The 288,358-nt window shown below is 42.4% G+C and overlaps 5 protein-coding genes and 2 long non-coding RNA genes across 37 annotated transcripts; 6 read left to right on the forward strand and 1 right to left on the reverse strand.

Moving 5' to 3' along the window:
* Window positions 1–54,162: 54,162 nt before the first annotated feature.
* On the forward strand, window positions 54,163–125,218 carry PRICKLE1 (prickle planar cell polarity protein 1). 2 transcript variants are annotated; one of them, XM_083463448.1, is made up of 8 exons: window positions 54,163–54,516; window positions 117,041–117,227; window positions 118,379–118,492; window positions 120,086–120,223; window positions 120,541–120,744; window positions 121,055–121,241; window positions 121,836–122,693; window positions 123,422–125,218. In XM_083463448.1, the coding sequence occupies exons 2-8, from the start codon at window positions 117,108–117,110 to the stop codon at window positions 124,264–124,266; spliced, it is 2,466 nt and encodes an 821-aa protein (XP_083319574.1). In that variant the 5' UTR covers window positions 54,163–54,516; window positions 117,041–117,107; the 3' UTR covers window positions 124,267–125,218. The 2 variants fall into 2 exon arrangements, with proteins under 2 accessions (XP_083319574.1, XP_083319575.1); XM_083463449.1 differs by lacking the exon at window positions 54,163–54,516 and adding an exon at window positions 107,669–108,296.
* Window positions 125,219–126,763: 1,545 nt separating this feature from the next.
* PPHLN1 (periphilin 1) lies at window positions 126,764–157,678 on the reverse strand. 24 transcript variants are annotated; one of them, XM_083463696.1, is made up of 14 exons: window positions 157,541–157,643; window positions 156,993–157,094; window positions 155,933–155,978; window positions 154,631–154,732; window positions 153,405–153,490; window positions 150,934–150,969; window positions 150,327–150,392; window positions 147,975–148,148; window positions 147,226–147,287; window positions 136,343–136,593; window positions 134,766–134,848; window positions 132,750–132,869; window positions 131,938–132,078; window positions 126,764–127,457 (listed from the first exon to the last, which is right to left on the reverse strand). In XM_083463696.1, the coding sequence occupies exons 4-14, from the start codon at window positions 154,641–154,643 to the stop codon at window positions 127,266–127,268; spliced, it is 1,224 nt and encodes a 407-aa protein (XP_083319822.1). In that variant the 5' UTR covers window positions 154,644–154,732; window positions 155,933–155,978; window positions 156,993–157,094; window positions 157,541–157,643; the 3' UTR covers window positions 126,764–127,265. The 24 variants fall into 24 exon arrangements, with proteins under 24 accessions (XP_083319822.1, XP_083319804.1, XP_083319803.1 ...); XM_083463678.1 differs by having other exon boundaries at window positions 136,343–136,503; window positions 154,565–154,732; XM_083463677.1 differs by having other exon boundaries at window positions 154,565–154,732.
* A 512-nt stretch (window positions 157,679–158,190) lies between these two features.
* ZCRB1 (zinc finger CCHC-type and RNA binding motif containing 1) lies at window positions 158,191–164,336 on the forward strand. 3 transcript variants are annotated; one of them, XM_083463771.1, is made up of 9 exons: window positions 158,191–158,328; window positions 159,075–159,156; window positions 159,796–159,885; window positions 160,489–160,517; window positions 161,143–161,254; window positions 161,348–161,455; window positions 162,418–162,542; window positions 162,651–162,726; window positions 164,092–164,336. In XM_083463771.1, exons 3-9 carry the CDS (start codon window positions 159,802–159,804, stop codon window positions 164,218–164,220), a joined length of 663 nt encoding a protein of 220 aa, XP_083319897.1. In that variant the 5' UTR covers window positions 158,191–158,328; window positions 159,075–159,156; window positions 159,796–159,801; the 3' UTR covers window positions 164,221–164,336. The 3 variants fall into 3 exon arrangements, with proteins under 3 accessions (XP_083319897.1, XP_083319898.1, XP_083319899.1); XM_083463772.1 differs by lacking the exon at window positions 159,075–159,156; XM_083463773.1 differs by lacking the exons at window positions 158,191–158,328; window positions 159,075–159,156 and adding an exon at window positions 159,528–159,664.
* Window positions 164,337–171,056: 6,720 nt separating this feature from the next.
* LOC310687430 lies at window positions 171,057–174,155 on the forward strand. Its single transcript, XR_014516423.1, has 2 exons — window positions 171,057–172,129; window positions 173,768–174,155. It is a non-coding gene; the product is annotated as an uncharacterized lncRNA (long non-coding RNA).
* A 9,938-nt stretch (window positions 174,156–184,093) lies between these two features.
* Window positions 184,094–207,503, forward strand: YAF2 (YY1 associated factor 2). Of its 2 annotated transcripts, none has more exons than XM_083463810.1 (4): window positions 184,094–184,596; window positions 184,984–185,109; window positions 203,981–204,133; window positions 205,737–207,503. In XM_083463810.1, the coding sequence occupies exons 1-4, from the start codon at window positions 184,571–184,573 to the stop codon at window positions 205,972–205,974; spliced, it is 543 nt and encodes a 180-aa protein (XP_083319936.1). In that variant the 5' UTR covers window positions 184,094–184,570; the 3' UTR covers window positions 205,975–207,503. The 2 variants fall into 2 exon arrangements, with proteins under 2 accessions (XP_083319936.1, XP_083319937.1); XM_083463811.1 differs by lacking the exon at window positions 184,094–184,596 and adding an exon at window positions 184,727–184,820.
* LOC310687994 lies at window positions 186,485–189,125 on the forward strand. The gene is made up of 2 exons (XR_014516721.1): window positions 186,485–188,332; window positions 188,370–189,125. It is a non-coding gene; the product is annotated as an uncharacterized lncRNA (long non-coding RNA).
* A 6,226-nt stretch (window positions 207,504–213,729) lies between the features above and the next one.
* GXYLT1 (glucoside xylosyltransferase 1) lies at window positions 213,730–245,236 on the forward strand. 4 transcript variants are annotated; one of them, XM_083463666.1, is made up of 9 exons: window positions 213,730–213,777; window positions 214,109–214,174; window positions 223,711–223,803; window positions 228,123–228,297; window positions 230,661–230,786; window positions 234,253–234,504; window positions 238,090–238,213; window positions 239,525–239,697; window positions 242,216–245,236. In XM_083463666.1, the coding sequence occupies exons 3-9, from the start codon at window positions 223,751–223,753 to the stop codon at window positions 242,375–242,377; spliced, it is 1,065 nt and encodes a 354-aa protein (XP_083319792.1). In that variant the 5' UTR covers window positions 213,730–213,777; window positions 214,109–214,174; window positions 223,711–223,750; the 3' UTR covers window positions 242,378–245,236. The 4 variants fall into 4 exon arrangements, with proteins under 4 accessions (XP_083319792.1, XP_083319789.1, XP_083319790.1 ...); XM_083463663.1 differs by having other exon boundaries at window positions 213,757–214,174; XM_083463665.1 differs by lacking the exons at window positions 213,730–213,777; window positions 214,109–214,174 and adding an exon at window positions 219,431–219,495.
* The last annotated feature ends 43,122 nt before the right edge of the window (window positions 245,237–288,358 follow it).

A 288,358-nucleotide genomic window follows, 5' to 3' on the forward strand; every position in this document is an offset into this window, starting at 1 on the left:
TGAGTGCTGCTTACACATTCTGACACTACCTCGCAAAAGAATGATAATGACAAGGCGTGATTATAGCGGAAGTACAACAAAATGTATTACAGGGTACAAAAGCATTAAATAAGAGTGTTGCCATCTATCAAAGTGGAATTTAATAATATATACAGAAATGGGGGAAACGCTGGGAAGAAGGTATAGGACGCATTAAAGGAGTATGTAATTACAATGTGACTGTGTGGTAGTTCTGTTTTCTCAAATGTCTGAATGAATTTTCTTAAAAGCTGATACCCGTTAAGTAAAGCAAAGGACTTGAGCCCAGCTCAGCCCATTTAATCTGTGTTGTGGATATCATTCACAATGTGTCCCAGAATGCAACCATCCATTTTGCTATGAAACTATTCATACTGCTAATCAGAGCAACTTTCCCCCCAGGTATTTTTTTCTTAGCCAGCAGGCACAACGCATACATAAAATAGATTTTACCTTCCCTGGGCAAATAGAAAAACAAGCCCTTTGATAATGAAGCCCAGTGAAATCTAGCATCTCCTACAGGATAAATTCAACATTTATTGCAAATAGGTTTAGCCATCCCTGTATGTAGTCCCTGAACAGGACTGTTGCTAGGTACTTAAGAGTCTTGGGGCACATGGTATAAATCTGCATAAAAATTCCATATGTTAATTTATTTGAATAAATGCAAATTTAGGTTGGCTTTAGGCTGTCAGGGCTAGCCATGGGGTGCCAACAGGATTTCCTGGGTTCAGCAGACTGTATATGGATTTACCCCTCTCCCTACAATCTATTGGCAAGAAGTGCTGCTTTTGTCTATATTCAAACTAAGACAAGTTCCTCTGCACATATAATTAATATGCTGGGTGGCTGAGTCTCACTCCATACTAAGCTTTGCAGCACATACAGCTACCCTATAAGCAAAGTCAAAAAGTTTAAAAGTGTGGGAAAGGAACAGGAAAACCCAAAGACCCAGACCTTGGGTCCCCAGACCACCCCATAATAATGGCCCTGGTTTAAAATGTTAATATTTCCAGTTTTATTCCCAGCCAATGGATTGGATCCAGACTCTACTCACAGCATTTTTAATTGAAATAGCTTAAGTAATAATTAACTGTTCCACTGATTTCAATGGAACTTAAGTGCAACTTAAGCCTATAATCATTTCATTGTCTCTCCACACATGGCACAGAACGGGCTTTTTGCATTATCAAAGGTTCAAACGTACATTTGATGTGAAATGGCTCGTCTCCACTTTCTGCCCTACCACAACAACATTCACAGATGCCAGAAAAAGTCTCAGTTGTTTTTTATTGCCATGTGCAAAAATGGCAGTAAAGACTGGGGGGGGGGGTGTGATCTTAAACCATTTCTCCATAGGGGATGAAATACATTGTGAAGCGAGGCATAGCTCTGCCACTTCACACAAAGTATTTCTTGGGAAGGAAACTAGAGCATCCAGATGACCCCCTAAGATGTTCTGGACAGGTGATAACTTACTTTATCTTTATTTGCTAGAATTCTCCTCACAAAGAAACTGTTCCCTTGAAAGGCTACCCCATGGAATTTCCAGGGAAGTAAGGAAGATGGAACACTTTATTTTATAGAAATGACAAAATCTATAAGGAAAATATGTTTCCTAATTTCAAATCCAGAAAATATTTGTGCAGAGTACAGCAATTTCAAAGTAGGTCAATAACTGGTTCTAAATAGACAGAGCTATACATTTATTAAAATCACCTCCGGACATATCCCACTACAGTATTGCTTCATGTTACACCACCGATTCCCCAGAGAAGCAATTCCCTAGTCACAAGCTATCATAGTTAAAAATTAATTGGAGGAGTTCACATTTTCCAAGTCCAGCTAAGTCACCTCTAGGCCTTCAGCTCATTTCTTTTGAGAAATCTGTTTTCAAAGTTTTCCGGCAATATCAAAATAACGTCTCTCTCTCTGGGAAAGCCAGATTCCTTGATTTGCATGCAACTGTAGATTGATTCATCTCTAATTCTAATCTGCTGGAAACAAATAACTCTTGTAAGCTGTTATTTCCAAAATAAGAATGTGTGGTCTACTAGAGTCCCAATTGTTGTACCTGGACTTGGGTCCAACTCCTACGCATGCTCACTGTGTGATCAAATAGCTGCGATGATCTCTTAGTTCCACTTGCAGTTGTGATGGTGGAGGCAGAAGGTCAAAAGAAGAAAAATATCTGATTGCAAATTACATATGCTACAGGAGAAATCAGAAATCTGTGGGCTTCCAGATACCCATCATAGCTATGCCTGCATAGGCAATGGTGTGGGAAGATGGGAGTTGGTACCCAACAACATCTAGAAGGCCACATATTTCCTATCCCTAAACTGTAGAGATGATCCTGCAATATAGACATTTGAGTGGTGCATCTCTTCCTTTCAGGACAAAGGTTCCTGGACTGATCAAGCAATCTGAATCAACAACAGTTTATTGGAAAACTCATTCGTGTGAATACATGCCTTGTTTGTGTGAACACAAACATTCTTAGTTTTAGACCTAACAATGAAGCAACACACACAAATAAAATAATAATAATAATAAATGAAGCAGCACCAGTTTTCTCCAAAACTTGCTGTTGACATTTGAAGGAATGAATAAGGACATTAAGACCAAAGAACTGCTTACCTTCCCAATTCTCACAGCAAGGCTACCTATAACTCAACGCTGAACGACATTTTCCGGTTTCAGTATTACAAAATGGTGGAATAATATTTGGAATGTTGCTCTTCAGGAAAAACTTACATGGCATGTCAGGTTCCTAAAGGGAAAGGCAAAACCAGGCTGGTGGGGATTTTAGATTTTAGACATCTGGACACTTTGGACATCTGGTACCAACAACTTGCTCTATACTCACCATGGCCAAAAGATAAATAACCACAATCCCTCTCCTCCTCCTCATTTGACTCTCAACTGTTGTCAACTTAACCACACAGATCCTTTATGGAAACATAATCAACAACTGTTACTGCCCAGTGTCTTATGTCTGTTTTTCTGCTAACGTATCTTCAAAATATTTCTTTTCAAACGCTGAATATAAATAAATAAATAAATAAAACTAGAAGCACCCCTTTGTGCTTTTGTGTGTACCACATGCGCAGAGCTATCAGAACGGCACCTTAGACCGCCTTTGTGGCAATGAAGTATTTTCTTGGTGCAACACCTAGGAAATTTTAGGCACTTTTGGTTTTTTAAGTAAACACATTGTTCGCACTATTCTACTAAGCCCCATCAGTGCAAGGATTTCTGCTTGCTCAATAGCACTTTAGCCCCTTTCCTCCCCAAGTGCATACCACATGTCCTTTCCAGATCTGCTCTAGAATGTTGAGGGAACCCCTAGAACATATTTAGGGGGCCCAGGGAAAGGGGGGTGTTCTGTTCCACAAGCAGAAATCCTTGAAGTGAAGGGAACAATTGCTCTGGGGCTACATGGGATTCCACCCAAAGTACAGTGGTACCTCGGTTTAAGAAAAGTCTGGTTTAAGAATGATTTGGTTTACGAACTCCGCAAAACCAGAAGTAGTGTCCCAGTTTGCAAACTTTACCTCGGTCTAAGAATGGAAACTGAACAGTGGAAGGGCACCGGTGGTGGTCCGCCTCATTACAAAAAGCCAACCTCAGTTTAAGAATGGTTTCGGTTCAAGAACAGACTTCCGGAACGGTTTAAGTTCGTAAACCGAGGTACCACTGTATTCCCTGTTTAGGGAAGTTTTTAATGTTTGATGTTTAATCATGTTTTCAATATTCTGTTGGGAGCCTCCAAGAGTGGCTGGGGAAACCCAGCCAGATGGGCGGAGTATAAATTATTATTATTATTATTATTATTATTATTATTATTATTATTATTATTAAATATTGTAAAAGCATTTGCTGAAATGATGTTACCTATTAAGAAAGCCCATAAACTTCAGGTTGCAACAATGACTGAGACACTCTACATTTCTTATAGTCCAGAGATTTATGAATATTGCTGAATATTGCAGTTAATTATACCAAGTCAACAGATGACTTTAGGGAAAGTGATTGCCACTATTTTATTTTATTTTATTTTATTTTATTTCTCACTTTTTTCCCCAAGGAGCTCAAGGTGGCCTAGATGTTTCTCCTGCTCACCATTTAATCCTCACAACAACCCTTTCAGGTAGGTTAGGCTGAGATGCAGCGACTGGTCCAAGATCACCCATTGAGCTTCATGGCCAAGTGAGGATTTGAAGCCTAATCCCCCAGGTCCTAGTCTAACACACTAACTATACACCACACTGGCTCTTAACGCACCGCACCATGCTGCTGTATGCAGCAATTAAGCAATTATTTTTTGTACTTTTCTATGTTTGCATTAACTGCATGATGTTATATTTACTATCTTAGCTATAGCTCACACAGAGGTAGCTTTTTTCAGCAAAAGAGGGTTGGTTCTTACAATAACATTGATCCACTAGTCAATCTTAAAAGTAACTCAGTCAAATTACCGGAAGGTGTTTTTTTTTCATAAACTAAGCGTTTCATATTTAGAATTATGGCTTGCTTTAATCGAGTTTCATAAATGTATTAAATGCTCTCTTTCACTTGGGCTTCCATGTATCTGGAAAGTGTCCTGGATATTTAAAATTTGCATATGAAAGATGAAATGATCCAAGCTGCTTTGTTAAAAAATAAAAAAATTAAACCTCTGCCTTTACATTTTCTAACTGGTTCTCAAATCCAGCATACTGATCTCTTTATAAATGCAGTTCTTGATAACCAGTTCAATTAGGGTAGCAAAAGAAACCAGTATTGGGGATTGTGTGTGTGTGTGTGTGTGTGTGAGAGAGAGAGAGAGAGAGAGAGAGAGAGAACTGGAAAGAATAATTTTGTGGAAAGCTGGTTGATTAGCCAATACTCACCCATGAAGTTTTAAAAAATAAAACTATGAATGCTTTCAGATGATCTATTAACAGCCCATTCATATGGTGATAACTCATGGCAGCTTTCCTCCTACTGATGGCTGCCACCTCTAACAGATTAAAAGGCTGTTTTGCAAAAGACCAGGTGATCATGTGACAATTGCCATTTTCAGATGAATTAACATGGTGGTTCCACACCTAGTGGGGGTGAACTATTGGGCTTTCATACACACAGAGGGAAGGGAAGTAGAAATGTTAAGTACTGATTTACTGCGGATTTGATCATTTGTGGAGTAACCTTACTTGTAGATATTGAAAACGTTAAAATATTGTATGTGCAAGGAATTGCTAAGTAGATAGCTGATGGAAAAAGTAGAAACAAGTTTAAAAAACAAAACAAAAAGACTATTGTAATATAAGGTTAACTGTATGGAATGGAATGTGAACTAGAAATAGCTAGGAAAATAAAGCACCAGCAAGATAAAACTTTGGACACATCAAGAATGGAGGAAAGGAAACCAGCTTCTGGGGAAATTGTATTAAATTTGATTTAAGTTGTGGCTGATCTGGTAAAATTTGGAAAATCAATTTTTAGAAATCGGCAAAAAAAAACCCCACCTGGTGGTTCCAATTTGTCCTTAGTCATTATTCAGTCCTTTTCTTTTTTGCTACACTGGCTATTTCTTGTGCTATGCCTCCCTGAATCTAAGGGAAATATGTAGAAATGCACCTCCCGCCCACACAATATTTTCTCTCCATGTATAAAAATCAGACTGAAGTAGTGAGCCGTCCAATTTGAAAAGGTTCTGGGCCTGAAACAGAGTGACCCATGCATGTCTGCTCAAAAGCAGGTCCTGCTGTGTTCAGTGGGGCTTAGTCCTTGTAAACATGTATAGAACTGCCGCCTTAATGTAGAAGAAAACAGAAACGTCGTGACATTTTCTCCTGCTAAGATGTTTTTGCAGTGCCAAAAGCAGTCACATCACCTACTGATTTCCTCGATGATCGCAATCTTTTAAGGAGTAAATGAGAACTGCAGCAATATCTATCAACTATAATACGCCACTGAGGTCAGGATAACATCAGACCCATCTGCCTCAAGGTAATAAATATATTTTCTTGCTCTGAAAGGCATCCAGCATCAATAAATGGATCTCCACTGAGTTCAAACCTCATGGAATGGCAGATAAAAGCTAAAGACTCAAGACTTTAACCTTGATTGAGCAGCTGATGTGCTAACAAACTTCAGTGGATAACTGAGCAGCATCGTAAGTGGCTAAGTGTCTTTTGGAAATCACCAAGGTTTCACAGTGGTACCTTGGTTTACAAACAGTCTGGTTTGCATACATTTTGGATTACAAACACATCAAACTCAGAAGTGCATGTCCCGGTTTGCAAACTTTTTTTGGATTACAACCCTTTTTATTTTATTTTTCGGATTACGAACAAATTTTGGGGGGAGGCCCCATTGGTGAAAGCACGCCTTGGGTTACAACCTGTTTTGGTTTACAAACAGACCTCCGAAACGGATTATGGTTGTAAACCAAGGTACCACTGTACAGTACTGTACTTAACAGATGCATAATTATGAAAATCCATAGGTAGTGCTGGAGGATATGCTCTAATTTTTCCCACTGCAAGATATTCTGATTTTTTTTAAAAAGATTTATTTTAAACATGGAGCTTTATCTGCAACTGCGGCTGTTGGTGCAGCTTTTAATTTTAAAAATGGTAACAGCAGCCTATGCCTTCAAAAAAACAAAAGCCCTGTAAGATGCTCTGAAAGTTTTAGGGTTCAAGAGCAGTGTAATATATACATTTAGTAGAACAGAAAGTAAAATGAGAAACAGAGCAACCCCATTCTCAAGAGGTTGAGGGGCTATCGGGTTTGGCAGAAGCCCTGTTGCTCCAGCAGGATGCAAGATATCTTGCCGCCATGTGAAATAGGCCAGCACCCCAAACACATCCCAAATACACTCCATGAGTGTAGCTATTCAGCTGTTGAAAATATGCTACCGGCATGACTAAAATGGGGTAGAGTTATGAGTAGGATGGGGTGGCACCTAGGAGGAGCACTTACGTTATATCTCAGATTCCTCCAGACCATGACCATGTGTCTGTTGACGGTGCAACTTCACACCAGCCCCAGCTTAGGGCTAGAGCATCTCTCTCCTGCATGTAGAAAGTTGCAGGTTCAACCCTGGCATCTCCAGAGAGGACTGGGAATGACCTCATCAAAACCCTGGAGAACTTCCACTACTCTGTAGACCAGGGATAGGCAACCCTCAGGCCTGGGGGCCAAATGTGGCCATCTACACCTCTTTATCAAATATTTGAGACTCTCTTTTGGTCACATGCCCTCTTTGACCCCACCCCATTTCTCCAGGCCACACTGGCCTGGCTTTGCATCCCCCTTGAGCTTGAATGTCATAGTGCTTCTTGCTTGCCTATATGGGGGAGAGTGTCATAGCCCCATCCGAGTCCTGATGCCCAGCAAGCAGTGACTAGGAGTCTCCAAGGAATGCCTACCTGAAAGCGGAATCCATATACGAAGTTAGACAGTCCAGAGGCCAGGGAATCCAGATGGTCACAGAGCCAAGGATCCAACCAACAGCCCATCTGGTTAGATTATGATGCTGATAATGCCAATGTCACAGGTTAGATGGGACAACAGCATATTCCTGCATTGCAGGCGGTTAGACTAAATGTTCCTCGTGGTCCCTTCCAACTCTACAATTCTATGATCCAGATGGAGAGCAGGAAGCAGCAAGGGTAGGGCCAGGAACTACAGGCGCTGTTTCCAGCATCTGAGTGCTGCTGAAAGCTCTGCTTACAAAGGCTGAAGCCAGATGGTCCTCATCAGTGCCTTCTCCTCTCTGAAGGCTGATCAGCTACAGGTAGAATCACTCTGCCTTCTCCCCCTTTGGGCTGCTGTTCAGCAGGCGAAGCTGACTCCTGACCCGTGACACAGAGAGAGGGGTGTGTCAGTAAATTAGCATGTGGGGTTCCACCTATCTTTGGCCCTGGCCCCACCTACCACTGACATGTGACCCTCGGAAAGCTGCCTAGAAGTTAATGCAGGTCTTGTACGGAAAAAGGTTCTGCTACCCCTGTTGTAGACAGTGCTGAGCTAAATAATCCAGTCGTCTGACAGATTAGAGGCAGCTTCCCGTGTTCCCATGACCTGGCTCAAGGAATTCCCCTCTCATTTCTCTTCAAGGACATGGAGGAAATATAAAATGAGTACACTGACAATGAAGACTATCACATGTCTAGCAGCTCACCCAACACTTGAGAGTGGATAACTGGGTTTAAGATGCATGGGGGCATCAGGTACTGATTCTGTGGTTCCCTGAAATGACCTTGATTCTTGGCTACTTATCCCTAGCTTCTTGTCCAATCAATAAGGCACGTTTCACAATTCTAATCTAGGCTGTGATTTAATTTGCGGTAGTGAATTAATCTCCATCTCTTCTGTAACTCTGCAAGTCAATAACAATGTTGAAACTGCTCATCTCAATTTGCTGGTTGTACTTTGTATATGCACGACCTGGAACTTCATTCTCTCGGTGTCTCTTGGCTGCCACTCAGATCCAAGTATGCATACCCTGAGCACTGTTAGCTGAGCATCCTGCCATGGGGGTCCAGCTGAGATTTAGGGCAGATCTACACTCACGTTTTTTTACATTAAGGATGGGTCAAGGAATGGTTTTGATAACATAGATGAACACATGGCACCCTACTTTTTGCTTTCATAATGTGTTAATACCTTGTTTTTTTATCGCTTAATTTTTTCATGCTGCTGTAGCGGTACCATATCTGCTATATGCACAGATAACACAGGGACAAATAGAAGAAGATGCCTTCACTCATGTATGGTTCCCCCTTATCACATACAACAAGACAACAACAAGAATCCACTGGCAGCATACAAATCAATCTGGCTAACCTGATTCAAAAATACACACACACACCCGCTCACACACAAAAACAAATCTCACTACAGCCAACCAAAGACAACCAACCACACCCTAAGCCACCCCCAACCTCTCTCACCACCAAGGAAATACAACAAGCGTATAGTAAGAGAACCCACAAAAGTAACACTGACACAAAACCTCAAACATACATTAAGCAGAAGAATAGAAGCATAACCACCTGACCCCACCCTACTTACCATCCCCCTCTTTCCCCCTCTTTTCTTCCTAACCAAATAATAATAGTACTAAAAAAGATAGGAAGTCTTAACAAAACAGAGCTGAGCAGTTCTATCCTGTTTCCAATTGCTGTTTTTATTTACCGTATTTTTTGCTCTATAAGACTCACTTTTTCCCTCCTAAAAAGTAAGGGGAAATGTGTGTGCGTCTTATGGAGCGAATGCAGGCTGCGCAGCTATCCCAGAAGCCAGAACAGCAAGAGGGAGATTGCTGCTTTCAATGCGCAGTGATCCCTCTTGCTGTTCTGGCTTCTGAGATTCAGAATATTTTTTTTCTTGTTTTCCTCCTCCAAAAACTAGGTGCGTCTTTTGGTCTGGTGTGTCTTCTAGAGCAAAAAATGTGGTAATCACTCCACGTGGTTTGTTTTAACCAAGGACTTGTACATTGACCACTAATTATGAATCATATGCTGTAGATATTATTGCAAATCTGTTATGGTATTTTTGCGATGTACAAATGACATTAGAAGACTTGGTCTTTTTATTTATACCGTTTATTATTCCTATGATACTTTTTTATAAAATCCAATAAAAAGTTACTTTAAAAAACAACAACAACAAAGGATACGGAGAGAGGAAGAATTAAAATGGGACACCAGAGACCGGAGCAGAGCAACCAGCAACAGGGGAAGAAACAGCGTTTTGGGAAATGGTGTGGTTGGGCATTACAGTACTAGCATTTGACGGGAAAAATAATTTTAATTAACAAGTATGCCCTGTGACGTTTTATAACTCCCTCCTACAGACTATCCAATAAGCACCACAGAATGTAAGTGCCTAGTATATAGAGACAGGTGATTCGGAATCTTGCAAAGGAAAACTAAATCTATCTTATTTATTTATTTATTTATTTATTTATTTATTTATTTATTTATAAGATTTTCTTGTTTTACAGAAGTATGTGTAATGTCTTATTTTTTTCCATGTAACATTTTTACAAATCAGCTTCATTTGTTGAGACATTAGTGGGGGGGGGGAAGGGGTGAAGGGGGGAAGATAGGTGGGGGTGGGGTCGGGTGGAATGTTTCTATTTTGCTTAATGTATGTAGGGTTTCGTGTCAGCGTTGCTCGTACCGGTTCTCTGCTGTTCATTTGCGTTTCTTTGGTGGTGAGAGAGGTTGGGGTTGGCCTATGGTGTGGTTGTTTGTTTGTTTGTGAGTGGCTGTGGTGATCTTTGTTTTCATGTGTGAGTGGGGTAGGCTGCTGTTTGGGGTAGGTTAGCCATATTGATTTGTATGCTGTTGGTGGGTTATTGTCATTGTCTTGTTGGGCTGTGTATGTGATAAAGGGGAGCCATAAAGGCGTCTTCTTCTGTTTGTCCCCAAACTAAATCTTATTTAGACAACAATTTGTTAACAAGGCAAATCAAGCTATTTTTTGAGAGTGTACATCCTCATTGAAGGAGGCACTGACCCAGCTTAAAAGATTTCCTATGAAAAATGCGAGCTCAGCATTTCCAAATCTGGCCAGGTATGTCACCTACTGATGGCTGTGTGAAGATTTGGGTGCAACAGAGAAATGTTCTTAACACAATTAATGAGGAAGTTGTAGCAAGAAAAGAGTTTAGAAATGCTCGAACTTCATGCTGGCCACCTTGTCTGATCAGCTTGCTTGCAGATAAATGTATGCATTCACTTTCTCTGGAGTCAGCTTGGCACCTTTGTTGACAATATAATTAGCCTGGGCTTGTTTCGGCTAGTCATTTTTAGCCCTAGATAAATCTGTCACATCTGAGACACGGTTAAGTGCTGATTCTGCTGTATTCTACAGATAGATTATCGCATATATCATTTTTTAAAAAGATTATCAGATTGGCATGTAGCTAATTGTCTATATGCTGGCAACTGTTTAAAAAGTACAAAATGCATCTCTTTCTGTAGCATGTAGTCTCGGTTTATTTATAGCCTGTCTTTCATTGGGGTGGATTCCAGGATGGTTTACAAATATGAAAACGACAACATCCAATTAAAAAGGTACAAAACAATAACAGAACAAGCAGAAGATGCAAGATAAAACAACAGTACAGTGGTGCCCCGCAAGACGAATGCCTCGCAAGACGAAAAACTCGCTAGACGAAAGGGTTTTGCGGTTTTTGAGCTGCTTCGCAAGACGAATTTCCCTATGGGCTTGCTTCACAAGACGAAAACGTCTTGCAAGTTTGTTTCCTTTTTCTTAACACCGTTAATACAGTTGCGACTTGACTTCGAGGAGCAACTCATAGAACGCGGTGTGGTAGCCTTTTTTGAGTTTTTTGGTGATTTTTGAAGCTTTTCCAAAACTTTTCCGACACCGTGCTTCGCAAGACGAAAAATTCGCTAGACGAAAAAACTCACGGAACGAATTAATTTCGTCTTGCGAGGCACCACTGTATATAAATAGCTGAGTGACTGGCAGCGAAATGTCTTAGACTGGCAACGTTGGTTCCAGGTGGGCTTTCTAAGGAGGGCACTTCACCCCGGGGGACCACACCTGAAAAACAAAAGGCCTTGTCTTCTGTTGACATGAGTCTCACATCCAATGGAAAAGAGACTATAAAAGCACAGATCTTAACTTTCATAAGCAACATTTTACTCATAGATTCCTTGCTGCCTCCTTCCAGCTGCAATCCCTGCACCCTACAAAAAGCTGACCCTGAAAGTGGGAAAACCCATTGAAATTGTGTTGGACATGGCACTACATGGAGCTACAGCAGACCCTCCAAGTGTTCCTATTTTCCAGGGGTGTCCCTGATTTAGAGAAGCCGTCCTGGTTTCTGATTTGATCCAGGAATGTCCTGCTTTTCCTTAAAAAGGTAAAGGGACCCCTGACCATTAGGTCCAGTCGTGACCAACTATGGGGTTGCAGTGCTCATCTCGCTTTATTGGCTGAGGGAGCCGGCGTACAGCTTCTGGGTCATGTGGCCAGCATGACTAAGCTTCTTCTGGCTAACCAGAGCAGTGCACAGAAACACCGTTTACCTTCCTGCCGGAGCGGTACCTATTTATCTACTTGCACTTTGACATGCTTTCAAACTGCTAGGTTGGCAGGAGCAGGGACCAAGCAACAGGAGCTCACCCCGTCGTGGGGATTCGAACTGCCGACCTTCTGATTGGCAAGTCCTAGGCTCTGTGGTTTAACCCACAGCACCACCCATGTCCCTTAGGACGTCCCTATTTTCATTGAAGAAATGTTGAAGAGTATGGCGTTATCTGACCCCCGAGCCATCTGAAGGCAATCTTTGTATAGGTATTTTTTTAAAAAAATGTTTAATGTTTTATTATGTTTTTATATGTGTAGGAAGCCACCCAGAGTGGCTTGGGCAACCCAGTAAGATGTGTGGGGGGGCATAAATAGTAAAATTATCATTATGGAATGGGACGCCCCTATTTTCATCGGAGAAATGTTGGAGGGTATGCCACAGCAGGATGGGGAAATGAGTGACAAATTGGGGGTTCTCCATTTGCAAGGAAACAGAAGAGTATTCCACTTTCACAATGGTAACTTTGGAGGGAAGGCCAGCAACAGGAAACACAGAAAGACCAGACTGGGGTGGAGGAATTAGAGAGGTCCTGATGTTTTGTTGAGGATGCCTTATCTGTCTTTTTAATGCCTCTTGATCAAAATATAATCTGATAAATGTGCCCTACTTTTTCAGCGAAGAACAGCACATAGGTCCTTCTGTGTCAGGGTGCACAAAGGCATCTTCTTCTAATTCAATATCCTCCATTTTGTTCCTTTGGTAAATAGTAGTCCCATGACTCTCATATTCTTTCAAATATACAATTTATGTTTTTTCAAGAGGTTTCTCCCAGGAAAATGAATAAACGTCCACTTACATTCCTTCCTGTGCTGACTTCAGCAATATAAAAAGGGGTTTAAAAAAAAATCCACAGAGACAACAAAGCTCTGAACAGTAGGAAAATTATACTTCTAACAGCATTTTGGAACATTAAAGTTCTTCATATCCTAACAAGCATTGAAGGTCTTAAAAATCTACTTTTGGTGAATGGCAGTGCTATGAATCAGCTTATCGTGCCAAATAGATTGCAACTGACCTGCTTGCATACAAGCTTGTGATTACAGGGTTCTTCCTAACTAAAAGACAGTAAGACTAGTTTCTTAATGAAATTGCTTTCATCAAGTACAAGGGGGGGGGATTCATAGCATACTATCCTAATCACCCAGGGTATATCAACAGTGTTTTAACTGTCATTCGCTCTCTCCAGAGGATCCTGATCATGGCAATTCTGCGATGAGGACTTTTGCTGTAGCTCTAACCAACTAACCAACTTTTCACCAAACTTTAATTCCCTTCTGGGATAGTCACAACTGTTACATGAATTAAACAGTTATAGGTTTGTAGGGTAGATTGCCTATAACTTGGCCAGTGCTAGAATGACACTTCCATTTGGGAAATGAGCAACCATTAGAAGACATCTTCTCTCCATCACTTTTTGTGGGGAAAAAATCCTTCTGAAGGCAACCCCACATGGTAGGAGATGACCACAACCTCCCACATTACAATCAGTTTCCAGCATGTGGCAAATGTCATATTTCACAATACTGGGGTACGTTCAAAAGAAATATGGACCTAGCAAGAAGACAGGTACGTGTGTCTATAGGACTGCAACCTCGGGATACAATATTCCTTGATATCCTACTCCATGATACCACTAGGAGGGGAAGGGAAGTATCATAATCTGGCAACAGAGCATGGAAAAGAATGTGGAATGTCCATCGAAAATGGCCTGGACTCAGCAAGTTTTTCTATTATAAATATATTACACATAAAACTATATTTAAATGCTCAGCATGTCCAGTGTTTGCTGGTGCAAAGCTCTCCTCTAACAAGCATTTCTCACCACGTAATCCATGCTATATGGTTTGCTGGTGTTTTAAGTGCAATTCTGCTTTTTGCCATTAAAGACAAAGATAATTTGTAATGCAGATTCATTAAAAGCTTGCTGTCGTTCCTACAAGGTGTTTTTTTTTTTCCTTTGCTTTTTTTAAAAGCAGGCTTAGCTTTTGGAGAAGCTGGGGTGGCGTTGTTTTTTGTAAATAACACAGACAAAAAAAGTCTTTATAAGATCTAATGGCAACAGATAGTGTTTCACGAAAGCAGAGGAAGAAGAGAGGCCCTGGTTGGAACTAGTGGCTGCAGCCTCTGCGCTCATTCTTGGGCTCCTCTCCAACCCACCCTGAGGGCTCTTCTGTTCCAAATCTAATATAAAGATGTTTCTCTCCCCCAGACAGCTCCTCGCTACATTTAAGATTCCAGGACTTTGGGATTTCTGCCAAGGAGTGGGCAGAGAGAGGAATATCTGGCTAAATCCTTCACCCAACCTTGACCTTAATCCTGGTCCTTATACCATACACTCTATTTTCAACATGTGAAAACTGCACCAGGAAAAGTTTCTGAACTATCTTTTCCCTGTTCCCTGAGGCTTCTGCGTTGAGATTGCTGTTTCCTATTTTGCGGTGTTTTTTAAAAAAAGAAGAAGAACATGTGCACATGTTTTTCGATGCTGTAGCTCAAAACCAGATGAGGGGGCTTGATGTGAATAAACGAGCAAGCAAAATGTGTTCCAAGTGGAATATCATTATCCAGTTCAGGCGCAGGAGTCACAAAGCACTCTGGGAGGCTTTGGGAAGCGAAGACTTTGTCGAGGATGCTTCCAAAGCTTCAGCTGCTTGCTCTTCTTGCCTCTCCCCCTGTGAAGCAGTGGAGCCACCATTGGTTTTGTCTGCTCCATTCATCAGAGCCTGCCTTCACATGCAGGGGAAATCCCTAATGGACCAAGGGTTTGAGACCCATTGGCTACCCTCACCTGGTTTAGCTGACCAGTCTAAGCCGTTCCCGGGATGTGGCTGCTGTCACATGCTGACAACTTCTAGGAGCCACAGTTGAGAGCTGAGTGCAGGGTGGGGACCAAAGGGAGCAGAGTGGGGACCCCAGAGGGAGCATGGCATGTCCCCCACCAGAAGTACTACCCCTCCCCTAACACCCACCCTATTCCTCTCACCAAGAAGCTGGCCTGGCTATTCCAACAACTGAATCATTCATTAAATTTTGACCCTTGCTGGATCCAGGAGTTAGAAGGGGCTCAGGCACACAGTCTAACCACCCCTTCAACTTGATGCTATCATTGTTAAAAAGATTTGGGGTTTTTATGGGAAGTGGTTCATAAATGAAATACGTAATAATAACAATTTTGGAAACATGGGGCTTTACACACAGAGAGCACCCCGTGCCCTATTTTGTGGCCCTGTATCCATCCGACTGCTGTCCATGGAATCCGGGTCCAATAGTTCCATCCACAACAAATGGTGGCAGAAAGTGTCCCCTGTCCGGACTTCAAACTGGACACCTTTTTTCATGTATTTGAGCTCACCCTCGCTCTCCTCCTCCAAACTGTGTGGGCAGAGAGGGGGGGAGAAGAGCCGAGATTGAGAGAAGGAGTTATTGTGGGACACGGACAGAGGGAGGGCTGGGGCCAGGAGGAGGAATTTGAGAGCTTTGTGCAGACAAGTTGGCAAAAATATATAAAACAGGTACAAATATCTGTTGGAAATGTAAAGAAAAAGAAGGCACCTTTTGTCATATATGGTGGACGTGTAAGGTAATAAAAGCATTCTGGGAAATGATATATAATAAATTGAAAAAAGGTTTAAAATAATTTTTATTTTTAAAAAATAACCCCAAAGGCTTTTCTATTAGGAATTGTAGGTGCTGAAATTCCAAGGGAGCAGAAAATACTTTTCACGTATGCGACAACAGCTGCGCGGATGTTGTTGGCTCAGAGATGGAAGGAAGACAAAGTCCCTACCGGAGAAGAATGGCAAATTAAGTTGATGGACTATGCTGAAATGGCAAAACTCATTGGCAAGCTTAGGAACCAGGAAGACCAAAATTTCAACAAGGAATGGGAAAAATATAGAACTTATCTTGAGGACCACTGTAAGCAGTTGAAAACGTTATCAGGACCGCGATAACACTTGTAATGTAACAAGAACTATGGACACAGTGGAGTTATAAAAAATTTGGAGTATATATAAAAAAGGAAGATAGGCAGGAGGAAAGGTTCAACAGCTGAACCCACGGAGAGGAAGGTGGGGAGGAATCTCGCAACTTTGGATGTGTTGTGGTATGATTATAAATTTAAAAATGTAAAACCAAATGAGAGAAAGAGAGAGAGAGCACTTTTGTGTGGACAAAGGGTGGGTTGCAGAGAGTGTGGGAGAGGATTTGCATGGGCCTGGTCCATCTGGTGGATAGCAAGGCGGGGGAAATAGTTTTTGTGTGGGCAGAGGTGGGGGGTCAAAGAGCGGGAGCAGAGGTTGCATTTTATATGGGCCTGCTCCGTCCAATTCGGTGGAGAGTTTGCACTGGCAGTGAGGAGGTAGGGCGGCTGGCAGAAGAACAAGATCAGAAGAAAAATAAGTCACTGACTTCAGCATAGCAGCTAAAATGCTGAATAAAGCACTGTAAACCCCTGTAAAATGTGTGTGTCATTGAAATGGATTGCTTTGAAGTCATTCTGCACCAGGTAAAGTAATTTTAGCCCCACCCCCAATTCCTCCCCCCTCCCCCACCCGTCCCATATTTTGCCTGACCAAAGGTGGCAACCCAGGTACAGTTTTAGATAAAAGAACTTGAGGAAATCCCACAGAGTAAATGGTATTAAAATCATGAAGATTTCCTGTAAATGAAGACCTTGCACATTGCAATTAAATATGTGGCCCTTGGTCCCTTTAAACAGCTACAAGCCAGCTCCTAGAAAGGTGACTCAGAGAAGAAATGTGTTACAACTCTGTGCAGGGGCTCCCAGGCCAATTCAAGAGCAAAATTTGTTGGACCATTCACTCAGTTTGTGGTGAGTTTCTGTGTAAACAGCAGAGGACAGAACAGCGACAGTGGCAGGGTATTGGGGCTAGTAAAGATTTTTTTAATAGGCTGCTTGAGGTCTCTGCATATATTGTAAAGGAGCACATATCAATCACAACACAGCATTCAGTGATGCCAAAGCTAAGACTCAGACTTCCCACCTGCCCGCCCCCCCCCCCCCCCCGCAGCTGAAGCAATAGCTTGGAAGCCTCCTGATTACAATGCAAATTGGCCCAAACTGCGTTTATCGCAATCATTGCAGCAACTTTCATTAACAGTTTCCGTAAGAAGCTTCTGCGACCGTCAATTCCTCACAAAAATAAAACCCAAAACAAATAAAGGCATCACGGCATATCAGCCGAAACTCCATTAACATTTTTTAATTACAGCGTTTAATCTGAAGTGCTAACTTTATTTCCTTGAGGAACGGCGGCTTGTTGGCCACTTAGATTTCATTAATTCAGATTCACAACAGGTACTTATTGCAGGCTAAGGGAATTAGAACCAATTGAAAAGGTTCTGGCTTAAAGGACCCACACTTCTGGAAAGAGGCTTCCCCCATAACCTTGTCCTCTCCACCTGGTTCCATCCATCATAACACACCACTAATTGACTATAGGAAATTGCATCCCCAGGCCTCAGAGCATTTTTCCTGCTTAGTCAAAAATCTGATAATGTCCACGGTCAGCTTCTCATTATCCTAAGGAGAGCCCATGTCACAACTGTGGGGGTGGGGGATACACCATACTAAAGCCGGTAGCACAATATCAGATTTTTCCTCCCCTCTTCTGTTCTCATAATCAAAAACACCAAAGTCATCCATTTGCTGCTATTTGTCCAAAAACTTGGTCAGAAATGGCGCCGTCATCTGTGTCTACCTGCTGCGTTTCTTAGCGCAGTGTAATTTCAAACAGTTTTAATGGCCTTTAAGTTAAGTACTTGTGAAATGACATTTACCTATTTCAACTGATTTGAATAAAATGTGCTTCTAAGTATGCTTGGAATCATATTCCTGGTACAGAAGTGCTTTAAATCTACCATTATAATAATTTATAATAATAATAATTTATTATTTATACCCCGCCCATCTGGCTGGGTTTCCCCAGGCACTCTGGGCAGCTTCCAACAAAGTATTAAAATACAGTAGTCTGTTAAACATTAAAAGCTTCCCTAAAGAGGGCTGCCTTCAGATGTCTTCTAAAGTCTGGTCGTTGTTCTTCTCTTTGACATCTGGTGGGAGGGCGTTCCACAGGGCAGGTGCCACTACTGAGAAGGCCCTCTTCCTGGTTCCCTGTAACTTGGCTTCTTGCAGTGATGGAACTGCCAGAAGGCCCTCAGCACTAGACTTCAGTGTCCAGGCAGAACGATGGGGGTGGAGACACTCCTTCAGGTATACAGGACCGAGGCCGTTTTGGGCTTTAAAGGTCAGCACCAACACTTTGAATTGTGTTCAGAAATGTACTGGGAGCCAATGCAGATCTCTCAGGACTGGTGTTATATGGTCCCGGCGGCCACTCCCAGTCACCAGTCTAGCTGCCGCATTCTGGATTAGTTGTAGTTTCCGGGTCACCTTCAAAGGTAGCACCACATAGAGCGCATTTCAGTAGTCCAAGCGGGAGATAATTAGAATAGCCCTGCCTTGCAGTGATGGTGTATTTTTGCAACATGGAAGTAAGAGTGAGAGAGAGCACCACATGGTATTTGGGTTTATTTGAACATCATAACCTGCCTTATTCGTCTAGCTCGGTATTGTTTACACCAGTAGATGCCAATGTGAAGACCTCCATATGTTTTAGACATCAGCCCCAGCCAGAATGGCCAGCAGTCAGGGTCCTTAGGAGTTGGCGTCCATCTGGGGCAGATGAAGGCATCCAGTATACCATGGCGTTTCTTCTTTCTACACTCCTCCCAGCGGTCATTCCTCTTCTGGTCATTGCTGTGGATGCACAATCTGTCTGTCTATATCCAGGCATTACGGTCAGCTGCAAGGGATTCCCACACAGCTGGGTTGATGTTGCCAGGCCTGGTGCCTGAAGCCAGCACCCTGTAGAACAAGTCCTTGAGGCTCTTGCCATCTTCCATTCTGTGGACATGACCAAGCCAGTGTAGACAGGAGTGTGAACATGCTGGGAATGCAGGCTTCGGAGAGCACATCTCTGTCCTGCTGTCAGGCTTCAGGAATTATCTCCCTCCCCTGATGGCACCAAGAAGCAGGGAGGAAACAAGAAAGTTCTTACTTATGATTTGATTTAGTCATCACGGTGAAAGACAAGGAAATCCAGTCATTCCTCAATAACGGCGTTGCTCACACTGAGCTCTTCCCCCTTCCCTTTTAGCAACAACACCTGCCTCTATGGCGTCCGCTGTGGACAACTGTCTCTGCGCCCTTTGTTCTTGCACCCTTAATGAACGCTGTGTTTTGGGAGAAGAGGGGTCGGTTATGCTGTCCAGTGACATGTCAGCTAGCTCTGCCTCCCCTCCACCTTCTCCTAACACCTCATAACTGCTGTTCTCCTGTCTCTAAGCTCTTATCTGCCTCAAAGCCCTGCTGTTATCTGAGACTGCCTTCCACCTCCCTGGAAGCTAAAGGAGAAGGAGGGGGTGACCTCCACCATTCCTCCTCCTCTTCAGTCCAGTCCCTGACACCTGCCATGTGATGCCCAGCATCTTCCCAACGCAGCGCATGTGGAGGGCATCGCCTCTCCTAGAATTGCCTCCCCTCAATCCCCTTATCTCAATTATCTCAAGAAACTGATTAAGGAAGATGCAATTGCTGAGATAGCATCTCATTCTATCCCAAGCCTAAATAAGTACATGAAAGCTAGATCTTCAGTCTGATGTGATTACAAGGTCAAGCTTTTAAATGCTTAAATTGGGAATAAGAACATAGGAAGAGCCCTGCTGGATCAGACCAGAGACCATACAGGATCCTGTTCTCACAGTGGTCAACATGGGAAGACCGCAAGCAGGATTCGAGGGCAACAGCACTCTCCCCACTTGTTGATTGCCTCTGTCAGTGGAGGTAGAACCAAGCCTTTGTGGCTAATAGCCATTCCCCTCGGGTGTCTATGCTACCCATGTTGGCCATCATGACATCTTATGGGAACAAATTCCATAGTTAACCAGTGATTCTGTAAAGAAGGATTTTATACTGTCTCTCCTGTATCTTCCAACATTCAGCTTCATTGAATGGCCTCAGTTTCTACCATTTTGAGAGCAGGAGTAAAACTTCTCTTTATCCACCACACCACGCATAATATTATACTTCCTTAACAGGCACCAGGTGAAAATGTTCCTCTATAACCAGGCCTTTGTCTCATTAAACATTCCATGGCCTTTTACATGTGTTTGTGAGGGGGGGTACTGGTTTGGTGGTTATTATGATTATTAATTTTGTAATTTTCATTTTGTATTTTTATGTAATGAACCGTCCTGTGAACTTCGGATGAAGGCTTGTATAAAAAATAAAATAAAATAAAATACATGCGTATATCTCTTTCTTTCTCTCACACCCCCAGTCTGCTCTCTCTTTTTTCTAATCTAAAAAAAAACCAACAACCCCAAGTTGAAATCTTTCCTTCTCCATAGGGAAGCTGTTTCAGCCCCTTGATCACTTTGGTTGCCCATTCCTGAACATCTTCTAGCTCTATAATTCTGGTCAGAACTTTATTTCAAGTATGATCACACCATAGATCTGTATAATGGCATTATGGAATTAGCAGTATTTTCAATCACTTTCCCTAACAGTCCACAACAAGGAATCTGCCTTTTCTGCAACTGCTGCACATGAAATCTTCATTGAGATGCTATGGCCTGTCGGCTACGCAAATAAAGTCTATTGATTGATTGATTGATTGATTGATTCTTCATTGAGCTATCTGCCATGTTCCAAGATCTCATTCCTGGCCAGTCACTACCAGTTCAGGTCCCATTAGGGATGACATGATAATGTGAATAAGCCTCCACTTCCATGGCCTTTTTGTGACGTCAACACTTCTTTTCAGTTTTAGAAATGGATTTCTCTTTACCTTTAATAATATTATGTTTAATTCAAGACTTGGGGGAAATTAATTATGATCAACTTTATTGCTTCCCTCCATCCTCCCAACTTCTGAATCCTAGATGGATTGCCCCTGCCTTATATTCCTTCTAGGGTTTTATTTTTCCAAAAAAATAAGAGAGCTTCTCTCATATTTCCAGAGATGCTTCAAAGCTTTAGTCCCAAAGGCTCACAATTTTAAGCATGAATTTGAAAATACGGAAGCCTCAGCAATAACTTATTCACTTTATATGTTGTATGCCTGTTCTAATTGCATTTGCTTCTCTCGTGCTAAAACATACTGCAGGAATATGCCATACATTCTGTTTAACATCTTCTGAAGAAGATGATCAGCACATGTGGTTCAGTAGGCATGCTGTGCTTTCCTTGCCACAAAGAGCCATTTCACATGAGATGCTGAAGAAGTTCTTCTGAGCTATATGCACTTCAGGAGTTTGTAAAAGCCTGTCTCAAATGAGAGGCAACTCTTTAAGGTCCTTGCATTTTTCTCCACCTCTGATCAATCTCTAAACTTGAGAAGACTTCCCAGCTTCCCCACTCTTTTCTGTCCCCAAAAGCCCTCCCAGATAGTCCTTCGCTCTTTGAATGCACTTTCCCCCTTCTGCTCCTTTGACCTTGCAAGAGGCAGAGATGGAAGGGGCTTCAGTAGCAAGCATGAGAGGAGAAAAGCTGGTCCCTTTCCTCTCTCTTTGTCCTGCCTCATGTCCAGCACAACTCTTACATTTATAGTAAGAAAGATATATTTATTCAGGCAAGTAACAGTACGAGCTTGGCAACATCGTAGAGTTCAGGAGTCATGAAGCAGGAGTTCAGGAGTTGGGCAGGATGCTCAGAACTGGATGGAAACAATGAAGATGTTCCAACAGTTTGCACAGCCCACCCACCAAGCTTTTTAAGGAAGCAGTGACTCGCTTGCTTTGCAAGAATGTCAGGATTGCAAACATGCACCTCGCCAGGTGGGTCTGCTTCCATCTGTGGGGGTGGTGCCTGGTTCTAGATAACAATACTGCATCCTCCCTTCTGATCAGATGACACCTCCTCCTCAGCTGCTTCTCTCCTCTGCTGCCCACAGCCCTCCCCAGCCTCCACTAAGACTCTCTACTCCACCAGGTCAGGGGATGGAGTTGCCACGCCTCTTCTCCTTCCAAAGCAGATGAAGTCAAGGCACAATAGGGAGAGGTCCCCACCACCTTGGACCCCAGTTCCCACCAATCAGCCTCTGTTTCTTCCTCCTCCTCCTGCATCAGGACCAGCTGACACAAGCCCCATATCCAAGGTGCTGCAGTTGTGGAGAGAAGGCATCTCCACGACGCCATCTTGAAGAACCTGTGGCTTGAACTTACCTGTGGCTCATGACCCTGACACTCCTGCCCTCACAGCTGGTTTAAAATCTAACAAAGGCGGATTGAAGTGTGTTGAATTTGACTTGCTAATGTTTCGTCTCCGGGTTTCAACTCGCCAACTCTTGGTTCATTCCACTTGGGTGAAAATTTTTGAGGACATGATTAACCACAAGGTGTGTGGAATATACATAGCTGTTGCTGATGTTTGTGACAGAACTTCAAACACATGAGGGTTATTTTTTAAATAAAAAATGAAATCTGTGAGCTATTTTAAGGCCATTGGACTCCCTTTCATTAGTTCCACTCAGCCCCTTTGTGAATGTGACATTGTTAATATATACAGCACTTCCATCCCTTAGCTGAGGGTAGTTAAGAATAACAGTTTATTATAATATCAACATTCCTGACTCCTTTTTCCTCCAAATAAATGTTTTATAGGGAAACAGAAGATGGAATTGTTCCAAGCCAGCAAGCATCTTCGGCAAATGGACCCCAACCCCCCTTATATATTCAGCTCTCAAGTGCTTTGATTACCCTAACAGCTCTTAAAGTGAAGAGACTTACTGATATCCGATAGCCAACTTTTTATTAATGTAGCGTTTCTGTAGCACTCCTAAGCATAAACATTACACAACTGGAAAATGAATAGATCACCTTAATCCTAACATTAGCAACCAGCCACACAACCTCAACACAACCATGTAACCTGAGATGTGGAAAACAGTTTTATATATATATATATATATATATTAAAAATGTGTGGAAATTGCTGGACGTATTTGTGTTTCGTGTGGCTGTTGGACAAGAACGTTCACAGCTATATTGGTCCCACAGAATAAGGAACAGAAAGTAAATGGATAACTTTTGCTCAACCGGGCAGTTGTTTAACCGGCAGAAAAATGCAGGAATCACCGTTCCTTCTCTCCACAGCTACTGCAATCACAGAAAACACAGGGAGACCCATAAACAATGGAGGGCCCATTCACACAATACCTTTCTCTGTGTGATTGCTCTAAGGAGGGGATATTTGTTTATTTGAAGCATTTTTATATTGCTTTTCTTAATAAATGTTCCATACACACACACACACACACACACACACACACACACACACGAGAAAGAGAGAACAAAGGCTAGGGGAGAAAGGTAGGTTCCTAAATAAAAGTAAAGTCTAAAGAAAAATCACTCCATGTAGGCATCAAGGGTATAGCATGGGAAGTCCTTGGTCAGCCATCCTTGAGGCACAACGGACTCTGACCATCAGTTTGCAGACACTCTGCACTTTTGGATTTTACATCAGAGTTCTTCAAGTCTACAACAAAGGCAGGTTTTATTATCTGTTTCTTGATGCACAATGCCTCCCCAGCTTAAAAGACACCGTGCAGATTATAGAAAAGTAGATCATAGGGAAGTATACATTTCAAGCAGATTTGCTTGTGCAACAGAGAGGCCCCAGAAGGCTGCAGCTTGTAAGATATTGTCAGTGGGCTTTGCCTGGAGCTTTGCCATGCTGACTGAGTAGAAATAGAAGTATTTATTATCCAGAATGTTCCTCACAGCGTAGCTCCTTACACAGACAAGAGACTACAGTGACCTATTGAACTCTTCCTAGTTAGTAACCAGGCTCCATTCATTCTGGATTACAAATAGGGATGAAATGCGGGAAGAGGGATGTACAAATTTCTCTATACAATTTTTATGTATGCCAGGGTGCACTGTGTTCAGTGTAATGATTTGTGGATCTCCTGAGCTCCTGAAGTTTCCAAATTGCAGAACTCAGAGGCAAGTTTCTTCTTCCATTCTTCTCATTTAGCAATACAGGAAAGCTGTGTTTCAGAGGCCTGCTCCCTCCTGCTACCCTTCACACAGCAATAATAATAAAAAAATGTAAGTATTTAAATTTGTATCCCCTATTTTAGGATTTGTAGTGCAGCATCACAATCCTGGATTTGCATGAAGTCAGAGTGGAGGAGCAAACGTGAAGGCAGAATGCATGCCAGCAGTGGCCATGGCATGGGAGCAGGAAGGTAGAAACATTGACAGGAAAAGAAGTGGCTGTTTTAAACAATGGCAGAAGTTTGACTAAAGCAGGGGTAGAGACACACCAAGAAGAAAATGGCAGTTTTAAACAATGGCAGTGGTTTCCGAAAAGTAGAGTTGGACGGATACTTAAGGGGGGAAGAGGTCCAGCATCGAGGGCCTTCTGGCGGTTCCCTCACTGAGAGAAGCCAAGTTACAGGGAACCAGGCAGAGGGCCTTCTCAGTAGTGGCGCCCTCCCTGTGGAATGCCCTCCCACCAGATGTCAAAGAGAAGAACAACTACCAGACTTTTAGAAGACATCTGAAGCAGCCCTGTTTAGGGAAGCTTTTAATGTTTGATGTATTACAGTATTTTAATATTTTTTTGGAAGCCGCCCAGAGTGTCTGGGGAAGCCCAGCCAGATGGGCGGGGTATAAATAATAAATTATTATTATTATTATTATTATTATTATTATTATTATTATTATTATTATATTAAACAATTGTAGAGGTTTGAATAAAGCAGGGATGGGGAAACACTGAGAGGGGGAAATAGTGATTTTAAACACACATAGAGGTTTCAGTAGAGTGAACAGGGGTGGAAAGTGAGCGCTTACCAGTTGCCGTGTGTGGGAGAAAGAAGATGCAGGAGGTTACCTTGGGGGTAGTTTGTGTGCAAGGGGGGCTTATAGAAAAGGAGGGGAGGGATGGACATGGGGGTGAAGGTGTAAACATGTCATGAACTGGCAGGATGACAGGGAGGAGGGAAAGGATCCTGGCGAGGGGTGCAGCCGGGACTGGAACACACCAGGGCAAGCAGGGGATAGGGAAGGAAGTATTCATAGGGTGACAGAGGATGGCAAAGAGATGGGGGAGGTCAAGGCACAGGAACCAGAGCAGCAGGACCCATCACTAGAACCAGAGGAGACCCTGTCTCCATGAACACGAAGGGCTCTGAGGTGTAGGGAGCAGCTGGAGTGGCGCTCCAGGAGGCTGAGGCAGGCAACGGCCCACAGCCCAGCTCCCTAGCTGGCCAGGTGGGGCTCAATAGCTCTGGGAGGAGCTGTGCAAGGCCTCAGATGGAGTAGGCTCAGAACAGGTGAGGGTCACCTGCCTCATCAAGCCCAGATGTTGCAGTCAGCATGCAAATTACAAAAGGGAAGCAGAGCTGAGATGTGGTGTTCGCTCAACTGCCCATGTTGATGGACCTTGGCTTGGATGCTCCTGGACCTTGACAAGACTGTGCTTTGGGTTTGACTGTGGACTGTATCCTGGCTGCTGGACTTCAGACTTCGCCAATTGGATTGACCCTGGACTGCATTACCTGACCTTGCATTTTGAATTTTGGATTTTGGACTCAGCATACTGACCTGCTGCCAGGTAGGCCAGGGGTTTAGGACAAAACAGGTGTAAAGAAGGGTGGCAGAACGGAGAGAATAGTGGCTTAAAAATGGGGTTGGGAAGGTGAAAAGTGAACTTTGTAGCTGCACGGGATGGGAAGGGGAATCTCTAACTGGTTGATGTGTGGAAATGACAGGGGATTGGCGAGCAGTGAGCACGGTTGCAGCCCCTAGTAATTACAAAATCATTTTCTGTGTATTATCAAACTGTGTGTGCAGGAATGGCAAGGCAACACAGTTTCCACTTCTTTCAAGCTAAAATTCAGAGTTTCATTAAGTATCCACCTTTAAAAAAATACTGAAAAGTAGATCTCAGGGTAACTTACATTTTAAGCAGACCTTCTTACCAAGAGAGAGGCCCACATATTTTGAGAAAGGGGGAAACTGCATTCATTACAATTTGACAGTAAAAAGAAAGAAGAATGATCCCAGCCAATGTGACCTGGATTCAGTTCTCTGCCACAGATGTTCTGTATGTAGTTGCCTTAAGCCAATTCACTCAGACCAGATTTTTAATGCTGATTTTTTTAAAAAGTGAAATCGGTAAAGACTTAGGGAAAGAAGAATGTAGGAAACAACAGAGTTGCTTTAGAGTTCCCTTGTATTTTGGGGTTCTCACGGTTTGGCCATTTTGATATGGAGCTTGAAGGCAGGAAGGCTGAATGTTGGAGACTGGTGTCAAATCTGCACACACCTTGCCGTATAAGGAAAATGCAAACAGCCTCCTTGTGACTGAGTCCCCATGCTGGTATAGAGACACTTCCAAGAAGAAGACTGTAGCTTAAGTATCCATGCCCAACATGTTAAGGGTACTTTCTCTATGTATCAGGCCCAGCCTTGGGCAAATGCCAGGGCTACAGGGCCCAATATTGATCTCAGCCCTTGGTCCCACTTAAACTTCTGGAGACTTCAATCAGCACCTAGCAGTCGGAACTGAGATACCTTTTGCATTTTCCATTATGCCTGGAGCAACACTTCACCAGGGGCATCACGGGAGATTTAAATGGTGGCTCCTAGGCTCTGCCTTCCCAGTGCTGATCAAAGCATAGTGCCTGTCTCCAACAGGTAAGCAGCCCAAAGCCCACCAACAAAGGAGATGGTCCACTAGACAGCATTTTGCCAGAGGAGGCCATCAAACTGGATGGTTAAGTCCAGTCAAAGGTGACTATGGGGTGCGGCGCTCATCTTGCTTTTCAGGCCAAGGCAGCCAGCGTTTGTCCACAGGCAGCTTTCCAGGTCATGTGGCCAGCATGACTAAACCACTTCTGGAGCAACGGGACACTGTGATGAGTGCCAGAGTGCACAGAAATGTCATTTACCTTCCCGCCACAGCAGTATCTACTTATCTACTTGCACTGGTGTGCTTTCAAGCTGCTAGGTTGGCAGGAGCTGGGACAGAGCAATGGGGGCTCACCCCATTGCGTTGATTCGAACTGCTGACCTTACAATCAGCAAGCCCAAGAGGCTCAGTGATTTAGACCATAGCGCCACCCATGTCCTGATAAGAATTCACCACAGGGCTGGAGGGGTTGGTATAACCAGCAACTCATCCATTCTTAAGGTCTGGATCGAGAGCCCTTTATTGCTTGGGGAGTAAGGGGGCAGTGAGACTTGCATCATTTTATTCAGCACTCTCCTCATTTGCCAGCTCAACAAAATGGTTACTTGCTTCCTTTGGAGTTCAAAGTAAGGGAGGCTTGCTGGTGTAGGGAAACAAATCAGTTCGTGTGCATTGAGGGAGAAGACATCCCTATTCCTGTCTGATGTGTACAGCAGCTTGAAATGCAGTGGGGAGGAAATGACCTTGGTGCGTCTTTAGCTCTTAATGTATACATAGCCTAACTCACCACTGAGACTCCTCCAGCTCCAGGACAGAATTAAACTACAGTGGTACCTCAGGTTAAGTACTTAATTCGTTCCGGAGGTCTGTTCTTCACCTGAAAGTGTTCTTAACCTGAAGCACCACTTTAGCTAATGGGGCCTCCTGCTGCCGCCGCGCCACCAGAGCCCGATTTCTGTTCTCATCCCGAAGCAAAGTTCTTAACCCGAGGTACTATTTCTGGGTTAGCGGAGTCTGTAACCTGAAGCGTATGTAACCTGAAGCATATGTAACCCGAGGTGCCACTGTATTTTGTGTTTCCCTTTTTTTCTGTATGTAACATCCAGTATGATTCTATGTATGTATATTTACTCAGAGGTCTGTCCCATTAGGGTCAATAGGGCTTACTTCCAAGTAGATGTACAGGACTGAAACGCAGCACATTTTATTGTCCTCACTTTAGAATGGTTTTCTGCTGACAAAATTTAGGCAGGCCGGTTTCAGTTTGTGCCTGTGTCTGTAACACCCCAGAGACGAAGCTGATATCTTTTCGAGAACCATCAAGGCCAGCATGCAACTCTCTGAGGCCCACAGACCTCTTCAAAAGATAAGCTCACGCAGGTATGTCAGAAATCAGAACAACAGAGATGCAGCAACACTGTTAATCAGAGAAATACTATTTTGGGACTGGAGTGACAGGCCAGACAAGTCCCACTCTTTTAACAGTCAGGAGAAATTCAGCAAACATAGAAGTTTTTGTTTTGTTTTAAAAGCACTCTGCTCAAACTCAGACTTCTTTAAAAGGCTGAAGAGGTTTTATCTTGTTGCATAGTTTCTTTTTTTTTTTAATTTTGATCGCTTGCATTTCCATATCCTAACCCAAATGGAAATGCCAGACTCTCTTCATGAGTTCTGTCCTGACTGGAAGCAGAAGTTTAATGGAGCTGCTCTTGTCGAATGTTGCAAAGCTAAACATTTCAGATGTCTCAGATAAACTCCAGCCACAGCAAAGTAGTTAAGAATGTACATAATTCTTAAAAAAAACCGTGAATAGTTCCTTTGACAGGGGGAACTCCTCAGGTGCTTAAATGTACACATGTGACTAAGTGCTTTGCTGGATCATGGCCCAAAACACCAGACTTTTTGAGGTTGATGCCAGCTCTATTTCAAATGACAGGATAGTAGTCCCTTGATTATCAAAGGCAGTGTGTGTGTGTGTGTGTGTGTGTGTGTGTGTGTGTGTGTATATATATATATATATATATATATATATATATATATATATATGCAAGTCCTTCAGCACCAAACAGCCTGGCTTCTGCTATCCACCCAGATTGCATGACTGCAATGGGGTTCCCAGATGTTCCCTGCATAAAAGCAAGCTGACTTATGCCAGGAGGAAAACTACCGCAGGACTCTGTCCAACCTTATTTTGCAAAGGCTGTGCTGGAAAAGAGGGAGGGGGTTGCGAAGTTTCACAACAAATCTTCCTCCACCACCAAAAAGGAAAATACTTACATCTAACTTCCAAATTCAAACAGCCAGAATCCAAAGAACCATGCAAATAGTTCCATAATCTACTTGCTTTTCTCACAACACAGTTTCTCACAGGTTCATGCCAGGCCCATGCAGATCTTGTCTGATGTCCAGGGCAGGAGCCTCATCCATGAGATGCAACATCACAGCACCGGCACCTAATCTGATCTGACACTACGTGGTACTATGTAGTAACACAGGTCCAGATTTTCCCATCAAAGCCTTGGTGTGTGTACAGACAGGCATGGTCGTTTCACCCATTAGAGTTTGGATTTGATATCCCGCTTTATCACTACCCGAAGGAGTCTCAAAGCAGCTAACGTTCTCCTTTCCCTTCCTCCCCCACAACAAACACTCTGTGAGGTGAGTGGGGCTGAGACACTTCAGAGAAGTGTGACCGGCCCAAGGTCACCCAGCAGCTGCATGTGGAGGAGCGGAGACGCGAACCCGGTCCCCCAGATTACGAGACTACCGCTCTTAACCACTACACCACACTGGCGGCACAGGACATCTTTATCATGATAGCATAAGTCCAGCAGGCTCCTAGCAAGCCTCACCCCCATGCCAGCTTCTGACCTCCCCCCTTCTGAGGTCCACAGTAAGTGCACTCAGCTCGCCCCTCCCCCCAAGGTCTGGTTCATGTCACCACAAAAAGGCAAGGAAGTTGCATGACTGCTGACAAGGAACAACTTGCTGACGTCTAGGATATCTCTCTCTCACTTTTCCTGGGACTCAGCTATACAGCTGCAAATGAAACATTTTAACTGTGTTGTAAAGTACAGTATACAAATGTGGCACTAGATGGCAACAGTGAGCTATGTCAAATTCAATGTATTTTTCAAAATATTTTTAAAGCATTCTCACAGTGTTTTTTTTATATGTGTGTAGATTCCACCCTGGTTTGTTTCTGGAGTGTTAAGAATGCAATTGCACTTAAAAAAAAGAAGGAGGAAGAAAAATATAGGTGCCCAGCCCTCATTTGGGGCCATGTAGAATTATTGTAGGGACGCGGGTGGTGCTGTGTAGGGACGTGGGTGGCGCTGTGGGTTAAACCACTGAGCCTAGGACTTGCTGATCAGAAGGTTGGCGGTTTGAATCCCTGCAACGGGGTGAGCTCCCGTTGCTCGGTCCCTGCTCCTGCCAACCTAGCAGTTCAAAAGCACGTCAAAGTGCAAGTAGATAGATAGGTACTGCTCTGGCGGGAAGGTAAATGGCGTTTCCGTGCGCTGCTCTGGTTTGCCAGTAGCAGCTTAGTCATGCTGGCCACATGACCCGGAAGCTGTACGCCGGCTCCCTCGGCCAACAAAGTGAGATGAGCACTGCAACCCCAGAGTCGGTCACGATTGGACCTAATGGTCAGGGGTCCCTTTACCTTTACCTTAGAATTATTTTTCAATCCCACTTATAACTGATAATGGACCACAAACATCTCAGCAGCATGAAAAGGCTCTGGTCTGGAAGAAGACCTAGCGTAGGAAGCTGCCATAGCTCTGTGTGACTGCTTGACCAGTCATAACCAATTTCCCAAATGCCTGAATTTGTAATCTGGACTGAGCCAAACCATTCAAATTTGCATCAGTAAAGAGTTCAGGTATAGGCTTATTAGATAGAGCAGTGTGGAATTGCATGTCTGTCTCCTGCCTTTCACTCTTTGCTCACCAATTCCATCAATACTACCCACCGCGGCTCCAAGCCCACAGTTCTAACCGCTCAAGTGTCTCTTATGCATCACAAGCCTTTCTCCAATTGATGCAGATCTCCAACAATGCTTGAAAATGCTGTTCCTGAAACCACATTCCGTTTCTAGCCTGAGACAAATGACCAATGTTCCAATCTGCTAAATCGTTTAGAGATTACTTGTGCTAGTTAATATGTCTCCTGTGCTTTGCAAGCACTTTAAACAAAAAACAAAAAACTGCATTCTATGTGGCACTTGAAACCAAGTGCCATAACTTCCTTTGCATCTTTTTATGTCTAAGTTGCTGATGACACAACCTTGAGGGCAGAAAGTGAGGAGGAATTAAAGAACCTTTTAATGAGGGTGAAAGAGGAGAGTGCAAAATATGGTCTGAAGCTCAACATCAAAAAAACGAAGATCATGGCCACTGGCCCCATCACCTCCTGGCAAATAGAAGGGGAAGAAACGGCGGCAGTGAGAGACTTTACTTTCCTGGGCTCCATGATCACTGCAGATGGCAACAGCAGTCATGAAATTAAAAGACGCCTGCTTCTTGGGAGAAAGGCGATGGCAAACCTAGACAGAATCCTGAAAAGCAGAGACATCACCTTGCCAACAAAGGTCCGTATAGTTAAAGCCATGGTTTTCCCAGTAGTGATGTATGGAAGTGAGAGCTGGACCATAAAGAAGGCTGATCACTGAAGAATTGATCCTTTTGAATTATGGTGCTGGAGGAGACTCTTGAGAGTCCATGGACTGCAACAAGATCAAACCTCTCCATTCTTAAGGAAATCAGCCCTGAGTGCTCACTGGAAGGACAGATCCTGAAGCTGAGGCCTCAATACTTTGGCCACCTCATGAGAAGAGAAGACTCCCTGGAAAAGACCCTGGTGTTGGGAAAGATGCAGGGCACAAGGAGAAGGGGACGACAGAGGACGAGATGGTTCGACAGTGTTCTTGAAGTGACTAACATGAGTTTGACCAAACTGCAGTGGAAGACAGGAGTGCCTGGCATGCTCTGGTCCATGGGGTCACGAAGAGTCGGACACAACTAAATGACTAAACAACAACAAATGTCTATGTTGCAGATCCCTGGCATGCTAATTTACTTGAAACCAGGATCATGGTGATATTAGAACAGCCAGCCACATGGCAAAAATGGTCTCCTGCCTCCTGTTCCCATTCGCCACTCTGCACAACACCTGCCTTCTTTAGCACCCTTAACTCCACAGTCCCCGAGAAGCGGCAAGCAGGTTTTGTTTTCCCTTTTTGAAACCCTGCTCTATTAAAAAAATTAAAAATGCCAATTGCCCAAGCTTACTATTATCTAGAATCCAGGTGCACATGTCTTCCCTGTACAGAGGGAGCAGTATTCCCATTTATTGAAGAAAGAAAAACTTTATTTCTTCTCTGCCCAGAGGCAAGAAAATGTGAAGCTGACTTGCGCAAGGCCTTCCTCGCTCCAGCTGCATAGTATCTCTTTTCATTGGAGGCATTTGCTGCTTTCTGAGACAGCAGGGCGAGGAGCTGCTGCTTTTCAAAACAGAAACGTGGACACTACGTTACTGTTTAGTCCTGAAATGCTGTTTATTAGATAAATGAAATGCTGTTTATTAGATAAACATGACATTTAAATAGCAACGGGAAAACCACAAAGGTTAGTTGTATTTTCTTTTACCACAACTTTGTCATTTATATTTCTTTGTCATTTATATTTATTTTTTTTAAAAGGGTAGGGAGTTTGATTTTTCATGCTGAAAATGAGCACAGCTGTAATTCACTGAGCCAGTTATATATATAATATTATTAGTTTTCAGGATAATTGAAGTACAAAAGAAAAATGGCACACTCTACACAAACATCTTTTTGCGGATTAGCCTATAGACAAGAAGGATATAGTAGAGAAACATACGGTACATTTCTCTTATTTTTCATAATATATCATATAAAGGTAAAGGGACCCCTGACCATTAGGTCGAGTCATGGCCGACTCTGGGGTTGCGGTGCTCATCTCGCTTTATTGGCCGAGGGAGCCGGCGTACAGCTTCCTGAACATTAATTCAGTACAGTGGTACCTTGGGTCACAGATGCTTCAGGTTACAGATGCTTCAGGTTACAGACTCCGCTAACCCAAAAATAGTACCTCGGGTTAAGAACTTTACTTCAGGATGAGAAGAGAAATCACGCAGTGGTGGCACGGCAGCTGTGGGAAGCCCCATTAGCTAAAGTGGTACTGCAGGTTAAGAACGGTTTCAGGTTAAGAACGGACCTCCAGAACAAATTAAGTTCTTAACCTGAGGTACCACTGTACAAATTGGGCGAGGGGTCTTACAAGGTGCGTTCCTCGCTTTCCTTGCAAGTTTGTGACCTGTATGTAACTGAAAATGAAACAAATAACAAAACCTGAAGTTTCCTAGTCCAAGACAATGTGTTCCAGTCAATTACCATTAATGCTATTATAGCCGAACAAAAGCTTTATTTTATTTCTTAGCTTTATATACTACCTTTTTGCCAAGGCACCCAAAATGCTGTGAGAACCGACCTCTCATATTGCCCTCTATTAGCATAGAGAGCAAAGTTAAAACAAATTGAGAAAAAATGAGTCCCATTTGCACAGTCCTCTCATTCATTTTAACCTATGACACCATTTCTTTAATAGGGAAAGTTGCCAAACCTTCTGGAACCTATTCTCCAGGACTAGTGTTTTATTTCCCCCCCCCCCAAAAAAAAATTGCAATAGTGGTCCTGACTGCAAAGAGCAGGTGAGAAATCAATTCCTTTTGGAGCAACTCCATTTGCTGCTCCCAAAATAAATTAAGGCTGACCCAGTACAGTAGTGTAGTTTCTTTTAACTTCCTCACTTCCTAATATACGGTATGTCCTTTCAAATAACAGTCTTCCTGTTCCAGTTCTGCCTCTGCACTGCTGTTGACAACAGTCTCCCTGCTGCACCTTTGTATGATGTATAGAAGGACAGAGACCAGCTACAGGCCAAAATATAAATAACAGCCATTAAATTAAAAAATTATGTTGTCCCCCTCCCTACTCCTGGGTTGAATTCAATTTCTATATTGCATTCAAGTTTTAGCACCCAGTTCTTTTTTAGATACAAGAAGAATGGGTTTGATAAAATTGCCTACATGATTAATAAAAGGCAATAATTTGGTATTCTAGCTTTTATTTTTCTTCTCTGTACCTGTAGCATAGCCTCCTGAGAACTGCAGGAGGTAGCTATACAGTTCCCAGTAGTTTCTATAAGAGAACTTGCATGGGATGCTGGTGGTGCTGTGGTCTAAATCACTGAGCCTCTTGGGCTTGCTGATCAGAAGGTCAACGGTTCGAATCCCATTTATAAGGGAACTAAGAGTCGGACACAACTAAACAACAACAACAAAATAAGGAAGCAAAGGGTGCAAGGAAGAAGCATGGGGAGGTTAAGAAGGAAACAGAGATCAGAACAGGAATAAAGAATAAAATGTATGTCTAAATATATTTTATTGTTAGGCAAACCTCAAAGAGACACAATGATTTGGTGTCAGTGATGGGATCCTGGAACATTGTTAACAACACAGCTCATTCAGATCTTTTTAATCCACAGCCCCTTGTATGAATGGAGGTGACCTAGATAAGGAAGATGGTGTTTTATTTTTACATTTGCTGTATATCCCATTTTTCCTCCAAAGCTGCTAAGGTAGTTGATACACTAGGGTCATTTTGTTCTCATGTGATTGTGATATTAGGATATATTGTTTCAGCAGATGGCATCAAGCTGTGCCCCAACACAGTGGTAACTATCTTAAATGTTCCAAAACCTAAGAATATGGATATCTTGTGGATATCTTTTGAAATTTGTTCCAGGTTGTGCCGATATCTCAGAACCACTTTGCTTGCTAACTGCAAAATGTGTTTCATGAAGCAACAGTGTTTCAGCATCTGAAAGCCATATTTACCAAGAGTCCTTGTTTGGATTATTATAACCTTGATGCACCAACTTTTGTGGTGATTAATGTCAGTCCCGTTGAACGACTTTTGTCAACAGACTCAACAAGATGGTTCTCAAAAACTAGTGGGTCACTTTCTGCTCCAGAGAGGTGGCATTCAGCAGTTGAACATGATATACACACTAAATTTTCTGGGCCCTGTGACCTACCTGAGGTGGATTGTCTTCCATCTAGATACAGTCATGGGCAGTACCAAGGTGAAATGAAGGGGGAAAAACCCATGCTGATACCAAACATTTAGAGCCAGCACAAGACATGACATTGCTTGAGGTGAGGGGCTTCATCGCCACCCCTTTCTCCTCCTCCTCGTCTTCCTACAGGTCCTTCTACTCTTCCTGTGCTTACTTGAAGAAGAAGAGGAGGAGGAGGAGGAGGAGTTTGGATTTGATATCCCGCCTTTCACTCCCCTTAAGGAGTCTCAAAGCGGCTAACAATCTCCTTTCCCTTCCTCCCCCACAACACTCTGTGAGGTGAGTGGGGCTGAGAGACTTCAGAGAAGTGCGAGTAGTCCAAGGTCACCCAGCAGCTGCATGTGGAGGAGCGGGGAAGCGAACCTGGTTCACCAGATTACAAGTCCACTGCTCTTAACCACTACACCATGCTGATTATTTTTTTGCTAATGTGGCAGGCGTCAGTACTGGTGGCCTCTGCTTCAGCCTTTCACTCTACCTCTCTTGGGAAGCAGAAACTTCCTCAGAGCAAGGCATTCTGGGTGAGGTGCTGGCCTGGGACTCTGCCTCCAATACTACTAATCTTCTGCAGTTGCTAGAAGTTAACGTTTAAATAAAGTTAACAGTTTAAACAAATTTTGGGAGGCTGCTTTGACTTCAGGTGCCTTGTACAAGTCCTACTTCACCTTAGACAAGCCCAGAATTCCCCACCCCTCCAAGGAACTCTGCTTTTCAGCTCATGATTAATCCAAAACTGCTGTGCACTCCTAATTTTTTGTTGTTTGTTTTAATCTAAGCAAGGGATGTAGTGGAGGCATACATAAGTGAATGTGGAGGCCCCTGCTTTTGGAAGCATGTGAAATCAAAACAAGTCGTTTCTTTTGTTAAACAGAACAAAATGCAACGCAACTTTGAGGCAGTGTACAAAGCAAATAGGTTGTAAGGGAAGAGAAGAAACTGGAGACAGTGAGAAGTAATAATTTAGTTGAGTACTACACCAAGGTGTTTTGCCAAGAGCACTAAGACTCTGTTGAAGAAACGCGACACAAACTATAAACTGAAATCCAAAAGGGCAATTGAAATTATTGATTTCCACACCCTATTTTAATGTGTATCCCCTAAACCAGTGTTTCCCAAACTTTTTTGGGCAACGGCACACCTGTTTACTGAAAAAAAATCTCGCGGCACACCACCATTAAAGCCCCGCCCCGTGACGTCAGCGCGCAGCGTCACGCCGGGAGGGACGCACGAAAGTGAAAGTTTTTTCCCTCCCCCCTCAGTCCCTCGCTCGGAATTCAGCTCGTTTGGGGCATCGCTCCGGCTGATCCCTCTCCCGCCGCGCAGGAGCGATGCCTCTCTCTGGCTCTCCCTCCGCGCAGGCTGAGGGAGGGAGGGAGGTGCGCGTGTGACCCGTCTCTGCTGGGAGACCAAACCCAGCGAGGCGGAGGCGCCCAGGCAGCGCTGCCGGCTGCGAGGAGGAGCGCCAGGCAGCAGCAGGAGGCGCGGCCTCTCCTCGCCGCCGCCGCCCCGCCTCTCGCCGCCCGACTCGCCCGCCTCCCTCCAGGCATCTCGCGGCACACCAGCCGATGTCTCACGGCACAAAATCAAATCAAATCAAAACTTTATTAGCAAAGCCAACAGGCCACAGCTGTACAAGAGTTAAAAGTGAGAATAGGGATAAAAGGAAGAAAAGAACAGGCAAAAGGAGGTCCGTCGGGTGAACAGGTCTGTCACTCAGATGGTGGCCCTCAATTTCGCAGCTCTCTCGATGTACCTCGCGACCTTCTCTGTTATCTGACTATCCGTATCAGATAATAGGAAATACAGTGTAATGTCTGGTGAACGGCCGGGGTTGGAGAGAATGAGTGGAGTAATAATCTCATTCCTTAGGTCTTTGTAAAGGGGGCAAGAAAGAAGGACGTGGGACACTGTTTCCGTGTTACCATCTCCACATGGGCAGAGTCGTTTTTCAAATGGAGTCTTTTGGTAACGACCTTCGAGTACAGCAGAGGGAAGAACATCCCATCTAGCCAATGTAAAGGCACGTCTGTATTTTGGGATGGTTAGTTTAGACAAATATGAGGCTGGAGAGCCTCTCCTCGCCGCCGCCGCCCCGCCTCTCGCCGCCCGACTCGCCCGCCTCCCTCCAGGCATCTCGCGGCACACCAGCCGATGTCTCACGGCACAAAATCAAATCAAATCAAAACTTTATTAAAACTTGTGTGCCGCGGAACACCGGTTGGGAAACACTGCCCTAAACAGGACTTGCGGTGGATTTACTTTTAAACAAAAAGTAGTTCACAACAGCAGAAACCACTCAGAAATCTGATCTATTAAACAGACTTTCCACTATATTCTACTGGAACATCTTGGCTCTCTCTCTCTCTCTCTCTCTCTCTCTCTCTCTGTGTGTGTGTGTGTGTGTGTGTGTGTGTGTATTCTTAGCTATCATGATTTTAATAGGATTTCATTTAATCTAACATTGCATACCCCACATAAACTCTGACTCCAAAAGAACTAGCACTTATATTAAAAAGAACTCTTTGTTGTTGCAATATTATATAGATCATATTTTTGGACCTGTTCATTGAGAAAGATATATTACACTGGCAGCAGGACAAAAAAACATTAGCATGTCATCCATGGAATAAATGTTTTGCCAACTGAATTTTATCCAGGAAAAATCACACTGTTTAAACGTGAAACATATTGGGAAATTGGTTTTGAGCTATTGGCTTATAAGTCCCTCATCAATCAAGGTCATCTTGAAACTACTTAATTCTGTGACATTAATTCTGAAGTGCCTCAGGAGTTAACAAACAAAGGAAATTGGTCTTCTATAGAGAGTGATCTCACAGATGTAATACCATGATATATTATGACAAGGAGGGCTATGGGGTCACAGGTCAAAAGACCAAAGGAAACTCTGATGCATTCTTTAATTAGACATATTTGGGCAGTCTTTCTGTCAAAAGCTATAGCTTTGGCCCAAAAAAACTGATATCATATCCTTGTGTATAGCAGAATGACATATTTTGCTTCAACCTTACATCAGTAAAATTTACCTGTGAAAATTTCCATTGAAATTTGCATTGGCTGACTGATTGATTAAACATATAAAGCCCACCCTTCACCAGGAGGTCCCAGGTTATACATATGATAATAATTATGTAATAATATTCTACATCAGGGACATCCAACTCCCAAGAGACTGTGATCTACTCACAAAATGAAAAACTGGCAGTGATCTACCCATTGGGGGGCAGGTCAAAGTTTTGAGCTTTTTTTTAGGGAGGAGAGACGTAATTGCCGACCTTTTTGAGGGGTGCAGGTCAAAATTGCCAACCTTTTTTGGGGAGGTAGCGGCAGAAATAGATAAAATAGCATAGTTTATCGATCAATCAAAGATCCACAATTCTGTGTATAACTAATATATCAGTAACATGGCCCCTTCCAAATTCCTGTGCAAAAAGGTGCATCTTCAACACCTGCAAGAAAGACATCAATGATGCTACACAATAGTCAGGACCACAATACCTCAAGGACTGCCTCTTTCCATAGGAACCTACCCGGACCCTGAGATCATCTTCTGAGGCCCTCCTTCATGTGCCTCCTCCTTGTGAGGTACGGAGGGTGGCAACACAAGAACAGGTCTTCTTTGCGGTGGCTCCCCATCTGTAGAATGCTCTTCCTAAGGAAGTTCGCCTGGCGCTTTCATTATATACCAGGCAAAAACGTTCCTTTTTAACCAGGCCTTTGGTTGACCTGATCAACATCCTATACCTGTTTAAAATGTGGCTCTTGGGGGGGGGGGTGTCAATGGGTTGTTGTTTTTATTTTGGTTTTATGTTTTGCAATCTTTTCTGTGAACCGCCCTGAGACCTCCTAATATAGGGCGGTATATAAATTCAACAAATTATAAAATAATAATAATCTATGGGAGTAGGTTGTTCCAGAGCCTTCTCCTCCTTTCCACTCAAATCCTAGGGAAGCAGCAGGACAAGACGAAAAGTTAGCTCTCTAATCCAGTCACATCTTCTCTGCTTTGCAGAGTTAGAAATGATGTGCTGCTGAATTTATTATTTGGGCAGAGAAAGTGAACGATGTACTTACAGGATGTTAACTGGAATTGTGTTTTTGCTGCCCAGAATAAGACTGTGTACACACCCTGCATTTTAAATTCATCTCCCCACCACTGTAGGTTACAGCTCACAGAGGTACAAATCCCAGCATTCTTAACATGCTCTAGTTACAAGGATTTTTCTTGGGGAAATGTGCTTCCAAAGCACTTTGAAGGTATGCTGTGTATGGTATGACCCTGTGTTGTAAATATGTGTATGTGAGTGTTGCAAAGTTTCTTCAGTGTGAGATATTGAGCTGAAACAGAGTATGGCCCTGTTTGGGTGAGAAATAGTGAAGCTGCGAGGGAGTGATGATGTTGCTGTTTGCATGGTACCGCGTTGCTCTAGATGGTGGTGGGTGAATGAATGAGTCGGTTGTAAATTCTGTTTCATGCTGCCGGGTGGTTGCTGTTGTTTTGTGTGTGTGTGTTTTGTAGACAAGACCTTTGCTTTGCGAAAAATGGTTGGCTGGGGGAATTAGCTGTTATCCACGTATGGTTGGCGAGTATGCTTGAGACTGACGTCTGTATGTGGAAGATTGCTAAATATGCATGTGGGAGATGTTATTGGGGTGGGGAAAGTGTGGGCACAGCTTCTACTCAGTGCTTTTGTTTAGCTGCTCAGTTGCTCAGTTTATGATGCTGAATATGTGGAGCATGGCAGTGCTTTCACGTTTGCTTTTATATGTAATGTTTTTGATATTACACACACACACACACACACACACACACACGTGCTATAGAAATGATGCAAGTAAAGGTCAGTGTAGTTAAAGTTATGGTTTTCCCAGTAGTGATGTATGGAAGTGAGAGCTGGACCATAAAGAAGGCTGATCACTGAAGAATTGATGCTTTTGAATGATGGTGCTGGAGGAGACTCTTGAGAGTCCCATAGACTGCAAGAAGATCAAACCAATCCATTCTTAAGGAAATCAGCCCCGAGTGTTCATTGAAAGGACAGATCCTGAAGCTGAGGCTCCAATACTTTGGTCACCTCATGAGAAGAGAAGACTCCCTGTAAAATACCCTGATGTTGGGAAAGATTGAGGATACAAGGAGAAGGGGATGACAGAGGACAAGATGGTTGGACAGTGTTCTCGAAGCTACCAGCATGAGTTTGACCAGACTGTGGGAGGCAGTGGAAGACAGGAGTGCCTGGCGTGCTCTGGTCCATGGGGTCACAAAGTGTTGGACACAACTAAACCACTAAACAACAACAACAAATAAGCAAATAGATTGCTGTGCTATTAAGTGTTCAAAAGGGTAGTAGTCAGCAAAACTCCCATCATCCTTTGTCTAGAACTGATGGGAACTGGAGTCCAACAACATCTGGAAGGCCACTGGTGCCTCACCCCTGTCCTACTGGACACGTAACCAAGCAAAAAAATAAGTTCATTCCTGGCCGTTCCATTATTCAAAGCTGGTGTTTAGCTAGACTTCTACCACATGAGCAGGAAAGCAGCTCTGAAGTTGAGTAGGGTCAGCAAATGGCAGACACAGTGGAGTCTCTCATTGGTGCAAAGCAATTTATCACTGACCATCTTGGCTGTGAGTCCTGCTTCCTGCCTTGCTGGCCTTCTTCTACCTGGTTTAGGAGGGTGGGACCCTGGCTAACTCCAACTACAAATGTAGAGGCTGCTGAACAGACTCTTGGGCTGGGGTATTGTTTAGGGTTTTAGTTGCATGGTGGGGTGGTTGTTGCTATTATTACTGCTTTCATATCTTTGCATCTTTATTTTAGATATTATGATTTATGTGGTAATTGTTTCAGTTTGGTTGTGCACCTTTGGACGTTTTTATTGTTTATGACTACTTTTTAATGTATTTTTTTCATATTGCAGGGAGCCTTGATCATGATTTTAACTGTGGGGGAAGTGGCATACAAATAAAAGTATGTATGCATGGCCATGCCAAATGTTCCTTATGGAGATGAGTAAATATGTGGCTCTTTGTAATTTGTATCAACTGTTGATGTTCCACTCATTGAATGATAAGTTGTTCAACTCTACTGATGCTTGCCCCCAAAGTTTGATAAATAACATATTTAGTCAAATAGTATGATACTTCTGTTTGTCCGATATCTGTATGGTTCGTATGAGTTTATCTTGTTTTCCTCCAATTCCCTCCACCCCCTTTTTTTTGTCAGAGATTGCTGGTGTGAATCTCTGCCGGAAAGCCCAAAAGCTCAGTTTTAGGTCCTGCTATAGACTCCAATCTTGACAGCTGGTATGAATCCATTGTGTACTGCTTCCAACAATACACTAGTCATCATTTGTACGTCAAAAGCACAGTTGAGTGGGTTTATTGGGCATGTGTCTTCATCATATTATTAAACTTGTGAAAGTTGCAAAGCTGGAACCTTTTAAAACGTGATTGTTGTTCTCACTCCCCTTTACCGTTTGTCAGTTATTGTATTTATTATTGTTGCATTATTACTTATTGTAAAGTATCCTGGAATTTATTTTTACTCTCTAAATCCTTACCATTGTGCAAGATCCCAAGAGCTGAAACACATCAAGCAACAAAATGTATAGGAAACATTGTATTTCTTTACATATATGACTTTTTGGGTGAATGAGCAACTTTTAAAAAATCATATTTAAAGGGGGGGCTGGTAACACTTTTACCAAAATATATATTTACTAAATATGTTATTGTTTGTTCCCATGCTGCTTATCCATTGACTTTATATGGGGTGTGTGTACATGCACATCATATACATATATACATGTATACATACATACATAGTGAATGCCTAGTGAGTAGAAGACTCTGACCTGTGGGTGAAAGTGAAATACAATATTTCAACTTCAGGGCCGGCCCAACTATTAGACAGAGGAAGACAGCTACCTCAGAGAGAAGATGTTCAGAGCTAGGCTGCCTCACTATTAGTCTAGTTCAGCTCTGTATTTGGAATGTGTGGTGCCCATTTTGTCCTTCACCTTAGGCAGCAAAATATTTTGGGGCCTTCTGTGCAGCACAGTTTGGAATGGAAACCTAAAACTACAATTCCCGTCATCACCTTTCAGTGAGATCTTGGAAGATGTAGTGAGGCAGGTGAGTAAAACCACACCAGTTGTCCAAAGGCAGGAGGGATAAGGCATTTGGATGCCATTGTTTCTAGATGACTGGTAGTTTTGCTTTCCTTCCATGTATTTATAGCAGTGTCGTTTTACTTAGCTATTGATAGGGCAATGAAGAATCTTGGCATAACAGACCCCTGATGTGAAAGACCCCAGGGCTTGCAGACGGCCTAAAGTCACATGGATTATTGCCATCAACTAGTATCTGGCAACAAATGAGGAAATGGTTGTTGTTGTGGGCCTTTTTAATAAATAAACAATTAGGAGTTGAAAATGGAGAAATGTCGCTTCTTCTGTCCAGATTGGCTAAATATCCAAGTGTAGCATTGTTCCCTTTTCTTAAGAACCACAGACATTCACTGGCAAGAACAATGAAGTCCTGGCACTAGTTCCTCAGTCCTTGCCAGCCGAGACCTCCCTCAGTTCCCTTTAGTACATACAACATTCCTGCGTAAATTGATTTACCAGTTCCCTGGGTAGAGGCTGCACAGTATCTGGCACACAGAGATCATCTTCCGTAATAGTTGAAAAGTAGAATTTATGAGACTCTTGCAACCCCCTTTTCTCTCCTGTTTAAATCGTGCTGAGAGGCTCTCTAAACATTTCGGTGGCAATTCTCGTTATATAATGCTAACACGTTTTCACCATATTGTAAGATTGTAGTAATTCTTCAAGCAAGAGTTATTATTGAACCTTAGAGGAATGGCTTTTATTTCCACTGAGCAATAATGGCAGCTGAAAAAGAAATTGAAAGTCTTTCTTTTTCTTTCAAGGAGAATAAATTCTACTTGCAGGCCTTACATTATCTATGCCATGTAGAGGGTTGCGTGCAATGTTCTTAGCCCTTAAAATTTACCTCAGGGGGTTGCCCATATTTGGGGGGCCCATGGGCTCATTTGCAAATGAGATAAATTGTGTACTCCCTAAAAGAGGGCACGTGTTGCAGTGAGACCTGGAGACTGACCTCCTGGTTGTGGGTGGGTATATTGGACAGCCACAACACCCGATTGGTAGGTCCCGCATTGCTGGGTTTAATCTGGCCAATGGGGTGCAGTCTAAATGGATCGAGGGACCTATATATGCCTATGCACGTGATCCAGAGCTTCCTCTTTCAGCTCGTGCATCGGAACATCCGCCCACCTCTCCCTACTTTTAGGGCATTTTGTGATTGACCTTGCTATGCCGTCATCTGTCGTTGGGACAGGGGCACGGCAGGAATTTTCCCCACTTGGCTGATTGGCTGTTGCCATTTGGGTTTCGGCTGCCACAACTTGTAAGGTTGCGGATAAGCACTGGTTCAGGTGATAGGGATGGGAGAATGGTCTCGCCATCCCTATGTGAAGGGTATTCCATGGAATCCAGGGACTCAACTTGGTTTGGTCAACCCCCGAGAGGGGGTTGTGCCCATGCCTGAGTCCAGGGAAGCATCTGGGGAGTGAACAGAGTCTGTTCCCAGGCTTTTCACCAACCTCAGGTGTTTACCCTTGGCTGACCTATGCTGGAGCCCTGGGTCAACGGTACCTGCAAGGGTGCAGGGAGCTAGTTGAACCAGAGCCTATGCAACCGCTCACTTTTCTGTAATCAATAATCAATAAAGTTGTGGCCTAAATTATGCCAAAAAACAAAACTAAAATTTAAGTCAAATGTGTGTTTATTTAGGGGGGAGGTCTATGGGTCTGAACAGACAACCTGTGGTGGGCAACATGCACATACCACAGCCACACAAATCCTTCCATCATGGCTTCAATCTCTAGGATATTCAACCTCCACAACAATTAGGCCTCAGAAAGGTCTTCTGTTTTGATGGGGGAGAGAGGTAAACCATTCTCTCCTTAGTCACCATCTCCCATTGCAATTAGCCTTGGGGGAAAAGCCTAATGGTTCAAACCTAACTGCAGTAGGGAGCATTTCTTTATGTGGGGGCAAGAGCTAGGAAGGGAAGGGGTAATCTTGCTTTCCCAAGCTGCCTCCCCCCCAAAAAAATAATCACCCCTTCTCCATTGTAATTAGGCCTGAAGGAAGCCTTCTATTGTAGCCAATGGAACATTTCTTTATAACTCATGGTGGTGATTAATGTTTCCCTCCCAAACTATGACCCACTCCCCCCCCCAAAAAAACACCTAGTCTACTAAAATTTTCCATCTTTATTTTAGCAAAAAGAAGGGTAGGGCTTGGGAATGGGATGTTGTGTTTTGCAGAGAAGGAATCCTGTACTCTCTCTTTACTTCCTACATAGCATTATGCCTGACCCTCCCCATTCCTCCATCTTTCTCCTGTTTTCTGTCTTTCTCTTAAGCAGATGCCCAGAGGCTCCATGGTACTACTGAAAGAGAAAGTCCCCACGTCTGTGGATGCCTGTGGTTGAATAGTGGTAAGGGTGTTACTTGCCTTTTATCCCAACAATACCCAAGGCAAATGTAAAATGAACTAGCATCAGGGACGCGGACTTATAAAAAATATTGGGGGGGCCCGGGAAAGCTCATGAATAATAAATAAGCTCATGAATATGCAAATAAAGTGGCGCCGCCTCCTCGTGAGCGAATAGGGGAGAGCGTGCTGCGCCTATTAATCAGCTCCAAGGACCTTCTGCTAGGGAGGTAGGGAGGGAGGGAGGGGAGCCCTGGATCGCCCTCTGTTTCTGTCTTGCAAGAAACAAGGAAACAGGAGGAAACATTGTATCCGCTGTTGCTACATTTTGTAGCGCGCTTCTTCCCCGCTTTCTGCTCTCGGTTTCTTGCGCTCTCCTGGCGGATCGCGCGCTCCAGACACGGGGCTGCTGCTTCCTGACTTCGGATTGGCTGCCTCTCACCTTGGACGATGCCCATTGGTCAGCGATGGTTCTTTGAGAAATCCTGATGTTTCATTGAGGGGTTTCGGGACTCTATTGAAGGGTTTACAAGCCTTCAATAATCTCCGGCGCTCTGCTGGAGGGGCGCCGGAGATTATTGGGGGGGCGGAGCCCCCCAAACAAATTTTTGAGGGGGCTCGGGCCCCCTCAAGCCCCATGGAGTCAGCGCCTATGACTAGCATGTATATTCAAAAGAAGCTAGAGCAGTGGTTCCCAATTAGCTAAGTACTGTGGCCCTCCTGTTTTTCAAAAGCCAACTCACGGACCCCCTGCTTTTGAAAATGTTGATATCTCTATGGTAGTTTTTGTTATGTGAATGGGGCTATGGAACTGCTGAGCTAGAGAATTACAGGAGCCTTACATTTTGTGCTGTCATTATTCAACTGAGAATCATTTAAAGAGAAAATAGTTGTATGCTGTGCAAAAGATCACTGGACTAAAAGTCTGCGTCATGCCAGTTGATCATAATATCCCCTTTTGGCCGTTGCAATCTAAGAATCTGTGACCTTCAGGTCAAACAGCAAAGAGTATCTGTTTATCTCTTTTCCAAAGGCTGGTGAGCCCCAAGGTTTGGCTAATCAGGGACTTACTCTTGTTTGTTTTTTAGCTACTACAGTAATTACTTGGTGGTGTTTGATACTTCTGTTGTCTTTTATGCACTATGCATATAAGATGGTGGTCTTCTCTCCCAATAATGTTTTGAGGAATTCATTGCTTTTATGGAGATGTAAAAGAATATTAACAGGTTGCAAAACGTTAATTTTCCAAGTGCACCTTTTAGCACTTGGTGGTGCAATAGCTTATCCCGATGGGATACAGAAGCTGGGAGTCCTGCTGGTTTTGTTTACTGGTTTTTATTTTGAAAAAGGGAATTTGTCCTCGAGCACTAAAGAGGGAAAGAACAACTTTTTTCAAAAGAGGGGAAGAAAAATGTTGTGAGGGAAAGGAAATGGCAGTGGATGGTGTCTATTACGTTTTTTTTGTCTGGTGTTAAGAGCACAGTTCTGAATCAACAGACATAGGAATTGCACTTTTAAGGGGTACAGAAGCACTTCCACTAGAGGGGGACTCATCTCAAGAGTTTAAAACAAGGGTAGCAGTTTAATTAAATTATATGGGCATGGGCATTTATAATTACTTATATAGAAGTTTATATCCCATTATTTCCAGTCCAAAGGGCACCATACAAAATGAAAATTAAAAGGGAGGGAGCTAGAAAGAGCCACTGAACCCCATTTCTCAATGCTCTATGAAAAAGAGTGATTGTAACCAGTCTCTGGAAGGAAAACAAGGCCAATACAACCAGCTACTGTAATCTAATGCAACAATCCAACACAAATTTACTCAAAAACAGGGCCTACCATGTTCAACAGGGCTCACTCTCAGGTAAGTGTGCCTACCATTGCAGCCGTAAGCACTTTTAAACCTGTTTTCAGGGACAGGGAACCTGCTGCCATTTAGATCAGGGTATCCCAAAGGTGGATCTCCAGCTGTTTTTGGACTACAACTCCCATCATCCCAAATTAGCAAGACCAGCCAGTGGTCAGGGATAATGGGAATTGCTGTCCAAAAACAGCTGGAGACCCAAGTTTGGTAAACCCTGATCTAGATTCTATTGGACTCCAGCTCCCACCAGCCCCAGCCAGTATGGCCAATGGTGAGGGGACTTGTAGTCCATGGAAATCTGGAGGACCACAGGTTCTTCAGTCCTGCTTGATATATGGGAAGGTTCTTCAGCCCTGTCTGATTAACCTTTTAACTGGAAGGTTAAGCATTTCTGTAACTGTCCCCCTGACATGAACAAGACTTTCATCATTAACCTACAACAGCATTAACAGGGGATACACATTGCAAGGGGATGCGGGTGGCACTGTGGGTTAAACCACAGAGCCTAGGGCATGCTGATCAGAAGGTCGGCGGTTCAGAAAAACCCGCGACGGGATGAACTCCTGTTGCTCAGTCCCTGTTCCTGCCAACCTAGCAGTTTGAAAGCACGTCAAAGTGCAAGTAGATAAATAGGTACCACTCCGGCGGGAAGGTAAACGGCGTTTCCTTGCACTGCTCTGGTTCTCCAGAAGTGGCTTAGTCATGCTGGCCACATGACCCGGAAGCTGTACGCCGACTCCCTCGGCCAATAAAGTGAGAGGCGGTCATGGCTGGACCTAATGGCCAGGGGTCCCTTTACCTTTTTACACATTGCAAAGAGGCATGTATTTACTGTTCCACATGAAGAGCATTTTGCATGGTCAGTCAGAATCTGAACGCACAGGAGACAGAACTGTGCCTGCTATTTTCTTACCTTACTCAAGCTTCAGATTCTGCCTTTCACTCTACTGATGTGGTAAAAGCAATGTCAATAGATATGATACAAAAGGAAAAAAGAATGGGGAGGGGAAAGGAAAGGAAAGGAAAGCAAGCAATTCATCTTCTGCTCCTTCATTGGCCATTGGATGCATATAATTGCACTGTTAAAGCAATTAGCGTTGACTGGGCTATATTGGAAGATGTAAGCTTAGTTAGTATAAAAGAGGTGGAAAAAAACAAAAAATGAAGCATCATTTGGTCACTCATGTCACATGTGCAAGGCCCCTTCGGTTACACAGACTGAACTATCATTACTCAGTGCCTTCATCAAGCTGCTCGTGTCTAATTTCCATTTTTATATAATTGCAAGAATTGTGGCATAAAAGCAGATCACCATGGAATCCACTTATGGTCTGCCTTAATTGCCGTTCTTTTTTTGTGGCATCTATTCCCATCCGAAGAACAGCGAATAAAGAATTTCACGATCTGCCACAATTAATCTGATGAATAATCAATGGCATTCAGTCAATTTGTTTAGAGATGCTGTTTAGCAATCTGCATGGAAACAAAAAAAGATTACGATACCCTGTCTAGTTAATAAAGACTTCGTTTTCAAGAACATCCGAGATTGCAGCATAAAGCGACAAAAACTAATCAAGGGGGAAATCAATGTTATGGCTTGCAATCCACTTTAAATATGTTTGATTCCAAACTTCTCTGTATGGGTTTGTTATGCAGGTTATTATCCTCCCAAGCAGCCTCATGGAAGCTGATCACACTCTTCTAGATTGTGTGATTTGAGGATTGTGGTCACATAAAATTAATTTTAGGCAAACGTAATGTATAGCAAAAGGGAGGGGGGAAGGTTTTATTGTAGAGTATAAATATTGTTTTGGTGGAAAATGCCTTTCTTCCTCTTTTATGGTGTCTGGAGGCATACTTATACAGTGTGTGAGATATGCGAGGAATGACTTTCCAGTTGAGACAGGTTCAGCGTGATTCCTACTGGCTTCTCCAAAAAAAAAAGGTTGCATTTTCTCTTTACTCTGCCTACTTAACAACAACGCTCCAACAATTATATTTGCTAGCAAAATAGGTTGCATGGGACTATTACAGAGGAAGCTGCTTTATACCAGATCAGCCTATTTGTCCATCCAATCCAAGAGTGGGGAGGTTGTTGGCCTATGGCCAAGCTAGCATGCTCAGTGGTGAGATCATAGAATCATAGAGCTGGAGGGGACCCCAAGGGTCATCTAGTCCAACCCCCTCCAATGCAGGAATCTCAGCTAAAGCATCCATGACAGATGGTCATCCAACCTCTGCTTAAAAACCTCCAAGGAAGGAGAGTCCACAACCTCAAGAGGGAGACTGTTCCACTGTCCAACAGCTCTTAGTGTCAGAAAGTTCTTCCTGAGGTTTAGTCGGAATCTCCTTTCTTGTAACTTGAAGCCATTGGTTCAGGTCCTACCCTCCAGAGCAGGAGAAAACAAGCTTGTTCCCTCTTCCATGTGATAGCCCTTGAGATATCTGAAGATTGCCACCATATCTCCTCTCAGTCTCTTCTTTTCCAGGCTAAACATACCCAGCTCCTTCAACCATTCCTCATAAGGCTTGGTTTCATCAGAGATGATGAATACTGTTGTCTAACAACATCTAGAGGGCCACATGTCGCCCATCCCTGATCTAATCTACCTGCTCAGGCGGGCAGCAGCTCTCCTGGATTTCAGACAGCAGTCTTCCCCATAACCTGCTACCTGAGATATATATATATATAACTGGAGGCAAACGGGATTGACCCTGGAACCATCTGCATGCAAACCAGCTGATCTGCCCCTGAGCCATGTTTCCTCTCTGTAGGACTCTCATAAATATAACAATGGAAGTAACAGCATAAAGTGGGCCTTTAAACATCAAGCGCTACGCTGTGCAACACAGCATCTGTGCTTGATTGATCTCACCTATCACATATACAGAAAACGATACTTGGCGGTAGGAAAGGACCTCTGTGAATTGTTCTTTGAAGTAAGAGCCTGGCGATAGAGACACATCTTGACACCAATCCAGAAGGAAGCCAGTTTCAATACCAGAGCCTGGCCTCGGAACATGGAAAGTAAAAGATGAAAAGAAAACGAAACAAAGAAGAATGCATCTCCAAGCAAATGTAAGATTTTGTCATCTTACACTTGGTGGGCTTTTCCTCCTTTCCTTGCCTCCCCACAATGAAATGTTCCTTAATCTATAGCTGCATGGCAGGATGAAATTCTGTAAGGGTTCTTTCCTCCTTCCTGAAGATTCATGCCGAGGGGGAAAAGATTCTCTGCAGCATTTGCTTGCTATGTGGCCACTGGAAGCAGAAGAGCCTTTTGGAAAGGGAAGCCAAACATACTTCATACGTATGTATAGCCTACAGCAGGGGTCAGCAACCTTTTTCAGCCGTGGGCCGGTCCACCATCCCTCAGACCATGTGGTGGGCCAGACTATTTTTGGGGGGGGAGGGGAGAACGAATTCCTACGCCCCACAAATAACCCAGAGCTGCATTTTAAATAAAAACACACATTCTACTCATGTAAAAACACCAGGCACGCCCCACAAATAACCCAGAGATGCATTTTAAATAAAAGGACACATTCTACTCATGTAAAAACACCATCTGCGGACCGGATTGAGAAGGCGATTGGGCCACATCCAGCCCACAGGCCTTAGGTCGCCTACCCCTAATGTGGAGCAATCGTTTTTTTCCTCGCCTCAGAATGAGAGGATACTGGACAACCTATTTGTTTGGGAATCATTTGGATTTGTTTGCAGGGAGCTTAGATGACCTTGCTTCAAAGCAAGGGTTATCCCACACTTTCCAGGCCATTTCCTCATCACTGCTGTTATCTGTCTTCAGGGAATGTGGGTTTCCCAATCAACAATAATTGTGCAACTGGAATTTGCCGGTATGTGATGGAATCCCACCTGAAAACGACAACAGTCTGGAAGTTCCTGAGGCTGCAAGCCTTATTTCCCATTGCCTGGAAATAAGTCCCACTGAATCCAATGGTTTATTATTTCTGAATACATATGTGTAACCTTTCACTGTGGATCTTTAATGCTTTAACATTTGCTTCTGTCTCGAAGATTGCCGTTGCCCTTTCCACCATGAGCACCGGTTACTGAGCTGATGCAGTGCTCTGATCCTGTGTAACCTCTTCGACAGCAATCGTAAATTGCTTCCAAATCACCTTAATCCTTTTCTTCCATAGTACAGCATAACTGGAAGCATCAAAGAGTATGACTAACTAGAGGCGTGGTGCAAAAAAGGTGGCCGTACTATCAGCTGATATAGAACGCAATGTCATCTTTTTCTTGAGAGCATCAAAATTCATGGGACTACATATCTGAATTAGTTAATCCTGTGTGGAGTGCAGTCTAAAGTAAAGGTAAAGGGACCCCTGACCATTAGGTACAGTTGTGCCGCCTCTGGGGTTGCGGCGCTCATCTCGCTTTATTGGCCGAGGGAGCCGGCGTACAGCTTCCGGGTCATCTGGCCAGCATGACTAAGCCGCTTCTGGAGAACCAGAGCAGCACACAGAAACGCCGTTTACCTTCCCACCGGAGCGGTACCTATTTATCTACTTGCACTGGCATGCTTTCGAACTGCTAGGTGGGCAGGAGCTGTGACCGAACAATGGGAGCTCACCCCGTCACGGGGATTCGAACCACCGACCTTCTAATCGGCAAGCCCTAGGCTCTGTGGTTTAACCCACAGCGCCACCCGCGTCCCTACCCAAAGGTAAATTCCACCAAGTCAATGGAGCTCTCTCTCGGGTAAATGGGTATCTTACTATGTTTCCCATATATTGCTTCCAGTAAAAAATATGGAAGGTATGTTTCCATGTAGAAAACTACATATATGATATGCATGTCCCCTATGCATGTAGGATCTCATGTGTATTTTGCCAGTGCCTTGAATCTCAACTATCTGGAAGCCTCCACTATTCACAACATTTTCAGTATGCTGCGGGGTTAAATGGAAGGTGAAGGTTTTTCATCATAATGAAATGCATTTAAAATGAGTTTTAGATAAAGAAATGTAGAACATAAAAACAGTAGCAAAGAACTATTTTAAGAGCAAGATAATCAAACACCCCAGAGATAAATCTCTTAATATGACTGGAAACACAACAAAGAACCTGTTCTTGTTTTTTAAAATAACATAAGCATCTAATTTCCTGTATTAGCCAAGATCAATATGGGACGAAACAAGTGAAGGAAATAATACAGCAGTGTAGATCTGAAGGTGCCTAGATATTATTGTGATAAGAGTTTCAGAAATGCTTGAACAGACAGCGCAAAAGAACAGAGCAGAATCTATATGGCATAAATTAGGAGCAAACAGAGCATAACAGTTCTGATAAGGTTTTCTGCAGTCTTCCTCCTCCCCACCCACTATCTATTTCCCTTACTAGGTAATCCTTGAACCATTTTCGTCTAGGGTATGATGTTTCAGCTAAAACTTTCATAATCTTTCAGTCCCCCCCCCTCTATCCCCTAAAATGCTAATTCTAGATCACAGTTATGGATGTTATTGATCTCACTGAATTTCAAATGTAGTGTACACCAGCTCTTCAATTACAAAATCTCAATGGAGGCGAGATCTGCCCAGGTTTACCCTGTGATTGATAAAAGTATTCTGCTCTATTTTGATGACCCAGATCCTGCATTAAAACACTGGGAAACAAAGTATACTCTTCTCCTGAAGCAAAGCTGTGCCTGATTGTTTTAATTAGTGCATTCATTTTCTGCATTTAATATACAGGAAGGTTATTAGACTATTATTTTAAATGATTACACATACGTTTTGTTGTGGCAAACCACATGCAACTATACTTGTGAGAGAAATGTTACCCATTTCCCCTCAAATCATGTCTGGCCTATTTTTGTCAAGGAAAAGCAGTCTACAAACGATGCTAAGAAACTCATTTAAGCTGCATTCCTATACTAACTGAACTTGGTGGGACTTACTTCTGAGTACGGGTGTATTGAATTGCAGTTTTAATATGGGGTAATTCATTTGTTATCCATGTAGATTAACAAGGGGGGAAATCTATCTTAACAGTGAATGTCAATTCTAGCCAATGTAGGTATTATATTTCAATGTCCCTTGTGAAAATGGCCAGTCAGAAACCCTGGAAGAATCTACTTGACTTCATTACGATTACTGTGGTTGGAATATTTTTGTAGAATTGTAGAGTCCCTGAGGATCATCTAGTCCAACCCCCTGCAATTTATACATATTAAAGCCCTAACTCATAAGGCAGCTTCCTTCTGTGTTACATACATGATGTAGAAAGTGAAGTCTGAGGGAAGAATACATGCAACTGGCTTACATACTGACTCATAGCTGAAAACTGTGTCAGCTTATTAAGAAGCCAGACTTGTACACTGCTCGTTCAGAAAATATATCATTCCCTGCCAGTGGCGTAGCGTGGGTTGTCAGCACCCGGGGCAAGGCAAGTAATTTGCGCCCCCTAACCCGTGGATTTGCGCCCCCTAACCCTACCCCCCAGATGTTGCGCCCGGTGCGGCCAGGGCCCCCTACACACACCCCCGCTACGCCACTGTTCCCTGCCCCAATGTTGCAGCAATATATGCCTGAAAAGCTCAGTATATATAGCTAATGTGCATATTGCTCAATTAACCCATCAATTTCCATATGTACAACATTGGTGAATGTTGACCATTAAACCAATTTAGCAGTTGACTGAAAAATCTTGAGCATAGCTTGCAACATTTGACAAGAATTTCGTTTTAGCATATTTATTTATTAACATTGGGGGGCGGGGGAGAGATGTTCTCTTTACTCCCCTGAATGCAAATTCCATTGACTTCCCTAGGATTTGCTTCCAAGTAAACGGCGTTACCAGCCATATGCTTCGCGGCTCATAGGGATACAACTGGCAGCACATCAAACGGTGAAATCAAATATTACGGTATCTCGGCGACTTTTTCTGTATGCCAGCGGGTGGGTCCGATATATACTTGTACGCATATTGTGGCAGAATCCCAAAAAACCTTGGGCACATCTGCGAAGAGATGCCTGGGGCAAATATAGAAACCGAACGGAGCGACCAACTGCCTCCCTCTCCCAAGATTAGTAGCAGTGGTGTGTGGGGTGGGGGAAGCTAATTGTCAATTTCACCGGAGGAAATTGGCAACGCCAGCTCTTCCGCCCCTTTCCTAGACGCATATCCATCAAGGGAAGGGCTTTAAAACTTTTGCCATGCCTGGGCGAACTTCAAATGGCGAGCAAAACGCTAATCACCAAACGACACAGTTGGTTAGAGCGTGGTGCTAATAACGCCAAAGGATGCAGGTTCGATTCCTATTATGGGACATTCCTGAATTTGTTAGCCGCCTTGAGCCCGGTCTTGGCTGGGGAGGGCGGGGTATAAATAAAATATTATTATTATTATTATTATTATTATTATTATTATTATTAGTCCTGCATTGAATGAGGGTGGACTAGATGACCCGGTAGGTTCCCTTCCATGCTTCTATGGGAAGTTGTCCTTTTATAGCGGTTCGCAGCAGTCTTCAGGGCCCCTCCTCCTTCTCTTCCTCCCCGCTTCCCCCCCCCTCCCCTGTTTTGGGGGACGGGCAGCGCCTACCCCCAAAACCTTTCCCTGCGACACCAAGGGGAAACGTCGCGCGCGCAGCCCACCCGTCTCCACTGACGCGATCCACCCAACCGGGTTTTCCGGAGCGCCGACGGGACGAGGCCCTTCGTCGATTGGCTGGCGCGGGCAGCTGCAGCCAATGGGCTGCGGGGAAGGCTTTCCTCATGGCAAGCGGGTGCCGGGCGCCGGAGTTCCAGTAGGGGAAGAGGGTCGGCCGCCGAGGGGGTCGCTGCTCGCTCTCTGCTGGCGCGGAGGCTCGCTCGCTCACTCGCCGTCCCCGGAGGCGCCCTTCTTCGCCGCCGCCGCGTTTCCGCTCGACATGCGCGGCTTCGGCGTGCGCTGATTTCCCGCGAGGGGTAGAGCCGCCGAGCGAGGAACCAGGCAGGCGCTGCTGCTGCTGCTGTTGCCTCCAATGTGGGGATCGCCGTCCGGCGACAGCACCTGGGCGACTTCGTGGCCGGAGTCCTTCTCGTCGAGGGTGAGTCTGTGCTGCAGCAGAGACAGAGAGAGGGGGGAAAAAACGGAATTGCTTTCTGTGGTGTGGGGCACTTTATGCAGAATCCCTCAAAGGAGGTCGCAGGATCGCCCCCCCCCCCTCCGCCCTCTTAGCATCTCCTGCCACTCTCAAAGAAAAGTCCCCAGAAACTGGTTACAGTACTGGAATAGGAAATCTAGCAAAAACAAGCAACCCTCCCCCTCCACAGACCCTTAACTTCTACCAATGATCATCATATTTTCAAATTCCTCAGTGGTAAGTTTTAGGCTGCACTTAATGAGGGACTTAAACACCCCCCATTTACTTAAGGGTAGATCCCACTGTTTAAAAAATGTTTTAATTGAAGATTTTCTTGGGTGACAAAAGTGCCATCGTCTCTGTTTTCAGATCATAAAGTCCTTTCTACAGATCGGTTATCTTCGATGTGAGACGTTAATGTTGTATATAGTATAAGTTTGGGGGAGAAGAGAGGGGGGGGTAAACCTCACTGTGGACTGCGTCTTGCGTGGAATGTTACTTCGCCTCTTTTATACGCGTGCATTTTGATTCGGGCTGGTCAAGGTGATTTATGGAACCGAGACACAGAGTACTAGTTAACTCTCATTGGGGTACAATAGCGAGAGAGTGCTCTCCTTTCTCGGTGTAAGGAATGCCGTATTCAGTTCAATCCGCCGTTGCTTCTGTTTGGAAAAGGGTGAGTGCTTTAGGGTTGAACCCCTAACGCCGCAGACAGTCCATTTTTGCTGGGAGGAAGCCTCTTTGAACTCGGTGGAACCTACTTTTGAGTAAGCACCCATAGAGTTGCATCTGCAAGAAGAAAGGACTATGCGTGCATTGGTGTGTGGGTGTGCAAACCCAGAATTTGGATGGTTTTGCTTGCAGAGGAATCGTGTCCAGAATGGGGTTGGTGCAACTTTTTGCTGTAACTTTCTCAAGCAGGTCCTAAAGCAGCTTTTAATTTTTAACTCTGCATGGCTATGCAAGTATCAGGAATGGAACATAGCATTAGGAACTAGTGAAACTATTTATTATATCAAGGTCAGGGTATGTGTGTAATTAAATCTCTTTGCACTGTTTTTTTTTATTAAAAAAAGAAGAAGCTATATTTATCTCTTATGCCCATAGCAATAAGCTGTTTCGCTGCGATCAAAAGGATGCGTTTAAAGAGCACGCAGCCAGTGTGGCAGTTGCTGCGGAATATCTGCCACTTTATATATTTATTTATACAATCCATGCAAGGAAAGCTCCCATCTGTCTTTCTAGCAGCGGGCCATGGCTATAGATGGGTGTGAGTTTCAGGGAGTCTGCCTGAATCAGGCTCCAGATGTGTGAGCTCAGCTGTTGTCTGTCACTTGGGTGACAACTGGCTCCCCCCCCCCCAATACAAGCAAGGCTTTGCTTTCTCCATTATCCTCAGTCAAGTGTCAATGTTTCAACTCCCTCCTATTATTTTGTATATACAGGGCAGCCCCGCGGGAGTTCCTTTGGCGATCCCTAACAATATGTCTGGGTCTTGGTTCTTTAAAGTTGTGAAGGGATGGGAGGAACATTTTTTAACTCTTGAAGGTGAAAACCATCTAAAATTCAGTTTTTAAGGTACAGAGTTAGCCTTCGCTACTTCGCTTAGAAAGTGCAACGAACATTAAACTCCCCTCCCCTTTCCAGACAAAATTGAGCCTTAGCTTGGAGATCTAAAACTTAAAGCAGTAACCATTTATTTTGGCTGATTTGGCTGGGGGGGGCACTCATCTTAAGGTGTATATGTGGCTATGTTTGGGCCTAGCTCAGAAATCTGTCACTGTTCCCACAGCTGGGGGTTAAGGAAAACAAAATAAAGCTCTTTTTGTACTAGCTTTAGTGTTTTTAAATGCCATCAACTGGGAAGCTTGAAGCACAGTGGGGAAGATTTTACAACTCCCAGCGCAATCTTGATGCAGAAGATTTAAAGGCTCGCCCTGTGTATTTCCCACATACTAAAACAAAAAGGTGACAAAAATAAATGGCTATCATGCCTTTTTCTATAGCTTGAGGTGTGATTGAGAACACTGACCTTTAGCTAGCTGTTTCCCCACCCACTTTGCCTGCAGCAAATTTAGCAGAATCTAGGTTTTTAAGATTCATTTGGCTCTGCCATTTCCCAAGTATTTCAGTTCATGTAGAAGGTTCTGTTTTCAGTTGCTTGCTGAAGGAATTGTTTAGTCTTTATTTGATGCTTAAGTTTTAAAAGTAAATACTCCAGCAACAGACATGGATCCCCCCCCCCGTTTTTTTCTAGCAAAAGCTGGTAGAAAGTTAAAAACAATTACAGCTTGATCCTGTGAATGTTTACTTGGAAAAAGTCCCACTGCACTAAAGGGGGCCTCATGACTGTGTAAGCCTAAAGCTGTAATCCTAGGCGTCTTTAGTTGGGAATGAGTCCCATCGAACTCTGTAAGACATAAACTTCCAAGTTAACTTTGCTTAGGATCACAATGCAAGTTGTAGATTTTATAATTTGGGAGCTACATGGCTATTTTCTCTTTGTATTAACAGATATTGTATTTGGGTCAGCCTTAGTTACCTAGGCAAACTTTAACATCAGCTGGGTGGTGGTGGAAACCTTACAGGGTTAATAGCTGAGCTATTAAGATTGAAGTCAGATGTGGCTAAAAGCAACAGGGGAGTCTGGATTTCCCTAATATCCTGTAGTATAACTGAAAAGGTAATTGTATTTTAAAGATTTTTTTTCCCTTTAATCCACACTGTTTCTATTTAGAACTTTAAAAAAGAAAAGCTAAATGGAACCCCAAAATGCTTTAATGCAGTGGTAAATTGAGAATTAAGTGAAGATTTTAAAATCATGCAGTATGTGAAGATTTTTGCACAGAAATTAAAGTAATCCCAGAATTTTCTTGTTTAAATGACAAAGTTTGCCACTATAGAAAACTAGGATGTAGAATTGTTACATCCATGTGAGTAGAAAATGTTTTTAGAGACTATTGATAATAAAATGTTTAGTCGAGAACATTATACTTGCCAGAGATGTTGAAATATTGTTTCTTGCTGCTTGGATAACTGAGGCGTACTTTGGCGAAACAAATTCTTCTCCCTTGGTTGTTAACTGTTTGGTCTGTCTCCCCCTATCGTCTGAGAAAATCCATGGGTTTAGTGTGTCTTAAGTACATTGGAATCTCTTATTTGCTCATAACTGGCGTGGGGACTCTGAGGAGTTTTAACTCTGGGGGAAAGAGGGCCTTGTGGTGATTGTGCATGAACCTCAGCTCATTGCTGTACACGTGTGCTTGACTGAGCAACAGTCACCAAACATCATGGGTAACCAACAGGGCATCTTTCATGTGTTGTGGGATTCCAACTCCCATCAGCCCCAACCTGCATGGCCAATGGCAAAGGGTGATGGAAGTTGTCATCCCGCAACATCTGTAGGGCACCATGTTTGCTACCCCTGCCATATGCAGCAGGAGCAACTTCATCTGTATCAGCAGCTTCACATAAAAAATAATAATAAAAAGGAATTGGGCCAACACATACCCAGCCTTCAGTAGAAAGCTAAGTTACTGAAAGTGACTCAAAGGCCTATGCCACATATAGAACTGCCACCCTCTGTAGTAGGGTCCACATTTTCCAATAGTGGTTATGGGAGTCAGCAACAGAGAAATTCAAACCCCAACTGACATGCTGGAGGGGCTTTGGATGTTGTGGAGACATCCCTGCTGCTTGAGGGCCTCTGCCACAGTGAAAAGCCCCACTGTGCCCATTGAAAGTATGGGCAGGCAGAACTAATGCCAGCTCAAACCCTTGAAATGAGGTCTTCCTGGGGAAGAGGTAGAGCTCAACCAGCCAAGGATCTGCTGAATCCTAAGTCAGTCTAGCTACTGGTGATGGGCCCAGTTCTGGCATAGCCACTCCAAAATGGAGGGGAAGACCTACTATCCTCTGCCTTGACCAGTGTGAGCAGCAGAGCTTTGGGTGTAGTGGTGGCTTCTCCAGTTCATTCGACCATGCTGCTCCCCAGCCAGAAGTTGGGTTTGCTATTTCACATCATGCCTGTGAACAAACATACTGATTTGTACCTGTGTAATGGCTGTGGCAAGGGGAAAGGAGGTAGACGATAGGCTTTGGATGCAAAAGGCAGTGTATAGCATTTTCTGGTTAGGTTGGGGAAAATCCTTGTCTACAATCTTAGAGAAGTGGGGGACCTTTAGCCCTCCATAAGTTACTGAACTGCAACTCCCATCAGCCCTACTTGTTGTTGTTGTTTAGTTGTTTAGTCGTGTCCGACTCTTCGTGACCCCATGGACCAAGGTCCCGCCAGGCACTTCTGTCTTCCACTGCCTCCCGCAGTTTGGTCAGACTCATCTTTGTAGCTTCGAGAACACTGTCCAACCATCTCATCCTCTGCCGTCCCCTTCTTGTGCCCTCTATCTTTCCCAACATCAGGGTCTTTTCCAGGGAGTCCTCTCTTCTCATGAGGTGGCCAAAGTACTGGAGCCTACTAAGCATGGCAATGGCTAGGTATGATGGGAGTTGTAGTTTTGCAAGATCAAGAGGACCAAAGATTTCCCAAGCCTACCTGCCCCAGAGAGCTGCTACCATTCATTGTAGGCAATACTGAGGTAGAAGAACCAGTGGTCTGACTCTGTATAAGGAATGTTCTGTGTTTTGGTGAGCATATTTAGTCTCACCATTTGACCAAAATGATTGTAATCCTAAAACTAAACTGTAGATTGTGATTATTGTTATTAATTTTTGGTCTTATTGTGCCTTGATATGAATGAGCCTTTTGCCTGCTCTCCATTTTGTCTGAACCAAGTAACTTTGCCTACCAGGTTTGGAACCATCCAGATTCCCACACCAGCTGCAGACGGTGATTTAGATTTCTATGTTACTCTGAAGCAGTTGACCATAGCTATGGTCAGAGGTTTAAACACATGTGTAGTGGAAAGGTTTGTCCATGTCTCAGTTTAATAAGCAGAACTATGGTTGCCTGAATGCAACCAAATACTTGGCTAGTTGCTTCACATCACATTTTCAGGGCCCCTTCATGCTAGCGGCATACAGTCATTCCAATTTCTAGATAACATATCAGGGTATATGTGTGTGTGCTTGCCCTTTTCTCACCTTTTATTGTCTTTGCTATCTACCGTCTTTGTTTACTTTTTATCTTAGCCAGACTGACTTATCATTCCCCTCACAGTGATTATTACCTTTTCCTCCTCAGAAGTTGGAATATTCACAGATGTTCCGTGACACTACAACACTATTAAGGCACTAGTGTTATAAGATGTACTCGTGGCATCATTTTAAGATTAGGCTTTGAACAATAAGGCTAATGTTGGCAGTTGCTTTGACGATGGACCCTAGAGGCTCATTCATGTATAATTTGTCATTGTTTCCAAACAAACTTTCAGTAGCAAATGTGAGAGAATGCCTTTCTCCTTGTCTTATACTGGAATTTCTAGTATAACCATGCAATTGAGACATCTGACATTGTAGCTGCCATGAATATTGTGAGATAGCTGTTGGATATGTGTTCTCTAAATCTGAACAGAATTTAACCATGTGAAACAATTTGTGTAAGGCTTTTATGTAAGGACAAGTTTGTTAACTCGGCCAGCTTTAATTGTTCGGTTTAATGGAAAAGGTAACCTGAAGTTACCTGTTTGGGGCATCAGTCTTCTAGGTATACAGGTGAGTTACCTTCCCCCACTTGCTTATGGGTTTGCCATAACAGGAACTGGAGGGAGGGAATTTCTTTTCTTCATCAAGCTGAAGAATGGTGAGAAGCAACATGTTTTACAACTTATAGCACACTGATGTCATGACATTTCTGGCAGCAGTACTCAGACTAATCAGATCATTTTCCTCCTTGCCAAAATGACAGTCTTTCCAGATGCGGTTTCCTTCATTCTTGGTCCATTGTCAAAGGGTATTTCCAGTTCTTGAGATAAATTTCTCAAGGGCCCTGTAATAACTCTTAACCTTGTTTTTCTATTATATTCATGTTTAGACTTTGTTCTAACTGAATTAATTATCTTAGGAAGACTCCAGGAACATGGTATGACCATGCAGTGTGTATTCATTACAGCTTTTTTTATCTGCAGACAGATTTCCCACAATATGCACAGTAATTAAGATGCACCAGCCCATTCAATCACTTAAAGCTGTCTTTAATAATAATAATTAAATGCTACAAAGGTGCTGTCATTTACCACTTTCTCTTCCCACTTCCCCCCTTCTCGCTTTTTTGGGGAGACGCAACACTGACTACAAGTCCTCGCAGACTTAAATGTACTTGAACACATTTAAATGTCTGGCCCAAGTGCAACTAACTCTGTTGGATTGTGGCCATAATTTGAATTACTGATGACCAAAGGCACGATAATACCATAAAGTTAACCTGCAGGATATTTCCCAACAAACTTTGCTGGTTCTTAAAAATTATTTTCTCAGAACACTTCTCTTTTGCTGACCAAGCTGTTTAGAAGCTGGAGTTATCTACCCAGAAGCCCCTCTCCATGCTGACACTGCAAGCAGCAGTGAAGAGTTTATGTGCTGTAGTGGTTAAGAGACTTAGCTACAAATAAGGAAATCCCTGGTTTGGATTTTGCCTCTGCCATATACTCACTAGATGGCCTTTGGCAAGGGACCCTCAGTCTCGCATTGGCAAATTAGAAATAATACTAGTTTTACTTACTTTGCAGGGTTGTCGTAAATTGGATAATCCATATAAAGCACTGTGAACAGTTGACAATGCAGCTGTTGGCAGGTTACTTTGTCAAAATAAAAAGGAGATGCCCCACAGGTTTCCTTGCCACTTCTTATTCTGGGATGGCACTTGCAGATTACAGTCATACCTTGGAAATTGAACGGAATCTGTTCCGGATGTCCGTTCGACTTCCAAACGTTCAGAAACCAAAGCATAGCTTCTGATTGGGTGCAGGAAGCTCCTGCGGCCAATGGGAAGCCCCGTTAGACATTCGAGTTCCAAAGAACGTTCGCAAACCGGAACACACACTCCTGGGTTTTCGGCATTCAGGGGTCAAAACGTCCAAGTGCCAAGGCGTTTGGGATCCAAGGTATAGCTTTATTCCCTGCCCAGACAAAAAAAAACACCACACATGAAATAGCTGTGCTTTTCTTGCAAGCTGGTAATGACTCTCCCAACACCTAATTTGAAGACTTTCAGAAGCTTCTGGAATGATCTTTCTTCTGATGTTAGATGGAATGTCTTCTGGTGCAGGCTTCTAACTTAGTGCAGGTCAGACCAGAAGCAAGATGAAGGCCATTACCTGTCAGTTGGCTATGTCTGCTTGAAATACATGCATTAAATCTTGCCATCAAAGGTATGGAAGCTTTTTGAGCTGCTCTGCTCTGTTCTACCTCACTTTACTGCCCTTCTCTTGGTCTGTAAGCCAGAATGTCTGGGATATGCCCAGGAATGCAAGCAAATCTATGAAGACATTAGCATGCTTACATTGCATTCAGCTGTGCCTTAAAAAAAAGAAAGAACATGAGCTGCAGATCTCTCACTTTACAGTTGTGGTCTTTGCCTTCAGTAACAACTCTTGTTTTGAACTACTGCCAATTATGCACAATATTGGCAGCATGAGGCAGCTGTGTATTTAAAAAAAGATAGCTTCTCTAACAACCTCCTGAGAATGCAATTGTGATTGTATTTAATTTGAATTAGGATTCTTGGTTTCCTGTTCCTTCCTTCTTTTTTTGGTAAGCAACTTTCCCAATAGCTCCAATGGGCAACATCCAACTTAAAGCCCATTGCTTTCGGTGGGTCCATTAATGAATCTGACATAGTGTTAGATATCACCCATTGCTTTTTAAATCTTACAGAAAATGGCCCCACGATGCCCATTTGCTGTAAGACTTGTTGAAACGAAGGACAGATCTACCAGTAATAGAGGGAAACCTATGTCTTTAAACACCTGCTGTAAAAGTGATTTTTCAAGCAGAGGATAGGACTTAAAAGTTATATTAGTTTAAAGTTTTTGATGCTTTTTTTTCCTAAACAAGAGACTGGGATATACCCATATGAGATAAGTGAGGGGTGTGTGTGTAAATAAAAGTTCTGGGAGGCATTCATTGACTGCTGCAAAACTGCAGTGTCATCCTCATACTGAATTTAGGCAGCATGCCAAGCCATGGTTAAGGAAGCTTGATGTGAAGTCTGATTTACAACAGACCATGGTTGTGATCTATCAACAAAGCAGAACTGGGTACTGTAAGTTGAAATGTGTCTGCAAACCATGGTTTGGCATTACATCTCAATTGAGAAACTGTTAAGGCTCCTGTTCCACCTGCTAACAGCCTCTGCACCTAGACAATTCGCCTTGATTCCACAAGTAGTACTTTCAGTGGCCTCTTCAATGTGGAGTTCATAACTACTGGAAAGGAGCTCATTTAGATGCATAATTGAGACTTTTTAATTTAGCAGAACCTTTTCAGAATGAAAGTTTAATTATTGTCTCGTAGTACTGAATTGTAATTTTAACTCTGTTAGTTTTGATGTATCTTTTATATTCTATTTTAGTTACCTGTGCCCTGAGGAACTATAGTTGATAATGGGTATAACTCTAGGGATGGAAGGAAGAGACAAAAGTGTGGAAACATAGCTTGGCAAGCATGTAAACTCTAGAGTTTGGTGTTTGCCCTGGCCTTCTGTTCCTATTGCCATGGACTTTTTAACCAGATCATCTGTAGTTGTGCTAAGATAGCAGACCTCATAGGTTCAGTGAGTCTTCTGGAAAGTTAAGTATGTGCTGGATTGCAGTGCTAACTGGAATAGCGGCCAATCCTTCCAGCAAGCCAAGCGTCTTGCCTTCTGAGACTTTGATGGGCTTTGGAGGGTAAATATCTGAAGTCCAAGAATAGAAACGTGAGACAGGCCCTTGCTCAGCACCTGTGATCTGCAGCAGAAGTATCCAGCCAATCTAGTTAGCTCTAGCCAGTGCCAGCCCTTCATCTGTTCAAGAGCTTAGCTTCTCTTTGTTTCAGCCAAAAATGCTTAGTATAGCTTATTGGTGGTTTTGATGGCCTGCATGTCTAGAACATTTTCATTTTGTTTAAATCAGGACATTCGTAAGACTGATTATGGTCCACGGATGTTCTGATGGTCAGCCTAGTTAGTACCTGCTGGTTCCTAAGATTTCTGTAAGGAGTGTTGGATTAAGTGGAGCCTCTTAAGAGGCAAAATACTTACTATGTTCAGAAGCAAGAGTGCATGCCTGGGATCCCTTAACGCTGATTAGTTATGCCTTGCCTGTTAAGAGTAGGTACTTGGGATCTCTTGCTTTGTAACATTTGAAACACTTGGTGGACCACAGGGAAACAATTGGTGTTTTTTTTTAAAAAAAACACACAACCGGAGTAGCCCACACACATCTGAATGGGTCCTCCTCTTGCTTATATTACATGCCTTCGAAGAAATAATTAATGTGTCTGTGTCGACTTATAATATACATACTCATTTCTAAATGGAATTAAGTTTGGCATGAAACCCTGTCTTGTGTTTTCGCAGATGTTTCCTGAAATGTGTGGATTGTGTAATAAAACGTAAGAATTTTGGAAGGCTTTCTGTTCCTTTTGTTTATCATGATTATCTTATGGAGAACTTCATTGTGAGATCTTTCTGCCTGTGTTCAAGGCACAAAGAGAGGCTCTGAAGTGATAAATATAGTTTTCACTTATGGCCGATCACTGAAGTGATTTAGATCTTTGTTTCTTGTGCGTGTGGAAGAAAGGAATAATATAATATTGTACATTTGTTTGTTTTAGTAAAATGTAATCCTATAAATTCCTTTGTGCTCTTTCTATAAGTCTAGACAGCTTGGTGGGCTAAAAGCCAACAAAACGTCCTTGCTCAATGCCCAGTGTGCTTGAAAGAACAAGACAACTGGCCGCCTGTGCTGGAAATAAATTCTTTATTTACAAAAGAGGTTAAACCAGAAGCTGCTTTGCTCGGAAGAGTAAAGTCTTAACGGCTAAGAAGTCCAGATCTCAATAGGTTTCCCTTGTGCTTTCAAAAGGTTGTTCTGAGCTCCTGATTTATTGGGGTTGGGAATACTGTTGGAGATCAAATGATGTTGCCATGTCATTGATTGACATACTGTTCTAATGCTTTGTGGTAGGTTGTTGAGAAAGCACTCCCATACAATCATGTCTCCAAGCTGGCTCTAACAACTACAATATAGAAATTGCTGCCAACATCCCTGGATCACGCTACTGACAACTGGGGGGGAAATGGGCAGGCCTACTGCTGGAGGAGAAAGACTGCTCCCAAACCCTTCCAGCCTCTCCCTTTTTAAGGTGAGGGGGTAAAAACTACAATTCCCAGAATTCTTTTGGTGAAGTAATGCCCTTGAAATGCATGGTGTGCTGCCATTTCAGTGGTTTATAATATTGGATCATTTTTGGTAAGTCTTTCCGCCTCCACCCTCTTTAGATGAAAGCAGAGCTTTCAGTTGAAGCCATCTAAATACTGCTAAATACACATCTTGTTGATGAATACTGAGGCTAAGCACAGGTAACCTTCTCTAGATTTAGCCAGCATTGTAATCTTCCTCCCCACCATGACAATAAAATGTAATAATATATTTAACGGACACACACACACACAAAATGGACTCTATTACACTGTGGGCTTGCATTAATTTGGAATCCTTTTGACATGTTGTGTTACCATTTGGGACAGAGGTTTTGTCAGCACTGTAATTGTTATTGGCATTATTGTATTTATGGTCTCCTTATGGATTCAGTTGGTAATGAGTAATGTAAGAGCTGATTATCTAAATTGTGGAGTCAGTCTTTTAGAATTAGCAGTGCTTATCATCTGATGCTCCTTGATGTAACTAGGAGTAGTTAGGACTTTTTAGAGGCATTTTGAAATCTCAACCCTTGAATTTAAATGCCTTCTTTATCTGGGCCCAGCTAATAATGTTGCAGTAAACCAGGGATAGGGACGCGGGTGGCGCTGTGGGTTAAACCACAGAGCCTAGGACTTGCCGATCAAAAGGTTGGCAGTTTGAATCCCCACGGCCGGGTGAACTCCCGTTGCTCGGTCCCTGCTCCTGCCAACCTAGCAGTTGGAAAGCACATCAAAGTGCAAGTAGATAAATAGGTACCACTCCGGCGGGAAGGTAAATGGCGTTTCCGTACGCTGCTCTGGTTCGCCAGACGCAGCTTAGTCATGCTGGCCACATGACCTGGAAGCTGTACGCCAGCTCCTTCGGCCAGTAAAGCGAGATGAGCACCGCAACCCCAGAGTAAGCCACAACTGGACCTAATGGTCAGGGGTCCCTTTACCTTTACCTAAACCAGGCATAGACAAACTCAGCCCTCCAGATGTTTTGAGACTACAATTCCCATCATCAACCACTGGTCCTGTTGGCTAGGGATGATGGGATTTGTAGTCCCAAAACATCTGGAGGGCTGAGATTGCCTGTGCCTGCAGTAAACAGCGATAGTGGGGAGCTGAACTCCCCACTTTTCAGTATGCACTGATTACAAATGGTTAGCTGTGCAGGCTCTCAAAGTTTAAGTGGAAAAAAAGCTTCTTGGTTAACTCTTTATGCTTGCTTGGAAGATTTTCCTTGTTAAACCACAGTCCTGCAAATGATAACTACACAAGGGATCCTTGGTCAAATTGTACTTCCACAGCACAGATGTTGCAACCCCACTCAAGGTGCTTGTAAGCCTTTATAAGGAGGTGATATCTGTCTATCTCAAAGAGTTGTATACAGAAGTTTCCATTCCTGTCCTGTACCACTGGAAATATGGTTGACCTCCAACTTGTGGGAATCTGCTAACTGGTCACTACCAAGCTGGGCCTTGAATAACTCAAGACAGATAACTGCTATGACATAAGTTGTTGAAAAAAGAAAGAACCATTATTCCTTGTATTTGTTAGCTGCTTTTCTTACAGAGGTCACTGAAAGTGACTTACCTTAAAACCAGTTAAGAAATGAATGCTAACACTCAAGATACAGTAGTTGGCCCCAGAATAAGACATGTAAAATCCAGGGATATGGATAAGGAGTAAGATCATTTAGTCTTAGAGAGAGGTGGCTATGTGAATTAGACTGCCATGATGCACACATAAAATAGTTAATGTGGGAGCAAGGCCAACATAAAGCAGTTTATTTGCCTAACAATGTTCTTTTTTTGCTCATTGTTTTCTGTTCTCCTTTACCATAGCACATCATGGGGTCACTAGATAAGTTCCATTAGATGGGTTTCTCATTGTTCAGCTATACCAGGGTTTCCCCAAGCTTTGGTCTCCTGTTTTTTGGACTACAACTCCCATCATCCCTCGCTAGCAGGAGCAGAGGTCAGGGATGATGGGAACTGGAGTCCCAAAACAGCAGGAAGCCCAAGTTTGGGAAACCCTGAGCTATACCAATGAGACTAGGTGCATCCTTAAAATAAATAAAAAAGCCCTAAAAGTGTTACATTTTTGTATTTACATTACAAATCACACACTCTTGAAATGTATCCATATAATTATGTATTCAGTGTCTATACTGTATTGACTTGGCTGCATATGCGATTCTAACTCTTTACACTGTAACTAGAAAATTCTGGGCTCATAGTTTGCATGAACTCTGCATCCTTTCAAGCTCCAGTTTGGGGATTTTACATTAACAGTATGTGAGTAGTACTTTGTAACTTTTTAAAATGTCATTTTGTTTGTAGGCTTGGCTCTTTAAAGGAGGTTCAACTAATGGTGATGAAGAATTAATCTTCCGGGGGCGGGGGGGACCTGTCTCAATTTGCTGTCTCCATACCGTCCGCCGCCTGCCCTTTCTAGCCACAAGTTTTTCCATAAATGGAAAACTTGTTCTTTTTTCTTTTTTTCAGACTCTCTCTGAATAGTTAATCCCGGGGAAGTGTCTGCTGAACAGCTACATAAAAACCTCAGTATTGCTACAAGTCTTGCTTGGATACTGGTACATGTGTACTTCTTGGCAATATATGGAGGTACTTAATTGGCATCTGTGCTCAAATCACTGACTCTGATTATGCAGCAATGCTATAAAAAAATATCCACACTAGGTCTGAGTTTGTTTTCCCACCCCCAAACAGTCCCCTTATTCATCAGGAGCAAGCTCTTCACCGCTAGCTAGTGGAGTTTGAAAAACAACCACCCCGAAACAGGATTCCCAACTGAATTTTTTTCTTAGTTGAACAGTTCAAAAAATAACTTTTCCCAATTGGCTAATCTGAATCTGGGACAAAAAAAAAAGGATACGTAGAAAGATTTCTCTCAGTTACTTGAAATAAACTGGATTACACTGTTCTTAACAGTGGCCAGTCAGATGCCCATGGGAAGACTGCAAGCAAAATCTGAATGCAGCAGCAACCTCTCCACTTGTGATTCTCAACAAAATTATTATTATTATTATTATTATCATTATTATTATTATTACCGTATTTTTCGTCCCATAGGACGCTCTGTCCCATAGGACGCACCTAGTTTTTTGGGGGGGAAATAAAGGGGAAAAAACTTCCCTTTATTTTCCCCCCAAAAGCAGGTCGGGGAAACAGAACCAGGTTGAGGAACAGTGGGATGGCGGCGCTGCGCCTCCCTGCTGTCCCCCGAGCTTGTGGGGCTGGCCGATGTCTGCCCCGCGCGAGGGGCGCTCTGCATCAGGGCGCCCCCCCTTGCGGGGCGGCAGGCTGCTATCTGCAGCGTGGGGAGCCTTGCGGGGAACTCCTGCAAGGCTCCCCACACTGCGGATGTCTGCCTGGCGCGGGGGGCGCTCTGCTTCAGGGCGCCCCTCGCGCTGGGCAGCAGGCTGCTATCCGCAGCCTAGACACCCCTGCCGGACCTCCCGTAGGGCTGTCTAGGCTGCGGATGTGTTCCTGAAGCCTGGAGAGCGAGAGGGGTCGGTGCGCACCGACCCCTCTCGCTCTCCAAGCTTCAGCAAAAGCCTGCATTCGCCCCATAGGACGCACCCAGATTTCCACTTCATTTTTGGAGGGGAAAAAGTGCGTTCTATAGGGCGAAAAATATGGTAATTTATACCCTGTCCATCTGGCTGGGTTCCCCCAACCACTCTGGGCTGCTTCCAACAAAGTATTCAAATACAATATTCCATTAAACATTTAAAGCTTCCCTAAACAGGGCTGCCTTCAGATGTCTTCTAAAAGTCTGGTAGTTGTTCTTCTCTTTGACATCTGGTGGGAGGGTGTTCCACAGGGCTGGTGCCACTACCGAGAAGGCCCTCTGCCTGGTTCCCTGTAACTTGGCTTCTTGCAGCGAGGGAACCGCCAGAAGGCCCTCGGCACTGGACTTCAGAGTCCAGGCAGAACAATGGGGGTGGAGACGCTCCTTCAGCTATACTGGTATTCAGAGACACTACTGAATTACAAACCATATTCCAGGCAATTATTTCTTGATATTTTCTGATTCTATATTATAAACTATTTCCCTTATTTGTAGTTTTTTAAAAAACAAAAGCCTTGCTCATTCAGTTCCAAGAGATTAGACCTGTTGCTGCTTGATCTCTAGAAAGCTCAGTTTTTGCCAGTGCAATGTGTTCTCACACTCTGAAACTTGTGTTGAGAAAAGGCACATGGTTCAGAAATAGATCTAGAAGTTGTTTGTAGGCAGTGGCTTGCTTCATGCGACACCATAAACTATAGCTTAGCAGAATTGCAGAAACATCTCTGACAGAAACTCTGATCTACTTTACTTCTCCCCAGTCATTTTTTACTCCCATTTTAGATAAGACAAGTTTTGGCTTACTGTATCATGCAAACCAGGCTAGTGAGGGGAAATGTCAACCTTTGCAAAATGGAACTAACTTTGCCTTGTGCTGAAGTTTAATACTGTATATCAGTCATTAGCATAATTGCAAATGGATCATTGGCAGTAGGGTTTATGTTTGTGTGAACTCATCAGATTTCCATGGAAAGGGTAAATTTGGATTATATGGCAAAAACAGGGCTGGCATTTCGATGACAGCAATGTCATGTGGGAGCTGCAAAAAGCATGTATTTGCAAGAGCACCAGTCCCACCATAAACTTGACTTGGTCTTTGGTTTGTCCGCTCCCATCACTGTTAGGCTGCCCTTGGAAATGTTTATTCATGAGGAAGTACTTACAGCAATCTCTACATGTGGCTCATTTTTTTTTTAAGGTAAAAATGCTGACAGAATCTAGTGTGAGGGGGGGGGGGCCCTAATTGATAGAGCCGAACTCCTAAAGGCACATGAAAGCTTTGTTTGCCTCTTACAATTTCCTTTTGTTTTACTATAATAGCTTACTAGTTTGCTGTGGAGTGGCCCTGGGTTCATTTTCCAAAGGGAAGTGTATATTCTGCACACATATGCTGCCTGCCACATTTTTTGGCTCACCCTGTGAAGGAATATCATAAAAGCTTCAGTTTAACTTTTTAAAGTTAAAACCTTGGATTGCCCTCTGTTTGCAGATACATATTTGAAAAGACGAATGTAAGGAAGTGTCTTGCTGTGTTTAAAAATTGCTATGCTCCCTGAAATCAGTGTAACGCTGTGATTTTGGTCTGTTACCCTGCTTCTTCCTGGTGTTTTTGCCACTATACATAGCTGTTTCTGTTGCCTGGTGCCTTTGTACACCGTTATAGCAAGCAGTGTTGGCAACGGAATATGCACACTTGAGAGCAAGCCAGTGAATTCAGCAGGACTGACTCCTGGGTAAACATTCATAAGATTATGCTGTTAATCTCAGGAATAGCCGGTTTTTGCCTTCCACAACGTGTCTCTCTCCAGATGTAGCCTTAAACATCTGGAGGGCATCAGGTTGGGAATAACTGTCCTATCTTAATTTTTAAATGGAACACCTCTACTCTGTGCTTGCAACAAAGGAAACTGTTGGAAGTTAATATATATATGCACTCTCTAATGATGTAACAACTTCTGCCTAAATCTTTCACCCTTCTACATTTGTTTTGCTTTCTTCGTGGCATTGGAACCCTGTGAAATTGTGTTTCTGGTTATCGTTGACATTTAAGAAGACTGAAATGTTTTGGAGGATAAGACTAGGTTCTCCTACTGTTGGGGTGGCAGATTGTCTCTGAATACCAGTTGCTGTGAATCACAAGTGGAGAGAATGGTGTTGCCTTTGGTTCCTTTTTGTGGGACTTGCTAGAGGCATTTAGTTGTCCATTTTGAGAACAAGATGCTGAGTTAGATAGCCCTTTGACCTGGTCTAGCAGGGATCTCCTTATGCACTTATATGTTAAGAACTCCTGTTGAATATGCAGCACTGTCTTAATAATAATGTTACGGGTGGGGTTTTGGGGTGTCCTGGGTGCCAAATAACCACCTCTGTACTCCTGAAGGGGGCTTTACTCTAAACATTTTTAAAGCTGATATTTCCTGGAAATATCTTTGCCCTATGCTCTAATGTATTATTTTTATTTTTTATTATTTTATTATTTATACCCTGCCCATCTGGCTGGGCTTTCCCAGCCACTCTGTGTGGCTTACATTAGAAATTTACCAATACGGGGCTGCCTTCAGATGTCTTCTAAAAGTCAGATAGTTGTTTGTTTCCTTGACATCTGATGGGAGGGCGTTCCACAGGGCGGGTGCCACCACCGAGAAGGCCCTCTGCCTGGTTTCCTGTAACTTCACTTCTCGCAGTGAGGGAACTGTCAGAAGGCCCTCAGAGCTGGACCTCAGTGTTCAGACTGAATGATGAGGGTACGGACGCTTCTTCAGGTATACTGGGCCGAGGCCATTTAGGGCTTTAAAGGTCAGCACCAACACTTTGAATTGTGCTCAGAAACGTATTGGGAGCCAGTGAAGATCCTTTAGGGCTAGTGTTATATGGTCTTGGCTGCTACTCCCAGTCACCAGTCTAGCTGCTGCATTCTGGGTTAGTTGTAGTTTCCAAGTCACCTTCAAAGGTAGCCCCACGTAGAGCACATTGCTGTAGTCCAAGTGGGAGATAACCAGAGCATGCACCACTCTGGCGAGACAGTCCGCAGGCAGATAGGGTCTCAGCCTGCATACCAGATGGAGCTGCTACACAACCGCCCTGGACACAGAATTGACCTGCACCTCCATGGACAGCTGTGAGTCAAAAATGTAGCCATTGATGCTGAGCATTTATGCAATAATTGCATCTGTTAGGTAAACTGGATGTATAGAAGTGGGAACACAGAGTGATGTTGTTCGGTGCAGAGGGAAATGGGGGTGGGGAGAATAACCCAGTGAGCGTAAGAACATGCTAAAGCTATTAACTGTAGCTAGCAGAAATCTGTTTGAGATGCTTATATGAAAGAAAATGCCTGTTGACAAAGAAAACTGGCTTGTTGCACAGGGGCGACCTTTAAAAAAAAATTCATATAATGTAAAAAAGGTGACCTACTACTTTGATCTTTTGCTTCTTGGACAGGATGTGTAAATAAATAACTTAAAAGGGGAACAGCCTGCCAATAAGATGATTACATTCCCACATTCATTTTACCCGACATGAAACTGATGCCTTTTGCAAGCATGCAGATCTTAGCAAATTAATTAACGACCTGTTGTCTCTGTGGCATCAGAGTACTGTAGGAAAAAGCCAAGCATAATAACGCTGAATCCAATTTTAATTTCCAGCCAACACAAAAGTGATGGTTGCCCCAAAGCCAGTAAGCTTGAACCAAGAAACCTTACAAATGGAATGATCTGTGGGAAGTGTTTTTATGTTTAAAAACCACATTTAATCATCAGTGTGAAAACCCAATCGAGATCAGTAATGGGGAAAAGCCAGATGCAGCAAGAAAACAGATGGGAGACACTCACTTTGTGATTGGGCCAGGGCCAGTTTCGCTGGTGATTTGGCATTGCTCATGTGCGGGTGAGAATCTGTTTAAAAAGTAAGCATAGCTCATTGGTAGAGCATCTACTTTGCATGCTGAAGGGCCTGGGTTCAGTCGCTGGCATCTCCAGATAGGCCTGTCACAGAGTGATGTTTGAAATGTTCTGGGCCTGCTACCAGTAGTTCCAGTTGCTTTTGGACTACAATTCCCATGATCCCTGGCCACTGGTCCTGCTAGCTAGGGATGATGGGAGTTGTAGTCCAAAAGCCGCTGGAGACCCAAGGCCGGGAAACACTGGTGTGGACCAAACTGGCTGGACCCATGGTGAACTCTGTATAAGTCAGCCTCCTTTGTTAGGCAAACATACAAATTGACACGCACCCCCCCCCCAAAAAAAAATATTATTGCTGCCGTTGAAACTAAGGTTAAGTTTTTCAAATTCGGAATAGCAAAGAACTGGAGCCGTTTGAACAGTTTGTTACAATACTTCTTTTTATTTAAACAAACAAAACATCTGAAGAATTGACTCAAAAAAATCTGGTTGGCTTGACTCAAAGGAGCCCTTCCCAAATGTTAATTGTCTAGAGCAGTTTCCCCACCCCCACCCAAGCTAAACACTGATAATGGAAGGGCTTCAGGGCTGGGAGTATCATAGTATCTGTATGCCATGATTTCTGCAAGTCACTGCACTTGGGCTTCTTTCTCAGAGACACATTTGTGTGGCTAAACTGTGGCCCTCCAGATGTTGTGATTCACATCTGCTATCACCCCTGACCACAGGCTCTGCTGGCTGGAGCTGATGGGGAGTTGTCTCAAATATCTGGAGGACATCTGGTTAAAAAAGGCTGTCTTACAAGCTTCCAAGAATACATTTGGATCCATGCTGGGGCAATCTTTTTTTGTACCAAATATACATGTGCTGCAGCACTGGATTGGGGTTGAGGGTTCGGTCCAGAAATAAGTTTTCTTCTGAGAGTGTAGGCCTCATCTAATGACTGTTTTGGAATTTTGCGAATCTTGGATGATCAGGTTTAATTCCCTCCCCCCTTTTGACACTTGAGATGAGGTCATAGTGAGAGCTGGCTATGATGTTCTTTGCTTTGAGAGCTTTGCTTAATTGCAGGGGATAATTAATTTTAAGCTTTGTAGATTAGCGGTTACAAGTGTGTTGGGTTTCTTTTTACCGTCCTCGTGGTTGCACAACTATCCAGTAAAAAAATTCCTTCCAGTAGCACCTTAAAGACCAACTAAGTTAGTTCTTGGTATGAGCTTTCGTGTGCATGCACACTTCTTCAGATACACACTTCTTCAGATACACACTTCTTCAGATACACACATTTCGTGCATGCACACGAAAGCTCATACCAAGAACTAACTTAGTTGGTCTTTAAGGTGCTACTGGAAGGAATTTTTTTATTTTGACTATGGCAGACCAACACGGCTACCTATCTACTACTGGAACTATCCAGTAGTTATGCTACTTAACTGCCATTGCGACTAAGGCTACCGGTGAGATCTTTGGCAAAGGGCTGTTACTGTTTGGTTTTTAAAAAGAAAGTCAAGGGGTGCTTTTGAGGCTGAAGAAAACGCATGTATAATTTTATCAAAGTTTTCCTTAAGGAAGGGAGGAAAGGGAGTCGCTAGATGGCACTCTTAAAACATGAAGCAATAATGATGACTCCTGGTGTGTGTGTTTTCTCCCTATCTACTTGAACTAGGAAGAGAACTCTTAAAAATTAAAAAGCTCAATTCAGGGATGTTGTACCTTGGGGAAGCGGTTTCAGAACGGATAACAATCAAAGCCCTTGTTCTCCCATGTCCAGTGCTAATAATATTATAGCATAGTTTTAAAGGTAAGGGGTATGAAAATGCAGTGAAGAAATAATCAAAAGCAGATTCCCTAAAAGTATTTGATAAACAAAATATGTTGCGCAGGGTGTATTTCAACCCACATTCCTTGGTGCCAAATGTGTTGACAGCAATAACGCTTGCTGCATATAGTCTCCAGTTGGACAAAGTGGGTTGTCTGTGTGAAATAATTTTATTAAAAACTTTCTGTAATAGATCCATAATACAGCAAGCAACTCTACAAACAGAAACTGTAGGACATCCTTGCAAAACAGATGCGCCTGCCCTCTGGAATGCCATCCCATCAGATGTCAAGGAAATAAACAACTACCTGACTTTTAGAAGACATCTGAAGGCAGCCCTGTTTAGGGAAGTTTTTAATGTTTGATGTTTTATTGTATTTTTAGTTTTTTGTTGAAAGCTGCCCAGGGTGGCTGGGGAAACCCAGCCAGATGGGCGGGGTATAAATAATATGTTGTTGGTATTGTTGCTGTTTGTTTGTTTATTATGTCTTCATGATTGCATCAGCACCTATACAGATAGCATTCAGTCTTTCAGCTGTGGGCATATGCCTTCTCAGAAAGATTTCTGGGAGCCCAGAAGAATGGGTTCAGACACTCCCATGGCTACCTGCAAGATGAATGGGTGTCCAGGGTTTCACAGCTCTGTTTTGTGCTCCTTACCACCTACTGAACCAACAAGGGCGAGTGAGCTTCTTGTAGAGCTGGCCTCCCAAGCACATTTTTATGAGGAGAACAACATTGCGTGTACGGCACAAGACTTCGAGTTTGTGCCATGTTGGCATCAAATCGTGACCCACCCATCCTGTAGCTGATTCCTCCTTGAGAGCTGAACTTGGTTCATGGTAGCTGTGTGTACCGCACAGTCTTGCCGCTATCTTCCCTCTTGCTCCAAACGTGGCGCGTTTCTTTTTTAACATGGTTTTTCTCAGTGAAAGAAGGTAATGAGCTAATAAAGAGGATAATATTTTCAGTGCCCCCCTTTGCTTTTCTCCAAATGAAAACAATTTTCTGTTTATAGCAGAATGCATGGCAGGAGGGTGTGTCTTGGTAACATACAGATGGAAATTATTGCCTATGACTTCATCTGCCGCTGCCCAAGGGTATTTCCGAACCCAGCTATGAGGGAAACCAGCTCAATCTGCTTAACTTGGTTTTAACAGTGCCTTCATTTCTGGAATTTGAAGTCAGCACAATATGGCTGTGGGCAGAGTTCTGGAATGTCATCTTCCTCTGCCTACCTCTTCTCTGTTCTAGATTCCGTCCCCCTTTCCATCATATCTGCCTCTTTTATTAAATAAGATGTCATTGTTCTTCTCAGAGGTTCACATACTGACCTTGGGTTGTCCTATCATTCATCTCCTGTTCTGTCCTGAAATCAGTAATTGATTTAGCTTGATCCTAAATGTTTATGATGGCAGAAAGTGTGGAGGAATTAAAGAACGTTTTAATGAGGGTGAAAGAAAGCGCAAAATATGGTCTGAAACTCAACATCAAAAAAACGAAGATCATGGCCACTGGGCCCATCACCTCCTGGCCTGGCAAATAGAAGGGGAAGAAATTGAGGCAGTGAGAGATTTTACTTTCTTGGGCTCCATGATCACTGCAGATGGTGACAGCAGTCACAAAATTAAAAGACACCTGCTTCTTGGGAGAAAAGCAATGACAAACCTAGACAGCATCTTAAAAAGCAGAGACATCACCTTGCCAACAAAGGTCCGTATTGTTAAAGCTATGGTTTTCCCAGTAGTGATGTATGGGATGTGAGATCTGGACCATAAAGAAGGCTGATCGCCGAAGAATCGATGCTTTTGAATTATGGTGCTGGAGGAGACTCTTGAGAGTCCCATGGACTGCAAGAAGATCAAACCTCTCCATTCTTAAGGAAATCAGCCCTGAGTACTCACTGGAAGGACAGACCCTGAAGGTGAGGCTCTAATACTTTGGCCACATCATGAGAAGAGAAGGCTCCCTGGAAAAGACCCTGATGTTGGGAAAGATGGAGGACACAAGGAGATGGGGACGGCAGAGGACGAGATGGTTGGACAGTGTTCTCGAAGCTACCAACAAAAGTTTGACCAAACTGCAGGAGGCAGTGGAAGACAGGAGTGCCTGGCATGCTCTGGTCCATGGGGTCACAAAGAGTCGGACACGACTAAACGACAACAACAACAAATACTGAGTTAAACTACAGTCAATTAATACTTTGAAATTTAGCAGCTTCCATGTGTGAACAAGGGAGTGTTTATTGCAAACAAATGGAACGAAAACTTGCATCTAATTGAAGTGAGTTCTCTCCCTCTCTATTCTTTTATTTTTAATTTTGGTTACTGTATAGTTAAATTGTTGACAGCTGTAAGGCTTGCATTGGTGGGGGCATAATTAAATTACTTGAATCGTTACTTTTCCAGATGTAAAAGCTCACTGATGCATCCTTTGCCAAAACTGAATAACATAATAAAAGTGTGTGTCTGTTTTTTGACTTTTGTTGCCTTTCATAGTTCCCCAGCACTTACTGTAAGTCCCCCCTGCCCACCCTCCCCCTACTTATCCCTTCTTTGGTGGCTCCTTCATTTTGCTATTAAATGGATCTAGGAAAATGTTTCCTAAAGCTTTAAATTTCATCCTGCTCGAAGGCATTCTCATTGCAAAGCCAATGTTCTTGGAATATAATTTCTTATATGTCCCAGGGACCTTATGTAGGATTCCTCTACTTGCAGATGGATTACCACCATCTGCATAGCCTCAGATCTCATGCTGAATGCCATTTGTTTAGAAGTAAGGTCTGCTTGAAATTCAGTGGGTGAGTTTAGATCATGGGTAGGCAAACTAAGGCCTGGGGCCTGAATTTGGCCTAATTGCAGACGGACCAATGTGTTTTTACATGAGTAGAATGTGTGCTTTTATTAAAAATGTATCTCTGGGTTATTTGTGGGGCATAAGAATTCGTTCATTTCCCACTCCCACCCCCCAAATATAGTCCGGCCCCCCACTAGGTCTGAGGGACAGTGGACCGGCCCCCTGCTGAAAAAGTTTGCTGACCCCTGTTTGGATTCTCTTGCGGTTTCTTTCTGCTATAAAGCAGCCCTTAGCACAGAAAAAAGAATGGCACAAACAAGGCGAAATTCAACCACTGAATTTATTTATTAAAACAGGGTGTCCTTTCCTTCCTGCAAAAGCAGTGACTTGGGTTTTTTAAAAAAAATCCTATGCAAATTAGGCAAATTTGTGTACAGTTATTTTCACTGGGAAATTTGCAGTTTGCATTGGAATTTTTTCTAATGCCCTGGGGAGCAAGCCAACCTTTAGTACAGTGGATCCTCTGGATACAAATTTAATTCATTCCAGGGGTCCGTTCACGCCCTAAAAATTCCGTAAGAAGAGGCGCTGCTTCTGCGCACACACGCTGCGTGATAGAGCACTTCTGCCACGTTCGCAACCCGAAAGTTATGTTACCCGAAGGTAACGTAACCCGAGGGTCCACTGTGCATTCATTCTACTTGTAGTTGGTAAGCAAGAGTGTTAAAAAAGTATCCAGTGTTGATATTTTGTTCCATTATGCTACAAGTGTTTGACCTGAAATATCTGAGAGGAAAAATTTAAGCACATTTTTAAATGGTTTATATTGGAGATATCCCTCCAGCTGCTATTGGACTCCTAACTCCCATCAGCCCTAGCCATTATAGCTAAGGATGATGGGAGTTGGAGTCTAGCAGCATTTTGGAGGAACACATGCTCCCCTCCTCTGCTATAAGCAGTGCAGGATATTGGATGGTGATGACTTAGTGGAGAAAGAAATATTTTTTTTATAGAGATGCAGGGGAACATGAAGCAGAAGAGCCTCATGTTTCCTGTCTCCTTGCTTCATGGTCATGTCAAAAACAACCTTTAACACTTGCTCTGTAAGGAAAGTAGTAAACCATACTTGTTTCCCTTGGAACAATTGGAGATACTTATGGAACATCATTGTACAGATTCTGCAGTTTGTTTGTTTTTAATGTGGTGAGCATGAAACGCTTCTGTAGAGGTGGTCTTAGTCCAGAGAGGCCCTCTCCCTCTTAGAATACTTCCTGCATGCTGGCAATTAAAATTTTAAGAGTTGGAACGCCTTAAATTCAATCCAGATTTGCCAATGTATATAAAAACGTTTGCTTTGTTGTATGTGCACAAGCTATGAGGGCACATGCAGACACATATGTTCTGTAAAAGGATAGCACCAGTTCTCTGAATAGTTAGTTACAAGAAACATTAACACTATTTCTAAGTTCATAGCAGAAGCAAAGGATAGATGAGTCAGATAAGATAGAGACGTGTGTGTGTGTGTGTGTGTGTGTGTGTGTGTCCGTGTCCCATGAAATCACTGTCATATTTAAATTTAACCTGTATGTAATTTCAGCTGCAGGAAGTATATCTAGAGAGACGGTGCTTTTAGATGGAATTGCTTCTTAAAGTTTTGGCAATACGTATGAGAAGCAGTCCAACCTAATAAGCTTGTTCTCAAGGTAGAATTAGGAGAAATAAAAATGACCCTCATTTCAAGCAAATGTACTGTTTATTGAAAGACTTAACATTTTTGGAGGTAACAACCAAAGAAATGCTCTTGCATAGGCTTCATAAAATAAGTCTGGTACAAACTACCCAATCTTAAGCACGTTGGAACTCTGCAGAGTTTGGGGTGGGCCGGGGACCACAGCACCTCCATAATGCAATCAAAGCACACGGCTTGCCTCAAAAGAACCCTGCAAACTAGTATGCAAAGTGTCCTGGGAACTGTGCCTCTGTGGGATGAAACTGTATTTGCCAGGATCCTTTGTGGGAGATCATGTGCTTTGAACATGTATTTTAAATGTCTGGTATAGATCTGCCCTGAGTATTTCTTCTTGAAATCAGAGGGGCTACTTTAAAGTTAAAAGGGACGCGGGTGGTTCTGTGGGTTAAACCACAGAGCCTAGGGCTTGCCAATCAGAAGGTCGGCGGTTCGAATCCCCGCGACGGGATGAGCTCCCATTGTTCAGTCCCTGCTCCTGCCAACCTAGCAGTTCGAAAGCACGTCAAAGTGCAAGTAGATAAATAGGTACCACTCCGGTGGGAAGGTAAACGGCATTTCTGTGCACTGCACTGGTTTGCCAGAAGCTGCTTAGTCATGCTGGCCACATGACCTGGAAGCTGTCTGCGGACAAATGCCAGCTCCCTTGGCCTTTAGAGCGAGATGAGTGCTGCAATCCCAGAGTTGTTTGCGACTGGACTTAACAGTCAGGGGTCCCTTTACCTTTACCTTTTACTTTAAGTTAAAAGCATTATCACATTTTTCTTTTTAAAAAACCTACAGCTATGGTATCTCCAATATAAATCCAAATACAGTGGTGCCCCGCAAGACGGGAAACTCGCTAGACGAAAGGCTTTTCCGTTTTGGAGGTGCTTCGCAAAACGAATCTCCTATGGGCTTGCTTCGCAAGACGAAAATGTCTTGCGAGTTCCTGCGGGGGGTTTTTTCCTCCCCCCTTTTTCTAAGCCGCTTATCAGCTGATCCGATAAGCCGCTAATAGCCGCTAATAGCACTAATCCTCTAATCTGTCAATGGGCTTGCTTCGCAAGACGAAAAAACCGCTAGACGAAGAGAATCACAGAACGGATTCTTTTCGTCTTGCGAGGCACCACTGTAACCCTTTCCCTTTGCGCTGTTTTGACACATATCCCCCTCCCTCAAGCTGCTGTTTGCTCTGGAACAGAAGCAGGGGCATAGCATGGGGCTGCCAGGGCTGCCATGGCCCTGGGTGCACTCAAACTCCACCTGCCCAGTGGTGTATCAGCCAGCCAGGCTGCCCCCTGCACTGGGCGGGCAGTCAGCTCAGCACAGCCCCGCTTTGTTCTGGTGGGGGTGGGGCCCCTCTAGTGGCATCTGCAGTGAGGACTGGGACTTCTGGAACAGATTCAGTCTGAGAACCATTTCCATTTGCCAATTCCATATCTTTCTTTATATTCCAGGTGTACCTTGGTTCTCAAACTTAATCTGTTCCAAAGCATTTCAAAACCAAGGTGCGCTTTCCCATAGAAAGTCATGCAAAATGGATTAATCCTTTCCAGACTTTTAAAAACAACCCCTAAAACAGCAATTTGACATGAATTTTACTATCTAACGAGACCACTGATCCATAAAATGAAAGCAAAAAACAATGTACTGCAGTCACACAATCAATCAGTAGCTGAACTGGGTTCCACACAGTCACAAAAAGGGCCGCGAAAACAAAAACGCAAAGAAATAGCAAAAACAGGCAGACCTCAGCGTAACACTCAAAACGGAGCACGTTCGGCTTCCAAAAAAAGTTCAGAAACCAGAACACGTACTTCCAGGTTTGCAGTGTTTGGGTTCCAAGTTGTTTGAGTACCAAGGCGTTTGAAAACCGAGGTACTGTAGTAGGACAAGTCTGCACATAACTACACATTCTTTAGACAACCATATGTTTAGAAAACTACAGTACAGTGGTACCTCGGGTTAAGTACTTAATTTGTTCCGGAGATCCGTTCTTAACCTGAAACTGTTCTTAACCTGAAGCACCACTTTAGCTAATGGGGCCTCCTGCTGCTGCCACGCTGCCGGAGTACGATTTCTGTTCTCATCCCGAAGCAAAGTTCTTAACCCGAGGTACTATTTCTGGGTTAGCGGAGTCTGTAACCTGAAGCGTATGTAACCTGAAGTGTATGTAACCCGAGGTACCACTGTAGATGGTTTAAAATGCTGTTAATTCTATGGATTTGGAGAGTGTCATTTGATATGGTATAGACCTTAAAATCCTCCTTTTACATTAACCTTTTTATGTATTCAAGAAGCCCCCCCTTTCCTACCCAACTTCTCAACCTAATTTTCTCTGGCAGTATGACATGCCTTGAGGGACATTGCAAGCTTTCCAAATACTTATACCTATGTAGCAGTTTCACATCTCTGTAAATGCCATTATATGACACATTCCTTTGTGAACACATGTCTTGTGTGACATATCTTTTGAGAACACATGCACACAGTTAACCAATCTGTTTATTGAACCTTTCAAGAACCTTAATGGATTTTGATTCACATGCTCATTCAAAAGATTCCAGGCAGAGCTCAAGTGTGGCTTTTTGACATGTTTGCAAGAAGTTAGTGGGATTTTAAATTTTAGCTTTCGTTGCTTTTATCCCTCATTTTTCTTTGAACTGGAAGCATTCCACATGTATTGGGGGGAAAGGATAAAATACACATGACAAAATACAGCAGGTTAAAGTGTTGAGAGAGAATTCTCCAACCAAAGCTAACTTCTGCAAATTGCATTTCATGCCAATTAGTTTTTTGGGCTCATTTTTAAAGTGCCGATAATAACTTTTGAAGCCCTTGAAGTCAGAGTTATTTGAAGGGCAGCCTTCATCCTAATGAACTTGTCTGAACCTTTCAAATGGCAACAAAAAGCCTACTCTTTGGGCCATCTTTAGCAAATAACTGGTTGCTTGGTTGGTGCAGTAACTAGGAGAAAGCACCTTCTCAATAGTGGTGCTACAGCTCTTGGATTTTCCTCTCCAGGAACATCAGACGAACTCCCCCCCCCCCCTTCACGTGTTTATTCCAGAAAGCATTTTTAAAAAATGACCTCCTAATGCTCTTGTAGGGATGTGGGTGGCATTGTGGGTTAAATCACAGAGCCTAGAACTTGCCATTCAGAAGGTCGGCGGTTCGAATCCCTGCGACGGGGTGAGCTCCCGTTGCTTGGTCCCTGCTCCTGCCCACCTAGCAGTTTGAAAGCACGTCAAATTGCAAGTAGACAAATAGGTACCACTCCAGCGGGAAGGTAAGCGGCGTTTCCGTGCACTGCTCTGGTTTGCCAGAAGCGGCTTAGTCATGCTGGCCACATGACCTAGAAGATGTACGCCGGCTCCCTTGGCCAATAAAGCAAGATGAGTGCCACAACCCCAGAGTCGGCCACGACTGGACCTAGTGGTCAGGGGTCCCTTTACCTTTACCTTTCATGCTCTTGTACATAAATCATAATATGCTAGATTTACTACTGCTGGGTTTGTGTTAGGAATATTTAGTGACAGAAACTTGCATCCTTCCCCACCAGCACTGCCTATGGCCATGGGTTATGGGAGTTTTAGTCCACCGTATTTGGATAGCAACATATGGAGATGAATACTGTTTTGTTCAACTGATAACAATAAAAGACTTGGAGCTATTTCAGCTATGCCATTTTTAGTCCACCCTCTGATGACTTCAGTTCATAACCACATTTAGAAGCTTCAGGAAAACTCCAGGTAGAAAGACCTCCCAATATTGGGAAAAAATGCTGACCTCAGTTTTACACCTGTTCTTTTGTCAGAATCATACTTCGTGCACCATACTTCATGCATGACATCAGACGTAGCTTTTTCTTCCAAAGCCACTATTAACATGGGCGTATAGGTTGAAATGAACCATGTGAATTGGCTCTTGGTACAGGAAGCTTGTGATCTGGAGTCTGGACACTTGAAGGTGGATTTATGTTCTTAAATTAAACAAAGATGTGATCCGATCTTAACATCAGTAGGGCAGAGCTATGAGATATATTAGTATGATAAATGTTTTGTGGTAGCCGAAGACTTCGTGGCAGAATTCGATAATGGGTGTTGTACTGTCCACGCAAATACATTTCTAGAACTCCTGAGGGTGTATTAGCATGACTCATTCATGCTTGTGTTCAAACCTGCTAAGTGTACGCAACCCCTAGCTACATGCAGGAAAGACCAAAGTGTGAGACATCTGCGTTGCAGCAGTAATACCGTTTCTGCTAACAGATCTGTGTGAACTTACTTGTGTGAGTTTTAGTGGTTTGTTTAGAGGATGGCTCCTTCTAAATTGCCAATGAAAAATAGCAATTCAAACTAAAAGTTCCCATTTCCCGAAGAAGTCTTCATTCTAATTGCTTGTGAGGACAATTAGACACATTAGTTTACAACTTAAGTATGAGCTTTTTATTACCTGGAATCATAGCCCCAAACCAGTTGTCATTCTGTCTGGTTCAAATGCTTTCTCCTCCCTCTCCAAATGATTTCCAGTATTTCCACACTTCCATTTTTTTTCCAGGTCACTGTCTTCTCTTTCCCATGTGCATAGGGATATAAATGGTAGTCCTGTCCCAGTGGCGGATGGTGTCCATTGGGACTAGTGGGGCAGAAGACTGGGGGGCAACTGTGGACCATGACTGGTGGACCCAGCTAATTCTGTTTTTATCCCCATCCTCCTCTCTGCTGAATTCTACCAAGGCAACACAGGCAAAGGGCGAAAAAGCTGATGGCAAGTGCCATGCTCTGGACTGACTGTAAATAAGGAGGAAGGCAAGGGGTGGTTGGTTAAGAGATTGGTGTGGCAATGCTCCATTTGCATTTGAAAGCTCATACGCACATGTAAAGGTGTTCCTTGTATTGGGAGTTCTGCGGGTGAGTAGTGAATGTGTTGTAGCATTTCCATGACACAAGAGACTTTCCCAAAAAGTTGTGGGGGCAGAAGTGGCTGATAAAGTCAGTCAATAGCTCTGCAATGTAAATCAACAGAATAACCAGGCAAATAAAGGTTCTGTTTAGAAATAGTCAAATGCTGCAGTTTGCACAAGAGAAAATGCTACTGGAATTTTCCTGAGGCAATTTTAGCATCTGGAGTTTTACAGAAAGCCTAGTCTTCAGGAAAAAAGGGTAGTAAATCTTAAGGGAAACATTGTACCTTTTATACTTAATTAAATTTGCATTTCTTAAATAAGTTATTACCATGCTCTTATTTTTTTTTTATTTTAAAGCAGCATAATGGATAAAGAGGAATTATTAAGTAGGTTTGTTTTTATTAACCTAAGGTGTCATGTGAGCATAAACTAATTGTAAGCAAAGTGTGCATAAAATACTTTTTTGCTACATAACTTTCTGGTTACAAAGACTCCATTGACTGTATTTGAGCCTATTGAATTTATGATTTGACCTTCACATTTCCTTAAGAATATTCTCTTAAAGCTTTCTACTCGTAGGTAGGTTCTCTCCCTCCTAGTTTATCACCCTTCCAAACCGAAACATTTTTACCGAGGGGAGGGTTTCAAATCACGATTAACCTTACTTCCAAGCAACTGTCCTTGAATCAAAGATTTGTGGTGATTCTAAGGCTGTGATCCTTAGAATTGTACTGCTTAATAAGCAACAAAAGGTTTGGTCAAAAGGTTTGGTCAACATTCAGCCTTAGACCATATCCTTTTTGGATTCTTGAGCACAATACATCCCCAAAAGTTTAGTAAGGATACCTATTAGGCACATTTAAGAAGAAAAGTCCAGTCATCCAACAAGCAAATAAGTGTGCATTCTCATATTGGTTGGGTTTAGACTAACCTTGTGCAGATTATAAAGAATATAAAGAGTTTAATGGATTATGGAAGATATTAAGGGATGGAAATGAAGAACAGAGGTAAAGGTGAACTAGATAACAAAAGACGTGTGGTTTAGGTGGTGGAAGTCTTTTAAAATATTTTAATTAAGATTTGATTTTTACAATGTGTGTAAGTATAAATTTGGTATTATTGTTTATGGAAAGCAGCTTTCTTTTCTTTTTCTTTTCTTTATCTTTCATTCTTTCTTTTTTTGTTTCTTTTCTTTTTATCTTTTTTTACAGTTTCCGTTTGGCAAATATGTAAATAATTGTGTTTAAGTAGATATGTTTGGAAATCTGAATTGACATTTTTGTACTATTCAATAAAGTTATACTTTTAAAAATAAAATAAAAAAGGTGAAGAACACACATAAGCGTTTCCTCATACGATCTTCTGGTTGGGGCTAGGCATATGACAGGGTGGGGGAAGAGGTGCCAAGTTGCTCTCGGCTCCTGGCCTGCTGGCCTTGCCATGGCTGGCCCTGCAGACAAAGTGAGCTTGGTGGAAGGGTCTAAGGCATGGTGGGAATTGTAGCCCCTGCACACCATGGATTCTGGGCCAGGAGGCACAGCAGAGGTGATGAACCATTGGGAGACAGCGCAGCGTCTGGGAAGGGGAGCCATCCTTTTGCCACCATGACTAGGAGTCCGACTGTGGGGAGGGGCTCAGCCCCTTCCCAAGACAAACTGGGGGGGGGGCTGGAGACACCTCTTCTTCCCCATAGAGTTGGTGCACCTGGATGGGGTTTTGGATAGAAATATAGAAAACCATTGTCAGATTATGGTGTAAGTCTTTCCCGATTTCAGCAATGGTTTCAACTGTGGATACAAATTGCAAAGAGGCATGAATGGCTGCTGCACATGAGGAGCATCTGGTGTGGTCAATCATATATTGTTGCTCTGAGCCAATGGGAGGCTAAACTGGTGCCTGCCATTTGCTCACGCTACCCCTAGCGTCAGACTCTGCCCTGGACCTCCCTCTCTTCTCCCTGCTCTTGTGCTAGAAACCTAGCTTGATGTCTTTGGTCATACCAGCTGGGGCTGTTGAGATTTCATCACTTTGGGGAAACTGAGCAGTTTCAACAGCATTATCAAAGTGCTTTTTTTTTCTTTCTCCCAGTGTTCATTCATGAAAGTATGAGCTGCTGTGTTTTAATTAGCTACTCAGATTCATATAACTTCATAATGTGCGAAAGCTGTTTGTTCTATTTGTGTTATGTGTAATGCAATCTAGAGTTTATGATGTACTCCAATTCACCTCCTCGCAGAGAATGTGGTGGGTAGCTGTACTGACTGATGCCATACTAAACCATTCTCCTATTTCAGTTCTGAGGTGAAACCCTGTACTCTGAGAAGACACAGGGCAGCTGCTTGCGTGGACCATTCCACGCATCTTCAAACTGATGGACACTCGATAGGAAGGGTCAGGTGTCTACAAGAGGCAAGAATTGCAAGAACATTCTCTAGGAAGCGATCAATGGTTTCATGGGAATAGCTTGCACACAAAGTATTTAACATAACCTTGTTTGGCCCTGGATTGGCTCAGTGACATTTGCCTTGGTACTGGTTTTCTGGTGAACATCTTCTTCTTGTTGTTTAGTCGTTTAGTCGTGTCCGACTCTTCGTGACCCCATGGACCAGAGCACGCCAGGCACTTCTGTCTTCCACTGTCTCCCACAGTTTGGTCAGACTCACGTTTGTAGCTTCGAGAACACTGCCCAACCATCTCGTCCTTTGTCGTCCCCTTCTCCTTGTGCCCTCCATCTTTTTCCAACATCAGGGTCTTTTCCAGGGAGTCTTCTCTTCTCATGAGGTGGCCAAAGTATTGTAGCCTCAGCTTCAGGATCTGTCCTTCCAGTGAGTACTCAGGGCTGATTTCCTTAAGAATGGATAGGTTTGATCTTCTTGCAGCCCATGGAACTCTCAAGAGTCTCCTCCAGCACCATAATTCAAAAGCATCAATTCTTCAGCGACCAGCCTTCTTTATGGTCCAGCTCTCACTTCCATACATCACTACTGGGAAAACCATGGCTTTAACTATACGGACCTTTGTTGGTAAGGTGATGTCTCTGCTTTTTAAGGTGAACATCTTAAAATTCATTAAATGTGCAACAAGGTGGAAGTTGAGTGGCTGCCAAGTATGGTTGAATTCTGTATATGGGTGGACTCGATATTCAATGAACAAATGTCAAACATGCAATTTAACCTCAAAATATTCTTTAACTGGGGCCACATGCACCTGTTCAGTGAGAGTAAATCTCATGAGTTCATACTTTGCTGTATGATAGAGATGTGCTGCTGTTAGCTAGAGCACAACTGGAGAAGTAGCACATTCTGCAGCCTCTGTTGCATGACAAAAGGTAACATCTGAAGGTACCTTGTTAACCCAGATTAGCTGTAATAGCTGCTTTTGACACCTTTCAGTACTGTTTCTGTTTTTACTTCTTTGTCAAGTAGGGGCTTTGAGGAGATATTAATAGCAACCTGTTGTGAACCATAGGAAACCTAAATGCAAGTGCTCTGATCTAGCTAAAATAGTGCTAACTAATTTGGACTATAGCAAACAAATGACAAGAAGTTGGTGGGTGTTTACCTTGGTTGTTACCTGTCTATTCTGGGTGTTTCTATGCCTTTTTTGCACTTCTACAAAATTAGCTACAGGTATGCCTGAACCAAAGGGACGCGGGTGGCACTGTGGGTTAAACCACAGAGCCTAGGACTTGGCGATCAGAAGGTCGGCGGTTCAAATCCCCGCAATGGGGTGAGCTCCCGTTGCTCGGTCCCTGCTCCTGCCAACCTAGCAGTTTGAAAGCACGTCAAAGTGCAAGTAGATCAATAGGTACCGCTCTGGCGGGAAGGTAAACAGCGTTTCTGTGCACTGCTCTGGTTCGCCATGTTGGCCACATGAGATGAGCGCCACAACCCCAGAGTTGTCTGTGACTGGACCTAATGGTCAGGGGTCCCTTTACCCTTTACCTTTATGCCTGAACCATATTTTACATCTTTGTGTCTATGCCTCATCCTTAAAGCTTACAGGTGAGTCAATATTGACAGCCATCAGAATAATAGATGTTTTTCACTGCTGAGAACCAACAAAGAGCTCAAAACCTGCTTATTTTTCTCTGACCCCTTCACATCTACTTAGAAGTCCTGAATGTTAGTTTAGCTAAGAGTCTAGAGAGAGTCCTAGTTCAAAGAGAAGGGTGAGTTGGAAATGTTTGTGGTTCTTTTCTTTCTCAAAAAGGAACATTTATGCCAAACATGGATATTTGGTTTAGGATTGCAGATAATTTACACAGAGAGTGACATACATCTCTGAAAAGAAGGGCTTTAAATATATTCAGTGTGTTATGTCTCTGCAATTATAGTTTCTAAACATAATATAACTATAAAATTGAAGGGTGTGAAGGCATACATTATCAAGAATAGTGTTTGATAAATTTGGACAAAAAACTCAAAGGCAGCTGATAAGAAATCAAAACAGCCCTTTAAGATTAATGAATGCTATTGATTTAGGGGTGGATTTCGTTTTTTTTGTCTGTCATGTTTCCTCCCTGGTGCTATTTTGCATTCTCTCCCTCTAGCAATAGAAGTAATTACAGAGCTTGCTTATCATTAAACAGATGGGTTCTATTAATTCTGAATGAAAGTAAATGGTTGCAATTAACCATTTTACTTCAGACTGGGTTGTTCTGCTGCTCCAGCACTGCAGACTGGCAGTCAGCTGGGTGGGTTGCCATCCACACTGGCTCCGTTAAATTGTGCATTTCGGTTGGCTTGTGTGTATTTGTGTGAATGCTACAATTATAGGAAGACTTGACATAAAGAGCAATATTGTCATGGTGTCAAGAATAGGGCTGTGAGAAGCACAACTGGGCTCACTATTTCCTGTTCCTAGAAGACTCTTGAGAAGAATTCTTCATGAAACATAGAAATCTGCCTTATACCTGGCAGACCATTGGTCCGTCTTGCTCAGCATTGTCTACACTGATTGGCCACAGTTTTCAGAGCTTCAGTTAGGAGTCCCTCCCCCTCAGCCCTACCTGGGACCTTCTGCATGCAAAATAGATGTCCTACCACTGTGCTTTGTGGACCTGTCCCCGTGAAGCTCCAGGTTTTATTTCCTGTCAGCAACTCCATTTTCCTTCTCTTTCTGCACCATTGTGCAGTTAATGCCTTCCACTCAGCTGGGTAACTTACCGTTCCTGATGCTGAACAGAAAATGGCACTTACTGCTTAGCAGCCATCCTATTCTGATTGCAAAACGCTTCATAGTTTTTACCTTTTGTTGATCCTGCTAGACAGATGGGAAGCAGAGACCATGTTACTTGCTCAGGGCTGCTACACAAAGTTCAGCTGTGCACGTTTATTTGTTAAAACCTTTAAATGGTGGCTGTTGTGAGGAATGGGGACTGTGGTGCAAAGGAAGGAGTTTTCTGGAAATGGAAGGGAAGCTCTCCTCTGAACCAACAGCTGCTCTTCTTCTATGCTAAATATTGCAGGGTGGGGCTGATTTTTCATCAGGACCACAGTGTGGGAAGAAGAGTTACATCCCACCTTCCTGTTTGCTGCAATCCTGATCAAGTCTTCCCTTTGCCCGCTCCCCTGCAGTCACTATTTAACCTGCCCCCCTCAAAACAAAACTAAATGTACGTGTCTAAACTACATGTTTGAAATCTACTGTTTTTTGGCCACCATGAATCTACAATGCAGGTGGTAGGTTCTCCATCTTATCTCTCTGGGATTTTTCTTGCCACACCAGGACAGTGTGTTGTGTAACTATACACAGCTCCTCTGTAGGGACGTGGGTGGCGTTGTGGTCTAAACCACTGAGCCTCTAAGGGCTTTCCGATCAGAAGGTCGACAGTTCAAATCCCTGAGACAGGGTGAGCTCCCTTTGCTCTGTCCCAGCTCGTGCCAACCTAGAAGTTCGAAAGCAAACCAGTGCAAGTAGAGAAATAGGTACCACTCCGGCGGAAAGATAAACTGTGTTTCTGTGCGCTCCAGTTTCCGTCACGGTGTTCTGTTGCACCAGAAGCGGTTTAGTCATGCTGGCCACATGACCCAGAAAGCTGTCTGTGGACAAACACCGGCTCCCTCAGCCTGAAAGCAAGATGAGCGCCCCCATATTGACCTTTGACTGGAATTAACCATCCAGGGGTCCTTTACTTTTACCTCTGTAATGGTGAATAAGCTGGCCCAGACCCCACCTTTGAATATTGTCCAACTCATTTTCTCATTTTGAGGAAATAAGGCAAGTCTATATCTGACATACAAGTTAACTTTTCTCACTCACCACTGACCCTTATAAGGAACCTAACCATAGTAATTTTGAGTTGTGTATGTAAAATATTACCAGTTGCCAGTTTTAAACCTCTGCCATCTGCCGCGTTCTTCTACTGGACTGCCTGTAAGTGTGCAAAAACAGGTTTAACTGGGCAATTAGGGCTGTGGCAAACGTTTCCTGTGGAACACTTTAATTACAAGTAAAACCTTGAAAATTTTAATGCCAAAAGATCATTTTCATTAAGTTTTTTTTGTTTCTACTGCCGTTTATTCCAACATCCACATGCTAAATGTGTTCCATGTGGGAACCTAAGATTTTCAGAATGAATTGCTCTGCTTAAGGTACTATACAAATCAGCTTGGATGGTTCTTGCTCCCAGTCGAGACCAAGTGAAACAAATGGGTTGTCTACCTTTTTCTTGGCCACACATCAGAAAAGCAGCGTTCCCATTCCCCACAATAATGTCCAGAAAAGGCTAGACAGTCATTAGACAGAAAGGATGGTTTATTACGACAAAACAATGCCTACGCTTCCTCTGCCCAAACAGCTGGTATGATCTGTTATATAGTCCTAAAATCTTGGAACACCGCTACCTGCATTGGGTGACCTATACTTGAATCACTGAGCAAACTTATATTTCACCTTTCCTCCATGGAGATCAAGGTGAACAGATGACAATGGACAACCTGTGTCTCCTCAGATGCTGTTCAAACTACAACCCTCACTACCCTGTATCATTGGCTGACTGTGGCTGAAGAGAGTTTAGATTATATGCCTCCATTTTTGGGGTGTTGTCTCTGCTACCAGATCTCAACCCAAACAATTTATGTTCAATAGTACCTTATAGATGCTTTAACTTTGATGCTGCAGATGTAAAAGCACTTTGTCCAGATGTAAAACTATTTGTCATAATACAGCAGGGCATATGTTTTCCAGCCTCCTTCTGTTTCAGTTCCAAAACCCTAAAAAGGCCAAAAAGTAAAGTACTTAAGAGTAGAGCACTGGCGAGCTTTATTACTATATATAAATTTACCAAATTCCAGACCAGATTATTATTATTTTTATTTTTTAAAAAACTCAATTCAAATATGATTATGACGATAATGAATTTTTTTAAGCTGAGGTGAGAAGAATTTTAAGAGCCAATCTACCCATTGTGGTTTTCCTAATTCATGTTTTTTGGGAGAAGGAATATGTCATGTGCATAATGCTATTTGTCTGTTAGTGTTTGAGCTAAAGTTGGCAAATCGGGGAGTGGTTAAGAAAAAGGGAGCAGAGAGGCATTCTTCCTGGCGCTTGGGCTCTGAAGCAAACAAACAGGGGCCTCCTGTTCAAACAAAGCAAGTAAACAGGCAGTGAAATAGCCAAGCTCTGGCACTTACTTTTTATAGATGCTTTGCATCACTGTTAAGTTTCCTACTCTGGAGAGATCAAGGGATGTTTACTGCAGCAGTTACAATGGGGAAGGGGCGGGTGTCATGATTTGATTTTTTTTAGGGGAGGGTGGAGAGGGCATGGTCCTGAGCAAAGCATCCTTTTATGAACACCTGAGGGCAGTTTACCTGCATTGCCTGTTAGCAGCGTGACTGGATCTGTTCACATGCTGAGATGCTGCATATTTAAAGTTTATAAGATGTGTGTGGGTGATTTTGTTACTGTGATCACATCCTGAGAGTTGCTGATGGGGTGACAAGGTTGGGTGAGCTTGGTTATAGCTGGTGGGTGGCTCTGTGTGTCTTCTACTATTTTTGCATAACTAAAAGTTTTATTTGGGCTATTTCTACATAACTAAAAGTTTACTTGTGCAGGTGGGCAAGATCTGGTTTGGGGGCGTTGTATTTTTTCTTTCTACCTGCTGCCGTTCCCAGAGGTGTTTACTAGTAGTAAGACAATGGACTTTTAATGTGCAAAACAGAGGACCTATTGACTGCTAATCACTATCATCTTTAGATGCTAATACTCATTTTGCATTTCACTACCAAGACTATGTCTATACTCTACCAATGGCAGGGTGTATATATAGATAGGTTCCTTGTGTCCAATTTGACACAGCTTTGTGACTTTGACTTTTCACATTCTTCTATATATAGTCCTGAAGGCTGTGTTCAGATTTCTTCATGAAGAAAGCCTCTTGGAATTTAACATGAAGACTGTGGTCAATTCAACGCTATATCTTTTGAAGTGCCTGTTTGATTGTGCCATTGTCATAGCAGTTGAAGGCAACACTTCTCTTTACGATTATGAGGCCCCTGGTGGAGAGTAGGCTGATAAATACTGGTATCCTGGTGTGAAATTGACCCTTTGAACTAACTGGGAAGAATGCTTCAGATAAGCAGCAAGTGATGTGATAAAAATGCCTAAACTTTTATTGTTTGGTGTGTTCAGCATTTAAAAGTTCAGTCTGGTTGCTAAATAAGTGTCTTTCTCTCACCTCTGCTGGGATGCAGATAACACAATATACATCTTTCGAGATCTGCCACTTCCTTATGATCCTTGGAGTTTGTTCAGAGCAAGTAGGACAATGGAAATGCTTCTTGCCTCAATCCTGCCTTGGTAGTGCAAGGTTAGTGCAAATCTCAGTGAGAGTAGATAGGCTTTCTGGAGGAGGGTCCCTTTGTCCCAGGAGAGGGATGGGGGAAGTCTTTGATCCTCCAAATGTTGTTGGATCTCAAGCCCTGATCAGCCCTAACCAGGATGGTCAATGGTAGGAAATGTTGAGAGTTGTAGTCCAACAATATCTGGAGGGCCCACAGGTCTGCAATCCCTCTCCTAGAGATGCATTTTTCCTGTGCCAAATACTCCTCCTTATGGACCTCTGGACCTCTCATGGTGATGATTGCAAGGTCTGTTCATATGGGGAGAGGTGGTCCTTTGAGATGTTGCGGTCCTGAGGTGTTTTATACTGGAGCATCCACACATTAGTCTGCTTTAGCAACAGTTCTGCTAAGCTTCCCCAGTTTGCCACATAATTGCCGTCTGGAGAGGCACCCTTGAACTATAGCACAATGAAAGTCTGACCAAACAAACACAAACAAACAAACATAACCTGTGGAACATTTGTGGTATGAAAAGTTACAGGATTTTAGCAGGAAACTACTACAGTGGTACCTCGGGTTACATACGCTTCAGGTTACACACTCCACTAAGCCAGAAATAGTGCTTCAGGTTAAGAACTTTGCTTCAGGATAAGAACAGAAATCTGGCTCCGGTGGTGCGTTGGCAGCAGGAGGCCCCATTAGCTAAAGTGGTGCTTCAGGTTAATAACAGTTTCAGGTTAAGTACGGACCTCTGGAACGAATTAAGTACTTAACCCGAGGTACCACTGTACAGGACATGTCCCTATTGCAAACAAACCTGAAACCTTGGAAGGAGCCAATGGTGTTGAAAGTGTGACCACAGATCATGATGAATGCTCAGTTACAAGGGATATCTGGAGGGGTTGCGTCCATCTCTCCTCCTATCATCCTTAGCGGAGATAGCTGCCATTGAGAGAGGAATGGCTTAGCATGCTCTGTAATGGTATAGCTCAGGCACGTCCAGCTTCCAAGAGACAGTGATCTACTCCTACTATAAATAAACTGGCAGTGATATACCCATTGGATTGACCCCCATTTTTTTGGTTGTTCATTTGGCGCAATCAATCAGGATCCCATGATCGACCACAGACACCCCGTGATCGACCGATAGATCGCTTCGACTGGTTAGACATCCCTGGTATAACTGATGTATCAGTTGATGCATTCCCTAACCAGGAGTGTCAGCTGGATGCTCAGCTATTCGCTTGACATTAGGCAGTGGAACATGATGGCGATTCCAACACACGCATGTCGGTTCTCATTCTCCCTAATCAAGAGTTCTTGGAACAAGAAGTTCCATTCTTTCATCAGCAACACTCCAAGGCTCCTCCCTGCTCTGCCTTGTCTACCACGACAGCAGTTGCTTCCTTCCTAAGGAGGAGGAATCTCAGGGGTGTGTCTGTGGAGGACCTGGAAGGAGCTGGAAATGAAGTGAAGAACTTCCCCACACAGCTTTGGCGCAGGAGAGGTTTTGTGCCATTAGAGTGGGCACAACAGGGAGATTTTGGAGGAAGAAGGATTTGGAACCATGGAGCCCAAAGAAGTAGATTACATTATGGTAGGGGACTAAATGGAACGTATTGGTTGGTGTTTCCCAAGCAATTATTGGCTGCAGACCTCTTGTAATTCCGCCACACCCCATCAGTTTTCTATTGGAACAGAAGCCTCAGTTTCTTGTCCAAGGACCATATCATGTGTGTAGAGCACATGCTTTTCATTTATCATGCCCCAGATTCAATCCCTGACATATTTCCAGTTAAATCAGTTAGTGGGTGATGGGTAAAGACCTGCCAGAGGCTCTGGGGAGCCACTGTCAATCAAGAGTGGACAACACCGGGCTTAGAATTAAGAGGACAACTGTTTTGGCCTGGTATAAGGCAGCAGTTCTCTGTACTGGTGAGAGCTTCTATGTCTGTTGCTTCAGGTTATTTTCTTTATCTTTTACAGTCACCCTTTCAAGATTAAGCTTAGAGGAGGAGATGAACCCTAAGCTATGCATGCCAATTTATCCAGGAGTGCCCTGCCTTTGAGACGGCTGTCACTGCATATGACAGAACTCCTCCCCCCCCCCCCCTCATCTTAACACATTCCAGTGTAGCCTTGGGAAATGTTCCCTGAGCTAATAATCTGAATCTTGTTTCAACTTACTCAAAAGGGCGTTGTTCTGATAGAGGATAATTGGGGGGACTTAAGAAATATATAAAATTTCAGATTAGGGGCTGGGTGCCTTTGGAATGACTAGCTTTGAGGAAATTGAAAAACATGTTACTTAAAAAAAAATTGGAAGTGGCTCAAAATGAGAATGATGCATTAATTTAATTATACTGAACTATAAGTATATAATATGGGAAGAAATATGGTCTGTGCCTTGAAGCAGTTTTGTAGAATTAAACTACTGTATCAGCACTCATTTATTCTTTTTTTTTTTTTTTTGGAAAGAGCATCAGTTTTTGAAAACAGCAAACTGCTTCTGTGCATGGAAGCAGGGGAACATATCCCACCCCCCAAGATATGATAGGTAAATGTGTGAGAAGTCAGAATGTGCTTGTTGAATCTAGGGATCAATTCTAGGTATCGGTCATGACTACTGCATTGCTTTTGTACAGGTAAGAAAAATGTTTCTCAGATTTTGAAATGGTTGTGGATGGGAACATAGAAAGTTGTCTTCTACTGAGTCATACCTTTGATCCTTATAGCTCCATCAGCTATATATTTTACAAAGAGTAAGTGCAGTGTTCCTGTATGCTCATTTCAAATGGAATACTGAGATACCTTTAGCATTTATTTGGAAGTTAATATTGTTAAAACCACATAAGAGTGTGCTTGTACAAATACTAAAAAACTAGGGTTTCAATCCAAAGATTGTTTTGAAAGATTAAGGGAAACGAATGATTAATGTTTTTTGACTGGTGCACAACCAACAATAGCGTCACTGCAACCTACACAACAGTGGATTAAAGGTCTCTCTGTAGGAGGTAACAGAAATTGACATCCAAGAATAGTCCATCTGACCTTGAGTAACACTGAATATAGTCTGTCTGGTTTGGAGAAGAGACTAAGATAACAGAATTTCAACCAGGCTTTGATGCTTCTGTGCTAGTAATATTGTGCACCGAACAACAACTTCCTTGTTCCTCTCTGCTGCTTTTGCATCCAAGAAGTTGCTAGTCCCTTTTGGAGTGGGAGGGAGAGCAGATAGTGGTGTAGGAGCTGCTACAATTGCCCACCTGCATCCTTCTTACCATGTGGAGTCTTATTCATTGACACCCATGTGAACCTGGACTCCCCGGATCCAGACTAACTTAGTCTGATTGAGAAAATTAAAACATGGCTAACCTGTCACATTAATTTTAATGGAACTTGTGTTCTGCTGCAACCTTATACTCCCTTTACCTGGGAGTATGACTCATTGAACTTGGGGCTTACTTTTGCATAGAGTTGTATTGTGCTGTTAGTCTGCATCCAACCTGTTGTTTATTCAGCATAAATATGAGGTGAAGTGATAATGCAAGAAAATAGGTTTCTGGAGTTGTACCCAGAGTTCTCCCTGCTCACGACTACTTTAGGTCCATTAATTACATTTAGTCTACTTGAAGTACATCTTGGTTGGCTGTCACCTTCGATAACTCGCACATCTGACCAAGTAAGCATGGAGGAAGCTCTCTTGCTGATTAGTGAGGGAAAATAAGATGGAACTAACTAGGAAGAGTGTTATAGATTTACCACCGAGTAGCTCATGTACTAGGGATGCGGGTGGCGCTGTGGGTTAAACCATGGAGCCTAGGACTTGCCGATTAGAAGGTCAGCTGTTTGAATCCCCACAACAGGGTGAGCTCCCGTTGCTCGGTCCCTGCTCCTGCCAACCTAGCAGTTTGAAAGCACATCAAAGTGCAAGGAGATAAATAGGTACCGCTCTGGCGGGAAGGTAAACAGTGTTTCTGTGCACTGCTCTGGTTTGCCAGAAGCGGCTTAGTCATGCTAGCCACAAGACCCGGAAGCTGTACGCCAGCTCCCTCGGCCAGTAAAGCGAGATGAGTGCCACAACCCCAGAGTCGGCCACGACTGGACCTAATGGTCAGGGGTCCCTTTACCTTTAGCTCATGATAGAATAAATGTCAGCTTGTCGGCACAATTGCGTATTTCTTAGAATTTGGCTCTGGATAGATGGCAGTTCTGTTCTTAGCAATTGTGTTTTGCTTGCCTTGAATTTTGGAAAAACCCAATTGGCTCAAAGCCCGTGCTTTACTTACCAGGGCATGGTTGTGTTGCAGCTCCCTTACACACATGTATGGGTGTGGTTAGGGCCTGGATGGGAGATTGCTTGGGAACTCCCATGTATGCTGCCTCAAGCTCCATGATAGAAGGAAGGCAGAATATAAGTGCACTTAATCCTGTAGCCTTCAGTTCAGACTCTTTTTGAACTACAGTAGTAAAACACGTCCCAGCAACAGACAGCATGAATGTTTTGGAAATAAAGGTTTGAGTTCAGACTTTTTCCTGCAGTTCCCGACAAATGACCTCCTCCTGTTATGGAAACTTCAAGGAAAGAAACCCCCCAGGAAAGATGTGAGTGAATAACTGTTCTTTACTCATAACAGGATCCAGACAGCTATGTAAGCTAAATTGACAAGCAGAAAGTTGGTCATATCCCTGTTAAGGTGGAACTCAAGTTTAGCTTTCAGATTTTTCTGTTGGTAGACTCTTTCTTGGATTTCTTCACAACCTTATACCTATGATACCCGTGAAACTCATCTTAAACATAATATAGTTACTTAGCTACTGGCAGTCATGTATGAAAAGTTCAAGGGAAAGTATTTTGTGTGTGATGCATTTTGGAAATTTCTGCTCAGCATGGGGCCAAGATGGCTTATAACTGTTATCCTAGGTATAACTGACACCTCTTATCTATTCTCTCTGCAATACAATATATTGTTGTGTTTGGGCCGGATATCACCAGAGTTTAAATTAATTATTGTGAGTGAACCTTACTAGTGGTTCAGTCCAATAAGGGTTTTTTTAATGAGCTGGAATATCTCAGTCAGTAAAGCATGAGACTCTTAATCTCAGGTTCATGGCTTCAAGCCCCATATTGGGCAAGAGATACCGGGATTGCAGGGGGCTGGACCAGATGACCGCTGGGTTCCCTCCCCACTCTACAATTCAGTGATTCTGTGTGTGTCTCTGTTTGATCTGAGTTTGCTGGTAGGGAGTGAGTGTTGTTAGCACTCAACCAGCCATAAACAGACCTGCAGTTTCAGTGGGTCCTGCCCTAGGGGAGCCAAAAAACCCAGCACCACCAGCTGTTCCATTGTGGGAAGGGCACTTCCTGCTTCCTCTCCTATAATAATAACTTTAACAGCAGCTGAGAGTCCAAAGGGAATTTGGCAACCAGTTGAAAGTGTTGCTAGCGCTCTTCCAACCACTTCCCACACACCCACCTGCCAATCTGGTGTGTGTGTTGCGCTGTGAAAAGAGTAGGGACAAGTGAGTGGGTAGCAACAAGGTATTTGAAGTAGCATCAGCAAAGCTTCAAGGTGAGACTAGTGAAAAGCGGCAAGAGGGAAGTGGCAGCACATCATCAACAAGAAGGCTTCCATTGGCCACAAGAGGCTTCCATTCATCAACTGCGCAGGGCATGTTTTCTGAATGGAATTTATTCTTCCCCCTGAAGAGTTGTAGTTCCATGGGGAGAACACATGCTTGCTTTGCATGGAAACAGTCCCTGGCATCTCCAGGTAGGGCTGAGAGAGATAGCATTGTAGATAGCATTGTGCTAGATGGGCTAGAAAATGGCAGCTTCCTATGTTAAACTAACCTGATTAAGAAACAGACTGAAGGTATTTCAGTCAAGTCCTGTGAATAGCATGTATGTGACTACTCTGGCATAATAGCTCTATGTTCAAAGTTTGCAATTTAGAACTGCCTCTTTACCAAATATGTGAGTTAAGATTTCAAACAGGCAGAGTGTAAATATAATACCTAGTCCGAGATTGGTAGTAGACGGGTCTCTCCCCCCCCAAAAAAGAGCAGAATGTACTGAGCTATTTTAAAAAGGAACTTAAATGGCAGTGGCTTTAAATCACCTTGATGTCTGGGTTCAATCTTTTTCCATGTAGAAAAAATTTCATAGACCACTATTTATAACAGATCATTGTTTTTATTTATCTCCCTGTTAAGTTCATTCAGTGGATACACAGTTTCAGGGAATGGGAAGTTTAGTATCCCTGCCCAGTGCCTCCCCTATCCTTGTTTAATAAGAGTTGTTCATATTCCTTGACACTGAGCACAAGGCACAAGCTGAAGGGAAATACAGAGACCCCTTTCTCCCCTTTTATGCTCAGCTTTTAGTGAGGTGGTTTTTGTTTTCTTAAACCACAGTTTCCCATGACATCTGAAATGGGAAACTGTGTCTTAAGGGCTCCCTGCAAACCAACTTATGAATTTGTATTAAATTCAAAGAACAAGGTCACAAGTCAATATTTTGTCAAGATCTGGAAATACAGTGTACACCCACACACACCCCTGCAATGCGCTGAGTTAAAGGGAATTATTAAATTAATTACCAGGAAGTATATTACTACTAAGCGATTACATGTGATGATGGAAAATACAATTCTGTATGTTGCAGATGTGGACCAGATGTAGGAACTTTCTTTGTTTAATGATGTGTCCTAGAGCAAACTGTTGGGAGGAGAAGAATAAATGGGTTTATAGGGCCACAGCTAAAGTTGTATCGTCTCCTGTTTGTGTACATAAACAGAAAAGCTTCTGTGAAAAGAATGGAAATATATATCCTGTGGCCTTTTTAGCTGGTGTTTTCTGAATACTGGAAGGCAAACAAAATCCCCCAAGAAGAAATAACTTGTTTTTGGTAGTTCTTTCCCTTTATTATAAAAGGGTAGAAGTGTGAAGATTGAAAATGAATATATTTGAGAAATATTTGTTCAAAGTGACTATTCAGGTTTCATTTCCGCAAGGATTTACATATTGTATTAACATTTATAATGTTTATGGTGCATTCTGGTTATCTTTACAGTTTTCAGCTTGTTAATTTGGTTTACTCTTCACTGGACCTAAAACCCATGTAATACATTACCATCTTCCAACTTTATTTCCTGTGCCTAATTTTGAGAAATTTGTGCCAGAAGAATTTGGTAGTTCACTACAGTACTTTGCTTCAGGTCAGAATCGATACAAAAAGCAGTGTAGAAAAACAAGCCTAAGCAAAAGTTAGTCGTTACTTTATGCGGATTACTAGAACTGAATGAGAATTTGGGCCAGAACTTTTTATTTTTGCTGTCTAGTGTTTTGTACTCTTCATATGCAGATTTGTTTCACAGCACTTTGGAATGCCAATCCAAAACATCTTTTCCTATGATAACCCACTGAAGCAACAACTTCACCATCTTTTTCAGAAGAACATTTTAAGGTTAGCAGCAGCATGTGACATGTCCCACAATCAAAGCATTTCCATTGTCATTGAAAACAAGTTTTAAAACAAAACAGCAATGCTAAAACTTGTTTACAAGTGTAGCTATTTCACCCCAGGGTGTCCAGTCATCCCTTAGGAAGTGATCTGCAATACACAATTTGCACCTGGATAATGTGTATGTGATGTTTAAACTGGTCATCAGTGATGTAGGCTGATTGCTATCAAGAGAGAGATCCTCTAGCCTGAAGGTATATGTCTAATAGTGGAGTGATTAGTCTAGATAAGGATGTTTATACAATGTTTATTCCAAGTCTCTGCCATGTACTGAGAGACAAGAGAGTCTCCTCCTGACCTGGATATGCTTCAGCAGCCAGAACCAAAAGTAACATTAATGCAACTATGACGACTACTACTAGTAGCGGCAGCAGTAGTACTAGTAGTAGTAGTCATTATTTTGTACCCCGCCCATCTGACTGGGTTACCCCAGCCACTCTGGGTGGATTCCAACACATATAAAAACACAATGCATGTCTGTATAAACTCTCATTCCATTGTCATTTTAAAATTAACAATGCAAAGAAAGATGAAAGAGGCATTCTTGCCCTCAGCAGCAAAGATGCTAGCTGTTCCTTCATAGTGCTGCACAAAATGGAGAGGAATGGTATCCCATTAAATCATTAGCCGAAACATGATTAAATCATCCTTCTAATGTAAGATAGAGAATCGTGGTGAGCAGCAAGCCATCAATTTAATGTATTAAAGCACCATCAATGCACATGGCACTTAACAGAGTAAGGGAAGTAAAAAATCAAATGAACACACAAAACAGGAGGAGATTTCAATCTAAAGAAGAGAAAGATGATATAGTACATGGGTCAGCAAACTTTTTCAGCAGGGGGCCGGACTGTATGGGGGGGGGGTGAACAATTTTCGCCCGCCCGCGAAGAGGCCTGAAGATGCTTCGCTTTACTTGTCCCAGTTGTCGTCTCAATAGCCGCAGTTGGGCTTCTCCAGCCAGCCAGGCGCTGTGGCGGGGTAGGAGGCTGCGTTGGCGGGCGAAGACAGAAGCAGCAGCCCCGGTGGAGGAGCCGCGGATGGAGGTAGGGGAACCGGGCCGTCTCAAGAGATTTTACCCACCACCGGCTGCTGCTGCTTCTTTCCATGAGGCACCGCAGAGAAGAAGACAGAGCCGTCTGTCAACCCACAAGTGGTGGCCGTGGCCACCGCAACAACCCGCCTGAACACCATGAGAGGAATGAAGGAGGGAGGGAGGCAGCAACAAAGAAAGTGTGCAAGGAAGCAGCACGGAAAAGAGGCACAGAGAAGGAAGGGAGGGCAGACTGAGGGAGAGGCAGGAAGAGCAGGAGGAAAACACAGCCGGCGTCACATGCCCCCTTCACAGCACCTGCTGAGGTGGGCAGGCGTCGATGGCGCCCGGTGTGGGACAAGATTTCTCTGTCCCTGAGGAGAAAAGCACCTCTGTGTGAGGGGGAGGGAAAGAATGTGTGCGCTGGCGATCCATGCGGCGATTCCCGGACCATCCGCAGGCCGAATCTAGAAGGCAATTGGGCTTGATCCGGCCCCCGGGCCTTAGTTTGCCGACCCATGATATAGTAGAAGTGTTGTCACAGGGCTACCTGTTTTCTCCATTACTCAGATATGGGCATTTTATTACTCCAGTCAGGAGTGGTCAGCTCAACACCGTTATAGCTGTACCTTGGAAGTCAAACGGAATCTGTTCCAGAAGTCCATTCGACTTCCAAAATGTTTGGAAACCAAAGCGCAGCTTCTGATTGGCTGCAGGAAGCACGTGCAGCCAATCGAAAGCCGTGGAAGCTGTGTCGGATGTTCGGCTGCCAAAAACCGGAACACTCACTTCCGGGGTTGCGGCGTTCAGGAGTCAAAACTTTCGAGAACTAAGCCATTTGAAAACCAAGGTGTGACTTATTATATTTCTCTAAAGAGTCATGGACATCACTATTGATGTTTCAAGGGAACTTAATGTATAGCGATACTTCTGGGAGCAAAACCGTACCGATAGCCGGGTGTTGTCATGTTTCCTGGGTGAGAAAATGCTTTTCCAGTTGGAGCTGCTCATGTTTCTTTCCAACACTCTTGAACAACAAAAAACTCGGAAGTCCCTTTTAAGAGTTCTAGTGCACAATTTTTCTCCTGTCATCTAGAACTTTGCCTCTACATTTTGCCACAATTCCGGGTGATGATATCTACATGAGGAACCTCTGAAATCAAGGCATCTTCCCCGGCGGCACCCTGCACTCCAAACCCTTGACTGCCTTTGCCCATCTAGATGGTCCCCTGAACTTGGCAATTCCTTTTTTGCTTACCTGGGTGGAGGACGGGCACATATTCTAAGCAGAAACCCTCTGACATTTCCATGGGTGGGATGTAGATTAATGTGCAAAGTAAGAGTAACATCTGTTTCTCCAACTGTGCTTTGCGTTTGTCTCCTGGGATGCTGCACCCAGAAGCTTACCCACAAGGAAGAAATGTTCCCTGTCTGATCAACATGCTTCCCTCCCCCCCCCCCCCAGGTTCTTGAGCTCAATTAGCTGACTACTCTTTTTGCTGCAAATGTGGGAGAGCTCTTCCATCAGCAACTTGTTCCAAATAATTCAAACAAGACGAGTGTGGGCTGCAATATGGTGTATTTGCTACTGTGCCATAAACTCCTGTATAGCCTCCTACTTTACTTGGAACCTGGTAATAACAGCAACAAACAGGACATTATAGGGGTTGGGTTCTGTCCCAGTGTTATCGCGCTGGACTCACAATTGCTAAGAGAGACCTTGAGGTGGGGATTCTGCGTAGAAATGGGCTTCATATAGATCAAATTTTATAAATAGGTGTAATATAGCATAAGCAGCAATTAATTTTGTAAGAGGGGAGTGCTTGCCAAGCTGCATGGAATTTGGCTTAATGTTGCTTGTAGCAACAACAGTCTTTCTGTGTGCTCTTAAATCTGTTCTGCCTGACAAATGTCATCTACCAGTAGTTTACTTCATGATACTCTTCTTGGATAATTTATGAGGCAAACAGTTTTATCTTTATTGATGAAGGCTCCAAGGATTGGGGAGGAGGAATGGGTGGAGCTTGTTAAAACAGAATTCATTCTGCTGAGCTGCCAACTCTGGGACAGCTAAACTTCCCCACTGAAATAAGCCTGGGCCTTGATGGACCTTGTGACGCACAACCTTTTCCTTTTAAGAATGGAGAAAAACAAAACAAACCCAAAAAGAATGGATTCACCCTTGGCAATAACAATCCATTTGAGACATGATTAACTCCTCTTAGCATCCTGTGGATAAGTTTGCCTCATTCAAATTTTGAATCTTGTAGGAGGTTTCTGCAGACTTCTTCACCCCACCCAAAATAGCAGGCTGTAAAATTGTAGTGCCATTGCACAAGGAATAGATTTAAGCAGCCCCCAGTTCCTTGTACATACTAGCCATTTAAAAAAAATATATTTTATTAAGTTTTCAAACACAAAACAATAAACACACAAAATCCCTTCACCAAAAAAATAACAAACAGAAAGACAAATACAAATATATCAACAAACAATATAGAAAAGAGAAAAAAAAACATACTAGCCATTTTTTAATATACCTCATAATCTGGTGAACCGGGTTTGATTTCCTGCTCCTCCACATGCAGCTGCTGGGTGACCTTGGGCTAGTCACACTCAGTCTCTCAGCCTCACTCACCTCACAGAATAAAAAAATTCCTTCCAGTAGCACCTTAAAGACCAACTAAGTTAGTTCTTGGTATGAGCTTTTGTGTGCATGCACACGAAAGCTCATACCAAGAACTAACTTAGTTGGTCTTTAAGGTGCTACTGGAAGGAATTTTTTTATTTTGACTATGGCAGACCAACACGGCTACCTATCTGTAACTCACCTCACAGAGTGTTTGTTGTGGGGGAGGAAGGGAAAAGGAGATTGTTAGCTGCTTTGAGACTCCTTCAGGCAGTGATAAAGCAGGATATCAAATCCAAACTCTTCTTCTTCTTCATTCCCTTCTGACTCCCTGCTGTCACTTTTTAAATTAATTACTGGAAGCAAAAAATGGTGTCCTGCCTGGGACCAGTCACCTGAATGAATCATATGCAAAGACCAGCCCTGAGTCCATCTTTGTTTCCTTCCCTTATCTTTCCGTTTTAACAATTTCCAGAGGGGTAGCTGTGCTGTTGCTTTGAGTTACAATTAGCTTGGTGTTCTTTGTTACAAAAAACAAACAACAAAAAACCCTTCACATTTAATTAACATAGACTTCCCCCGCACCCAAATAATGTTTCATGTGTGGATTTAGATCAGGCATAGGCAAATTCTGCCCTCCAGATGTGTTGAGACTACAATTCCCATCATCCCTGACCACTGGTCCTGTTAGCTAGGGATGATGGGAGTTGTAGTCCTAAAGCATCTGGAGGGCCGAGTTTGCCTATGCCTGATTTTTACATGAATTGTTTTAAATAACTATATATTCTTGTTTAAGGTACATAAACCCCTTCCTTGAGAGAAATAAAAAAAAAAAATCACCTGTATATAAAACATAGCCACATAATGTAAATGCTTGTGGTCAGTCACATTTGGGATTAGTTAGCAGCTGTGTTTGTCTTACGGATAATGCTGCAATATGTGTTGTGCACTACATACTCTTGATAATGCATTCTTACAGGGAATTTGAAGTTGAGAAATCACTTCATATTACCTGTAAGAAATTTGGTGGCCCAAAGAGGGGTTTTTTTATAGTATGTATCAAAGACTATTATCCACAAACATCCTGAATACCAAACATGAACAGATGTTTGGGATTCTTTTAATTTTAAATATATGTTGTTTTAAAATGCTTGTTTTAAAATGCTTTTTAAAAACTCTGTTGCATCTTTGACTGAAAAGTTGCAGCTACAGTTGAAATGGGTGGTTGGAAAAAGTATTCACCTTCAGGTGTTAACATTTATTTCCCCTCTAATAATTTTTCTATGTAAGTAAATTGGAGATCTCAGGGAGTAATACGACTAAATAGTTGCCATCATGCAGGTATTGGGAGTGATTAGTCATCAGAGAGATATGCCTGCAAGCTCTGTTATCTTCTCCTCTGGCAGGATCTGTTTGTCTCATTCTCCTCCAAGTGATAATTTGTTTGCTGTGCACAATTTTAAGTTGCGTGTGACACAAGGTATCATTTAAAGAACAATGCAGATTAACTGAATTCAAGAAAATGTTTCAGTTTCTGACCAACAAACAGAGGCTAAACAGAAAAATAAATAAATTGGATCTTATTTGAGTAGAGTTTAGGGTGGATAAATCTGCATGTGTATCTGTATTTAATTTATTATTATTGTTTTTTAAATGCACTGAAAACCATCTAAACATATACATTTGAACATCTATTATCTCACAGAGTGTCAATTAAAAATCACTGTTATGAGGTTGGGGACCTGAAAATTGTTGCACTGTGTAGAGAAGCGCAAAATAAGGTGGACCGCTATGTTCCAGTGCACAAATTATTGTGGATCCACTTCTGTACTGGAATTGGTAAAGATTGAATGTCTCAGGCATACCTAGTAGAGTTATGCTGCAGGGTTCCTAGAGTGAATGGCAGGCTAGTTGTTGAAGGCTGTTGAAGCCTGAAAAATCATATCTAAAATGAGAGCTGGAAAAAGTTTCCACTTTAAAATGTACAAAGAAGGAGCAGCCGTGTCATTAGTTCATCCCGTTTTGAAAGTTCATCAAGTTGATTCAGTGCTGGCTGTTGGCCAAGCATGTCTGAATTATAAATACTGTTGTCTGACCAGGGCCAAGTCTTGCTAGCTGTTGCACTTACAAACTTAACCTTCAGCTATCTGTGCTCAAATACCAACATTCTTCGCCGGTGTCCCTGTTACTTGGCACTGGAAACCCAATTCTACTTCTGAGCTGTTAAGCTTTACTAAACTCTTCGCTGCTAAGTGTGCAATGTTACACTGAAGCTTACAATGAGGTCTGTTGTTCAGCTGAATGGAAATGTTTGTTTAGACAGCTTTTGCACCCAAGTTCTTAGATAACATATGTTTAAACTCCAATATTGTAGGTAGTTCAGTCATTTCACAATCAGTAGTTTATAGGTTCAGATGTTGCAGAGGCTTGTTCAGCAGTAATACAAATTAATCACTGGCGACATTTAGAAGGCCACAGTTTCCTCACCCCTGATATAAACCTTTGACAACTTGCTGCAGCAGACTATTATGCCTGCTTTTTCGGGAACTATTAACACTCCACCTTCCTTACTTTGTTGTCTTTACAGATGTCCTACACTACATTTATTCATACCCATTGTAGGCACTGAAGTATTGATTGAAATCCTATACACACTTAACTCCCATTGAACTTCATAAGTTCAGTGTTTCTGAGTAGACATGCAAAAGACTGCACTATTAAGTATCTTAATACAGCAAAGGCCAGTGTAATGTTTAAGGCAGCAATCCAGACTGGGGCAGAGGGAGCATGGCATGGCAGATTCACCACTGGATCAGGCAGAAGGTGGTAGCATAGTGTTTGCACCTATTATGGCAGCTCTGGATTGGCACAGCACAGGGGCCCAAACTCTGTCAGTTTACAGAACCTGGACCATCGCTGGCCCTGCTGGCTTCCCAGGGTCCCATTTTGAATGCAGGTGTAGAAGGGGCCTGCTACCACTGAATCCTACTCCTTGCCAGCAGCACTGATCAAGGAATAGGATTGCTCCTATTAAATACAAGTAAGCTGTCTGTGTTAAACACAAGCAAACACCAGAGTTCTATCAGCAGCCCAGCTAAACCAGGCTATTCGGCTATACTAGAGTTTAGTTCTACCGAAGTTAACAGGACAAAAACAGGGCTAAAATGAAATACCTGGGTTCCTGGAGTCGTGCAGTAAGCTGCTTATGCCACCTGCCCACAAACTGAGGATTTTGTGACTTCACAAATTGGTTGTGAGGCTAATACTTGAGCTTTGAAAGAGAATTACTTAATCGCTTTTGACTATAATTGTTAAAGGGATCAAAGGTTCATAAGAGACCTGAAGAAGCAGTGAGGCATGCTCCTATATTTCTACCCCAAGGTGTATAATTATTTGGCGGTATAGTTTTAACACGTAAATCCAGGCTTGTAATGGGATGTACCGATACATTTTGAATTAGGAGAGATCTTGAACCTTGCTTTAAGACCCATGGCCAATGCACAGAGAGATGAGAAGCGGACAAACATGGAAGTTCCAAGCCATTGTTGCTTTTTGTTGTCTGGTGGGGAGCAATGCTTATTCTTCCAGAAGTACCTAACCTTCCTTGGCTTACATGGTAGGGAATGCTTAGGCGATTCATATGGAAATGCTTCCCTTCTCAGAATAGCCATATGCTTGTTAATTTCTGACCCAGTGGCATCCTCTTGTTGACTTCCTTGTTGTGCGATGATGAAGGGAGTGCCTGGGAAGAAAGGGGAAATTGATGAGGCCTCCCATCTTTTTGGTTTTACGCATCCATGTGTTTCAGGACTGACTTGGCTGCTCCTCTCCCTAGCTTTTATGGCCACTTGTAGTTCATACTGGGTCACCAGTGATTGATTGGTAGCGTTGACTGGCGCTTAAGGAATTAGAAACTGCACAGGGGTCAGCTCAGATATGTAGCCAGGAGGGCTTTTAGGCACAATGGAGGGTGGAGTTAGGGTGACACAGACTGAAAACTTAACATGAACACCATAAAAAACCGCCACTTTTCTCCAGCACGTCCCCACCCTCAGGATGTGAGCTGCCTCCTGTGACTGAAAATATCCTGCCTCGGACTCAGTTGCCTGAAATGAGAGAGGAAATTGAGTGTCTCCTCCCTGAGGAAATGCAAAGCACTCGTCTCCCTCTCAGCCGGGGCAATTGATCTTCCAAGTGGGCAAAGACTTGACAGCAGAAAGTGAAGGAATTTCCTTCGCTTCTTCACAGTGAAAGAGCTGAACTTGGCGTTAAAGAGAGCCGATTCAACTGCGTGTCCTGCTCTGAGTAAAACCCCCTTGAGGAATGATTTTTGTGTGTGCGCGTGTGGAGGCGACTGACTGAAGAAGACGCTCCTTCGGCGGGATTTGTCAAGGCCCCTTGAGAGGATTGCTCGGCGGCGAAGGGGGTGGGCGGCTGTGAGGGGTGGGGGGACGGGACGTCGGGGAGGAGCGAAGCCCGCCGCGGACTCCGGTCTCGCGAAGAAATGGGCAGGAGCGGCGGGGGCGCCCAGAGAGCCGCAGAGGAAGGGGGCTGACTGGAAGAGCTGTCGAAGGGGGACAGCAGGGAGGCTTCGGGAAGTTTTTTTCCGTGTGGAGGCGGCCGCTTCCGATGCAGTGGAGAGACGAACCACCCGCCCCCCTCCTCGCCTTGGTAGGTATGCCTGCCTGCGCGCCGTGTGCGTTGACTGCGGTGCTTCGTGTGAGAGGGGGTGCAATGGCCATCCGTTTTAGAGCGACGGTAGCTTAGAGGGGGTGCGGGAATCGGGGTCTGAGGAATTTTGTGTTAGGGGGGGAGGTATGAGAGGGGGGGAGCCCGAAAGAAACGCTCTCCCCTTCTTTTTTATTATTATTGTTTATGCTTTTTCGGCTCCCCTGAGGCGTTGCGCACGCCAGCGGGTGAAGCCCTCCGCCCCGCCCGGGCCGCAGAGCAGCGCCTGTGGCGTTTGCGGCGGTGCTTCGGGCTTGCGGAGACTGCGCGCGCTTTTCATTGGTCGCGAGGAGTCCCGCGCTGCAGTCCCTGGCGAGCCCAGGGGAGCGAAGGAGGAGCGCGCGCGGGGAGAGCGAGCGCGAAGTGAAGGCGAGGCGAAGCAGTTGACGTAGGAAGGGCAGCCTCCTGCCTCACCGAAAAAGGGGGCGAGCTTCCCTGTGCTGAGGAAGCCTGGGCTACTTCGGGTTTTTGGAGTGCATCTCCCTTCTTCCGCGCCCCGCACAAGTTCCCCATTCATAAGTTCCAGCTTTATGAGTAAAGCCACCCATCTATGTCATGGGGGGGGGGAGTTATTGCATGGGTCCCAAACAGAGATAAGTATTTTGGATGGGATTTTTTGGCTCTTTTGTAATGAAGATGCCTCCCCCCCTTCTTCCGTGCCCCCTCCTTTTTTAACAAGAGACTTAATCGTTTTCATGATAAATAAATAAATTGTCCAGTAGCAACTAAGTTTGTTCTGGGTATAAGCTTTCGTGTGCATGCACACTTCTTCAGATACACTGGAACAGAAGTCACCAGACCCTTATATATAGTGAGAGAATGGGGTGGGGTTTATCTCAGAAGGGTAGTAGGAGATGGGTATATGGGTTTACCATACGCATTGAGTCATTGGTGACTTCTGTTTCAATGTGCCTGAAGAAGTGTGCATGCACACGAAAGCTTATACCCAGAACAAACTTAGATGGTCTTTAAGGTGGTAAAGGTAAAGGGACCCCTGACCGTTAGGTTCAGTTGTGGATGACTCTGGGGTTGTGCGCTCATTTCGCTCTATAGGCCAAGGGAGCCGGCGTTTGCCCGCAGACAGTTTTTCCAGGTCATGTGGCCAGCATGGCTAAGCTGCTTCTGGCGAACCAGAGCAGCGCACGGAAATGCCATTTACCTTCCCGCCTATTTACCTACTTGCACTTTGATGTGCTTTCGAACTGCTAGGTTGGCAGGAGCAGGGACCGAGCAACAGGAGCCCCTCAAAGCACCGACCTTCTGATCCACAAATCCTAGGCTCTGTGGTTTAACCCACAGCGCCACCCGCGTCCCTTTAAGGTGCTACTGGACAATTAAAAAAATATGTATATATAATAATTTATTTCGATTGCGTCAGACCAACACGGCTACCTATATCTGAATGCGTTTTCATTAATCAACATTTAAAAGGTCAGTGCATTCCATTGTGGCAGAAAGTTGGGACAGAAATGTCACACAGAAGTAACTTACTTCTTAGGCACCTTTTCTCTTTTTTGCCTGCACCTCTGAGGAAGAAGGGCACCCTGGCATTTCTGCCCCAGAGCCCTAGCATTTTTGTTGTGCCAATTTCTCTCCTCTTGCTCCTGTAGACATGCCACAGATGGAAGACCTTTAATTCATCTGACCTGCCTGCTGCAAATGACTATTTTTTTAAAAAGGCAGGCAGCTTTGACCAAAATGTAGCAAAGATCTTCCAAGTTTAAAGCTGAAATCTTCAAGCCATTAAAAAAATAAAATAAAGAGGAAGTCATTCTTAAGTAAGGTTTGGTAGAGGGAGTCTTGAACACTTTAGAGAGACTATTCCTGACTGAAGTAGTTTGTACAGACTGCATCCTGTGGACTTTTGGGAGTAAGGCCCCCACTGGGTCTTCTTAGTAGACACAAATAAGATTCCCCTTTAAAGTGAAGTTAAAGCAGTCTCTCCCCATTCCAAACAAAGCCCCACATGTTGGCTTTTATTTTTATTTTTTAAAGATAATCGGGGCTAATTTATATGCAAATCTACTGCTTACTTTACTACTTCCTTGAACAGTTTTCTTTGTAAATGATTTCCCTCCCAAAAGTTAGAGTGGTAAGTTTTAACAAAGAAGTATGGTGTTCAAGAGCCAACAGGTGACCTTATATATTTACACTGGAGTAAAATCTGGCCGCTGTTTCCAATAGTGGCTGTTTAAAGAGAAATGTAAAACATATATCAACAGGGATATTTTTAAAAGTTAGAGGAAAAACTACTTCTTTGGGATATTGCTTTCCTACCCTAAACTGTTTTGTTGAGCTTAATTTCCATTGAGACAAAGCCTTTTGTGTGTTTCCATCTTAATTAATATGTCAGTGCTTTTCCTCTGCAAGATACAGCCAAATTAAGCATTTCTAAAATCTCATTTCTTTCCAGTGGGAGCCTACTCTCATTTGCCTGGGAGTAAATCCCATTGACCTCAATGGGACTTACTTCTGAGTAGACACATACAGTATGTAGAATTATGCCATTGAATCTATTCCAGTGGCACTTTGGATCATGCCTATAGAGATTTAGAGGGACAAATATAATGTCTTTTGTGATAGCTGAAGATAAAGAGAAACTGAAATATTTTAAGCAACATCTAAGATCCTTTTGCTATTTTTTTTGTTTTGTTTCTCAAGTGTTACTAAAGTGTAAATTATTTCAATATATAATTTAATAAGTCTGGTTCCCTATCACCCCTTCCTCTTGCACTTGAAATATATGTATGTTAATATCCAGCTTTGGTAATATTGCCACTCCTTGCTCTCTTAATATCATGCACATTAGAACAGCAACAAAGACACCTGCTTTTTAACCTCAAGTTCTGACCCTTTGGGGTTATAGTTGCAGTGTACTGTGAGCTAGGGGTGTGATATGCATCTTGAATTCCCCATAGCCTTGTTAACAAGCAGTTTAACAAAAAGTTGTTAAACAATTTGCCCTGCAGGACAGAGTTAAACAGCAGGGGGCAGGGAAGCATGTTTGTGTAACTGGCCTTATGAATTGTGACCTCTTACGATCTGGTCAGAGGTGACCACAGAGCATACATACTCTGGGAGCTGGAAATCTTAACATAAGGGCTAGTTTCACACATGGCTTCAACTGTTGCCCAGAGAACAAGGATACATCTATCTTTTAGAAACTGGTAGCTTTTATGCAAAGAGTTCTGCCTTTAGAACAGCTTTTTATTAAATGACAATAGGTGAAATTTACACTGGTGTATATCTAAACGTCATAATCAAATTACCCTTTAATCCAATTACATGGTTAATAATTGCTCATTCACCAGTACAAGGATTCTCTTTGTAAGCTTTAGTAGTTAGTCAGCACTTATACAGAGGTGGCACTTAAGGTCATTCATGTTCTGCAGAACAGAGCAGGAAGATGTCACATAGTATTTTCTTCTATGTAGATGTTTAACACAATCTACAATGGTATCATGAGCTGAGAACTTCAATCATAAAAACTTTCAGCCTGTTCTTCACTCATATATTAAATACAGGTGGGTTTTTTTGTTTTTTTAATGGATATAGTTAGTTCTAAAACTTGATTTAAAATTAACTTATAAGTACCAAGCATTGTTGCTGCTCAAGCAGAAACAGTACCTGAAATGTGTGCAAAGTTGTTTTCAAAAAACACATTTTAATAAGCAATTTTATACATTAGCCTTCAGTTCCTCCAGTGCAGACGAAGATACTCTTAAGACTATATTTATTTGGTTAAATTATTTTTCTCCCACCCTTTTATATGTATATACTCAGGGCAACATAACAATCATACAAATAGATAAACACAATAATGTCGGTATCAAAACAAAAGGTAACAATAGTTAAAACAAACATAATAGTAAAATCTGAGGGTTGCAATGCAGCCTAAAATTAACTTAACCATCATTTATAACTGGGTGGGAGCCCTGGGTCCTCCAAATGCTGCTGGACTGCAGCTCCTATTATTCCATGGTGGCTGGAGCTGATGGAAATTGAAGTCAGCAACCACCTGGGTGGCCTTTATGTTATCCAAGTTAAATTAAGAGAAATGGAGAGATCCTGATACTGGGAACCCAATATATGATTGTGGCTTCCAGGCAAGGTAGGCTGCCTTGGAAGAGCATTCCAAAGCTTAGGGTGACACAGCTGGGAAGGCCCTTTGCTCAGTTCCTGGTTTCCTTACTGCAGAACGTGGGGGTACCCAAAGTAGGGCTTCCAAATACGGAAATTGTGAATGGGCCGGTTCATGTGGCACTTGGTTTTAGTGGCTTAAAAGCATGCTTTTGCTTTTTTCAAATATTCTCTTATTTAATGTGGATTATTGAACAAGATTGGTGAAGGAGACTGAGCAAGTTCTCAGTCTTTTACATTGGGGCTGTCTAACTTAGCGGAATGGCAGTGCTGGCCAAAATATGTGTTGTGTCCAGAGAGGCAGCAAGGTAATGAATGGAAGATTAACTTAACTAGTCTTTTTTAGTGTTCCGCCAAAACCTGTCCTCTAATTTTCCTTCCTTGCAAAGAAATTTTTTTCTTAGTCTTTTTTCTCTGCCTCATTTGCAGACTGCTCGATAAATAATTTTTAAATGTATAATTTTGGTTGGTATTGAGCAGGCTTCCTCAACCTCAGCCCTCCAGATGTTTTGAGACTACAATTCCCATCATCCCTGACCACTGGTCCTGCTAGCTAGGGATCATGGGAGTTGTAGGCCAAAAAAATCTGGAGGGCCGAGGTTGAAGAAGCCTGCTTTTGAGCTTATTTAATCTTTGTGAGTTTTCATTTTGTATGGCTTTTCTTTCCACGGACCATTTCTTCAGTGCTCTGCAGTTTCCTGATCTAAAAAAAAAAAAACAAAAAACAACCACGTTGGAGGAGAGATATCTTCCTCTGGGATTAAGAGTGGGAACCCGGGGAGATTGGCTACCAAATTCCTAAATTTCTGTGCATTTGCCAAGTTTCTCGTACCTTATTATTTTAAGGTAAAGGTAAAGGGACCCCTGACCATTAGGTCCAGTCGTGACCGACTCTGGGGTTGCGGCACTCATCTCGCTTTATTGGCCGAGGGAGCCGGCGTACAGCTTCCAGGTCATGTGGCCAGCATGACTAAGCCGCTTCTGGTGAACCAGAGCAGCACACGGAAACACCGTTTACCTTCCCACCGGAGCGGTACCTATTTATCTACTTGCACCTTGACGTGCTTTCGAACTGCTAGGTAGGCAGGAGCAGGGACCGAGCAACAGGAGCTCACCCCGTCGTGTGGATTTGAACCACCAACCTTCTGATCCGCAAGTCCTAGGCTCTATGGTTTAATCCACAGCGCCACCCACATCCCAGTATTATTTTACCCCCTTTTAAAAAACTTTAGGCAGTGATTCCTTGAAAAGTTAAAAAAAATTCACAGGAAAAACAACAAATCAGTAGCTGTCAAGAGCATGTGCTAACAGGAAAGCCCAGCTGTGGGTTTGGGGGAAAGTGCAGACCCCTGGGAAAGCTATATAATGGAAATACTAGAGAGATAATATGTAGAGTGAAGCAGTGCCCCCCCCAAAAAAGGTGTTTAGGGGTGCTCTCATTTTGACTCAAGAAAATCACCATTTTATAGTTCAAATAGGGAAAAATAAATACAGTAAATGGACAAAAGTACAAAAAAATGACAAAAAATGTTTAGGGGTATGCTTATCCCTGCGACCCCCCCCCCCCAAAAAAGCACGAGTGAAGGAATGGGCAGTCACCAAAAACAGCAGCCACCTTGATAGTAAGGTAAGTGCCATGCACTTCATCCATAAGAATTTTTCTCTCCTTATAAAATTATGAAATCCAGTGTTTCTCCCCCTCATGAATAGAGAATGGTTGGAAACTGCAGAATAAATTTTCAGCACAGTGCAGTTAAGCTTCCTAGTGAAGAAAAAACAACATAGAATTATTAAAGTGCTATTTTTGAAATTGTGGATTGGGTCAAATAAACTGAGGGAAGTAACGTTTGGTTTGTTAAGTGCTGTAATTGGTAAGCTCTGTATAGTACTGAAGCTAATGCAGTCTTTGGATGCCTAAATAGAAACATAATGTCTAGATTGCAAGTGTCTAGACTGCAAAGAAGAAGAAGTCCTAGTTCTGTTCTATTATGCACTTACTGATCAGGCTTCATGTGGGGTGGCCAGTTCTGCCTACTGTATTTTAAGGAGGAAACTGGCAATACCCATATTGGTAAGGTCTCTGGAAATGCAAGTCCCAGGAGGAATGGCTGAACGAGACAAGCATGCTTGGAAAAGACTAATGGGAGACATAACTGTTTCTTGATATCTGAAAGGCTGTCTTGCAGAAGATGGAGCCGTCTTTTTCTCTACTTTCAGAGGACAGCATTGGCGCTAATGGGTAGAAACCAAATTTTGGTCAAACACAGGAAGCTTTCCCCAATCAGTAAGAGCCTCTTGAGATGGTGGTCTGTTTCTTCATTGGTGGCTTTTAAGCAGAGGCTGTATTGTAGAGTTACTGTGGAGCATGGAGTTGACCTCCAAAGTTATTTCCAGTGCTTGTAACTGTCTTTGAGTTCTCTTGCTTTAGCATACACAAGCAGAGTATGATTTGGGTTTTGCTTCCATTTACTCTTAGAAAACTCTTGGGCAAAATGTAAAAGGTGCCCACCTATGGATAATATATATGATTGCAAGTGCATCTTTGGGATCCAAATGAATGCCTGTATATTTCATGATATTTTAAACCATCATTGTGCTCTATATTCTTGGAATGGCTCATTTCCAGTTACTGTATAATACATTAATAAAATGGCAAAGCTGATCTTCAGTATATAAATTAAAGTATTAATTAGCACTTTCTTTCTTTTTTTTGAGACTGCATTCCTAACATACACTTTCCTTGGAGTAAGTCCAATTGAACTTAGCCTAGTTTACTTCTGTAATTTTTTGTTTTACAACTGATTAATATTTTCCATGTGCTTAAACTCTGTAATGAAACTTGACACTGTGCCACAATGAGTTTAAAAAATGGGGGTTTGATCAGCTCAGTAAAATGGATATTAGTCTTACCAGCTTGAAAAGCAATGTGGCCTAAATGTCAAATTATTTTTGCTACCAGCAGTGTGCTGAATAAACTTAAACTTACTGCGAAGATTTATTGCATATAATTTTGATCTCTTTTCATTTAGCATTTTGCATTCAAGGAAAAGAGGCAGATTTGAATGCTCAAGAGACTGTAGTATTACTTGTCCGTCCCCCCCTTAAATTTTTGCAAATGACACCAAGAGATAAGAGTTAGCAAAATTTGTTCTACTAACATGAAACTGAAGGAGATAAACTGTTAGATGGTTCCTCTACCACACACAGCTATCGGATTGCATAGGAAGGACAGGAAGTTCATTCAAGACAGCAAAAGGAAAAGGAGGGGCAGAGGTGAGAGAACAATAGGGGGTATATTTGTAGCTCACACATGGACCAAATTTAATCTTGGCAAACCTATTGAGTTTGACTTATTTTCACTGTCCAAAATGTGCAGTTCACCGCCTAGAAAAGCATGCAATGATTGCTTTACCAGGGTTAAAACAAATTTGTACTTTAAACCACATTGAGTTGCCCCTTGTAATAATTCCAACAGTTGTCTCTCTGTGCTATGGATTTAACTTGCAGAAGTTATCTGATGGGAGGGGATGACTCACCTTCCACGGTGATAACCCTGTTTATAAGTAGTGATGGTTCTTATTGATCTCAAAATTCGTGTTTGAGAGGAATTCAACATTGCACTAAGGCAAACGTTCCATCAGAAGTTAAGCTTACTCAACACAGCATTTCCCCTCTGCTGCCTGCCTGTGCCCCTGTTTTAGGGGTTCTTCAATTTTGGAAGGGGCAAGAGGAAGTCTTTTTGCGCTAGTGGAAGTCCTTGTGTGGGCTTCTGCTAGTTGGGACTAACTAGTTTAATACAGCCCTGTGTTTCTCAAATTAGCTTGGGGTCTTGTATATTGACACATATTTCCAGGTCTAACTCAGCATGATTATTAAAGAATTGCGGTCTGTAACTCTTTTGTAAGTAACTATCACTACCACCATAGAACCCCAAAGCACATTTTTGCTTGGGGAAGTTCATTTTAGTCGTTTAAATAGTGGCACTTCTTTCCAATAGTGTGTTTGCGTTTCTAATTAAAAGCAAAAGTTGTGTCTCGTCTAGTTTGAGATCTTTTGTTAAAGCCCAGTGCATTTTACAAGTTGAAATCATGCAGCCAGAAGCAAGCAGTTCAGCGAAGCACAAATATTTATCATTATGCCACTGAGCATCAGATGCTGCGAACAAGCATCTAAAATGTCCCAGAGTACTGTATATGTAAGAATTGCCTTGGGATCGTTTATGATGACCCAACCACATCATACATTTCTTCTTGGCATTTCTTCTGTATCTTTATTTATATTCCATGTATATAGATTATAGAAATATTTCTCCATTATACCGCTGCTCAGTCTGTAGAGTTTTTGTGGGTTTGGGCTTTAAATTTTTAGAAACACGTGATTAAAAAACCCTCAACTGTTTATTTGAAAAACAGGCTTGTTTTTTTTTAACCCCCTTGGGCTGTTATCACATACTATGTATGCACACCAGAGAGTTTGACACTTCTTTGTTTTGAAAACAGCAACCAAGATTTTTTGTTGTAACATTTGACTTTCCAACTTGTTTTCAGAGCTCTTAATTGATGAACTGCAACTGAGTATCCTGACACTTCCCCACTGACCGAGTGTGTTTTAGAAATGGAGCCAAAAGGGGGCAACCTGACATTTGGCTTCCAGCGAAGCTCGACATCTGATGATGACTCTGGTTGTGCGCTAGAAGAATATGCATGGGTTCCTCCAGGTCTTAGACCTGAACAGGTAAGAGCAGAAACTACTCATTTCAAGCTTACAAAGTGGTGGGAAGTAGGGGGAGGAGAGGTGGGGAAATATTGTTAAAAGGGTGTAGTTATAGGTATATCAACACTCAAATCTGAATTGTTAAATTGTATTATTAATGTTATTGTGGTTTTTGTTGTATGTGTTTTTTGTGGTTGATGTCTGTATTGAAAAACCGATTAAATAATTTTTTTTTAAGAAAAAGCTTACAAAAAGAGGCGGTTCTTTTATTTGTTAATTCGATTTAAAACATTTTCTACAACAAGTTATTTGTCGGACCTTAACTTCTTTGACCCTTAAGTGTCCTTTTACGCTGACATGCATAGTCAGTGGTCCAAAAGCAAAAGATTAACCCAATTTCCCCTCACTTAGGCAGCGCTATTCTCATGATTTTCTGCAGGAAATTATAGTCAAACTTTGAACTCCTTAACCTTAACTGTGTAGATGAAGCAAAAGACCTTATTTTATATTGGGGATTTGTCAATATTTTTGTCAATCTTAACTTAAAAACAATACTACGCATAGAGCAAAATAAACTTTTGGTAGAATAATTTTATTTTTTGAGACCTACACTGAAAAAAAGGACAAATTCTTAGTGGATTTCCACTTTTATCAGATGGGAAATGGAGTTTCTTCCAACCTTCTCCCAAAGATAAAAATTCAACAGTTTCTAGCAAAGTTCACATGGGAAAGAATTAATTTACAAAACAATGTTTGTTTCTTTATTTAACCTGTAAGATTAAAGCCTGTCGATTATAACTGTTACGCTTTCTGGATATCTTCACACGTTGGGTGATAAAATGCAGAAAGAAAATGTGGAATTTTAACAGACTTGCTGACAATCCTTGAAGGATGTGGAAATTAGATGTGCATAATTTATGGCACCCCTAATTGTCACTGCAAATAGCATTCCAAAACAGCAATTCAACAGCTGGGTGCTGGCTATCTGAGGCAATCCAGTTTCGCAGAGTTGGCTCACCTGCTCTTAGCAAGAGGAATGCAAACTTTGCCGAACATCTAAAGAAGAAAATCCTAGTGTCTTTTGTTAAAAAACAACAACAAAACCCTAAGATAAGAGCAGTAGATAAGAGGGAGCACATGGGTCATTATGTATATTTCTGGTCTCTGCTCAGGTACAGCTCTACTTTGCTTGTTTGTCTGAGGAGAAGATCCCTTACGTTAACAGTCCAGGAGAGAAACACCGAATTAAGCAGCTTCTGTATCAGCTGCCACCCCACGACAATGAGGTAGATATGGTCAAGCATTTCTTGCCCTGCAGTCCAGGCAGAGGGGCCAATTTGCTGAATGTGCAACAAACCTGTGATTTCTCAATTACGGCACTGTGTTATAGGGAACTATTATATCTGGCCACAGTTCTCCATTCCCTGGCAAACTCCTGAATGGATTACTGTGGTACGTCGTGCATGGGTCTGCCTTTGAAGACAGTATATAGATGATTCAGTTGGTACAGATTCTGTACCAACTGAAATAGCGATATGCTGTCTTCAAAGGCAGATCCATGCACGACGTAATGCTGTCATCATTTTGACTGCAGAGTTTATCTGGGTAGTAAGAGTTCCACTTCTTGTTCCCTTCCGAGGAAAACTCAGGGCAGTAATACTTTGAATGACTTGAGACATCCTCCAGCTCCCACACCCTTGATGTCCACATTTCTGCTTCTTCCTCTGTTAGGGGTGTAGGTGACACTTGAATTTATGGGAGGATTACCTGGCACCAGACTATTAAATAAAACATCCTAGGCTTTTGAAATGCATTTGGCATTTTATAATCTTGCTGGCTGTTAGTTTGTGCTGGTTTCTTTACTGTGTGGCTTATGATAGTTTAACTTTGTCAAAAGCCATTCACCAGATAATGTTGTATAGATTTAGTAAATAAAAGTGTGTTGCAAGAGATCACGAGATTCCCCTCTACAGAGGAATCTACCTTCTGTGTATTTGCACGATTCCCTGCTCTGGTGTGCCAGCAAACTGCTCAGATAGCAGGTAAATACTGCTGCATCTCTGCATCTGTTGTGATTGTCATTCCTGGTGCAAAGATGCAGAGACACAGCAAAATAACCTGAAAAGGAAGGCCAACTCACACAGAAACACAGGAGGTGAGGTTCTCTGAGGCAAGTAGCTCTCTTGTACACTGAATACAAACATCTTTGGATGTAAGTAACCAAACTTCTCAGCTTTTTCCTTTGAAAAGTACTTGTTTAATGATATCTAAACGTTATGTTGGTACAGTGAGTATAGGTGCTGGATGCAGTAGAGGTTTGGGCTGGGCAGGTTGGGTTTGTAGTATCTCATGAAAGGTTCTAAACAAGAAGCTACGAAGTCTCACTGGTGTCTCCATTGAGTGTATTGTGTTAACTGTGCTGATATAAGTAATGTTTCCCCAAACAGTCCTAAATTACAAAACCCTGAGGCTCATACAGTGTATGTACCTAATCAGGTTTTAATCTCTTCCATCCCTTTACTTCACTGTTATAATCTAAAAGAAAAAAAACCTGGAAGGAACTCTGCTTAAAGCATATTGTATTAACTTGTAAAACTAAATGCCCTTATACCATCTTCAAAAAGCAATGTCTGCATATAGGGTAGAACTGCACTCACATCTTGTGATGGTTGTCTCATGTCACTGTACCAGTTCCCATTAGCAAAGACCTGAATCATTGAACAGGAGTGAAAATGTCAGAAGGAATCTGTTTTCAGCTCTCTTCCATTTTGATGGACATAGTCACTTCTGAGATAGATTTCTGAGGAAAGACAGACTGCATTTCTTTCCAATATAACTAGCATAGATCTTAAAGTTGTTATCCTTTCCTTTTGGTGAAGGTGAGATACTGTCAGTCTCTAAGTGAAGAAGAGAAGAAGGAACTTCAAATATTTAGTTCACAACGAAAGAAGGAAGCTCTGGGACGAGGCACGGTGAAGTTGCTCTCAAGGGGAGTGATGCATGCACTTTGTGAGCAGGTAACGTTCTTATTACCCAAATTAAAAATAGTGTTGCACCTGTGTGAAGCTCAACTGTGGATATTTAAATCTACATAAGAACCAAAGTTAATGGACTAAAGCTTGAAAACTGCACAAATTTAATAAGGCTGCATAAAAGGTATGCGGTTCAGCTCTGTTAAAATGGAAAGAGCAAGTAAATATTGAACTAGAATAAACTGTTATGTTAATTGGAAAAAAGCAGGATGGAATTAGGCTATAAAGTATGTTGAAGATTCAGTATTCATACAACAGAAAACTAATTTGAGCTTGCCTGTTCATTTGTATTTTATTTTCAGTGTGGTACAAAGATCGGCGGAGGTGAAGTTGCAGTATTTGCCTCAAGAGCTGGGCCTGGAGTCTGCTGGCACCCATCCTGCTTTGTGTGTTTCACATGCAATGAACTACTTGTTGACTTAATCTATTTCTACCAAGATGGAAAAATTCATTGTGGAAGGCACCATGCTGAACTACTCAAGCCGCGTTGCTCGGCATGTGATGAGGTAATACCACATTCCCATAACACTTAAAAGCCGGAGGTCGAAATGAGAATTGTGTTCTTTGCTCAGTTAAGCAGCTAGCTTCCTGAGGACAACTGAAAACTTGAGGGTTGTATTCTACTAACTTTTGCTCAGACTAAGACCCATTGAAATAAACACCTTGAATACCACCCTGAGATTCTCTGGACTTTTCACACATTAACTTCTCCAGTAAATTGAAGAAACATTCCTTGCAAAAGAATATTGTTAAATATAGTGGCTGCAACTGTGCTATCCACGTCTTTGCCTAAACTATTTCCCCCCCCCCTCCTAGATTATTTTTGCTGATGAATGCACAGAAGCGGAAGGTCGCCACTGGCACATGAAACACTTTTGTTGCCTTGAGTGTGAAACCATCCTTGGAGGACAGAGATACATTATGAAGGATGGGCGCCCATTCTGTTGCGGCTGCTTTGAGTCCCTCTACGCAGAGTATTGTGAGACTTGTGGGGAACACATAGGTAAGCGTATGTTAACACAGGGGGGGGGAATGGGCACACTACAAACTAAGCTAGAAGCTCAAGTTTCTAATCTGTAGGTGAAAGGGTCTCTGAAAATGAATGTTAAAAGTGTTGCCTGTTTGGGGGGGACAGCTGGCATCTAGAGTTTTGTTTTTTGAGGGGGCAGGGCTTAATCTCCCAAGTTTGTTAATTTAAAAAATAAACATTTCGTAGGCTTTAATCTCAGAATGATGACCTCAAAGTCACCATACTCGATGAAAGGCTTCAAGGCGAAGCTCCAGCATGTTTGCTGAACTAGTCTGCCGGCAATTTCAATTAGATTTAATTTGAAGTATGAGTTTCTTTTATTACTTCAGCTGTGTTAAATTAGCAAAGAACAGCTCGTTCTGAAAACTGGTATACCGCCAAGTGAAAACTTTTCATCCATCCACTGTTGTGAAGTGGGTTCTGGTGCCACAAAAAGCTTTGGTGCAACAGATCTGTTAGTCTTCAGCAGTGTGGCTCCAGTTTTTTTCTTTTTTAATTGACACCAGCATGCTTCTAGCAGACATGCACAAAAAAATAATAATCTCAACTACTCCTTTTCTTAACCAGGGGTTGACCACGCTCAGATGACTTACGATGGACAACATTGGCATGCCACAGAAACATGCTTTTCTTGCGCTCACTGCAAAGTTTCCTTACTTGGCTGCCCTTTCCTTCCCAAGCAAGGACAGATTTATTGCTCCAAGTCATGCAGTCTGGGAGAGGATGTTCATGCTTCGGACTCTTCCGACTCCGCTTTCCAGTCTGCCCGCTCGAGAGACTCCAGGAGAAGCGTCCGCATGGGGAAAAGCAGCCGCTCAGCAGATCAGTGCAGGCAGTCTCTCCTCTTGTCCCCAGCCCTGAACTACAAATTCCCTGGCCTTTCTAGCACTGCCGATGATACGCTCTCACGGAAACTGGATGACTTAAGTCTTTCAAGGCAAGGAGTAGGCTTTGTTGATGAAGAGCTCTGGAAAGGAAGGCGGGAGGAAATGCCTGATGATCCGGAAGAATGGGCTGAGCATGAAGACTACATGACTCAGCTGCTCCTAAAGTTTGGCGACAAAGGCCTTTTCCAGCAGCCGGTGGAAGCAGACGTTCGATCAAACGAGCAGTGGATTTGCGAGAGCATGGTGAAAGGCAGATCAGAGATGAAGAAAAACAGTCAGAGCCTAGCGAGCAAGAAATACCACTCAAATATGTACTGGGCACAGTCCCAAGATGGCCTAGGCGACTCTGCATATGGTAGCCACCCAGGCCCTGCCAGCAGCAGGAAAATCCAGGAGTTGGACATGGAACATGCCGCAACTAGATACAAACATGACCAAAAGCAATGGTATGACGACTCGCTGGAGAGATTGTCAAACCTGAAACAAGAGCAGTGTGTTCGGGATTCAATGGATTCCCTGGCTTTATCTAATATCACAGGTAAGAGGATCAAGAGAATGTAATATTGTGATTTGCACTTCCATTTAGAAAGCCCTAATGATGCCTTCATCCCGATAGATTTGCTTCTTACTAGTAGGCTGCAAGAGGTATGCTCTGTGCAAGGCTTTCTTTCTTTCTCTTGTGCTCGTCATATAGATACCACCTGTGTCAAGGCATGGGAATTTAAGATCACGGAAGAGGGACTTGATGAGATAGGAGTCTTTGATACAGGTTTCTTCTCTCTCCGTTACTAGCCAGCTGAACACTGCATATGTTTCCGCTGCTGCTTTCCTCCTCCCTTTTGCCTTAGCTGAGCCTGACAAAGGGGAAACTGGGTAGGGGAGATAAGGGCCTACGATTTCTACTAACTATAGGACAGTGGTGTCCAAACCTTTTCAATGAGGGCCAGATTTGATGAAGTGAAGGGCTGAGAGGGCCGACCAATTGTTAACAATTTTTTTTAGGATTAAAGCTGTTGAGCTCTTTTATGATTTTACTCCAAAGTTGTTGAGCTTTTTTAGGGTTGAAGTTGTTGATTTTACCCCAGGAAATAAACTGCCACAGGGGCTGGATTAAACCAACCGTTCTTGTGTCACTGTCCTTCATAACCCATACTTGAGTAACTTAGCGAGAGCTGAAATGTATAAACATTTGCATCTGAACTGTTGGGAAATAATGGTGGTGGTGGTGTTCATTTAACCTACTTCATTATAATGTCTTCCTCTTAGGTGCTTCAGTTGATGGAGAAGTCAAACCAAGACCTTCCTTGTATTCCTTACAAACCTACCCAGAGCTGGAAGTAGAGGATTGTGAAAAAATGAGCAACATGGGCACTCTGAACTCCTCAATGCTTCATAGGAGTACAGAGTCTTTAAAAAGTTTAAGTTCTGAATTATGTCAAGGCAAGACGCTGCCAGAGGAAAAGCCAATGCACATGCCAGTACTGAGAAGATCCAAATCGCAGACTAGACCTCAGCAAGTCAAGTTTTCAGATGATGTCATTGACAATGGAAGTTATGAGAATCTCGAAATCCGCCAGCCTCCTATGAGTGAAAGGACTCGTAGGCGTGTTTATAAGTTTGAAGACCCTGGGAAGAGACACCAGCATCGCCGCAGGAGGAGTAGGAAGTCCAGGTCCGATAATGCGCTTCACTTGGTTGCAGAAAGAAAATCTCCGCCAAAGGAAAGACTTAATTTTTATTCTCCTCAGGATTATGACAAGTTTGTTCAGAATAAAGGTCATGCCGTTAGAGCATACACTCCAAACCCATACAGCCAATATACTCATATTGCCTCTGACTACACAATGAAGAACCAGAGGGACCAGTTTCTCGGATTTTTTGGAGAGGAGGAAGACTCTTGGTGCTCGTCTTCATCCTCCTCGTCCGATTCTGAAGAAGAAGGGTACTTCTTAGGACAGCCCATTCCACAGCCCCGACCAGTCAGATACCCCTACTATACAGATATCCTTTCCAGCCCGACTGCTGAACTCCCCAGTTCTCAGTTTGGACAGAGGGTAACCAAATCTAAAAAGAGAAAACCTCCCAAAGGCAAAAACTGTATAATTTCTTAATTTTGAACTGTTTCTTCACTGTTCTTCAAATGTTATGTACATAAATGGTTAAAACAACTTGTGTAACCTGTAACGGGGCAGTCTCTTGTCCATGTTCTCTATAAAGGCCTTGCAATCAAATCAGTTGAATCAGGAGGGAGTAGTAGAAGAATAAATTGAAAGAGTTTATAATACCGGTCAGATGTGGTTTTAGAGGGCCTTACCAGCAAGAATGCCAGTCAGTATCTTAGGTTTAGAACTTGCCTGCTACTTCTGTTGCCTAGCTAAGACACAGTATCTCAATTATAGTGTGCAACCCTATTCATCCTATAGATATTTCTGTAGCCCAACCATTTTGATGCTAAGCAAGAATGCTGTTTCTGTACAGGGCAAAAGGCGTATCAGATTGACTATTCTATTTGCTTTGCATTGTATCTGAGTGACCCTCAGGTAAATTAATTTAAATATATGATGTTCCTTGCCCTTAAACATATGGTGTAAGCTACAGCCCCTACTTATGAAGTTAATTGCATTAAGTCAGTGAGTCTGCTTATATTAAACTTTTGTGAAAATGAGTCTGAGAATCCTGTATATTTGAAACACTACCCTGAGTTCCAAATGTAGCATATAAGCAAAAATTAGAGCCATCTGATATTTATAATGTAGTATTTTTTAGCTAAATCTGTATTTGTAACTTAACAGTGCAAATAATGTACATATTGTAAAGTTGAGATTTAACAGACTATTTTTATATCCCTGAATTGCAAGACATTTGTTTAAAATACCATTAGTTTTGTTTGAGGGTTTAACAGCAGCTTGAGTCAGGCAGGGGTTTGTTAAATGTTCATAAGTTTAAAGTAGTGAAATGTTTAATTTTTGACGGAAAAGCTCTGTTTTGCATGGTAGGAGCTATGTAAATACTGTTTAAGCTATGGTACGTAATATTAAAGGAATTATTTATGGGTTAAGACAACTAAGTGTGAAGCAACATTACAACAAAACACTTCATTCCGACTGTTTCCATATGGCAGGCTTGAATCTAATAATACGCTTTAAAATGACTATCTGACCATTGTGACTAGGTGAAATGGCCCATGTTGTATAGAAGTAGTTGAAAATTAAATCAGCTATATATTAGTGTTAAAAGCTGCTTGATAGCTGGGCTATAGAATCCCACTTTCTGCAGCAGGTTTCCTAGTAGCAACCAAGCCACCAAAAGGCAGTAAAGATGGCCCCTATGCTGTCAAAGGAAGACTGTGTGGGTGTGTGAATGCAGATGTTCTTCCTACGAAAGGCACTGACATCTTTCAGCTCATTACCTACCGTAGTTTTCGCTCCATAACACGCAGTTTTTTCCTCCTAGAAAGTAAGGGGAAATGTCTGTGCGTGTTACAGAGCGAATGCTTCCCTCCTCCTTCCAGCGGGAGAAGAGCCGCTGAATGGGGAGGAGAGAGGGACATAGTGCCTGCTTCTTTAAAGGAGCAAAGCGGGAGGGGAGAGGACTTACACACTCGTGTAAGCGGCTACTGTCTGGTTGGCTCCTTTAAAGCAACCCTGCTCTCTGTATCGCTCTCCTCCCGCTTTGCTGGAAATAGCAGGAAAGATTTTCAGCTCTCTAAGGGGGGAGGGAGGGGAGGAGGGAGAGAAGCAGAACCTGCTTAAGGGGGGGGGGTAGGGAGAGAAGCAGAGCCTGCTCCACACGTGCTCCTTGTCCCTTGAGTGCTTTTCCTTCCCTCCCCACTTAAAACATGGTTACAAAGCACAGATCCACATGGATCCTCAGGATTTTTGCACTGGGTCACCCCAAATTCACCATCAGATCACATAGCATGTCCATGGCTACAGTTTGCACCAAAAGAATCACGCACCCACTGTTGCCTGGGGCCGCAGTGGTGCAAAAACGTGGTTACAAACATGGATCCACAGGATTTTTGCATTGGGCTACCCCAAACTCACCGTCAGATCACATGTCTGTGGCCACAGCATGAACCACAAAAATCATACATCCACTGTTTCGTTTAGAATATTTTTTTTCTTGTTTGCCTCCTCTAAAAACTACATGCGTGTTATGGTTGGGTGCGTGTTATCGAGCGAAAAATACGGTAATACCCAAGGAAAGTCTGTGTCTTAGCAGCATTTGCAACCTGTTATTTGCTGTTGATCCACCACAACCATGTCAATAGTTCATAAGCATATGCTCAACCTGCCTGTACTGATTATGCGGACAAGTATTATGTTGTCCACTTTGGAGATAACTCAGGCAGATTATGACTTAATTGATCCTAATGTGATGCCATCCACACTAAGTGTCACACTGGCAAATCCTTTGAGGCAGTTTACTTAATCCCATATTGCAGGTGAAAGCTATGAGCAAGGTAACACATGTTCACTCTCTCGTATCGGTGGAGGGGAGAAACACACACATTAAGCATCCCTGACACTTTTGGAAATAGTTGTCCGTATAACACCACTTCTAGAGTGATTATGCTACCCCACAAAAACACACACACACACAAAATCTGAAATATGTTTTTATGTACACAAATGAAAACACTGGAAGGGGAACAACATACCTTTTCTTCCATTCTTTTTAGGATTAAATCTTTTAAAAATGCAAATTGCCAACTTGTTCAGAAGTATTTTGTTTAATTTCAGTTTACAAAAGGCTACTTTTTAGTTTAGTTTTACAACATAACAAAAAACTACCCTAAATACATATGTAAATTTACTCCACCATTACTACTGTATATACGTAGCTAGCTTTGGTAATGGGGCATGTCACTTTGTTAAGCATGTTCTAATGTATACTGCATACATGGAATGTACATCTGCACTGAAATTCAGAAATGACCATAACAATACCTCAAACATGTTTTCGCCTTCTTCAGGAATTTACTTAACTGTTAATAATAAAATAGATTACCACAAAGGAAGAATTATGCAGTCAAGTGTGCAGATGCTGATGGGAAATCAATTTTTAAATAGTTTCCAATTTACATATGGACAATCCCAAGTTGATCTTACGATTCTTCAAATTCGTGCCTGACGGTGTCGTATTCTGCAATGAAGTGCTTAAGTTCTTCAATACATCTCTCACCAATCTCATGCAAATTCTGTCTCAGGGAAAACTGGATGGGTTTTTCTAACGCAGGGTCTTTTTCAATCAGCATTTTCACTACAGCACCAAAGGTTTCGCAATCCTGTCTGTACACCTAGAAATGATTTTTTTGAAATTCATGAAACACAGCAATATTAATGTATCCTCCACACTAAAGAACAGTAGGCTAACTGGTACAACAGACTTTCTCCAAAAAAGTACAGAACTTGATCTCAATTTCCAAAAAACTGGCAGCTGTCATTCTGTGCCCTTTCCCCTTAAGGTAGGAGTAATGGCTGGAGTTTCCCCAAACAGTACAACTTAATGATAAAATTATAAAGTATTTTCCCATTACATACAGAAAATCACAGCATCAGACTAAAAACCCAAGAGACCGATTTGTAATTTTCAAAGACCTAAGAAAACAAAAGCCAAACATCTCGCCTTGAAAAAACAAAACTAGGCGTCTGCATCAGACAGGCCACTTTGAGGACTTCGCTGAGCCGCCACCTCTGGTTGCTACCAGCAGCTTAACTTCTGAAGACAGAAAAGGGCTCCCAAAGAGTGTCTTAGTTTGGTGGGAGAATAATCTCCATCTAGCTACCTAAAGGTAAAGGTAAAGGTACCCCTGCCCGTACGGGCCAGTCGTGTCCGACTCTAGGGTTGTGTGCCCATCTCACTTAAGAGGCCGGGGGCCAGCGCTGTCCGGAGACACTTCCGGGTCATGTGGCCAGCGTGACGAAGCTGCTCTGGCGAACCGGAACCAGCCGCTATAAAGCGGTACCTATTTATCTACTTGCACTTAAGGGTGCTTTCGAACTGCTAGGTGGGCAGGAGCTGGGACCGAAAGACGGGAGCTCACCCCGCCGTGGTGATTCGAGCCGCCGACCATGCGATCGGCAAGCCCTAGGCGCTGAGGTTTTACCCACAGCGCCACCAGCGTACCTAGGGCCCAGCAAAAAAGGCAAATACTGATAAGTGGCATGGAGAAAGAGACCAGCAACCACTGAAGAGATCTGAACTGGTGAGATATGTCCTATAGCTATTTCCAGGCTGCAACCCTGCAACTGTATTTTGAACTAACAAGTTTCCAAACCTGGAGAGGTCATGATTGTACAACACATTGCAATAGCTTAATATGAAGGTTTCCAGATCATGCACAAACCTGTACCCAGGAGCAGCCAATTAAGTCCATGGCACAGAAGCTGCTTAGGCCTCCTGTGACAAGTTGTATCTCAGCACCCGGGCTGCAAACTTGATCCTTCAGAAGGAATGCAAATACATCTCTCTGGCCAGATAAACCCACAATCAAACTCTGGGTGGTCAGGATTTAGTTTGTTTATTGGCCTTCATCCTGTCTGTTTGATTCACTACTTGTCCATTTCCAGAAACACCACATCTCAACCATCCCACCTGCTTACTATTGAGGCACACAACAGAATTTGAATATGTAAAATGGGAATGCATGCAATCTGCCCGTATTTAGTACAGCAGTTGAATTTATTTGACCTGGTTAAAAAAAAATAAAAAGAACACACTTCTGCAGAAACCGCGGGCTGAATGGAAGGTGATTTCAGATTAAGAACATGTTAAGTCCAACTTTCAAAACATCTATAAAGATGTACAGATCTATATAAAGATCTATATGTATAAGTTACATAAATAGCTGTATGAAGTTTGCAGCTAATTAACTGTATTACACACAAATAAAAGGTGCCTAGCCACAAAATGTTGCAATGTGCCTAAAAACTCAAATGTAGTCCCTGCTCTTTGAACACAGTGGAGTACAAGGTTTCTGTATGGAACTTGAGTGCTGGATTTGTCTGGGGAGAACTGATGGGGAGAACTGATATTTGCTGCAAGCTGAGAGATGTGGAAGACAGGGATTAGGAATCCAAGCCAGCCTCCGCTTCAGTTTCTCCCGACTTGCAATATTTAACTCTGGTCTATATTTAGTCTGCCTGCTTCAAGCTACTCTCAGCTCAAGCTGAAATGTGGAGGTCTGAAACATGCAGGGCAAAAGCAATGAGTAACTGCAGGGTGGTTGTAAGCCAGGGGTGAACAGATTTCAGGCTTCTGGGATCTACAAAGATCTAATTAGAGATGGCTCTACAAGGCGAGTCATGGCTGTTTTTAAGTTTCGATTTGTCCACTGATTCTACTAAGATCCACCAACAGGAGCCTGGCGGAAAATACAAAACACTTTGAATTAAAGAATTCAGAGCCTGAACAGTGCAGTGTTCAGCAACAAGACAGCTTCACGGTTCCTATAGCTATCATGAACTTGGGGTTGTCCAACACCACACCCAAGACCACCTCGGCCAGGGAAACAGGAAGGGTAGCACACCAATAGCAGCCCTAGTCTCTCTCTCTGGCCCATAGGCCTTCTATCCCAGCCCAGAAGAGAGGGGTTTCCTGGCAAGACACAATCATACTGCAGCTTTGTACTACACCAAGTACCTGACTAGGTCAAATCTACTCTGCCCAGGTCATCCTCCTATGTTTTGGTAATACACCTTGCCCGCACAAAAGTGTTTTACGCTACCACGAAGCAATCCTTGAGCCAACAGTTTAAAATGTTGATTAAACCGCTTCCAGTGATTTCCAAAGATTTTCAAAAGGGCAAACCGCTTTACTCAAAACATTTCAAAATACAACTCGGGAGTAATAAACTTTTGACTGCAGGAAGGACCCCACCCTTCAATGGTTTATTTTAAAAGTAGCAAACTGACCAACGCTGTTTCCTAGTAAAATTTGCTTCTCTGTGAAAACAGGAAGGGTGTCGTTTATCTACAAAAACTGTTTGCTTAGTATTGATTTGATAGCTAGAAATGCATTAATGATTCTGGTTTCAAGTTTATAGCCCCCTCACAGGAAGAAAATTTAATTTAGACTTCATCTAAAGGAGAACAAAGGTTAAGTGAGGGTGGGGTTTATTGTGCTTGTATGGAAACAAAAGCAGCCCATTTTTAGCAGACGTGGAGAAATGCAATTTGCTGCTGACAACATATATTCATTCTAGCACGTATTTATGAGGCCTACCACTACACGTATGCCATAGAGACTTACAATGATTAGCTTTTAATATACTCTGTATTTTTCCTTCCTCATTTCACACACTCTTGACTCCACTTTAGGGGGCAAGCCACCTCAAATACCAGATTAGAACTAAAAAGAGCAAAATACAAATGCAATGTTTGTGAAAGCTAGTCGTTACTAATTTTCTGTAATGGACTGCATCATTTCCTTACTTCTGAAGCATTTAAGGATTCAGAATAGGCACCTGCATTTGCTGAACAGTCTGGACTGGACAACTGGGGTGGAAGAGTATCATCTTATTGTTCTAGAAGCATAAATATCTGAGGTTTGCAGCTTCACTCCTATGATAAAGAGATTACTGTATAGACACTGTGAGAAGTTTCTGGTCTTTGTAGCTTTGGAATGGAAACAGTTTCCCCCCAAATTAACAGAAGCAATAGCATCCAGTCATTTACATTCTTAGCTAGCAAAACTATGGAGCAAAACTATGAAATATAATTTTGTCCAGCAAAAGCAAATGCGTACTAAAGAAAATCAGGAATATTGGGAAAGCTTAGTTTATAGAGTGGAGTAGACTAGACCCAAAATACACTGATTGAAAAGCAACTTTGAATCAACCACAGATTTCTTTTTTGTCCATATTCTTTAATGTGAACGGAAATATTTTAAACTCATTTTATCAATGAAACTACTGAAAATGTTAAGTAATAGGAGTAGCCCTCAGACCCTGTTGTGCAAGTATTCTCTATGAATGAACCAGCACATTCTCAAGAATGATCATTTTCATCGCAGTCTAAAAAAGGATGCAGCTTCCAAGCAGCTACTGCCGCAGCTTCATAAAAACAACGAACACTCTGATCTAGATCTACATTGCTTTATTCTGTAGCTTACTGTAAGTGCATCTGCACCAACTCTACACTTAACTTTTAAACTCTCATTAGCTTGCTATGCTGCAAAAAGCCTGATCTGACGGCTGACGATCTGCTTTATTTTAAAAGATGAAGAAGAAGAAGAAGAAGAAGAAGAAGAAGAAGAAGAAGAAGAGGAGGAGTTTGGATTTGATATCCCGCCTTTCACTCCCTTTAAGGAGTCTCAAAGCGGCTAACATTCTCCTTTCCCTTCCTCCCCCACAACAAACACTCTATGAGGTGAGTGAGGCTGAGAGACTTCAGAGAAGTGTGACTGGCCCAAGGTCACCCAGCAGCTGCATGTGGAGGAGCGGAGACGTGAACCCGGTTCCCCAGATTACGAGACTACCGCTCTTAACCACTACACCACACTGGCTAAAATACCAGCTGGCATAAATCACAGAAGTACATGGTAGCACCCATGTTTGCCCCATTACAGCGAGTCATTTAGTCATTAAAAAAAAAAATTAACCCTGAGATTTGCCTTCATGCAAGTTTTAAAGTACTTGCAGCCACCACGCAAGTCTTTTTAGAAAGGATTTTTTCTTCTTATGGATTTTCAGGATTCCATCCTAAATAAACTTAATAATGAAATTAACAATAATTACAAAGAATCAGAGAACAACTACTACCAGAGGTGAGGGTTACCTGTTCAATCTCCTTTGTCTTTGCTGCAATTGCTTTGGAACGACTAACATGCGGGCTGTCTTCAAACAATTCATTATTGTCTGGTATGCTGGCGCCAGTTTCTTCGTGGCGTTCTGCATATAACGGTTCTGAGGATGCAGCCTTTAAGAAAGGTACAGTAATTTTATGCAGTTAATGTACAATCTGTGTAAGGGCAGGAATGAGAGAATAAGGAAAACACGTAATTGACACAATGCAGCAAAAGCCAGTTGAATCTAGGATGCAAAAAGACAAAGAGTTATAGTCTTGTGCCTGCTATGGAGGAGCGCTCTCAGCATTTTGGAGATTTTCTCTCCTAGATAAATCTCAGAGAAACCAGTTTTTCAGATGAGGATGGATTTGTATTCTGGATCTGACGCAGTGAGAACTGAGAAACAGTGTTAGTTGGGAGGCTGCATATGGAATATGACAGGAAAGTCTCTCTTTGAAATTCCTTTACTGCAGAAAAGGAACAAGAATTTCAAAGTGTGAAACTGCTGAATCAGAACTATCAAGAAGTCTGACTCACTATTCAGGCAATGGTTTCCAGACCCAATTTTGTAGAATAGTGTAATTCCCAAAGGTAGTTATAGTATAAAGTTGGCAAATTAAGCCACTTAACTTAGGTCCATTAATTTCAATGGCTCTATTCTGAGTAGAACTTACTTGAATACCGGTTACATGGCTCTGCTATCAGACCAGTTTGGAGTTTTGCTCAGTCACTCATTTGGATGTACATGAAAATTTAAGACAGCCAAATACTGCACAGTGGCAAATTATTGTTTTTAACTTACTTCATAATCTGAAATTTCAGGTACGCTGCTTGTGTCTGTCTTCTCTGCTTTTTCAGCTGCCCACCTACTTGCAGCCTCTGCAAGCTCCTTTTCTGACAAGCGGCTACTTTTGTCTAAGGCCTAGTGAGAAAAAAGAAACCCCAGAGTCAGTGGCGGAGAGCAGGCAGGGGCAGGGCTGGCACACATCCTGAGGATGTGGCATGTGTCCTGAGGGTGTGGCATGTGTCCTGGGGGTGGAGCACGCCGCCTGCAGGAGCTGCCACGATGGTACCCTACCGGGATTGTGCTGCCAAGGGGCTGTGTGCTCCCCCCGGCACTCCTCGGCACTCCTCTTCCTCTGCCAGTGCCCAGAGTGTGGCTGTTAATGTAACAAGTCTGCTATACCTGGAATTGGGTGTGGAGAGGGGCAGCAAAATAGGACACAGCTGTGGGCAGCCTGAGGAAGTGCCCCCAGCCTGCCCATAAAAAGCAAGTCTCGAGTGAGAGACTAGGGCAATGTCCGCTGTTTCTAGGGACTTTCCTCTTTGTGAGACTTTTGTGGGTGAGCGGAGAATTTGTTTGGATCCTGGGTGAGAGCCCAGAAAGTGAGAGGGTGTGTCAGAAGGAAGATAAATATATGTAATAATAATACACCAACATCAAATGCACTGAAATACACAGAGAAGCTTAAAGGAGAAGTTTTAAAGAACCGATACTTGCAAAACGCTACTGTTACAAAAACTAGCTTCTATATTAACACTCTAAAAAATAAAAAAGGAAATTTACAGCTGAAGGGACTCTGTGAAAGATACAAAAGGTCCAATTTTTCAGAGAGAAAATGATACTTTTCAAGGACAACCCATGAGCAATAAATGTAACGTACCAAATAATGGTTCAGAGTTGACATTGTATTCCCAATCTCCTGAACAGTTAAGAGCTCAGGAGCATCCAACTGGCTTGCATGCGCCTTCCCCTTATTACTCCTAATAATAACAATTTCATTATTTATACCTCACCCATCTGGCTGGGTTTCCCCAGCCACTCTTGGGCGGCTTTCTGCAAAATATAAAAACATATTGCTGACTATGGTTAATGCCAGCAAGTTGCCTTCATAACCAGAATTTGAAACCCGTTTCGGAAGCTGGTTTCAAATTCACATTAAGAGGGCAATCTTGGGTAGCAAGATAAAGCTGTAAAGCAAAGCAATGAAGGGAAGGACAAGAGTACAGGAGACACGGGGGGGACCAGGCCTCCTGCATGATCCATCTACTTATCATGTTTAGGATGCGGAGAACCGTACATTTTATTTATTTCAAAATTTATAAACTACATTTACAGAATGGCTGACTGAGGTAGAGAAATAAAATATAAAAGAAAATCAATAATAAAAACATTATTTAAAACATAAAAACCAGCAAAAATTAAAAAATGGCAGAGAGAAAGGGGGGAAGGACTAACTGAGGAAGACTTGGAAGAATAGAAATGTTTTCAACAACTACTGAAATATTAAGCCTGCTTCATTTCATTTATGACTCACTTCCGATGAAACATCCTAAAGCAAAGGAAGAATAAAAAACATCAGCAATAAAAACAATTTCAAATCCAACAGACTTGGATAAAAATCTCCACTTAAGAGGGTTTGTTGAGGCCCTCTCCTGCAGAGTGCAGCAATCAGCTGGGTATAAAATGGGTGAGATTATATTTTAGCTATCCTAGTCCCAGGTTGTAAAGGACTTTTGCCAACACTTTGAACTTAGAACCACTGCAAAAGGATAGGACCAGGGAGAGAGCTTAATCAAACTTTTGAACATCTGCTAAGACCTGTGAAGGAATTCGCCCTCCCTTAGCACAACCAACAAACTTACACCTTGAGAATCCACACTATAGAGTTGTAGAAATAGGAACTTTAAAAGGCAAAAACAAATGCAGGTCTCCCTAGTATTTGAAAAAATCTAAAACAAAGAGGCCGGGATGTAACGGAGACTTCCTGCATTTAATTTACTATCTTTTACTATTGAAGTCTACTAATGAATTCACCTTTGAAGGTGGCCCTGCTGCTGTTCCTGAGGGAGAGACATCTCTTGACGTTTTCAAGGACTGAGAGGCGCTTTTCTCTTTACCTAAATGGACAACAACGTAAGTGTTTTATTAGTCATATGAAGAAAAGCATTTGAAAATGAAACTGTTACACAGCTGCGTAATGGCAGTGGGTTCTGTTTCAGTTATATGGTGGATTATTAGACTGTCTCTCCTTCCTCTGTAAAAACCTGAAATGGACTTTTCTCCACCCAAGCCCACTTATCAGATTTTTGGGTGGGGTGAGGACAGAACTTTGGACCTCCACAGACTTAAATCATCTAAAATACTGAAGACTTGTGTTGTTAATGTACATGGTTGTTCCTTTATTTTTAAAATAAACTTACGGTAAATTAATATTTCTGAATCACCTTTTCACCAGCTGACCCACTTTTGTGTGAGTAAGCCTTATTGAATTTGGTGAGACTTGCATCTGGGTAAATCAGCAGAGGAGTTTACTTTTAGGCATGCAAAGCAATTTCAATGTAAACCCAAAGCAAATGAAGGATCTCAAAATTTCCCTTACTTGAGGCTTCCAGACTTTGAATGCTTTCCTGTGATCACCTCTTCTGCTATCAAGCGATTCTTTAATGCATTCCACTGCCTTTATAAATCACATGATCACACATAATAAAATACTAGCAAAATTGGTTGGTTCAATCTGCATAAACCCAAAGCTTCCATCATGTATAGACATGTCCTTTTATCCTGTGCAGTTTTTGCACATGAGTCGGACAGACTTCACTCATACAATGGGACTTCATCTTCCTCGCCTTCCCACTGCACCAGCCCAAAATCTGTTCTAGAGAAAGGATGTGATATGCGATCTCTGCACCAGAAGAGGGGAGGGGAGGCAATTTGGGGCAGTTTCTCCTTGTGCTGACCACGAACCAGCCCAAAATTTGCTGAAAGGAGTTTGAGGAGCCTTTGTAATGATATAATGGGAGGCAGGTGGCTCTGTGGGTTAAACCACAGAACCTAGGACTTGCCGATCGAAAGGTCAGCGGTTTGAATCTCCGCAACGGGGTGAGCTCCCGTCGCTCGGTCCCTGCTCCTGCCAACCTAGCAGTTTGAAAGCACGTCAAAGTGCAAGTAGATAAATAGGTACCGCTCCGGCGGGAAGGTAAACGGCGTTTCCGTGCGCTGCTCTGGTTCTCCAGAAGCGGCTTAGTCATGCTGGCCACATGACTCAGAAGCTGTCTGCAGACAAACGCCGGCTCCCTCAGCCTATAGAGTGAGATGAGCGCCGCAACCCCAGAGTTGGTCACGACTGGACCTAATGGTCAGGTGTCCCTTTACCTTTAATACATGCCAACTGCAGAAGAAAGGTGGAACTGGGCAAAAATCAACTCCTGCCTTCTTTTGGACTCATAGAAACTTGTGGATCAAAGAGCCTTCTCAAAAAGTGCAGGGATGCAACTAACTACAAACCTTAGAGCGAGGAGCTGAATTCCCTCAAGCACTTAGCATTGCGACCTTGTATATAGGGGAAGTCAGTGCCAGCTCACTAATGTTAGTTTCCATCCATCCTCTATTACCTTGTTGAGAAATATTTCTTTTAGGTAAAGATGACATACTTCTGCTATGCTGGGACTGGTGGTAGGCATAGGCTTTGCTTCTGTCGGGAGAGTAACTTCTGCTGCTGACGCTGGACCCAGATCTGCTGTGGGGGGAATCCCTTCGGCCGACCGGCGATTCCCTGAAGTAAGGAGAATCTCTCTTATGCGGGGATCGATCTCTCGCATAGTGAGGATAGACGGGTTTCCGGCGCATGCCGTCTCTCAGGTCCCTTTCAAATTCCCATAAAAAGAAATTAAAATTACTTAATGTCAAAATTCTAGGAGCACATAACTAAATACCTGAAGCAAGTACCCATCTTCTATTGAATCTTTCCTCTGAGACAAATCAGTTTATTATTAATAATAATAATAATAAATTTTATTTATACTCCGCCCTCCCCAGCCAAGACCAGGCTCAGGGCGGCTAACACCAGATAAAAAACAATTGATTAAGATACAAGTTAAAAACAAGATTAAAAGACAACATTAAAATGCAGCCTCATTTCAATAGAAACTCAAATCAAAAACTTTTTGGGGATGAAAACGTCAAATCTTCACCACAGCAAACTATTCAGACTGGTCCTACATGGGACCGAAAAAAGCCAGGTAAGTCCCCAAAAGGAGTTCCATCACAGAAGGATAAAGGGAAAAGGAAAGAGGGGGAGGGAAACATGTTGATTCCAAGGCAAAGGCCAGGGGGAACAACTCTGTCTTACAGGCCCTGCGGAAAGAAATCAGATCCTGCAGGGCCTTGGTCTCATGAGACAGAGCGTTCCACCAGGCCGGAGCCAGTGTTGAAAAGGCCCTGGCTCTGGTTGAGGTTAATCTAGCTTCCTTAGGGCCCAGGACCTCTAGGGTGTTGCTATTTATGGACCTTAAGGTCCTCCGTGGGGCATACCGGGAGAGGCGGTTCCGTAGGTACGAGGGTCCTAGGCCATGAAGGGCTTTAAAGTATTTAGTATTATCCAAGAAGGAAAAGCGTCGGTGTAAAATACACGGTGATTGTTGCCAACTTGGATGGCGTTAGAAGAGGATTAGATACATTTGTGGGAGGTAGGGCTACCAATGGTGATTAGGATCGATGGTTATGCTCAACCTCCACTGTCAAGAGGCAGTGTGTCTCTGCGTATCAGCTGCTGGGGAAAACAAGTGGGGAGAATGTTGCACTCAGGTCCGGCTTGTGGGCTTCCCCGTGGCATCTGGTTGGCCACTGTGAGAACAGGATGGTGAGATCCAGCAGAGCTCTTCTTCCAACTTCCTCTAATGTCTTATACATCTCTACTTGTGATTTACTTCAGCTGAAAATTATTCTCAGGGAGCCAAGAGGCTGATTCAAGTGCAGTGCACAGAGTGCAGAGATGAGTGCAGAAGACAGGATAAACACTCTGAATGGGCAGCCTGAGACGTAAGCACGCTGTATTGTTTTTAATATTTGGTTGGAAGCCGCCCAGAGTGGCTGGGGAAACCCAGCCAGATGGGTGAAATATAAATAAAAAATTATTATTATTTGGTAGATCACATCTTCAGAGGTTTCTTCTCCATATTCACTTTACCTTTCTAAGGATAAATAGCAACCTTCATTGGATTGCAATGAATGTTGGTCCTATTCAGAGTAGACCGACTGAAATTAATGGACACAACTAACTTAGGTTTATTAATTTCAATGCCAGGGACGTGGGTGGTGCTGTGGTCTAAGCCACTGAGCCTCTTGGGCTTGCCGATCGGAAGCTCGGTGGTTTGAATCCCTGCAACCGAGTGAGTTCCTGTTGCTCTGTCCCAGCTCCTGCCAACCTAGCAGTTTGAAAGCGCACCAGTGCAAGTAGATAAATAAGTACCGCTGCGGCGAGAAGGTAAACGGTGTTTCCATGCGCTCTGGGACTTGTCACGGTGTTCCGTTACGCCAGAAGCAGTTTAGTCATGCTGGTTACATGTCCCGGAAAGCTGTCTGTAGACAAACACTGGCTCCCTCAGCCTGAAGCGAGATGAGCACTGCAACCCCATAGTCACCTTTGACTGGACTTAACTGTCCACGAGTCCTTTACTTTTTTACCTTTACCTTATTAATTTCAACAGGTCTATTCAGAGTAGAACGTAGTGGGATACAGCCCATGATTTGTCATAGCTGCAAATCTTTCCTTTCAAACTCATGGATCTTTTCACATTCTCAAGTTGAAATAGACATTCATCTTCTCATATGGCTAAACTGACAACATCCAAAGGGAGATCAACATTTGGCATAGGTTGGTGTAGCTTTGTAGGTTTCCAATAGGGCAGTCTAATGTATCCCTCCTAGAAATAAGGTACCTTGGGAAGAAACATGAAATTTTCATATCTTATAAGCTATAACTCTCACCATCCCTAAGCTAGCAGAACCAGTGGTCAGAGATGATGGCAGTTGTAGTTCAAAAACAGCTGGAGACCCAAGTTTGGGAAACACTAGTTTGGATCGATGATCATTAAAAAAAGATTATGAAAACAAAATTCCATCAAAAGATCCAACAGCCAAAAGTTGGGGGGTAGTTGGGCAATAACTCAACCGTACAGGAAAAAACTGCATTAAAAACTAGAGTCAAGTTTCAAACCGTGAAGATTCACATAAAGTTTAGAAGTGTGGAAACCAACACCAACTAGATCTAGATTAGGAATGTCCATGGACCAGCCAGGAAATGCATTAAAGTGACCTGAAACTTGTTCACATCTTCACTTGGCTTTTACAACCGTTATATTGCTATGCAATAAAAGGGAGATATTTAAAGGAAACTGAAACATGGGTTATTTTATTGCTTTACTTCAGTCTCTTTGTAAGTTTGTGCTTTAAGTGTATGATCCACAGAGAGCCACACGGAGATGGAGCAGTTAAATTAATGGTAAATGGGGGGAAAGAGCCCTCTAGTGTACACTTTGCAGAGCGCCTTCAATGCTGAAAGCAAGCATTAGGCTCTTGGGAGAAATGCAATGAACAGTCTACACCACTAATTCAAAAATAATTGTGCCAGTATCTATCAATTTCAGTCTCAGGTATGCATGCACTTCCCAATGTGCTCTAAAGGACCTGTAAGCCTGGTCACTATTTTGTGACATTTTGGTTGCACCCAATGGTTGCATTCTCTTGCTGCCAAGACAGTGGTAGGGAGACAAAGTGAAGTCTCCTCCCATCCATCCATTTTCTGCCTACATCCTGCTGTCCCTTGCTCATAGGAGCATTTTCTTCACACTTCCGTGCCTTATCGCTTCTGTCTTTTGTCTTCACCTCCTTAGAATCTTAGTTTTATTTCCTACTGAACTAATTTCTCACTTTCCTCAAGAGGAAATTGCCTACGAACCTTCCACACAGTCTGTTTCATTCTCTCACAAGAGTTATAAGGTGTCGATGAGAGCCATATGCGTTATCTCAGATACCACAAACACCTCTTAGCATATGAAAAATCTGGTTGGCAAATAAACAACAACAAAAACTGGTTAAAGGGGCAAGCATCAATTAGCAAAGGAAGCTTGGCATTAAAAAAAAGGCAACTAAGCTCTTGGAGCAAATAGTTGGGACCTAGGTTTCACAACATCAATAAACTCATTTTATGACAAAGCTCAAGCCCTCGTCACATGCTTGCTCTAATAAGTAAAGCAGAATGGAATGCCAGCAAGTTGGCCGAAGCAGAATCAAGACAAGACAAATGATGGTCCCACTTTCTAGGAAGCAACTTCCACTGTGTTCAAATAGGACCTACTTCTGAGTAAACACACTTGGGACTGCATTTTAAGTTACTGGCAGGGTGGGAATAGCTTTACTTAGATGTTCAACATCCCCTTAGCTGCTTAAATTTACAGGCTTGTGGTGCTGAATGTGTTGTTCTTTCTCTCATTCCACAAAGAGGGTTTGTGTTTCCCAGAGCCAATGCTCTGGAAGCAGTGACAGTCTCTTTAAAGAAGTCACTTGGATCTCCAAATGTTTGCTCACTCTCTTGTTTTTTCAGCTGCTGATGGCGGCAGCGAAGAAAACGATCCCTTTTGTGCTACTTTTAAATGCACTGCAATCAAACATTCTACATTAACAAGTTGTTTTTTTTTGTTATGAAGCACTTAATGTAGCAGCAGTAGCATGCCAAATTCTAAATAAAAGCACCTAATAGAATCTAATATTCTCTCTCCCCCCAAAAAAATTCCAGTGTGAATTTCAACTATGCAGATATGTCCATCTTTAGGATTGCAAAAATGAGTCAACCGTGGAATAGGAATACTAAACAATATGCCTATTTCTTCAGTTCTAGCCTTCAAACATAAAAATACTATTAGTGGCCTTGGACTAATAAAGAGCAGAATTCATATCATGTACTGTTAATATCTATATTAAATGGCTTCTCACCAGCTAAACACTACCAAAATAAAATCTATATAAGCTAGCTCTTTGCCTAAAAACAGAACTGCTTTTAGAGTCTTTAAAGCACGTCAAGTAATCCAGAAAACACAAAAAGAGGAGAAGTAACTGCTTATAGCCTCTTACTCCATTGCTAACAAAGCAAGCCTGCATGCAATCACATCTTTTAAGAGCAAGGTCATGGAATAGACCCAGGGAATACATCCAGACATTGTGACAGTATGCGAAAGATGGAAAGAAAGTGCTGGTTTCCTAAGCACCAAAACCATTTTTGGCACTCACGTGTGCAACACACACACAAAAACTCCTTTCTCTCAAAAGGTTTCAGACGTAAAAACACTTCTCCAAGACTTGTTAAAACTGTTCATCTGATGAGAGAGCAGGCCAATCCGCAGGCCAATAAATCACACAATGGCATTTATTAGCCACCCTTTCCCCGAAGATCCTAATCAGCTCCATCCCAATTTCTTCCTGCTAAGAGCATATAGTACTTTGCTATTACAGAAGTAAATAAAATGCACCTGGAATGAGTGACCCTCATCTGAACTCATGATGTGTTGGCGGGGGGGGGGGGGAGAGATTTTCCTTACGAATGAGAAATATAGTAGTCAAAACTGAGGAAGCTTCACTGTTCACATGAAGCAGCAGAAATGCATCAGGTTTACGGAATCTTAAGTATAACTTCACAGACACTGATTCAAAGTTGGTTTGTATTTATTGATTTGATCCTGTTATCAAGAGAAGCTCAAATGTAATATTTATTCTGTTTGGCCATTGGAGGTCACTACTGCACTTCAAACAATGCCTACCATTTGATCCAGTTTTAAGTTAGAAAAGAGAAAGATTTAAAGTGCATGCCATTTTTCCCCCTTTAAACACTCAAGTCTATGACATTTAATGAAGTGGCAGGTTTTAGGAAATAGATAATGATGTTAAGTCCTTAAAGTTTTGTTGCATTGTTTTGATCACCTGTAAATCCACAAGGCAGAAAAGCAAACAGGGGTATCACTAAAGGAATGGACCTCGGATTAAGTCCAAGAGGGTAATCCATCCAATATAGTCATGGATACAATTATATCTGGAATGAACTTAGAAGCAAAGCAAATCCCCCCACCAATGCAGTTTCTTACAACTAATTTATTCAGATAAGCAATAAAACCTATTAAATGTTTGTCAGATTGTTAAATTTCAATACTGCACTCACCCAAAGGCAGTTTATAATATAAAAATACCAAAATACATAACATTAACAAACGAAAGCAATACTCCCTACAGTTTAAAAGGCCATGTTTACAAATGAAATGATGCTTAATGTCACTTCAGGGTAATTCTAATTAATTCATACCTCTCATACAATTTCAAAATAAAATTTCAACGTAAATGTCAAAAATCTGTAACATTCTAACGAAAATACATGAAACATAATAATAATAATAATAATAATAATAATAATTTATTATTTATACCCCGCCCATCTGGCTGGGCCTCCCCAGCCACTCTGGGCGGCTTCCATAAAAACCAAAAATACAATAAAATATCACACGTTAAAAACTTCCCTAAACAGGGCTGCCTTAAGATGTCTCCTGAATGTCAGGTAGTTGTTTATCGCCTTGACATCTGCTGGAAGGGTGTTCCACAGGGCAGGCGCCACTACCGAGAAGGCCCTCTGCCTGGTTCCCTGTAGCTTTGCTTCTCGCAATGAGGGAACCGCCAGAAGGCCCTCGGCGCTGGACCTCAGCGTCCGGGCAGAATGATGGGGGTGGAGACGCTCCTTCAGGTATACTGGACCGAGGCCGTTTAGGGCTTTAAAGGTCAGCACCAACACTTTGAATTGTGCTCGGAAACGTACTGGGAGCCAATGCAGGTCTTTCAAGACCGGTGTTATATGGTCTCGGCGGCCGCTCCCAGTCACCAGTCTAGCTGCCGCATTCTGGATTAGTTGTAGTTTCCGAGTCACCTTCAAAGGTAGCCCCACGTAGAGTGCATTGCAGTAGTCCAAGCGGGAGATAACCAGAGCATGCACCACTCTGGCGAGACAGTCCGCAGGCAGATAGGGTCTCAGCCTACGTACCAGATGGAGCTGGTAAACAGCTGCCCTGGACACAGATTTGACCTGTGCCTCCATGGACAGCTGTGAGTCCAAAATGACTCCCAGGCTGCGCACCTGGTCCTTCAGGGGCACAGTTACCCCATTCAGGACCAGGGAATCCTCCACACCTGCCCGCCTTCTGTCCCCCAAGAACAGTACTTCTGTCTTGTCAGGATTCAACCTCAATCTGTTAGCCGCCATCCATCCTCCAACCGCCTCCAGACACTCACACAGGACCTTCACCGCCTTCACTGGTTCTGATTTAAAAGAGAGGTAGAGCTGGGTATCATCCGCATACTGATGAACACCCAGCCCAAACCTCCTGATGATCTCTCCCAGCGGCCGCATGTAGATGTTGAAAAGCATGGGGGAGAGGACAGAACCCTGAGGCACCCCACAAGTGAGAGCCCAGGGGTCTGAACACTCATCCCCCACCACCACTTTCTGAACACGGCCCAGGAGGAAGGAGCGGAACCACTGTATAACAGTGCCCCCAGCTCCCAGCCCCTCAAGACGGTCCAGAAGGATGCTATGGTCGATGGTATCGAACGCCGCTGAGAGATCCAGCAGAACTAGGAAACAGCTCTCACCTTTGTCCCTAGCCCGCCGGAGATCATCAACCAGTGCGACCAAGGCAGTTTCAGTCCCATGATGAGGCCTGAATCCCGACTGGAAGGGATCCAAATGGTCCGCTTCTTCCAGGCGTGCCTGGATTTGTTCGGCAACCGCTCGCTCAATCACCTTGCCCAGGAATGGAAGATTTGAGACTGGGCGATAGTTGGCCATCGTGGCCGCATCTAAAGATGGTTTTTTAAGAAGCGGTTTAATAACCGCCTCTTTCAGCGGGTGTGGGAAGGCTCCCTCACGGAGGGAAGCATTCACCACCCCACGAAGCCCATCGCCCAGCCCTTCCCGGCTTGCTTTTATTAGCCAGGATGGGCAAGGATCCAGGAGACAGGTGGTTGGTTTCACTCGTCCAAGCAGCCTGTCCACATCCTCGGAGGTAACAGATTGGAATTGATCCCACTCAACTTGACCAGACAGAACTCTTGCACTCTCCCGCCCCGGCCCTGCTCCCACGGTGGAGTCTACTTCTTCCCGAATCTGAGCGATTTTATCTGCAAAAAACTTTGCAAAATCATTGCAGGAGAACATGTGGCCCGTACTGGGCCCCGATGTTGCAGGTGGTTCCGCTAAATTGTGAACCACCTGAAAAAGTCTCCTGCTGCTGTTTTCTGCAGATGCAATAGAGGCGGTGAAGAAATTCTTCTTCGCCGTCGCTATCGCCACTTGGTAGGCTCGACGTTGAGCTCTAACCTGTGTCCGGTCAGATTCGGAATGAGTTCTCCGCCACCGGCGCTCTAGCCGTCTCAACGATTGTTTCATTGCCCTCAGATCCGTGGAAAACCACGGGGCTGTCCGGGCTCCATGCAATCGGAGAGGGCGCTTCGGAGCCAAACAGTCAATAGCCCTGGTTAACTCCACATTCCAGCGGGCCACCAGGGAATCAGCTGAAAGGCCATCAACATGGGATAAAGCATCCCCTACCACTCTCTGGAAACCATTTGGAAACAAAATCAGGAATCAAAGGTAGCTGGGGAAAATGTTTATATACCAAGAAAGACCACAACATTCTACAGATGTGGAAGCAATAGAAAACTTTTACCATTTTTTTTTAGATTGAAGTAATTAGGAAGGCAGATGAAAGCAGAAATTCGAATTAAACGCTACTGTTATCTGTTATTCTACTGGGAAACCTAAGAGAGAGGGCTTTGAAAAGAAAGAACTATGGTGACAGAAAGAATATACTGGTGGCAGCAATAATTTTAATTCCAAATATTGGGGGGGGGATGGGACGACAGAAGGCACCACCTATAAAAGAAAGGAAACAAGCTAAAACACAGGATTCTAATGCAGAAGAAGGAGGACAACTTGGCATAAGTTTATTAATTATCTGCATAGTAAAACAATATACAAATACTGTTAAAGCTGTTGTGGAGATACTAAAATTGGACACAGAATGAAAAATATTGCTATTACTTTAGAAATCAAAGAGCAGTTTTCATTTAAACACCAATAACTGTTAATATTCTCTAGAATATGTACAATAAATGTTTTTGTTTCTTCTTTTGAGTAAATAGTTCATTTTTTCTGTTTTTTTAAAGCATGATCATGAGCAATGAAAGTTTGTTGTACAGAATGTTCTTATTTAAAATATATATGATATTGATGCATTTTAGTAAAATTATGATCGATATATTTCTTCCTTAATTTTTCAGCAATCCTAACAGCATGCATTTCAACATGGGGCTCACAGGCAGCCACTTCTACCTACCCTCGTGTTATAAAGCATTGTAGACACACACTTTGATGCAGATACTTATATTAAAACTGACAAAACAGAACTGCCCCTCTGTCAGTCAACCACTGCCCTCCACAGGATGAAGTCTGAACTACAAACCAAACACACTTTGACGATCTGCAGATAAAAATAGCATGCCACACTTGCTGAAATCTCTTGGCAAGCTATGAACCTGCCCAATGGCCAAGAGCAACTCTGCCAAGTGCTTTGCTGAAATCCAGATAAATTACATCCACAGCACTCCAATAATCCACTGAGCTAGGAACCCAATAAAATAAGTCCTGGCAGGATTTATTCTTAACAAATTCATGCTGCCATCAACTAATCACTACACTGGGATCAAAATGCTTACAAACTGATTTGTAATTTATTCTAGTATCTTTGGACTTGGAAGTCAATGGTTAGTTAAAGGTAAAGGGACCCCTGACCATTAGGTCCAGTCGTGGCCGACTCTGGGGTTGCGGCGCTCATCTCGCTTTATTGGCTGAGGGAGCCGGCGTACAGCTTCCGGGTCATGTGGCCAGCATGAGTAAGCCGCTTCTGGCGAACCAGAGCAGCACATGGTAACGCCGTTTACCTTCCCGCCAGAGCGGTACCTATTTATCTACTTGCACTCTGACGTGCTTTCGAATTGCTAGGTTGGCAGGAGCTGGGACCGAGCAACAGGAGCTCACCCCGTCGCAGGGATTCGAACTACCAACCTTCTGATCAGCAAGTCCCAGGCTCTGTGGTTTAACCCACAGCGCCACCTGCATCCCCAATGGTTAGTTACCCATTGCCAAAGATGTCTCAAGGACAATAGACAGCAGTCCCGAGAGTACATCTGCACATTTCACTAGAATAACAGAACTGTAGAGTTGGAAAGGACCGTGGGGAGCATCTAGCTTAACCCTCTGCAATGCAGGGATCTGCAGTCGTCCCATATAGGGATCGAACCTGCAACTCTGTTATTATCAGCACCACACTCTAAGCAACTGGGAATCCTAGAACTTGAACTCATTTAAGGCAGATAGGTAGGTATTACCTGACCAACCTTGAACTACAATCCTGATTTCTCACCAGTTCATACCGGCTTATAGGAGATCCCTCCTTCTCTTTGTACCTGTTAATATTTCCTCATCCTTATGAAGAACACAAGAGGAGCTTGCTGGATCAGGCCAATGGCCCATTAGTCCAGCATCCACTTCTCAGATGCCTGTGGGAAACCTGCAAGCACTCCTGTGGCTTCCAGCAATGGATAATCATAGAATGCCATTCCAATAATATCGTTACTGAGCAGAAGAACTGCCGTTTCCTTCCTCTCCCTTTGAACATACCTCTAAAACCCATTTTCATGCTTTTACCAACTCTTGCAGCCATAGGTGGCATGCATAGCTTTCAGAATCAAGGTTCCAGGCAGCATAAGAGCTTATGCGTTCATAGGTCCTAGAGCCCGGTGAATTAGGTGACACGGTAGGTAGGTATTTTACCATGCCATGGCACCCAGGCCATATTGCACCAAACCGGGGGGAGGGGAGTGTTCAATCTTATCTGGTCCTCCCCATCATCCGCTATGCAGAGTCCAATCAAGTACAGTAGCAACAGGAGCAATACAGTTATTTCCCCCAACAGATTAAAAGTTCCCATCCTATCCAAACAAACATTGGATTCAGGTCCCGGAAAGCTCTGTGGCTGGGAAGCAAATATCAAAAATAGCTCTCACTACTCATGCCTGGCACACCAACAATCAAAATAATAAAAAATACTATCAAAGACCCAGAAACATGGATAGAATTCAAAGTATTTAGTGGTAAAGACGTTTCAGGAACTTATAGCGTCATTGCAGAACAGTATGAAAAACTACCACCCTTACTTTAAAGTGCCAATGAGATAGATAGATAGATAGATAGATAGATAGATAGATAGATAGATAGATAGATTTGTAGACCTGGCATTCAAATTGCTAGGCACAAACTGATCTTTAATATCAACAAAATAATTCTAAAAAAATCAGAAGTGTATGCAATTAAAACACAATTATTTTATGTTAAAAACACAGTTACCTATAATCAGGCTGACGGCTAGCAGGATGGTCGTCTCTTTGCCATCTATATCCAGGATCATCCTATAAAAGTGAAATTGTACAATGCAAAATTGAGTATAATGTAAGATACAGTTTGAAGAATTAAAACTTCATCAGTCTTCTACCTTACCTTAAACACAATCCACATAGTAGTAGGGCTCTCAATTTCACCATACCTCTCACAAATATTTGGAGCAGTTCTTTGCTGAGAATCTTTCTCAACAATATATAAAACACTATAGGTCTTTCACAGACACTGAAATTACTAAGTATTATGAAACCAAAATTATTTCCCCCAAAGGGGCAAGGAGCGGAATGCACTGATCAAATGTTAAATCCAGAGATTAGATCTTAATTTGCATGTTGCTGATGAGCTTGTTTCATTAGGCACACAGAATGATAGACTGATGAGACCGAGACAATACTTCTACAACAGTAATAGCCACCCTCCAAACAAGGTGCCCTGGAACTATGAAAATCCATTATAGAAATGAGCAAAAAGGAGGCTAGATTTGATGCACCATTTTAAAGGTACCCTAGTGTGTTACATTTTAGGAAATAGAATCAAAGCATTGTGGTTGCTTTCCTATTGTGATTGCATAACAAGTTTCATGGTGGTTGAGGTGCAAATTCAGGTACCATTTCTTTGAGCAGGTTAATTTAAGATAGAAGCCCCAAAAACCCATCAGGAGCATACAATTTCCAGCGAGGGGCAAAAATTTAACTTACCATTCTGTGTGGTGGTCCACTTCTTCTTTCGTGGGCAAAACCGCGGCCGTCTCCGTAATCTCTATAGCCAACAGGAGCATGACTATATTCATATCTACTGTAGCTTCCTTCCCCAGGTCTCTCTGGAAGTGGTGGTTTCTTGTTCGCAAAGTTGACTTCTCGAGCATAGTCTTCCTAAAAAGGTGATATGGTGTTTTATTTATAAGCCACTTCAGGGGAGTGAGAGCCCACCCAAGGCAACTCACAGGGATTTCCACTTTTTGTCTCTTCCTCACACGCGCATACACATACACACACACACACACACACACACACACCCGATCAGGATAAAGAGTAGTTATGCCAAAATAGCCCAGTTTCTTCCACCATTCTATTAAGATTTTACCACTACTTAATTTACAGTTGCCTTCCCATATTTAGCGCAATGTCTAATTATATCTATCTGCTTGCACAAAGGAAATCCACTGGGACAATAAGACTTCCACTGTCACCTCTTCCCCCTTCTGCCTTCCCAATACAATCCAAAATCTACTCTAGAGGGGTGAAGGACTCTCCAGAGCAGAGCGGATTTTGAGGGCACAGGGGACGTTGTGGGCAGATTTAGGAGAACCTCGCTGCTCATATGATACTGGAACTCACACCCTGAGATCTAAAATTACACACTTCTTCCATTATGTTTCCTTTTCAATAATTCAAAGTTACTATATACTTGTTCTGTTTGTTTAGTTTACTGCCCTTCCTCTGAAGATAAATGAGAACACAAAATAGATAATCAAATCAAATCAAATCAATTACCACCACAAACACATTTAAAAGACCACAGAATGTTAATCAGCTAAAGGCCTGGTTATACAGAAATGTTTTCGCTTGGTGCCTAAAGATATGTAATGAAGGCACCAAGCCTCCCTCCCTGGGGAGAGGATTCCACAAACAGGGAGCCACCACAGGAAAGGCTCGTTCTTGTGTTGCCACCCTCCAGACCTTGCATGGGGGAAGTACACAAAGAAGGACTTCAGATGATGATTGCAAGGTTTGAGTTGGTTCATATAGGGAGAGGCAGTCCTTGAAGTATTGCGGTCTTGATACACTAAAGGTTTTGTAAGTCAAAACCAGCACTTTGAATTGGGCCCGGAAACCGACTGGCAGCCAGTGCAGTGGAGCCAGGTTCAATATAATATGTTCCAACTGACTTGCCCCAATTAGCAGCCTGGTCACCAAATTCTGCACCAGCTGAAGTTTCCAAACAGTTTTAAGAGGCAGCCCTATATATAACACATTGCAGTAATCTAATCTAGAGGTTACAAGAGCACAGACCACAGAAGTTAAAGTTATTCCTGTCCAGATAGGGGTGCAGGTGGCTCACCAGCTGAAGCTGATGGAAGGCACTTCATCCTTTAGAACTGTTCTTCTAAAAGAAGTGCAAAATTCGGCAAACTAATAAAATATATTGGGTTGGATCCAGAATTGTGCTCAGCGAGATTATGCTTGCAGTAGAGGAAGCAGGCAGAGAGAAAACTATCACAAATTTATTTTCCCCTCTGCAAAGTCCTGAAAACCTGCTCTCTTGAACACTGTGCAAAGTAAAATGCTCTCCCCATCTTTCATTCAAAGGTGAGCATCTGCTTGATTCCAATTCCCTCTGCAAACTGAAGAGCTCTTACAGTTTTCAGAGGAGGAAATCTGGACCCAATCCTTTGGTAATACACATTTTCCATTTTTACTGTAAATTATTTTTCTAAGCTTTTCAAAACGAGTATAACTTCTGCCTTAAAGGAAGTTGGGGAATAGAAATCAGAAGACACATGACATCTAATTTTTATATTGATAGCAAAGATAGATATCCATCCACTATTCTGTGTATGGAAAATATTCAGGATTACATAAAGTTGAACTTAGCGATAATTATGTGCATTTCTCGTACAGTGGAACCTTGGTTCCAGAACGGCTTAGTTGCAGAACAAATCGGCTCCTGAAGTGTTCCGGTTTGCGAATGTTTTTAGGAAGCCGAACGTCCAGACACAGCTTCCGCTTGAGTGCAGGAACCTCCTGCAGCCAACTGGAAGCCGTGCCTTGGTTTTCGAACAGTTTCGGGAGTCGAATGGACTCCTGGAATGGATTAAGTTCGAGACCCAAGGTACCACTGTATTGGAAACATAAAACCATTTAAAGGACCAAAAGCAGATCCCTCAAGATCACTTAATAATTATTGAAATGCACTGATCCTTAACTAAAAAATGCTTCTGTAAACTATTACTGTCATCATAGAATGAGTAATTGTTAGTCAAAGAGCAGTTCTGCCTATTTTTACATCCTACTGCTGCTTAGCTATTAAAACAGAAAAGACTGACTGACTAGATATATGTCGTTCAATCTCATCCAATCTCCAGCCCGTTGAAAATGGGAAGAGCACTCTGACTCCTGTAAAAGGAATTAAGAAGCATCACAAACCAGAAGAAAATTCAGTGAGTTTGTATTTTGACCTTTACTTCCTTTGATTTATTTCCCCCTAATGTGTTGCAGTTATATAGTCTCCACAAAATTCCCACTCCAGCTACTGCTGATGGGGCAGCTTCTCTGCCCTTGGGAGCTCTCGGGAATTAGTCTCACTACAGGATCCTTAAGTTTATGTACCCTCCCCTATGTATAAGAAGGAGGGAGAGACTGAAGCCAGAAGCCGCTCTTCCATGTTTCTGAAGCCTTTCTACGCTGCTCACCCCTGGCCAAGTGTCACAACATGCAGATATATTGGACAGTTGCAGAGGAACCATAGTGCCCAGTTCTCCCAGAGTAACGCACCTGACAAAGAAGAGTGCTCAAATGGTAGTTACCAGTTTGCCTTGGTAACGACAAACAGTGCCATTTGTGAAAGCCAGAAAAAAGGTGCACAAAAGTAAAACCACCAAGATTTACCAAAAGCCAGCTTAAAAACTTAAAAAGAATGACAACCTAGTACTAATACCTGGTTTTCTACGCTGTCAAATACTTTCGTCAAACACTGTAAATGAAAGAAATTAGAAAGTTTTCTTTTTTAAAAATCCCATTTGTTATCACTAAGGCTTAAAGGAATTCGTATATTTAGGATATTTCTATACCACATTTTCAACAACAGTTCTCAAAATGGGAATTCTGGGAATTATACCATATAAACAATGATAAAACAGGAAATTGAAGCAACATGTAAATAACTCAATGATTTGGGAGGCATGGGGAACTGAAATGATAATGTAAGCACCAGGCAAACCTTCCTGCAGATGGAATTACGAAGGCAGGGTGCCACAACCAAGAGGTCTTACATCAAATGTTCTTGAACACGGACATCTATAGATGACCTCATGGCATGGACAGATGTGAGAACAGACACTCCTTTGTTCAGCTAGATAAGCCATGTAGGGCGTTAAAAAGGAAGCACCACCACTTTGAATTGTCACTGGAAATGGGCTGGGATTTGCTTAACAATGCCCTTTTTAATTTAATATTAATTTCTTCATAGAAGAAATTCATACTGAACAGTTTTGACATTTTATTCAAGTCTAAGATATAGTATGTCAAAACTGTATCTTGACTAGGGGTAAAACATGCAAATGTTATAAATTTCCATTGCTGCTCCGATTTCTCTCCCTATAAAGGCCAATTCTGATATTACTTTTGATATTACTACTGCAGGAGTCTTTGCACCATCCAGATGTTCAAGTCTGCCATATAAAACTGGCAAGGTTCCTAAACCATCACACAGGTGGTTTTTTTTATCAGACTTCTATTCTTACCTTTGCATCTAAGATATTCTATGTTTTGCTCCCTTGCGTTACATAGCCATTTTACATTTAAGGCATCAGAGAAAACCAACTCAGAAATGGATTGGGTAGTACTGAACTATTTCAGAACTCTATTAATCCAAGATGAGTTCTGCAGCTATGCTAGGCTGTATTTGTCCTCAGGACAGGACTGGTAAAAGCCCTCTGCTTCTGGAAAGGATTTGAGCCTGGGGAGCAAAAGTACTCATGAGTCATTTCATGGAAATCAGTGGGAATTATTTCTGAATGGACTTGCCGAGGATTGGGATGCAAATGTGATTTTAATTTGCTTTTTGAAGAGCCAATATCTACTCTCTGAATTCTTCAGTCCAATATAATAACCATGTTTTCAAAGAGAAAGGTAATATTGATTTTGTAAACTGCTTACAGGATTTCAACTGGCATATAAATTTTGTTAAATAAAAATTGCTTTATGTTTAAGTTTTTACAACTCCCAATAATTCTCTCTCTCTCTCTCTCTCTCACACACACACACACACACGCACACACACACACACAAAACGCAGATATATATAAACTTTGCAATGTTGCCTTTTACTGTCTCAACTGTAAACTTCTCAGTTCACATCCTTTCTTCCAGGTTACAAACGTATCATTAAAAAAAAATGGGGTGTGAAAAAGATTCACAGACCAGCAAATAGCGAGAGGACCTATGCGCAAAGAACGCATGGCTATTATTAGGTGGCAGCTTCACTACCATTTGAAAGTCTCACAATGCCCAACACGGGTATTTGGGAACGAACTTAACAAAAACTCTGTTCTTTGCAATTTAACAAAATCTAGCCACATTTTTAGCACTTTGCCCCCAAAACAATTCATTTTTTAACATCCACCAAAAGGTAGACTGAGGTAGAGAAGGTAAAGTATTCCCCAGTGATCCAATACAGCCCAATAAAGGACATTTTACCTAAAACCTAGCGTCCCCATGTGGTACCCTCAGCCACCTCCCTTGGCGCCTTTCTTTCTTTCTGGGGATTGGCTGCCTCCTGTTTTTGATGGCAAGTTGTGAGAATTAAAAGTCTAAATAAATATTTTGTGGTGCTCGCGATAGTTTCTAAGATTTCCAAATGTGTCCCTGAGCCCTAAAAGGGGGCTCCTGCATTAAATTAACCCATGAGAGCCAGTGTGGTGTAGTGGTTAAGAGCGGTAGACTCGTAATCTGGGGAACCGGGTTCGCGTCCCCACTCCTCCACATGCAGCTGCTGGGTGACCTTGGGCTAGTCACCCTTCTCTGAAGTCTCTCAGCCCCACTCACCTCACAGAGTGTTTGTTGTGGGGGAGGAAGGGAAAGGAGAATGTTAGCTGCTTTGAGACTCCTTCGGGTAGTGATAAAGCGGGATATCAAATCCAAGCTCTTCTTCTTCATGACTACTGAATTTCCAAACATATGGGATAAATTTACACTGAACTGCCATCAAGATTTCTGTTCCAATTTTCATAACATCAATCTATATAACCCTGCTTGAGTTTGACTCGCATCCCCTGGTTACATGTTCGGTGTCTTTAATAGAAATCCTCAGTGTATAGTCCAAGATAAAAGATTTGGGAAAAGAAAATGATAAAGATAAAGAACTATGAGCAGGAAATACGTAATGCAGATTAATGGCACTATACTTACATCAGGACGTGGAGGAAGCCGCTCTCGCGGAAGTCTATCATAATCATATCGTTCATCAGACCACACATCATCTCTTCTGTATGCCACTAAAGATAAAGATTTTATTACCTAAAGTCAAAACTTGGGTGATGGTACAAGTACCTGAATACGTCTTCTACTTTTCATGAGATACATTGTCCTATACTTGGAAAACCCAAGATTCTAATATACCAAGTTGACACTTATTTATCTGGAAGCATCAACTGATTTCAATAAAACTTTCCCAATGCCATTAGCATTCTTTTTAATCATTTGCCTGTAAGTATTCAACAGTATACCTCAAGGATCCTTTTTTGACATGATTTGCCGGTGCAGAATTTTAGGACAATTTATATATTTGAAATATGCCAATTTTTCATTTTACACATAATTAACTCAAAGCTTCTTTGGCCTGGTTTGCATAGCACATTAAATTATAGCTTAAAACAAACTATGATTTAATGTGAATGAGCAGAGTGCTAGTGTATGCTCATCAAAAGTTCTCACACAGCTCCTCTCCTGCTGCTGCTATAGATGAAAACAAGCCAAATTCTGGCTTGGGGGTTACTTCCCCTAAGAAGCTAGACTTTGGTTTGTTTCCTCCTTGGTGCAGCAGTGGCAAGGACACAAGCTTAAGACTTGTTGAACTCCACTAAAAGTGTCATGAGGCAAGGAGGGAGCTTGTAAAAATAAAGCCTGCTCACATACTGTAATACTAAAGCATGGTCTGCTATTTGCACAAGCCATAATTTTCTCATTTATGACATAAATGCAAACTAGGATTTGTCAAAGGTGTGAAAGATGAGGGCATGCAATTATCTGTGCCTTGGAGAACTGATAATAATCCTTGGGGCATATCCGCATTTTCCTGCAATGTGACTAATCAGTATGCTCTCATGGAACAAGTGGGCCGGTTTTAATTTACAGATAACTAAATTAAATTGGTCTCACCAAATGTAACTAGAAAAGTTGACACGCCACAACCTCCGTATTTAAATTATTACCTGCTATTCAGTCTAGGTGAGATAAACTCCCAAGGGTCAAATAACTTTACCTGTTTTAAAAGTGTTATTACACACTACACAAGGCTTGTTCATTTTCTCTGCAATGACTGAATTACCTTTTACTAAATTTACCTTTACCTTTTGATAAGCTGTCAGTAGGCTTTAAACCCACTCTTAAGCTGTCCTGTAGAACTACTGTTGTACCTGTTGTATGCATTCTTGTAGTAAAACACTGAATCAAAGCTCACTGACTGAACTTGCAGCCTTGTGGCTAGTCCAAATCTAGCTGTATTGTCCAGGTTGGCACTACCATATGGGAAAAGAGAGAAGACGGCATGAAAAAGCCAAACAATTATTTAGGTTTGTTCATTATTATGGCTTATCTCATCTTAATTTCAATGCTTACAGTGAAATTCTAATATTACATTTTCAATTGTGTCCACTGCTCTTCTATTTCAGCACACACAGGTGATTTAAATAATTTCAGAACATCGTACAGGCAATTCCCCACTTGTGCATGTTTCCGCTGACACACATGTCAAAAGGGAACAGGGAGAGCAGAACAGGGGAATCCTAGCTTGCAATGTCCCAGTGATGCACACCTAGAACAGAACCCCCATGCAAGTGAGACATTGCCCTGTAATTACGTAGGTTTTATTCAAAATATCTGTGAGAAGAGTTCTCAGTCCCTGCTAAAGAAAGGCGAGAGGAAGTCAGTTTTCACTCACTTATCTTTTAAACTAAAGGCTTTCTCCCAAGGGCTTGGGGTCTTCTAAAACATGTGGGTGGTTCACAAGAGAGGCAGAACTGGTTAAAATTACCTCCTTCCTGTGAGTAGATGCCCCAACTGGATCATAGGCCCTTGAATTCACAGAAGGACTTCTTCCTTCCATGGATTCACCTTCGTTTGAATCCAGCCACATAAACTTTGTGACCTGGTGCGCATAATAATTTATGTAAGAATTAAAGCACATCTGTTTGCAATGACCAAATACTACATACATCTGACATGTAAGATGATTGCTTGGGTAAATAGATATTATATTCGCTTGAAAATTCTAAGTGACCTATTGTGTCATTGTATTTACTAAGGTTGTTACATATTTTACACAGAAGAGCAGCATTTAACTCATTTTTTGATGGCTAATACATCAATTCAGTTAACAGATGAGAGCAAACATGTTTATGTTTGGGTATGATTTAATTTTACTTAACACATTTTTAAGAGGCCGTGGGTTGAATCCAATGCTATCTGTGTGCCAGTAGAATGGATTTCCATTGAAATAACAGAACGTCCCCTTCCTCTTCTCCCCTGCACCCCCAGAATCTGTCCAGGATGGTCCCCAACTCTTCACTTAACATTAGCAGAACTTTAAAATATCTGAAACACACCACAATTATAGCTTTTATTTTTTTCAAAAAACTTTTTGCCCACTGTGTAAAATAAAGAGCTTTGTTATCAGAACTAATTTTAGTTCAACAGACATAACATTTGAAATCACTTACTTTTGTTCTTTCTTCAACAATGTTTTAAATCCCAATAAATTCGTTCCTGTGTATTTTAAAAACAAATGTAAAGGGGGAATGAATCTATCTCAATTAAAAGCAAAATAACATTAAGTTGGGGCCAAAGAACTATGAACATGAAGACAGTTGTGCAAGGGGACTCTTCCACTCTCCCTTACCTTCTACAATACTTCTGAAAAGCTACTACTGACAGTCAGGAGACAGAACCCTCCAGTACCAGTAGGGATATCTTTTCTAATATGGTGCCTGCTTCAGCACATATATACCATTTAGAACCAAGATTTGGTTCTAATATATGTACAAGCCAAAAAAGCAATTTCATTTCCAGAATTCCTCAAAAGTAATTCTGTACGGTCATCTATCTCTTGGAGTCAGTTTCCAGGAATTTGAGGAGCTGCTGATGGGGGTGGGTGGAAGATAACACTGATTACCCCATGCAGGAAAAGAAGACACCTGAGGAGCAGAGCCTTTTGGTCAGTAGCATTACTCCCCTAATAGTAACATGACACATATAAAAATGAGATGGTTGTGTCAAGAAAAGCTCCAAGAGAATAGGCTCGTACAAGGGCGAGGAGGCTGAGGTATGCAGGAAAAGGGCGAGGAGGCTGAGGTATGCAGGTATGTGTGTCTCACACACACAAAGCGGAAGCCAAAGGCTGGAAGCCAGTATGCTGGCTCCATGAAGCAGAGTATCATGAGAATTTGATGCATGCATGTTCATCTATTTTACCCCTGGTTCCTGATCTGTGTGTGGATTCCCTTAGTTAGATGGGGCAAGGGCTTGTGGATGGTCCTCATTTATTATCCAACACAAACAAGAAATTGTGTTTAATTTACAACAAGCGTGTTCAGTTTGCAGCAAGGCAGAAAAGGAGGAGGGTGGCAACTGGAAGCAACTTGGGCTCTGTTAGCAGCTCTCCCCTCTTCCACTTCTGTTGTCGTATGCAAGGCACGTTTCATGTATTTTTGCTGGAAGCTGCCCAGAGTGGCTGGGGAAACCCAGCCAGATGGGCGGCTTATAAATAAAAAAAATCATTACTATTATTGCAACTCTGCACAGACGCGACTGCAACAGAAGTTCACCGGGTGGAACATTTCTCAACCCTTCGACGTCTCATCGGAATTTCTAGGCGGCGGGTTCCTGTTAAAGAGACCCAGGAACGGAATCAGCAGCAAAGGGACTCAACGTGCAGCCGGCGTGTTTTTTAAAGACGTGCTGCTAGTAGACGTGTAGTACTGCGCCCCTGACACCACGTCTGAGTGAGGGACACGTGAATCGCCTCGCCCGCAGGCGGCTCCCGAATTGCCACGCTGCCGCAAGAGGAAATCCCATTCCCCTCAGCGGGGCTTCCTTCCGAGGACACGTGCGCAGGGCTGCGGCCGACTGGCTCAAGGCTATCACCTCAGCCGAACTGGCCCTTGTCTCCTGAGGCGATTTTAGCCCCACCGGGCCAACGGACCGGGCGAAAACCGCCTCCCAAAAAAGGAGTCCGGCCATGGGAAATTGGAGGGGGGCTCCTTTTTTCTCTCTCCCGCCTACCCCCCACCCACCCTCCATAATCCCTTGTACTGTGCCAACCAACTCACCCGCCGCCAGTCAAGACCGCCACAACACGGAGCTTGTCCCTAACCCACTTCCGGCGCGTTAGGTGACGTCACCGGAAACGCGCGTCCATAGCGCGTCCCTCCGACGCCCGTCCCAAACCGAGAAGTTTACCATAGAGAGCCCTGCCAATAGACAATAGAGCTTTGCAAAGAGGAGCGGCCATAGAGTTGCGGGAAAGGAGCGGCTGCCTCTCATAGGGCGGTGTTCAAAGAGGACCCGGAAACGAGGGTCCTTTAAAACGAATAGACTTGGGGTGGCCGAGTTTGTCCGCCCCCCCCCCGCCGCTACCCGAACGAAGTCTCGTGCTTTTTACGTCATCAAAAAGGCGCCCAGGCGTGAGGCGTCCTAGAGGGAGGGCGACGCTCGGGACCACAGGAGGGGGAAGCGGCTCCAGAGGAAGCGAGGGCGATGGTTTGGCCCGACTGAGCGGCTTTTCTGGACTGCAGGGAGTCCCTCTGTTCCTACCTTCGGAGGTGTGCGGCGGCGTCCTTAACCCTTCGCATCCCCAGTGGGTGCTTCGGACCCTCCTGCTTCTGGGTTTACTTGGAGTAGAGACCAGTCGCCCCATCTCTTAAAAGCCCTTCCAGCGCAGTAGCCCTGCAAGAGCGCGTCACCCTCAAGTCTTCATTCCCATCGAAATCCCTGCGAGGGACTTGACATCTGAGGAAGCAAGACCTAATCGGGCTGTCAATTCCACTTCGTGACAGCCTTGTGAAGTCTGCTGTCCAATGAAGCAGAGATTAATGAAGCCCACCTATCGCTTCCAGGGGTAGGGTTCAGACTTTTAACTACTCACTTAAAACTGCTGAAATAACAAAACAAAATCAAGCTATTAGATTTACCCATGATATTGCCAAACGGTACTGCTTGTAGCTTTGAATGGACTTTGTTAACAGATCAGTTGCATACTATTTGTGGCGCAAATGGGGGTGCATATTTACTTGCCGCATGCTCTCATGTCTTCATGAAGCTGTGAAAAAGATTCTGCTTGGTGGATGATATCCGATTTCTCACAGTGGTCACCCAGATGCCTGTGGGACTCCAACCACAGAGCATAAGTTTAGTTTCCCAGCAACTAGTATTTAGAGGCATGCTCATAGCAATTTCGACTACTTCCATGAGTTTGTCTAATCCACTTTTAAAGCCAACTAAGTTGGTGACCATCAGCAATTTTAACAGCATAGCAATATGTTGTGTGCAGAAATATTTCCTTTCTACCACTCGGCTTCTTTGAACAACTCAAGGTTCTAGAACAGGGTAAGTCTCATACATATAGGTCAAAACACAATCCCTCTTCAGGGTGGAGAGATTACAGTGATCATCTCCCTGCAATATCTCTCCCACTCAGCTGAAGCAGAGGCCATCACCTTTCCCAACAGAGTGTTAGGGAAACCAAGCTGCCCTACCAGGCCCCATCAAAAAGGGAGCAAAGGCAGGGTACAGAACACAATCTCCAATGTTGGCTGAGCTCTTTGATGTCCTCCAAGCAGTGACACTGGTGTCTATTCATTTCAGAAGATTCCATCTATGTCTTAATTTAGACTGCTGAGAACACTGCAAGTTGCCAACCATTGAACATTCCCTGTTGACTGGACAGGTTTGTGTTTTTTAAAAAAGTTTTTATATTGCCACTGCTGCTCATAAAGGCAGGAAAAAGAGGAGTTGCAGAGAATGCTGGACACTGGTTTGTGTGGGTGTTTATGATATTGCCACCAATAAAAACAGGAGATTGATGGGCTGTTCAGAATGGATTGGTGCATCATTGGTTCCCCACCCCTGTTCTAGTATTATGGGAGGGAGAAAAACTTCCCTCTATCCACTTTCTTTATGCTCTTCATAATTTCATAAGCTTTCATCGCATCCCCAGCACTTGCCTTCTTTCTAAACTAAGAAGCCCAAATCTTTCCTCATAACACCATGGTGAAAAGAATGAAAAACTGGTTTGTTACCTTTCTGCTCCTAGATGTTGCTGCAGCCAGAATTGTAGTTGGCTTGCTGGGGAGCGGGATTCTCACTTGGAGGTGTCTGGACAGGCTAGATGCCTATCTCCTGCCTCCTTTCCTGACCACTTTCTGGAATGATAGTTGGTCTGGGTTGTTAAGCATGTAAATATAAATTTTTAAAAAACGAAGTCTTTGCTGTCCATAATTTTGTACATGACTTTAGTTTATAAAATGGTGTGTTAATTAGCTAAGTTAAAGTTAACTAATTTTTTCTTTTTCTTTTTGGTCTCTAGAAAAAAATGAGTGGAGGGTTAGCACCAAGCAAAAGCACAGTTTACGTGTCCAATTTGCCCTTCTCTTTGACAAACAGTGACTTATACAGAGTAAGCACGAATACTTCGAAATTACGTATGAATTTTAAGTATGATATATAAAGCCTTAGGCAGCTCAGGACTACAGTACCTCAAGGACTGCCTCTACCCATATGAACTGGCCTGGACCCTGTGATCATCCTCTGAAGCCCTTCTTTGTGTGCCTCCTCTGCAAGAGGTCCAGAGGGTGGCAACACGAGAACAGGGCTTTTCTGCAGTGGTTCCCCATCTGTGGAATGCTCTCCCCAAGGATGCTTACCTGGCTCCTTCATTACATATCTTTAGGCATTTCTCTATAATGAGGCCTTTGGCCAATTAAACAATCTGTGGCATTTTAAATGTGTTTGTGGGAGGGGGGTTATTGATTCGTTTTTGTTTTTCATGTATTTTGTCTTCGCATTTTGTATTTTTATGTTGCAAGCCACCCTGTGGATCTTTGGATGAAGGGTGGTATAGAGATTTAATAAATAAATATCAAGTTTTAGCTACTTTGTGCATAACCATAGCTTGCATGTTACATTGTTTCTCTTGTCTTACGGAAAAACACTTATTTGCATTCTTGTTACACATTGCCTTACCTAAACAGCTAAAACCCCTTTTTATGTCTTTTTTCAGATTTTTTCCAAATATGGCAAAGTGGTTAAGTGAGTAAAGATTTGACATATATTGCATATTTTTAGTTATGGTTTGTGACAATTAACATAGGGAGCTAGTTCACATGTAACATTTAGAGTAGATCGTTTAAAATTTACAAGCCAGCAGCATTATTTCTGAATGGGAATAGGAATTTATGCATTCATGAGCAATCTGATAATGATTTTTTTTTTATCCTTCTAGAGAAACATGAGCAGTTCTATTTCTCATCCAGACATATTTTAGATGGCTAGAATTCTTTTTTTTTTTTTTTTTTACATATGGAAACTGTGATCCTTCAAGTGGTGATAGACCCTGACTCCCATTATCTCTGATCATTGGCTATGCTTGCTGGGGCTGATGGGAGTTCAACAGCATCTGGGGGGCCACAGTTTTCCTCTCCCTGCTTTAAAGATTCAGCCGGCTAATACTATTGAAGGTGATCCTTCATATAACCTGGTCTCAAACCACTTAGGACTTCAATGATATATGAACTGTTAACAAGCTTTGTATTGTAATAATCGTTACATATAAAACAAGTCAAAGAGCAAATAATTCAAAAAGTGCAGTTTTATGCTGAGTGATACGTAAACACACAGTTCTTTTGTTCATACTAGTAACTTGCTTATGTTTCAGAGTGACAATTATGAAAGACAAAGACACACGAAAGAGCAAAGGGGTTGCTTTTATTTTGTTCTTGGATAAAGAATCAGCACAGAACTGTTCTCGGACGCTTAACAATAAACAAGTGAGTGACAACAGCATACATTGTTATGAGGAAGCTTTGGATTCGTTCAGAAAAATTAAGGTTGTATTTGCTTTTCTTGCCACTTGCTTTTAGCTGTTTGGAAGAGTAATAAAAGCAAGTATTGCTATTGACAATGGAAGAGCTGCAGAATTCATCCGCAGGCGAAACTACTATGACAAATCAAAGTGCTATGAATGTGGAGTGAGTATATTTATAAGGTCTCTAGCAGAAGTATTTCTTTTTGGTCCCGCTCTTATTCTTAAACCAGTTCAGCTTGAAGCACACTTCTGGATTGCCAACTATTAAATTGATAGATAAATTGTTAGAATTGTTTTCCAGCAGTGACTATAACTTTCAAAAGTCAGCTTGCAGATGGCAATTCCTTCTTGCTTTCTCGCAGTTCGTATGCTAGTATTCACATGCACTCTAGTTCATGCTTCTGTTTTTAAGTGTTTGCAAATACTACACTGTCTCTTCCAAAGAGTAACACATACCTGAGGCATAAGCCCACTTTCTCAAAATATGCATTTGTGAGGTGGGGAATATTAAAGGTCACAGTCCTTCACACTTTTGCTGCATGAGTATACTCGTGTGTAGGCACCTCGTTAGAAGCTTTCCATTTAGCAGAGTGTCTGGAAGTGGTGGTCAGCAATTGAAGCTACACTTTGAGAAGAAACACTCACAGACACCATAAAACTCAGTCAAGTGATTTATTGCTTGACTGGTCATAAACGCATCATGGTAGCACTATTTATAATCATTATAGCAATAGCTGTAATGGCATACTTAAGTTTCAGTTCCTGTTTCTTTTTAGTAACGATGTAGGCAAACACAGTCTATAGGCAGTCATGACGCATCAGTTTGCAGATAGCATTTGGTGGTCAGTCGTCTGCAAAAAGTGAAAATGAAAGTTCTCCTTTTATTGGCCCTTCCAGCTGAAGCTGCACATGCTTAGAGTGCCTCTACCATTTATATACGACTGTTCTGGAATCTTCTCCCTGTTCCTGGATGAATGACTTCCTAACAGGGAAACCCTAGAACCTCTTTGCACTTCAATAATTAATAAATAATTAGTTAGTAAGGTTTGTTTGAATATTGATTCTCAAAGCTGTTGCGCTTTTTTGTGAGTCCTGTTCACAAATATATATACCTTTTCTCTTAAGGAAACGGGGCATTTAAGCTATGCATGTCCTAAGAACATGCTAGGGGAGCGTGAGCCACCAAAAAAGAAAGAAAAGAAGAAAAGAAAGAAAGCAATTGAAGAAGAAGAAGAGGAAGAAGAAGAAATGTAAGTGCAAGGAGATGTATGAAGCAGCTTTCATTTCCCCATTTTTTTCTTTTGAGTTTATAAGATATATTTGGGTGTCTTTCCTTTCTTTCTTTCTTTGCTGCTCAGTGAGGGAGAACCGGAAAGTGAAGAGGAGGGAGAAGACCCTGCCCTTGATAGCCTCAGTCAAGCTATAGCTTTCCAGGTACTAAAAATACCTATTTTGATTCTAATTAAATGTTAGCATTCTAATTTTTAAAGGAAAGCTGGAGAGATCCAGAATGTACAGGAAGGGATTGTTCTGCTTGCTTCTGTTCAGTGTCATAATTGGTGCTAGTCTCTTTTCCAAAGCTATGGGACTCCTTCGGGTAGTGATAAAGCGGGACATCAAATCCAAACTCTTCTATGCTCTCCAGGATAATCTGTACATGTAGCCAGTGGACAACTGGGGATTTATCACGATTCACATCATGATGCTCATCTTGTCCCTGGTTAAATGGCTAGTTACAAGAAAAAACACAAAAAGAATGCAAAAAGGGAGAAACTAGTTTGGAAAAGTGCCAGCTATTAAGGTTTATTGTAGTTCTCAACATGTTTTGGAACTGAACTTCTTTCTTTGGGACCAATCCTGGACTTCCTGAAGCACATTTTTTTCCTGAAGTGGATTTCCCAAATTCTTCCTCATGGTGCATGTGCAAACTGCGTCAGATATTTGTGCAGGCCACTACAGAAAGTCTAAGACAGCTTCTGAAAAAGGACCTTCAGTTCCATAATGCCACGAGGTGCAGTAAAACATAACTGCTGGCACTCCTTGAGAACTAGTTTCTCCTTCTTTTATCTCTCTTTCCCATTGGAGGTCGACAATTCTTATGCATCACCAGTTGCCTGGGACTAGATTTTGATCAAATGCCCTGACTCTATCCTATGGTTTTAAAACCTGACATTTGGGTGCAATGGGGTTTTGTTTAGTTCAGTGTGGGTTGTTGTTTTAGAAAACACTGTATTCTGCTTCGTTGGGTTCCTGGAGAAATCATTATCATTATAGTGTTAGCAATAAAGATTCAGAAGCCAAGATGCAAATCCCGCACTTCTGTTAAACTGTGTGACTTCAGAACAGTGATTTGAGTCAAAATATCCTGCTATGCAAGTGAGAGATGCTTCAGTCGCATAGCAAGTGGAGTAGCATCTTCCTTCGTCATCTCCCGAAAAGCAACTCCAAATGGCCAAGGGACCATCTACAGCAGCTCTTCAGGGTGGGAAGTAAGCGACAGGCATTCATCATCTACAAGCAGGAGGCCATCTGCCTTCATAGTGGGACCTATTTTGTGTTAGTTATTTACAATACTTGTCAACAGTAATTCATCTTGCACTGAAAATCTTTCCATGGCCAGGGAAGTAATTTTTCTAATCCTTCCAAACGGAAGGTTGCATAAGAGGGAATGGCTCAGTGTTGCAGGCGAGGCAGTGGCGCAGATTCAAGCAATGTAGTACCAAGAAAAGGACTGGCCCGTCAATAAGTATATTTTGCATTACATAATTTCATGTAATTCTGTCTTCAATTGTCATGCAGCAAGCCAAAATTGAGGAAGAGCAGCAAAAATTGGTGCAGGCAGAAGAAGAGGCCTCAACCTCTGATTCAAGACGACCGCGGATCAAAAAAAGTGCATATTTTAGTGACGAGGAAGAACTTAGTGATTGATTCATATACCATGTACATTTATAAAATGTAGGCTTCTTTTATTCTACACATGTTTGTGATGCTATGAAGACTTATCTCCTATTGTAAATAAAAATAACAGTAATTTGAGGACATCAGATATTTCTTGTTTTGTAAATTCTGATGAAAAGCACAGCATTTTATCGGTTTTTGTAATCTTATTTTAAAATCATGAACTAAACTGTTTCCATGTCATCCTCAAATATACTACAGTAAACACGGCATTTATTTCTAGAAGAAGCAGCTCTAAGCTCTTAAGGCATACCTAGAGAATTTCACTCTTGTAGACATAATGTAAATAGCAGTTGAACTCCGGTTGCATCCAGTCTTAGTCCTATTCAGAGTAGACCTGTTGACATAAATAGACACAACTAAGTTAGGCCCATTAATTTCAGTAGGTCTGCTCTGAGTAGGGCTTAGTTGGCTACAATCACATAACTCTGAAATTATGCTGTAGATCTGTGTTGCAATATACATCTAAATCAGTTCTTTGTTATAGTTTGGACCTAGTACATAGAATCTGAGGGCCAAACTAAATATGACAGGTGGGATGGATGTCACAGTGTTTTCCTCTTTGAATAATGAAACCAGCCATGTGTCTTTCTCCCCTTTGCCTCTCCCTCCCCACATCTAAAGCTAATAGCACCATGTGGAAGATAACTAGGAACAGAGCCACAGCCTGGGGCAAAGGGTTAACCATCACTCCTTCCTCAGTGGTTCTGCCATAAACCAAGCGGGCAACTCACGGTTGCTTTTACAACCCCCCCCCCAAAAAAGGAGGTGGACATTTATTCACATACTGAGTAGTTTGCCATACTTGTGCATTGTTTGGATCCCAGCCAAAGTGAAGGAGGTGTTTCCCGTTGATCCTAGATCAACTGTAATGGGAAATAAAAGAGATCAAAGGGCCCAAGTGAAACTTCTGTGGTGCTGTGTGAGTTGTGAGCGAAAAAGGCTTCAACCTGATGCCCATGAATTTACTGCTCTATAAACCCCCATTTACATCTGGATGGTCACAGATTCCATACTCCTATTGGAAGGCAACAGAAAACAAGAAAAAGAAGGCTCAGGACTGATGCTGGATAACTTGCACAACTGTAAAACAACTGCATTCTATTGCGTTTCCCATACTCTCCTCTGTAGGTATCAGCAGTGGGCTCTTGCTTCATAAAATTACAGTAAGGTAAAGGGACCCCTGACCATTAGGTCCAGTCATGGCCGAGTCTGGGGTTGTGGCGCTCATCTCGCTTTATTGGCCAAGGGAGCCGGTGTACAGCTTCCGGGTCATGTGGCCAGCATGACTAAGCCGCTTCTGGTGAATCAGAGCAGCGCACGGAAATGCTGTTTACCCTCCCGCTGGAGCGGTACCTATTTATCTACTTGCACTTTGACGTGCTTTCAAACTGCTAGGTTGGCAGGAGCAGGGACTGAGCAACGGGAGCTCACCCCCTGTTGCGGGGATTTGAACTGCCGACCTTCTGATTGGCAAGTCCTAGGCCCTGTGGTTTAACCCACAGCGCCACCTGCGTCCCTAAAATGACTACTGTAGCTTGAAAACTAATATTCTACTATGCCAAATTGTTCTATATCCTGGCTCTCTGGTGTGTTCTTAGCAGCTGTGTTTTTGCACAGGTGTATCTCTCCTGTCCTTCCCCTCCTCCCAAAAAAGAGTGAGAGATGAAGTCAGTAAACCAGCAAGCAGCGAGTTATAGCAATTAGGTCAACAGGATGAGATAAAAGCATATATGAAAGGCTTAGTCCCTGGTGAGACATAGAGGTCATACTAGCTTGAAGCAATTCCTGAGACATCAATGTAGGAATCTTCCTGTCTGATTAATATGATGATTCCTCGGGAGAGTTTCAGATCAAATGCATCACCAAGGTTATAAGACCATCAAAGGCAACTGTTTGGAAGTGGGGAAAGAATCCTGCACCAGAGCGAACCAATCCCCTGTAGCCCTTTCTTATCATTATGCAGCTAAGGGAAGTTAGAGGACATCCAAGTTTAGAAATCATAGCAACAGTGATACGTTGCAAGCGATCACATGGCTTCCTGGAACTAACTGCGTTTATTATAATTCACAAGGCAGCAGATAAAAGATTCAGTTCTGCAAGCTGCTGCACTTTGGAATAATCCATCGGGGGCTAAATAAATGCATAAGCCCTGTACTGCTTATGTAAGCAAATGATTAGGGCCAAATTTTTAAGGCAGGGATGGGGAACTTCCAGATGTTGTTGAAATCCAGCTCACATCATCCCTGACCATTGGCCGTACTGGCTGGGACTGATGGGAGTTGGAGTCCTAATGAATGCTGGGGGACTACAAGTCACCTCTGTGTATGTATGTATGTATGTGTGTATGTTTTTTTTATGTGTGTATACAAACTCTATGTATGGCTTTGCCTAAGCAAGCATGAATATAGAATAACACTGCTCGTATTTTGCCACTATGGATGCCAAGAGCACTGGGCATATTATGCACCATTCAAAAATCTACCAATGTTAGTTTGCCAGAGGTGCTGAAGCTATTTCAGAAAACTCCTTTAGGCCAACTATCTAGGCTACTACATTGCCATTCCTTATTCTAAGCGGAAGCCCTGTTTCTGCTAAATAAGCAACTATTTCTGTATGGTTATAAGGTTGAATGCTACACCTAATGCAGGATGTTTGAAAGAAAGGCAGGTCTATAGGCCTGGATTACAAAGAACTCACACCAACCACTTGTTTTGCATGACAAGGTGGCATGACATAGGAGACTTTTCTTCTACGGGGGGGGGGGGAATTATGTGCAAGCTTTTAGACATGCAAAAATAGCACTTCAGACAACAGTCCTATTCTCCACTGTCCACATGAAACTGATTATCTGCTGTCTTCTGACCCCTGATATGGTAAATGAGCATAGTATAATTTATGGAGCTTTATTAACTACAACTAATCCAGAATGTGACAGCTAGACTGGTGACTGGGAGCAGCCGCTGAGACCACATAAAACCGGTCTTGAAAGACCTACATTGGCTCCCAGTACGTTTCTGAGCACAATTCAAAGTGTTGGTGGTGACCTTTAAAGTCCTAAACGGCCTCGGCCCAGTATACCTGAAGGAGTGTCTCCACCCCCATCGTTCTACCCGGACACTGAGGTCCAGTTCCGAGGGCCTCACTGCGAGAAGCCAAGTTACAGGGGACCAGGCAGAGGGCCTTCTCGGTAGTGGCACCCGCCCTATGGGACACCCTCCCACCAGATATCAAAGAGAACAACAACTACCAGACTTTTGGAAGACATCTGAAGGCCGCCCTGTTTAGGGAAGCTTTTAATGTTTGATGCATTACTGTATTTTAATATTTTGTTGGAAGCCGCCCAGAGTGGCTGGGGAAGCCCAGCCAGATGGGCGGGGTATAAATTATTATTATTATTATTATTATTATTATTATTATTATTATTATTATTACTACTATTATTAAATGTATATTATTTCTATTTTAACGTTGTTAAGAGCACAGTCATTTTCTTACCCTTTGAGCTTCCTTAAATGTTTTGTTTTCTTTCCCTGTTATCCATTTACTTAAGCTCTACTTTTGCTTACATTTCTCCATCTTTTCGCAATTATCATCTGATTTAGTCAAAACTTACTCTCAAATATTCAGTTCATTTGTCATGCATATGATTAGAAGGGATGAGTATATGCATACTCTTGTAGGAAAACAGGTCACAAGCAGTTTCAGTAGTTCGACAGAGCCCAAACAATTTTTTCTGTGTCTCAGCAGACACAAATAATGCGCCCACACAACCGTCAGTCCTTACCCAACTGATGTCATCTCCAATGTCCCCATACATAGAGGCTGAGGTGAACAGTGAAAGTTGTTAGTGGGGAGGATGCGAGACCCTTAGGTAGCACAGGGTCTTTAGAGTTCACTTAAATTACCTATTTCTTTGAATACCAAGCTGACAGGTCTGACTTTCTTTACACTGATTTTTCTGCAGTTTCCCATTTTTACCCCCAGGCAGCTCAAAGCAGTATACAGAGTTCTCCCCACGCACCTGATAGGTGCCGGAACTGAGTTCCGGCAAGTTCTGGCTGAAAAAAGCCCTGAATAACATTCATTTTCACAACAGGCGTGTGTGTGTGTGTGTGTGTGTGTGTGAGAGAGAGAGAGAGAGAGAGAGAGAGAGAGAGAGAGAGAGAGAGAGATATGAGACTGCACCAGGGCCATGGAGGAATTCTGGTTCACCTTATGACGTTATGTCTCCCATGTCCTAAATGATACTCGCACCATACATTTAAAGCACTCATCTATCAGCTTAACAGTCTTGGCTTCCCCACCAATAATCCTGGGAACTAATTTATTCAGGGGACAGGGAATAGTAGCTCTATGAGGGTTAAAATACAGTTCCCAGGATTATTTGGGGGAAAGCCATGAGTGTTTTTATTGTTATTACAGTAGTACCTCGTGTTACATACGCTTCAGGTTACAGACTCCGCTAACCCAGAAATAGTGCTTCAGGTTAAGAACTTTGCTTCAGGATAAGAACAGAAATTGTGCTCTGGCGGCGCGGTGGCAGCAGGAGGCCCCATTAGCTAAAGTGGTGCTTCAGGTTAAGAACAGTTTCAGGTTAAGAATGGATCTCCGGAATGAATTAAGTACTTAACCTGAGGTACCAGTGTATTATTTTGACAAAGTAATAATCATAAATCAATAAGAATAAAAATGTGCACCCCACCACCAAAACCATTCCATTGTAACTATCCAAACTCCCAAAATTTCAACCCCTTTTCCGATGGTTTGACCCCTTTCCGTCTTAACAGTACAAATTCTACAAATACCCTCCATATCTCCTCAAAATAATTTCTCCTATATATTCCCAATCTGACTTTAATGGCACATGTTAATTTATCATAAATAGCTACCGTATATCCCACATCTCTTTATACCATTCTTCCATTTTTTATTCTTCTTGCCCCACTTTCAAGCTATAACAATTTGTGCAGCTGTCAATGAATTTGTGAGCAAGTCCTTCATGTGCTGTGAACCTTCCACCCCATCGTAAATTGATAATAATGCTACCTCTGGACTTTTGATCAGCTTTAACCCAGTGATTTCTGTTATCTCCTTAAACACCCTTTGCCAAAAAAAATTGTACATATTTACACCCCCACCACACGTGAACCTAATTCCCTGTTTCCTGGGATCCCCTCCAACATAACCCCGAATATGCCTTGTTTATTTGATTTAATCTGACTGGTGTTAAGTACCATCTCCAAATTAATTTATAATCATTTTCTTTTATACTTATAGACAGCATTTGCAATGTACGATTCTCCCAAATTTCCCCCCAGCTTTGACTATCTATCTGCCCTGTCACAAGTGCTGAAGTGATATACAGTGGTACCTCAGGTTACAGATGCTTCAGGTTACAGATGCTTCAGGTTACAGACTCCGCTAACCCAGAAATAGTACCTCGGGCTAAGAACTTTGCTTCAGGATGAGAACAGAAATCGTGCGGCGGTGGCACAGCAGCAGTGGGAGGCCCCATTAGCTAAAGTGGTACCTCAGGTTAAGAACAGTTTCAGGTTTAGAATGGACCTCCGGAACGAATTAAGTACTTAACCCGAGGTACCACTGTTACTGGGTTTTAAATGTACAGTATGTTGTTGATATGAGCCTAGTTTAATGCTCTAGCCACCATCTTGTTTCTAGCTGTGTGTTTTGGCCAGCCCTGGCCAGCCACCCAGTCCTGGCTAACCAAACTCAGTGGGTTGGACACCTTTATCACTTTCCTTATCCCAGGTTATTCATTCAAGAGGAGGCACGCTTGATTGGAAATGCTTGTACTGGCCTTGGAGCCACTCTTGACATATAGAGAGCTCTCCTAACACATGGCTTCCTTACAGGGTTTTGCACAGAGCAATCTTATTCTCATCAGTATTTGCAAGATGTAATTCACAGCTGACTTCCTGAAAATGAACCTGTGGCAGTATTTGTTCCATTAAGAGTCTATAAGATTTTTCACCCTAAAGTAGAGATGGCTAACCTGTGTCTCTCCAGATGTTACTGCGGACTCCATGGACCATGCTGGCTGGGGCTGATGGGAGATGGAGTTCAACAACATCTGGGAGGCTGCATGCTAGCCACCCCTTACTCTAAAGGTTAATTTAATGCCTGTCACATATTAATAGCTTTTAAAGAGGCTGGCTGACCTGTAACAGCTCAAGCAGAGTTTATTACTAAAGTGAATAAATTTAGGAAGATAATAGCCACTTATCCACGTTGGCATTTCAGGCAAAAGACGAGAACACCCATGGCAACATAATACATGAAAGGGGTGGGGGAAAGTGTGTCAAAGATCTGTATTAAACGTGTGAAAAATACTGATGCCTCAAAGGTAGAGAAGAGCAATTTGGCTCTGCAAGAGAAAAAGAGATCTATCTTTGTGAAGGACCTTGAGCCTTTTATGCCTTTAGTGTGTTTTTCTTGCAAAATAATAATAATAATAATAATAATAATAATAATAATAATAATAATAATAATAATAATAATTGTGGCTATTAACAGGCATATAGAATTCACATTACTGTATATTGAAAGGCTGTGAAATACAGCTTGAACAAATGTTTATACATATTTTTTTAACTGTATTTTTTGCTGCTGATTAAGCATTGTGGCTAGGTTTGTATGGGTGATGATTTATTATTAGGAAGGTGGATTTTAACTGTTTTATGAAATTCCACAAAAAGAATTAATTGATGTTTAGATTGTAAATTCCTTGGTGGCAGGGGCCTGGTTTTTGTTTGATTATTTGTTTATGACCCTCTAGAAAGTGCCGTGGACGTTGATGCCACTTTATAAATAACAACTATGTGAACTCAAATTAACAGCGCAATCCTATAAATACCCACTCAGAATAAAGTTCCATTGAGTTCAATAGAGGTTAGGTGGATTCATATCATATAGGATAGCCAGTGGTTTTCAACCAGTGTACTGTGGCACCCTGGGGTGCATTGAATGATGGGGAGGGGTGATGCCAGGAAACACTGGCCTCTGTCCCTCTTCCTTCCCTCCCTCCTCTGATACGCTCTTGAGTCTCTGCCTCCCGAAGGCTTGCACAGCTGTTTGTTGCAGCAGCCCTGGCTACAAGCTCTCCGGGCGAATGGTCCCTCTGGGGCTGGCCAAGGGGTGCTGGTTGCCAGGAGTTGAGGCGGCCTTGGAGTAAGCAAGTGAGGGAGCCCAGCCAGCCAGTCCGCCAGCCCTTGTTGTTGGGAACTGACAGACAAGTGGGAGGCTGGGTATACAGACAGGCCCTGTGTGTCAGGAGTGTGTGCAGGAGCCAGGCCCTGTGACCTGTAGGGCTTCGCAGGACTAGGGCCTTCTTAAGTTTGTTCTGGAGAGGCAAGGCGTGGCCGCACAAGTGAGGCCACTTGGTAAGTCGCTGCAGCTGGTGGCAAGAGCCAGGAAGGGGATATAAGGTCAGCATTTCCCTTTGGCTCTTTGCCACAGCAACTCATTTCCTGCCTTGCTCTGTTTGGCTTCTTGCTTCCTGATCCTCTGACCTCGGTTTCTTGACTCCTTGCTTCTCGAACCTCAGACCCTTGACTTCGTGACTCCTTGCTTCTCGACCCTCGGACCCTTGACTTCGTGTCTCCTTGCTTCCTGACCCTCAGACCCCTGGCTTCTGGACTCTTGTTCCTGCTCCCACCCCGCCATCTTGCCCCCGGTCCTGACGTCCTCAGCCAGGACTTTGATCGCCCGTAGACCGGACCGTGACACTGTGCTGGCCTTTCTAGTGCTTGTTGTGTGCAATGCCTGCCTGGGAGCTGAGCGTCCAACACCAAAGGGGAGCTTTTCCACCATGCAAGCCTGGCAGCACCTGTTGTTGCTGCTACTGCTGCTTCCCAAGGTAAGGTGCTGGCCTCATGTTCACCTTTGGCCAGTCACTGTAGGGCCACTAAGGCTGGGGGCATCCTCTTTCTAGACACCTGTGAGGCAGTGTGAAGGCACCCCTCTTTGGGGTGGGGGGGGGCGGTAGCTCAGAGACTGGGACGGAAGTGGCTTCCCAGAGGACTCCCAAGGAGAGGGGATAGGAGAGGAGGCTGAGGGAACACTCCACAAGGGGGGTGTTCAAAAAGGGGTGAGGGGCTGCCAGCTCTGCAAGCAAGGGCTGACATAACTGGGCTCCTGAGCCCCACAGGGGTGCCACAGAAAGAATGTAGCTGGTCAAAGAAGCTGTGGACTCAAAAAGGTTGAAAACCTCTGCAATAAGCAATTGTAAACATATTTCAGGAGACTCATTAGCTGCTTCTGGAGTACTTGGGAACTCTCACAAATTACAAACAAGGGCAACAGAAACTGGCAAGGAGAGGGTACAGAAAACAACTGCACAAGATAACATCCCAGATTACTTCTCGACAGCAGGTGATTTGCTTTGAATCAAAAGAATCCCATAATTTTGTTATCGTTTCATTGTACTGAAAGTCAAAGTAGAACATCATATACAAGCAGAAAGAAGCAGAGCCACTGAGCAAATGGTCAGAGTTCTTAGAGGCATTTGTTGTGGCAGCTCCCTAGCTCCTTCTAGTTTTATTCTGAGCATCTTCCAGAGGAATAGGGAAAATTACTATTTTTTTAGGCAGGGTGTTAGTGGCAGAGACAAAGAACTTGTAACAACCCCAGATGCTGTTGGCCTTCCATCAATGTTGGCAGCACAGCCAATGCTCGGGGATGATGGTTTTCTGGCCCTACCCTGGGTTAGAGATAAGGATGAGGTGGTGCTGTGGTCTAAACCACTGAGCCTCTTGGGCTTGCCGATCAGAAGGTTGGCGGTTCGAATCCCCTCAATGGGGTGAGCTCCCGTTGTTCTGTCCCAACTCCTGCCAACCTAGCAGTTCGAAAGCATGCAAGTGCAAGTAGATAAATAGGTACCGCTGCAGCAGGGGAAGGTAAACAACGTTTCTGTGTGCTCTGGTTTCCATCACGGTGTCCCGTTGTGCCAGAAGCTGTTTATTCATGCTGGCCACATGACCCGGAAAGCTGTCTGTGGACAAACACCATCTCCCTTGGCCTGAAAGCAAGATGAGCACTGCAACCCCATAGTCACCTTTGACTGAACTTAACTGTCCAGGAGTCCTTTACCTTTACCTTTTACCTATCTGTAGCTGTCAATTTCCATTTATATCCTGGCTAATTTTAATCTTGCATACATTTTTTTTTAATTTATTAATGCAAACAGAAACTAAAACAAGTCTAGCACAATATGTAATTGAAGGAGGTGCAGATAAAAAAAAATCATCAGTGCAGCTTACTTGACTTTAAGATGTTGCCTTTTGTACAATCAGAGCACAGTTTTCCCTACAAGGTCAAGGTCTGTAACATTAGAAGGTGGACGGATTATTACTGTTCCTTGTTCAAATAAGACCAGCAATCACTCTCAAATCCATTCCTTCTAGTCCTATTGGTATGCTGTCAGTTCTGTCTGGAGGCAAAGATATGAGATAATGCAGTGTGACTGATGGGTTTTTTGTTTCTTTTAATTAATAAGGCTGCATGTTTGGACAACTGGAAGCAGTGTTTCATTCTGAGAATAGCACGTAAAAACTGGGAATGCATTCTCTTCTAGCAACACTGATGACTCCGTTGAAACCCTCCTCTAGCAACTGAAGTTTCAGAGAGGCTTAGGAAATATCATATTTGTTTTCTTTCTTTTGCTGTGGCTTGCAATTTAGCTGATGACATGCTATGAAAGGATGGATGCAGCTTAAAATGCCTTGCTGAATAATTGATCATCATCGCTTCAGGCTACATCAGAGGATGAATGGATGTGTGAGATGCAAAGACGATGTCTCCCTGCTGATGTACTTAATTGGTAAACAGATCATTTCAACTAAATAATAGATAAAAAAAATAAATTCCATTTATGCTAAATACAATTTTATGTTTTCCACATCAGTTTTGCGGATCAAAAAAAATAAAATGCAGTATCTTCCACTTTAGTGTAATTTAAGCAATCCCATATTCCCACCAAAATGCAAAACCTGTGCAAGCAGGTTGGTGACCACAGTCACCAACTCATTTGTAGACTGTGCCTATCATTCTGTAGAATGCCAACCTGCCACAATAGATAAGGCAGGAAGGAACTTAAAAGAGGCCTCATTGACTCCCTTTGCTCTCTTGGGTTTATATAAATGCAGGATAGTCTGGGCTAATTATTGTCATCAAAGGAAGTGGCAACAACTTAAGTTTTAGCAGGGGGGAAAGTGCTTGAAACTATCTTTTGTCTATATGACAATGGCGGAAATAATGGACTTGTAGAGTGTATTATTTCCTGACAATGAGATCCAAATACTGTATTTCAGACTGAATGATATTTTCAAAGCTGGCCACGGAACTGTAAGTGCAGTAAGAAACATTTGTCTCCCAGATCTGTCCAGAAGAAAACCTCAGTTGTGTGGGGAAGCTAATGTGATGGCTTTGATGAGGCTGACTTTTCTTGGTGGCATGGTATGCAGGCTTTGGTATCTTCACAAGGCAGAAATGAAATGCTGAAATAATAGCGAACCCAGACTGCTTTCCGAAAGCATACAAAGATACGGTGAGGAGAATGAGCCGGCATTTGTCTCAAACATTAAGATCCCATAATACATCTTGTTGCTTTTACAAATGATTTTAGCTGAGAACTTAAAAGCTATGACACTTTTATTATAAAAAAGGATAAGTGCATTCTTTTTTTGAATTTAATAACACAGATTCTACCTGCCTGCTTTTATAGTAGAGTCAATTCATTATTTTGCCTGTGCAGGGGATGCGACTTCTGTAAAATGTTTAAGGAGAATTCATTTGATAATATTTGCAAAGCAGAACGGCACAATATTAAGTTATATTATTGGGAGAGACCTGCATTTCATTCTGTCTGTATCCTCATTCACTGTTTCATTCATTGGTTGTGTTTCTCCTTCACACTAAGCCAAATTTTGGCTTTTTTCCCAGGCATGGCAACAAAGCCAACATTTGGCTTAGCAAGTTATCTGAACTTCGGATCGTGGTTAAGGTCTCTACTACTCCTTAACCACACTCTATAGCCAAGCTTTGCCCTACGGTTACAGGTCATGGTTAAATAGGGAAGACCTTAACCACGATTTTGGGTTCACACAAGACGCCAAGTCAAACTTTGGCGTGGCTACCATCCTGCATTGACCTTGAAAACCCAGGGAGAAACAAAATCGGTGGAAGCACAGTCACATTAAGCCATATTGTGGCTTAACATGATGTGTGGACCAGCCAGGCCATTGTTATCATTCCTAACACCAAAGTAATAACAAGCAAAATCAACAAAGTCTTGTGGCGCCTTAAAGACTAAACATATTTATTATGGTATAAGGTTTTGTGGACTTCATTAGCTGCATGAAGTGTTATCATGAGATGTTGCTATGCCCATTTTCAAAGGTGCCATGAATAATGAGGCATCTTTGAAGGAGGCATGCACATACACAATAATGGGACCATCCAGTGTTTTAAGCTCAAACCCCAGCTTGGCATCTGTATTCATTTTCAATGGCTTCAGGAAACATATAAAACATACCGCATTGCAATATGCCCTTTGATTATTCTCACTGCGGAGTTATAGTGTGCATGCTTAGAATACCGTTCTATGTTTTATGCTTGAACCTATTTGCAAGAAAGCCAGGAATGAAAGAGAAAAAGAAATCCCTATGATGTAATCCACGAGCATTGAAATATCACATTGAAAACCTGGCAGGTGGGTATGGGGTTTCAGGGCAAAAACCCACGAAGTACATTGCATTGGAATAAAACAGGAGTCACAAAAAGGCAGCCATAGGGGTGTGGAATGACACAAAATGGCTGCCATGGAAGGGAAGAGCAATTGTTTGATGAAAAGTCACATCCTTGCTCTTTTGCTGCTGACCAGCATAAAGGGAAATGGTGATTCTGCAAGGAAATGCCAGCAGCTGGGATGTCAGGCAGAAAAACAGCTTAGGCAGGAAGAATTCAGAGTGGAAGGAGTGCAGAGTAGGATGAAAGAAACCATAGTTACTTTGATCATCATTGGCTTAAGCATGGTTCGCTCAATAAATCCATGGTTTAAGACTGGTGTGATGTGATGTGAGAACTGGGTCAATATATACTTGTACTGAATTCTGAATATCGCCCATGTTTAAGCATATTTTACAGGTTAAAATAGTGTTGTAGGAGCCATTTTTTGTGGTCTAACCTCACACCACTGCTATAATACTTAAGTCCCAATGCCATGCAGGTGGGTCCAATCACACTGGCCCTGTCTAAGCAGTCATCACCTACTGGAGACCTGATGCTGGTCCTTTAAATGTTCTAGAGCACTATGGAGTGAGGCTGCAGAAAATGGCTTCCACAGCATTGCTGTAACATCAAAATGGTGGTGGGAATTCAGTGTCACACTAAGGCTTCCCAAACATTTCTGCTCTTGTCAGATGGAATGATCTCCTGTCTCCTTCCCCTGGCACTGTTCTGGGGGGTACCGGGGGGAGAGAATGGAAGGGAAAGCTCTGTTTGGCTAAATGTGGCCCATTGTTTCTTACTTATAAGAGTGGCTTATAGTAGTCCTGGGTTGTTTCCAAAGGCTCAGTTCTATGAATGGAATAGCTTTTTGGTTATGGGAGAAGTCTTCTATTTCAATCATTATGCAGCAGTAGAGTTATGTCTGTGATTCTCAGAGAAGGATGTAATCATGGCTACTAGTCATGATGGCTATAATTATTGCCTCTAAACATCAGTTCCTGGGGGACAAGAGCTGGAGAATGATGCTGTACTAATGTCTGCCTGAGGGCTTCCCATAGTGACCACTGTGTTAACAGAATGCCAAACTAGATGAGCTTGTTCTGACCCACCAGAGTTCTTATGTATTTACAGATAACCTCTTGAGTCTTTGCATCACAACTGTGACTGCTTTTCTATTGTCCCCACCCAGCTAAAAAGGGAACAATGGAACAGCACTGCCTTCCCATTCAGAAAGTACCAGTTTCGTCCTTAAAACAACTTGACATTTCCGATGTGCTGACAGAGATAAAGCTTGTTCCCATAATTGCTGCACTTGTGATGTCCATCAACTATTCACTGAAAGCACATTTCATTTCGCAATTCTCCCTTTCTCTGAAATAATCAAAAACAAAACTTTTCAAGGTTGCTTCCCCAGAGCTGTACCATTCATGATAATGTTACTGAACGAGCTGAAATAGTTATTTCAAACTCTTGACCGGAGTCTACACTTTAAACGTTTCCTGAGTTAAAAAGCGGTCCTGTTTTGGCAGCTGTTGCTGGAACAACAAAAATGTATACTAAAAGTACCTGCCTCTGTGCATGCAGGTGTCAAGCATGTAGTTTGAGTTTTGTAAAGAAGATTGGGTTGTTGAATACGTCAGAACAAACCGTCACAGGTCAAAGTGAATCAACATAACATAGGCACTTCATTCGCAAGCAGGTTGCTGTTGCAACACTCCTTTGGCAGTCGTTCCAGAGAGATTTTGAAAAAACATATCAATTGAAAGCATCTTCAGCGATTAGAATCTGGACCCACTTTCTGGCAGATGTGAGCACAAAAATTTGGGTTGCCATATTTTAAAGAGCAAAAAGGACACATTTCCAACTTCTATTTTTAACTATAGATCGCTATGACGACTCTACCCATGAAAAGGAGGGCATGTCCAGAAAAAAAGAGGACACATGGCAGCCCATCATGTCAACATTTCTGGCTGTACTTCACCTTGTTACTATTTCTTGTGGATATACTGTTAATTCATCTTCCATATAATTTTGGGCAGAATCAAGTATTTAGACCCTGACCTCAAAAGGAATGGAAATATTTCAAGTTTCTTAGCACCAGGATCAAACATTCTGGCCCTTGGGCAACATGACACTTGAAATGTTTCCAATCCTGCCTACCAGTAAGGGACAGGGATTTGCAGTGCTGTAATTCATCAGACCAAAACTCATGTAAGAATATTTAGGGTTGTTAGACAACAGCTTAGGGGTGCCATTTATAATATCTGAAAAAAGCCCAGTTTCTTAAGCATGAGGCAACACAGTCTTTACTGTTTGTTATAATAAACCTGTGGAGGAACACATTGAGTACATAGCTAGTTCTGAAAGCTAATATCCATAAACAGCATACAAAAGCAATATTCTGTTGGGTAAATTTCCATTTGAATATTATCCTGTCTTTTTCAGAGATAGAAGGTATACTGGAGCAGAGTAAAATAAAATTATAGGGTCCCTCCCCCTTTGTTTTAGATTTACCTTCCATTATTTGCTTCAGTTTCCCTGTGTCATTAAGTTGTGGGGCTTTTGCCCTGCTATATGGTCCTTAATCATGTTTTCTGCAGTTGTCCTATCTTTTGTGTCCACTCTGCTTTGCATTCCAAGACCCCCCTCGAAACAGTATTTCCATTGCAGCTGGAATACATTCATTCAGCCATTTTTGCGAGCAGCCTGGAAGATGCATGACACATGCTTGAAGTTTTATGTCAATTACACTCAACTGGAGATCTGTTCAACCTCAGATGGTTTGTCTTTGGGCCAATTCACGCAAACCAGTTTCTCCCACACAATTGCCCCCTCCCTCGGAGCACGACAGATCAGTTCTTCGTTTAAACTGGGGATTCCATGTGGGCAGTTCATTATGTGGCTTTCACAATTTCCATGGGGAAGTGCTGATGCCACCATGTAAATATTTGTGGTTACACAAATACACAACCCACATGGAAATACAGGTTCACACAAACATGTCACTTTTGCCACAGAGATGCGGCCAAAAACAGCATTATTGTGGTGGCAGATATTATTCCCCACTGCAACGTTTCAAATTACTCACCACTGTACCATTACGGCACTTTCCAGAGGAGCAGCTGCGGTAGCCTTGTGCAGAAAAAAGGTCAAAGAGTCGTGCGGCTCTTTAAGCCTGACATATTTAATTATGGTATGAATTTTCATGGACTACAGTCCTCTTCTGAATCTTGAAGTGTTATCCTGAAGTACAGGAATACATATATGGTTTGGGGATGGATTTGTAAACACTGAGGTCTAAGGGAAATAAAATTACCATTGCTAATTATGTAAAAAAAATTAATCATTATTAATAACGGTAATTCACAAAACTGCTGTTGATGACTCAGGAACTCTGGCATTGGTAATCAATCAACTAACTCATATAATGTGCTAAAAATCTTTGGCTTCACTTCAGTCCATAAGTGATAGCATCAAACCCCTTGCTCCAAGGCTGCCTCTCTCAAGATCGCTTACAGAGTGCCTAGAACTGGCTTATGAATATTACCATTTCTGATGTCAGATTTGTGTCCATCTTTTCTTTGGAGCAGAGACTGGTCTGCTTGCCCTGGGTAGAATGTGGAAGGGTACTGCTGGCAAATGATGGCATATATCACATTGCAAGATGAGCAGGTGAATGAATTTTGTGGATGACATTGTTAGATCAGAGTAGACATGGGGACAGAATTGGCATCTGGATGTGTGAAAGAAGTTCACACTTCTGAAATCAGTTGGAGGAGGAGGAGAGGACAGAGGATGTGAAGAAAGAGCTATGAATGGAGGGGAACCCTTTTCCTGCCCTTTAGACCCCCTGGGAAACTCAACAAACCTGCTGTACTTGGAACTGGGTGTGGAGAGGGAAGTTAAATGGGACACAGCTGTGGGCAGCCTGAGGAAGTACCACCCACCTTTGGCCTGCCCATAAAAAGCAAGTCTCAAGCGAGAGACTAGGGCGATGTCTCCATTTTCCTCACTCCCAAATACATATAGATAGGATTGTAGCCAGCAACCTAAGTTTTCAGTTCTCTGTAAAATGAATTTGCATACAGATTTTTTCTACTTCCGCTTTGTTTTATCATTGATGAAAAGAGAAAGTATGGGGGAGTTTCTTTAAGAATTGGTCATGATATGTTGCGCCCATCTGGCTGGGTTTCCCCAGCCACTCTGGGTGGCTTCCAACTGAATCTTAAAAACAATACAGCATTAGACATTAAAAACTCCCCTAAAGAGGGCTGCCTTCAGTTGTCTTTTAAAAGTAAAATAGTTGTTTATTGCCTTGACATTATATATATATATATATATATGTGTGTGTGTGTGTGTGTGTGTGTGTGTGTGTATGTAATATATGCTCATTTTTAATTGTCCACAGACCCCTCCTCACAGCTTTCCTATGAAAAACTGAGCCGATTAATCAAATTAATTAAAAAGCAGTGATGCTGGCATATTTTACCCTCTATATCCCTTTCATCTCTACATAGAAAGATTTTCAAGACAATCCACATAGGCCGCATTCTGACCACTTCTATATGGTTATAAATGTTCACTTTATCAAGGACAAAATTTGCCCTATGAAAAGCACCGAGACACTGTTAATAAACCCATGAATGTCGTGTGTCCGTATGTATGGATCGCCGAAGAATTGATGCTTTTGAATTATGGTGCTGGAGGAGACTCTTGAGAGTCCCATGGACTGCAAGAAGATCAAACCTATCCATTCTTAAGGAAATCAGCCCTGAATGCTCACTGGCAGGACAGATCCTGAAGCTGAGACTCCAATACTTTGGCCACCTCATGAGAAGAGAAGACTCCCTGGAAAAGACCCTGATGTTGGGAAAGATGGAGGGCACAAGGAGAAGGGGACGACAGAGGATGAGATGGTTGGATAGTGTTCTCGAAGCTACCAGCATGAGTTTGACCAAACTGCGGGGAGGCAGTGGAAGACAGGAGTGCCTGGCGTGGGGTCACAAAGAGTCAGACACGACTAAACGACTAAACAACAATGTATGGATACACCCCTACATGTTTAAATTGTAAAAAAAATAAAAAAACTTTCTATTTTCATTTAATTAGGCATGAACAGAAATATTACATCATCATAAGCAAAACTTTATTATGGTCATAGACCAGCATAAGAAATATTACTTACAATGCTGCTTTATGTAGATAATTTCCAAAACCTCAGCAGTTCTCCCACTAACCATATTGTCATCCAGTTTAAGGTGCCCCTGTACATCCTCTGCAAACAGCTGGCACAGCCCACCAATTGGCCGTTGTGTTGGTTGCATGGACAGTGAGTGCCGATGAACAACAGGGCCAGCACAAATCCTTTCTGATTGCAGGAAGTCACAAAATAAAGGAATCTGGGATGCACGGAGAAAAAGTCACAATGCTCCTTTTATTTCAATGCTCAAGAAGGAAATAAACTCCCAGTCTCTGCAGCCCTCCCTGTTAAGTTGTGGGTGAACATATCAGACGACACAGCGATTCTTCAAACAGATCTTGTTTATTCACAGAACAGAACAGAACTGAAGGGTTCAGCCAGCCTGCTTATATAGAGCTCCACTAGAACGCAACAGCAACCATTTTCTGTAACTATCCAATCACTGAACATCACTTTTGATCCCTTATTTGCATACGTGCACCTGAGTGAAAACTATCTACAGTATCCCCCTGCTGGCCTAAGGTCAGAGCTTCAGTACATAACACTCCACTCCTCTCGATGAGATGAGGGAGGCCAAGACAGAGCATTCAGAAAACCCCACCTGCTCACCTCTCTTGTTCCCTCACAAACACCTACTGTGCATCTGGGGCTCTAGCTGCCAGTTACTCCTCATAATACTCTATGCCTCTCTCTGGTCTCTGAGGCCACTCTCCCACAAGTAGAAGGTCCATCCCACCCCTTCCTTTATGCTGGCCCAAAGGGGTGACGTATCGGGGGACAGAGGCCACTGCACCATCAAGTCCCTTGGATTTTGAGGGAATAGACCTCTCAGAGTGCATAGGTGGCATAAGGACTGCTGCCAGGGTGAGGCATTCCTAGGGCATGCTTCAGCCAAAGGAAGGCCTTTTCATTCCATTGATATTAATGGAATAATGATAGGAATTAAATGTGCTTCGCTGTGGCAGGACTGTGGCACTGTGCTGCTGGAGTTTAAAAATGTCAAGGTGTACGTACGTATGTTAGATGGATGGACTAGAGACGTGACTTATACTAATAGATGTGTTTTTTTATCTTGGTTGGCATGCAGTGTTAGGCACTGTGCTTGGGCTATTAGCATATTTTAACCCAACTGAAGTTACTCCCAAGAAAATTCAAAAACAGTGCAAATGGTTTGCAAATTGAAGTGCTCAAAATACGAGGTTCTTTGCAATAATGGGTATCAGCCAGTATTAGCTCTAACATTCCAGGCGTTCTTCCAGGGTAATAAAGTTGGGTGAGCAAGCAGTACACGGCGTTCTTACATATTAATAACAGTGCAGTTACTTCAACACTATTTCGCAATCACATTCAGGGTATTTTTCATCCCTTAATGCTGGGTGTATACTGAGGACATCACTAAGGCCTGCAGTCCTTTGCTTGGGTGTATATGCCCCACTGATCTTACAGTATTGGGATTCACTTCTGAGTGAACGTGTATAAGACTGTGCTGTTAATACAGATTGGTCATCCCTTAAGCATGACATAGCCACAGCCATATACCAAATGGAAGGGGATATTTTCAGCTGTTTTGGTGCCTAAGGAAATAAGCATGGCTAAAGTAAGGATTCTCTAATCCTCACTGTTGGCATGGAAGGTGGCATTGGAGCAAACTACACATTTACTTTGTAGCTTGTCTTTTGAATTCAAGGCCTCACTCCCCATTGCCAGTGCAGGGCACCTGATCTGGATTGAAACGCTAACATGGGTGTTAAGAGGGGCTTTGACTTTATTTGGGCTGCCTACACGTATATGAGAGGGACACAGATGGAGCTGTGGGTTAAACCACAGAGCCTAGGACTTGCTGATCAGAAGGTTGGCGGTTCGAATCCCTGTGACAGGGTGAGCTCCTGTTGCTCGGTCCCTGCTCCTGCCAACCTAGCAGTTCAAAAGCACATCAAAGTGCAAGTAGATAAATAGGAACCGGTCTGGCGAGAAGGTAAACACCGTTTCTGTGCGCTGCTCTGGTTCTCCAGAAGCGGCTTAGTCATGCTGGCCACATGACCTGGAAGCTGTACGCCGGCTCCCTCGGCCAGTAAAGAGAGATGAGCACTGCAACCCCAGAGTCGGTCACGACTGGACCTAATGGTCAGGGGTCCCTTTACCTTTACACATATATGAAGCGGCCCTGTTTAAAATACAGCTGCTACTCCTGTGCCCACCTTTAAGAACACTACTGTAAGGCTGGTGGGCAGTAGCGACTGCATAGTTATTATTTGTGAGCTTCTATCCTATATATTATCTGTAAGAGATACGGATGGATATGCTAGCTTTTTAAGAGCTTTCCTTGGATTTCAACCGAAATGTTTTAGCATCGGGAGTCTTTGGTCGTTATTAAGCGAATGTGCTATTACTTAGCTTAAACTGTGGCTTTAAATTGTACGTTTTAATGCTTCCTTGGTTTAAATTGTACCTTTTAATGCTTCCTTGGTTTAAATTGTACGCTTTAATGCTTCCTTTTAATATGTTTATCCAATGTAAGCCACCTGGGGGGAGGCGATGGCCTTGGAAACATTTGAAATAAAGAAACTTCCATTGGCTCCGCCACTAAACCCTCGCTGGAAGGCTGCAGTTTCCACGAGCGTGGGAAGAGTGTAAAAACACGGAATCCAAAGGTATGAGGCACCTTGGGTTTACATGGTGAGCGAAGTGTGGGGATTCCCAATCCGAATTCCAACCTCAGCGACTGCGGCTGAGGTTGGAAGTGGGACGCTGCCGTTCCTTCTTTGCTAATGAATGCGGCACACAGGGAAGGTTATGATTTCTCTGGTTGTGCTTGTGCCACGGAATACTCCTGAGGCGTTATCTGTGCGCGCGCGCGCGCAAGCGAGGAAGGCCGCCCGCCCGCGAAAAACCCAGCGGAGTCTTCTTGTCAAAGCACCGGAGCCTCCTCTCGCTCGCCTCCCCCCTCATCCCGCCGCAGTCGGAGCGACTTCAGGGTTGTCACCACCGCCGTCTGGGGCGCCTCGGCCTTGGCCTGGCTTGCGGGCTGCCGCTGGTTGGTGACGGGGGGACACGTGAGGGAGAAGAAAGAGGCGTGAGGTTAGGGCGGGAGGGGGGTGGAAGAGAGAGGAGAGGAGAAGCGGCGGCGGCGGCGGCGGCAGGAGTTCCCCCGACAGCTGGAGGCTGCGGTAGTCGGCGGTGTCGGCCGCAGTAAAGCAGCGGACGGCCGTTGTTGTTGGCGGCGGCGCGCGCTGTGCGCGGCGGCTCCTCCTCCTCCTCCTCGCTTGGTTGCCTGGGCTCGAGAGCCAACCCCCCGCTTCCTCGGCTCGCTCCTCCTTATTGACAAATACACAAAGGGCCGCGCCGGGCTGGAGACGCGTCTGTGGAGCCGGCATGGGAGACAAGAAGAGCCCCACAAGGTGAGGAGCCAGGGAGGAGGGGAAGCGGGCGCCGACTCGCAACAGGCCGCTGCCGCTGCTGCTGAGGGGGAGAAGCGGCGGCGGCGGCGCTGTGAGGGGGGCTGCCGTTGCCGTTCGCCGCCGCTTCTCCCCCCTCCCCTCTGCTGCCAAAGCCTCCGGCGGCGTCCCCTCAGCGCAGCGAATGGCGGTGAGCGGGTGCTGGGGGCGGCGGTGGCGGCGAAGAGGTAGCTGGCAAGCGGCGGGGCGAAGCGAGGCCCCGAGCGAGTGGGAGGGAGGGAAGGGAGCGATGTCTTGTTTTGTGCCTTAAACCTCCTTCTCTCTTCTCCTCCTCCTCCTCTTCCTTCTCCTCCTCCTTATCGCCGCCCCCTCTTTTTGGGGGGTGTTTAGGCCGAAGCGGCAGCCGAAGCCGTCCTCCGACGAGGGCTATTGGGACTGCAGCGTGTGCACCTTCCGGAACAGCGCCGAGGCCTTCAAGTGCATGATGTGCGATGTGAGGAAGGGCACCTCCACCCGGTGAGTGAGCGGCCCAGAGAGGCCTGCGCTGGTGACACCCGCATCCTCAAGGAAGGAGGGAGGGAGGGAGGGAGCGGGGCTGGCCGAGGAGAGGCGTCCGGGGGCCGCCGGCTGGGAAGAAGAGCAGAGCCCGGAGGCTGCTGCCGCCGCCGCCACCATCATAGCTACCAGGGCAGGCTTTTTTATTATTTATTGCTCTCCCTCCCTCCTTCTTCCTCAGGAGAGGGTGACAGGAGAGGGAGTGGATGCGCTGCAGGCACCAGCTCTCTCCTCCGTTCCGCTCTCCTCCTCCGTCTGCTTTCCCTTCCTCCTCTCCTCTCCCCGCCCTTGCCCAGTAAACATGGTCTCTTTCTCACCCCCCCCCCCAAGGCTTAGAGATAATTTCTTTTCTGTGAACTTAAAGGCACACGTTCTCTCGCACCACCCTCAATGGTTCGATTTGCCAGTCATGCAGTCTGGAATGGGATAGAAAATAAGCTCCTTTCCCTCCTCAGCTTTTTTTTTTTTTTGCTTTGCTTTGCTGTGATCACACAAACAGTGCAGATGTCTGGAGAGTTTGCTGTTTGTTTTTAATCCTGCTCATGGTGATATAGCATTCCCTATGTACATTTTTTTTTAAAAAAAACCCTTAAACTGACTAAATGTGAATGCTGTCCGTTGTACATGTTGTGCAAAAATAAGTCATCTTCTGTTGAAGGGAGGACAGAAATGGATAAGGGCTTGGATTTTCTTTTTGAGGTCTGCTTATAGTCCACTGTGTAGCCCTGTTAGCTCATTTAAAAGATGACTTTTGTAATTATTTTTCATGGTGGATTAGAATACTTCAAGAGGGGGGTGTCAACAAACAGTCTCTTGGTTGTTCGTGTCTGTGTCATACTTGCTGATATTTTGCTGAAGTGAGGGCCATTGTCATGTCTTGCCTTAATAGCAAAATGCCCTTCCTAATGTTGGGTGGGATATGTATGAGGAGAGAGGAAGAATCCCTGGTAGGTACTTGACAATGAGGAGTGGAGAATGGCAGCTGCTGAGGTGATTAGTTCCCAACTACTGTTTTGGGGTTACCATGTTGGGGGAACACGCCTTTACTGGTAATTTTTGGGAGGCAGTGGCTGAGGCAGGAGTTGTTTCAGTCAGCACCTTGAAAGCATAGTTGCTATCTGCACAGCAGCTCCTGGCATATAGGCTGTTGATGACTACAGGAGCCACTAGCAAGTCAGCAACTGGGCATTTCTACAGTGCTGACTAAGAAGATAACTCTTGCTTCCACACTGGCCTTCCATTAGGTTACATATGAGGTCTAGGAACTTAAAGCAAACATATTTTCCACTTCTCATCCTCACCTTCCACATTCTGCCTTTACCTTCCAACAGATACTGGTAAAGTTACGCATTTTCCTGTGCTCTTCATCTTCCTCCAATGGTGGCAGATGCTTCATGTCAGAGGACCACCCCAGCAGCTGTTTCTGGGACTGGGCCACACATAGGCCCAGTCAGGTTTTTGTCTCCATACAACACTTATTTTCCTGGAGGAAAATAAAATCCATTTACATAGATTTAAGTGGATGTAAAAGGTTATAGTCAGAGATACTCTTGAGGGAAAAAGTAAATCCATTCCCCACCCATGGTGATTTCTGGACATTAATAATGAAGATTGGTCCTCTCTGCACAACTGTCTCATGATTTCTCTTTCTCGGTCACACTAAATTGTGACAAACAGTTAGGAGATGGCTTATTTATGTAGAAATGTTTATTTTACTCACAGCAATATTGTTTGCCCATTTAAAATTAATTACGTGCCCTTTTTAGGTTATTACATACCCCTTATATGTTCGATGCATTCCATTGCTTGGAAAATTCTGTACAATCCAAAAACAAGTCTTTTGTGCAGCAGCATTACAGGAAAAATGTGGAAGTATTGTACTTAAGAGTCCAGTAAGTCACAGGTTTATTAAACCTTAGTGATTGAGATTTAATGCACTGAAGCATATGCATGAATGATTACATATTTACTAATTGAATATTTATATGCTGCTTTACTTTTGCCCACTGAGGCTCACAGAGCAAATAAAACATAATTTTAAAGCAACAATATTTATAACCAATGTAAAACAATACACCTAGGCATAATAAGAGACAATATATCTTCTAAACCTTATGCAGGGCAGAGATAGAATAACACCTTCTGCTATCAACAGGGGGACCTCAGGGCAGTTGTGCTAAAGGCCCCCTCTTGGTAGCTGCTGTTATTGGTGAAGTGAAAGTATACAAGGTCTGATTCCTTAAGCGTACATGCAGCATTGGCATAGGGGAAGACAGTTTCTCTGGATCTTAGGCCACAAAGATCTTTAGAGCTAAGCATCATCACCTTGAACTGAGCCAGGAATGTGCTAGCAGCACTGGCTGAATAGGCTCACACCTTCCAATGTTCAGTAAGAGGCAGGTGGTGGCATTCTACATCAGCTACAAAATAGTCTACATTGTAGTCCCAATGTAGCATACATTACATGTAGTCAGTCCTGGACATAATAAGAGAATGAATCAGCATAGCCAGGTCTCAGTTCTCCAAGAAGAGACTAGGCCTAGGAAGAGTATAAAAATGGCTTCCTAGCTACTGCTATTACTGGTGTATTCAAAAATGAGGAGATAGGGATGTTTCAACTCCATCTATCGCAGGCATTCTAACCCCTTCCAAAGCCTTCTTCCCCTCTTTAATACAATCCAATTGACCTTAGCCTCCATACACTTATTTAAGAGCACCTTCTGGATGTGTACATTGATTACACTCAACCCCAAAGCTCTAGATCAGGGGTGTCTGTTTCCTGGCACAGGCATTTTTTGCTTCTCCCAAGACCTGCCAATTTTGGCAGTGACCAAAAAAAGAAGGGGAAAAAAGGGAGGGGGAAGAAAGATACAGCACTAGGGTGGACAGTGTGTTTTAAACCTCTCCACCCAACCTCTCATCAGTCATCAGATTGATCAGTTGATAAGCAGGCAGGGGGTGATAACACCTTCTGAACAGCTGGTCAGCATGGATCAACAGGAGGGTCTGCATCCTGTGTCTGTATTTGTGAGAGAGTGGGATGGCCACACCCATCACTGGCATGCACTTGCCAGAGGGCTTCCTTGGGACAAAAGAGGTTAGCCACCCCTGCCCAATTCCCATAATGCTGAACTGATACCCCCAGATTGAAAAAGTCATAGGAGAACTCTCTCTCTCTCTGTGTGTGTGTGTGTGTGTGTGTGTGTGAGAGAGAGAGAGAGAGAGAGGGGGGGGGAAGAGAGATACATGTCTGTGCAGGCTTACAGTTCTGCGTCTTGATCCTGTACAAATCGCATGGAGTTTAATGGGTTTTAATTTCAAGTAAGAAGGCATAGGATTGCATCCACTAATCAAGGCTTACAGGATGCAGTTTTATAATAAAAGCTATGTCTTTATTCATACATTGTTATATTGAATATCTGTGCCAAAGTGTATTAAATTAATGAGTGGAGATTTACCAAAAAAATTATTCAGGTTGATGTCTTCATAATAACCTTGCTAATATTGCTTATATTATATGCCTTCTCTTACTATTTTTTGTACCTTGTTTAGGCATAATTAGTATTCACTAATTTCAGTGGTTCTAGTCCAGTGTTGGCCAAACGTGGGTTTCTAGCTGTTTTGGTACTACAATTCCCATCATCCATGACCACTGGTCCTGTTAGCTAGGGATGATGGGAATTGTAGTCCCAAAACAGCTGGAGACCCAAGTTTGGCCAACACTGTTCTAGCCATACTTGGAGTAGAACAATGAAATCAGTGGACTTAGCTCAGCCATGAGTAACTTAAGTCCACTCATTTCAGTGGGCCTAATCTGATTGTGACTTAGTTGGATTCCACATTATGAATTTTCAGTAAAACATCAGTTTGCCTGATCTTTCTAACCTGTATACTCTCTTGGCTTCCTTATGCTTAATGTTTCCCACCATTATCATAGCTGGCAGCTCACTGTATAAAATAAATACATAAATAAAGCAGTTTTGGCATCAAGGACTATTTTTTTCTGGTTTCTGGAAACCTGCCTGATATTCTACAGTTCTTCCTCCTTGCCTTTGGTACTATTCAGCTGCATCACAAGTGGTTTTTCTTTTCCTCCTATTATGTCCTTGGAGATATTAAAATATTTGAATAAGTGACAGATTTTGAAGAACTGCCTTGCTGGATTAGATCAAGATTCATCTAGTTCAGCATGTTGTTTCTAACAGCAGCTAGCCAGATGCCTCTAAAAGCTTACAAGCAAGGTATTAAGTTACAATCATTTCTTTTAGTTTTGTCTCAAGTGTCTGATAAGCAGAGATATACTGCCACTGAATATGAATGTTCCATTTATTTATCATGGCTAATTAACAGACCAATTTTTCTGTTCCCTGTTAAGCTCTAGCTGAGTTCATGGCCATCACCTTAACTTGTAATAGTGAATTAAACATTAAATTATGCAAGGCATGAAAAATATTTTTGTAAACTGCAGATACAGTATAGTAAGGTCATGCATATTTGCTCTCAGATTGGTGGGCACAGGGGTATAGCTCTTGCTGCAATGGCCTCAATAGAAGAGGTAGGGAAAATGTGGTTTTGTGGGTGAAAAGAGTATGAGAGGTCAGGGATCTAGAAAGAGATAAAATGAGCATTGGCTGCCTCTAGCATTTACTTATACTGTATGGAAATGATTTTGATACTTCCTTACACACCAAACTTTATCCAAGAAAGGCTGTTGGCACCAAACTGGCATGGAAACCTGAATATTCTGGTTACACATTTGTTAAATTGTCCAAGTACAGAGATCATGAAGTCCCATTCACTTTCTTTGTCAGAAAGGAGGATTCAGTGGAAACGGTCCTTGTACTTCTAGTCATCTAGTTGGTAGGGGATGGTGGGACTCTGAAAAGTGATGGGTGTAATCTATTTTATGCCTCAACTAGGTTTAGAGTATTTCACAAATATTTATTTATTTAATTTGTATACGCTCTTCATTTGTAGATCTCAGGAATTTTGTCTACATCAGGAATATGTGTTTGACTTTATCCTTCCCTGGATAGAGATGCAAAAAGCAACATCTTTAAATTATTGACAGATACCAATAACCATTTTCTTTTAAAACACTAATTTAGCAGCATTAGAGTTTCTGAGACTGATTCCAGTTGTGATAAACTATTATGTAGTCACCAGAGTCCTTAGAATATCAGATATTTCAATTTGATACATACATTTTGATATAGATAGAATTTGATATCAACTCGTAATACCTGCGAGTTTCAGTAAACTCATTAATTTGGAGGGAATTCACTTAGTAATAATAGAAATGGTCAGATATATTGGTGATTTTTGCATAAAATGTTAAGGGGTAAATTCAGAAGCAAGCAAAACATTTAGAACTTGTGCTGCTATTTTATACAAAAAGACCAGTTTTTGTCCATGTCAGTCATGCAACTATATATAACAGTCTTCTCACATTCATACATAGGCAGCCATGCATTGCTCTAGGGTGAATCTGTATACAGATGTAATATCAGGTTTCCAACAGCTATGTTGACACCTTTCTAAATTTGTACTTGAAAGACATTACATGCTATCCATTCAAATAAAATGAAATGCAAATAGATTTTGCAGGTCTGAAACCATATTTGGTGTTCAGATTTGAGAAGATTGGTATTCTGTAAAATGTATGGTGTCATAACTGCCAGGTGATACAGTGAACAAATTCCCTTGCTATTGTGCTTTTGAGGATAAGTGCCTTCTGTGTGGAAGTGATAGCCTCAGATGGTTCCCAAAGGGCATTGCTTTGCATTGTAAAACCACTGCCAAATATTGCAGTAGGCTACACGGCAATCTGTTAAATGTTCAGTGGTGAGAAATGTTAGTAATTAAATCCTCAGAAATTTGCAGTTTCAGTTTATTAGGTATTTATTAATATATATGTGCTTACTGATTATGAGTGTTCATTTACTCTGTTCTAGATTATATGACAGATATGAATACTATGAAATCTACTGCATAATATTGTAAAATAAAGATTAATTGTGAAAGTCCCTGTATGCTTTCAAAAGTAAAAACATTTGTGCATGAAAATTCAATAATAAATATCAATGAAGAGAAATAAAGTAATTTCATGTTTTCACAAAATAAATCTAAGATGCAGCAATAACAGTGATAATCATGTTGGGGCCTTTTTAGATTTCACTGCTTGTTGTCTTTATAAAGCCATCTGTTGAGAACAGAGCACTGGACTTGATAAGACTATTGATACAAGCCAGCAGAGTTCTCCTCATGTTCTATGAAAACATGGGAGTTACGAAAAATCTAATCAGGTGATTTTTAATTTTCATATAACATTTATGCCTTCATCAGCTGTACTTGCTCCAGAATGTTGACAGGATGTATATCTGGATGTGCATTCTTATTGAAAGCAATGCAGTGCATCTAGTATTCGATGCTCATCTAATTTATGCCCATAGTTGAGAATCACTGAAGAAGATCTGCAGCCAGAAGCCATTTGGGCTTGCACATCTCCTGTAGATTGGAACACTGGAATATATTTCGTTAACACTATATTTCAGGCAATTCTATTTTGTTTGGTAGACTGTGAGATGTGATACATCTACAATAAAATACTCATTTTTGCAAGAAATTATTTCAGCTGGTGGTACTTTCCGTTTGTTTTAACATCAAAGCAATGCCTGCAACAAAAACCAGGAATATTATGGTTTAGCATTATTTATACCCAATTTTTAAGTCTCCATAACAGGACCCAACAATGTCCTAGCTCAAATATAGATAATAACCTTTGGCCTTCCAGCTGTTACTGAACTATAACTTCTTTCAACCCCAGTAACCATGGCTAGTGACCAGGGTTGATGGAAGCTGTAGTTCAGCAACACCTGTCCTAGCTGCATCCATTCCTTACTCTGTGGTCAATACGGATGTGAGAGATTTTACCTCCAAAGCGAAACACAGATTTATCACAGTGATTCTTATCGTGTAGTGGCGCCCGCCCTGTGGAACGCCCTCCCATCAGATGTCAAAGAGATAAACAACCAGCTGACATTTAGAAGACATCTGAAGGCAGCCCTGTTCAGGGAAGTTTTTAATGTATGACATTTTAATGTATTTTTAATCTTTGTTGGAAGCCGCCCAGAGTGGCTGGGAAACCCAGCCAGATGGGCGGGATACAAATAATATATTATTATTATTATTATTATTATTATTATTATTATTATTATGTCTTTGCCTCAAGATATACATTAATTAGCCTCTAATCATTCAAAATAGCTTTACTAGCCAACAACATACTGATGCATTGGAGAAATAAGGTGTCACCACACTTTGACAAGGCTTCACAATTTGGTAAAGAATGTTTGATAAAATTCTTTATATTTCTTTATCAAGATAATTATTTTTTTCTGGCCAGGGTCTTTCAGATATCTTTAATGGGCCAAGCAATCCTATGAATGTGGTTTATGTCAGCATAACTTCCTATGTCCAGCCTATTATGCATATAAACCACAGACGTATTGACAGAAACTGGTGGATTATTTTTATGCTGTTACTTAGTTTTAGCATATTCTCTTCTAGGGATCAGTTGAAATAACAGTGGCTGTTATGGCTTAGTTGTAATACATGGTCAAAGATGAGGGCTGCTAGCCATGACTTTTATATCCATTAAAAACCATAGTGATCAAGAAATAACTCCTTAAACATGACTGCATTACATCTCCATTTTACAATAATGCAAATCAGAATACAACTGCGAAGTTCCATGATAATGGCAACCTGCAGACTCATTTTTCATTTTCATGTATAATTAATGCGTTCTATATCATTTTAAATATCATTTCAGAAAGTTTCAATATCTGGCAACTGTTTTTCAAAATGACATTTTACATGTGAGTAAAACAACAGCAGTGCCATGTACAACTCAAAATATTTCTATTTCCCCTCCCTAAAGTTCAGTGAAAGACCTCTCCCAAGACAACAGAGAAAAGGTTAATGACACTTGATTGCATTGATAGTTTTGCTTTCTCATTGGTGTAATGACTATAAATTTTATGTTTCAAACAAAATCATACTAGCTAAGGCCAATAAAACTTAAATTGGTTGAGTGTGTTGGATTAGTCACACAGCACACACATTCTCCACCAACAATTGAAAAGGAAAAACTATGTTTTAACTTTTTTCTCCGCTTTGATGTTCTTGGTATTGAGAAAATGTGATATTAACTGAAATGTGTTTTATGTACAACATTTTTTTTATGATGTAACACCACAATGGTGCAACTTACCTAGCATAAATGTGTTGCCATGGGTGTCATTTAAACCTCTTTTTAGACTGTCATCTTTTATTCTCTGAAATGGTAGTAATTATTAGGAGAGCATTCCTATGCAGAAGAAACTGGCCCAAAGCAAGCTGGTGTAAATTAAGCTGAAGTACGTTTACACCAGATCCAGACTTTTTTCAGCAGCGGGGCTGCTGCTGCTGCTCTCCCTAGGTCTGTCACAGGGAAAACAAGTCTTTAAAATAGTGTTGTACACCAGTAGCCAGGGCATGTGGTTGAGCTGAGCGGGCTTGAGCCTCAGCTGAGTCAGAATGAGCAAGTTAAGCCAAGTGTATGCTTGGCTGAACTACCGTTGGCTGCTTAATGCCATTGGAGATCTGCTGCATCCAAAGTTGCTCATTCCAGTGGCTCTTGACATAGGATTGCCCCCAAAGCAATGTAGAGCATCTTACAGAGCTTTACACAAAAAAGGTGCCTGCCCTCAAAAAGCTTACGGTCTGAATGACAAATCTGGTAAGGGCGGAGTGAACATATGTTACTGCTTTTAGAAGAAAGAGAATATAATTATGTGTCAATATATTGTTGCATGCCACCCCAGTCTCTGAGCGGTGCAAGTTCCGGGGGGTTCCAGGTACTTACCCAGGGGTTGTATTTCCTTCAGAATGAGGTACAGTGGAGACTGCGGTGTCTTTATGATATATGGTTAATTTGCACATATATATAAAACTTGAGCCTACAATGGAGGAGTTCACAGCATTAAGACCCCAAGGGAGTCTTGCTTCTTTCATAGCTGCAGCCTGAGATTCAAGCAGAAATCAAGCATTGCAAGAAGCCAAACTACAGGGAACCAGGCAGAGGGCCTTCTCGGTAGTGGCACCCGCCCTGTGGAACGCCCTCCCAACAGATGTCAAAGAGAACAACAACTACCAGACTTTTAGAAGACATTTGAAGGCAACCCTGTTTAGGGAAGCTTAAATGTTTGATGCATTACTGTATTTTAATATTTTGTTGGAAGCCGCCCAGAGTGGCTGGGGAAGCCCAGCCAGATGGGTGGGGTATAAATAAATTATTATCATCATCATCTTCATCATCATCATCACCATCTCTCTCTCTCCCTCTTTCTCTCTCTCGTTTCCCAGACTATTGCTTCTAGCTTCTATCTCACATAATTCAACTTTCCATTCTACCCTTTGTCTTTCTATCAGCAAGTTGGGGGAGAAGGGCCAACCCATTTATTGTCTGGCACCGAGCCACTTCCTTTGTTACTTTAATGGCCCATTATTTCACCAGGAAGTTAGCCTCGCTATCCAAGGAATTTGAATCCTAGGTTAGATTTTAACACTTGCTGGGCCCAGGAATTAGAAAGGTCTCAGCATGCAGCCTCCCCCCTCCCCCCAACTCACAACACTATTTAATAATCAGGGAATAATGTCCCTATGGGAAATGTGATTATGCTGAAATAAAGCGCAGAAGCAGCCACTGATGCGCTGGAGTCATCTGGCAAAGTTGTTGAGTTTGAGCCTGGTAAATTGAAAAGGCAATTTGTTAGCCAAGTGATGGAATATGATATTCATTAGTATGAAATCATCTTTTTAAATAGGAGGGCTTCTGTGGCATTTGTCTTCCCTGCAAATGACAAGAGGTTAGGTTGAACAGAAACAAATAACAAGCCTAAGTTGCTGTCAGCATTTTGACTTCCCACATGGACTTGATGCTGACATGCAACTTATGAATGCCTAGTAAAGTGTGAGATGCACAGAATCTTGCTTTGGAGGCATTTATTTGTAGATGGCTTGGCTATCAATGAATTTTCACATCTTACATTGGTCATCTTAAAATTGAACACCGTTCATTTTCCAGAAAACATTTTTTTGACAGTTTCCAATAAGCACTACCATAAGTTTGACACTTGCCCATAAAATATTTGCTATTATGCATATTGATGCAAATGGAAGAATCCTGATTCCCACTTTTAGAGAAAACACCTATCTTAAGTTACAAATTCTTCAGGTTGCAAAATTGTTACATTGGTCACAGCTTTTAAAACACAATAAAAATAAAGCATTTAATTTGTGGCATACTTTTTGATTATTTTTGTAGGGATGATCAAGGCAGTTAACAAAAAGTTTAATGTTAATTGGAGTTAAATAATATTAGCTAAAATACAAAATAGGTAAAGAAGCTTGCCAATGTTACATTGGTCACTACAGAATTACTCAACTTTAGGATTCTAATGCACTGTTAAATGTCAGTCTTTTTCTTTTAGTTAATCATTGGTGAAATTATCTTCTGGAATATTCAAATAACAAATATACATGGTATATTACATATGCTACAGATGTTTTCATCTTACAGTTTTGATGTTAGATCTTGAATGCGGCTAAATTTTGGAAATATAAATGAAAGTCTTTTTTGTCTCACACTTCAGAAAGTCAATTTCTTTTATTTGAAAGAAAAGTAAAATGGAGCTAGGGAGCTGTGAATAAGGAGCTAAAAACTAGTTTCTGGGTACCATTTAGAAGACAATAAAAGGATGTTTGATGCTGTATTTTCACACTGCTTGCTTTTAACATTAACAGGAGTTACTGCTCATGTAACTTGCTTTTGGCTGCAGTCCAAAGAAAGGAAAGAGCTGTGTGTCTTACCAGAGCCTTGTTTGCTGTTTTTACTGCAGCAAGAGACAGCCAAAGTAACAAGTAGGTTTTAAACCTAAACTGGCAATTCAAGTTTAGGGTATAGGTTTTAGCTGTTTCTGCTATCTTGTGTATACTGTTTAGAGTTAAGATACCATTTGGTCAATTGTTTTATGTTTTATGTTCTCAATATAATCATTCTAGTTCAGACTTTGTATACACAAAACTGCAATGAAAGGAACTGTAACACCAGCCAGCAGATGCAGGATCCTGAGTTGGTTCTGTGTTCTGGCATTGCTCTATTGAGTCTCATGTTGACCAGGTGGTTTCAGCTGGCTTGTTAAGAAGCCATAAGCATGTATCAGTTTTCTTTCAGGACCATATGGTGAGTCACCATGTGATGAAACTAGTTATATCACAATCTGGATGACTGATAACCTGAGTCTACCTGCTGCCTTCCTTCCGGATAGGAGTTAAAACAGCACTAGCTAAACTGATGAACCACATTCTTAATCACACCAGTTTCATAGGCAGACCACGCAAGCCCTAAACCTGGGCGTAGCCAACCTTTTTGGATCAGTGAGCGCATTTTGAAGCTTGATATAGTGCTGTGGGGTGGCAGTCACAAAAAAAGCTGCTGGGTGTTTGTGATAACACAAAATGGTTGCCAAGGGGAGTGTGACATAACACAAACTTAGAGAGAAAGATGGCCCAAATCATCTTATGTGTACCATGGGAAGTGAGCTATGTGTTGCTGTTTCTGATTGTAGAGATCACACAATATTTTTATAAAGTAACACAAATGCGTGCACACACACTCACACTCTGATGGTGATGCTGCCTAATAGCAACAGGGAGTGTTCCTCAGAATCAGAGAAAATACAAAAGTGGCCACACCATGCTCACACTCACTTCACAGAAATTGCTTGAAAGGTCCTGACCGTCTTGCCCCATAACTTTCTTTCTAAGCAGGCTAGAGATCTACCTTACCTTAAAAAAAATTTAAAAATCAGGGAGTCGGGGACACCTGCTTAGGGACAACAATGAAAGCCTTTGGGGGCCAGGTTGGTGAACTGTGCCCTAGATTTTCCCAGGAATGGAAATTGAACTCTGATTTTAGGGTGCAATCAGAGTTTACTACATGCAGGAAGTTTCAGCTATCTTGCAAATAAATGAATAATTATTCTTAGTAATGCAAGGAAAGGAGCAGGGGGAGAGAAATTAACTACAAATACAAGGAAAGACTGGCCTAAAAGCAGAAACATCCACACACACAATATACTTTGTAAGATATTGTAAGCCACCACATCTGAAATTCCCACTTTAGGAAACAAAAGGCTAGGGTAACAAGGTAAAAATATGGCATGCCTTCATCCCTGGAAATAGGGATAGGCATTATATAATAATATGAAGGGGTCATAGGCATGGTTCTAGTTGAAGGGTGTGCTGCTTGAGTTTCTAACCCACTTATATCATGTAAATTGGGAGGTTCCTGGGCTTTTTCCTCAGAAGGCAAGAAAATAGGACAATGCTGCACTTTATAGCCCTCTTTCAGATGTGCTGTTCTTTAGTATCCTTCTAGTGGCCCTGTGCTGAATTAGTCTCCTCTACAGGATCTCTGCTGATAGTCTCTTAGATTGTGTAATAGCATGGCATTAACTAGGTGTTGCTGTGTTTTTATGCCCCATAGGCATTACAGGCTACTAAACAACTCAGCTGCTGAGTGCATATACAGTGGTACCTTGGGTTACATACGCTTCAGGTTACATATGCTTCCGGTTACAGACTCTGCTAACACAGAAATAGTACCTTGGGTTAAGAACTTTGCTTCAGAATGAGAACAGAAATTGTGCTCCGGCGGCGCAGCGGCAGCAGGAGGCCGCGTTAGCTAAAGTGGTGCTTCAGGTTAAGAACAGTTTCAAGTTAAGAACGGGCCTCAGGAATGAATTAAGTACTTAACCCGAGGTACCATTGTAGCCAGCTAGTATTCATTGTTTTGAAAAAATAAAGAGTTAGTTACAGATTTCCAGAATATTGCAGTTAAAGTCTACATTATTTGTGTTATTCTGCAATGAGGCTTCCAGGAAGATACTCAGAATTTAAGACTTGAAGAATATAGAAAGGAAATTGCTCTACATTTTCAAAGTGTTCAGCAAGAAAAAGTGGATTATGTCTTAGGACTTAGAAGATACAGCAACAAAGTTCTAAATAGAACTTGAGTCTTCTGTGCAAGTTGCCAAGAAATAATCCTGTACAATAGCCTCCAAATTGGTTATTTTATTTTAACACCCTACAGCTGTATTCAGTTGTTACCTAACACTTGCCCCAAGTAATTCAGATCACAAAAACTGTCTTTTGCTATTCTGTGTTTTCCTAGCAGCTTAGTAGTTTTTCTCATTCTTTTAATTTATGCTAAGAACAGCCAAACAGACTGTTGGCAATTAAACTGACCAGGCATATTCTGTGTGTATGTGTGTGTCTGTCAGTCTGTCCTAGGGCAATGGTCCCTGAGTGAGGCAGAGGAAGTAACTGAATCTCATTTCCACTGGTGTGCTTCCTATACATATCACCACTCTTGTTTTTGACCAAGGTCATGCTGCTGTACTTTTACAAGGTAATGGAGTACAAGATAGTGCCTCATTTTATAACGTGGGTTCATTTAGACAAACTTACTGAACATTAGAGTGAGAAATAAAACACATTATTAAAATTTTGCAAGCTGCAGCTCTTGCTAGTGATAACTACAATAAACATGTAATAATGAGAATGTATCCTTAACTGCTTTTCTGGGAAATAGTGTAAATCAAGGACATAGCTTGTTTTTCAAGCTGTTTTAAAGTGGAGCTTTAAACATGGGACTCTCTGGGCCAGGGATCAAAGGTGACATGTATGTCATTTGCTTTTCAGCCAACTTCAGATCTGGTTATCCAGGTGCTTAAGCTCACTTTTACAATTACAAGAAAAATGTCTGTATATATAAATCTGATTAATAAAATGATTTTTTAAAAGAAACTAGAATCCTGTGGTTGTGCATGCAAAGCCTGTCCACTGCCAATAAGCAGTATTCTAGAATCTGTATTGGCAAGCACTGCTGAGCAGTAGTACAGAAAGCCGTATACATCCTGCTATAGTCGTTCAGTGCAGTAGGCATTGGCAATGAATGTGAACTGTAATCAGATTGCACTGGTTGTCAGAAGCTTTTCAGCAGATGCAGTGTGGAAACACCAGCTCTGTCCAGCCTTCTCTTTTTCCCACCATAGGTGCCTGCAAATATCTGCTAGTAACCCAGACCATTTCTCCTCTGGTTGGTTTTCAGTGGTGGAAATTGCATAATACAGTCCATACATATTTCCACACATCTTCGCAGCAACTTGTGCAAGGTAGCTAATTTCAATAATAATGATTCTTATAATCTTTAAATATGATTAAGTTTCCTTAAGACTAATGAAATGAACTTAGTCCCACATGTTTGGCTAAGAACTGACATATAGCAGTTTTTAACATTCCAATAAAAATTTCAGAAAGTAGTCTACATAGTGCCAAAAACAAATAAATAGATAAATGGCAAAGCAGCTTTCAGAAATTAGAACTGGCCTTCCCATAGAAGTTGAAATAAAATGTTTTATCTTATGCTGTCACTCAGCTGATGGCAAGGTTTCAATCAGTTTAACAGAGAAGCAATTTTCAGCTATTTTCACTTGCAGCTTGTAGACCCCTAAGTCTTCTGCAGAGGGTGGGGGACCTTCCAGGACAGAGCAGAGAGTGGTAAGGGGGATTGCTGAGAATTGCACCCTTCTCCATTCTGCTGATGGAATCCTTACCATCACCAAGGGATACAATCCATACAGTACTTGAGTAATTTTAGGCTGTGATCCAATAGACAGTTACATATATTTAGCCCTGTTTAGATATGTGAGTTTAAGCCTTCAGACTACAGGTTTATAGCCTTATGTAAAACCATCTCTAAACTCGTAAGTGGATTACAAAAATAGAACATAAAGCAATAAAGCAGTATAATAAAAACAGATGCCACATAAAAATCAGTATCATTAAAACCAAATTTGGGAAAAAAAATCAGTAATAACAGTCCAGTCTCATGGGTGAGGAAGTCTGATTTTTATTAATTACAGTCATATACATAATCAACTTTAAATGTCAGTAGATACAAGGTGTAGTCTAGCAAGGAATACTTCATACAAGCCCTATCCACGTGACCTGTTACCTCCATAATATTACCATTACTGTATTCGTTTATGCCTAGTGTATTTAATGAATTGACAATCTCTTTTGATTGCATATGAATTTTCCAGCCTCAGATAATTTTCCAAATAGAAGATTTGGCTTTAGTTTAGTTATTAATTGTTGGAGCTTGCAGAAGATCAGTGGGTGATTGTGTTTCTTCATGTGAATTAATTTGAGGGTGGAAGGGCTTTTTAATTTTTTTTGCAAGGATCACTTAGCAGAAATATCTTATTCTCTATTAATTGATTTAGTTTGTATTCTGTTGTTTAGAAAATTAAACTTGTGTCCAGTTTTTGCTTTAAATTGATCTTAACTCTGTAAATCATTTCCCCAAAACTTTTTATATTGATGATTTACAATGAATTGAAAAAAAATGTTAAAAATAACCTTTGTTAAAAAACCAGAAGCATTTTTAATAGGTATTACAGGAATGGATATACCAAAAGTATACAATAATTTGTTTATGTATGCAACAACGGTCCCACGGATATTGTTAGCCCAACACTAGAAAGAAGAACAAGTCCCTACTAAAGAAGATTGGCAACTTAAATGAATGGAGTATGCCAAAATGCCTAAATTAAGTGGAAGACTTAGAAATCAAGACGACAACAAATTAAAAAAAAGAATGGAAGATGTTTATTGCATACTTACAAAAGCATTGTAAGGAAGTTAATACAGTAGCAGGTTTTTTAAAAAATACTTGTAATATTGAGGAGAATGTTTAAATTCGGCAACTATTAAAATTATTGACATGTTTAAATTAAGATAATACAAAAGACCCAGGGGAAGGAGTGGGGGGAAGTTGAGGGATCTAAGTAATCCCAAAATTTGAATTTATTATGGTGTGAAAATGTTTTATTTTCCTTTTTTCTATCTTTTATTATCTTCCTTTTTTGGTTTATTTTCTCTTTTTATATTTGTGCGATGATAATGTTTAATTGTGAAAATTAATAAAAAATATTATATATATATATATAATATTTGTTTTTGAATAAGATTGGTAAAGAGTGGTGTAATACAAATATTGTTCACAAGGTCTATTTTGCTATCATTCAGTTATTAGTAATTTATTCCATCATCCTTTTAGATATTTAATAAAACATTTGAGCACATACAGTTTTTTATGATGCTATTTAGAATACATTACTATTGTACATTTGTGATAAGTATTCCTTTTATATATGCATATTGTTTGAAGTCTTTTAATTTGCTAGATAATGTTTTATTCTTTTCTTTCTCCTTTACAGGAAAGCCATAGCCCAATCTTAAAACATGCTGTGGCAATACGTACATTATTTAGATAGGATGAACCTAAGTTTTACACTATTGTTGAGTAAAATTATATTTTGCTGGGATTGCAACAATGTTCCTCTGGTTTTCCAAGCAAACATGCTAGTTTGCTTGTTTAGGACTGGGGCAGTCTTCACTGCCTCAATGATTATTTTACTTTATTTTTTAAATTTGCCAATTGCTTTATCTTGTTCAGGGCATGAATGAATTTATCACTGTATGTCTAAAAGTGTGAACCTACAAATTAGAATACTCTTTACTTCAGTTTTGTTGGTTAGAGAATCTGTGTTAAGTAAAAGGTAAAGGACCCCTGGACAGTTAAGTTCAGTCAAAGGCGACTATGGGGTTGCGGCGCTCATCTCGCTTTCCGGACAAGGGAGCCGGCGTTTGTCCACAGACAGCTTTCCGTGTCATGTGGCCAGCATGACTAAACCGCTTCTGGCGCAACGGAACACTGTGACAGAAACCAGAGTGCACGGACACACCGTTTACCTTCCTGCCACAGCAGTACCTATTTATCTACAGTACTTGCACTGGCCTGCTTTCGAACTACTAGGTTGGCAGGAGCTGAGACAGAGCAACAGGAGCTCACTCCGTTGTGGGGATTCGAACTGCCGACCTTCCGATCGGCAAGTCCAAGAGGCTCAGTGGTTTAGACCACAGTGCCACCCGCGTTAAGTAAGCTTAAATGACTAGTTTCTAAGAAATACTTTGGCAACTTTTTGCAGTTTGCTTTTTTAATTCAGTGAAATTTTATGTAAAAAATTGCATTTCCAAAAAATATGTAAGACGTGTCATTTGAGTTGTCTTTTAAAATTAACCTGTGATAGGTTGTATTGAAATCAGTGGAAATGACAAACTAAAATCCTTATTGTTGTATGAAAGGTGTTGTCAGCTGGCAGTAAAGCTCTTACCAATGCAACAGATAAGCATGCGATTTTCAGAAATTCTCTGCAGCCTTCTGTCTTCTCTTACTCTGCTCTGAAGGGTCTCCTAACTTTCTGGAACAGATTTATAGAAGGCTAGGGCAGGAGGGGAGTGCAGTGGGAAGCGGCGTTGCTGAAAATGGTTTCCATCCTCATCCCTCCATGAAAACTTCACTGTCAGTTGAGGAACACCATTGGATGCAGACTACTGGTTTCAGTTCGGCTATTCTGAGTAGCACTCAGTTGATACAGCTCTATAGTTTTATATTATTTATTTGTTTGTGAGCTGCCCAAAGAACACCTGTTATGTGGTAGCTATATACCGTATTTTTTGCACCATAACACTCACTTTTTTCCTCCTAGAAAGTAAGGGGAAATGTCTGTGCATGTTATGGAGCGAATGCCTGCGGGTGGCGGGGGGGATCTGCTGCAGTCGTGAGCAGAGGATCCATGGTTCCCCTTCCTTCCCTCCTCCATGGTTACAAAGCATGGATCCACATGGATCCTCAGGATTTTTGCATTGGGCTACTCCAAACTCACTGTCAGATCACATGTCTGTGGCCACAGCATGAACCACAAAAATCATATATCCACTATTTTGTTTAGAATATTTTTTTTCTTGTTTTCCTCCTCTAAAAACTATGTGCGTGTTATGGTCTGGTGTGTGTTATAGAGCGAAAAATACGGTAATTGCAGTTAATAAATAAGTACAGGGATGCAGACTATCCCCTATCTAGTCATCAATCAGCCATTTGATGGAAAACCCATCCTTAGCTTATCTGCATGGATCAACTGAAGAAGGGGGCTGTGTGTTCATGCATCCCGTGTGTGGGATTGTGAAGTGGCTGTACCCACTGTAGCGCACAGAGGTTTTATCAAAAAAGGCTAGCCTTAGAGTTCTGCAAACTGGATACCCTTCAATAGAAATCTTAAGGTCATTGATGGGATAATATTTTCTTTTTAGAAATTTTCCTGAGACTTGGGGAAGGGCCATAGCTCAGTGGGTAGAATACATGCTTCAAATGCAAAGGGTCCCCCGTTCAATCCCTGGGATTTTTGGTTTTTTGTTTGGATAGGGCTGGGAATGGCTCGTGCCTGAAACTCTAGAGAGCTGTATCCTGTCTTGAAAATGCAGAGCTAAATCATGGTCTGACTTGATATAGCACACCTTCCTTTCTTCCTATGTGCATTATATTTTAGTCTAGTTAGACTAAAAATACTTTTGTGCTACGCACTTTTGTGCCAGTGGAAGTTGTTGGGGGGAGGAGAGGCTTCACTGTTTCAAGAAATTCAAAGTGTGTTTACTTGTTCTTTAGAAAATGAAGCCTACATTCACAAATCTAAATAGGGTTCTGTGTGGAATGGGTGTATTGTTAACTGTGATCAATTTACAAAAAAATAATTTTCGTGCAGAAATTTACTGCATTTACTGATGCCAGGGAGTTTAATTTCTCTCATCCATTTACACACAGGAAACCTCGACCTGTCTCTCAACTGGTTGCACAACAGGTTACGCAGCAATTTGTGCCCCCTACACAATCAAAGAAAGAGAAAAAAGACAAAGTAGAAAAAGAAAAAAGTGAAAAGGAAACGACTAGCAAAAAGAACAGTCACAAGAAAACAAGGTAAACTTTGTTACTTTTTCTGTTACTTAGAGAACAAAATGAGATAATCTCTGCAAAATTCTTAGAAAAGGGTAAAGAATCACACAATGATCCCTACCCACATAGTTACGATGTTTAGGTACTCCGCTGTTAGATTGAATCAAACCACAGGAAAGTGTATCTTCAGAAAGGGCCTAATATATACCTGTATCTATGTTCATATGTTGCTGAGCACATCATTCATGTATCTATATTTTTTAAAATGGCACCTGAGATCTTCAGATGAAGACCAGGATATAAATTAATAATAATAATAATAATACTCTGATTTCTAGAAAAATGGTACCAGCATTTTTACCTCCTCTCAAAATTCTGGTCATGAAAGTCTGTCTTTTAATAGTGAGAAGCATTTCAGCAAAGTGGAAAGTAAGATACAAAGGGAATAAAATTCAGAGATTTCACCTTTTACACATTTTAATTAGCCTCAGATTGAGAAAAGGAAATTTGCAGTCAGTCAATAAAGTGTCTGAAAATTGGACAAACTATATGCACACTGCACTTGTGCACTTTAGAAAGGTTCAGATGGTGGAATGAATTTCCACTGGCAGCAGAAACCTGTATATTTTTACAGAATCTAAACTATATTTATTAGTATATGCTAATACAGTCCGATGGTTGTTATATATGCAATATAACCAGGGTCAATTGTCTTATAATACAAGGCATCTTTGCCAGTTGGTTAAACATGGTCGAACAATTACTCCCAACTATGAAACCACCCCCATGCGTTGGGGGTGTAAATTTCTGCTGCCCACATTATCTTCAATAAAAGTAACCATTATGATAGACACCATTACTATTTAATTAGAATTTGAAATTAGTCCATCTTATCACCCCTTCTCTATCTACCTGAGGCCACCAAGAGAGGTCATATGAAGGGAATGAAACTCCATCCAGATGAGACATTGATCTGAGAATAGGTGTGCAGCTTGTTGGGAACAGGATTGCACTCCCCCAATTGCTGTAGGTTGAATTGCAGGTTGTGATAGTAGAGAGGAGCATTCTTTTCCAGCTAGACATAATGTACTGGCTTCAAAATTTCCTACACAATGAGGATTTTGCCACTATGGTGCTGCCATAACTCATTTGAAGCACATTAATGCACTCTATGTAAGCTGACTTTGATGAGTTCAATGGAACCTCAGCTGGTCCAGAATACAGTGGCCAGACACTTATCTTGCCAAAGGGAGCATACAGCATCTACATGAAGTGATGAAGTGTGCGTGTTGCCCTTTATATCCATAGAGGATTTTGGGGGACCCTCTGGAATAGACTTTGGGGAAATACGGGGAGAGGAAAGGGAAGTCCCACTGAGCAAGTGGAATGCCACTTGTTCAGTGCTGGATACAATCCAAGGTCTCTGGGAACTGGGTTGGGAAAAGCCATCTATTATCTTGGAGAACTGATGTCAGATTAAGTTTAAAAAATGTCATCCTAGAGTAGACCAATGATACGATTCAGAATATGGCAGCTTCTTACATATGTTTGGGCTTCAAATATAACCTTAACATAAGAGATTCAGATGATTTATGAATTACCTCCTTGATTATTTATATTACTCTAGGCCCAGGTTGAAAAATGTGGATCGAAGTAGCGCCCAACACTTGGAAGTTACTGTTGGTGATCTGACAGTCATTATTACAGACTTTAAGGAAAAAACAAAGTCACCACCTGCTTCCAGTGCAGCTTCTGCAGATCAGCACAGCCAGAGCGGTTCTAGTTCTGACAATACAGAGAGAGGAATGTCCAGGTCGTCTTCACCGAGAGGAGAAGCCTCATCACTGAATGGAGAATCTCATTAAAGTTTATTTACTCCAGTTTCTTTAGTCTTTCCTCTCCAAACTTGCAAATGTACACAACTTCTGCCAACAGTTACCACATTTTCATGACTTGTTATCCACAGTGCACGATTTGTATGTTTACTCAAATATGATTTATGCAGTTTTATACAAAACAAGTGCAGCAGTGAAATTAAATTTCATTGCAATCTATAAAACCTTTTCAGATGACTTTTTAATCTTCATATACAAAGGTGCCATGAAAATGTGGTTTGAATGTTCTTGATGCAGTGTTACTGGTAAGTCCATTTTCACCTTTAGTTTAGTGAATTCTAACACAACTCTTGGATTCTATACTATTGGCATGTACTGAATTGAATTTTTTTATAACATAGTTCAAGCTGCCTAAATATGTATTATTTGAGAATTGTGAAACATAGTTATATGTATGCAAGTCAAAGATCAACTTAATCAACTATTGCTGCAAAAGACTTTTCGTAATGATTATCTTTAAAACACCTGCTGGTACTTGGTGTGGTTGAATAGGAAAAATGTTATTAAATAAAAAAAAACATTTGTATGAATTTTTGCGAATGTCTGACACATTTTACTAGATTACTGTTACTGAATTATGTTGCTGGCTTCTCCAATATTTTCCTCACACATTTAGAACATTTATTGTAATGTTTACAAGGGAAAAATAAGTAAATCTGTTACAAGCATTAATTGTTTAGCTTTATAACTCAAGTATAGTACTACCTTGTCCTTATACACTGGTATTCTATGTTATTGAACAGAAATTTGTTCTCAGATTATTAGGCATTTTCTGTTTTGTTTTCTTTTTAAATCTAGATTTTAATATCTAACTGCTGTTGATACATCCAAAACGTGGTAATGTTCTCATTTGGCTTATTCTTTCCTTCTCCCAGACTTGCTCAGTGTTATAGTGATATATCAGTTCAGCTAGAGGCTGGGATCCAAAGAGGCTTTTACATTGCAATCCTGTACATGTCTACTCAGAAGTAAATCCCAATGAGTTCAGTGAGACTTACTTCCAGATAGTGCATATAAGATTGCAGCCTTAAGTTTATAGAAGAGTTTTAATGCAGGCTTGCAGTTTCCATTTTCTTCTCCAGCCATAGCTCATTGCACTGCAATGGATCCCTTTCCCAAAGTTCTTTGGAGCCTTGGGAGTGGGTGGTGCAGGGGACTGTAGATGAAAGGTGGTAAGCCTTGGAAGCCATTCTGTGTATGTGTGTGGATACTCCCTGTGCAGCCTTTTGGATCCAAGCCAGTGATATTAAATGTTGCACCAGAGTGAATAAATAAGCAAGTAGTGTGTATATATAACATTTGTTCCTATATCAGCCTTTTGCTTTGAAAAACAAAAATCCTTTATTAAATATTATAGAGCAAATCATAGGAAAAATGCAGTTCTTTGTTTTTGACATAGTTGTGAACATTTATGCATTTAGCAATATATAGATACAGAACAAGATTTACAGTCCCAGTCGGTATTATGTAAACTTTCCAATAAAATATTTTTATGAGTATAGGTTTTGCCATTTTGTTTACAATCAGTTAAGTGTTTTGGTGCACAAATTAATTAATAATTCTTGCATTAGAACTGTAGAATGGGAGGGGACATGGTTTGTAATTCTAAGGGTGTTTTTATTCATGACTTTGCCCATCAAATGGACATCCACTGATGACAATGTACATTCTATCTAAAAATGATTCTTTCCCACTTGTATGGCGTACTAACTATTTGGAAGTGATGCATTATAAATTGACAGTGGGATCCTGTGCATGTCAACTTAGACATGTCCCACTGAATTCAATGGGACTTACTCCCAGGTAAGTATTTATAGGATTAAAACCCATTAGCACAATCTTGAGCATTTATATTTATCTGAGATTGTAGTCCCACACTTATTAACACACTTATTAAGGAGTAAGGACCATTATATTGAGTGGAATTTACTTTGGAGTAAACATACTTAGAATTGCACTTTACAAAGGTGAAGGTGTTTTAGCATCAGTTGTGAAAACATCCTAGCTTGTACCTCTCCAAACATGTTGTGCTCAGGGCTCTGCATCTGCAAAAGCTTAATAGATTGATTCAACAGCAAAAACTCCCACCCCATATATTGCTTTACTTTGGGGCTTACAGCAGTAAGTGTTCTGGAAAAACAAAGTTACAAGAGGATGTCTGGCATATTTTAAGATGTAATCCTGTGCACACTTAGCTGGGAGTAAGCCCATTTCAGCTCAGTGGAAGTTACTTCTGAGAAGATATACATAGGATTAGGTTGTTAGCGTTTTTATTGTTGTTGGATCAGATTTGGTACAAAATCCATTGGAGTATTGTTACAGGGGAAACCATCATTAATTGAAAATATTTATTTTGTGAACCAATGTGAAAAATTAGATGGGATCTTTGGTAGTAAATCTAACCCCAAAATATTAAATACGTATGCTTAATATCATTTCAGCTAGAACAATGGAATTTTGTAGCCCCTGACAATTGTGATGTTTGCTGGTTTCTTGTAGTATTGTATTTTATTTCTGTTTTTAACTGCAGTACTTCTACAGGCACAATGGTACTATCTATTTTGTACAATGTTAGTTGTGAAATATAGTTAGTTGCATAAAATGAAAGTCTGATGTGATATCTAAAACTTGCATAACTCATTTCTTGGTGTTGCTGTCTTAAAATCTAATTTTAATAACAGGGTGTTGTTGTTTTCAAATGGACTACTGCTGACATGGACTGTTGGTTAAAATACTGTGCTATGAAATAGGCATTCTCTGCTTGGGTTTTAATGGCTTTAAAGTACAGGTAAAAAATATTGGTATTTTTTTTTATGTGGGAGCAATGTAAACAATTCATTTCCTCCTAAATATTGGCAAAGGTTTGTTTTTTTTATACAGTCGTACCTTGGTTTTCAAATGCCCTGGAACTCGAATGTTTTGGCTCCCAAACCCGGAAGTGATTGTTCCAGTTAGCGAACGTTCTTCTGGAACCCAAATGTCCAGTGGGGCTTCCGCAGCTTCTAGCTGTAGGAGCTTCCTGCAGTCAATCAGAAGCTGCGATTTGGTTTTTGAATGTTTTGGAAGTTGAACGGAATCCATCCAAGAAACGACTGTATATATAAATAAATTGTGTTAGATAATGTTCATGGTAAAAGGTAAAATAAGTAGTATGATAGCTACTTAAGTGTTTGAAAAAATTCTAGTTAAAACAAAATATACATGCTTTGCTGGTGAACCAGTAATTGGCATATTCAGTTATTAAGATTACATTTTCTATAGATGTAGGAAGCTGCCTTAGTCTTGCTAGCTCAACAATTGTCAACAATGGCTAGCAGTGGCTCTCCAGGGTTTCAGGTATATCAGCCTTACCTGGAGTTGCTGGGGATTGAGCCTACGGCATTTTGATGTACAGTGGTGCCTCGCAAGACAAAATTAATCCGTTCCGCGAGTCTCTTTGTCTAGCGGTTTTTTCGTCTTGCGAAGCAACCCTATTAGCGGCTTAGCGGCTATTAAAGGCTTAGCGGCTATTAAAGGATTAGCGGGTTAGCGGCTAAAAGCCGCTTAGCGGCTTAGTAAAAGGGGGGGAAAAGCGAAAACAAATCGGAACACTCGCAAGACGTTTTCGTCTTGCAAAGCAAGCCCATAGGGAAAATCGTCTTGCGAAGCAGCTCAGAAACGGAAAACCCTTTCGTCTAGCGGGTTTTCCGTCTTGCGAGGCATTCGTCTTGCGGGGCACCACTGTAATCATATCCTCTATCGTAGGTATTCCATAATTTCAGAAATTTCCACTCCTTAAACATGAATCTTACCTGAGCAGCTTCATGGGTGTTACGACATTTGAAAGTGACCGTAAACACATTATTTCCTCAGGGCCCCTTCTTTTAGAGCCAATTAGTATTTGTATAACACATTTGCTTAACTCATGCTGTGGGATATCATCCAGTTGTCAACCTTAAAAGACAAATTATGGTGAAATAGAAGCAGTAATGAGATTTTAATTCATGTTTTAAGCAAGAAGAGAAAAATACACTTTAAAAAAAGGGCATTTCATAGCCAACGTTTTGGAAGAGTAATAAAATGTGAGTAATGCCGTAATTCTTAAAAATAAGTACCGGTGCATTTAAGAGACCTGTGCTGTATTGTTTTATCCTTTTTACAGACTGTGGAGCTAATGTTGGCATGGATGTTTAAAAAAAGCACAACAGTTAAATAATATAAAATCAGGTGGAACCCACTATTACTCTGAGAAATTTGGAGGAGTGTGGTTCAGTAACATGCTGCTTGGATATACTGATGCATACGAAATACTGTTACCAACCAAGTTGAAATGTTACACAATACATTCTAAATAAACCTCCATTAATTGCATGGTTAAGGTGTCACTTTTAAGCAGTTTGCAAGCAAGTATTACAAAACGGGGGGGGGGGGGAATCCTGCATCCGGTGGCTAGTGCTTGAAGAGGCGAAAAGGTCACTTAAGTGCTGGTAACGCAGCAAAAGTAATGCAGGAAGCAGCAGTTACGGGTTATGGGAATCTGCAGCCAAGTTATGGGAATATGCAGCCGCACCAGGTGCTGTGATTCTCCAGCTGTTTGACTTCACCCCTGGAGGCACACTGCATTGTCTCCTGAGACAGAAGGATGCCAACAACACCAATATAAGCCAATTACTCCACCCATCAATTGGAAACAACATGTAAGGTTCATTAATTCCATAGTTGTTTAGTGAAGTATATATATATATATATGCTCATTTTAACTTCTTGTGTTTTTCACTGTTGAAAGTTTGGTAACCCAAGAGAATGATAGTTGGCCACTGGACAAGATCTCTGAAAAATTCTGCTTATACAAGACGAAGGAAATATGTGTATCCATTTTGGTGAGGGGGGGTTGTCCTTCCCTGGGAAGCTTGGAACATTAATTCTGAATAGATCAGAGAAAAAGGCTTGCTTGTTTGAGATGACCCTTATACAACTTAACCAGGCAGGAAATCCTTCAGCAGCAGTCCATTACAGCCCACAAACGTATCCTTGCTACCTCTGACAGCAGCAGATTGAGCATCCATGGTGAATCCCTTATTTTTGAAGAAACAATTGCAATGTTGGGGAAATGGAAGGAAAACTGTAGAATATATCTGGTCTGATGGATGATACAAGAAACACTGTTCACCTAGCATACGGTATAGTATATAAAGATAATATTTTTTTAAAAAAGAATTATCGAATGTGTGTGTGAGCAATTTAATTTTCTGTGGAGTAAGGACATGGGGAAAGAGCGGTTTTGCAATTCCCCAATAATTATACCTCTGACTAATTGCTGCACCATGAAAGTCTGATGTGAGGATGCAATTCTGGATTTACTGGAAAGGGAACAATTTCACCCACTGAACTGTGTTTCCTTTTAATAAGCAAAACTCTGCTCAGATTTAGAAATGTTTCCGGAACAAAACTATTTTGTGGCACATTCCAAGAGGTAATTGCTAGGTGATTCTTATATTCCAGCAAATATGTTTATTTAAACAACTATCAGTGTTTGGTAACAGTATGCCTGCTCTATTTGTACCATCATTTCCTCCCCCTCCTAGGAACTTGGGCTGGAAGTACCTTAAGGTAAAGGTAAAGGTAAAGGGACCCCTGACCATTAGGTCCAGTCACAGACTAGGGTTGCGGCGCTCATCTCGCTTTACTGGTTGAGGGAGCTGGCGTATAGCTTCTGGGTCATGTGACCAGCATGACAGCTGCTTCTGGCGAACCAGAGCAGCGCACAGAAATGCCGTTTACCTTCCTGCCGGTGCAGTACCTATTTATCTACTTAGAGCACTGTTTTTCCAGCCTGTGGCTTGCAACTCACAAGTGAGCTGTGGGCTTTATAAGCAGCTTGACTCTTAATCATAGACACCAAAGGCAGTGCCTGCACTTCAGAAGCAATCTGTAATAATCACTCAAAGCAACTCCCTGTATGACCATCTGCCAGTAAGGGTAGTTGGTTTTTTCAGCAATGATTGCTATGAAGATGAAATACAGAAGCACGTTACGTATCAATAATTGTCTGAGACTATAATCTTCAAATCCCGCATTGACTAACCCGTTGGCAAACTACAAGTTCAGCCACCCTCCCGAGTCTTTCCAAAGTGGGCTTTATTGTTAAAATGTGAATATTCCTAAGTTTCATTATATGTAACACTGGTTGTGTAAATTCTATGTTTTTAGAATATATATTTTATAGCTTATATCCTGCAACTTGATGGTTGGTGTTCTGACATTCCCATAAACAAAACTCTGAATAGCCTTGTAAGTACTATAAATATTTCAACAAGTTATGCATTAAGTAAATTTTTGCTCGGATGCTTTTAAGTAATGGTTATAAAATAGGCAAATGTGCAGTTAAAATGCACAAAACTGACAGCTGTTGAAGACCTAAAGTCCAAAACTCATGTGATAATAAATTGTGTCACCCTACCAAGTAAATTTGGACTTGTCGATCACCGTACAAAAATGGTTGGGAACCACTGCTTCACAGATGGCCCCCACCAGGTAAGACACCCCCCCCCAAAAAAGATAAAGTATTTGCATTCCTCCCCTTGAAAGTTTCTTGAATACCGTACCTAATGCTAAAAAAGGTTGTTTATCTTATTATTTGCGATCAATGTTACTAATCCTAGGGAGGGTACCGTAGCTTGTGATGACACAATATAGCCATCTCTGGAACAGCAGACCAGCCAAGGTAAGTGACCTGGGTGCCATAACAAAAGACTGTGGATACAGTATATGCAATTTCATGAAATGTTAAAACAAGCTCCATCTTTTAGATGCTTTTCATGTCAATAGAATAACTGCTTCACACAAAAAACTTGCCACTTTGTGTTTAGAGCATGTTACCGGATATCATGGCTATAATCTTACACAGCTTGCTTATAAAAAGTCCACCTTCTTCCGCAACCAAGAATTCTGGGAACTGTAGGCTGTTAAGGGTCCCAAGAATTGTGGCTGCTACATACCACCAGTACATATTCACCCCAGTGCAAAAGTTTATTAGTTCCCTGTGCCTTATTTGCTTTTAAGTTCAAAAAACAAAAAAGGAGAAAAGGAGGAAAGTTTTAATGTCCCCGCACACCAAAATAAAGTTGTAAATATCCTGAACTCCCAAATAAGCTTTGGCATACCCCATATCATCTACTTAACCTGAATCTGTTCTTAACCTGAAACACCACTTTAGCTAATAGGGCCTCCTGCCGCCGCGCCGCCAAAGCACGATTTCTGTTCTCATCCTGAAGCAAAGTTCTTAACCTGAGGCACTATTTCTGGGTTAGCGGAGTCTGTAACCTGAAGCATATGTAACCTGAAGCGTATGTAACCTGAGGGACCACTGCAGTTGCTTTGGAAGACGATAATCCGACATCTGCACAACATGACCAGTCCAACGAAGTTGATGTTGAAGAATCATCGCTTCAACACTGGTGATCTTTGCTTCTTCCAGTACACTGGTATTAGTTCGCTTGTCACACTGCAGCCGACACACTAACGTGTGGAGACACACCGTTTGGAGAGCTCTGTCCTAGCAAAGGGGCGGCCACCGACTTCTGCCTCCCGCCTTCGCCTCCCTCGCTCGACGCTGCAGCGCTCCCAGCCGCCGCCAGGACAGGCCTCCCGCCGCTCTCGTGCCTCCACCATCGCCAGGCGCCCACAACACGCCTCTCACCCCACCCCTCGCCACCTCCCCGCCGCCTAGCTCCGCCCTGAGAGCCCGGGCCTCTTCGCCTCCGCCTTCTTCCTCCTCCTCCTCCTTTCGGGGCAGCTCTCCTGCAACTACCTCAGCGGCGTCGCCGCCGCCTTTGCTGCACCGCCGCCGCCGCCTTGGCTGGCTTGCTCGCTGCGGTCGCCGCGTTGCTTTTGTTGCTGCCTCCTCCGCCGCTGGCGCTCCCGCTCCCGGTTAGGCCCCGGCTGCTGCGCGGTGCAGCCGGGGCCGCCGGAGGATGAGCCGCCGGCTGGTGCAGGTGGTCTTGCTGTGCCTGGGCTGCGGCTTGTGCTCCTTGCTATACGCCTTCAGCCAACTGGCTCTGTCGCTGGAGCAGGAGGCGGCCCGGCGCCAGGGGGACTCTGCCTTGCCCGTGCGCAGGCAGCTCAGCGGCGGCGGCGCCTGGAGGGCCGCGGCGAGAAGCGCAGGCTGCAGCCAGCGAGAGCCGCCGGAAAGGTACCGTCTGGGGACGCCGGGGCCTGCGTTTCCTGCGAGGAAGGAGCGCCTGAGTATTAGTATCGCGCGCGGGGGGGGGGGTGCCTGTGCCTCTGCTCCAGGCGGGAGGGTGAGGGAAGCCAGGAGCGTCGGCGCCTCAGGTCGTTCCAGGCTCACAATCTCAAGAGATATATTGGGACAAAGTTGAATTTGCAAGGAGGCACTTCCAGTGCGCAGGGCCGGGTGTTCAGACGGAGTTTACGCCAGTCTGGTTGCTTTCCCCCAGATTCCCTCCCTCCCTCTCCATCTTGTCGGTCAAGCATTCCGTGGCTACCAAGCGTGCGTAATCCTCCCTCGGCTGCGTTTTTTGTGCCGCCGCCGGTCACCCCGCTTCCCCTGTCGCTTAAGGGCGGCTTCAAAGGAGCCTCTAGCAAGTCGCTTTTCTCTCAGCTGCTGCCAGCTGGGAAACAGGAGACCCGTCTTAACTTTGCGCTCATCTTGGTATGCGCGTGTATGGGGAAAATAGCACTTTCTGAACGCTTGGCCCGACACAGGGGAGTTATGAATGGACAGGTGGAGAGAGAGAATTTTAGGCGCGTGCTTTTTAGTTTATGGATCCCATCAATAAGCCTGTGCACTTATTGCAACCCCCTATAACCCATGTAGCTCTATGGAAAGGACTACTGGTAATTAATCAGAGAACCTATTATGTATGTACCTTACTGTTACTTTTTGTAACCGGCTGCCCAACCCAATAATAGGTACTTCCTGTGTTCTTTTTCTTTTTATGTTACACTTTTGGTGTTACTGTTGAAAACCAGTGTTCGTATACATATATACATATATATGTGTATATATTACAGAAGCTTAAAGTGGAGAAATGGGATTTTGACAACACAAATGGGGCAGCTGCCCCTTTTCCTACCTGCTCATAAGCCATGACTGGCAGTTGTCTTCTTAGCTTAAAGGAACCAAGTTGGGGAGACTGGGCTTGAGACATTTCCTCTAAAAATCTCTTCCTATCCTTCTCCCATCCCCTGCTTTCAGACTATAAAAAAAATCAGCCTAGTCAGTCAGTAGCGACACTTGAATGCTTGTGCCTGCATATTGCTTTATATACTGTCAAGGTTTCCTGGCAGTAGGTGATAGTTGACAGCACAGCCATCATATCTCCATGGCTTGGGTGAAGGTTTCTGGAAGGGGGAATTACTCTTATTAAGTAGAAGCAAATCCTGCTTCTTCCTGGCTGCATCCTGCACATCTGTACACTCAATATCCAGTTGGCTTAATTTATTAAAAGGATTAACCGATACAGTGGTTTTGACCTTATTCCCTAGTGCAAGGCAGATTTCCACTTGTACAGACAGAAGTTCCTCCTTCCTTTATCTGTGTAAGAAATTTATGACTTAATCCAAACTTGGGCTGCTGCCTGGCAGAGATTAACAGGGCACGGCAACGGGCAATTTGCTGGGCTATCGTCACATGATGCTAGTGAGTTTGGGTACTAGAATGCCACTACTTTTTCCTCTTCCCAGAATTGCCCCTATCACAATAATGGTGCAAAAGGAACGCACACTGAGTGTAGAACAGGATAGCAACTGGTCAGATTGGAGTGTAGCCTACAAGCAGAAGTGTCGTGCAAGCAGTAGTGCAAATATAGGAGAAGCATAGGACTGGTCTGGGAGCAAATTCATACGTATTTGGTAAAAGTGTGACCATAATTGGGCTTTTTAATTTATTGCTTATGTTGTTTATTATTGTTGTTGTTATTTGTTTGTTGACTTTCAGCCAAACTGTTCCACAGTAGCTTGATAAGAAAAGAAAATACCATAATATAGGCACCCCCAAACTCGGTCCGCCAGCTGTTTTGGGACTACAACTCCCATCATTCCTAGCTAACAGGACCAGTGGTCAGGGATGATGGGAATTGTAGTCCCAAAACAGCTGGAGGGCCGAATTTGGGGATGCCTGCCATAATAAAATCAATATGAAACATATACAAAAAGCAGTAAGACCAGTGATTAAAACAGCAGATTATAGTAAAATGTTAAAAAGCCTGGGAGAACAAATTTTTTTTTGCTCCACATCAGAAGGATATCAAGGCCAAGCAAAGGAATGACACAAATAGGGTACAATTACTCAGACCTTGCTTTCCGTGAGGGTAGAGGGCAGGGGGGCTTCAGGAAAGAGCCTTTGGCCATTGCACATATTGGTTGTGAATGCTGTCAGAGGATAGATTACAGTGGCTATGCTAGGCTATATCTGTCCAGATGCTGCAGCTGGAGCACCGGCCACAACTGAAATCACCTTATGCCACAGAGGCTACTTTGGGCTCTTGTGAGATGTAGGAGCAGCCCCAGATTGAGAACCTCATTTGAATAACATAGTTGGACTGAGGCACTGCCATAAACGAGTTCTTGTACATGCTGTTACAGTAATGCAGAACCTGACTACATGCAAGAGGATTTCTGTTGGTTTCTAGATCACCTAGGTTATGCGTGAATTTGCCTGAATGTAATTTTGGCAGTGCAAATGAGAGGTGACAAATTTCTCCATAAACTGCTGAGAAATTGGTGTACTTTCCAGTGATTCTTTTATTGAACATTTTAAAAAAACTGATCACACATTACTATTGATAACATCGTTTCTAAACAAAAAATCTTCATCTGAATTGTTTGGGTGCACATGTGCAGCTAAGACACTTCCTTTGGCATACCATAGTGAATAGACATATCACTTGGGAAGACAGGCAAACTAATGCTGGAATAAGCAAAGATCACCAGTGTCGAAGCAATGATTCTTCAACATCAACTTCGTAGGAGTGGTCATGTTCAGATGCCTGATTATCGTCTTCCAAAGCAACTACTGTATTCTGAACTTAAAAACGGAAAGTGCAGTGCTGGTGGTCAACAAAAGAGGTTTAAAGGCTCTCTCAAGGCAAATCTAAAAAAAATATAGTATAAACACCAACAACTGGACTGTGAGCGCTCCAGTTGGAGAACAGCCTTTACCAAAGGTGTCATGGACTTTGAAGATGCTTAAACTCAGGACGAAAGGGAGAAACGTGCTAAGAGAAAGGCACTTTTGGCAAACCTTCACCATGATCAACTCCTGTCTGGAAACCTATGTCCTCACTGTGGAAGGATGTGTGTATCCGGAATTGGCCTCCACAGTCACTTACGGACTCACTGTTAAGACTGTGTTCATGGAAGACAATCTTACTCAACTACAAGTGATCTCCAAATAAGAAGAAGAAGTGAATAGAGGACCATGTGTTACAAGAGAAGTATTTAGTCTGGCATTTAAATCTTGTCAGCCAGGATAGCTCAGTTGGTTAGAGCCTGGTGCTGATAATGCCAAGTTTGCAAGTTTGGTGCCCATATGGGACAGCTGCATAGTCCTGCATTGTAGGGGATTGGACTAGATGATTGTTGGGGTCCCTTCCATGATTCTATTATGCAATTTAATACTGTTACCGGTGTGAACCTGTGATAATATACGGTTTTTGTCAGAGATATGGGTATACAGTACTGGAAAATTAGAAAGTCTTCTGATGCCCGAAATCAGGCTTCGGGAAGCTCTAGTCAGCAGGCCAGATTTGCTCTCATGCCCCTAGGTCTCAATTTGGCTTGTGAGATCATTTTTCTCAAGCCACACCCAACTGATACCACGTGACATGGGGCAGGGAAAGCCATGGCTGTAAATGAGCAATTTGGAACACTCTTAACAGTTCCTTGGCAAGCAGGACTTAGATTTGGGCCTCTTAAATTTGGCATCACTTGCAAGCCCCATGTGGGTTGGTTCCATTTGGGAGTTCCCCAGTGGAACATGTCATTGCCAGAAGCAGGACTTGCAATTGGCAAGGAATTTTAAGTTCAGCACAGAGCTCGGGCCCCACGTTAGTCAGGAGTGGTTGTGACTGTAGCTTGGCATCAAGACTCAGGGTGCCAGTATGAGCCTTGAAAAGAACATAGATCTGAAAGAGGAAGTGGGAAAGAATATTGCTCTTTCATCTTTTCTCCTTTTGCTTTTCTCAAGGGGAGATAAGAGAACCACCCTTGTCACTTCACAATGAATGCGGTAGTGATTCCAAGGGAAGTACTGAAAGGTGCCTTTGCAGCTATGGGCAATCCCAGAATTATATAATAGGCTTTATCTAAAAATTATTTATTTGGAAAAGTGGGGGGGGGGGAGAGAATTTAATCATATGCAATTTTCACATCCCTTTGTATCCTAACAATGAAACTAATTACAGGTAGGTAGCCGTGTTGGTCTGCCGTAGTTGAAACAAAATAAAAAAAAATTCCTTCCAGGAGCACCTTCCAGGAGACCAACTAAGTTTGTTATTGGTATGAGCTTTCGTGTGCATGCACACTTCTTCAGATACCTGATATCTGATACCTGATATCTGAAAAAGTGCATGCACACGAAAGCTCATACCAGTAACAAACTTAGTTGGTTTCTAATGAAACTAATGACCTGGCAGAAATCCTGCAGGTTTTATGAGTCATTGATGGCTTTGACAATGAGCAGAAAAGCCTCTGCAGGCATTCCAGACTCTCTCAGATGATTTGTTAGGTTATATTTTTGGGAACCACTACAGACAAATGCATGCACATGTAAAATTAGTTGTTTTGTAAAGTGTCCCTTGATATTTTTTTTCTGATAGCTCATACACTGTCTCTGCCCAGAAATGATTCTGTTTTTTGCCTGGATGAATTCTGTCATAAAAATTGAATCCGGGACCTTTTTTTAAAAATAAAATAAAATATGCAGTCTATATTATTCCTGACTTAAAATATTTAACAATCTAACATTGTATGCATTCTCCTTACCTCTGATAAACGTCACTTTGCTGCTCTTGAGAAACAAGGTTATTTTGAGCCCCTCCAAGTAGGAATTTGTGGTTTGGAGAGTAGGAGATAGCAGCGTTATCAGGGCAGTGATCATTTGCCCCCATTTCTCTGCATTATTCAGTTTTCCTTTCCCTACCTCTGTGTCTAGGGCTTGGAGGGAGGACAGTGATTAGTATGGAAGGCATTGACTCCCGGAAAAGAGTCTAGGTCTCCATGGTATTGTTATATTCTCTTCCCATTTCCTGTAGCAGGAGTACAGGAAAGCAGAATGGAGAAGTTATTTGTTCCTGAAATGATTTGGGAAGCTTCATGGTTTGTATTCTTCAGGCACCTTTTCTTATAGACAGACAGCTCTCTCAGCTTCAGGATATGGGAGGCTTACCTTGTAGGGTTTTCACACGCAGGTTGCAATTGATATTGACCAGGAATAAAGGTGATGAGCTGCTGTTTGCATCCCTCTCTATCTGGTAAAGACCAGCAGCAGAAGTAAGCACCATTGCCTGCTCGTATTGTCAATACTTCACCCGGTGGCATGCCAGACAGCTTTCCTGTGCTTGTTAAACAAATAACTCTGGGATACCAGTTTCCCCTCCATCTGCTCTTCCATTCTGGGAGTGAGAATGTGGAATGGTTGGTAGTCTTGGACTTTTAGTGGTTCTTGCAAGACACTACTTATAGTTTGTGTCATTGAGACTTTGAGAATTCCTATTGAGATTAGTTCAGTGGCAGGCTGTTAAACTTCACAAATGTCTAAAAAGTTGTGCTAGTGGGTAAAAGCCAATGCATTTCTAAATACCAACTTGAATGCAGTGCTTTTCCAGTTCATGCTAGACTTAGCACTGTGTTGTACTAAGCACTATGATTTCAGATGCTTAGGACTCCTCCAATTGTGCATTCATGATGATTTTACTTCTTCATCACATTTATATCCTGCCCTTCTTCCCAAAGTACCCGAGGGTGGCAAGCACAACTGTAACAAAACAATTAAAAACAAAAGAACATATGTAAAAACAATGAAAGCTTCTAAAAATATGTGAAACAATCACATATGTACTCCCACAACTAATACTATCAGTGCTGCCAGGAACAGTATCTTTCCACCATCAAAATGCCTGGGTAAAGAGGAAAGTTTTCTCTTAAAGGATATTAATGTGCTTGTGATGGTATTGGGGTGGTTATACGTGATGCTGGTTTCAGCATTGTTTATGCCTGCAGACATTTTAGAGTGGCTGTACTGCTTCATTTCCAATTGCCATGTGTGTGTCCTGCAGCTTCCTGCTGAAATTCGGTAACTTTTCATATCACAGAAGTGAAATGATGTGTCGACAGTCCAGTATAAACCTGCCTCTAATGGAATATCATTATGTCAGTGATACACACCAGTCTGGAGGGATCCTTATTGGTTCCTTGTTAAAAAGAAGGTCAAAATCAAAGACATATATACAGAGGTGTACCTCCTCTGTACCTCCATTGCAAGGAGCTGTATCAGTGCCTCTAAAGTTGGTAAGACTATAGACCAAAAACTCAAAAAGTTTGCTTTTTGTTGGCTTTTACACTCTGCCAGTGACTTCCTCTGGGGCCATCGAGGTTGGGTCTTCTTCACTCCACACCACTTCCTCTCCTCCTTCTCGTCAGTTGGTCCATCTACCTTCTTTCCTGCCTTTCTCTCTCCCCTCTGCTCACCACTTTCCCTTCTGCCTCCTTTCTTTCTCCATCCCTTCCTTTTTCCTCCTCTTGCAACTCTCCCTAGGTCTCTCTGTCTTTCTTCCCTCTGAATCTTATGGGGCATTCCAGTCACATGTCTAATAGCACCAACTGGGGACGGGGACCCTGCAGGGCTGCTGTGATGGCCCACGCTAGCAACTGGACTCTTCTGCCAATGCACCCAGAGGAGCTGGCTCCTAGCCACTTCAAGCCAGAATAGAAAGGTGTGGTTTTTACACCTCTCTCTCCCGCCTGCACCTGCACCTTTGGCAGGGGCCAACCTAGCCAACCCCTGGGTACTCCCTTGCATATATACATATTGCTTTTGTACTTAACTGCTACATCAAAGCTGAACATGTGGGAGCGGGTGATGGTTAATTATGTAAAGGAGGAACCACATCTTTCCAGTACTGCTGGTCGTGATCAGGTTGCGCTTTCCTGTTGATGCACTTTAAAGAGTGAATCACACAGTACATCAAAGTGAACCCGTATCTTAAGATAATTGATCGTTTAAATATCCATATGTATAGCGAGGATTGATAATTCGACTTACTTGCTAAGATCACTGGTCATGCCTGTACATATCTTTCTGGTTGCTTCTTACCAGATGGAAGCTATGATGCAATGAACTACCTACCGGTAATTGCTGTTCCAGTTCTTTTAGCGGAAAGGAGTAAACCAGAAACATTCAAATGAGAGTAGGATTCTTGCCCGAGGTGGTTGTGACGCTACGCGGTGCGCTGTGCAAAAGATATAAAACACACTTCTGCCATTGCACCGCCTCCACAGTTGTCTATTTTAAACCAGCCTCGTATTGACTTGTTGGAGCTGTGTAATTAAAAAGGGATGGAGAGTTTGCTCTAAATAGGAAAGCTGTTGTTGGTTTTAAACCAATAGCTTGATTTCAGGAGATACTTCTTGGGCAAGGCAGCTCCTGAGACTGGATATGTGAAATCTCAACTTCCTTGGCTCTAGTGCAAGTGTTGCAGCAGCAGCTATTTTTATTATTAAAGGGAGTTTCAGTTTAATATACATTAATTGTCTTATGAGGCACACATCTTAATTGGATGAGATGTGCAAATGCTGTCTGGTCTCTTTATATTAGTGTAGTTAAACTGCACAAGGGAGGAGAAGGGATTAGATCCCTTTTTTGACCTCTCAGCAGTATTTTGTGTGGAGATCACAGGCTTTGAAATTAGCTTGTGAAAGCGCCCAGTTCAGCATTAGTGACGCTGCTGTATCAGATCAACTATATTGCTGCAGCTTTCAATCCGTAGCGCTGAATCTTAAAGGCTGGTTAACGATACCGTCACAATATGGATCTTAAGTTTTATCTTTCTCTTTGGTTGCCTGGGTTCGCAATGGCATTCTGTGTCAGTTCTGAGACTTGATGTTCTGAACCATTATGACAGCATTTTCACTTGAAAATGCTAAACACCTAAAGTGGACTTCAGCAAGCCAATATGGTAACCAGCTGCCAGGGAACATAGGAACTTACCGTGCCTGATGGATTGCGTTCCCAAGGGCCAGCGTCATTGGGGCTAAAGCAGATTATTAGTTAGCTTTTGCTGAGCATCTTCACATTCCTCATTGCACATTTTCCTGTTTCAAATTAAGTATTAGAATATATATATCACTGTATTTTTTAGTATGTTGTGCATACACGTTTCTGCTTCATTTAAAATATATTGTATGCAGGCCTATAACACTGCGCTCTGCTGTTCTTCAGTGTTCCAGACAGTTAGCTCTACCTTTCATGGGCGTAGCCAGGATTCCCCCACCCCTTTGGTGGGCAGGCTTTATGTGTGTGTGGGGGGGCAGAACCTAGATATCTGTGACACAGTTGGTCAGTTAGTTAAGTACAGTCGTACCTTGGATCTCAAACACCTTGGGTCCCAAACAAATTGTCTCCCGAACGATCGAAACCAGAAAATGAGTGTTCTGGGTTTTGAACGTTCTTTTGGAAGCCGAACATTCGACGGGGCTCTTGCGCGGCCTCTGATTGGCTTCCTGCAGCCAATCAGAAGCCACACTTTGGTTGGTTTTTGCAAGTCGAATGGACTTCCGGAATGTATTCCGTTCGACTTCCAAGGTATGACTGTAATTTTATATATTTACTTAATGGGGGAGGAAGGCAGCTGCCCCCCTGGCTAAGCACATGATATTCCATTCCATAGCTCTTCTCAATGTTTCCCCTCTTTTTCACCAATGGTCAGTCAGCAATTATGCAACCACTTAAGGTTCACCCTGCAAATAATTGTTCTACTTCTGCAAACTTGGGCTTCACATAAGCCTGTGGAAACCTCCTCCTGGTGTGCCCCACCTTTGCTAAACAAGGAACCATACTAGCTTTTTGAATAGATATAATGATTTAGAACATGGAAACACGCAGTAGAGCAAGCAGAAAATAATCGTTAGCATAAATTTCTAGCTAGAAATTTGAAGCCCTGGCCGAAAATGGGATTTTTGCATCCACCCTCTTTTTACTATTTTTGTTTCAGCAAAAAATGGAGGGGGGGGGGAGGAAGGAAACAGGCCCACTCTTCCCCCCATGCTTTCACATGTTTACTTGTAGCCCACAAGTGCCTGCCTTGTGCAAATAAACATAAAATTGTTTTAAAATATGCCTTTGGTACCATGAAATCATCAGATGTGTTTCAGAAATGTCGCTGGATGTGTTTCAGAAATGTCACAATGCCAGTACGGCCCATTGAACAGGGTGGTATTTACTTCCTACAACGGATTACTCTGCATTTCACTTATCAGTAGAATTGCTCTTGGGCTTTATGCTCAGGATCCTGGTTACATACATCCTTATATGATATAGACTAATATCACTCACAAGACATGAAGCTCTACATTCAGCCGTTTATCTGTAATTAGTAGCTGGGGGTGTTTTTTAGTTTTGTTTAAATGCGCAAGCAGGAATGCTCCATTGCAACCGCTGAATAAAACAAGTAACATTCATACAGGGTTGTTTCTGTCTTATCCTGTTAGGTGTAAGAATGTGTCTGTATCCTATTGGAATTCCTATTGGATGCTGCCCTCTGATGTTTGTGGAAGGAACTGCTTTGGGGAAGCTGCTCGTAGGTAGGCTTTGACAGAGATTTGATTGCTCAATTAGCTAATTTTAGGTATAATCATACATACTTGAGTATATTAAAAAGTGTTGAAGCAGTTATAAAAAGTTTGGTTCCCCCCTCACTTTCTAGCACTCACAGTCTTACTAGATTTCAGTCATGATCTAACTCATTAAATAAAACATGTTTCTCGTTTTGAAATTCATATACACTTCTTGAACAAGCAGGCATGTTAAAACATGCTGGTTTGCAACTAAATCGAACCTTTATGCAACCTAGGATTATGATCCCAAACTTTGGGTCTTGCACCAGAGTCGTAGAGGTAGATTTCTGCTGCTCTTCTCTTTACATATACAGTCATACCTTGGTTGTCAAACTTAATCCATTTGACTCACAAAACGGTTCAAAAACCAAGGCGCGGTTTCCAATTGGCTGCAGGAGCTTCCCGCACTCAGTCGGAAGCCGCAGAAGCCACGTCGGACGTTTGGCTTCCAAAAAACGTTCACAAACCGGAACACTCACTTCTAGGTTTGCGGCATTCAGGAGCCAAAATGTCCAAGTCCCAAGGCTTTTGACAACCAAGGTACGACCGTACAGAGATACTAACCAGGGTGTTGCAGAAGGAGGCAGCTACCTCCCCCATCAAATCAAGTAAATAAATAAAAATACATAACAAAAGTAGAAATAATCAGAATACAGTCGTACCTTGGTTGTCGAACGCCTTGGCATTTGGACATTTTGCCTCCCAAACGCTGCAAACCCGGAAGTGAGTGTTCCGGTTTGTGAACGTTTTTTGGAAGCTGAACGTCCAACATGGCTTCTGCAGCTTCCGATTGAGTGCAAGAAGCTCCTGCAACCAATCAGAAGCCACACCTTGGTTTTTGAACTGTTCCAGGAGTTGAATGGACTCCCGGAACTGATGTAAGTTCGACAACCAAGGTACCACTGTATTTGAAATTGCAATGCTCACTGAAGTTACTGGGTGATGTTGTGGCGCATTCTAGTGATGCAACTGGCAACCCAACTCAGCGATAGACAGAGCCAGACAGAGAATGATGACATGTGGGTTTTGTGCCCGCCTAACATACCATAAATCCTAGCTATGCCCATGGATACTAAGCAACGTGACTTGCGAGTGAAGAGTCAAACTGAAGCTTGCCTTTACTTTGGTGGTTGCTTTCCCTAACTTTTTTTAAATGCAAAGGTGCTGTAGGTGACTTGCTGTGGGAAATCTTGTGTGGAGAAGGGTCTGTTTGGGAGAAAAGGGTACAAGAACTCTTCCCCCGTTCCCAGTGGGAGAGGAGTGACTGATCAAGCACCTGTTCTCCTGGTATTTCCACACAAGGCAACGTCCTATATCTGAAGCCCTCTGTGCTTGCTAGTGGGCCTGAAGAATTGGTAGGGAGGACATAAAAAGTCATGGCAAGTAAGCTAAGCTGCTGTTTGTGAGTCCTACATCCGTGCAGTCTTGTAACCTTGTCAAAACAGAATTGTGGGGCAGGTGAGGGGGGAATCACAAAACTATGTGTACTGCGCAGTCTGGTTCAAAGGTTGTAATCATGTGCATGCTTCATTGAACAAAGTAGGATTTACTTGCAAGGGAACACACACAAGATTGGAATATAAATGTCCAGAACGTTACATAAGCAAGAGCGATAGTTACAGTACAAAATGGTGTTTGTCCTTACTGTTTGATTAGTAGAATAATAAAGACTAATAATTTTGAGAGCACGGCAGAGCACGCTCCTGGACCTCTTCTGAAGGCGGGCGGGGGGCGAAAGTCTTTGCTCCCCCCTGCCTGCCTTCCCGGGAGAGCGGAGAAAGGCAGCGCGTTTCTCCGCTGTCCCGGACGGCTTTTGAAGGCAGGCGGGGGGGGCAAAGACTTTCGCCCCCCGCCCGCCTTCAGAAGAGGTCCAGGACCTCTTCTGAAGGCGGGCGGGGGGCAAAAGTCTTTGCTCCCCCCTGCCTGCCTTCCCGGGAGAGCGGAGAAAGGCAGCACGTTTCTCCGCTGTCCCGGACGGCTTTGGAAGGCAGGCGGTGGGGAGCAAAGACTTTCGCCCCCCGCCCGCCTTCAGAAGAGGTCCAGGACCTCTTCTGAAGGCGGGCGGGGGGCAAAAGTCTTTGTCCCCCCTGCCTGCCTTCCGAGGGGCTTTTACATCGCCCCAGACAGCGAAGAAGTCCTCCGCTGTCCCGGGCGATTTTAAAATGCCGCCCGCCAGCATTTTAAGATCGCCCCGGACAGCGGAGAAGTCCTCCGCTGTCCCGGGGTTTTTTAAAATGCTGGGGGTGGGAAGAAAAGCCCTTGTCCCCCCCCCAGCCTTCAGAAGAGGTCGGGGGACAGACTGTCCCCGGACCTGGTCTGAAGGCGGTTTCCATAGGAACGCATTAATTGATTTTCAATGCATTCCTATGGGAAACCGTGCATCGCAAGACGAAAAACTCGCAAGAAGAAAAAACTTGCGGAACGAATTAATTTCGTCTTGCGAGGCACCACTGTACACACACATACACACACAAATAAATAAATAGCTGAGAGGAGTCTCGTGACTTACCCAAATGGTTGGAAATTTCAAAGGCAGCCCACTACAGTGTCCGTTTCCTTGTGAGAAGTGCACACTTCAGACTGAGGGATACTATCCAACATCAGTCATACTTAGAGCAAAATCACTGATATCATAGGCTTAAGTAACTTAAGCCCATTAAGTTTTAGTGGGTCTATTCTTAGTACGACTGGGTTGGATATCACCATGGGGGGGGGGGGATGTTACACCTGCTTATTTGCAGATGAACATGGGGGGTGTAAGGGGAGCAACCCATGCATACAGCTCTAATCTATAAAACACTGTTGTTTGGTCCTGCTGTCTCACTGTGTTATATTATGAACTGTTTCATTGATTTCGGTTGTTTACTCTGTTTTAAAGGTTAAAATATGTTTCTCCCTGGAAGTAGCAGTATGCAGGGGTGGGGAATGAGTAGAATAGCTTTTCGAAAGGCAGCTTTGAGAGTTATGGCTTCCTATGGATACTATTTCCTTCAAAGTGCAGGTGATACTGCAAGATGAAATATTATCCTTTGACCAAGCCTTTGTTGTACGTCCTATATTTGACCTATTTGGAGTGCAGCAGATACAGCAAAAGGAGTGGATCAGAGGACATAACCATATAATATTTATTCAATGCTTCATCTTGGGACTCAGCTAGATTGGTAAAGAAAAAGTGCTTTTTATACGCGTTGTTTATGCGATATAACACTGTGACACCAGATGGCGCTGTGGAGTCTAGTCTTTCCCTGCCGGATTTCCCTGTATGAGTTTGCAATGCATTTACCTGAATTGCTTCTTTGACGTGTCTAGATCCAGCCTAAGTTATCCTGTTAGCCCTATCCTTGCCACTCCAGTGAACTTTCCAGGTTTCCCTTTATTTGGGGCAGTAGCATCTTTAACAGGAAGGAGTCTGGCATGCAACGCAGGCAGGGTTGGGATGTGAGTAGCAAGGAAATGAACAGGATCAAGGCACTACTTAGCTTAACTGCTCTTTTATGTGTAAAATGAGAGCAAACTGCACTTGCTCCTGTTAACGTGTGCTCTTCTTGTTGCCAGTGTGTTACCGTATTTTTTGCTCTATAGGACACACCCGACCATAGGACGCACCTTGTTTTAGAGGGGGAGAACAAGAAAAAAATTTTCTCCCCCTCTCTGCTCAGCACCCCTTCAGCGAAGCGGGAGGAGAAACGGAGCCCCTTCCATTTCTCTTCCCGCTTTGCTGAAGGGGCGCTGTGCAGCTCTCCCTCTCTGCTGAAGCCGGGAGAGTCTTGCTCTCCCGGCTTCAGCAAAAGGTACCCGAAGCCTTCGGAGCGCAGCGCGAGTTCCCGCTGCACTCCAAAGGCTTCAGGCGGCTATCCCTGAAGCCTGGAGAGCGAGAGGGGTCGGTTCACAAGATTTTCGTCTTGCGAAGCAAGCCCATAGGAGATTCGTTTTGCGAAGCACCTCCAAAACGGAAAACTCTTTCGTCTAGCGAGTTTTCCGTCTTGTGAGGCATTCGTCTTGCGGGGCACCACTCTACTTTGCAATAAGTATTCTTGCTGCTGTTGTGGCATACATAAAAAAAGTTCTGTCCTTCTTTGGCACCACTTCTTTATTGAATTTATATACTACCATATACCCGGAGGTATACTCCACTCAAATAATAAACAATATATTAGATTTTTAAGCATGTTCAACATAAAACATGTGCCACCTGCACGCATAAATCTTCTCATTAAAATGCTACAGTGTAAACATGTTTATGTTGGTTTCACCTGCAACTATTTCTTCTTCTTGTTTTTCCTTAGATATGATTTTGTGAAAAAGCAACCTTTGGAGAAGATGCACCTGGCCGTAGTAGCCTGTGGCGAAAGGTTGGAAGAGACGGTTACCATGTTGAAATCAGCCATTATTTTTAGCATCACACCCCTGCACTTTCATATTTTTGCAGAGGACCCATTACACACCGAGTTCAGAGAAATAGTAAGTATTCCTTATCACCTATTTCCAGGGTTTTGATTGGGCATCGTTACTGTTGCTATACTTTGCAACAGTCCAAGTGAGGGCAGGAGTGTGAGAATCTGGGGCAGCTGGAGAAGAAAGAAGTGTATGCCATTTCAAGGGCAGGCATTGTCATGAAATTCTACCCAATATTGATCCAGAGCAGAACTCCCAACGTATAGTTAGCAGAGCAAAAACTTAAACACGTTGTAGGATTCCCAAAAAATAGACCAGAGGCAATTATACTTCATCTAGCAGAGCTTTACTGCTACTGAAGGCAAATGAGCATAATGGTCACAAATCCAATCCATTCAGGATTGACCCTGTCCATAAGAAATCCAGTTGCAGCAGACTTAACTTAAACTTACAAAGTCTAAACCTTAACACTAAGCATACTACCGTACTTTTCCGTGTATAAGACTGGTTTGTTTGCTTTTAAAAAAATTCGTGCCAAAAAGTGGGGGTCGTCTTATACATGGGTAGTGCATAGGGTGGACATTTGATTGGTTGTTGCCGTGGCTGTCAGCTGCTATTGTCCGTGTTATTGGTTATTATGTCAATGGGTGGTGTTGATTGGCCAACACTGAGGCATTTGGGCGGGCGATTGGCAGCTTCTGCCGGTGATGGGACAGACGAGAGGCAGATTTATCGGCATGTGTGGGTGGGCAATCCTCCCCAAAAGAAGCTCAACAACTCTGGGCAATCTTCCCCCTAAAAAGCTCAACAAGTTTGTGCCATCTCTCCCCCCCCATTTTTTAAAATTTGAGTCCCCTAAAATAGGGGGTGTCTTATACATGGGGGCGTGTTATACACAGAAAATACAGTATGCACAGAACACTAGAAGGAAAAGAGATAGAAAGAGAAAGTGAAAGTGAAACCAGGCTCCTTCTGGCCTATATTTATAGTCAACATGAACTTAATTAGAAGAGATAAGAGAACCAGTTTAAACCAGCCATACTCAGCTTCTCTGAAGGAATAACTCAAACATAATGAACCTTCTGCTTGTTTCTTTCACACAGAGAAGCTTCCAGAACCCTCTTGAATTAATTAGAATAGGAAAGATCTCTACACATCAGAATGGTCAATACTTTCTATACTGAGAAATGCAAACTGACAGGCATATTCCTGCCCCACACGTTGGGAGAAGAGAAATGTTTTGGCTCTGTCGGTTGTAGAGACTGCCTTTTTGCCCTCTGCCATCTGAACACAGATAGAGGTTGGGCAATGGTGGTGCTCCTATGTGGGGTGGATTGTGAGGGAGGACCTCTCTTGTCCACCTGCATAGAGGGAGAGGCTTCTATGTCTCCTGGGAATCTAATAATATAAGGAAGGCCCATCCCTGCTTTATCCAATTTGATTTACCATATTTTTCGTCCCATAGGACGCACCTAGTTGTTTTTTTTTTTGGGGGGGGGAAATATAGGAATTTCCCCCCCTTTATTTCCCCCCCAAAACCAGGTCAGGGAAACCAAACCAGGTCGAGGAACAGCGGGATGGCGGCGCTGCGCCTCCTTGCTGTCCCCCGAGCTTGTGGGGCTGGCCGATGTCTGTCCGGCGCGCGGGGCGTGCCGGGCGGCAGGCTGCTAACCACAGCGTGGGGAGCCCTGCGGGGAACTCCCGCAGGGTTTCAACACGCTGCGGATGTGTGCCCAGCGGGCAGAGCACTCTGCTTCAGGGCGTCCTTCACGCCAGGCGGCAGGCTGCTATCCACAGCCTGGGGAGCCCTGCAGGGAACTCCCGCAGGGCTTCAACACGCTGCGGATGTCTGCCCAGCGGGCAGGGCGCTCTGCTTCAGGGCGCCCATCGCGCCGGGCGGCAGGCTGCTATCCGCAGCGTGGGGAGCCCTGCGGGAACTCCCGCAGGGCTGCCTAGGCTGCGGATGTGTTCCCGAAGCACCGGGCGTTCTGCTTTCAGGGCGCCCAACGCTCTGGGAAGCAGGCTGCTATCCGCAGCCTAGACAGCCCTGCGGGACCTCCCGCAGGGCTGCCTAGGCTGCGGATGTGTTCCTGAAGCTTGGAGAGCGAGAGGGGTCGGTGCGCACCGACCCCTCTCACTCTCCAAGCTTCAGCGAAAGCCTGCATTCGCCCCATAGGACGCACACACATTTCCCCTTCATTTTTGGAAGGGGGAAAGTGTGTCCTATAGGGCGAAAAATATGGTACTTGACTCTGTTTTGTTTTTTTTTTTTGCTGTTTTATATCCAGATTGGGAAGTACAGTAGTATGTGCTGAGACCACTCTGAAACTTAGGGTGCCTCTCAAGCTGGAGAGTTGCTTGTGATTTTTTTAAAAAAAATTATTCTTGTTGTATGACTTTAATAAAATTTTGTAATTTCTTTTCCCCAGCTTGATGGTTTGGCGTATCAAGGAAAATTTAATTATACTTTATACCCCATCTCGTTTCCAGCTGAGAATGCAGCTGAATGGAAGAAACTGTTCAAGCCGTGTGCATCTCAGAGGCTTTTCTTGCCAGTAAGTGATGGTGGCTGTGGCAAAATATGTAACTTTTAACTTTATCAGAGCAGAGGGAATGCGGAGCCAGATTGGAGCCTGCAGCAGGAAGCAGATTGATCTGGTTCTGTTTGTCTTAAATTTTATCCGCACCCAAATCAACGATGCCGGCGCTGCTAGGAAGCCAGAGCCCCGCTGGTGACCATGGAGTCCTAGGCTCTGATGGAAATTCAGCTGTTCCTTTCTCTAACCCCAGTGTTTTCCACTGTATCTTTTGTATTCCCGCAATCTCGCCTACTTCTTGCTCTCTCGCTAGGTTAGAACACATGGTGTTTTTCTCCATAGGCAAGCCAGGTGGGCTTTGTATCGCCATATAAGCTGGTACCCTGCCTGAAGCCTCTTCCCTGTATCTCTTAAATGGTAACCGACCATATGGTCCAGGCGTTAAGGGGGTGGATAGCATGTGTGGTACATACCCACTAATCATTCTACTCTTTTATACATCTGCATTGACACCCCAAGCTACAAAAACATTTTATTCTTTTCAAGCCACTTTGGTGGGGGGGCAAAGACTTTAATTACATATTGCTAATCCCTCTCGGCGATCACATTCCTATTGCCATTGCTCCGTTTTGCTTTGGCTGCTGTAAAGGCATTCAGCTGTACATGCTTGCAGTTCCCTCGGGACTAACTTACGCAGCCCCTCCACGGATACCACTTTAGGAAGCCTGAATAGGACTTCAGAAAAGTGCACTTCTCTATTTATGCTAGGAGCTCCTAGCAGCTTCCAAAATTAAAAGCAATAAAACACAAAAAGTTCTAAAATCTCTAGCAGTATAAAATACCCTAAAATGAGAAAATATCATTAAAACGTCGCCATTTAATTTAACAACATAAAAAAATATATCCATGTTTTTAGCCCATGGGTAGCACTAAATTTTAGCCTGTGGTGAATCACCAGCTGAACCTGCTTACATTATTAGACTCTTATTTTCTATGCTGCGCAGTCAATTCACAGATGTGAAAAAATAATTATAGGCTGTTTGTTTGTATTTGTTTACACAACACATCCTTTTGATCCCTGGCTATCATAGCTAGTAAAATCTTAATAAAAAAAAGAGGTAAGGGTAAAGGACAACTGGATGGTTAAGTCCAGTCAGAGGCGACTATGGGATGTGGCACTCATCTCGCTTTCAGGCCGAGGGAGCCAGCGTTTGTCCACAGTCAGCTTTCTGGGTCATGTGGCCCGCATCACTAAACTGTTTCTGGCGCAACGGAACACCATGCTGGAAGCCAGAGCGCATGGAAATGCCGTTTACCTTCCCACCACAGCAGTACCCATTTATTTGCACTGGCATGCCTGAACTGCTAGGTTGGCAGGAGCTGGGACAGAGCAACGGGAGCTCACCCCGTTGCAGGGATTTGAACTGCTGACTTTCCGATCGGCAAGCCCAAGAGGCTCAGTGGTTTAGACCACAACGCCACCCATGTCCCCCTGCCCACATGACCCGGACAGCTGTCTGCAGACAAAAGCTGGCTCCCTCAATCTGAAAGCGAGAGGAGTGCCAGAACCCCATAGTCGCCCTTGACTGGACTGGGGTCCTTTACCTTTACCTAAAATCTTAATAGAAGGGGATGGACTGGATGGGTCCAGGGAGTGGTCAGTACCTCACATGGGTACCCGAGTGACTTGAAATAGCTGCTGGTGCAACCCATATTGAAGAAGCACTCCCTGGATCCAGAGGTTTTGGAAATTACCATCCGGTCTCTAATATTCCTTTCCTGGGCAAGGTGATGGAGAAGGTTGTGGCCAAGCCAGCTACAGCCACAACTAGAGGAAGTAGATTATCTAGATTAGAACAGGGTGGTCCCTTGGCAACATTTGATGTCTTCACACTTGTGCTGCCTTCCCAAAGCCAGGTAAGCGAGTTGCTGGGCTTTGGGAAGGAGGTGTGAGGGCTCTAACAGGGTCCTAGAGCCCAGCACCTTCCTTATCCACATTTGGGAAGGTGGTGTGAGGGCCGGGTGTCAAATTTTGGCCTTGTCCCCCTCCCCACATGATAAGGCATTGTATGGCTGGTGGGCTCCATGTTGAAGTTCTCTTGCGTCCCAATTGGTAGGGAAAGTTGGACCTCCCTGATCTAGATTAATTTCAGTCTGCTTTTTGGCACAGAAATAGCCTTGGCTGCCGAAGTTGCATTTGATGACTGAAAGATACTGTTCTTGGCAGTCCTGGGATCTCAGTTTTTTAGAATGTGTTTTAGAATATTTTAAACTTTTGATAATAATAATAATAATAATAATAATAATAATAATAATAATAATAATAATTTAATACTGTTTTTAGTTGTTGATGACTTTTCAAGTTTTATTATTGCTCTGAGTGGGATCAGTTCTATTTTTCTAGAAAGAAGTATTGCCAGAACTCACCATTCTCTTAGAATAGCAATGGTGCTCATCTGAGTTCCAGGGAGTTCCAGCTGAAAAAAAAGCCCTGGGTGGGATATAAATTAAAATCAATCATGTCACTTACCCTATTTTTTGCACCATAACACTCACTTTTTTCCTCCTAGAAAGTAAGGGGAAATGTCTGTGCGTGTTAGGGAGCGAATGCCTGCGGGTGGCGGGGGGGATCTGCTGCAGTCGTGAGCAGAGGATCCATGGTTCCCCTTCCTTCCCTTCTCTGTGGTTACAAAGCATGGATCCACATGGATCCTCAGGATTTTTGCATTGGGCTACTCCAAACTCACTGTCAGATCACATGTCTGTGGCCACAGCATGAACCACAAAAATCATATATCCACTATTTCGTTTAGAATATTTTTTTCCTCCTCTAAAAACTATGTGCGTGTTATGGTCTGGTGCGTGTTATAGAGCGAAAAATACGGTAATTACTGTTGTCTCTCCCAAGTGGCGTACAAGGGATTCAACACAATGAAAATAAAAATCAGTTGAAATTATTAAATCAGAATTCAATCAAAATACCTGCTGGAATAAAATAGACTTCAGTAGTTCAGCAGGGAAGGGGTCCTGTCTGACCTCAGGTAGAAGGGAATTCCTTAAAACTGGGTCTACAATCTACAATCCTGACTGCACAGCTCCTTGTGTCCAGGAGACATGCCTCTGTGTCATGTGACGCCACAAACAGTGACTCCCCCAAAGACCTCAGCAATGAGGCAGGAATATAAGGGATCGAGTGGTTCTTTAGGTATCCTGGATGCAAATTGTCAAGGGCCTTATAAATTAATACCTGGCCTTGTAGTGTATGAACAGCCAGCGCAAGCTTTTGAGCACTGGAGTTATGTGCTGGTGCTAATATGTCCCCTCCAACAGTCTAGCTGCAGCATAGAGAGAAGTTTGTCTATTGGTGAAGAATCGATACTGCTATTGATACTGATCTTCCTCAGTGGCTTATTGGTCAAGATGAGTCGTAGCATGGTTAGGGTTTGACTTAAACCCTCTTTCTAAAAACCCATTTCCTTCACAGTTAATCCTCAAAGATGTGGACTCTCTGCTCTATGTTGACACGGACATCTTGTTCCTAAGACCTGTTGATGATATTTGGTCCTTCTTGAAAAAATTCAATTCCACTCAAATTGCTGCAATGGCACCTGAACACGAAGAACCTCGCATCGGGTGGTATAACCGTTTTGCCAGGCACCCGTATTATGGAAAGACTGGAATCAATTCTGGAGTAATGTTAATGAATATGACCCGCATAAGAAGAAAACATTTCAAGGTACGTCTTTTGGTTCTCTCATTTCCAGGGTCAGCTTACTCTCTCCACCGAATGAATGCAGTTTCACTGACCTCCCAATTTCCCCATACGTTGTTTTTCCTCATCCTGCAAGGAAGATCATCCTGCTTAATTTTCCCTAATGGAAGCCTTTTGGTTTATTCCTGGTTTTCAAGATAGGATCTTTCCTGCAGCTTCTTCCTTATGGCATTTCTTCACATGCCTCTCAGATAGAACATGGTATCTGTCTTCTTACTGTGAATTACTATCCTGCTAAAGAAATTATGGGAACAGTCTATTGTAGTGTAGATGCTGATCTAACCAGAAGGTGGCGCTGCTACACTGCTTACTACAACCTTCCCACTTCTGTAAAAACACTGCTTGCTTTAGTGCATGTTGTTCTTAAAGCCTCTTGTTTAATCAGTTCATATAACCTGCACATAAGCCCATGTTTAAACTAGAAAAATTATATTAACTGCTGCTCTACTGCAGCTCTTGACATTATTAAAAGAATACTCAGAGACCCTGGGATAAATATTAAAATCGGTGGTGTACCTAACAGTTTTGCAGGGATTTTTTGCTTATGGGAAGCAATGCACTGGTGGCAAATGGGGCACTCTGTTCTTGTTTGACAGACACATTTGCCACATTTGCAGAAAATTTAGTATAGCCCTCCAGTCTCATCGTTATCACTTCACTCAGGGTTTCCCAAATGTGTGTCTCCAGCTGCTTTTTGAACTACAACTCCCATCATCCCTAGCTAGTCAGGGGTGGTGGGAATTGTAGTCCAAAAACAGCTGGAGACCCCCAAGTTTGGGAAACTCTGACCGAAATAGTCACCCTTGAAAATGTCATGGGTTTTGCCTTTCCATTGTTTCAACCATGGAGAATTGATAGCCATTGTATTTGTTTGCTTGGTGTGCTTGAAAAGTGCTCTTAAAATGATTTTGTGGTCTGCTCAGAGTTGCTTTGGTGTTCACAGTGCAAACTTTAAAACTTTAAGGATGGTGTTCAGCTATGTTTCACTCCGAGTAGCTCCATTGAAATTAACGCACCTAACTTAGTCGTGTTTGTTAATTTTAATGGGCCTACACTGAGTAAAGCTTTGCAGGAGAACTGTCTTGAATAGGAAGTGCTATTTATGTAGCCCTAAAGGAGAACCAAATATCAGGGTTGAACTGGATGTGGAACCATTTAAAAAAGGAAATAGCAGGCACAGGTGACCCATTGTGGATCATGACCCTGGTGGATGGGGTAAGAGGACGCCTAATTTGCCCCCATCGCACCCCAATCCAGATCGGGGCAGAACTCCCATTCACACCATTTGAAACTTTTCTTCCAATACAAACAGCAAGTGTGAATCCCCCAATCTGTATTGTGGGTACAAAGAGCTAAGACCTTCTTACCCTACAAGCCAAGGTCTGATCTGGATCAGGCCTTCTACACTAGGCATTTACTTCTTAAAAACCCACTCATGTAATTGCATGAAAGGTGCTGTACTGCACTTAGCTTCATTCTTCCTTCCAGGGAGAGGCTGTGTTTTCCTGCTAGGCTTAGAGTTGGCTAGTTTGAAAAAGGAAACCCCAAACAAGAATTCCTTGATTTTTAAACAAGAAAAACACAGCTCTGCCTGTTCAGACACATTTCATATGTTGCCAGAGAAGGGTTCCTGGAGGGGAGGAAAATACGCTTTCCAACCATGTGCTGTCATCTGCTCCTTTACACCTGCCTGATTAAGGAGCACAGGGAACACCTGTGAGAACAGAAAGGAGACATTAATTCTGAATATTTTACCTAAAACTATTTTATTTTATCGGAATACAAACTAAGCACTATTTTGTTTACACATCATACCCAAAGCAAAGGGCTATGTTAGTATCAGTGACTAACAACCACAAATGGTATTCGCTTTTATTTGAAAAATAGTCTTTACTAAAAAACATTTGAATGCCACAAAAGAGAGTACTGCATTCTTATTTCTTGCCATTTCACTATTTATATTCCGTATCCTTCTTGTCTTTCTGTTCATTAGCCCTAGTATCTCTGGGTTTCTTGCAGCAGCTGAATGAATTTGTTCCTTGTTTTGTATGATTAGCCACAGATATGAACTGTAGTAGCTGAGGCTTGTTGACTTTAAAAAATAATAATCACAGTTTTAAAACTGAATTTAGCTAGTCTTGGTATGTATGTCACATTTATTCATTTACCCATGTATTTAGTGTTCTTATTACCTGCCCTTGAACCAAAGGTCCTAGGGTGATTTATGTGATTTTTATTATTATTAAAAAAACCAGAACCTCAAAATCACAGTAAAATCAGCAGCTGTGCATAATAGTAGGCATGGAGGAAACTAAAATGCCACCTCGTCCCACACTTCCAAAAACCTGGACAAAAAGGTGCATCTTGACTTACTGATTAAAGCTATAAGCCAGGGCAGGATGCACCTTGGAGGGAAGGGCATTCTGTAATCTAGGGGCTACTGCTGAAAAGGCCCTTCCATGGGCCACTGACCCTTCAACCACAATTGGTGCTGCTGCTGAAAGCAGGGCTTTCCAAGCCTACCAAAACTATCAAGTCAATATCGGTGGAGACATTCCTTCAAATATTTGAGGCCAAAGCCATCTAAGATTTTTATATTTTTTATAATAAGAGCACCTTGAATTGGACCCAGAAGCAAACTGGCAAGCAGTGTATCTACCCTTTTAGACTGGTGTAATGTGCATCTGGTCCGTGGCACCTGTCAGTACAGCGGCTGCCACATTCTGCACCGGTTGCAGCTTCTTATGGGGCAGAACCATTGTTAAGTTGTGGGTGAACATATCAGACAACACAGCGATTCTTCAAACAGCTCTTGTTTATTCACAGGCCAGGACAGAACTGAACTGAACAGTTCAGTCAGCCTGCTTATATAGAGCTCCAGTACAATGTAACTGTAACATTTTTCTAAAACTATCCAATCACTGAACGTCACTTTCGATCCCTTATTTGCATAACTATCTACAGTATCCCCCTGCTGGCCCAGGGTGAGAACTTCAGTACATAACAAACCATAGCTGTCAACATTTCCCTTTTCTTGCGAGGAATCCTATTCGGAATAAGGGGATTTCCTTTTAAAAAAGGGAAATGTTGACAGCTATGGGCAGAACATATAAAGTGCATTACAATAGCCCATTAAGTAAATTTCCAGGAGCACGTTGTAAAGCTGAATCTTTTTTTATTATTATCATCTTGTATAGAGAAATGAAACACACAAAGGCAGGTGAGTGGTCAACCAAGCCTCAAAGTCTGCCTAAATGTGAACGCCTTTAACTTATTTATTTCCTTATTTATTTCATCCCAGAACCCAAGGCACTATGTACATGGTTCCCAGGCTGTCACTCATCCAGGCACTGACCAGACCCAGATCTGCATAGCTTTAGCAAGGTGGCAGCCTACTTTGCCTTCAAACCATAAGTTAAATCCTAAAAGGGACTGGAGAGATTGCGTAAAGTGGCTCTTAATTAAAACAGAGTTCCAAAAGATAGATGTCAAAACCTATTATATTCCAGTCTTGGCTCTAATACTGGTCATTTGTCTTTGATGTTGAAGAATGATATGACCACAGCACGGTTACGGTGGGAAGAAATTCTGATGCCGTTGCTGAAAAAATATAAGTTGAACATAACATGGGGCGATCAGGATCTTCTGAACATTATGTTTTTTCATAATCCAGGTAAGCTGCTTTGTTTTAGAATGCCCTTTGAATCTTGCCTATCCATATGCTACTGCTATCACGCAATAGAGATGGGTATGGTTCCTCCTCAAAATGTGTCTGGTTATTTTCCCTATGCCTTCTCATCTCGTCACAGAACATCTTTATTTGAAATTAATCTCCTATGAGCTTTTTCTGTAAGAGCACTTCCATACTAACCAAGTTTCAGTTTGACTTTGTACTACAGCTGCTGTAGAATGGCTGCTATCAAATTCTACCCAAGAAACCGATTTGGTGTGGTTTTGCTTGTGTGGTTGAGATCTCATTTGAATTGGAGTGGGGCTAATTGGAATCTCGGTCATTTCTGGTTCACGATATAAGCCAGGATTTCCCCACAGAATTTCACTTATTTCTAATTTACTTTCTTTCATGTGACTGAGTGAAAACAAGGGCTGGGAAACTATTTGATAAATAGAGAGCGTTTGTTGAGCTCCAGAGAGCTTTCAACATGGGTTAGGCTTCGGTTAATATGGTAGTTCTTGAAACATTGTACAGACAAGTTCATTTTGGGGCTCCAGTGACATGGATGTAGTATTCTGTGCCATTTTTTGTTGACTTGCCCACTACCTAGAGTTGTGTTAAAATCACATTTCCCTTGGGGCTCCTTAAGACCTATGTGCCCCAAGGGAAGTCAGAAGCCAAGAAATCCAGGCCAAAGGAACACATAACCAACACCTTCTGAAAAGGAACGTCAACAGCCTGAGGTGACTGTTGGGGTAGCCCCACTTTCCCTGGGGTTGTGTAAGAGCTGTGGACCCTGGCATCAGCTTCTGAAGTAGGTCCGAGAGTATTTTATACCAATGTATTGAAATTTGGTGTCTTGGCAGAAAGGTGGCATACAAATGAATAGTTGGGATAGCTTGATCTCTAAAGTAAGATCTTCCATCTTTTGAATAAGTCTGAATACATTTAGTGAAATTACAGTTGGCTAGTAGAAATCAGATTAATAAGGGTAAAGTGACTGTATGCATGGCTGGCTTGTTAGTGTTTTATACATTATATTTAATTAAAATATTGAGAGAGATCCATCATAGTATGAGTGGGCCTCTCCTCTCTTCCACCCTCACAGGCCCCCATATACCCCAATTTCTGGAGAGTTGAGGGTTGGAGGGAGGGGAGAAAAGAAACCAGATGTTTCATTTCACAAACAGGTAGATATCATTGTATGATTACTATTGTCTTCTGTTGTATAAGCCACCAAAAGTTAAAAAGGAACTTGAAACTAATTAATGGTTTGCCTGTAATCACTGCAATGTTGTTGTTTTTGCACAGAAAGCCTTTTTGTTTTTCCTTGCCAATGGAACTATCGGCCTGACCACTGTATTTATGGAAGCAACTGTCAGCAGGTCGATCAAGAAGGAATATTCATCCTCCACGGAAACAGAGGGGTTTACCATGATGATAAACAGCCAGCTTTTCGAGCTGTGTACGATGCAATAAGAAATGTAAGCTTTTTAATCTCCAATCTGGTATATGAATTGACATCTCTACTATTGTTAACTTCTAGAATTAAGAACAAATGTTTGAAATCTTACTCTGTCCTTTTTTTATGCATCTCCCTTTTTAACTTTCCAGTTAATATGAACGTAACCAGGTCCTCAAACTTCATTTGACCAATAATTATTAACTAACCTGCAAAGTGCACATTTTGAGAACTTTATACTGAAGTTTCAGGAGCGCTTTCTATAAAAGGTCTTGCTATCTAAGAGTAGCATAAGTACATAAAGTTAGATCTAAGTTTGGAAAGAAAGCGATATTGTGGACTTCTTGAAGTTCGGAGTCTATTGATTTAGGTTTTGAACATATTGGCTTCCAGTAGCTGCAAAAGGGGAGAGAGACCCCCTGTGGCCTTAAGGGTTGCAACCTTTGGGTGCAATCCTGAATGGTGCTAAGCTTGAATTTAAACTTCAGCATGATGAAGCACAACATTGGGCTCTAAAACATGGCAGCATCTCCTTTCCCCATATATGCCTGCTTGACCACTTTGATCTAAGGAACTTGAACTGTTTCAGGTGGCTCATAATTCTCATTCTGCAGTTATAAGAAATCAGTCTTTTAGTGTGGTGTCACCTATGACTTGGAAGTCACTGTCTACTGACATCACACACAGGCCTCTTTGCTGTACAGTCGTACCTTGGTTTTCGAACAGTTTAGTTCTCGAACGTTTTGGCTCCCGAAAGCCGCAAACCCGGAAGTGACTGTTCCGGTTTGCGAACTATTTTTGGAATGTCCGATGGGGCTTCCACGGCTTCCAATTGGCTGCAGGATTTTCCTGCAGCCAATCAGAAGCTGCACTTTGGTTTCCGAATGTTTGGAAGTCTAATGGACTTCCGGAATGGATTCTGTTTGACTTCCAAGGTACGACTGTACTCTGTTTGGTGCCTGGTTAAAACATTTTTGCTAAAGCAAGCCTATCCAGACATATAGATGTCATTGTGTTTTTATCTCTTTTACTGTTAATTTTTTAAAAAATAATAATTTCTATTTGTTCTCAACTGTTCTTTATTGATAATTTTAATATTTCTTGTAAACTGCTTAGAGGTTTTACCTCAGTCAAGTGATATATAAATGTTGTTAACTGTATTAAAAAATAAACAGAAGTTCAGTTTGGTATATTGCTTTGGTAAATGCTGGTAGTTTCCAGAAGTTCACTGAGAAACCACAATGGAGGCGTTACCAGAAGTGCCTTAGACAATTCTTCTGTTCCCATTTTATTGTTGAAATTAGTAAGCAGTGCTTCGATACTGGAAAGCTCCATTTTATTCTCTCTCCAAACTCTTATTCCTGTCTCATATCTGTATAATTTAGTTACTTTAATTTGTGCAGTTTGTAATATATAAATGCACGTGCAAGTCTTTCATGCTTGGCATAAGTGTTCAGCTTTCTTGTTCTGCAAATAAGGTTTCTAATAAACTATTTATCAGTATATCAGCATACTCACTGAAGAGCTGTAAAACGTAGCAATGTTGCTTATTTTAATGTTCATCCTATCTTGTATATAACCTTCAAAGATCAATAGTATATTTTAATGGTGCTTTGTTGCATGTTGTCATATAGGTATAAAAATGAAGAAAAGTACTATTGGGGGCCTTAGAATGCACTACACCGAAAGAAAATGTGGTCTCATAAAAATACAATTTCTTTGTTCCTTTGAGTATTGCCAGAAAAATATTAAGAAAAGAAAATCTCTCAGCTTTATTTATGATCAGTTTTTGTTTATGCATAACACATAGAAAAGATGTAGATCAATACTGACCTGATGCCAGCAAGATTAGCAAAATTATTTTATTTTGAAATGTTAAGTTAGCATATTACTTGGTTTCTAATGTAGTAAAATAACCTGTAACTCTGGATTAATGACTGTTTTTACTTCAGGTTTCCATTAAATACTGTGTATGCTTGTACATAATTCAGTTTAATGAAGCTGCCCCATCTTTAATGGTACTATAGATTACTCTTTTTCTACTGTTTCAACTCAATAAGAGCCATATATTATTTTAAAGAATGTCATACTGAGATAATTATACACATTTCAGGCCAAAGCTACAATGTGGCAGGCATGTGATCATGTAAATTAACCCATTAATTTAGGTGCCTGACATTCATTTTCAGATTTGTTTGCCTGAATAGTTACGTTGATTTTTTTTTTGAGGCTTGTTTCCTGTGCAAAAACCATTTTGCATTCATTTAAGCTGACAGTAATTGGATGTTTTGAGTAATCAAAATATATTGCAAACTTTCCAGAGGTCTTTACGTATTACACTGTGTTAAGAATATTGCCACCTTTTCACTAGTTCTTGCCTTAAGTACGACTCGTATATAGGGAGACTTTTGTAAAACTGAATATTTAGTGCAACAATGGAAAGCCGTTTTAGAATTGTTTTGGCCAAAGCAGTACTGTTTGGGTTGTGTTGCTAACTGTGACTTGTTAATACAGCATTTATAATTTCCTCTTTCCCCCAGTATTCATTTGGTGATGACTTGGTACATGCCTTGTTGCTACCCCTTGAACTGGAGCTACAAAAGACACAGCACACTTACTGTGGAAGAATATACAAAGTATTCACAAAGCAGCTAACCAAAAGCATAAGGGACATTTGCGATAGAAGATCTAAAGGAAGGTGATCATCTTAGGCTCCCCAAACTTTTGAATTAAACAACACAGATGTGAGAGAATATATGATGCCTGAAGGATATTCATGAAAGAAACAGCACATTCCTCTAATCAGTTGTTATGTCGAGAAGTATGCTAAGAACTATCTCCCAGTGTGGACAAAATGAAGATGCCGTTCTTCTTGAAGAATTCTCTGCAGGAAGAAAAGCACACTGCAGAGAACTGTTTGAAGTTCAGTTAGTACACATTTTCACAACGGTGAATTGTAACTGAATCAAGTGTTGCAGAGTTTTGTATTCAGGTTTCCCCCCTCTATATAATATAATTCAGTTTCTTTATAACCTCAAATGCGTCAGATACAAATGAAGGTCTTTATACTGTATAAATGACTGTACACTTTGTCATTCCTAATCTCAAATTCTGATAAAACTGTGAACATTGCCGTAACGGAGTCAGCACTAACCTCACTTTAAAAGCATGAGAACAAACTGTTTACAAATCTCAGAAGTTATTCCGTTTTCAGAGGAATGTGTTATGACTGATGACAATCTATATGTGCCTTTGTCTTCATCTCTTGTATTTTACAATATTTTGACAATCATGTTTTACTTTTTTTTTAGATGTAAGCTGCACCTAATAATAGGACTTCCACTCTAGAAATAAATACCTAGTGGAAGCAAAGTTAGTGTCATATGTAGTTAATAATATATTGGTGTAAACCAGGATTGGGGAATCTGTGGCGCTGTCCATGAGCGTTGGCCATGCTGGATGGGACTGATGACAACTGGGATCCAACAGCATCTGGAAGGCAACAGGTTCCCCACTCCTATAAACAAAAGCTGGGATCCAAAGATCTACATAGGCGTGCTAAAGAGCTTGGCCCAGTTAGACTTCTTTGTCCTCAACCCCTTGAACAGTGGACCTCGTTTCCATATCCCAAACCAGTTTTGGAAGCCTTAACAGCATCAGACGCAATTTGCAACATGGCGTGAAGGCTGTGGTTTGAGAAGTCCATTCCCAGAGCCCCTTTACAAGTCCAGAGCTAGTGTGATTCTTTGGGTCCCGACCAACATTTTAACATGGTAGAACTCAACGCCAAAATAATACGGCTAGATTTACTAAGGCAAAATATGATATAGATTTTATATAGTTTTTATTAAATTTGAATAAGATTTTTATATATTCTTACTGGCCCTTCTGGAAGAAGGAAAAAAACATGTTGTGAAATATACTATAGTTTATTACGAAAATATTTTATTCACTCAGCTCCACGTACAGTAGGCTTAGTCATAAAATAATGATGTGTGGATGGGCTGTTACTCATCCTGATTTGACAGTTGTTTGCTTACCAAATAGTTATTGTATATTTTGCAACAAAGCTTTAAAATGATTGGCCAGAATCTGTGCTGTTACAAGTGTCTTGATTTCAGTGGAACCATAATATGGCGCTCTTGTTATAATGTTGGTTTGGAATTAATATGTTTGCTATAGCAATAGTAGTTAATGACTGCAAAATATTTTACTGCATAAAATGCTATTTTCATTACAGTACTTAATTATTATAATATTATACATATAGTGAGAATGAAGTTGGTCGTATCGGAACATGGAAGTTATCCCTCCTTGTCTAACTGGATCTAGCTTTCTTGCAGGGGTGAGACACCTGGGATCATCCAGATTTTACTGGAGTATAGTACCTAACAACCCTGATCTCTGGAGCAGATCAGAGCTGGAGTTCAGTAACATCTGGAGGGCCCCAGTTTCCTCATCCCTCTTCTTCTGTTTTGGCATAGGCTGACATCTCAGAACTTAGCATCCCCAGCTGCTAAAAGAGTGAACTCTAAAAATGTAATGCATCCTTTACTCTCCCTACTGCAGCTCCTACTATATAGCACAGAGAACATTTAGAAAAAGGCATATGCATTGCATGCTAAGATGTGAAACCTCTGCTGTTATTGAATGACAGGTGGGACCTGCAGCAAAATCTTGCAGTGTATCTGCTCTAACAGTTCTGGGAGCCAGCCAGCCATGATCATTTGACTCTCCCGTTTACCAGTTTCCCTTTCCAATTGACACAGAATATTCCATGGCTACTGGGCATGCTAAGTCATCTATGGACTGATTCTTCTTCTTTTTGTGGCGGGGTAGGGATTTGACCCTTAGGTTTAAAAACAATTTTTGTACCTCTGCAAACCTTGGGATTTCCCCCACCTTCCTGAGCATGCTGATGCCTCCTTTTGTTTCCCAGTGGCTCTGTTTCAGCTTAAAACCTGTTAGCACTCACCAGCAGAGTTCACTGTTAGAGGGATGATAATTGACTGGTGAAAATTAATGCTACATCTCATTTTTAGTTGTTAATTTTAGTTGACAAAAGCTGGCGCGCCCCAAGTTTACTTCAGTTTGCAGATGTTAAAAAAGCAGGGGAGAATTATTTCAGAAAATAATTTGGCAATGGGTCACCTTTCTCATCCATCTTTTGGAATGCTGTTCGCATGTTTGTCCCAGTGAATGCCACACTAAGAACAAAATATACCTTCATATTTTGGAAACTCATTTGGCTCATTGAAAGGAATTACCTTATTCTTTTCGTGTCTGTAACTATAGCTTGAGTAGTAAGTGTCTTGATGTCTTGCTAAATTTATTTATGTACCTTTATAGATTGCTCAATTCTTCAGATTTCTAAGTGATGAAAAAGCTCATTTTAATACTGAAACATGGGTATAGATAAGAATTAAGTTCTATGAAGTCATGCTGTAAGTTTACTTTAATAGTGTACATGTTCTCTTAGAAAATGGACACAACTGGAGGCCAGTTGGCTCCTATGCGAAGCATTGTTACAATTATTTTTACATAAACTGTGTTTTGTATTACTCTGCTTCTTGTTTGTTCTTTTAGGAAGTTGCCAGTGGGTGGTATATCTTGACACTCAAACTATAACATTAGGGTGTCAAATGGGGTGGGTATCTTGCATTCCTCTGGGTTTAAATGTCTAACCAGGCCTCACCCTCATGCCAAAATATTCCCACTAGTTCTGTATGTTGGACAACCACAGATGTAATATATGTTGCCATCATTCAGTTTCTGCTACTTCCATTAGGTCATTTGCCCCATGCTCTCTGTTGAGTATGATGAGAGATGCCAACCTTAACCTTCCTGGCAAGGAAAGCTGAATCCTGACAATTCTAATTGGGATAACTTTCTAGTTTTATTTTGATGCCAAAATATGGTGGCCAGAGACAGTATCCAGCAAAATACTTCCATTAGCGCAAGGATTTCCGTTTGGGCAATGGAAACCCCCTTCCAAATGGCAATTAAGCCATAAGCAATTAAGGCAAGGTAAAGGTAAAGGGACCCCTGACCATTAGGTCTAGTTGTGGCTGACTCGGGGGTTGTGGTGCTCATCTCGCTTTATTGGCTGAGGGAGCCGGCGTACAGCTTCCGGGTCATGTGGCCAGCAGGACTAAGCCGCTTCTGGCAAACCAGAGCAGCGCATGGAAATGCCGTTTACCTTCCCGCTGGAGCGGTACCTATTGATCTACTTGCACTTTGATGTGCTTTTGAACTGCTAGGTTGGCAGGAGCAGGGACCGAGCAACGTGAGCTCACCCTGTCGGGGGGATTTGAACCGCCGACCTTTTGATTGGCAAGTCCTAGGCTCTGTGGTTTAACCCACAGCGCCACCCTTGTCCCTAATTAAGGCAAGGAGAGATGCAAAATGTGGACAGGATGACTAGAAAGGGGTTACAAAGCACAAGCGAACTTGATCCTTGCCCATCACGGTCAATTACAGTTAAAGAGGGGGTGGGCACTTGGGGCCCAATGTGGAAGAAAGTATTGTAATGCAGATTTTCCCAACCTGGTGTCCACTGGAAGTTTCGGGTTGGCGCTCACATCAACTCTGTCCGTTGGCCATGCTGTCTGGGATAAATGAGAGTGTAGTTCAAAATAACTGGAGGGGACCAGGTTTTGGAAGGATGTTGTAATTATGTCAGCCAGTGTGTTCGTTCATGTGTGTATATACACAGTTTGTTCAGGTGCTATGTATACTAGATTAATTTCCGGGTGAGAAATAAGGAACATCTGGTCCACAATGATTAAAACTTAGTTATAGCTTGGATCAATAGTCTTATCTTTTCCATAATTGTAGTTCAGCTTTCCTTTGCCAGCGAAGGATTACTACCAGGTCATTCTGCCATTACAGTAGTGTAGGGCTGCCATACATCTGGAGAATCCCAGACATTAATGGGATTTCAAAGGCAGACTTGATGTCCAGGGGGAATTTCTGAAATGTGGCATTTTGTCCTGAATATTAGACAAGTCAGTAAAAATAAATAAATCACAGTTTTGGGGCATTTTTGGGGTGTCCTGGTTTTTACATTTTGAAATATGGCAACGCTACAGTAGAGAATAAAAAGATCAACTACTTCCACCCCCATATAGTGTTCAGATATATATAGAGAGAGAGAGTGTGAGTGCGCACTTTTATTCATATTAGTGAAATTATAAAACCAGCAGAAACGTGCAGTTTATGAGGGAGACCTATTGCATTTTCCCTCCCTTATGTTCTGGAAAGGTCAATTTGTGTCTCATTTTTTCCTTTGCTTCATTAACATCATCCCCATTCACATAATTACAGACTTGGATACAAAGGATTCATTTTTTCTTTTACGTTCATCTCTTATGAATCTTAATGTTCAGTCAGCCATTCGTGTACACATCTTAACAGAGCAATTCATGTTAAATCCATTTATTTTACTCCTGTTAATTTTTTTTTTGAGAAAAAAAGAACGTGGATGTAGAAGTTCCCCTAAATTACAAAAACCGCGGTTGAATTCATAGGTCTTTAGAGCACTTTTTTAAAAAAGCTTTCAAGAAAATGGAAGATATTTAATCAGTTTTTACTCCTAATTTGGGAATGTAGGAAATTAAAAATTAATTAAGCTGGATGTTTTATCTTTATATTGCTATCCTACTATGCTTCACTGAGCTGCTGTGTCTAGAGACCCATGCTGCTTGAATGTTGTAATCTTGAAAAACTTTAGAACTACCGTGTAAAAGACAGCAGAGCTGGTCCCTTGTCTTCAAATTTCTTTTGCATATTTAAAATATTTCCCATCTGAGTCCCCCAACCCCCCCCCCGCCAAGGTTAGCGGTATGTTGAATGAGAGCAGATTGCGCATAGAGCAGAAAGCAGAACTCGGTGGTATTCTTGCATAAAGAGTTCAGTCAGCTTCTAGGTATGGCAAGGTATGTGTCAAAATTTTAATTAGGCATTTCCAAGGAAGGCAATAATTCTGATATTAGAAAATACAGTTTGTGCGCTTTAGAAGTATCACATTTATTATTTGCAGTGCTATTTTTCTAAGGGGGGGGGGGAGAGGTGCCGGAACTTGGTAACAGCAGAAGCAGTTTCATGCAGAAGTTACACGCTGAACCCTTGACATCTCCAGATGGAAGGATCACGTAGCAGTTGGTGCGAAATATCTACCCAAGTCTCTGGAGAGATGCTGCCTTTCAGATTGGGCGTGATGGACAAACATTGACTGATGAACAGAGAACTAAATGAAAGCAGATAAAAGAACAACATTCTGAAGAGAAAATGTTGCTTCTTGTCAGGATTGTTCAGACTTTTCAGTTTATGTTGTAGACTAAGTGAACATCTGTTGGTGTTATCTTGTGTTGCTTTCATAGTGCTAAACTTTTGTTTTGTGATGGTCTAATGCAGCGTTCGCCAAACTTGGATCTCCTGCTGTTTTTGGACTACAACTCCCATCATCCATAGCTAGCAGGGATTATAGGAGCTGTAGTCTAAAAACAGCTGGAGATACAAGTTTGGGAAACACTAGTCTAAGGACACAACATAAACAAATCAATAAACAAACAAACCAGTTCCTACTTTTATCTCTTAAATTTAAGGACACAGTCTATTCCAGGCTTCCTCAAACTCAGCCCTCCAGGTGTTTTGAGACTACAATTCCCATCATCCCTGACCACTGGTCATGCTAGCTAGGGATCATGGGAGTTGTAGGCCAAAAACATCTGGAGGGCTGAGTTTGAGGAAGCCTGGTCTAATCAGTAAAAGTCCTGCTTATTCTGCTATAGTTTACTCACACATTGAAGATGTCACTTGATGAGACAATCAATGACTGATGAATATTTCAATGAAAGAATCAGCTACACATAAATGATAATATTAGCTGAGCCAGCCCACACATGAGGTAGGGTGAAGCACCCACCTCAGGCAGTGGAAGTGCAAGAGGTGGTGCTCCACCCCCCTGCCACTGCTGCCAACACCAGATTGCCTCCATCCAACCAGTGAGAAACAGGGGGTTTGTGTGTGCCATGTTGCTGCTCAGCTTCCCCATCCCAGACAGAGAAGGCGAGTGGCTTTGTAATGCCTAGCTCTCACCCGAGTTTGGCAAGAGCTGGGGTGTGGAAGTGGTGGGGTCTGGAGCACGGCAGCGGGAGGGAGACAGGAGGTGGCAATTCCCATTTCACCGTACGTGGCAAAATGGGACAAGCCACCCTGCTAATACCTCGGGTTACATACACTTCAGGTTACAGACTTCGCTAGCCCAGAAATAGTACCTCGGGTTAAGAACTTTGCTTCAGGATGAGAACAGCAATCGCACGGCGGCGGCACAGCTGCAGCAGGAGGCCCCATTAGCTAAAGTGGTGCTTCAGGTTAAGAACTGTTTCAGGTTAAGAACAGACCTCCAGAAGAATTAAGTTCTTAACCTGAGTAGTTCTCCCCTTCATTTATTTCTGGCTTTTCCTTTTTTCTTTTTGCAAACATCTACTGGACAACAGTGATTCACTCTCTTGAGGTTTCTCAACAGGAAAACTACAAGAAACAAAGTGGGACTAAGTATTCCCCTTAACATTGACATTCTGTTCCATGTCCTTTCATTGCAGCTGACAGGAATGGTGCAAATGGCTAGAGGACGCATAGGGGGGAAATGATTTTGCCGTGTCTCTTCTATATTATCCTGATCTTTATGTGCATTGTGAAAAACTGAAATGGAATAAAATCCAAACCTGGTTACTACTGACTCATCTGGCACGATTTTCAGTAAATGCACATTGGCAGGAGATTCCTTTCTTAACTGTTGGTGCCCTTTATAGAGAATTTGTGGGCGGCCCATCATACTGTCCCCACATTACACTGAAGATGCAATAATCCTTATGCAGGACATTTCTGAACGTGGTGCTGTTGTTGTCTAGTCCAGTGTTTCCCAAACGTTTTTGGGCAACGGCACACCTGTTTACTGAAAAAAAATCTCGCGGCACACCACCATTAAAGCCCCGCCCCGTGACGTCAGCGCGCAGCGTCACGCCGGGAGGGACGCACAAAAGTGAAAGTTTTTTCCCTCCCCCTTGCTGGGGAACCTCCAAGCTTTGGGGGTGGGAGGAGGCAGCAGAGCGAGGGACTGAGGGACGGCGGCAACTGAGGCGGCGGCGGCTGTTGTGGTGGTGGCGGCGATAGCGGGCGGAGGAGGGGGCGGCGGGGGGGCTTGAGGAGCCGTCGCCGGGAGTTGCTGCTGCTGCTGCTGCTGCTGCCCGGACATGCCGGCCTCCTCCTCCTCCGCTGTCTCGCGCTCCTCCCTTTTGCACGCGCTGCCCCGCCGCTCGGCACCACCACCGCGGAGCCGCCCCCGGCTCGACGCGGATCCTCGCCGCCGCCTCAGTTGCCGCCGTCCCTCAGTCCCTCGCTCGGAATTCAGCTCGGAATTCAGCCTGAGGAAAACCCCAAGTCCCCACATTTCTAGTTTCCCGCGCCCTTTAAAGGGCGATACGAGCCCCACGGCAGGCAGGCAGGCAGAGCTGGGAAGGGGGTTTCCAGGGGACACGGCAGCTCCTCGAAAGGCTTCTCTCAGCTGCGCTCAATCCGCCTCGGAGAGGATTTCCCCTCTGGTCCCATGCGTTCGTTTGGGGCATCGCTCCGGCTGCTCCCTCTCCCGCCGCGCAGGAGCGATGCCTCTCTCTGGCTCTCCCTCCGCGCAGGCTGAGGGAGGGAGGGAGGGGCGCGTGTGACCCGTCTCTGCTGGCAGACCAAACCCAGCGAGGCAGAGTTGCGCGGAGGCGCCCAGGCAGCGCTGCCGGCTGCGAGGAGGAGCGCCAGGCAGCAGCAGGAGGCACGGCCTCTCCTCGCCGCCGCCGCCCCGCCTCTCGCCGCCCGACTCGCCCGCCTCCCTCCAGGCATCTCGCGGCACACGAGGCAACGTCTCACGGCACACTCGTGTGCCGCGGAACACCGGTTGGGAAACACTGGTCTAGTCGTTTAGTTGTGTCCGACTCTTTGTGACCCCATGGACCAGAGCACGCCAGGCACTTCTGTCTTCCACTGCCTCCCGCAGTTTGGTCAAACTCATGTTAGTCGCTTCAAGAACACTGTCCAACCATCTCGTCCTCTGTCGTCCCCTTCTCCTTGTGCCCTCCATCTTTCCCAACATCAGGGTCTTTTCCAGGGAGTCTTCTCTTCTCATGAGGTGGCCAAAGTATTGGAGCCTCAGCTTCAGGATCTGTCCTTCCAGTGAGCACTCAGGGCCGATTTCCTTCAGAATGGAGAGGTTTGATCTTCTTGCAGTCCATGGGACTCTCAAGAGTCTCCTCCAGCACCATAATTGAAAAGCATCAATTCTTCGGCGATCAGCCTTCTCTATGATCCAGCTCTCACTTCCATACATCACTACTGGGAAAACCATAGCTTTAACTATATGGACCTTTGTTGGCAAGGTGATGTCTCTGCTTTTTAGGATGCTGTCTGGGTTTGTGAACATTTCTGAACGTGGTAGAGTTATAGAAAACCATAACATCTATTATGACACAGGGGCGCTCAGCTGAAAGAATCGTTGCACAAGCTTGAGACCATTACTAGGAGGCCAAATGATTTACCAGAAGTATCTAAAGTATTTTGGGTAAACTCTGACTATAACATAGAAGGATACAACTTGATACATGTGCCCGCATTATTCTTTTTCAGGCAATGTATCACTATACAGTTAAAAGTTACTGAACTAGGTATCCCACAAGCATTACTAAAGGTGTTTTTTTAAATGCATTTAATACATTAGTTTGCTTTAGTCACTTAGCTTTGCAAATGCCAGAGAAACCTATTTTTAATTATGTATAGTTTGTAGAAAAGTCTTGGGAACACTTTCTATAATCCTAAGGAAACAAAATGTGCATCCAGTCATATGAAAGACGGTGTGGAAAGGGCACCAGGCACCAGGAGGGAATAGGGAGGGGGGAAGAAATGTGATTCTGTTTACATTTAAAGGTGAACACACAAAATCTGCACTTTCTGAAACAATTCACAATTTAAGGAACAGCCAGCCTTTGAAATTCACACTTCTCCGAATTGTGCAGTACAGTTCTCCAGCAAGCAGTATGTACAAAAATGCATACTGAGGTAAAGTTTGCAAAATAACAAACAAACAAATGCACATATTAGCGAAAATAACATACAATAATGCATTATACTAGGAGAAACTGCTTGCAATAATATGTACGTTAGTCAAAAGGGAAATCAAAAATTTGTTTATTGGGATAAATTTGCACGAATATCATGATGAATCTTCAGGAGGATCTTTTTTAAAAATTGCAAATTGTTGCGTAAATGTGGAAAACTGCATTTAGGATTAGGGAAATCAGAAACTTAGAGAATGGAAATTGAGAGGCCCCCCCCCCAATCTCTAGGAGGGAATGGTGCATGATCTGTAGGGTACATGATCTGCTTGACAACTTCCAGGGCTTTAGGCTAGCATTTGCTCATGTATGTATTTGTGGCTTTGATGATAAGATTTATGCTACATAGTTATGCTGTTTGTGAAAGCAGACATAAATCTGTGACTGCTGGACAGGTAGCTTAGGATAGCCTCTAACTGGATAATTTATTCTTGTTGCTGTCTGATAAAAGAGCCTGTGAATACTTTCAACCTTAGCATGCATTAAGCAAAGTTTCTTCGTCGATGAATAATGCATTTAGCTGGGAAAAAAGTACTGTAGAATGCATATCGGCTCTCAACATACTAACATGGGGAATGACTTTAAAAATTACATCACAGCTTGGGGCATGAGAGCTTTTTCACAAGGATATATATCATTAGCTAGAGATATTGCAAGGTAGAATGTTTTGAAGAAGTGGAAATATTTCTTTATTAATGATGGAACTAGTTAAACCAAATATATGGGTTGTGCTTTTTTTTTTTACTTTTTGTGCATGCAAACCAAACAGTGCTTAGTTTCCTAGTCTGTCCTATCTACACGGTGTTATAGATTGAGGGGAGCCCCCCAAACCCCAGCAATTTAATAAATGGTAGGATTTTGATTATTTGGGATGTGAAGGGAGAAAGACAAGCTGCAGAGGAATTCCTGATCAAGCCTATGCAAAATGACTTGGCCAAGCTAGGCCCATTAAGAAACAATACAGGGCCATTGAGAGCCATTGGCAATGCCAGAGAACTGTCCTTTGCTCCTGCCCTGGAGTGTGAACAGAGGTTGGGGGTTTGGAAGGTTGCCAGGGTAACAGGCTGTGAGGCAACCAGAAAATAGAGGCTTCTTAGCAAGGCATTATGGGAAGAAGAAGAAAGAAGATACAGTGGTACCTCGCAAGACAAAAAGAATCTGTTCTGTGATTCTCTTCGTCTAGCGGTTTTTTCGGCTTGCGAAGCAAGCCCATTGAAGGATTAGCGGATTAGCGCTATTAGCGGCTTTTAAAGGCTTTTAGCGGCTTATCTGCTGATCGGATCAGCTGAGAAGCGGCTTAGCGCTATTAGCTGCTTTTAGCAGCTTATCTGCTGATCGGATCAGCTGATAAGCGGCTTAGAAAAAGGGGGGAAAGGGAAAAAACCCAGCAGGAACTTGCAAGACATTGTCATCTTGCGAAGCAAGCCCATAGGAGATTCGTTTTGCGAAGCACCTCCAAAACGGAAAACTCTTTCGTCTAGCGAGTTTTCCATCTTGCGAGGCATTCGTCTTGCGGGGCACCACTGTAGATCCATTTTAGGCAGAATGGCCGAAAGCTGGCTGCACTGTTGTGGGTGACAAGCCTCTCTTGAAATGACTATCCTGTAAGTTCTGGACTCCCTCCCTGCAGACTGAAGGTGCAAATAGGTGAATAAGCCATTTTCTTAAACTTACAATAGCCTCTGCTGTGTCTCAGTTCTCCAAAGGAACACAGACCCTGGGTGAGTGGGTGGCACCCAACTTTTGTAACAATATGTTGGTAGAGACCTTTTTAGAAAACAGTTTCAATGACTAGCCGAGTTGTAGCCCCAATGTGAGGATGCTCCTCAGAAGATCACTCCTGAAAACGTGTTGTTTCTGAAAACTGGTTGCCTCTGTGTAGATCACCTCTGTAATTCTGGATGGGATACATTTAAATTGGGTACATCTGGAAGGCATCTGTTGACAATTCAAGCTGAAATTTGAATTGACCCTGTTGTTTTCCTGACGATTCCATTAGTAGTGTAAGGAAGGAAGGGTACTTTAGTAGCGTTATACTGGCTCTTTTCCCATTCTCCCCCAGCAGCTGCCAACCCTTTCCACTGATTCTTTCCTTTCCTCAAAACTGCTTCAGTCAACCTCCTGGTTGGGCTGGCCTTGGACTTTGGAAAGGATTGGGTAATCGGGCTTCAAAACATGGTCCCAGGTGGTGCTGTGAGGAATTGGGAGTAAGCCCTGGTACAGAAATCAGTGTCAACATGCATATTATTGGACTGTAGATGTGATAAATTGTGGCTTTATATATTCATATCAAATGATGCAGATTTGAATGCAGTTGTGTGGCTCTCGCGTAGCATGGATTTATATCTACCGATTTCAGAGAAGGCAGTTGCACTAAACAACTGCCAAGCAAATCCCTTTTGTCTTTAAGCTTCTGTGTCATCCTGTTTTCTTTCTTTCTTTTTTTAAAGCTAGAAATACTACAGTTGCTATCAAACAAACAAGCTTTCAGAGTGGGAATTAATAGCCAAGGTAAGAAATGCTTACTAAGTACTCCAAAGAAATTAAGCTCTTTTGAGTCAAAGGAAAGTCTCTCCCTGTATTCATTTGTTTTTCCCCAAGAGTGGTAAGGAAAAAGCCACACGAAGCAAGGTATTAGGTTTACTGAGCAATGCATAGACACAACGTTAAATTAAACACAGTAACTTCAATATGTCATTTTCCTCAGGGTAGAAATCTGTTTGGGGAGGAAAGAAAATGACCCAGGATCACACATTTTTGTTTAACAAGGATCCTTTAAAAGATTTAGAGGATAGCCTCTGTGAGCTAACATATCAAAAGGATTGCCAAAATGAAATGGAGATGACAGCTGCTTCACATTCTTGGGAGCTCACAAAGTTTCTAAAATGGCACCAGCACTTTTGCCTTCTTCCCCGTTTTAACAATACAGTGGTACCTCGGGTTACAGACGCTTCAGGTTACAGACTTGCTCACCCAGAAATAGTACCTCAGGTTAAGAACTTTGCTTCAGGATAGAACAGAAATCATGTGGCGGCGGCGCGGCGGCAGTAGGAGGCCCAATTAGCTAAAGTGGTACCTCAGGTTAAGAACAGTTTCAGGTTAAGAATGGACCTCCAGAACGAATTAAGTTCTTAACCCCAGGTACTACTGTATCATGCCTTTCCTCCAAGTTTCTTAACCAAACAGTCACCAAGGAGAGCAGGGAGTACCAGTCTAGGCCCAAAGCATGATCCAGAGGCCCAGGATGGCAACAGTCCAAGGCCAATATCATGGGAAGTTCAGGCAAGGTACAGCAAGGAGCAGGACATAGACTTGGGCGTGAAGCTACAAGGAGACCTGTGTTTCCAGCAACTTGGAAGGTGAAAGTGGGGGGTCCTTATATACTCTGCACCCCCTGGAACACACTCTAATCACAGCCACTGCTAGTAAAGGACTTTCAGGTATTGCTTACTCAAGAGCCACCTACAACTCTGGATCCGTAGACATATGCTTTGTCACCTCTCTCCAGCCTTCACCTCGACCTTTTTGGTACCAGCCTTTTCCAGAATTGGTGGTTCCACTGTCCCCCTTTCACAGCTCCATGGGTTCCTCAGCAGGTCTCCCACAAGAGGGGAGATCTTCAGCACCAGTTCCATGAGATCCTGCCCGATCTCCAAGATCCTTGACCTGTGGCATATCTGGTTCATCCGCTGCAGACCCAGTGTCTGCCACCAGGTCAGGGTTAGGCAGGATGGGCAGGGGTCTTAACTGCAAGTTTGGGCTCGGAATCGCAGCTGATTGAAGCACAGGTTAGATTTCCACCCCATTCCAAGAATATGATGATGTCATAGATCGACAGGTGCGAACTCTTCTGTTTACGATTGCAGGTCTGCTTGGAAAAAAACCAAACATTTTTAAAATATACTTTATAGGTTTCAGCAAATGCAAAGTTACACACACAGAAAGACCCCTACTAGATAGAGGCACACACCTCATAAAATTCCTGTATGATAGCTTGTCATACAGAAAATCATGATATATCTATGTAGTTCTTCAACTTATCCACTGAGCCTGTAGAGCAAACAAAGCAGCTTTATATAACGATGAGTTGCTGTTTAACAATAAGAACATTTCTTTCCTTTTTCTTACTAAAAGGATACAGCTCAACCCTAGGCACATTTGCTTTGAAGCTCACCTCCCTGTGTTCCAGTTTCATCTGTGTGCTTAGGATTGTCTACACTGAATCATCCTTGCTATGTGCCAGATCTACTACTTTAGATTCTGATGAGCATTTTGTCTTTTTGAATGGATATCCTGTCCCATCAGCCCATCATTTCAGGAGTTTTGATCTGACTCAAACAAGTAATTGAATCCCTGACTTCACATTCAAAATAGCGTTCCATAACATTCCTGTCTTCTTTACTAACAACCGCTACTATCAAAACACATCCACACCACAGACATTTACTGGTTAAACAGTCTCTCTTCTTAGGGAACCCTGGGAATTGTAGTTCAGCGAGGGAAATAGGCATCTCCCGGAACCCTTAACAAACTACAGTTCCCAGGATCCTTTGTGGGAAACGATGACTGTCAAAGTGATAAAAATGTATCGCTGATGTCTCTTAATATGGCAGCTTTCTCTTAAGGGACAGACAGGCTCTTAGGATTCTGAGCAGAAGGATTCTCATCCAATTCATCAGTTCAACTGTGTGAGTGGAGTGGAGTGGAGTTCTTTTAGAAATAAAAAAGAACTTCACAGTTGGTACTTTATACTCCTGGGTCCCATAATAAAAAATAATAATAAAAACAATAATTTTATTATTTATATCCCACACATTTGCACATCTGGCTGGGTTTCCCCAGCCACCCTGGGCAGCTTAAAGCATATATAAAACATAATAAAACACCAAACATTAAAAAACATATCTTATACGGACAATAAATACAGTGGTGCCCCGCAAGACGAATGCCTCGCAAGACAGAAAACTCGCTAGACGAAAGAGTTTTCCGTTTTGGAGGTGCTTCGCAAAACGAATCTCCTATGGGCTTGCTTCGCAAGACGACAATGTCTTGCGAGTTCCTGCTGTTTTTTTTTCCTTTCCCCCCCTTTTTCTAAGCCACTAAGCCGCTTATCAGCTGATCCGATCAGCAGATAAGCCGCTAAAAGCAGCTAAAAGCCTCTAATAGCGCTAAGCCGCTTATCAGCTGATCCGATCAGCAGATAAGCCACTAAAAGCCGCTAATAGCGCTAATCCGCTAATCCTTCAATGGGCTTGCTTCACAAGACGAAAAAACCCGCTAGACGAAGAGAATCACAGAAGGGATTCTTTTCGTCTTGCGAGGCACCACTGTAAACCAATAGAAAACTATCATAGTCAGTTTACAGTTATACCCAAATTAAAATAATTGCCAAACCCAGCTAAACATCTAACCAACCCCAACTCAAGAAAAACAACACGGAGGAACCAACATTAGAACCATTTTAAACATTGTAAAACATTTTAGCCAGTTGCCCCAACCCAAGAGTTGTTCCAGCAACTTCCCTCTGGCCTCCCAGGAGCCTCTTTCAGCTGTTCCAGGTGAGTGTGGGCCCCGCCCCCAAGGCCAGGTGCAAATGGGCCTTTCAGCAGGGAGCAGCCTTCCTTCCAATATTCACAGCAGCAGCGGGTATGTAAATAAATATTTTCTTCCTCTCTGCACATAGTTCGTATTGATCATCATTCAGCTTGAAAGAAAGATTTTAAAAAAGATTTATCTTGTCTGTGTTTGTCAAAAAGGAAAAAAGGAAAGAAAGTATTTTCCTTTAAAGTAACTAATGTTTTGATAGCCTGGGGATTTGAATCAATGGTTCTTAATCAATATTTTGTATATACACAGTTATTGTTCCCCTTCGCTCTGCATACTTGGGGCTGGAAAGCAAAACACTAAGGACTGAAAATCAATAGGCGATGTTTGTGAACTTTACAGAAACTCAGAGAGGCAGAGAATTAGATATTCTCTAACTGTTGTTTTGGGGGCAGCTATGATGCAATAGACGCTGGTGGCTCTGTGGTTTAACCCACATCAGAAGCTTGCCGATCAGAAGGTCAGTGGTTTGAATCCCTGTGATGGGGTAAGCTCCTGTTGCTTGATTCCTGCTCCTGCCCACCTAGCAGTTCAAAAGCACCTCAAATTGCAAGTAGGTAAATAGGTACCACTCCGGTGGGAAGGTAAACAGCATTTCCGTGTGCCGTTCTGGTTCGCCAGAAGCGGCTTAGTCATGCTGGCCACATGACCCAGAAGCTGTACGCTGGCTCCCTTCGCTAGTAGAGCGAGATGAGTGCCGCAACCCCGGAGTTGTCCATGACTGGACCTAATCGCAGGGTCCCTTTACCTTTATAATGCAATAAGGTTGCATTTTCAGTAGCTTTATTGTTGGAAATGATTGGACAGAATGATTCTGTGTGAGAAAAACACACTCTGAAAGCACCTATGTCTGGAAAGAAGGAGTCTCTCTCACCCCACCCCACCCTGCATAGTACTCAAGGCTAAGATACTTTGACACCTGAGGCAACAAGCAAGCAAGCAAGCAAACAAACAAACCCCATGCACTTTTCTCCCTTCCTGGTAGTAGAAATACAATAATAAAAATTTTAAAAATCTAACAGTTTCCTGCCCTTTCATGACTCTCATAAGCAGCTGCCTGAGATAGCTGCCTAATGATAGGGCTGGCCATTCAGCTCACTTTACTCCTAATTTATATCATATGTGTGGGTGGCCCTTGACCATGATAGTTCACAGGAAGGACATAATATATGTACTTTGTAAAGGTAAATGGACCCCTGACAGTTAAGTCCAGTCGCGAACGACTCTGGGGTTGCGGCGCTCATCTTGCTTTACAGGCCAAGGGAGCCGGCGTTTGTCTGCTTCCGCAGACAGTTTTTCTGGGTCATGTGGCCAGCATGACTAAGCCGCTTCTGGTGAAACCAGAGCAGTGCACGGAAATGCCGTTCACCTTCCCGCCGGAGCAGTACCTATTTATCTACTTGCACTTTGACATGCTTTCGAACTGCTAGGTGGGCAGGAGCTGGGACTGAACAATGGGAGCTCACCCTGGGGATTCAAACCTCCGACCTTTCGATCGGAAAGCCCAAGCGGCACAGTGGTTTAACCCACAGCGCCACCCGCGTCCCTCATGTACTTTGTACCACCGTTGCTTTTCTTTGTCCCCCCCCCTTGCAAATTGAAGCAATTGTCGATTCTACTGTGTCATAAGTGTAAATGATCTCAACTGCTTTCATTTTGTGAAGTTTTAAGATCATCTGTGATAGATTCGCTGAAATCACCTGTGCTATTGATTGCCCTTTAATTAGAAGCTATTGTTAGTGCCCAAACCACATGGAAGCATAGGATGTAACCAAGCTTTGTCAATACTTCAGCTATTGTTTTGGGAACCATATAACTACTGCAGAAACATCCATCAAAATGCTTCTAAATTAGAGAAAGGCGAGGAAGCACAATGTGATTATGATGCAGTCCTCTTGAAAATGGCTGACCAATGTAATATGCAGTTTGATGTCCTGAAATGGTCTCTATTTCTTGAACTGTATAAAAATTGATGTCCTGATTCCAAATGCATTAGAAACTTTGCTTTTGGTATTTGCTGCTGCATGCTGGCACTGAAAGCATCAATTGGCTTGCTTCCATATCAAAATGAAATTTATGCAATTAGTTCTGTACAGCCAACAGCACAGTAGAGATTCCTTCATCCCACCATAAATGTACCGTGCACTTTCCACATCACTTGCTGAACATGGGCAGCAGATGGCACCATTCCTCCCTGTCTTTCAGGGTTGAGAATAAATCCATATTGTATTAGCAGAGCTTTTCAAACCAACACTACAGACCTTTCAATAGTGCTTCCTAAGCTAGTGGAACAATTGAAGTCACACATTTGGAATAATACTTTGTTAACTGTTCTCGTTTGCTTTATGGGACATAAAATCTGCACAATCCTTCTGCAAATGAAGGTGACTTTTTCAATGCAGCCAGAATCTCCATCAATTGAATATTTGATTTTCTGGATCTACAATTTTACTCCTGTAGTTTCAGTAATAATTCTGGGATGTAACAACCACCTTTGGTTTAAGAGTAGAGTCAAGGATGTTACATATTCTCCTGTACTCCAAATGGTGTAGAAATTGTGCAGTAATACTCCAGCCATAGTCTGCATACCATTATGAGCAAAGGTGTCTGTACACTATCGAAGACTATGCACCCACCCCTGTTTGTTTTGCATCCAGTGTGCTCCCGCTCCTGCACACTGGTTTGGGACATTAGGCACAATCTATATCTATCCTGTATCTATCCTGTTATTTCTTGTGAAATTCTGCATTTTGCTGTGTTTCCCCCTAATCTAGCTTCCATCTGAATTGAGAAAAAGAATGACCTAGCTGCATTTTAAGCCAGCAATGTGAAAATACCCTTATACAGTGCTCACTTACAACCTTCGGCTTTGTATATCCAATTTTGCCTTGGACTTCCAGCCTCCATTTTCTTCTGCAAGATGAGGGTGGCAGTGAAGTTCCCAGGGGCGGTCCTACCATTAAGCAGAGAGAGGCAGCTGCCTCAGGCGGCAGATGATCCAGGGCAGGGAGTGGCAGGAAACTACTGGAGGAAAGAGCTGTGTGTGTCTTTTCTGGCATTTAATCGGAGGAATGAATGGGTTAGCAGCTGCATCTTATTCATAGTACTGTGGTTTTATTGCTTTACTATTTTAACATGTCCAGATTAATTGTAAAAGGAAGTCTGTAGATGCAATAGTAGTAGTAGTAGTAGTAGTAGTAGTAGTACCCTCCAACCTAGCTTGCTGTTCCCAGATGCACCACTAAATGCTATTGTTATTGTTGTAAAATTCATCTTTCAGTCCTGTTGACTTCAGGATATGAAATTGGCGTGGACATCATCCTATCCTTTGTCTCAGATTGCAAAATGTTTTGGGTTGGCTCTTAATATTTTGCACATATTTCTTTAATAAAACTTGCCTGCAGTGGCATGGCTTGCTCTTTGGGGGAAAGAATGCAAGAGCAGTGCAGATGCGACCCCCTCATCGCAATTCAGTGACTCCAATATTAAGCGGCGATATCAATATGATGGAGTTGCCTCTTTGAGATTGGTGAAGGGGCAAGAAATTGCGAAACATTGAGGCGGCAGAATGAATAATAAGTCAGGGAAGAGATTGGATACAGCAGTTAGGAACTGGATCGGATGAAAAGATAAAATCCACAACTAATTGGTATAATGACCAGTTTTTGGATGAAGGGAGTCGGGGATGGACTCTGAGGAGGGTGGCAGAAACATGGTGAGCACTGGGATTCCTGCATCTTCTGCCTGTCTTTCATTTCTGTTTCACTGTGCATTGCATCCTTGCTCCACTGGGCAGCCTGTTTTTTATCAGATAATGCCATTCCACCAACAAACTCAGTTACATCTACCACACAGCTGCCACTGAATATGTGGCATGTGACCTAAGTTGTAGCAAGTGCTGATTCTTACGGGTTTGTGGTGCCTGCCTTCGTGTCCTTGCCCAGATCTTTGCTTGTTATTAGTGCCTGGGTTGGGTATAGCTATTTCAGGATTGTTCTGATTATTAGCTGTATGTTTTATTCCTGCTGTCTGAAGTGCTCTTCACTTTTTTAAAATTGTGCCCTATGATCGGATCGCCTAGCAATGAAGGGCAGCTGAATTAATAATGATAATAATTTATACCCCACCGATCTGGCTGGGTCTCCCCAGCCACTCTGGGCAGCTCCCAACAGAATATTAAAAACACGATAAAACATCAAACATTTATGTCATCTAAAAGTCAGATAGTTGTTTATTTCCTTGACATCTGATGGGAGGGCGTTCCACAGGGCGGGCTCCGCTACCAAGAAGGCCCTCTGCCTGGTCCCCTGTAACCTCACTTCTCACAGGGAGGGAACCGCCAGAAGGCCCTCAGAGCTGGACCTCAGTGTCTGGGCTGAACAATGGGGGTAGAGATGCTCCTTCAAGTATACTGGGCCAAGGCCGTTTAGGGCTCCATTCTATCTCCATTTGTCCCCACTATGACATTAACGGAGTCCAGTTCTGTGCGATCCTGAGGCTCAAAGGAGAAACATGCAGTGTCCAGTCCAAGTCAACACAGAGAGAAGAAAAGAACGGGACAAAGGCCAGCTCCAAGGAGGCTCTGCTGGCTAAAGCCATCTCCTCTGAAGGCAGCTTCAAAAAATGTCTTCTCTGCAGGAAGCTAGACCTAATTGCAACTTTATGTAGGCTGGCCAGACCTAATGTGGAGTATAGATGTCACCCTTCTGGAGAAGCTGAATGTGTAGTGAAAGGCCCTCATTTTATTTTGCAGTTCTCTGCTCCTGTGTGGTTGGTCGATCCTCTGAGTGAGAGGGTGGTGATGGAGCTGAGTCCTCTGTCTGGAAGGGCCCCATAAGAGACACTAGCAGTTCTCCCCTTGGCTCTCATTCTCCTTGGATTCCTCCATCATGCACCAGAAGCCACACACCCTCTCCAGGTTGTGGTTCACGACAAGGGGTATGCAAACCAATTCAAAAGCACCCCTCAGTTGCAAATTCGTTTTAAAAAGAAGGCATACACTTCCAGAACAATACGTTTAAACAGAAAACCTCACAGAATGACAAGGAAAACCTCACATCTCCCTTCAAATTAGAAACAGGTATGATGCACACTGAAATTTGGCTAACTTGTGTTCATTCTCTAAGAGTGCCTCCATACTGGGGTGACAAATCAGTATACATTTTATAAACAACAGAATTTTCACAGATATAAGTGGTGCTTCATGATTTCTTTGTACTGAGTGCCAATAGTGTTGCGAAATGAAATGTGCACAGTTAAAAAAATTGTTTTATAGATGTCTGCCTAAAGTTGTTGATGGCAGCATGTCTTATCATAATTTTCTTGGTCGAGTGTCTGGAATCCTCTTTTTGGCATTTTTGACTTAGATAAGAAAGTGAGAGGTAGCACAACATTTCCGAAGATCTTCAGCATTTTTTCAAATTAATACACAAAGCTACAAAATAGCATACATAAATATATAATACGTTACATGCATATGTAATACACATCTTGTGAATATTTCCCAGGAAAAAATAAATAAGTAAAGAAGCAAGAACTACATAATATCACCATCCATTATAATCCCTTTGATCTACAACATCAAGCTAAGTTGCCAATTATTTATTAATATTCATTAGATTCATTAATTGTAAACAGTGAATAAGGTCAAATATTGTGTTGGAACTTGTCACTTCACAACATGACGAAAGCTCGCCAAATCTTACTTTTGATTAACAAACCTAAGAATAATTTGCTAAGCCTATAAACCTAAGCACCCAACAATAGCCCCATGGTACAGCTTTTCTAGTGAATTGGGGCTGCAGGGGAAGAAGGATGCTGGTATTTGTAAAGAGCGTGAGCTTTCCAAAAATTCATATTCCATTATCAGCAAGGCATAAAACATCTAAAAAAAATAATGAAAAATGAAGTGGAATCTATGGAATCAAAAGCACAGTTCAGCTCTTTTTGAATTCACTTATACGAAGAGGAGGCATGGCCTTTTATATTGCGAAGACATGGTTCTGAAGGCAACGGAATATTCTGAAACAGACTTCCTTGCTGAATTCGTTGTATTTCAAGCAACAGATGCCATTTAACAATATAAAGAACAACACCCCCAAAACGTATAAAGCAGGCAGGAGGGAGCCAATAACAAAGAGGAGGCAATAGATACTGGAGCCAGTGACTGATTAAGATGAAGTTGCAAAGAGAACGCCAGCAGAGTATAGGCAACTGGAAGGAAGACTAATGGGAATTACTGTATTTTTCGCTCTATAAGATGCACCAGACCATAAGACGCACCTAGTTTTTGGAGGAGGAAAACAAGAAAAAAAATATTCTGAATTTCAGAAGCCAGAACAACAAGAAGGATTGTTGCGCAGCGAAAGCAGCAATCCTTCTTGCTGTTCTGGCTTCTGGGATAGCTGCGCAGCCTGCATTCGCTCCATAAGACGCGCACACATTTCCCCTTACTTTTTAGGAGGGAAAAAGTGAGTCTTACAGAGCAAAAAATACGGTATTCCTGTAGCAACCCTCCAGCCCTCTCTAGCTGGACCTTGGAACTTTCCCAAGGCTGCACTATCTCAAAAGCCTCATAACGTTTTCCTAGGCCATGATCCTCACCGTCCCTTCTCCATGCTCTCCTCAAGCCCCTTTACCTGATTAGAATGTGTCCATGAGCCCACTGGTGGAGGAAGAGGGGGGGCGCACTGCCCCAGGCAGTGTGATCCCAGTAGGGTCCCATCATGACTGCCGCCTGCCCATACTTGGTGCCCCGCCCCCACAGGTGGTGCATCACGTCCCCAGAATGTGTGCCCTGCCCCTGCAGGCGGCACGCCACGCCCCCAGAATGCATGCCCTGCCCCTGCAGGTGGCGCGCAATGCCCTCGGGATGCACGCCATGCCCCTTTGGGTGGCGCACCCCACCCCCGGGACGCACACCAGCCCTGCCTGCTCTCTGCCCCCGGTGCCGGAGCATGAAGCTCTGCCACTGCCTGAGCCGCCATCATGCCACTTGCTTGCCTGAACGGAGAGTGTGCCTCTGGCTTTTGCATGGCTAGAATACAATTACAAAGGTAACAGTTACCCCCATTTCCCTGCCCACTTTTGCCTTTGGCCCTGCCCAGTGTCCACTGCCAGCAGGCTGCTCATGGGGGTAGGAGGCTCTTGAGCTGCAAAGTGTCCCCAACCCCCGCTACTTGGCCATAGCATCATTGCTCTTCCTGTCTGCTCCGTCTCCAGTTTCCTCCCCTTTCTACTTGTTTGGGAGTTTCCCCCCAGCGAGCACCGCACGGTGTCAGAATGAATGTTCATTTTGGAAATCAAACCGCAAGCAAGCGTTTCCTTCCCTCATCGTAAGCATAAAAGGGATGGTTTTATAATCTAGGAACACACATGCTTGAAAGCAACTTTTAAATTATATCAGCAGCATTCACACTGTATTAGCAAAGCCCCTGTCATTAGAAAATTGTATTTTGTAAGAGGGTTGGTAATAGGATACAAAAGATACTAATATGATTAGGGGATGATAATAGGATTTTTTGTTCATACCAATGGTTTTATTCTGCCCCAGCAAAGTTGATTTCCCTAATATGATACGATAGCATGGTAAACAGACACAGACCCTTCAGTACGCTGTGTCAAAACTGGGGTTAGGAAAGTTAGCAAGCTTGTACTTTTCAAATTCACTTTAAAACTCTCCATGATTATGGCGCTTCTTTATGCCCACAGCACAGTTTGCCCTATGACGTTCAGCAGATATATGTCATGCCTAGCTCTGACCAGGTACCAGGGGAGGAACCAGACACCCCACATGTGGCAAATCTTAAGCATTAGGCAGGGTCCCCTGAAACAAGTGCTGAGGACCCCTTTTCAGTAAGCATCACTGTCCCCATCTGTGCTGCCTCGCCGGCTACATACGACCACTCTTGTGTATTCTAACCATTGTCATTTTATAAACCTGAGCTGACTGACTTCTGTGCTTCATTGCCTGCATTCCAGATTGGCTGGCACTTTCTCATAGCTAGAGTTGACGATAAAAGCACAAGCAGAAACTACATTTCCCTATCCTTGGGTTTGAAAACCTGGCTAGGGCCATAGGCCACAATATGCCCATAGATGCCTTAACTGGTATTGTAAGACGGGTTTTCTGCCTATATGAATTTTCAAAGTGTGAGCAGAAAAACGTAACACTGGGGGGAAACTCCTATTAAAAAAGTAAGCCTGACTATACTGAATCTAATCTTAGGTGTGAATAAATATGCGTATTCATCAAATGTCAGAATTATGAGCAGTGAGGGAAAACATGCCAAGAATGTCATTCTAATAACTTAAACTCAGTAGAATCCTTCTATCATTTTTTTTACTCTTCTGGTAGTGATAATATGATATGAAATATACTGTTGCCAATACTGTATCTTGTCAGTCTCTCTGTTTTCTTATAAATTATTATGCTACTCTGTAAAAATTGCTAATCAGACCCCTGTCTGATGTGACAAACATTACAATTTTACCTGTCAGCAACTATTTGCAGCGATGGCTTCAAATTTTACTTGAGTGGGAGAACGTGCAGTCTGATGAAAACTGAAATACAGTAGAAATATATTAGAAAATGTCAAAATCTCTACTCCAAGGGGAGCCCTCAGACACCCAGAATAACCCTTACACCAGACCACATCTTCTTGTCACAGTGACTCCTGTTTAGTGAATTTACACCTCCTTTAGTTCTGTCTTCGCTTAAAATTGCTCTTTCCCAAAACAACTTTTCCTAGTGGAAAAAAAGAGGACTGTTTACTTACTTGCATTTGTGTGTAATGCAAACTGAGGCCCTAAAACAGTTTGGGAGCATTTTCCACAGTGTGTAAAATGTACTTTGCTTAAAGGTAAAGGGTAAAGGGACCCCTGAACATTAGGTCCAGTCGTGGCCGACTCTGGGGTTGTGGTGCTCATCTCGCTTTATTGGCCGAGGGAGCCGGCATACAGCTTCCGGGTCATGTGGCCAGCATGACTAAGCCGCTTCTGGCGAACCAGAGCAGCGCACGGAAACGCCGTTTACCTTCCCGCTGGAGCGGTACCTATTTATCTATTTGCACTTTGACATGCTTTTGAACTGCTAGGTGGGCAGGAGTACTTTGCTTAGCCTGGGTAAAATTATTTACGGTTGTTGTTTTCACTTTATTTTCACATGTTAGCTGAACATTTTTGAGTGGGGCCTTTCGGATACTCATAGACTGCCATTTCTGTAATCACTGTCCATTGACAAGGCTAGCTGGAGATGATGGGAGTAGCTGAACAACTTCTGGAAGACTTGAGGTTGTCAACCCATGGTATACTCCAAGTAGCCGTGGCTCTCCAGAGGTAACTCTCATTATCTGCTGCCTGGTTCTTTTAACCAGGGACTTCTGCATGCAAACGTGGGATTTGCCACCAGGCATCCAACATAGCGGGCAGATCATCTCTTCTCACAGGAGTTGTGGTTACTCCCTAACATTCTGAAGTGAGTACTGTTCAGCTACAGAGTGTTTACCTCCTCTGAATGTTTTTAACTTTTCCACAAAGCCCATGAAGAATATAGTGTCTCTGTTGGCAGCAACAATAATCATGATGTGGAGGCTGTAAATTTTGACTCAACTAGAAAATGGTATTGTTATTACATCTTCCTTGGATATTATTCATACCCATGGTTTATGCAATTAGAATTTTAACCGTCTGTCCTGATGATGTAATAAACCAGGGAAAAAAGCTTAACTGGCTTATGACTTCATTAACGCAAAGAGCTATAATAGCAACTTTGCAATCAGAATACTTTTTTTTTTTTCCCCTGTTGGTGATTGTTAGACAGAAGAAAGCTATTTGCAGTGTTTTCTGCCTATTTTTCATAGCTTATTGTCAATACATCCCAGCTAATGCCTTGCTTTGGAAAGTCTAAAAAAAACAGTAACAAAATTGGAGTTTTAAAATATCAGATTTCCCCTTTAATTCGTTTTTAAATGCTCCTTAACAACAGCTTAGGCCCTAAAGAGGGAAACTGGCAAACAAAAAATGTACCTGTCAAACCAGTGTCTGCACTTGGATGACATGGTAGAAAACTGTCACTGATTTCTGGGAAAGAACTGACCGCCTCCAGATGACAAACCCATCACTGACTGATTAATATGTCCTGGTGCAATCTGAAATGTCAAAATGGGAAACAGCACTGGGATATTCTATTACTTCATTGAGAAAAGTTCAGATGAACACTATTACGACGACGCTCACAGAGGATTATCTAGGGTTTCAGGGACTATTGGTCGTGCTGTTTTTCATACACTGATTCTGTCTTTTGCTCTTAAAAGTGAATGCTAAAAGAATTTACTTTCCGTAGACTTAAAAAGAAAATGATGGGGTAATTTCTGAGTATCACCCACTGAAATCAATGGACTTAAGTTAGTCATGTACATTGATTTCAGCGGGTCTGCTCTTGAGCATGACAAACATTGGATGAAAACCATTATACTTTATTGTAACATAATAATATATGGAGTACAGATATTCAAATGTTATATAGAGAACCATTAATGTGACCGAGTACAAAAATATTTGGAAAATAGGTGCACTAAGAGCAATATCAATGAACACAAAGGCAATCAATGTGAAAAACACACACTTCAAAATCCTTTTTTGGGAAAGCACCAGAAAGATGCCCAATGTATTTCCCCCCTCCCAATCACTTTACACATACTGTATAATTTCAAAAGCACAGCTAAACAATGTGATGAGAGATTTGCATTATTTTGTCTGGTCATCTGACCAATCACTTGGAAAGAAACATCACTGTTTCTCAGATTTCACAATGTGGGAAATGAGAACAATGCATTTACCAGGCTGACAATGTCTCTTCTTCAGATTGTTGCAGAATCAAGTGATGACCTGAATGTGTGAATGCACCAGGATAGGCAGAACTTTAAAAACACTTTTGAATATTGCATCACTGCAGGCACTATAGCCAGGAGCCAAATGACTCTGCAACAAGACCCATGTACCTAGGTGATTTGGGGTTTGAGTTTCTTGAACAGCAGCCTCCACACCATGTTGTGACTATCATTATTAAGAAACCTCATGAAAATCCACCAGCATTTTACTTGAAATTTCTTTTTATAAAAACTTTTTGGGTATGCAGTTTTGGCTAATACACACCTTTTTTCCAAGCAATTCCCCCAAATTCAATGCATTTTTATAGCTTCTTTTCACAACTATTTTTCTAGAAAAAGAGGTGCCAGAACACACCATTAAAGCCTTCCTTGTTCTCTTATAATTGCAATGGCGCCCATCTGATAGGTGCCGGAAACTGAGTTCTGGTAAGTTCTGGCTGAAAAAAAACCCTGGTTATTTTCACTACTAATTTTTTATTCACACTTCCCCTAATATATGCATTTGTGTAGATATCGGTTGGAGCACTGCACCACAAAGTTCAGAGAAGTCTGAATTTCAAAGGATGGCTATTTTTAGGTTCTTGTATTTTTCTGGAAAGTGCAAATTCGATAGATTCGACTTTAAATGCCAACTGGATCAAATTTCTCTCCTACCCCTACTCTTGTTGGATGTTGACACCTCCCTGCAACAAGATTCTCTTTGTTAGTGAGATCTGTAATCAGAAATCACAAACTGGAAATTTGCAACAGGCAGAATAAACGTTCTTGTAAAGCAGAGGTGTATTTAAGTATTTTATAAATCAGCTGGAAAACACTACGCTTTATTTATTGTCATTTTAGAATATATCTGAATGTTTCATTATAGATATTTCTTTAAAGATCAAGGCACTTCAAGCCATCCTAGGGGGGAAAAACACTCCTCAAATGGTATCCATGAATGTCCTGATTAACAGGAGAAGAGAAATGTAAGTTTGCAATCATCTGCTTAGGTTGGGTCTCTTAAGGATGGGATCGGGAGTCGAACTGGAACACGATTTTAAAGTTTCTCCTTGGGAATAACCACACATATTTTGTAGGAGGTTTACAAAAGTGAATAAATTAGGCATAATCTTTTCTGAAGAAGAGACTAGTCAAGAAAAGAGCATAGGTTTGGAGTGGTGTCATGGTAACAGAAGTATATTCAGCTCAGAATGTTTTAAACAAAAGCCAATGCATTCTCCATGGCTTAAAACTCTAACTTTCAAATTTACTTATAGTCGTTGGGTAGCCATTTCAGCTAGGGAATCATCACCACACCCACAGAGTGCTCAGAGAATTTCACATACAATTTAGTACAATGCATCGTTATAATAAATCAGTAATCCTTATGGTAACCCTGTGTCCACATTACAGAGGGTGGTCTGAAAGACAGTGGTTTGCCTAAAGCCCCTAGGCTGTGATTTTAATAAAACATACATGGGAGCTCTCCCAGTTGAACACAGTAGGGACTTGTTTTGAGTAAACATTCTAACTTGATTGATAACACTGTCTGGCTGAAATCCTATCCACACTCACATGGCAGCATGATTTAGACTACCATGTCAATGAAGTACTCTTTCAAGACTTTGTGGAATATGGCAGGTGAACAGAAAGTCATGGTTCTAAAAGTCCTGTTGTTATATCTGACTTACTGGTATGATCAGCAGAATTAACATACTGAAAATTCCAACCATCCTTTCCATTTCCAGTCAAAGCTATGTTCTGAGTCCATAGTGTGAGCAATGGTTGGAGTAATTCTGAGGAATGGGTAACTATTGGAGAGAGAGGTTTGGAAGAGAGATTCTTACTCTCGGACTTCCGGTCGGTGCCAGCGCTTAATGGCGGTCCTAACCCCGAGCTCCGGGGAAGGACTGCTTCGCAAGTTCGGGTCTTACCTGCTACGGCAAGCGGGGGACCCCTAAAATCCCAGGCGCTGAAGCCTGAGAACAAGGAGACTCGGTGGGCACCTTTGCGCCCCCCGGTACCGTGAAAGCGACACCGGGAGCGAGCGCGGTGCTGAGAGTCGCTACCCAGCCTGCGAAGTGAAGCCGCGTCGCCATTAGCGGAGAGCGCCGATTCCTTCCTGAAAAGAAAATTCGGACTGAATTCCCGTGAGTAAGACTTGAAAAATAACTGGGACCCTCTAAACTTTAAAATTTGAACTAAAAACGGGGGAGATCTAAACAAAGGAAGTCTGCCTCCCCCCGACTGCATGAAAGTGAAAGCAACGGAGCTCTAAACTTGCATCCGTTTAAACCAGCTCTTTAATCAGCTAAACCGGACATTTGGACCTTTGATCTCCCCTCCAGCTAGCAGGGCAGAGGGGAGGTGAATTGGACTAATAATTGCATGATCTATTGGAAGTTAAAAATCTCTGCCGTCTCACCCATCTGAAAGCATGAAACGGTCTGCCTTTTTTTTTTAGCACACTGAACTGACTTTTCCCTGTAAAGTGATATCTTGATACAAAGTTCCCACAGTGTCTGGCTACTCTGTAGTATAAGAAGAAATAATACAAACTGGATAACTGTGGCAGCTTAAAGCTACAAGCTTTCTAGCAATATTGATTTGGACTGTGTTAAGCTCTTGTTTTGTATTCTGGACAATCTCCCCTGTTTTTTGTACTTGGAACATTGTTCTATGGCCATTTTGATTTGCTCCCTCTAGAGGATAAAGTAAAGTTTGCCACAGCTTGACAGTGGAACTTTCCAAGGGAGAAAATTCCCGTGGGAAGTGACCTTGACATGAGTGGCCCACAAGAAGAGATAGTCACAAGAGCTAAGACCAAGCACCATCAGCAACAACAACAGCTGCAGCAACAACAGGCAAAGAAAAGAGGATCAATTTCAGGCCCAACAACTGGAGCAGCAGGAACAACAGGACAAGATAAAGGGACAGCCGTCTCTATGGAAGCTGTGACAGATGCGCTGCTTAAGATCAACCAAACTTTGGAGTCTTTAACAAAACAGACCTCAGAGAACACACTAAAATTAGCAGAAATTTCAGTAAGATTAAACCAGAATACAGAATCTATAAATAAACTGGTGGAGGAAAATGCCACTACGCGTCAAATTGCGGAAGATGCCAAGGCTACGGCGGGAGAGACACAGGAGAAATTAGAGCCGATTGCCAAGAAGGTCTATGAGCATGACTCAACTTTGGCCTTGTGGGACTTACAGAGGAAAGAGAGAAACTTAAAATTAAGACTGATCCCGGAGAACGAAAGAGACAACCTTGTGGAATATCTGACACGGGAGTTTGTGGACTGCTGGGACCTTGAGGAAGACGAATTCAAAATTACGACTGCTTTTAGATTGGGAAAAAAGCAAGACAGAAAGACCCCGAGAGACTGTTTGATTACATTCAGATCCAAGGAGGAAAGAGACAAAATATTAAGACTACACTTTGAAAAGGCCTTGCAAATTGGAAATTCAACTGCACAGTTCTTCAAAGACATCCCAAAACATATTTTGGATTTAAGAAACTTCTACAAGGACTTAGCTCTTTTGCTAAAGAAAAATTCCATCCGTTTCAGGTGGGAGTTCCCACAAGGACTGTCATTTGACTACAAGTTAAAGAAGGTAAAAATAAAGACAATTCAAGATAAAGAAAAATTTTTGGCAAGATATCAGGAGGAGCTACAGAAGGGGATTGTGGACGTACTTGGAGAACAGAGGAGAGCACTGGAGATCCTGAATCTCTCGACTGGACAAAAACCTCCACCATCAGAAGAAGAGCAACAACTTGGAGCTGTTGGAGGAGCCTTAGAAAAATAACAAGATGGCTCTGCAATTCCTTAGTTGGAATTGTAATGGACTCAATGTGCCTTTGAGGAGAAGACAAGTATTTCACATACTGAATAGAGAACAATTGGACTTGATATGTTTACAAGAAACTCACATAACCAGAGCCCACAGGAGACTACTTATAAATAAAAGGCTAGGACAAGAATTTATCTCATCAGACAAAGTCAAGAAGAGAGGAGTTGTAATATATGTTAAGGAAAAATGGGCTCCAAAAATGATATTTAAGGATGAACAAGGGAGATATCTGGCAGTGGAAATACAAATTCAAGGAGAAAAATTTTTAGTGGTTGGAATTTATGCGCCAAATGAAGGCAAATCTGACTTCTTTAAGAGACTTCATGAAACTCTTTCTGACTATTTGGATTACAATATGATAATCATGGGAGACATGAATGGTGTGGTCTCCACCAACATGGACAAGGCACAAAGACTAACAGTTAGTAAAGAAGGGAGACTCCCTAAGACTTTTTTTGAAATGACAGAAAATATGGACTTGATAGACATATGGAGAACAAGGAACCCTCTGGAGAGAGAGGGAACCTTCTTCTCCCAAGCAATGACGACCTGGACCAGAATTGATCAAATTTGGGTTACTAGTGGAATGGCTCCAAAGATTAAGAAAGTGGAAATCTGCCCAAAAACTTGCTCCGACCATAACGCCGTGAAGATGGAGATGAAACTTACAACAACTGGTCAATTCAGATGGAGAATGAATGACACCCTCTTTCGGGACAAGGAGATTCTTATGAAGGCCCAAAAGACTTTAAAAGATTATTTCGAAATAAATATGAGGACCGACGTGGAGAAAAGAGTGATCTGGGATGCAAGTAAAGCGGTCATGAGAGGATTCTTGATTCAACAAAATTCAATAAAGAGGAAAAAACAAAACGAGAAAAAAGAGAAGCTATTGGAAATGATAAAGGAAGGAGAGAGAAAATTAAGAACAAAACCAAAATCTCAGGACATCTTAAGAGAGATCAAGTTATATCAAACACAATATATGGAATTGATGAACCAAGAGATTGAATGGAAGATAAAGCAAATGAAGCAAAAGACTTTTGAATCAGCAAATAAATGTGGTAAACTCTTGGCATGGCAATTGAAGAAAAGGCAGAAACTAAATACAGTTACAAGCCTGGAGGTGGATGGAAAGAATATATCTAAACCTAATGAAATTAGAAACTGCTTCGTAAGTTATTTCAAAAAGCTTTACACTCAAGGCCCCCAAAATGAAGAAGATATAGACAAATTCCTGGGAAAATATGGATTACAAAACATCTCTCATCAAAGTAAGATGGACTTGAACCAGAGAATCTCAGAACAAGAGATAGAGGCTGCTATTCAGAACATGCAATTGGGCAAATCTCCGGGACCAGATGGATTGACTTCCAGATACTACAAATCGTTGAAGGAATGGCTAACTCAACCACTAAGAGAAGTGTGCAACGAGATCCTTGAGGGAAAAAGGGCCCCTGAATCGTGGCAAGAGGCATATATTTCACTCATACCAAAGTCAGAGACTGAAAAGACCCAACTTAAGAACTACCGCCCAATATCACTCCTCAATGTGGATTACAAAATTTTTGCAGACATTTTGGCAAAAAGATTTAAAAGAGTATTGATGGAGAAGATTCATAAGGACCAAGCAGGTTTTCTCCCCAAAAGACACCTGGCAGACAATGTAAGGAATGTAATAGACATTCTGGAAAAGCTAGAGGTGAATATAAACACTAAAGCAGTACTGATTTTTGTGGACGCGGAGAAGGCCTTTGACAACATTTCTTGGAGTTTTATGAGAAAGAATCTTCATGGGATGGGGGTAGGCCAGGGTTTTGAGAATGGTATGGCTGCAATATATTCTGAACAAAAAGCTAAACTGATTGTAAATAATGTTATGACGGAGGAACTCAAGATAGAAAAAGGAACACGACAGGGGTGCCCGATTTCCCCATTACTTTTTATTTCAGTTCTGGAGGTGTTGCTGAACATGATAAGAAATGACCAGCAGGTTAAAGGTGTGCAGGTCGGAGCTAAACATTACAAGTTAAGAGCGTTCGCAGATGACCTGGTATTGACTTTGCAAGAGCCAAACACTAGTACAAAAAAGGTTTTAGAAATAATACAACAGTTTGGCCAGGTAGCTGGATTTAAGTTGAACAAGCAAAAAACTAAAGTTTTAGGGAAAAACTTAACAGATATGGAAAAGGAGAAATTTCAAGAGGAAACAGGTTTGATTGTGGTAAAGAAGGTGAAATACCTAGGGGTTTATTTAACATCTAAAAATCTGAATTTGTACAAGGACAATTATGAAAAATGTTGGTCAGAAATTAAAAAAGATCTAGAAATATGGTCAAATTTGAAACTGTCAATGCTAGGCCGAATCGCTGTGATTAAAATGAATGTATTGCCTAGAATGCTTTTTCTGTTTCAGACCTTGCAGATTCTCGACAAGATGGAATGTTTCAAGAGGTGGCAGAAAGATATTTCGAAATTTGTCTGGCAGGGCAAAAAGCCCAGAATTAAATTCAAAATATTAACAGATGCCAAAGAAAGAGGGGGTTTTGCCCTGCCGGACTTAAAATTGTACTACGAGGCAGCAGCTTTCTGCTGGCTGAAAGAATGGATGCTCCTCGAGAACACTGATATCTTGGATCTGGAAGGTTTTAACAATGCTTTTGGTTGGCATGCATATCTTTGGTATGATAAAGTAAACAGCGCTTTTAAAAATCACATTGTTAGGAAAGCATTGATTAATGTTTGGATAAGATACAAAGATCTATTGGAAAATAAAACCCCTAGATGGGTGTCACCAGTGGAGGCCAAAGCAGTGAAGAGACTCAATACGGAGGCCGGATGGCCGAAGTATTGGGAAATCTTAGAACAGGATGGAGACAAGTTCAGACTACAAAGTCAGGAGAAATTGAAGCATAAAGTTGGAAACTGGTTTCAATATCGTCAAATAATGGAATTTTTTAAACAGGACAGGAAAATTGGTTTCCAGGTGGAAAAATCAAAATTAGAAACTGAACTGTTAGAACCCAATACTAAGATTTTATCTAGAATGTATAACTTGCTGTTGAAATGGAACACACAGGATGAAACAGTAAAATCTGCTATGATTAAGTGGGCTCAGGATGTTGGACATAACATCATGTCAGCTGACTGGGAATGGTTATGGAACACCGGTAGTAAATTTACGGCATGTAATGCCTTAAAGGAAAACATTATGAAAATGGTATACAGGTGGTACATGACCCCAGTCAAGCTGGCAAAAATCTATCATTTGCCTGATAATAAATGTTGGAAGTGTAAAGAGACTGAAGGTACCTTTTATCACCTTTGGTGGACTTGCCCGAAGATTAAGGCCTTCTGGGAAATGATCTATAATGAAATGAAAAAGGTACTTAAATGTACCTTTCCCAAAAAGCCAGAGGCCTTTCTTCTGGGCATTGTCGGCCAATTGGTGACAAAGAAGGATAGAACTTTTTTTATGTATGCTACAACAGCGGCAAGAATACTCATCGCAAAGTATTGGAAGACACAAGATTTACCCACTCTGGAAGAATGGCAGATGAAAGTGATGGACTATATGACATTGGCCGAGATGACAGGCAGAATCCGTGACCAACGAAAAGAGACGGTGGAAGAAGACTGGAGAAAATTTAAAAGTTATCTGAAGGACTATTATAAACTTAATGAATGTTAAAAATGTCGTGGTTTTCAGAAACAAGGGGGTACAGGGATATATGGTTAGAAGATAGAAAAGGACTAAGTTGACAGAGATTTGAAAGCAATAATTGGGAGTTGCTAGTTGAAGTATGGACATTGGGATGCAGAGAGGGGGGGTATGGGGAAGTCCAAGAAAAGAGGTTTATAAGAAAATATGTACGAAACTATGCGTGTTTGTTTGTCATTTTCATTGTTTGTTTGTCTTTTTAAAACGTTGTAAAACCAATAAAAATTTTATATAAAAAAAAAGAGATTCTTACTCTCTTGTAGCAGAGTTAGCACAAAGGAGATTGCTCCAAGCACATTTAAACTTGGTTAGATTTACACATACCCTCACCCACCTTTAAACAAATGTTCCTCTTGAAAATACTTAGGCTAGAATAAATCACAGATACTTAGCTTTGCAAATAAGTGAATATTTTACTCACAGATTTGACAGATGTTACAGCAATCAAGTCTCCATCCACTGACAGTAAAAAAAAGATGGAAAAAAGGTTCCAAATGACTTAAAAATAAAATTACTTTGTTTCTTTACAAAAAGGAACATGCAGTCTTTGGGTTAGCAAAGATGCAGGCTATAAAACCTCCCTTTTGGAGAGATTCAGTTCCCTTGGTTTTGAATATGAATTTAATGCTACACTGTACTATGGGGATGGGGCAGGATGGTCTAGAAATATGAAAGAAATAACAGTTATATTTAATAATCATTTTCTTGTTATCCAGAAATAATCAAATTTGTGAAAGCAACCTTAATGTTCTTAAGATTATACAAGAGCATAAACAATGTAAAATTCTCTAAGGCCCCATCAATCAAATTTGTGTTATGGCTTTCTTTCCTTTTTACCCCTTGGAGTCCAAGCGCATTCTCTCCCACCTCGTTTTATCTGTCACAAGTGATCCAAGTTACAAGGTGACCTGTAAGAATTGAACAGGACGTGGAAGAGATAGCTTAGGACAAACTAAGGATCATAATGGAATTACTCTGCATGCTTTGTATGTGGCACACCTGAATCCAATTAGGATTGAGAGGTGGTGAGAAACATGGAGCCACAATCCTTGCTGGCTAACTAAACAGCAACAACAAACATTCATGCTGCAAAGCTTCTTGATCTTTCAAGGAGGTAGAAAACTGTGTTCCACCTTTCCAAGCAGGAGGCAGCTAGTTGTCAGAAACAATTCTGCAATTCTGCAATGTTTCCTGCAAATTTTAATTACAATGGGATGGGGCCTAAATTGTCCTTATTAACAGGAACCTCTCTTAAGAGTTCAAGGCAGCCAAGACTTTTTCATACTGGCGAATCACTCTCTTTGAAATACTCTGTACTTAGAGAGCAGGGGAAACGGCTATTAGAAATCACTGTAATAGCTTTTATGAAAGCTATGGCTAATTTAGAGCCCAATTAAATCCAGAAATCCAATTATTTCTGAATAACATAATTACAAGAAAGTAAGTAGCATTGTAAGTACCAAGCAGCTATTATGGGAGCCGCTTTAATCTGTTGTGAACTGGTGTGGGGATGTGTCTGCAATTGCGTGAATGGTCTTTGCACATTTTGGGTTGCTTCCCCATGGTGCATCAAAGGAATGAAAAACCCTTGTTTTGTTCTTCTGCATATGTCGTTAATGCTTTCTTGAAAGCAAATGGAAAGTAAATAAAGCAAATGACTTTGGAATAAATAATCCTTAAAGCAAGCCCTGAAGGATAAGAACCAATGAAGACGGAGGTGTAATAACAATGAGGAATAATAAAAATGGGTAATATCCCCACATACAAAAGGTTAATTGCCATAGAAAAAATGTACTGGTCTCTTTTGACTCCCTCAGGCATTCAATATTATGCAGATAGGAGAAGCATAATGTTGTTGTACAACTGAAACCTTCTCTTCCAAACAGCCACCGCAAGGAATAATGTAGGGAAATATCATCCGGTAATATTAGAATGCGTCTGTACATTTTTAGCATTTGGAAATAGATATTCTCGCAGTGATCACAACTGGAACCATAGCTAATGACCAAAAGAGGCAAATAACTAGACAAAAAGTTTGCATATACTTGTACATACACCTTGTACACAACTACAACAAGAACCTGAATGGGCAAGTAGGTCATGAATGGCTTACAGGGGATATGAAATCACGCCTCCTCTTTCTCCCAGACACATGAATTGGAAGATACTCTGTAAATAGAAAACACATGTAGCTTACCAGCTGTTCTAGAAACTGGCTTACCATAATATTGGCTGACTGATTATGTTCTGGCTGAACCTAAACTCAGCCTTCAGGATTTCCCCCTGCTGAATGAAGCGGGGAAATCAGAATTTGATCCTTAATGACCAGGTGTGTTTTTTAAATGCTCTTATTGGGTTTTACTCGTCAAATTTTAGGTTCTCTTGAGGGTTGTAAGATAATATTCTAAACCCAGGAAAAGTAAAAAAGCACTCAGAATTAATATAATTATTAAAAGAGTAAGAACTCATACATTATAACTTAAATAGAGCAGGTTTCACACACATTACCATTTATGTCCTAGTTTCCTCTCTAATTCAGAACTTTGTGTTTTGTAGATGAGGGACAGTGACTTACCAGAGTGTTGTGGATTTGAGCTTGGGTCACTTAGATCCAAATCAAATCAGTTTATCATGCAGCGGTTGACTCTTGCCCAGCCAAGACTTGTCACAAGAACAGATCAGGTTGAAATAAGAACATGGGTGCTGCAAGGTTATCTCTGTAATGTGTCTCTCAACTAGACTTCTATCTCCACACCGCTTGATGAAGCCCAAGGTCATCGAAGCTAAAAGATTTTGTCTGTTTCTTAAAAGAGATCTGAATTATGAGCACTTTAAAAGCTATCTGTACAGAGTTGACAGGAGGAATTTACGATTTCAATTCTCAAAACATGATAAAAGAAATGAAATAAAGTTGGAACTTTGAAGTATAAATTAAGCAAAGAAAGTGCTTATCTCCTGGAAGGATATAAGGGGCTATCTATTTGGCATGCTTGGGCATACGGTCTTTTGTTTTATATGTGTTGAGAAATAATTGCCCTGGAGGGAATCCGACATGTGAAATGTAGGCATTGGTTAGACATATTGATTATTAGAACGGCAGTCAACAGTAAAAAAATTAGAAAAATAACCTGCTAAGGTCTGTTTAGGAACACAAGTCATGACACTAATTGGAAACAATTTAATCACTAGAAAGATATTTCCGAGTCTTGACAGCCACCTCTGACCATATCAGAAAGGTCAATTAATGACTGAAGAAAAGAGTCAAAGAAAAGTTTGCACAAATGGGATGAATGAATTGTCTCACAGTCATGTGGCAAGGATCACTAGCTTAGATGGTTTTGGAAGTCATTGACACCATCCCTTCTGAGTGTCCTCACCAGTGTTGTAGACCTTAGGATGTCCCTTGGTATTCAGGGGAAGTAGGGGCAATGAAACAGTCTGGGCAGGTAACCAGAGCACATATGGAAGTGTATCATGAACCTCACCAAATACAGTGGTACCTTGATTCTCGAACAGCTTAGTTGTTGAACAAATCAGCTCCCAAACGCTGCAAACCCAGAATTAAATGTTCTGGTTTGTGAAAGTTTTTCAGAAGCCAAATGTCAGACGCGGCTTCCGCTTGAGTGCAGGAAACTCCTGCAGCCAATTTGAAGCCGCACCTTGGTTTTCAAATGGTTTCGGGAGTCGAACTATGGTACCACTGTATACATTTTTAATAAGGTAAAAGGTAAAGGACCCCTGGACGGTTAAGTCCAGTCAAAGGCAACTATGGGGTTGTGGCACTCATCTCGCTTTCAGGCTGAGGGAGCCGGTGTTTGTTCACAGACAGTTTTCACAGACAGTCATGTGGCTAGCATGACTAAACTGCTTCTGGCGCACGGAGGACTGTGACGAGTGCCAGAGTACATGGAAACACCATTTACCTTCCCGCCGCAACGGTACCTATTTATCTATTTGCACTGGCGTGCTTTCGAACTGCTAGGTTGGCAGGAGCTGGGACAGAGCAACAGGAGCTCACCTTGTCATGGGGATTCGAACCGCCAACCTTCCAATCAGCAAGCCCAAGAAGCTCAGTAGTTTAGACCACAGCGCCACCCGCGTCCCTAACATTTTTAATAATACCATGCCTCATGTGTACTGGTGAGAGCAGAAAAGAAGGCTCTCATCACTCGATTGCAACCTCAAGTAACTCTGGCATAGATGTTTGTATGGTTTGCTAATGTATGGGCACATCTATGTCTCACCCCACCCACCAAGGAACGAAACATTCTAAGCCACCACACCTGCTCAGTCAATCAGTATCAAAGGCTTCGCCACCACAAATGCAATACAGTAAATATTAATTTGGCAATGGCATGGCAATTAAAATATTTAAGGTATAATCAAACCTTGTCTGATTACAAAAAAACGTGTATATAAAAATACAAATTAACATAGATTAGCTAGCGCTGAAGTGAATACTAACTGGTATAAAACTGATTTAAATGCAAAATATATAAAACCACAACACTTCCTGTTCCAGAAAGGAGTATTTTGGTTTCAGTTGTATCAATCATAGCTCACTTTTTAGCCAAAGCTTGGCTATAGCACCATTTTAAACAGGTTCTCTTGCCCTATATGTGCCCATTTCACCACTTCAGCCTGTGATACAGTGTGGCAGCACTTACCATATTCTCTGGGGATCCCTCAAGATGAATACCCAGGCATGTAATTTTATTATGTATATTTATCTTTTAAAGTAATGAATACTTTCTGCTATTATGCAAACTGCTCAGATGCTTTTATTAATATTATTAAGTGGTGAACATACAGACTAACCCTACCAAAGAAAAGTTGTTTCTTTCAAGGCATATTCTGAGTGCCTGGGACAAATTTACTGCCTCCCTCTTCCACAACAACTGTCTCAAAATCAAGTTGTAAGAACTAATTTTGGTGTGAAGTACAACTCAACAGTCAGTGCTTTAGTAAATCAAACCTGCTTGTAAAACATCCACAACAGCCTAAAAATGATGTCCTTTTCCACATGACTGCTACTGCCATGGAGTCTCCAGGGCAAGGATGAAAGAAGCTAGATTTGAATTTAAGCAAGCAAATCAAGCCAATTGGCTTAGAATTATGATGGTTGATCTTCTAATGCATATTCAGAATATGCTGAAAAGAAAGAATGAAATTTAATTGTACCATAAAGCTGTTGGGAGAAAATATATTGTTGAATTTCAAATAGGATAACACTACTTCAGCGCGGATAATCTGCAGAGGGCTTTTATTTTATTTTAGAAACTTGTGTTTCATCTTAATGGTATATAACTGTACAAAAATTGGGGGGGGGGGTGGAGAGGAGAAACCTTGGAACTAAAAAGAAAGTTGAGCTGCAGGTAATAATAAATAATTGCAGGCCAAATTAATTTCAGGCAGAGGTAGCCAACCTCTCTTTTTTTGGCCCAAGGACTGCATTTACCCTGCAGAAGCTGTGGTAGATGCCTGTGGTAGATGTGAAAACACATAGCCCCTTCCCCTTTAGCGGATCTATGCAGTTCAGCTGAGGATGGAGGTTATCACTGCCTTGCAGCGGAGTGAATGTGGCTTGTCTTTTTATGAGATGTGCCTGGTCTGCAATAGAAATGCTCCCCTCCTCTTCTTGGGTGTGGCTCCCTCTACGGTTCAATGAGAACTAGCTGGAACCTTATTCTTACCTCTACAGAAAGCTCTAGCTACTGTGTTGAGTTGATGATCTGTTGTCCACAAATTAATGAAGCCATTGAAGTTTTCCTGACTTCTGCTGCTTCCTGATATTAGGGCACAACGCGAGCACCCTTAAGCATACTACACTTTACAAAGAACATTTGAGGAAGTTGGGTGTGTTTGGCCTGGAGAAGTTTGGGTCCTATCATCTGGAGCAGAAGAAAACATACTTGCTTCATCTTCCATGTCAAAGCCCTTCAGATATTTGAAGATGGCTATCACTTTACCTCTCAGTCTTCTCCAGGCTAAACATGCTCCTTCAAGCATTCCTCAGAAGACTTGGTTTCCAGACCCTTTGTCATACTGGCCGCCCCCCATATGGAAGGCCCACAACTCTTCTCTACCCCAGTAGAAAGAGGACATCTAATAATAATAATAATAATAATAATAATAATAATAATAATAATAATAAAATTTTATTTATAGCCTGCCCTCCCCAGTTGAAGCTGGGCTCAGAGTGGCTAACAACAATAAAAGTAACACAGTTTACATAAAATCACAATCAGTTAATTGAAATGCATTCTAAAATCAATTCATTCAAAAATCAGTTCAAATCAAGCCACTGGCAACCATTGGGCCAGAGCTCCGCGAAGATTGCCGAGGGAGGGAGTCAGGCTGTGCCCTGGCCAAAGGCCTGGTGGAACAGCTCTGTCTTGCAGGCCCTGCGGAAAAATGTCAAGTCCCGCAGGGCCCTAGTCTCTTGTGACAGAGCGTTCCACCAGATCGGGGCCACGACTGAAAAAGCCCTGGCTCTGGTCGAGGCCAGCCTAACCTCCCTGTGGCCCGGGATCTCCAAGATGTTTTTATTTGAAGACCGTAAGTTCTTCCATGGGACATACCAGGAGAGGTGGTCCCATAGGTACGAGGGTCCTAGGCCGTATAGGGCTTTAAAACACCTACAGTCTTTAGAAAGGAGCACAGAAACCTGTGCCATCCAAGCACAAACTAAACACCTGAGACGAATGCTCAGCATCTGTTGCTACCAAGCATGCTCAAAGCTTCAGTAGTTTGCAATTTAGAATTGCACCCTGAGGCTAAAAAATGTTTACAGTGGGAAAACAAGGCACAGTATTTGTAAAACAACTGCTGCAGAGTGAAAAACGCCATGGAAGAGATGAGGCAATTCATTAAAACCAAAACCAAAAAGCACTACCTCAGTCACAAAATGGGGGAGGAGGGTGACAAAAGAAAGTTAACTCCTTCCCCAAAAGAAAGGGTTGGAAAATGCAGTGGTACAAAGAGGATGGCTGCAGAATTATCCTTTGTTTTCTAGCAAAGCGGCCATCTTGGTGGAACTTGCTACATACCTGGCTGGACATCAGGGAATATAAAATCTTGCAGGTGGTAATGGGAGTCTGTCAAAATGTGTAACCTTTCACTAGTAGTAACCAGTGGCGTAGCGTGGGTTGTCAGCACCCGGGGCAAGGCAAGTAATTTGCGCCCCCTAACCCGTGGATTTGCGCCCCTAATCCGTGGATTTGCGCCCCCTAACCCTAACCCCCAGATGTTGTGCCCGGTGCGGCCGGCCCCCTCTGCACCCCCCACGCTACGCCACTGGTAGTAACCATGAGTTGCAAAATTCAAGAAGGTTAGTTGTGTATAAAAGGGATGGAGCTATCTTTCAGTTTTTTGGGGGGGACGGGACAATGTTTCATGGGTGCCCACAACACCAAAAATGCACTTGATTCCTCATCCGGTGTATATACTGTGACTACCCTCATCCCCCTATTCCCACCACTTCCTGGCTTGAGTCTTACTGTACATCCCAGGGGTATATTTAATCCTTGATTTTGCATTAATCCCAGCCTGTCCCATAGGCTCCTCTTACAGATGGGCATTCATTGCAGGGCCTGTTGATTTAATCACTGTGGTTTTTCTTGGTCACAACACCAAGCTGAAGGCAGAAGGCCAGACATGTCCGTTCAACTGTTTGCTTGCATGCAGGTCAATATGTTGTTCAGATATGTTTCAAGAAAGGCAAAAACTCCTGCTGTGGCAACTCGTTGGGTTTAGGAGGCGTAAAAGGCACAAATGCAACCTTCCATTGGCCATTGTGCTGATGGCAGAAACATTCAGACATGACTGCTTCAATCTTTTCCAAAGGAGAATGGGTTAAGGTTTAGTCTAAGATCTTCCTTCACAAGAAATGGAAGTCTAATGGAAAGATACCCAAAGTGAACAGTCTTGATGTTAAGCCACCTCTTTTCATCTCCCTCAGTGAAGAAAACACCTGCAATCCACATTTCTCTTGATGTTCGCCAAATTCCCACCAGGCTAAGGGTCAGTAGAAAATGGCATGTGTCAGCCATGATCTATAGAAGATATATCAAAGGCATGCCTGCAGAAGAGGAATAACCTGCTGAGCAGGAGAATAACTTAACCAGCAGTGTTTTGAAGGCTGCCTATATACAGAGCTCATATTAAATATCCTTTTCAGTGCCGATCAGAATTATATGCTTTTTCTTTGATCCGCTTTGAAACTCTTAAATGGACATTGCATATGTTGGGCTTGAGCTAGTAAGCGAGAGTGCAGAGTCTCATATAGTCTGCGCTGACAGGAGCGCATAGCCATGTACACAGGAGCATAAGGAGACACTGGAAGGAATGGAAGATCTTTGCAGGTTCCCCACTTCAGATGCACGCAGCTTATTTGCTTCTCCAGAGTTTCTTCCATTCATTACACAATGTGCATCCTAATTGACTAATGCTTATAGAACAAAGCTATCTAATTGTGAGCTGAAAAGTTCAAGGCACTGTATTGAGAATCCCCCCCTGACTTTTCCAGTGGTTAATTACTTGCATTGAAAAATGCTTTCCACATTTCTCAGTTGGTTTGAGGGGGTCCAGGCTGCATTCACGGGTTCACTGGCACCCCTGTCAGATTAGACAGAACCATAGGAATCCATTAATTTTCTTAATAAAAGGCTTTTCTCTTGAGGAGGACACTAGGATATTTTAGAAATAAATGCTCGCCACAATATGCCATGCAGTTTTTTTAAATGAAATGTTGTGACATTCAATAATTTTCTCTTTGCTATTGAACTCACTGATGTATTGGAAACATCCAGACTGGTTAAACTGCTCAGTACAAAGAGTAGCTTGGAAAAATATCACGAACAGGAAGGTGGTAATAAATCTACATATTATTGTTTAATATGGTGTTTGCAAGTCTTCAAACGCATTGGCTGTGCTACAGCTGCTTGATCTTTGTAGAAAGGTTCAGATGGCTATTACCGTATTTTTCGCGCTATAGGACGCACTTTCCCCCCTCCAAAAATGAAGTGAAATGGGGCGAAAAATATGGTATACTTTCCCCACACATTGTCCCAGTTTGCACATAGTGCTAAAAATGTATATATATTACAACAAACTTTATGTACATACCTTTAACAGTTTATGAATCATATCTGTTTCTTCCTTTGTGAAACTCTGAGATTCACAATACAATCATTTTCTGTTTATTTTTGAAAGACGCTTCATTGCATAAGAGATCAATTCTATTTAGTTTTATTTGGTAACTGGCTGAAATTGTACTTAAGCAAATGGTACCATTGAAATTTCCTATTATCCTTTAAAGACCAGGACAAGGTCTCACTCCCTGGCACAAAGCACTATTCATTATTTTACCCCCCCCCAAAAAAAAGCGAAAGAGAGAGAATAAAAGTGTTTGTTATAAAAGAGAGGTTAGTCCATTCTGATCACCTTTTAAATGCAAAGCATATTAATGGGAAATTAGAGGTTAAATTTCTAGACTATCTTGCTAAGCTTCTTATTTTTTTAATCTACTGTCAAGAAGATTACTGACCTTCCATTTGATTCAGCCCAAAAGTTAGAACATTGAATAATAAAATTTCAGACCTCTTAGTCACACATGAAGCTTTTTATTCAGAGAGGAGAGCTGGTGCAAGCATGTGCTTAGCTTAAGAAATGAAGAGCTTTATTAAGCAGCAAGCGGGTTGTAACTTGGCTTCTCTAAATGAAGAAATCTGGCTATGCAAATGATGACACTGGCTGAAAATGTAATTTATTTAACTCTGATGGAGGCAGGCAAGTTATGCTGGGGAAATAGGAGGGAATGACTAATATAGAGGGGTAGAAGCCAAGCAGAAAGCCATGATGTAACAAAAACTATCACAAGGACTGCAATCAATATTGCTCATATCCAGCCAACTCTTAGACTCCAAATACCTCTATTTTCCAGGGACAGTCCCGGATTTATATAAGTAGTCCCAGTTTCTGTTTTGATCCTGGAATGTCCCGTTTTTCCTTAGGATGTCCCTTTTTCCATTGGACAAATGTTGGAGGGTATGGAGTTATGCAACCCCTGAGCCAAGGAGATAAGTAATTATACAACCTTTGGAAGACATCTGAAGGCAGCCCGGTATAGGATTTTTTAAAAAAAAGATTTAAGATTTTATTATGTTTCTATGTATGTTGGAAGCCACCAAGAGTGGCTGGGGCAACCCAGTCAGATGGGAGGGAAGAAGAAGAAGAAGAAGAAGAAGAAGAAGAAGAAGAAGAAGAAGAAGAAGAAGACATCCCTATTTCATCTGAGAAATGCTGGGGGCGGGGGGTGAGTTTGCTTGCCCTGAGACACAACACCCGTTGCTGTCTGCTGTACCCCTGCCTTCATCAGGGCATGGCAGCCTGGAAAGAAGGAATAAAAAATTTGCTTCATCCTCCATTCTAGCAGGCCAACATACCACAAGCAGATTGGTCCAGAGACAGTGGCTCTATAAAGTCTTGGGGTTTACTCAGACTGGGGCATTTAAATTCTAAAGGGTTAGTTTTATCATTATTGGGAAAGTGAAAAGCAAAGTGAAGTGTATCTCTGTTTGTAGTTAGCAGTTGGAAGTGGCTGGCATGGTACCATAGAGTTCCCCACCGCCTCAAACATTGGTGTCACTGTTGGTTACCTGGATTGAGTGAGGCAGGGCAGGAGTGTGGTCAGAGCTGCGCCCCAGTGGACCCAATAGAGCACTCCTGGTGGTGTGCTCGTACCGTCCCAACTTTGCTACCACCTTGCCTTGTTTGCACCTTTTATGGTGGTGGTGGAGGGAATGTTCTTATAAGGCAGCTTCCAATAATATATAGCTGAAACCAATTTATAAAGACATACAGTTAAAAACTAAAAACACGCAGCCGTGATAAAAGTGAACCATGGCAGGCAGCAATACCATCAAAACATTAAATTTGCACTCAGCCCAATAAAACAGCAACACAATAACAGCCCAATTAAAACCCTTGAAATTATGAAAAAGAGGCGGTAAACAATGTTTTCAGTGCCACATAAAAGACCTGTTACTTGTTTAATAAATTTAAACCAATGGCCAACCTTTAAGCAGGCACTTATATATAAAGTCTTGCTGACTGCTCAATCTGTTATGTACTAGATATGGCTGTGATGATTGTGTGAGTAAATTGTTATACAGGTTGGTCATTGACCTGGTCTTAGTGGAATAACAGAGCTGGTCAGACTCTTAACATTTTCTTTCAATGTATGTATGTATGGCTACCTTTTATCTTGGCAGGACCACGTTTCCTCAGGAGTAATCTGTCGAGGCCTGGATATCAGTAGTGCCAGGTTAAAAGAAAACGTGGGAAGCATTGGAACCAAAAGTAGGTAGGGCTGGAACCAAAGTTGGGGGGCACCCCCTTTAATTTCTCTGAGGAGGCCGAGCAAACTCTTGTGTTGGGGTGTTGTTTAGCGGGTTGTGAGAGGGTGGGTGTTGCTGGCATTGATATTATTATTTTTGAATATTTTAGATCTTATGATGTATGTGGAAATGGTTCAGTTTGGTTGCATGCTATTTGACATTTTACGTATTGTTTATGACTGTTTTTGTTCTGTAATTCCCCCCCCCCCCATGTTGCAAGCCGCCTCAAGCATGGTTTCAACTATGGAAAGGCGGCACACAAATATAAACAATGCATGTATGTATTTATTCTGACAGGACCTCTGTTCATGCATCAGAGCACACATGGAATTTGCAGCGTAAATCCAAAGAAGTAAGAAAGACTTACTTGATCCGAGATATTATGAACAGTGCAATTTCCATCAGGGATGCATATCTGTGTTTCATAGAGGGGAGTTATGCTTAGTTGAAAATACATCATATATCACCTTTTGTTCTATGTCAAAAGTAAAAAAAAAAAAAATCTAACCTTGATGTGCGGTGCAATTACAGTTGCCCCATGTACTTTCAGAAATGGTCCTGAGTGTTGTGCCCATAAATATAGACTATATTACTGCAGCCAGAGGTTTTATTTTAGGGTACTTTGGGTGCTGTGTGTATTATAGCTTCCTGAGAAGCTTCCATTTATGAAAGGTGGTGTCAAACCCCCTGTATTTCTCAAATTAAAGCAAATCCTTCCCTTGCCAGCAACTCTATTAACTGATCTTTATGAGTCTCTGAGGTGTTCCATGGCTTTCACAGCTTTGATGCAAAAGATGAATCTGAAAAGTGTATTAAGACAAGGAGAACAAGTGAGAGATACTTTGGCGAGACCAATCAGATCACTGACTCTACAGAGCTAGTGCTTGCACCTTTGAGACATTACCGCATAAATGCTTGGAGACAGAACTGAAGTTTTACAACATAACTCTCTGCATATCCCACAGATATCAATAGGAAATGCTCCCTGATAAGTTTGCATAGGTTGACAGCCTTGCAGCATACTCATATGAGAAGACTCTTCTCAGAAATAAGACCCACTGAGAACAACAGGT

This window comes from Podarcis liolepis (genome assembly GCF_965112155.1).
Source record: "Podarcis liolepis genome assembly, chromosome: 10".
Lineage (NCBI taxonomy): Eukaryota > Metazoa > Chordata > Lepidosauria > Squamata > Lacertidae > Podarcis > Podarcis liolepis.

Excerpts from the sequence above, each read along its gene's own strand:
- YAF2 (XM_083463810.1), top strand. The coding sequence starts at position 184,571 with ATGGGAGACAAGAAGAGCCCCACAAG. Across the intron at positions 185,110-203,980 it reads AGGAAGGGCACCTCCACCCG|GAAACCTCGACCTGTCTCTC; the intron begins GTGAGTGAGCGG and ends ATTTACACACAG. Across the intron at positions 204,134-205,736 it reads AACAGTCACAAGAAAACAAG|GCCCAGGTTGAAAAATGTGG; the intron begins GTAAACTTTGTT and ends ATATTACTCTAG.
- ZCRB1 (XM_083463771.1), top strand. The coding sequence starts at position 159,802 with ATGAGTGGAGGGTTAGCACCAAGCAAAAGCACAGTTTACGTGTCCAAT. Across the intron at positions 159,886-160,488 it reads CAAACAGTGACTTATACAGA|ATTTTTTCCAAATATGGCAA; the intron begins GTAAGCACGAAT and ends GTCTTTTTTCAG. Across the intron at positions 161,255-161,347 it reads GGACGCTTAACAATAAACAA|CTGTTTGGAAGAGTAATAAA; the intron begins GTGAGTGACAAC and ends ACTTGCTTTTAG.
- PPHLN1 (XM_083463688.1), bottom strand. The coding sequence starts at position 154,643 with ATGCATACAACAGGTACAACAGTAGTTCTACAGGACAGCTTAAGAGTG. Across the intron at positions 147,288-147,974 it reads GTGGACCACCACACAGAATG|GATGATCCTGGATATAGATG; the intron begins GTAAGTTAAATT and ends TCACTTTTATAG. Across the intron at positions 132,079-132,749 it reads CTGAAATTTCAGATTATGAA|GCTGCATCCTCAGAACCGTT; the intron begins GTAAGTTAAAAA and ends CCTTTCTTAAAG.
- GXYLT1 (XM_083463663.1), top strand. The coding sequence starts at position 213,957 with ATGAGCCGCCGGCTGGTGCAGGTGGTCTTGCTGTGCCTGGGCTGCGGC. Across the intron at positions 223,804-228,122 it reads TTTGGGGAAGCTGCTCGTAG|ATATGATTTTGTGAAAAAGC; the intron begins GTAGGCTTTGAC and ends GTTTTTCCTTAG. Across the intron at positions 228,298-230,660 it reads ACACCGAGTTCAGAGAAATA|CTTGATGGTTTGGCGTATCA; the intron begins GTAAGTATTCCT and ends TCTTTTCCCCAG.
- PRICKLE1 (XM_083463448.1), top strand. The coding sequence starts at position 117,108 with ATGGAGCCAAAAGGGGGCAACCTGACATTTGGCTTCCAGCGAAGCTCG. Across the intron at positions 120,224-120,540 it reads TGCATGCACTTTGTGAGCAG|TGTGGTACAAAGATCGGCGG; the intron begins GTAACGTTCTTA and ends TTTTATTTTCAG. Across the intron at positions 122,694-123,421 it reads GGCTTTATCTAATATCACAG|GTGCTTCAGTTGATGGAGAA; the intron begins GTAAGAGGATCA and ends TCTTCCTCTTAG.